The 288358-nt window shown below is 38.3% G+C and overlaps 1 protein-coding gene across 9 annotated transcripts; it reads right to left on the bottom strand.

Moving 5' to 3' along the window:
* Positions 1 to 13968: 13968 nt before the first annotated feature.
* On the bottom strand, positions 13969 to 234106 carry LDB2 (LIM domain binding 2). 9 transcript variants are annotated; one of them, XM_027729466.2, is made up of 9 exons: positions 233774 to 234106; positions 157570 to 157672; positions 67732 to 67904; positions 62476 to 62598; positions 60776 to 60859; positions 25474 to 25597; positions 24230 to 24378; positions 17949 to 18091; positions 13969 to 15249 (listed from the first exon to the last, which is right to left on the bottom strand). In XM_027729466.2, exons 1-8 carry the CDS (start codon positions 233903 to 233905, stop codon positions 17987 to 17989), a joined length of 993 nt encoding a protein of 330 aa, XP_027585267.1. In that variant the 5' UTR covers positions 233906 to 234106; the 3' UTR covers positions 13969 to 15249; positions 17949 to 17986. The 9 variants fall into 9 exon arrangements, with proteins under 9 accessions (XP_027585267.1, XP_027585268.1, XP_027585264.1 ...); XM_027729467.2 differs by having other exon boundaries at positions 24236 to 24381; positions 233774 to 234105; XM_027729463.2 differs by having other exon boundaries at positions 24230 to 24381; positions 233774 to 234105.
* Positions 234107 to 288358: the final 54252 nt, after the last annotated feature.

The following is a 288358-nucleotide window of genomic DNA, read 5'->3' on the forward strand; positions in this document are numbered from 1 at the left end:
CACATCCAGACCAGGTTCAGAAGTTTTGCAAGACTGAAGCAAACTAAGGGAGGAAACAGGGCAGATAACAATGAAGGAGTGTCAAATAACAGGCTTGTATATACCATTTCAAACAAGGATTTTCTGGAGGTTGTATTTTATTTTTATGGGGTGTGTGTGTAATATAGACTTTGTTTAGCTTTTAAACTGCCAGTGAAAGAACAGGGAGCAACTTAAAATACACGTTCACTTGGGCTCGACTCACCTTCAGCACTCTTTTGGTGCTTTGTTACTACATTTTAAGAAGAAAAACTACCATAAGAATGATTTCAGGGCATAAAGCTTTGATTTGGAAGTGAAATTTCTCAAGACTTCAGAATATGTGAAGTGAAAAATGTTCTTTTGCCTGTTGTGAAGGCGAGGAAAGAGAACAGGTCAAATTTAAACCTCAGTTCTCTTCCCATCCTGGCATAGTCAGGTATCTGCATTTTCATTTAGCCTTGTGCATGTCTATTCAGCTTCTCTCTTCTCTCCTGGGTATGGAAGGAACGGAAGATTTGAGGGGGGAGAAGGATTTATTTCAATAATGAACGGAGAGGTTTTAATTTATTTTTCTGAAGTATCACAAAATTAGAAAATGAATGGAAGGAACAGTCATGACATCTTGTCATTCCTATTCTGCCTTTCCTCCAGCTCCCATAGGCCGTACTGATGTGCAACTATCTGCAGATCTGAAAGGTATGAATCATCTCACACATTGCCGAGGTGAAACCTGGCAACTATTTAACACCACCGCTGCAACACTATGGAACATTTTAAGACAGGAAATTAAGAATACCTGAGCCAGCTAAAGCCACAGGGGGAAGTTTAGATGGACAGAATTTAATTACCCATTTTGGAATTTGGCCAGGACACCAAAACTTACACCTCAACCCTCCTGTAAAGTGCCATCAGATCTTTAATACTAACAAGTAGTCAAAACATCAGCTTTAGATCTACTCCAAATGAGAACAGTGCTAAAAGTCGCCTAAGACCTGTTAAGGTATTCATTTCTTACTGACTGACAGGAAGGATACAACATACTGATTCACATACAAACAAACTAGAGCACAGTTAGCAAAATATCTTTCCTAGCAGCACTAGAGGCTTTTCTTCCATAGACATAGCTTAATGTTTTTGGGAGGATTTTCTGTATTTTCAGAAATGTATCAAGTAAAAAAAAGACCCAACATATTTCATTATCTCGCCAGTCAAAATATCCTTGTGCTCCCCTTGCATAGCCCCCAAATATACTTCAGTGCTCAGCCTCTTGTTTATTGCCATTTGTAGCATGGAAAAGAGACATGTCATAGTGAATAGCAGTGTGTTGACTTTAAAGGGAGGATTAAAGCCTGGAAGTCTACACTTTTTCAGTTCTCACATTATTTTTCTTAAGCAAACTGTATACTATTTAATGTTTATTTGTGGTGATGATGAAAAATTCTTTCTGTGGGTTATCTTTTCTAGAAGAGTAGGATTTCTACAAATCACCATTCTTGAAATTCCTTAGGCTGAGGAATTATGTCAGCCCTGAAAAGCATGAATTCATTATTCTCATCGTGTTACTCTGTTGACATAATTCCCTAACAGACTGGGACATGAAGTGTCCCATTTTGATACTTCAACCTACAGCCACTGCTTTTGCCTTCTCTAAATAGTAAACACTTCTGTGTCTGTGCTCCTGTTTTAAAAAATCCTTTGAGCAGAATATCTATATAAAAAAGAAAATCTGGGTTAGCTGTGGTCCACCAGCAATTTATCAAGTAGTATTAGTTATGTCTGTGGGATATTTTTCATTATCTGAGGATTATTAATAGAGTCTCTATACATAGTGAATATTCCTTGACTAATAATTGAGATAATATTGATATGAAGCCTAGTTTCATTAACACCTTAGTAAAGAGACTATGATGTGAAGGTGCTTTTCCCCCCTCCAATTTGTAATCAAAAGTTACTTAATAGTAAAATCAGTCTTTACTTATAACTGAGGTTGTGGACTTTGGGAGTTGGCAGAGCCAGCTGCTGGGCTGCTGGGAGCCAGACTCTTTTTGATCTTCATATTGAATGGTTTCCTTTGATCACCTAGACAATAGATCATAAAAGAACAGAGCTTTTACCCGTATCTCCCTAAATTTGCAGGTAAATAATGAGATGGTCTGAACTGAGGCTGAAGTGTAAGATTTTTAACAAACAATTCTCCCCTTTGAAGTAGACTTAGTAAAATTAGCATATAAATGAGCAATGCTGCTACATAAGGACATGTGGCTGAAGAAAAGGGATAATTGGACTGAGGGGGTTAGTTTCTAAATGAGGTCTTTTGCTGAATGACCGGCAGTTGAACTACAGGTGTGTTCGTTTTGTGAGTTGAAGATGAGAATTGAACAAGGGGCTTTACTTAAGTTGGGGACCGTGGCCAGCGTGGGAGAGGACTGGAGCTTTGTAGCTGGCCTGGAAAGTGCAAAGCTAGGTGTGAGGCAGGGCAGATATAGACCATGCCTCTGTGGGAAGAGGCATTCTAATCGGTGCTGTGAAGTCAGGCTGTGGTCCATTACACTGGCATTCTCCTCTGTCATCTCCAAGTATGCAATGCTATGTGATATGATCCTCCATAAATATCCTCGGAGCTCCCTTTGCTGTGCCTGTGAGGAAGGACCATTATGCTGAAATATCTGTACCAGTGGCTGCTGACAGGAGCTGCATAAGCTGAACTCACCTAACTCAAAAAGCCAGAACAAGGATTTAGTGTGGTAGCAGCAAGTTAACATTGGGATTTTTGAGCCTCACAGCTTTTCATTTCACCAAAATCAGTGGAATTGCCTACCCCAGTGGGAAACTGCCACCTTGTTACAGGCTGCCTTGGACTGTCTCCTCTCTGCATGGCTGGGACAGCCTCCCTGGCACCAAAATGACCTTTTCCTTCCATAGCAGGGACACATGCCTGGAGCTCTCTCAGTAGTGCTGCTTCCTAATATACTAACTGAAAAGAAAGTTAAATTAAGTACAAGGGGTTTGAATCAGCTTTCAACAAAAGTTTCTCAGTGTGCTTGAAAGAATCACGCTCAGTCCTCTTGATCCTTTAATCAATTTAATAAAAATCAAACTTGAGACTGACAGGGGACAGTACATGGAAGAGACCATGATCCCAGTGGCACCTGAATAGCAAGCAGGATAGTTCATTCTGTATGGTACAAAAACCAAGCCCAAATTCCCCCTGTGACTGGCTTTGAGGAAAGATATGGGCTAAGTTTCTGTGGAGACCACGAGCATATTCTGGAGCTACTCACTGGCTGTCCTCTGGCCCAGATACTCCTGAGATCACCTTTGCCCTTTGACAGGAGATGGGATCAGCCCCTCTTCAGTGGATCAGCCCTCTTGTGACATGGAAGGCTGAATCCAGTTCTTTTAGATTTTAAGTGAGTGTTAAGGGCAGCATTTTTTCAAAGATATAAATGACATTTCAGTCTCTTGTGAATGTATCCTGAAAAAAGAGTTTCTGTACATCAGATTTTCCCTCATCATAATACTCCTTTCCTGCCCTTGGAGACCTGTGAGGACAGGACTTTGTCCTACTACTGAGTGCAGCATCCTTCTGAAATCTTTGACTTGCAGCTGGAACTCTGTCAGAAGCTTTTTCAGGAGGTGAAGGTGACCACAGTGGGCTGCAGCAGCCAGCTGTGCTGGGAAGACCCAGGTACCTGCTCTAACATGGATGACTGAACGAAGAAGGGGTTTTGGGGAGGTTTTTTTGGAGGTGCTTGAACTTGAGGAGGTCTGGGTGGATTTGGACAAGGAGAGTTTAGTGCAGAGCTCTAGAAAGATAGGTGTGGGATGGCAGTGGCTGGGAGCTCTCCAGCTGGGACCTGGGCATGTTCCTGAAGCAGACCAAGGGATGAGGAAGGTTGTAGTGGATGGGTTTAGAAACAGGAGCTTTGTCACAGGAGAGGCGGGGCAAGGGCTGGGGAGGGAGGGCAATGGGCAACAAAGGAAATGGATTTATTGAACACCTCTGACTTAGATGTTGTGTTTGGGGCAATCCTCTGTCCCGTTTTTCTCCTCCCTGCCTGGGTTGTTCTTTGTTTGTCTTTTTTTGGTTTTGTTTGGTTTTTTGTTTGTTTTTTTTGTTTGTTTGCTTGTTTGTTTGGGTTTTGGTTTGTTTTGGTTTGGTTTGGTTTTGCTGCTGGCAACAGGAGTAGTCTGGCCCAACTAAACAGAGCTGATTTGTTCCAGAAAAATTGATATGAACTTTTCCTGCTCTTCTGAAATCTTTCTGTCCTCACCTCTTATATTTATTAGTGTTAGTTCAAAGTGATTCAGCAAAAGTTGACCTGAATTCTCGAACTAGTTTTTTTCTGGCAAATAAACTCTTCACTAAAAACATATGTGCCCATCACTACACTAAATGCATGCAATCTATTTACTTGCTGTTTGGCTGATGGCTGGCCCCTTCCAAGCAGCACAGAGGAGATGGAAGGCATTAAGAAAAGCCCTGAATATTGCTGGCTGAATAGTCTGCAAAAAAAGGATAGGGATGATAGGAATGAAATCCTATCACTGTTAAGAGGCACTTGGAAGATTTTGCTAAAATTTCTATTAAAAAAAAAAGTCAAATGGAAATCACACAAATAAAAACCATGCACAGCACTTTGAAACCAAAATAGTGTGGCACAATAAATACGTGGGAATTAAAAAAAAAAAATAAAAAAAATAAAAAAAGGACTATAATTGTAGGCAATGCACTTTAGTGGCTCAGCTCAGTATGGCATAGCCTCAAAAATGCATTTCAGAACTGATCTCTTCATCACATGGGGGAAAGGGGCTGACAGAGCTGCAAGCACGGAGGCACAGCATCTGCTAAGACTTTACTGCCTGGCCACTGTTCTAGCACACTTGCCATCACTGCTAAGCCTGTGACACGGTGGGGCTGAAGCCAGCCTTGGACTGATGGGTCACTCTGAAAACTGCAGGCAGAAAGGCCGGGTAATGGGATCACCTTTGTGAGAGCAGAAAGGTGGCAGAGAAGGTGAATGTGGAGCTGGTGTTCAGCAACCCTGTCAGTAGAAGATGTAGGGGCTCTTGATGAAGTTAGGGGGTCAGTTCAAAATTTTTCAATTGTAAAACAGAGGGTGAGGAGGCAGAGTCTCTTCAGAAAGGAACTGAACAATTGTCCTGGTTTTGACTGAGAAAGAGTTAACTTTCTTCAGCTGGTACAGTGCTGTGGCTTGGATTTTGTGTGAGAATAATGTTGACAACACACTGATGTTTTGGCTGTTGCTCAGTGGTACTTACTCTAAATCAAGGACTTTTCAGTGTCTCATGCTCTGCCAGTGAGCAGGTGCACAAGAAGCCATGAGGGAGCATAGCCAGGAGAGCTGACCTGAACTGGCCAAAGGACTGTTCCATTCCATAGAATGTTCAGTATGTAAACTGAGGGGAGCTGGCTGGGATGGGCCAACTGCTGCTCAGGGTTGGACTGGGTATCAGTCAGTGGGTGGTGAGAAATTGTTGTGTGCCTCACCTGTTTCTCTTGAGTTTTATTCCTCTCCCTCTCTCATTTTCATTACAATTATTATTTTTGTTATTATTATCACTAGTATAATTATATTTCACCTTGTTTTAATTATTAAACTGTTCTTATCTCAACTCATGAGTTTTGCTTTTTTTCCCCTGATTCTCCTCCCCATCCCACCAGAGAGGGGGTGGGTGTTTGGGGGAGTGTTTAGTGTGAGCAAGGAGCTATGTGGTATTTAGTTGCCAGCTGGGGTTAAACCACAACAACAGTGCAACGCCAATAGTTTGATTGGAGACACCAGCAAGAATTGTATAAGGGTCTCCTTATTGGCTAATGCAGTAGCATTACTAAAAGGGTATATATCCTCTAAATGCATTCCCCAGCAAAAAGGGCAGGCTGCTGGCTCCAGCAGGTAACAGTGCAGAAGGGAGATTTTCCATTGAGGGGGTTGTGAGGTGTTTTATTCAGGTTTAAAGCAGGTGACACCTGCTCCTGGGGCTTCCATAGAACTGAAAATGCATATCTCAAAGGTTGATGAAGAGTGGAACAGAAAAAGACCTTTTTTTTTCCATATGGGGGATCCTTTTGGTGGCATAGGGAAGGAAATATTTCACTAGGAAATAGGAATAGTCATCAAGGAAAGATGTAGAAAACAGAAAAATTACAGGATGAAATAGGCTCAGTAGCAAAACAACTGGGGGTTTGAAAAATTACCAGAAAAGCGATATTCTCAAGAGTGCAAGCAATAGCACAAGCTCCACTGAAAATGAGGTTAGTTTTGGAAATTAACATCACATCTGTCTAGTTCCAATAATCCTTGTCCATTTTAAAATGGAGCTCATGCCACAAGATATCTGCTATAAATAATCAAATACATTATAACCTGGACATATCCTCTACATCAAATAATCCTGCCATAAAAACTGAGAATAAAGGAATTTTCTGGATAACTAGCACTTAAGAAATTGTTCCCCGGTGGGTTATTTGCAGCCTATTCTCTACTTCAGTAGGAGTTTATGTTGAATAACTCACAGCTGTGGAAATACCTGCACAATGGAATTTAATACTGCTAATAAAGGGATCCAAATTGGTACAGCTTCACTCAAGACACACTAATGTTAAGATATACAAGTGTCTTGGGTCATGTAAAAGGCTGAGTGGCTTCAGTGCAGAACTGTGGATGCTCATGTGGAGGAGTGGTACCCACTGCTGAAGGATGGGATGGTGCAGTGAGTGAACAAGGCAGCCCCGTGCTGTCCTGGAGCCTCATCGAGGCACTGCTGGTTTCCTGTGAGGGACCATGAATGTGCCATGAGGCCAGATCAGCTCTGAAGCCTTTTGTCTTTGTACAGGAAGTGGGATTGTCATCATAGTCCTTTTGAGGGAATTATAGGAAACTGTGTTTTTTGGGAACTGCTGCACTGTATACACAGAGAGTGCCATAAAGCCACGCATGTACACAGTGACCACATTCCAGTCAGGGTTAATCCATTCTGGTCACATTTAAGGGACCAGATGCCATAAGAACATCCCAAGATGAGCCCTTGCAACTGGAAAGCCAGAGCTGACAACTCTGTATGCCTCTTTTAATTTTTCTTTTGACTCTCCTGGATTAGTCTATTTTCAAATATTGAAGGGAATTGGGGAAGGGAGGAGAGGAGAAAGATGGAATAACTGATGTTTTGGATGATCTACATCATTCATATGTCCTTCAACTATCTCTCTGCAACATTTACAAGCATATTTCTGTAGAGAGCTGGGCAGGACACAACCTGTGTAATTCACTCTGCAGCATCATGGGTTAGTCAAAAGCCTTGAGAAGGGAACCTCATCAGCCCACCCCTGGCTAGATCAGAGCTGCTTGTATTTGATATTTGACTTCCAGCTCAAGAAATTTTTAACTGTTTTAAACTTAAAACAAATTTGTAGTACTTGTAGTTTCATGCAAATCACATCTGGAAAGAAAATTATCAAGTTAAAATTTCAATACCTAGAAGAAACCAAAAGAATAAAAGGCATTCAAACCAAACAAAAAACTTTTGGTTGAATAAAAAAAACCAAAGAATTATGATTTTGAGGAATCATTACTTCTGTATATATATTCTGGGTGTTTCACAGCAGCCTGCAGTTGTATAGGCAGATATTTTGCAGTGATAGTCAAATGGCCACAAACCTTCCCTCAAGAAAGGCCCTGATCTGGAGGAGATTGCAGGGTATTCGGATGGAGGGTGAAGTATTGGTAAGGGTATAACAGTCTCAGAAAAGCTATGACTGCAGCCAGGGTTTTAATGTGACAAAATGACTCCCCTGGTTTCAAGGTAGAGACGTCCCTGTGTTTTCTTTCTTCTACCTTAAAGGTATATCAAATTAATCTGCCTGTTAATCAGCTAAAGGAGATTGTTGCAATTAAAAACCAAGAACAGTTTCTGGCACTAACCTGCATGGTCACAGGTGATTAAACAATAAAACAAATTAATAAAATTAATAAAATATAAAATAAGATCAATTTTCCATTTTCCCTTTTGAGTCTTGACCTTGCAGCTACATGTCTGCCCTGGTACGGGGAAGTGCCTGCATGAGGCTCATCCCTAGAAGTTTGCTTTCATTACTGATTGCAGTTTTCTTACCCAATACATTGAGTTTTCTTGGAAACTGCTGTCTTGTAGATTGCCGCTTTCGGAAGCATCAGACTGTTCGAAGGCAATTAGTATACAGACCATCCTTCCTTTCCCAACAGTTCCCCTCCCTGCTTGAGAACTGGCCATGTCATGGGTCTCACAGCAAAATCATAGGACTTGACAACTCTCTTTCCATTTTAAAAGCCCATATCCCACTATTACATGGTCTTGAGCTCAAAAATGTTGCCTCCCTGCAGAGTGCCACTGTTCAGTTCCTCATTATAAACTGGCCATTAGTATTTTTTCTTCCCTCTCAGGAATGTAGCTGGCATCTACAGAAAAGCCAAATCCTGCTGCGTGAAATTTGTGCGTTAGGCCCTTCTCAAGGAAATTCTGACTTAAAAAAAGGGAGTATATTTAAAAATAATACATTTTCTGGGAGAAAAAAGGCTGATATAGGCTATATTTTTGAGCTCTTAGGCTGAAACAGCAGCAAAACTTGGAAGTTTGCTAAACAAAGTCAACTTGAAAGTCCTTGTCCCTGTTGACACACAGGCCAGCAGCAGAGATAGCTGTGGTATGTAAAAATGAAATTGCATTACTCCTACACAGCTCAGAAACCACAATAAAGGTTCTTGATTGCTGTCCAGATTCCTTAGCAATATGCCCAGCTCCTGGAGCACTTCCCACCTGATTCACACTGGAGGAGCTGGTGGTCTAAGCACAGATACAGACATAGAGCTGCTGACAAACACGAATGAACAGATAGCTGTCTCAGTGTTTCACCCTTTGTTATCACCCTTTGAAACATGAGTTTAACCTGAAGGGGAGATTTCAAAGAAAACAGCTGAAAATTTCTTTTCAGACTGGAGTTTGCAGTTAAAGACAGGCACAAGCCCCAGTATCGATCACAGTTCCTAAATTTCACACCTTCTGTCTGCTGAATTTGAGCTCTCTTGGCAAGCTGGGAGCAACCCACCTTGGTTTTGATGGGTTTGTCTGTGTGGAGCACACACAGGTCCTGCATTCTGTATTACACATGGCCACAAGATGGAACGTTAAAAACTTTGTGCAAAATGACAAACAAATTTTCATAAGATATCAAAGATTGATGGAAGAAAATAGAATGGAAAAACCCCCCAGCATCTGAAAGCACCAAACACCAGTTCTTAAAAGCTTTTTCAGTACTCACACCCCCCAAGAGACCACTCAGGGAGGATAAAACTTCATGTGATGAAATTGGAGTTGCAGTTGAATGAGATAAGACGTGTTAAATGCCTGCTTCATATCAAACATTTGCTAAAATGTCTCCTAACGCACATACAAAAGAGATGCTAACCTTATATATTACAACTGTTCAATATGAAATTATACACAGCATCTCTGATGAATTTGGAGTTGTTGAGCCAGAGCTATTAATTAAACTGGGCTGATATACAACTTGAGGATCTCCACAGATCAGGCAGAATTTCTTTTAGCATGGTATAAAGTACACAGTCTGAGAAATGCTCTGCATGTCACCTTCCAACTGGTAAGATATTGGACACCTGAGAAGTGTTTCTGTCACAGGGCACTGTACAAAGTAAAAAAAAAAAAAAAAAAAAAAAGAAATTGGACTCCAGCTATGAGCACTGACCTAAAGGATCATGAATTTGGGTGTCCAGCAGGCATGGAGGCACACTGTGTGGGCATTTATCTGCTTCAGCTGAAACACATTCCCTTGCTAATGTGCGATAACCTGAATTATCAGGGATGGATTTAGTATCTTATCCAAACTGAAGCTTACCAGTCTCATCCTGCTTCCTATAAAATTGATGGAAACACAGTTGGGAATTTCTTGGGGAGCTGGAGTGCTTGTGCTCTGTTGTGGTTGGATGCTTTTTATAACATTTTTGATTCTGTATGCACGAGTGTATTATTTTCTGATGTCATCTTTAGTGCATAATGGTGTTTTAAAATGTGCTTATGAATTAAGACTTCCCATAGACCCTTTAAAATTATTTCTTGATGTGAGGGATAGTTCTTTTATTTTGGAAGTGATTCACAGGGTCATGGAAGAAATGCTTTTACGGTTAAATTGCTCCATCACTGTTCCCAATAAAGCCTCTCCCTTTGAAAGAACTGATACTAGTTGCTGTCAAAATAACATGGTAAATTAGAACAGATTTTAATACTCTGAACATTCAGTGGAAATTCATATTTTCTCATGAAATGTACCAACATGGTCCATAAATTTAGAGACTTCCATAAGTGACTTTCTATCTAAAGGTACCATCTGCCATTCTGAAATGCTAGGGTACCACCAGGCTTCCTAATAGAACATAATGGTATGTTGGAATAACAGCAGTTCTATGGGATGTTAAATATTCAGTAGCTTCTCTTACATAGTAGAAGATTCAGGCCTTAGCCTTGTATAAAAATATGCTGTCAAAAAGCTAGAAAAAACATACAAATCATCCAGTCCTACACAATAAAACCAGCTGCTGGGGTTACGTGTGCCCCAGGGCAGCTTTAATTTGGACATGCAATATATCACCATAGGGCTACTTGATCAGAGTTGCAGTCTCAGGAAATATTTTCAGGACTATTCAATTTCCATTAGCAGTTTCTCCAGGATATATTAGACACAAACTGGGTTTCCTTCAGTATCAATCATTCGTGTTTTCTCTTTCATCCTGTCTTTGCTAAAATGGGATTTTCATGGAGGCCGTGAAATTGCAAAATTTAGTCTGTTCTATCATTTAGACTCCGTTAATGGTGTTTTGCAGCAACAGCTGGATAAGGAGCCTCTCTCCACCCTGGTGCTAGAGAACACCCAATGATGTTCAGTATTTTCCCTTCCCTTTGGTAGTTTCCTCCCCCTCTGGCCCCTATGTGTTTCTGCACACTTTCAGACAGATCATCCTTGGTAGCTCTCTGGTACGGGGCACTTCTTGCTTTGTCCCCCAAGGATCCAAGTTGGTTACACTTTGCCAATGTGTGATAGCAGTACCTTCCCCAGGACCAAGGTTAAAAATGAGTCACAACTTTCACAGAGGCCTGTGATGCTGCAAGCATGCAAATACTAGTTATACCTCCCAAGGCCCCTTCCAAACCGAATTATCCTACTACATTATTACATTCATACATATCAATGCATAGATGATGAAACCTGAGGACACCTTTCTGAAAAGACTACAAAGCTGCAAATACTGCTTATTTTTGCTTGTTGTGGAAAGAGAAAAAGAAGGACATTGAAGAACTGAAATGTTCTCACGAGGGGCAGCCAGTGAGACCAGCTGATGTCTCATGTGAGTTGGAAGTTCCCTGAGAAAGGGACTTTGCTGAACAAAGATCCACAAAAAATAATAATCCCCAAACAAAGCAATTCAAAGAACAATCAAAACCCACCAGTGCTTATGACTCTTGCAGGGTTCAAGTCCTTTGTAACAGCAACCAGTTTGGTTATCAGTGTTCATATTCAGTCACTTTACTAATTATGTGATTCTGCTTTTCCAAATAAACTGGAATTTCCTCCCCCTGATTTGTGAGGGCACTTCTCAGAGCCAGTATTTCCCTCCATTTAGCTAAAACAAACAAGAGCTTTCTCTTTGAAAGTATTTCAACATCATGAGATAAGTTTCCTTCCTCCTTTTAATAGCTGCAGGGCTCCCCAGAGGGAAGTATCAACAACATTATTCCCTTCCAAATTCTAAGAGAGATACAATGTTCTGGTAGGTGTTGGGATTAGATTACAGTAAAATTAATTATTGGTTTCAAGATTTCACTCTTCAGGCTGCAACCTGAGCTCTCACAGACCTGTTACCATACCTGTACCAGGTTACACCTGTGGTGTTTATTCACCTTTCCCATTGCTCTGTGCCAGACACTCATGGAGCACACAGAAGCCACAGTGTCATTTAATTGCAACCCCCAACCAAAAGCCACAAAATCCAGTAGTTCATGTGATCACTGTACTTTAATCCTATACCTATTGGGGAGTGTTCCTGAGGACAGGACATGAGCACTTGGGATTAGAAACGGGATCACAGGTTCTTTCTTGATGAGTTTACCATGTCATTTGAAATAGGGTAAGAAAAGCCAATGCAGCAGCTCAGAGAACAAAGGAAGGAGCAGTGAGGAGACTGCATGTCCAGCTGCTGTACGTCTCGACCTGATTCCTTGAGCTGGCCCATTTTGGACATTTCTTTTATGAATAAATAAGCGAATAAATAAAATTAGCTAGCTCCGTTATTCACCCTAACCACAACAGGGTGGATTGATAGCTTGTAGACGAGGTTTTTGAGGAGATATGGAGAAAGTGTCCTTCCAGATTAATTCAAGGACAGGACTCCAAGGAGTCTGTTGCCCATTTTTCAAGCGATCCTATGTTTATTTACTGAAACAACAAGAGTAATATGACATCATAAATCTTTTAAAAGTTGAAATAGTAGTGCCAGTCTTGAAAGATTAATAATAAGGAACGCCTTTTAGAGTGTGCTCGTGGAAATGTAACATGAATGATTAGTGGTGTTGAACGTTAGAATTACAGTGTATAATTGTAATGTTATAGCAGTTATATAGGAGCCAGAGATTCCTTAATGGAATACATTGTGAATTTAATTATTTACATGGAAAAATCAGGACTGATATAGTCACTGAATGATAGACCTACAGTTTCCTACATTCTGCAAGTGTCACAAAGGAGCAGCATTGCTATCCACGTTTGTTATTTAGATAGATTTAAATTCTACCCTACAACTGATATCTTTTGTGCTCCAGAGCCTGGAGTGTCTTTTAGGCTATCTTCCTGCAAGGCATACCATAGGTGCCAAAATTCATTGAACAAGGATTTTGATTACAGGAGCATGGACCCATGTCAGGGGCTGAGGTTGGTTCCTGGGGCAGAGAGGGAGCTGTCTTGCTAAGAAACAAGTGGCCACACAGGGTGCTTTGCCCTCTATTCTTTCTGCACTGGTCACTTCAAAACTCTTTGGTGGCATCACATCTAGCAAAAGCATGATTACAAAATATCTATATATCTTTGGGATATATAGATTTCCCTAGACTGACTTCAGGGTATATGTACAGCCACTCAAAAAACCCCCCTAGAAGTTCTTCAGCTGTTTTTATAATGTCAGTAATATTAAAAATACAGTTTCAGGCAAGAGCAAAACATCACTCCCGTGCAGAAAAGGCAGGATTGTGTAGACTCAGCATCTCTGTGTCGGCAGCTCTCCCTGTCTTTGCCGCTTGCAGGGTGCACCTTGCAGGGTTTCCCAGCTGCCCCGGGACGCAGGCGTGTCCCTCTGTGCCTCCCAGCTCAGCCGAGGGGCTTTCCAGGCTGGGCTGTGCTCAGAGCAGCGGCACCACTCCGGGGGTTTTGCTTGCTCGGTGAACAAGGGATATGATAGCAAAGGGAAGAAAGACGGAGAAATTTTAAAATCCTCTCAGCCCCAGTTGAGGGACTCATCATACAGCTATCAGACAGGATTCAGCGGAGTGGAAATCCCTGTTCTGATAAGCTCCAGCCCTGGAAGGCGAGAGATGCAAAGTTCAGGATGGAGGTGTACTGGCTGGATGCCCTGCACTCCCTCACACTTGGCTTTCCCAGCTGTACCCCACCCCTGGGGTTGCACATCGTTATTGTTAAAAAAGATCATCTAACCAAATCGAGCTGTAAATGATTCACACCCAAGTACAGACTTTCCCTTTTGCTGGAAAAAGACTGAAATTCAGTGAAAGTCTATTTTCAAAAATTCTTGGCGTGTGATCCTGTCTTGGTGTGTGATCCTGCACACAGGCATGTATGTTTTGCATGCAAGGAACTGTAAATGCACTGTATAAGAGCACGTTTGTTAACACAGTTTATTGGCACACTTATTGGCAAAGCATACATAAAATACAGTTGTATTATATAACACACTGACTCACTGTGTCTTTACATAATGAGTTGAACATATTAATATGTAAATGAAAAAAATTAGTTTCTTTTATAAAGTTTCACATAAATACACCGGAATTAAAAAAAAAAAAGTAAAAGAAAAAATGAGGGCTTTACAAAAATATTATACAAGAAATATACTATGAAAAGAAATAACAACAAAGCCAACTCAGATACAATAATAAAAACACAAAAGTTTTAGATTTATTAAGCTGCCCACAAAGTTAATGGATTACATGGCTTTAAAATATCTGGATCGACAGCAATTTTACAAAGCATAAACTCTCATAGGACTGGGTGTCTTTTTCCACATAAAAATATTTCTCATGTCTTTGATGAAAAAAAGACATTTCTTGTTTCAGTATTTTTATTAAATGATGGATAGAGTATCTACTGGCATCAGCTAAATGTAAATTAAAAATGCTGGATCCTTTATATGATTAACCGATGGAAGAAAAGTTAAAGAAAGAACAAAAGTTACTTTAAATTACTTTTCCTTAAAAGCTGATCTTTTTCTGAAACAAGAAATTTCAGGTGCAAGTTGAAAAGCAGAAAATATATTACAATTGTAAAAAGTTTTACATAGTTACGTTAATGAGATCCTGAGCACTGATGACTTTAAAATATGGCCATTGTTTGATGAGGAAAAAAACAACCCCTTCCAATAAAATGCACTGTCAGAAATTTTTCATGAGATGCTGTATCTTTTCCAATTATTTTAATCGAGGTCAGTGCCAGTATCATGTTGTATGAGAATGCTTCCAAGGTATGTATATGGAAGCTTATACAAGAGTTTTCCCTAATGAAAAAAAATTGGATAGCTTTAGTTTAGAAATAGATACTTTATAATTTGAAAGGTGTTTCTTTTAAATTTTATTTTGAAGAATGCTGTGAAACAGTAATTAATAACCCACTGACATACATTGCAGTGGGCACGGCTGCAGGTTAACCTATTGGGAAGCTTGTGGTGTGGGGTTTTCAGATTTTGTCTCCTGGTTAGCAGGAGGTTTGCTGTTCCATGGGCTGTTATTTCCCAGTGCAGGTGAATTGTTGAAATCTTCTTCATCATCCATGCCATTTGCTGCATCATACTGTGTATTCTCTAATCTAGTGATAAGCCTTTCGTCTTCATCCCCAAATTCGCCTCCCATCAGAGTTGGTTCTCCTACCACCATCACATCCTGTGAACAGCACCCAATATTTGTTATATGGAAACCTTGAGAGAGAAAAAATCAACTTAAAAAAATTATGTTAGAGAATTTGCATCGCTTAACTTTGTGATATTTGAACAACAGAGTTAAAAGTTCCCGCATAGTAGGAAGCAGGAGACAGGCTTACACTTTATTTCTAATTAAATGAAAAGCTATAACACATCTCTCTAGCTGCATGCTCACGGCTCTGGATCTCAGAACCCCCAGAACTGAAAAGCAGGTAGACTGAAAAATGTACCTGCTTTTAAGCAAATAAACAGGCTATGAAACTGCTTTTAAACTCCTCCTCGAAATATTTAACCTTTATCCAGTAATTTTTTCCTGAGCCATTTTCTTAGGAAAGGCACCAGGGTGCATCTCAGTTGGAACTTTGCGATATGTGTATTTTAGAAGTAGTTTAAAAGTAACTGCATTTCTTATCCTCAGACTTCTCAAACATGGAGCACAACACTAATAAAGATGGTAACTCTCTAATCCATAGCCAGCCAAGCCCTTTTACGCATCTAATATACTTGACATTCTGCTACTTAATTATGGTAATTAATTTAGGTAAAGTTTTCGATAAAAACAATGTTCACACTGATTTGACAATTTGCATAGCTAATTAAGTCATTAGCAAAAACCTGCTGATTGCCAACAAGCCCTGAATTTACCATCTGTTATTTCATGGTGCCTGTCACCTAACTCCATGTAGGCAACCCTGCCGCCAATCTGTGCAGTAAGAGGACCAATCTGTCCAGCTGGTACCGTAAAAGCAAGATGAAGAGTGCTAATTATAATTACACTGATGAAGCTAGTAGTCATCAGAAACTAAAGCATGCAAGAAAGACAGAATTCATCTAATCACTGCTTTAAGTACAAATTGTCCTTCCATGAAAACAAGTAAACCGCCTACTGTACTCCAGTGCATCACAGATTTGCTGCAAAAAACCTAAGCAGCATGGGATAGAAAGGTGCAAACTTGAGATTGGAAAGCAAAGGTGCAAAGCCAGAGAGCTCTCTTGTTCCCTCTGTTCAACAGAGAATCAGGCTGCTGTGCTAACTGCTAAAGAAATATGTGGGATGCATCTTTTCATGCAGCTCAGGTGTCAGGGCATCAGCTAGTGCTTGGTAAAAGTGCAGTAATTCCAGATGTCTAGCTTCATTCCTGCTGATTTAACAAGCTCTTCCAAGAATCCTAGCAAACAACAGATTCATGTTTTAAAGGATCTGGTTCTCCTTTTGAATGTAAAAGCATTTGTAAAAAGCAAACAGAAGACACGTTTGCGTTTAATAAGTTTTCTTTTTAATCAGATGTGTACTTCCTTCACCAGAAAACAACACAAATTATTGCCTTTAAGTGTTTATACTATTTTTTGATATCCCTCAACAAAGGCTGGCATGATACAGAAGAATTTTTGTATCACATTTTCAACCTGTGCTACGTAAAATATTTTTGAGTATATGGAAACTGTTACATGATTTCTTCTTCACTTTGTCTATATTTTGTAACTCCATATATCCATAAAATATTTGGTTAAATAAAACTCACACACAACTTTAAGACATAGAAGTTTTAAAGACAAAGGTGTTCATAAGCAAAAGTTTGTTCTAATTTCTTCCATCTCTCTAAACAATAGACAATATATAGTGTGCACTGCTGAACCAGACCTGACCCCATTGTATTGCGAGAGCATTAATGACAAGAGAGACCTGGCAGAGGACAGCAGGTTGGGTTTGAGGTGTGCAGTGTGATATGGCAGGCAAAAAGACCAGAGTGGCTGAAACACAGAATCACAGACCGAGGTGGCAACAGTTCCCTTTACTTCAATGTTCTTGAGTACGGGCCTCAAGTTCTCCCTGCTGCCACACCAGCAAGAGGTCAGTGACTTGGATGAGACTTAGAGAAGCGTATCAAAAATCACTGTGGGGCTAGAACAGCTGGCTGGGGAGGCCACATGAAAGAATTAAATATGTATTACATCCACCAAATGATTGGGAGGGGTAAATATGCTTAACAACTGCAAGTGCTGAAAGGAAGATGATCACTTTAGGCCAATCTGAGGAGATGTAAACTAGGGTACTAAGATGACATTAAGTGAACAAAAATGTAATCCCTACTGCTAAGACAAAATTCCTGTTATTGATAATGGCAAACTGAAGATTAATGACCCCACTGGAACAGTGCTAACTTTGCTGCTCAGGTCACCTAATGCTGGGCTGGGAAAAATCTCAATCTGTGGTAGGAAACATATGTGCATCAGTGGGGAGATGTTCAATCACCTTGTAACTATTTTCGCCTCTAATTTCTCAGATTCTTTGCAAATATTATTCCTTTAGTACAATGACATCCACTGAGAGGACAGTTTGCATTTCTATTTCTCTCCATGCCATTGAGTCTCTTTCTCTCTCTCTCTGGGAATTAAACTACAATTATGCTGAGGTTAGTGGAGTTTTCCCTCATTCTATTTAAAAGATAGATATCACAGCATTAGTTACAGGACATTTAAAAAAAATATCTTGACAATCTTGCCACTTATAGTTATGTCAGGCAAAAATAGTGTCTCAGGAAGCGCACATGCTGTTTCCTCCCCAGAGAGGATTCTGCTCCTTAGACTGAAAGCTGAAGACCCCACCAAGTGCACCCCATTGAACCTCCACTCACTAGATCCCGTGCAATGACCACCAACCTCTGAGGAGGACTGGAAGTGACTCCTTTTAGAGCCCCTCAATGCTTCTCCTTAAATTGGCCAGTGGGGGTCACTGCTGTTGAATGACACAAGGCTCCATCCCTCCCAGGGTTGAGGCTGCAGCTCTGGAGTGCTCCTAGCTCCTGCTCATGGAGTGAGAAGCAGAATCCAAGAATTAAACCCTAGTCTCTTGCATGGCAGCACACACTGCTATGGCCTAGTTATGGTAGTACATATTTGACTAGATTAGTTTAAAAAAGATTTAGTCTGTAGTCACTCAATCTTATTAATTTACTCTGTGATTAGAAACAATATTTTTGGTCAAGGAAAGTCTCATGGTAGTAAAATATGGTTGCAGTGAAGCACTATAAATAAAGCAGTGGTTGTTTTACATTATGTGATAGAAATGTATTATTTTATAATATAACCACAAAAGCAGCTTTCATGTATATCATACCTTTCATCCTGAAATTACCCTAGTTGCCATCCAAACTTTAATTGATGCATAACAACTACACACAGAGGTCACTTTGTACACAACTCAAATAAAAGCAATTCTATTTAACAGACTGGTCACTTCTCAGGCTTCACCTTTTTTATACCAAGACTCAAAATTTAGCGCTGCTCTGCTCAGTTATGTAACTAAACTTTTTAACTTGGGATCATCCTATATGTAAACAATGTCTTAGTGAAGTCTGGAGGTAAACTGCTGGGCCATGTAAAATTCCCCATCCCTATGCCTGCCACCTTTGCTACTGTTAATACGCGATCCCACCCAGTGTGTTAAAATGATCAGTTCATAGCTCAGGTGTCTCAGTTCTCAGAAGTAGATGAACAGTGCTCACAAGCCTGAGATAATTAAAAATGCCTAACACTAGCAAATATATTGTTCAAGCACGTCTCATGCTCCAGGGACTGAAAGTTGCACTAGTTCTAGCAGCTAACATACCTCTAGTGCTAAGTCAAAAGAAGAAGGGTACCTCCTCCTGCTTTCTTTCTTATGGAATTGTGTTAGTCACGATTATTTTAATAACTGACTTCTTAGCTCCTTACCACAAAAAATTATTAATGATTGAGAGACCCACTGCTGCCCATATCCATCATGTTCACTGCTTCCACTACAAAAACATCAGACTGACGTTGGTGTTGAAATGATCTATAGAAACAGAACTGACATTTTAATTAGGCTTCAGAGTAAACACTTTCTAGTGGAAAATCTTTCGCATTTCATCATAATCCTCCCTGTTAATTTGACATTCTAGTCTTGTTTGGAATATTTTTCCTAAAGTACAAAAACTGGAAACAAATTTATTCTCTCTCATCTCCTTACGATTAAGTCTTGGATTCTGAATTGCACAGTTCTGAGACATGGGATAATTTCCGACACTGATCTCTGGCCTTGGAACTGTAACTGTGGTTCTACAACATCCTTTACAAACCACCTAAACTTACCCCCTGTTTCTGAAACACATAAGAGATTGTATTGCTCCCTTCCATGTTAGCAGGTTTATTTATGGATTTGGTTTCTGAGGAGCTTACAGAGAACTACAAAGAGAAAGAGAGATTACTGAGGTATGTAACTTGCTTAAAGAGTGCAAGGAGGTTCTAATTAAGACTCTGGATGCAACGAAGAACGTTTGATTTACTTAGTGGCATGTAGTGATGCTTTATTCTTTCCAACACAAATGATATTTCACTGGATTCCTGGTTACAGTACTACACTCAACAGGATCTTCATTAGTAAATGAAAGCAAAATCCACCTATTAATTTCTGTGGTGACGACTGGGGGCAGCCTGGAGCAATGGTTCTTACAGTTTGTGAGAGTTGTGCATTGCTGTCAAATTTCAAATATATGAAAATGGATCAATGTGCCCTGTTTTTATTAAACTTAACAGAAAGTAATATTTATTTGATAATAGCTGTATGGACCCCTTCTGATGGTCTTGCATATACCTGTCATCCACAGATCACAGTGAACAAGTCACTATTCTACAGTATAGGGGCCTGGGCTTGCGAAAAAGTTTTATTTGAAACAGAAGAGAATGAAGAATGCTAAGGACTATGATTTTAGCCAGTAAAGAGGCTTGAAAACTGAGCAAAGACTTGGGAAAACACTGCAGCTAGCTTCAAATATCAGAGGAAATTATTAGTGCTGTGTGATAAGGCAATGGCACACCCAAATTAGATAAATAATTTCTTTGAATCATAGGAAGTCTGACATTAGAAAGGTTTTCTATGAACCTTGCAGGAGGAGTTTGCCCATCTTTGCTCTTTGTTTAGAGAAAAGAGGAAACTGGTAACTCCAGTTTCTGCCCAATGGGCTAATGTTTCTTCCTAAGGTCAGGTGGATTAAGAACATAAACAAACCCAAACCCAGCATCTGCTGAGGCTAAGGCAGTTCAGTGGACTGCAGCTTCTCAATCTCCCTGTTCTGTCAGTTTTCTTTAGGCACTAAAACCAGCCAATGCAGTACTGAGCCTGCACCTGTGAGGGTCTGAGAGAAGAAAACTTCTGGAGAGAAAAATGTTTCTGTATTTGTGCTATTGGAGTGACTTTAGTGGGACTTAGTTCTACTTCCAGCACACTACAGTGTGTTGCCCCAGCACCTACAGGATTCAAGTCAAAAGCATCACTGGATAAGCAATGGGCCAACCTAGGCATGAGTTGTGTGGTGCAGTCATGTAGCACACTGGCTAACTACATTTGTTTTAAGAATGTAGGAAATATGTAGGAAATATGGAGTATGTAGAAAAGATATTAAACATGGGACTTGGGCCACAAGAGTTATGTTGACAAGAGATACAGAGTCTGCAATCAGTAGGTTGAGAACTAACAAAATCACAGAAATTGATGTTTTTCCCACCATCGTAAGGGAAAATGGGTGCAATAGAGTGCGACTGTCAAAAGGGCAAAACTTTGTATTTTATTTACCACAGTTGAGAAAGTATAAACAATAGTTAGAGACAAAAGGATGGACTAAGACTGAACCTTTTCAAATTACTGGTGAGAGGGAAGATGCATACCCACCCACTGGCAGAGACCCTTAAGACGCTTTTAAAGACAGTGTTATTAAAGATGTATCAGAATGTGTCAGCGCTGTGAAAGTGCTAATCAATTTAAAGCAACACAAAGAGCACAAAGGATACTGATTGATTAGGCTTCACCAACTGAGCTTCAGGGTGCAGTGCCAACCTGACCCATGCATGGAAATACAACCACAACATTTCACTTTCTAGGCTTGGCTCTGTATTGTCGGCACCGTCCCTGCCTGAAGAAATGATCAGCAAATAATGCAGGTAGAGGAAATGGCACATCCTCCTCCTCCTCCAACTAGAAGAATGTCTATGTGACAAGTACCATTGCCTCTCATTAATCAAGGTTGGTTCAGCCCAATGTATTTATCTGAAGAGCTGGAAGGGGCTGTGGGGAAAATGACAAAACTCTGTGAAGCTGCTGGTACTTCAGCTGTTTTCTGGACACTATCCTGAACACGACATTTGCCTCCCCAGGCACGAAGACCTCATTAAAAAACCAGAAGTTGATGGTATGAATGAGGTGTGGATGAGCTGAGTGGTAAATTCACACATTTGCCAGAGTGTACAAAGCATTACTGTAGGAGCAAAAACTGAATAATTACTAATGTCCTAAACCAAGACTACATAGAACAGAAGCTAAGAAAACATTGTCTAACCAGGATTATTTTACTATTAGAGAGAAAACAACACAAAAGTGTAAAAGTGACAGGAAATTTGTAATTAGATGTGATTATGGTGGACAGACTGACTTTGCTGGCTGAGAAGAAATCATTGGAGAAAAAGGGAAAGCTGAACTTCATATTAGTCCAGATTTGATGTGGATATGAGCCCATTGCCAGGGTTCTCTAGAGTGGAAGATGAGAAAAATTGAACTGAAATTAGGTCTGGTTATGTGAGTCATCTGGATAGAAGATGCAGTGATTCCATTGCTCTTCTCTAATAAGGAGGGGGGAAATGCTTTTAACACTGAAAATGAATAATTTCAGTAGGTTTTTCGTTTTTTTATACTGAGTAGGACAGTCCCATTCACAGAAAGCTGTATGGACAAATGAAGCTTTTAATGAGTTGAAAACTGCCAGATTGTATTCAAGGATCTCTTGTCTTCTATTGCATAAGGGAAACCAAACATTAACTACTAAATGATACACTTTAAGGCACAGTTATGTGAAAGAAACAGAAAGCAAGTTACTGCTATCTGCAGCTAACTTCAGAAAGCAGTGGTATGCCTGTAATAAGGTCCACTTCAAGGAATGTGTAATTTTGAAGAAATGTGGTAACAGCTCTCTATTAAACTGAAAAGCATTGAATAGTTTTGCACAAAAATATCCTACTGCTAAAATTATTTCAAGTTCTGTCTACCCTACAGGGTGGCGCAACCATCAATTCCATCTGGTTTGCTATCTTTGCTGTGGGGAAGATAGGAAGAGCTGTTAGTATGTCAAATCAAACAGCTAAGCATTTTCCCCTTTGCAGATGGAAAGGAGAAGTGTCCTAAAAATGGAACCTGATCCTCCATATGAAAGAGTTTGGACCATTTTGCTACTCTGGTACAGAAAGAAAAGAATACTGAAAAACACTGACTATGCAACATCCTGAAAGTAAATGAAGGCTAAAAATCCATCCCTCATACCATGATAAACTTCACCAATGTGTCTCAGATGCTCAACTATCATCTCCATCAGGAAGAGCAGCCTTGACTACTTCATGTGTCAGGAGTAGCCTTTCAGTACCTGAAGTCAGCTTCAATATCAGCGGGAGTGACAGAGGGCTCAATTACACTCAAACATACATGGCTACCACTGAAGCCAACAAAAGTTGTCTCTCCAGGGAGGGGCAGGATGAAGAGTGGTAGGGGGTCAGATTCTGGTCTTACTGAACTGAACTCAGAGCAGAAAGTAGTGAGATGAAGTGATTTTATTGTCTTTTAAACTTGGGAGACAGCAGGGAACTAAATGGTTGCTCAGTTTTGCACTTAATTGCTGGTTTTTTCTTAAATATGTTTGAATATTGATCCAAGGGGGTTTGTGGCATGCTGTCAGTGAGTTAGAGTGGTCCCTGTCACCAGGGGATCAGGCAGCTGGCTTCTGACTGTTTTGTGTTGCCAGAAAAACACAGAGATGCCTATATAAGGGAAAGAATCTGACTCTGGGGATGTGAGCCATGTGAAAATGTTAATATGACAAGGAGGAAATATGAGTTTAATGTACTGAAGCCCCAAGCTTCTGTAAACTACTGGATTGCTGAATCAGTTGCTAAACAAAAAAAATCTTCATTTCATTTCACCGGTGTTAGTCTACTCCTCTTTTTTTTATCTGGGTATTCAAGTTTCCTAGGAAGTGTCTGCTTTGTGCTAACAAAAGGCCTATATTCTTTGTCAGGTTTCAGAGGAGACCTAGTCCTTTCCTATCTGCTGATCAGAAATCCAATAAAAATCCCTGCATGTTATTCCCAGGGTATGACTTTATGTTTCCTATAATATAAAATTAATTTCACAAGCTTTAAAATGCATAAGCTATCTCCTTATTGACTAAGACACACTTTGCCACAATTTGGGACTGATTAGCCCTATATTGTGAATAAGGCAGTAAATGTGACATTATTAGTGCTGGTACAGTTACTACTCTGGAAATGACTTGGTGTCTCCCTGTACAATTAGGATGTCAACAGTTCCAGCTAGCAGGGTGGATAAGCTGAGAGCCATATTCCAAGGGATCTACCCTCTGCAAGTGGAGTGGTTGGAAAAAGAGATAACCCTTACAGGTAAGTTAATTCATAACCTGTTCCTGTTCAGCATCTGAATCTGGCACCAATTAGAAGTAAGGTACTAAAGTAGAGAGAGCAGCAGATTCTTCAGGTATGACTGTCCTGCACCACAGGGACACATCCTCACTTAGCACTTGGCAGACGAAGTCTGCAAGGCTCTTGCTATATCTAAAAACATGAGGCCCAATCTAGTCCCACCACCAGTGGAAGGACTCCCTTTGACATGAAGGGGAGCTGGCCCAGGCCTTTAGAAAATCACATCTGATCCTCAGGACACCTGGGTTTGAGGGTCCTTTGTTAAAGCTGCACTGCAGAACAGTTCCTTCACATCTCTTCACTAATTCCCCAGCTTCCACAGCACACTGTGCAAGATTACCTTTTGCTTGTGATAGTTTTGGCTCAAGAATGCACCTTCTTTACAATGTAAAGAAAGAATAAAAGCACCATAAGTGATTCAGGCCTAAAAGGAAAGCGAGACTTACAGGTACCTGACTTGATAGACTCAGGTTTGCAGCAGCTGACTTTTTCTTGCTGTTGGTACTATTTGCATTGTTCCCAGCACTACTGTTGGAAGTGCTGCTGGTTGAGTTTTTCCTTTTTCTCCGTTTGGTTGTTGGTTGTCTTGTGGGTTCTGCTGCAATAAAATGATAAGAAGGAAAGCAAATGGCAGATACTGTAAAGCCTGAACTAAAATGATCCATAAGCAGAAGTGCTAGAATATTTTTCATCTAGTTTTAAATTTTTAAGCTTAATAGTAGTAGTAGTAGATTTAACATACAAACCATAGAATGATTTTTGGGCCTAAATCAATGGAAGCTGCTTTCAATTTTGTGTAATGGATTACCAAAACTTTTTGTTCCAGCATTATCTATAAAAACATTTCAAAGCATTTTACCAATGGGAGTATCCTGAGAACTATCATGGTGCTCAAAGGGACTGTGTAACTCGCTGAAAATCACACAGCAAGCAACAGTGCTAAACAAAAATCCAGGCCTTACTCTGATGTAGGGTACAGCCTCAACTGACCCAGACAGAGAGGAGGGCTAAGGTAGCTTTCTACCCTACTGTTGTGGCACACGAGCAACTACCATTTGAGCTCCTTGTGCCTCTGATTGTGGCCTTCACCTTTAAATCTGCCACTCCCAAGAGAGCACTGCTGAATGCCATTTCCCTGCAGACCTTCAAAACTCAGGCCAAAACAGGACAATTACACAGCTTTGCTTAAAATGGCAAAGAACAGAGGGGCAATTGTACTTCTCAAAATTTGACCTGAGCACCCGTGCGAATAGTCTTAGATATGCAAACTTTTATAATCTGAAAAAGTGAGAGAATTATTATTTTGAGGTGTAAGAGGAAGGAGATTAGGTTCAGACCTGTAAATAACTTTATATTAGTCTCAAAGACAATTAATTATGAATTGTAGCTGTAATTTCAGAGTCACAGCAGGAAGCTGGATTACATAAACGATGAATTCTAATGGAGTCAGTAGGCATTTTGCATTCCATCTACACATTTTTTTGTACTAAATTATATCCCAGTCATAGTGAAACCATCTGAATGTGCACATCCATAAATCAGTTGTGTCAGACAAATCATAAAACATCAGAATAATTTTCAGGCTTCCTTTTGGAGCAGTGTTAATTGCTTTCCTTTAGAAGTAAATTTTCCTATTGTTTCTCCATTAATTTTACTGTAAAATAAGTGGAATACTGGAAATGAAACATACCTGGTGGGGCCACCATTCTCTGCCATTTTTGAAATAAGCAAGTCTTCAAGCAGTCCCGAGGACTTAGATTGTAAGTTTTATGTCTTGACATCAGTTCCTGCATTGGCTCCAGTATTACACACAACTGGAAGAAAAAATCAGAATAGAACAATTTCATCCAAGCAAAGACCCAGTTGATCAGTATTTACATTACTGGGAATCTTACTTTTGTTTTTTTTTTTCTTTAACTCTTGCCAACTGAGGATGCCTTGTAAAGTTCAGTTTAATCTGCACTGGAATTGCAGGATAAAACTCTGAACTGGGAAAACTTTTGCTCGCTGTTTGCTACCTTAAGTATTTTTTATATATATCAGATAAACTTCAACTCCGGTCTTTCAGGCTACAGAGATTTCAGAAGACTAGAAGATGTTCATGCTTGATTGCTTAATCTGCAAAGAATAATTAATAAATAATAAAATGCCCATAGTGGGTTATCATTCCCATACAGCAAAATGTACACACGGTGTTCTTATGACCTGCTGCATTCCACAAAGAGAACTTCTCATAAACTATCTTTTATCTTGCAATTGCATGCAAAATAATTCAGATAATTTTGGAGGTTTTTTTGTGTTATGAGGACTATACATTCTCTTCCTATGACATGAATGTCACATCCGAGAACAAAGAAAAACATTTTATTTTCCTTGTCTGCTTGAATGCTGAATGTATAAGGTGGAGATTTCTGAAAAAAATGGAATTTCAAACAAGCACCTTTCTTTTTTAAATAGTCTTATATACTTTCTATCTGTTCACTTAATAATTAAAATCACTGTTCACTGCTTTTTTCCAGCATAAAGAACTCTGAGCTGATTTCTCTTCTCTCCTGTTTATCACCACAGATCATTTCCAGTCATTTAAGCCTCACACAAAGCCATAGAAGACTACAGAATTGCACACATATAATTGAGAGGTTACTCTTGCTTGCAGGATTCTTGGTTTTCGGTCATCCTACATGAGAAAAAAGAATTCCAGGTTGACCTGTAGGTTCCACCTGAAATTTGCAGGGCTGGCACAAGTAAGGAAAAGGTTCCTCACTTACTAACTGAGCACATATGAGAAGGAAGTAGCTGGCACAGAATAAAAATGGACTCTCCATGCCATTTTTAGTCACTTTTCAAAGCAGAATTGCATTTAGAAGCAGGGGCAGGGTTTTTTTTACCAACACTAAAAGTAAGACAACAAGTTGATCAAGTTATTAGAAGTTAGAATGGCAACCACAAAAAGACATAAATTAAGCCAAGCCTTTTTTTGAGTTATTGACTTAATTTTAGCAAGTTTTGCTGAAGGAACATCTAGGACTTAGTTCAGCAGGAGATGTTTTACCTTGGTGCTTTTAAAATATGTAAGACAGGAGGCAAATTCTTCTCTCTGTGCTGCAGAGCTGATCAATGCTTGCTCCATTCTCTCCATGTGCACCCCACTCTCATCCATACAAATGGAGATGCAAAGTATGCAGGGAAAATAGCTGAAAGGGAGCTGCCATGAGGACTAAGAGACTAATTCAGCATTTAAATATTACTGTGTATTGGCACTGCCGTTTGATGAGCCTTTCATTAACAGCAGTTAAAAGAGAAATAACATAAAGCAGCAGGGAGAACGAAGAGCTTAAGTATGAGAAATTTTTTTTTTCCAGTTACAGAAATTTAATCTGCAGTTGCCTCATTGACTTTTTTCTTACATAGAATTTTTTACATATTTTTGTAGATAAATACAAGATAATCTAATAGACAGAGAGCTGCTATCAGATCTCTGCTGTCACTTTGGGCTCAGATTTTCCTCTATGTCAATAATCTAACAAAAATTAAGTGCATCAAATCCTAAAATATGTTTATGCTGTGAAAGAGGTGTTGTATTTTGAGTTCTTATTCAATTTATTCTGAAACCAGCAGACGGTTGCTCAGGTTCTGTGTTTGTGTGTGTGTGTATGTGAGAGAGAAAGAGAGAGAGATTCATGATACCATGGACACCATTGTTTTGGTTCTCAAAAGTCTGGCATGGCTGCCTAATTTTTCTCATTATGAGCAAATAGTAACAAGCATGAAAAAGATAGCTGTGATAATTCTGAACAAACTAGTTAGCCTGGGCAGAGCACTAGATTCACATAGCTCTACTGCTGCTGGGACTAAAAATATGTAAATATACACGTAGAGTCTTCCAAGATTTCCTTAGGGACACTTTATTCATGAAACACTTACTCCTCCCTATATATTTACTGTTGGCAACAAAGAGAATGTTTCTTCTTTATCATCTTGGCAAAGATATTTTTTATTGTGCTCTGACTGTAATGTGCACTGAGAACTAGGCTGTCCCTGCCACCTGTAGATACCTTCATTGTTAATCCTGTCTATAATCTCTTTCACTTCACACACAAGATTAAATGGGATACAGACCCATAATGTAGAAATGCCTGACTGACCTCACGTGCATAGAGTCAAAATATGAGCGCAGAGGGCCCTACAGTAGGACATGGGACAGTCTCATCTTCTGGCTACTTGGAAGCTGTATGGACTTGCATGAATTCCTCTTCTGGTTTGGGGGAATTCACAAACATTTTCTCCTTTTAAAGTCTGCAAATTATAAGGTCAGCTTTGGATGCCTGAGTAATAGGAGAGCCTTGCACTCTATAGTTTTAAATGCACCTAGCTCATGTGAATTTGGCACAAGTGTAAAATGATCTGGATTAACAATTATTGATATTAAATCTCACAGTCTTTTTCAGTGACCTTTGAAACCTACTTGAAATCTAAAGTGACTCAAAACCAAATCCTTGAAAGAGGAAAAGATCGTGCTTCAATTATCTAAAGTCTGAGGAACTTGCCACTGAGCTTGGTTTTTGCAAAAAGCAAGATTAAAAATGCAGGGAGAAGGTGCATTTAAGAGCTTGGTTGGCCAAAACCACCTGCCATCTTCAACCACTAGTGAGCAGGGTAAATGGCAGGCTGGGTTAACTGCATCATTTTATAGTGTGACATCTTAAAACAAAGCTAACAAAATGTTTTAAACTCCTACATTCATTGACATATAGAAGAAGCCTGAGGTTTAAACTGCCTATTCTCTACAGATCACCTTGTCTCACTCTGTGAGATTTCTTCAAAACATCTGTTTTAACATTTTTTTAAGCCTTGGATAATACAAAAACATACAAGACTTTACTGTAGTACTATATTAATAATATTTGGAACACCAACAAAACCAATCACTTCTACAAGGAATTTCTTCACAGCTTGAAATCAGTCACCCAAGAAAATACCCTAAAGTCATCAAGAATTTAGTGCAGTGATGATGTTTGATTACAGAAATAATTTCTACATTCCTAGGAATGCAGAAGCTTTAATGGCAATGCTTGACAAGACACAATTAGGTATTTCCAATCTCCATACTCAGGCAACACTAAAGGTGGGACTCATTTGCCCACACATAGGTGTTTCGTGCCAGCTGAAATGTCCTAGGTAATGCAGGATCTGATCCACCAGGTCGCTCTTGCCGTCCCAGAAGGCCTGGATGTTTCAGGCACTAGAACGTGTGGGCAATTGAACAAGGCCCAAAGTTGAAAGAAAATTTATGTTTCTTTTAGCTTTTAAAACATATTTGGAACAATGTGTATCATAATAGATTATATATTTCCCCTCTGCAGTACTAAAATCCACTGAAAGAACTCCACATGATGCTTAGTGTCCCAATATTATTAGAATTAGTTTCCAGCCATCTTTTCTTAGTTGAGCTCATTGCTGTGATGTCTGACCATTACTCAGAACCATTGCTGTTTCACTGCCATAGCTGCAAGTTGGAGACAGCACTAGAGATGGACACAGTGCTTCACAGAGAGAGAAGCCTTTGGCATGAGAAGCCTGTATTTGTGGGTGCCCAGTACACACAGGGATGCATGCACACATTTTGGTACTATATAAAGTGACAGTGATTTTCCTAGAGTTCTATATGGATCCTATGGACAATTCATCAGTTACAGGGCTTGGATCCAACTTGACAAAACAGTAATGTTATACCCTTAGGGCTCAGGGAGGCGAAAGTACAGAATATAATAAAATACATGGGGTTTTGGGGTTTTTTTGTGTGTGTTAGTAAAACACATCTGGAAGGATTTGATTTTTTTAATGACTTTTTATTTTAGAGGAGAAGACTAGCATTTACAGGTTTCAAAACCCAGTGTGTTTTAGGAAGGGAGTTATATGAGGAGACACTGGAGGCACTGCAGACAGGGGTTAGAAGGTTCTGAGAATATGGATCCACACATAATTTCCTGTAATACTTCAGTTATCAACAGAGCCCAAACCAGCCTTCATCAGTAAGGGGAGCCATATTCATCTCTGAGATCAGTCCAGTCACACCAAGGATAGTTTTAGCCTTATGATTTTTGTTCTAATCCTGGGTTTTTATTCTATTCCGAGAACAGATACTCATTCCGGTAGCAGTGAAGATTAGCAGAAAGACCGATGTGAAAGCTCTCTTTCACCTTACTTTTACATACCATAAGCTTATGTATTCTATTGCTAATTTAATTAGCAATTACCCTCTTCAGTGAAACCTCTTGTCTCCACGAGATTTTTTCCATTAGCAGTAGGGAAGGTTGGTGGGTGGTTGGTGAAGGCGCTGCGGTCCTGCCGGCGCTGAGCTGCAGGTGGCAGAGCTGCCCCAGCTAACAGGCTTCCCTGCCTCCATGCCAGCAGTACAAAAGAACTGCAGCCCTTCAGTTTTTCGATGCTTTTTGCATTTTAAAGAGAAATCACTGAGACTCGAGTCTTGCAATACTTAGGTGCTGAGACTGACATAACCACACAGCCAGATTCTTTAAATCAGGAAACATATTTGGTCAGTAAGTGCTGGACGGCCAACAAGTCCCACAGTCTACCAAAAGAAGCAAGTTTTAAGAATCTTCCCGTGGTTACCCATTTTGTCTGTAAAAGCAAAAGTTTCACTAACCACAATTTAAAAAATGGAATTAAGTAAAATTTTCATATAGATGACACTTACAAATGTTAATGCATAATGTAACATCAGTTTTTCTGAATGAGCCAGCAAGGAACCAGGCAGCAACGAGAGTGTTCCCTGAAGTTTTACTGAAATGTACTTTTAACTGTTTAATGCTTGAAACTTCTCCTCGTTGAATGGCTGTATTAATCACTTGAAAATTATAGGAACTGCTGAAAATTCAGAGCTCATGGAGATGTACAACCCTTCCTAAAACTGACAAAACCCCCATTTGAATGGGAGTATTAATCACTGCCTAATGTTCAGGTAGGATGTTGACAGTGAAGGTATACCTGGAATACAATCTGCAGCCTTGAAGGGGTTCAGTGCTTTCTTTAAGAGCTCATTTTTTATCCTTCACAAACATTCTGAGTTATTAACCAACGACTCTGTGACATTTTATTTCTATGCTGAAATGCAGTCTTCCCTCTGCATATCCTGTATATGCTCTAGAGAAAACAACTCCAGTTGATGGTACTAGTGAAATTCTGGCTTCAGTGCATTTCCCTGGGAAAGGTCCCACTTCTTCAGTGGGGCAGGATTTCTGAAAAGAACTGAAATGTCTCTGCCCACTGTTTTATGCATATCCACAGACATATATTCCCAGAGGTCCATGATATGTTACTAATACACCTGTGATGAGGAAGGGGACACATTATGGGTATTTTTTCAGTCTCTGTGAAAGAGCTATACCTCCAAGTCTGACTTCCTGGATTGGTTTTCAAAGCCTTTCAAAGCCCAGAGTATGAATGCTCTGCACTCCCAGCAGTATGGCACTGAAACAGGAACACATTTCTGCAGTCCTCAGTAAAGTTCATTCTTCGGAGTTAGAAATAGAGAAGGCTTATAGCTGAGTTTAAATTTCTCTGCTTATGCTTGTTTTTCAGAATTAATGTATCATTTCTCTGCAGAACAGAGGGAGGAATGAAAATTTCCTAGGAACATATTGCTGCTTCTTTCACTGGCCGGCTTGCAATTCACTGCTCAAAATAGCTTGTGTTTTTTAAGGATCACATGTGAATACAGAACATTTTCATCTTTAAAACTGTCTTTGTTTTCCATTAAAAACATGGAGATATAAATGAGAAATGTTTTGGGTTTTTTCTGAACTGAAAGAAATGAGGGGTTTTTTTTACATACTTGTTTTTCTGGAGGGGATTGATTTGGCATTGTTTTAAGTTCTTGCCCAGTATGTCAAGTCAAATACAAGTCTCTTCCATCAGTACATTTCAGTGGATCAACCATATCCATGCTCCTTCCCTTCATGATAAACTTTAAGCCAAAAGAAGGGGTTTTGAGATTCCCATCACTCAGCTTACTACTCTTGCTACCTGCTTTCCCTTTTTGAAAGAGACACTGTACACTCTTGCTGAGATGTGGATGCAAATAAATGTGCATCGTACATCCCATGTAACGGTATACATAGAATAAATATATTTCAATTTTGGAATTTTGCAGTAGTTAGTGTAGCAAGCAGCAAATCCAGTAAGTGCTTCAATTTAAGTTATAAAAGTAATTTTAACCTGAATATTCAAAATCCAGTCTGCATAAGATCCTTTATTTTAGTGAAACCTTAGATGATCTTTGGGACAGAATGAAAAGGCAGCTCTTAGCCCCAATAGCTTAAGTTAGTCCAATACCACAGAGTAATCCCTGGACTGTTTACTATGACTACTGTTCTCTCCGTATTTCCAATTCCTTCTGCGCCAAAGATTTTTAAATTGGCAGTGTATAAACAGACTGAAGTCCTTGGTTTTGCTACATAAGTAGGGAAAAATATGAGCTTTTGGTATCTAGAAGGACGTGGGAAACTGCTTGGAAATATGGTATAGGCACACCTACTGTAAACTTTAAACTCCTAAATTAAATACATTTGATTTAAACAGATAGTAATGAAAAGGTTTGAAACTGTTGCTCAAAATACTTTCTTTAGACTTAGACTTAAAATTTCATTGATATGAATGGGATCACGCCTCTCAAAGAAATTGTTTTAGACTAGTTCAGGGCTCAGCAAGGCAGGACTGCATCAGGTTGAACTTGGCTCATATTTTAAGTACATTTCCAAAATCACGTGGAGTGGATATTTTGTGTTAACTTAAAAAAATACAGGATGAATTTCTGTAGCACAATACCATAGCAGATTCTGGGACGAATTCCATAACGGGAGATCTACAGGATCTGGGATATACTTGATAGCCATCACTCCAAAACAGAGAAGGTTCTATGTTTTGTAATGCTTACCACACTGAGTCAAGAAATATTTATACTTGCAATCACCTAAGAAGCTAAGAAACAGAATTTCTAGCTTAACACTTGCAATATTAATGATCATTTACATCTACAGCTTATTACTTATTATTTATACAATGCCAGAGATAACATGTATTTTACAAACTATTGAGCCCCTTGTCCTAAAAAGATTCCTATCTCAACTAGACAAGAAGTAAAATACTAAGCCATGAGTAATTTGGCAATAGAAAGGTATGCATGTAAAACCAACAATTTCATATAGCTATCTACAAGTCCCTTGAGGACTACTGATATATATTTAAATGGTTCTCATGTGTTGTCACTTGAAAATATGGCTGTTTTGCTTGCTGCACTTTAAACAAAATGTCATTAATTTCATTGATAATTTTGTTATTTAGAAAAAATTCTGCCACAAGGCTCCTGGCATTCACTATTCCTTTTGTATGTGTTGCCAACCCTGCAAGATGCAGGGGGATGATATGCAACTGCTGAAGCTCCATGCTGGATTCACTAGCAAATACTCAGCACTCGGTAATGTTTATTCATCCTATGCTCTACCCTGAATGCCAGTCTAGGACTCTCCAGTTTCTCACTAAGACCCAGAGGTAGGGAATGATTTCTCAATAATGCAGTATTCAGCTGCTCAATTGCTCCCAAGCTACATAGCTCATCATGTTTTTACACTGCTCTATATCTGCAGCCATTTCAATTCCCAGCAATAGTGATAATGGAAAGAAGCAGTATTCATTTCAGGTAAGACTAAGCTTAAAAAACATGGTTTTGCAGGCAAATATTATGAGTGGATAGGAAATGGATCTTAACACAGCACAGCCATCACCAGTGTTGCAGCTAATTCTTGTTGGACTCCAGTTTAATTTCTCCTTTCCTCTTTTTTTTTTCCTCTTCTTTACATATCAGCTAGCTAACAGCTTCCACCAGTGTCCTCTCCTTCATGCACTCTGGAGCAATTCAGGTCATTATGGAAACTTTGTTAGCTCTTGTGGCTATTAATTCTGCCCTTCTTTGTGCTGACACCATGACAGCATCAAAACCCTGCCCCTGGTCACCAGGGAACCCAATTTCCTTTACGGTTCAAGAAGTTTCTTCCTCCTTGCTTGCATCCCAACCAGGACTGCAGTTCCTCACATCCTGCAGTGTGCCCAGACTAGTAGAAGGACTCTGGGTTCAACACTTCTGTAACCTGGAAAGCATTCCTGTCAGTGTCCGTGTTCCTGCAGAACTGCTGCTGAAATGCTTTGCAGAGAGCTGAGCACACCCATCCCCGAGAAGAACCTCATTTGAGGGGCCTCCTTAGCACCCATATTGTATCAAACTAAAAATAAACCTGGAGGGCTCACTCATCAAATACAATCATGGGCAAAACAGACTCAACTGGGGGATATTAATTGAATTTATTATTAATTACATCAGAGCAGAATAATGAAAAGCTAAATAAATCTAAAAACACCTTCCCCCACCCCTGCCTCCTTCCCAAGCACTACCTCCTCCACTCCAGTAGTGCAAGGAGATGGGAAATGGGAGTTATGGTCAGTTCATCAGATTGTTTCTGCCACTGCTCAGAGAGAGGACTCTTCCCCCGCTTCAGTGTAGGGTCCCCCCCACGGGAGACAGTCCTCCATTAACTGCTCCAACGTAAATCCAGCCCATGGGCAACAGTTCTCCATGAACTGCTACAGTGTGGGTCAGTCTTCCACAGGGCACAGTCCTTCAAGCCTAGACTGCTCCAGCATGGTTCCTCACAGGGCCACAAGACCTACCAGGAAACCAGCTCCAGTGTGGGCTGCTGTCTCCACAGGTCCACAGGTTCCTGCAGGAGCCTGCTCCATTACGGGTTTCCCATGGGTTCACAGCCCTCTCTCAGGCATCCCCTTGCTCCAGCATGGGTCTCCTCCATGGCCTGCAGGAGGACAGCCTGCTTCACCACGGTCTGCACCAAAGGCTGAAGGGGAGTCTGCTTCAGTGCCTGGAGCACCTTCTCCCCTTCCTTCTTCACTGACCTCCGTGTCTGCAGAGCTGTTCCTCTTGCATATTCTCACTCCACTCTTCTCTGGTCACAATTACATCTGACCAATGACTTTTTTTTCTTCCTTAACTATGTTATCACAAAGGCATTGCTACCATTTCTGACTGGCCTGGCCTTGGCCAGCAACATGTCCGTCTTGGAGCCACCTGGCATTGGCTCTGCTGGGCATGGGGGAAGCTTCTGGCAGCTTCTCACAGAAGCCACCCCTGTAGCCCCCCTGCTACCAAAACCTGACCACGCAAACCCAATACAGTGACATCTTCAGTTTGTAAGTAATGAATGGTGTGGAGCACCTTTGAGATGCCATGTAAGGCATGTTGAACTGGACAGATGTGCTCTCCTTTCCCCATCCAAGAGGAAGAACTCATGCTGGAGTGCATTTGTGGAGACGACTTTGACATATGTCTTAATCAGTTATCACTTTGTCAGTACGCTTATTACAGAATGTGCTGTAAGGAATTCTGTTTCAACATATTCTTAAGCATTAAAAAATGTTTTAGGCCTCTCAGTCATTGCTGTAACTATTTGAAAACCCTTTCCCCTCAAACTCTGAAAAAAGTCTTTCCCTGTGATTTTGCTTAGTCTTTTTATTTAAGATCTGTAGTTTATGGGTTTAGAAAGGAGCTCCACTGTTTGTAGTTTTGCTTCTTCCTTTGAAGTTTTAATACTGTTTTTTAAATAGATTTCTAATTTTTGATTCTTTGCAAGAACTTTGCAACTTTAAATTATTCACTCTTCCTCTCATCGCCTAGACATTAAAAGAATGTCCTTTCAGCAAATGCTCTTTTTCCTCTTCACCCTCTGTACAATGGGGAGATGTTTTGAAAAACCCTTCCTTCACAGCATCACACAAACCTTATGAGCTTTTAATATTGTTTGCCCAGGTGGGCTCATGCTTCTTCCTACACCAAAGTGGACAGTGAAGGTTATCTTCTTACTTTCCCTCAATGACAAATCAGACAAAGTAAGGGCACACGGTTTCAATAACATAAGCAGATATTCTTGGAATCCTAATGGCACAGGCAAACTGCATTCAGTTGCTGCATATATTTTCAGCTAATGAAAACAAAAGGACTTACAGGGGAAGTCCCATCCCAGAGCTTAGTTCTGAAAACCATGAAAACCTTTAATCTGAGTTGTCTAACTCTTGTTTACAATTGTCAAAATCTTCCTTAAGGATCTCCTGGTGCAATCTGGCCTCACCCAAACTATACCGATTGTTTGGTGTTTTCTTCAATGATGACAACCTGCATCTTTCCTTCAGCAAAGATCCTAACCTAAGGGTAAATACATCAAATCACAAGCCTGTATCATAACAAAAAGTCTTGGACAGCCCATCATATTGTGTGATTCTTCTCTCACAGCTATCTGTATAGTCAGTGATCAATAGGAAAGATTTGTGTCTTACACATCTCAGATCAGAATTAAGCTCTTAAATGATTTTAAGAGAGACCATAAAATTTATCCTTGTAATTTAATATTAGTGTTAAATTACATTGCAAAGTGCATCATGTTGACTGCATGATATGATCTTTTATACTGCATTTGGTATTGCAGTGAGTATCAATTTCAGAGAGCTTGTCAGGACAAAATTAAATTTTAATGTAAATCAGAGCAGATTCATTGATTTCAGCCTATACTGGATTTGGCTGAAGTTCCACCATTAGGTAGGGCTTAAGGCTGGTCTGTAGTAATTAAGAGAAGGAACTAAGCTCTTTGTACCAAATATTTTTTTACTTAAGCCTTGTCCTGTGAACTAATATCTCCTTTTTTACATCCAATTGTAGGTTATGAATTGACATAGAAACCCAATACCTATTGTTTTATCTCACTGTGTTTCAGTGGCCTAGTGCAAAGCACATGACATTTGAAAGCTTTCTTAATTTCATTTTCTCTTGATAGTTCAAAAATCATACAGCTTACAATTTGTTCTCATTTCAATATTGCTGCCTCTGCTTCTAACACAATCACCGATTTTATTTCTTACACAGTACCGAGTTAAAAACAAAACAAGGGTGACTTTGGAGACTTGTGTACTTCAAAAGAGATTCGTTCCTCTCTTATTCTTTGCCAAGCGCATATACTTAATAATCAGAATTCCTTAATAATCCACCATCACCGCCGGTCCAAACAGTATCTCTAGGAAACAGCATCGGAAAGGTCTATTTCCTTGTTTGCTGTCTCCCATCACTATCACGTGTGATGTTGCTGCATGACATTTCCTTCCTCTCTATTTCTCCAAAGGCAAACAAGGCAAATTCAGCAGTTCTGAGTTAAATCCTAACACCTGATATTTCTGATATGCAAACTGTTAGCTTTTCTATTTGTGCAACAATGAGACCTTATCAGTTTTGCCGCTTTTCATTTTGACTATGAAATGCATCCACTGTCACTCTTCACCTGTGTCCCTGGCAGCTCCCTTAGGTTCAGATGGAATCCGGTATGTTGTTTGTCTTGTTCAAACTACTGCTGATTCAAAACAAATCACAGCATTATAAAAAAGATCACGAGTGTAGGGACTGCATTTGAATGCTGACCATTTTTAGTGTGCAGCTGTATTGTAACTTGGAAATAAGTTTAGAAATGTTTTCATGGTGAAGTGGTCTGCAGACAGCAAATGCTGATTTAAAGATACTGAAAGTGGAACAATAGGAGATGCTATGCCTGGCCAAAATGCAAGTCTAAAAATTTAGTGGTGAGATCGAAGTTTTGGCTTACTGTGTAATTTTTGAGGCTACTTCAAAACAGGTGCCACAGATGAAGACAGTCTTTATATTGAAAACCAAAACATCACCTTCGCCTTTGATTTTACAAATTCACTTCCATACATTGTGCTATTTTCATGTTTCCTTGTACAAGAAATCATCTTTCCTTCATACAATAGATACACATGAAGATTCATACAAACTGAGGCAATACAACTGTGATTCATCCTTCAGACTAACATGTGCATAGCAACTCTAATTTTACCTACAACCTAGCAAAAAGAAAGCTTTTTCCAGAGTATAAGCAGCTAGCTCTTCTGTGTCATGAATCTCTTCCCCCATCCATATAAAATCCTCTTGTTTCTATACTGCAGCTCAAGCACAAATGCAGTGTTTTTCACATAACCAGTTCTATTTTTAGCCTGAATTGTAGGAAGTCTGCAGCATTAATAAATGGAAGAGAAGTACAGAACTACACCGCATGATAATGTGCCAATGCAAAAGCTAACTTGGCCTGTAGCCGATGAACTGTGGTTAGATGTTCGAGCAATGAAAGTAAAAACACCACTTGTAATGGAATGATTAATAAGCTGACAAACTTCCATGCATTTATTTCATACTTTTTGAATGCCAATCTTATTAATACCAACATATTTTCTTTTTATTAGAGATCTTTCAGCCTGAGGCACAGAGGATATGTATATGGGTATGTATTTTTATACACGCAGTTGAGGTTTGCTTAATTCTGTGTTCAAATAGAAAGCATGATACTTTACAGTGCAGAGCTTGACACAGGAAAAAAGGAATAAGGAAGGAGCTTTGCTTTATAAACTAATAATGCAAGTCCACTAGGCATTAAGTCCATTGTTTCATGATTTGCTCTCCTATTGACTCTGCAATTCCCTTGTTTGGTACCAAAATTCTGAAGGCAAAAATCCTCCAGAGCTGTTACACAGAGGACAAAAGTTCACAGTTCTTACAGGGACACAGAGTCTTCTGTAATCTCTTCACTTCTCACCCAATCCACAAAACTTGTCCCAGCACTGTTACGCTGTGGACAGATGGATGTTTATATAAAAGACCTTGTGTCTGAATAACATTCCATTTTGAGGTTATATAAAAACAGCAATTACTGGAAAATGGAACTTTTTAATTAAACGTATTCGAAGAAAGTAGGGATTAATGACTTTAAAGTAGGGAGTATTTAATGCTTGCAGTCATAGATCATCCCCTAGTGAAGCTTTATTATCACCATCAGGCAATGATGCTTTTAAGTATTGATAGCATGTACATTAATAATGCTTCAACTGTTTTCATGACACTATAGTTAGCAACACAACTAATGTACACTATACTTATTATTAAAATAGTGCTTTAATAATCTTAATTCAGAGCTACATCTTCAAAATACATAAGGATACACTTCAGATCAGGCTAGTTGTCCCTTGGCCCAGTGAAGTGCAGATAAGCTATATTTTGAATCTTTTTGGTAATGCTGATGTATCAGCTGTTCCTGATAATTACAGCAGAAAAATGTAATAACTGCCCATCTGATCCTCTGATTTGTAGGTAGGAAGGAAATTATTACTTTGCACTTCAATTAAATACAGGCAATAAAACATAGGCAAAATTATTTACTGGTTCTGAAATTGTGCCTGCACAGATCACAACCTGGGTCGTGCACATCTTAAAAATCAAACTGCAACTCTATACTTCACATGGATCAAATGCTAGATGGTGAGTACAGAAGCCCACGCACAAAAGTCAAAAGAGATGAAAACCAAACCACTAACATTAGGTTTGTTTTTCTGTTAAGGATTTTATTCAGGTACAGCAAAATCAATACTTGTCCTCTAACTGTACACAGTGTACTTGAGCTGTTCTGTCAGGATCTATACAAAAAACAGAGATGGAATTTAAGGTGGGTGGATATGATGATCAGGTGGAGGTAAAACACACTGGCACGTGCAGTCCCTGCTTCCCCGAATGACTGCAGCTCTGTGGGGGCATTGTGTACAGCAATGGCACTGCCTTACACCATCCACTCTCACAAGTGCTTTGGGGTCCGAGTGTCTGTGCTGAGAAAGCAGCCCTCAGGGAAACAAAGCTAACATTCTTCCTGAGAGGGAAAAGTGCCGTGACATGGCAGCCATGTCCAAATGGGGATAGTCCAGCCTCTTCCCACCCACCTCACACTGCAGCATAGCATAAACATAAAGATGGAGAAGTACCAACAATACCAATGAACTGACAGTTCCCACACATTTAGAAAAATCAGATTGCCCAATCTGCCTGGTTGCTTAATAAATTAGATACCATTTATTCAACTGTGTTATAACACATGATGCTGTACCTCAACTTGGCTTCCCCTGCACTAATCTTCTGAGACATGAACTGACTAAGATCTGTACTCCTTCCTTGTCCATGTCTAGGGAGACTTGTATCAAGAAGTCAGTTAAAAAAAAACAGGAAAAAACAATCTTCTTAACCCTTTCCCAGCTTCTGTTTTTCCCTCTCTGGTATACGAGCCCGTTCAATGATAGTTACCAGCATTATCACACACAACTTGGTGTGGCTGTTGTCTGGTCCCAGTGTCTGTCTTGATATGTCTTTGTTGAATTTCTGGGTTAGTTGTACAGGTGAAATGGAAAAAGGAGAGAGCAATAACACACAACTGTTTTACAAAAAGAAACCTTTCAGAGGTTGTCAAATTACTTAATCCACAGACTACTTAGATGAATAACTGAGCTGCCAGCTGAAAAGGAAATGTATTTCCTGGGAAGTCTTTCAAATGCACCCATTCATTTGAAGTTCTCAATAACAGCAATATTGAAAAAGGTCTTCTGTGTACGTATCAGTGCTACCAACTGCAGTGCAGCACTGCTCTCAGTGCTGTTAACTGTGTGACTAAGGTTGTGCTTCAGTAGCACAGCAGCCCTGGTGTTAAAACTCCTGGGTATTGGTAATCCAGAGAGCTGTGCTTGTAGAAATGAATTTGACCAGTTCAATATTTTTTGAAAATATTTGACAAATTACTTTTATATCAGAATGCTTCATGCCATATAAGGAATCATCTGCCAGTTTGATATCAGCATCAGGTCAGGTATTGGTCAGCACAGACAAAAAAGCCAGACTAAATTCCACAATGGATGCTCTGTTAATATGACAGAAATGTAATTTTGCTCTTATCTGGTCCATTCTAAGTTTATATGGCTTGATGATCCAATGCACAAGGATACATTACTAATGGGCATGGAACCACAGACTTATGGGTACATTATAAAATACAATATTCCCAAATGAAATAGGTGAGGCCCATTCTCCAGCTCTCAGAGCATGTGCCAGTGCAACACTTGTGTGCACACAGCTCAACCCTGCCTGCTGCCAGCAGAGGGTGGCCTCAATCACACTTCTTACTGAAAACCATCCCTTGCCCAGGCTGCTTCAAGAATGGCACCAAGATACGTCTGGGAGAGAGCAAGGTGGCACGGGATAAATTGCGAAAATGTGCCAACAGCTCACCTGGGTGGATATTCATATGCCAGCTCTCAACAGTGTCATAGGTCTGTCTGGTTTACCAGCAGAAATGCAGCCAGAGAAAGTTATGCCAAGAACATCATCTACACAATGACAGCTGCAGATCTGGTGACTGGAATGCCCAGTTTGTTTTCCATAGCTAAGAGAAACTGGACTAATTGGACAGAGCTACATTTCTGGATCAGGAAGTTACAAAATGTGTGATCTCTTGCAAATAGCACTGTCCATACATTACTGATGCATGCAGTCAGTGTGCAGTGGGTCCCAGTGCTGCTGGTGACAGTACAGCTGTTGTTTTCAGAGTGGTCACAATGTCTTTGGAAGTTCACAAGACACAGTGTATGTCACTGGAAACTACGACTACAAAAACAATTATGATTTGGCTTTTTATACTTTATTTATATTAAAAGAATACAATTTACACTTTATTATGGGAGCAAGGTAATGTGAATTTCACTTCTGGCACATGGTTTGTGTAATTTTGCCTATGCTAACCCATCTATTTTCTTCACGCAGTGCAGTGCTTTTAGAGAGCAAGGACAGATTTTGAACTTTTTTTTGCTAGTGTGATCACAGTAATGTATCCTCTATGTTCAAAACAGCTTTTTAATGTGTTCCAGCCAGGACTGAAAATATCACACAAGTCACAGAACAATCGTCAAATTCTCATTATCACCCCCAGTGTCAGGAGAAGTCAGTTTTATGGAGAAGGAGTTACTGAGACCTTAAGATTCCTGTGGTGTTTTCTTCTTTTCTTTTTTTTTCCATGAGAAAATAGCCTCTTGGTAGAGCATGCAGCATCCAGAAAGACCTTCCAATGGTTCCCTGAACTACTCTATATCCCATCTATATAATAAGGAAACTAATAATTCCATAATTTGAAATGGGTACTGCGAGGATACTTTCTGCTCTTGCCAAACACCAGTTATGTCTCAGTGAAATGGAAGTCACTAGGCTCAGTTTGGCAGTAATTCAGTAAAATACAACGCCCTGTGATATACACAAAGTCTGACTGGATTCTTTGCTGATGCTTTATGTCCTTTAACACCATCTATCTGTGAATCAATGATACTTTTATGAGTATTTTTGAGGTGTTCTGACACTATAAGAACTGAAATTTAAACTAAACAATGACTACTTTTTACTCATTTTAAAGAGACCTTTCTAATTTTTACAGTCACATTCCAGAATACTGTCCTATTCAACACCAAAACAAGGGACACAGAAAATTCCTTTCCTTTTTTTTTTTTTTCTTTTTTCTTTTTTTTTTCTTGCAACTAAACCAGAATTTTTCAAGTCTTTAAAGATGGGACAGTATTTGCAGCTCTTATGTGTCATCTTACATAGGAATTCTTACATAATCATCAAGTTAAACTTCTGTGCAAATGTCTTTTGACTTCCAGAGCCATCTTCTGTGGCACAGATTGTGAAGTGCAATTATTATCAATTAAATAAGTAACAATTCATTTACATTTCTTATAGCAATTTATATTACAAGGAAAAAACTTTAGCTTCCAATATTTAAGCAGTCTTGATGAAGAGAAATAAACACATATTTTGAGGAGTTGAAATGGGTTGGTATATGCTAATACACCGTATGACACTTCAGAGAGATGCACCAGCACTTCCCAGACTACCAGAATAATGGGATTTTTTCCCCTGTTTTATTGTTCCTATGTTTGGCAATGCACAAATCCAATATCATCTTTTGACTAATACACATATTTTACAATAGTATCTGAACAATAGAATTTCGCAGCTTTTGATCATATTTTCCAGGGAAGCATTTGTAGTAACACTATTGATCCAAAGATCATCTGAAGGGTTCCAAATGTCTCTCACCCACCCTGGTCAACACAACAGATTCTTAGTAAGCCACTACAATGTCTAAACCATCTAAACCACAGTCAGTCTGTGTCTGTATCCTGGTGACTGTGTCCAAGCCCAAACTTTGCATGTACTCACTCACAGCATCCAAGCACATTTTAAAAACCTGTGCTTCTCGTTTTCTGTGTAATAATTTCCATGCTTGTGTTTCCTATAGTTAAATAGCAATTGCTATCTGAACCAGACTCCAGAGTAGACGATATTAAGCTTCACAACCTCCCTCACTCCTAAAAATGGTAAATGAAAAAATCAAATCTCTGAGGTCTATGAAATGACATCATTCTTCCTTCCCTCTCCTGGCTGCAGACTTGTAAGCACCCAGATTTTTGTTTTCATAGCTTTCTGAAACGATTTTCTTTTTCCAACTATATTTCAACACACAGTCCCACATGTCTACTATCCTTTCCCCTTCTGATATTTGGTTCAGCAGATGGTGCAAATGAACTGACATATACAGTATTTGCTTAATCCTAGGCTCCTTTGAATTGCTGTTTTGAGACTAATGTAGCTACTTTATTATTGTGAATTGTCTGCATTACATCCTTGCCTATATTATTTGATTTATTTCGTTTTTCCCAAGTGGGTTCATTCTGGGAGATGCTGCTAAAGAATCATACAGTTTGAGGAGCCCTTTGGTTAGCTCCAATGAAAGGTGGAAACTCTTGCTAAAAAATTTCCTGAAGTCTAAGAGATGACACAAGGTATAAAACACAGCCAGAGCCAGAGATTTCCAATCATTAAAAATATTCTGATATTGAATGGGAAAAGTATGAGATCATTATGGCATGAGTCAATTGATCAAGACATGAGGATTAATTAGTCTGCAGACACCACTGACCAGCAAAGCTTTAGCAGGAATATGCTCTTTCAGCCCCCTTGTTTCTAAGCTTTTAATTAATTTTGCAGACTGCAAAAGAGCCCTAATCTGGGTGTTCTGGGAAGCAATATGGTATGTGCATCATGAAGTGAACATTTAAGGTGTGGAAAACATGAAACATAATGGTGATATTTTTACATTCATAAGTATGCCCCAGTTTCCCCAACCCCTCAGCAATCTGCAGCTAAGTGGAGAAATGAGTTAAGCTTTTCTTCTAAGAAGACTGCAAATGTTTGCATCCAACCTGGGATTGAATGGTCCATCAAATATTGAATAAACTGCTACTTGGAAAAAATCCTAATTCAGAGATGTTAGTGCTAATTGACTGTTTCTTTCTACTTCTTCCCCTCCCCCAGAAAGCAAGGCCAGAAGAAATCCTGTGGAAGGTTTAGGAAGGGACAGGATCCAAAGGACACTATGCTAAGGGTTCTGTTTCTTAGGTGGCAATGCCAGCTTAAGCAGCACCATGCTGTTCCCACTGCTGTGCAAACCCAGCTATTCGTGTGGCTGTACAGCAAAACAGCTGGGGGAATAGATCTGTCCAAGCAATAACTAAGGAAATAGGCAGCATGTGGGCAGAAATGTGTGGCTGAAACTGGTGATGTGGGACAAATGCTCCTTAAGAAACTGGTATAGATGAAAAACCCATGTGTGGGTTTCTGAAAGCAATTGGATAAGGTTTTCTGCTTGGTGACAGACAAAGGCATTTTTAAGATTGTGTTCTAAGCCAGATCCTTGCTGGCTTGTTTAAGGAAAGCTATCTTACTTTAGCTCTATCTAATTACTGCTGATTATCTCAGCTCCCCAGAAAGGGTTATTCTGGAGCAGAGACTGATGGTAGTGTAGAGGCTTGTGGTTCTCAGGTCCTGACTTAGAGGAGATCTTGGGGATCACCCTTACTCCACTGTGGCTGGGCAGCATGGCTAAGACGACATAACAGCTGGGGACCAAATCTCTTTGGCCAGAAGCCAGGAGAGATGACAACAGAGAAAACTGCATTTAGTTTTATATTGCATTTAATTTTCTTTTTATTTGTTTTCTAGTTTTCCCAGCAGCCAAGTATGATGAAGAAGAGAAAGGGGTATTTAGAAGAACCATTTTCCTGATCCAAATCCAAAGAATGGATATTTAACTGGCAGGTTGAGCCAAAGCAGTTTTTTTTCTTATTGATAGAAGCTAACCCCAATCCTGGAAAAGTAGCAACAGCGGGAACTCACCTTCATCTAGGGCTTGGTATTGCAGTACTATGTAAAGTACTAGGGACATGCAAAAAGACTATGGTTGTTCAGCCATTTAAGATTCAAGAGACTGTATCAGAGTCTACAACCTACACTACAACTTGCATTCTGTACTCAGAATTTAACACCTGGGTTCATTCCAGGATGGGAAGAGGCGGCACTGGGCACAGATAAGGCTAAATCTTTAATTTTCATGGCTTTACTTTCCATATTGATCATTTGTAACCTCAGGTCTACCAATACTTGTTACGTGCCGAGAAGGCAAATTAAAACAGGCTGGCCGTGGGCAGAGTATGGCCATAGCTGAGGATGCACAAGCTTTTCTCCCAGTCGCTGGGTTTTACTGCATGCACAACGCTGCATCCACTCTGAAGATGATCAATCCCTACGCCAATACCACTGATCAGTGGAGTAACAGGTTTGCATAGACCCTTACATCTGACAGAGGAAAGCCCATCTTCTGGGCATGACCATGTCAAAAAATCATTTTGGGGGGAATTCCTGCAACATTCCCTTAGGCAGAAAGGTCAACTAGTGCCTAGTTGCCAGGTGGGCAGCACCCAGCTGACTGCCACGCCCATTGAGTAACTGGGGCAGCAGGCACGGCCACACTGTGCTGCTTCACCCCATCAGCACACCAAGTCCCTTAACAAGGAAGACCACTGTGTGCTTGTTATGAGATGCGTAAGAGGTCTAAATCAGACATTCAGAGAAAAACCTAAATCATGAATGCTCTCTACCATTTTATGTGGGAAGATCAAGAAACTCTCTCTGCTGGTCACAGAAGAAAAAATATATAGAAACTCTGCACGGTCTCTAGAAAAGACTTTGAGCCACCTAACAGTCTAGCAGTAAAAAGAACCACTATCTTTTTTCCCTATTATTGACTACAAAATAGCCCAGGGTTAACAATAAGCAAAATGAAGGTGCAAAATAACCAACCGCATGTGCAGGCTTGAAACAAAAGTTAAAATTATATCAAATCAACAATTACTCATTCCCATGGTGTTCCACCTGCCCTCATCAGGTTATAAAGAACAAATGTCAGCGATAACATACAGGAAAAAGGTGTTCTTCTGATAAGGAAAATAGCTTTGTAGCAGTTCCTTTGGGGGAAAATAAATAGTCTTCCTTCCCTCCTTTTAAAAACAGACCAGCTGATCTATTACTAGTTTTGTGCAAAGTTTTGCACAACAATGTCCTCAAACTGCTGTTATACTTAATTTGTGTCTTGGTAAAATAATGTCATAAGGTCCCAAGATTATTATCTCCGTGATTTTCAGATAAGACTTTCAGTTTATGTGTAAAAATATCTTTTTCCTAATTGCTAGTACTGCAAACTCTTGCTTAGAGTTTGAAAGTCAAGCTGTGTTCCTTCTGTTTCATATATCAACACTGCACTTGGCACTTAACAATTGTGTTGTAAAATGCGACTCAGAAAGGAAGAACCCCTGTAATCTGTGCAAGCTGCCTGACTTTGCAGCACTAACAGAAGACATCAAAGGGTAAATTCTTACTTTACTCAGACAGACATGTAAGGACTAGAGACAACCAAGAAAAGCTGTTTTATTTTTTTTCCCCAGATTTTAGCCCCATTTTGTGTACCCAGATACACACTTCCAGGTGTTACAGGTTCTTCATAGCATTCAGGAGTTGTCCTCACATAATGGAATGTGTTCTGTTATGTACCAGTCGGACACTTTGATGCTTGGCTCTACACGCCTGCTTCCAGTCTAGGCTGGCCTCTTCCACAGAGGCAAGTTTCTTTCACTTCTAGAAGTGTATATGGGAGTGGAATAAAAAGAGACTGCCATTTCTCCTGCTAGCTGACAGGGAAAAGTGTTATTACCTACTGTGATCCCAGTATTCAGAACAGTAGTAGCATTTTCCTGTGACAGAAAGGAGAGATACACACAAGCATGTGTTTCTGTTAATATGGGGAAAAAAGCCAAATGAAATGGTGATAATGATATCAGGGAAAAAAATAGGAGACCTGGTCTTCAAGCTCATTCTAGGTCTGTGACTACAGTTTTAGCACTAAAGGGAACATCAGAAAAAAAATTATCCCAGCATCTAAATATTCAACTTCAAGAGCATGAGCCATAAAAGTCCCGTCTTTCACCTACCTTGGTTGAGGTGAGCCTGGTACATACTCAGACAATTCAGAATTCATATGCTTAAGTCCCCTAAAGCCAAGAAACCTAGGTAAATGAAATGTGCCAGTACAGTTCTGTGGCAGTGAGGCCAACTGGCAAGGAATGTCCCACCTTCATAAAGTTGAGCCTTCTCATGCACCAAGACAGAAGACCACATACAAACTCTCTCCCAGCAATGGACTCTATATCATGCTAGCTCCTGAACTGTGCTGAGGAATTCTTTGAGAGTCAGTAAAGCAGGCAGGAACAGCTCTAAAAGAGTACAGACATTCCATTCAGATACCCAAGAACACCACTGGATGCTGTTTACAAGGATGAACCTAACCTGGGGGTTTGAATAGACAAATGAGCTCTAAAGTCTGACAGACCTGGATGGCTTAAGTATACAGAAGTACAAGTTGAGTATACAGAGGAGCAACCACTAACACCTTCACTCCAACCTGCTGTTCAGTGATTCTTTAATTAAAAAAAAAGAATCCTGAGAGCAGACTAGAGAAGAAAGGTCCTCATACTTAACCAGCCATGCTCCCTGTCAGCTGAGACAATCAGGCTCCTTTTCTGACCCAGGGAGCCATGTCCTCCTAGTTGCATCATGGCCCAGCCTCAATAGGCTGCTCACAGCACCCAGTATTTTTTTAGCATGTTCATGGTGTATCAGCACACAAGGACTTTGAACTCCCTCAGGCTATGGAGAATATTGACCCATATGTCACGACTTTGGGGCAAGGGTTCTGGAATACCAGATAAAGCCAGGCATCACCTACCGCCTCTCATGCTGTGCTGTAAAAATAAACAACATAGTGGTTGGCTGAAAACAGGATGGTACAGATGCCTGTGGTGTCCTAAGCAATGAAATCTAAAAAGATAAGCCTCTAGCTGAAGGCTACAGTGAGGCCACAAAGTCTGACTGTGGCTTTATGTCCTTCTAAGCATCCTAAACTCCTCAACTGTGCAGTGGAAATAAAGGCTTTTATAACAATATTGCTTGAATAAAAAAAAAAGGCAAAACGATCAGACACTGTGATAATGGGAGTGCAGGTAGATCTAGACTTTCAGAGTCCACAGAAAATGAGAAGGCATAACAAAATTCATTATAGGAAATGGCTTTACTATGCTAGAACTTTCAGGCACATTTTCAATGCTGACATGGACATATACTATAGCAAATGTACATGGATGAACTTTTTTCCCCCTCCATAATTATTTCCATTTTATAATAGCTGCAAGAGGCTGCAGGCAATGTATTTTCTTGTACTTTTTGGATGGCTGAAGTCATCTGGTTTTTCTGATGCTATGCAATTTATTCAAGGTGTTTAACACTGATAACCAACCACAGATGCACTCCCTAGACTTTCCCATTGCCACAGTAACACACTGCCTAAACCGGCCAACAATTATAGGGGTGTTTTTTTCCAACTAAACTGAGGAAAACACAAAATTTTATATTCATACAAAATATCTACATGATAAGCAAAAACCCCAAAAATAATCATAGATTAATCCTTTCTGGGTTTTGTTTAATTTTTTAGAGCTCTGCCAAGCAGAAGGTTGATTGTTCATCACCAAAGGTGTTTTCTGCATAATGTCAATTCCTATGATATTCTATAGATTCATACAGCTGTATTTATTAAAACACAGAGAGTTGAGTGTTAGTAAATGGATGCTTCTAACAGCTCCTGCAGATTGGAATAAAGTAGCTAATGAGAAGAACTGCTCATATTGCCTTATTCCTAAGGCACAGACCATCTTTAAGATAGACTATGACGACAAATGGTTGTTTTCTCCTTTATATACATCATCTTCCATGATTACAGATATAGACGAATAGCTCTTTGAACTGCATCCATAACTAACCTCAGACACTGTCTCAAGAACTTGATTCCAGCCTTACTAGTAGAAAGCTGAGCAAAGAGGAATTATATTAATTGTTTGGGAAAGCATATATTCATGTACCCAAAAAAACAAGTGTGAGAAAAATGTAAGCAGATCAACTTTTAAATGCTTTGTCAAAGCAAGCCTGAAGAATATTAAATGCATTTACTTCTCCTCTTTTTCTCCTGTTTTGACCTGATTTTTTTATAACTTGGTATAATTCTACTGAAATCAACAACCCTCTTGCAGCTGATATCCTTTGAAGTTCTTTCTAATCTAATTTTTGTTCAGAAAGAAACTAAGAAAAAAAGAAAAAAACTTTGAACAATGAAATCAAACACTGGAAGTTAAAAATGTAAGCTCCCTTTAGGTTCATACGAGAATATGAGTTGGGGTAAAAGCTGACATGATTCATCCATCTTGAGAAGTACAGCCACAACTTCCACTTACACAAAGGTATTATCAAGGACCAGCTTTCATAGTAGGTATCAAAAAACACTGCTTTCCTTAATTTTACTTCAAGGAAATGGAGAGAAAAAAGCCTAAAATATCACTCCAAACCAATCACTATTGAAAAAGTATTTTGTTTTATATTTAGATCCTTTCAATGATTTATCTGGTTTTCTTTCCTCTTTAAGGAAGTGGTCTTTAACAGAATTTGATGCAAGAAATGTGGGAGGACAGTGTAAGTAGAAAAGTGATAGCATCTTCATAGACAGCATCATTCTCAAGTCCCCTTGGGGGCTACAGTGCTTTGGCTTATGTGGGTAGATTTTCTTTCTGCTGCTTTTCCTCTTGTTTCATGTATTTCTAATTTCTAATCCCCGCTGCAGTGTCAGTGAAAAAGAAAAAGACAGCTCTTGAAGACTTTGTGGTCTTTTTATGTTTTTTTTGGTCTATAAGGGAGGCAGCCTTTTCCCTCTAAACTGGATCTGTACTCAGAAGAGTCTTGAGAACTGCTTGGCTGCTCCCTGTGATCTCAGTAGAACTGGCCTGATTAGCAGAGGCTTGGGAGCAAGCCTTGGAGGTCAGACTATGACAGTGTCCACATGCCCTTTGCTGCTGTGATTAGTCTGATAGTGTTCATGCCTTGTATTTCTAAAGGTAATGAAATATATAAATACCACGAGAGAAACTTTGCACCCGCTTATGTCACTCTGGAGGAAGGTCACTACTTTCTGAGATGTTATTCCAGCTTGTATACTTGTGTGATTCAAAGCAGAAATTTTCCTTACCATTTATTATGGCAACAGAAAACTTACTTCAGGTAGCAAAGTGGTCCACAGTAGGAATCTAAATATTAAAATAAGACCACAAGAATCAGCTTATCCATACATTAAACTAGAAAGAATTTGAGGAAGCTGAGAAATAAAGAGACCAGATGGTCTTCAAAATACAATTAGACACCAAGAAGGTGCAGAAAAGAAACAAAAAGTATCATGGATATGATTTTGGTGATAACATTGAAAGACTCCGAGAATATACATTTTGTACAGAATCATTTGTCATTCTCCTTACACTCTTAACTATAATAGTGAGAAAGCTGTATTTCATGTCCTGTTTCTTACTGCAATTATTTTAATAAAATTAATTCACTTTTAAAATTACATTGTTCAAGGGCACTTATCAATAGAATATATGACATGGTCTCCTTTGTAAGGCTGAACATCTCATCTCACACACTGTGAAAGAAAATCAGTAAGGCATCCAAGGATACACTAGAATACCAACATGATGTTGGGAGAGTTATAAAATAGAAACTTGCTATTAGATAGACTATAATATTTCAAATTACACCATAGCTCTAATACAACTTGTCAAAAGCTAATCAGTGAAAAGGTCTCATGTAGTGTTTAGAAGACTGAAATTTACTTCCTTCCTTCCTTTGCATATCACTATCAAAAGATTATTCCATTTTAAATTTCATTACTTTGAATAAAATCGGTAACTCCCTAGAAAGAAACCTCTGCTTTCTTATAGACTTGAGATCTACATTACCTTGTGGTATCCAGTGGTAATACTCCTGATGAAGCTGAAGCAGCAAAGCACCAGAATGAGACAAGGTCTGCTCCAGAGAGTACTGTGATCTCTGCCTCATCACCAATACCATTCTGTTTAAACAGTGCTTCTGTTTTCTTCGAAGATTTTGATCCAGCATGACTGGGTCCAATCCTTGCTTTATAAACAAGATGCTATAAAATTTCAGCTAGGGAATACTGCTGTGGGTTTTGTTTTCATGTGGCTTATACTTATTTTATGTAAAATCATATCTTGGGTAGAAATGGTGCACAGTCCTTTAATTAAATCAGCTCTAAGTTTTGCCTGAATGATTAATAAAATGAGAAAATTCTCTGTTCTGCTATGAAAGCTCTATTCTTTTGTATTCCTTCATTCTTTTCTATTCTTAAACCCTTTCTTCAAATCAGATTCCCAAGCTGATATTTGTTCATTTTGGCTCACCTAAGAACTATATAGTCTGTGGTTAATCAAGTTAATTTTCTTTTGTCACAAAACTCCAAAACAAAATAACAACAAAAAAAGCAATAAAAGTAACCATTTGTTGTTGTTGTTGTTCATGAAGCATGGCATTTTCATGGCTAAAACCGCCTAAAGGAATGGAGAAATTAATTTCAATAAATTGGATTTTATGTGTATAAAAGACCTCTGAATAAATGAAAAACTCTGAGATGATATTTGGATCAAAGGAGATATATCCATTGACTCTAACGGATGTTTAACTGGATCTTTGTTTAACAAACTGCCTTATTATGAGTAATGGTGAGGCACCAACACCAAGTAGAAAAGGTAAGAGGGCACAGGAAGCAATTCGGAGTAGGAAGGAATATTTAACATAGCACAGTTTTTCTAGCCATGTAGAACACAGCACTGGAAATGACACAATTTAGATGAATCCTGTGCTATAATTCTGATAATGTCTTCTCCCTGCACTCTGCTCACAAGCCTTATCTGTGCACCAGTACAGGTCTGGTCCAGCACCTTTGCTTATTGACACTGCCTAGAGATTCTCCTCATTACATCCTGTGGGTCTGTCTCAGGCAGGGTGAACACAAAATCGTGGGCTTCTGTTTATTAGTTTGTAGACCTGTTGATATTCCCTTTAATATCAAGAGAAGGTATGCCTGGAAATCAAAAGGAATGCACAGATTTGCACATTAACGGATGGACACCAGTATTCATTTATGTGTATATACAGCAGTGAACAATTTTAATGAAGTTTTCCAACAGGTTAGTACAGATGGAGAATATTAGCAATTAATTGCAAAGTTACTAAACAGTATGGTTCATAGAATATCTACAAAAATGGATATTCCATTTATAACCATACATATATATATATAAAATTTTGTTTTTCACTCAGAAACAATGCAGAAGATCAAACTTTTCTCTTTCTGCTTATTTTGTTTTGAATTCAAGTTTTGTCAGTTAAGGTAATCTGTTCTGAGCAAGAGTCTACTCTGAATTCTACCACTGGAAGTCAGTAGTCACTCTAATCAAGTGAACACATTTATAGCAGTGTGAAACCATAATAGGTCAGACACAATCAACACAATGTTTCAGATCCAGAAGTAAGAAAGGGAAATTTATAGCTTTACAGAATTGTACTTAATCTGTAGGATTCCCTAGCACTTTCTTGTCTTCTCGTATCGGTGCTGGCAAATTTGGAGATGAGCTCTGACTTCAAGACAGGTGCCAGTTGGTACAAATCCATATTGCTGCGCTCTTGTGTGCCCAGCACAAATAGTACTTGGGGAGCTAATAAGAATGGTCATAATTTAGGTGGAAAGGATTAGATTAATTTTTTTCACCAGATCAGTCTCCTGACCTGGCTCCAGCAGTGCTTGCAGAGAGGTGACTGCAAGACAAATTTAGCTTTGTGTGTGCCAATCTCTAAAACCCACACAAACCCAGTCTAATAGTCTTTAAACTATTTTACTGCTTAGAGCCAGATTTTGGTATTTAGGGTTTCTGTTGTGAATATAAAATGGCAAGATTACAAATTAAAAAGTGGAAGTATATGGACAGACTGAAGTGACAAAGTGGGGAGGTATCCTCCATAAAGACAAGGATCAGGGTATCACACAAGAAAGATAAGAGATTTTCAGGAAAATCTTAGAAATAGGATCAATCTCAAGAGTCCAAAGAAATCCTCCAACATATGTAGATATGGAAAATCAAATTTTATTTTGAGATTCATGAAAGAAGGTCTCTTGAGCAGAGAGAGGTAAGCAATAATGCTGTTTTACCTACAGAAAGAGTGGCAAAGGAAGGGGAAGGGATAAGCAGGCTAACCAGTAAAGTTAACTACATATAGAAAATTATTTAAAAAGGTTATATGAGCTAGTTGCTTGTGATATCACAATAGACCATGAAATTATCTTTATGAAGATTAAAAACATGAGTGAGTGGGCTATAGGACTACCTTTCCAAATGAAGAGCAAACCTTAGGGCTGCCATAAGCTTTGCATTATAAATATTTCAGATTCTAAAACAACTCCTTCCAAGAACAAAGATTTGAACCACCAGCTTTGCATTAATGCCTATTTCTTGACCTCTCCTGAGCACCCACTTCTCCCTGCATAACAATTTGCACCAAATACCCATGGATATTCAATATTAAACAACTAATTAAATTTTTTGCTGTTTTCATTGCTTTGAACAAGAAGCTGGTTTTGGCATTTTCAGGTCTTCATACAAATTGTACCTCTGCAGGTCTCATTCCTAAACTTAATTAATAGTTATTATTATTTATGACGGCACTGCATACTAGTCCAAGCTTTAATTTGGTCTTCTAAAAAGAGAGCCTGTGGCTGTGTTCTTGGACTTTTTACTTCATCTTTTTTCTTTTCTGAAATAACATTATTATTTCAAATCTTGCAGCTTGTTTTTGTATGACTAGTGCTTTGTCTTTGTCTCTCTTTTTCTCCCTTTTACCCTTCTGACATTTTTAATTTTAAACTGCTCCAACATAACTTCATTCTGATTTCTTACCCATGGATGCTTCAAGGACTCACATCGCTGATTATCATCCTTCCATTCTCGTTAGTCCAGACCTTAATTTTATTTCAAAGGTCATGTGAGTTTGTCTGTCCAGTGGGCATGGTAGCCAGCTTGTGTTCATAGACACACACATTTTCTACTTAACTGATACCCATGAGCCTCGTAGTGCTCTTTGTGTGAAGAAGAGGCTCAGGGGAGACCTCATCAGTCTCTACAACTCCCTGAAAGGAGGTTGTAGCCAGGTGGGGGTTGGTCTCTTCTCCCAGGCAGCTATCAGTAAGACAAGAGGGCACGGTCTTAAGCTCTGCCAGGGGAGGTTTAGGTTAGATATTAGGAAGAAATTCTTTACAGAGAGAGTAATCAGGCTTCGGAATGGGCTGCCCAGGGAGGTGGTGGATTCTTCATTGCTGGAGGTTTTTAAGATGAGACTGGATGTGGCACTTCGTGCCATGGTCTAGTAACCACAGCGGAGTGGACCAAGGGTTGGACTTGATGATCTCAGAGGTCCTTTCTGACCTGGCTGATTCTATGATTCTATGATTCTATGACTGGCTATTACCATCTCCAGAATACTGGCAAAATATGCCATTTATGCTAAAATCCCAGTTCGTTCTCTTATATCTTTTGTTTCTTGTGCTCTGTTCCCATTCCCCACTTTTCACTGACTTCTGAAATTCCTGATATCCACAGACACTAAAATCTGTTTCCAAGTCAGGAGAAGAAGAAGTGGACACTACTGTACCAGCTCACTATACTCTCCAAAGTGTGGTTTAAAATTACTGTCTGATTTTTTAAAATGCTCTTGGGTTTCCTCCATCTTTTTTTTTTTGCTTCTCACGTGCCATAATTTTCCCCTTTGTTTTAGCAAAATGCTAGAAATCAATGGATGAAAAGCACACCACTGTTATTTCTAACAATATGAATGTTATCTTTCCAACCCATGTTCTAACAGAGATTGCTTCAGATTCTATCTTCTCTTCAGAACATTTCTAAGTTGGTGCCTCATTCTCTACCTGTCCTATCTTCTGCAACTCTCTGATTTCTGTTCTCTTGTCCCACTCATGCCATCTTGATGATTTCTTTTTTAAAAAAATTACTGTATCATTTTATGTGATCTTTCATGTTTATGATGCAGTAACTCTCGATATAACCGTTCTGTGTCTTTATTAAAAAAGTGAAAACCTAACAACTAATTATAGTTGGCAGAAAAAGATTATGGATAGCCAGCTATAGTCATCTGAATCCTTCTGTGTGAATCCTCTGGTTTTGACTGCATTTTCCTGGGGAAAACTGCCCCAACTTGGATTGGTTTAGATTGAAAAATTCCATCATTTATTAGGAACTAATTCTAGACAATGTTGTGTCTGCTTTCAGCATCTACAGTTCAGAGGATTCTTTAAAATTTTGACAGCTTTCATATGAAAATCTCTGGAACGATTAAATGATCCAAACCCTCTCCTTTGAGTGCTTGTGAACCCTTAATAGAACTTATTCACATCCATTAGGATATAGCATCTTGCTACATGAACACATACTCTGTTTACCCAACACCCCCCAGTCAGTGCACAGCATGGAGTAAATGAAGTTGCCAGGTGTAGGACTTCATTCATAGCTACTGAAGACACAGAAACATGGCAGAAGCATGAAGCAGGGGACTGCAGAACAAGAAAGAGTAAGTTCAGAGTAACCCAATGGTGCTTTAACAAACTGCCCCTGCTCCCAAGCCTTACTGTGGTACTCAGTCATGGAAAAAACATTTTCACCAGTGTGTTCCCAGAAACAACATCTGCTCCTTTTTCAACTATATAGCTATATAGCTATAGCTAGCCTGAGACACCAGACTACAGCCAACAGCAATAGTTCTGTTATTAGTATTTGGGACAACATGAAATCCTAATTGCTCTGCAAAATCATACCCTAGTTTTCTAAGAATGGCCACCTCCCCCTAGCTGACCCCTCAGACTGCCCCAGGGCTCATCCACGTGCCTCAATGGCACATGTGTGCACGGGGAATGACAGTGCCTCTTCAGCTGGTAGAAGCCATGCAGCCATTAACACTTGCAGCTGAGATAAAATCATAAGAGTCTTTTAGGTTGGGAAAGATCATTGGTTCCAACCAGTAACCTAGCACTGCCAAGGCCACCACTAAACCATGTCCCTAAGTGCCACCTCTAGAGGTCTTTTAAATACTTGTGGGGATGGTGAATCCACCACTTCCAGAATGGCAGAATGGCAGAAAAGCAGTAGCACTGAAGCACACACTACTGGGGCTAGTCATCCTGTGCACTGCATGTGGTTGGGCCTCTGTGGGAAACACAGTGCATGATGATTAACTTAGAAGATGATGGCATACTGTAACTTGCAAAAGGAAATTAATTCATATGGCATGAGTGACTATAAATATAGCATTTCTTATCCCCCAGGTAACTAACTTTGCATCATTAACATGCTCGTATGTAAACTTTCTCCTTCTTCACTGAAGATACACCAACAGCTGTAAAATACTGACCAGATAGCTGTCATAAACTGTTATATATTAGGAGCAAAATAGCTCCAAAATGATTTGAGCTCATATCTTTTCTGTGCATGAAACCATATTTAGAAAATCAAATTGCCCTGCACATTAATGGAAACTGTTGCATATGTGTCTATTTTGCATGTGCAGAAGAAAGTTTTGTGTACACAATGGGTATACATACAAATGGCTTTTGTTTACAATGTAAATAGTGTCTTAAGAAAATTGTGTCCCATTAAATAACTCACATTAATTCTCCTAGCAGAAGAAATCCAAAAGTGTCTAGTGAGGAACTAAATTAGTGAAAGTGAGGACTCAGAAAATATTGTCCTCTGTATAGCAATAGTAACACCTTATTATTGGTTTATATATAGAAAACAAATTGGATAATTTGTAGCTCAGATAAGCCTTGGTTAGCAGTCATACAGGACGTAAAGGGAAATGGGAGTGTGCATTCCCCTGCCTACACACCTCTCCTGACACAGAGCAGGAGTGCTCTGCCACACTAACTCTAACTTTGCAAAGGGCAGATGCAGATTTGACTCCATTAACATCAATAAAGTGGCTACCAGAGCAGACCGCAGTGTGGGGAGGATGCAATAGATAGATCTGGGGTAGAGGTCCAAGAAATCACTCCAGCCCAGCCAGTGCAAGAAAGCAGAGACAAATTTTGAAAACCAGCTGGGCAAGACACAACTGTATTTCAAAGCTCATGCCAGGTAGTCCTGCCTAATTGACAATAGGGGCTGACTTTTTTATAATGTCAGAAATTTTAGGAGAATAAATGCAAGAAATATCCAAGCTCCAAATTATGAATACTGCTGCTAGTCTAAAGCTATTGCTTTTAGAGTACATTCAAATCCGTTACGCACGGAAGATCTAAATAAAGTAGCTCAGCAACTAAAAAATTACAGAGAAAAAAATAAGGTAACATGGGGGGACTGAATTATTCTAGCTCGATGGAAACTGTTCTTCTGAATGTTATCTCCATCTTCAAACTCCGTACAGGATTCCTGTTTGTTCCTGGACTCCTACTGACTGAGACTAGGCTCTAGGTCTTGGCCTTATTATCTGATAGTTCTTAATATCTACTACTTGATGACTTGATGAGAAATTACATTTAAAAAATCTTGATACTAATTTTAAACCTACAGTGTTTACCTCATTATTTCTGAGACAGCCTATTCGACTGCTAGTCAGCAGCTACAGCAAAGTACACTGACCCCATTGATGAGGTAATCAATTATGCTGGAACAAAACAAACTCGTAACTAGAAAGAAAGGAAGCCTATGGTTTTATACAGAGCCAGAGAAAACAGAGAAAAAGAGCATTTGGCAATTGACATAGGATAAAACATTTCATTTCCAGGTTCCAAGAAGATATATTTTAAATTCGTATTAAATATGATTTACAAATCAATGTTCTTCTGTGCTGGACAGCTTTACTTGGAGTGAATGAAGACAAACCAGGGCTCACATCCAAAGCTGTGGCTCTACAGGCATGTGGCACTCAGGAATGGAGGTTTACATGCCAGCAACTGCAATTATCCCAACTAGCAATGATTTAGCATTCTGTGATGTCTAGAGTCCAGAAAACACAGGCTCTGCCTTTATAGCACAACCATCTGAAATCCAGGTTTAAATTCTTCCTTTAAAGAAACTGCAGCACAGCTTGCTGCTGTGTGCACGTTAGAGAATAAAAATGATTAATTCCACCCATCAGTGAAGTCTTGGCTTATGAGTATCACAAGCCTTTGCTGTGTGCAGCAGAAAAAAAAAAGAAAATAATTTTTATGCTTAGTTTCTGATCTTTATTCAAAACGATGTAACAGTGCTAATTACTAAACACTGGGAAAACTGAATACAATATCATAAAATGCTGACTTAAAAAAACACAAAGCAGAACACCTTAAAGCTAGGTATATTTACCACATTATTTTAGTGCATGATTTTACAGTCCTGACCTCAGAAAAGATTTTTGTGTTAAAATTAACAGAGGAAAGTAATTGGGAAAGAAACAAATCAAAATGGAAATACAGCATGTAATACAAGCCATGATGAGCTGAACATCTGAAAAAAAGAACAGAATTATCAATTCCTCACTACGAGAAAAAGAGAAATGTAAAGATCGGCTTGGGAAAAAAAAATTTCCTCTTGGAATCACCACAGCAGGAGTCAGAGGAAGCTTTGCACCCAGAGACCTAATGTCTGGGTCTGGAAGAAGAAAGAAAGACTTCATCTTTTCATCCCCTTCCACTTCACTGGTCATCTCCCTAGTGCTTATCTTGATCCCAGTTTTCTTCTTCTGAGTTTTTTTTTTCCTGCCTCCCCCTCTTCCTTTCTTTCTTCTTTTTGATGCTGACAGAGGTAGCAGCATTGGTACCTGATGCCAACTGCCTCTTAACAGGAATCCTGCCTCTGTCATTTGCATTGTCACGTTCAGCGATCACAGACTATACCACAAAGCACCCAGAAGAGGTCAGTGATAGAGGTGGTGCTGAGAATCCAGCATGGCCCTCCAGGCCTCATGGAGGACAGCTACAGAGTCCTGCAACTGGTGTGTGTCAGCCTAAGCACTCGACAGTGTGTCTCTTTGTGCCAAGGGGATCAAAGACCTCAGAAGAGGATCAATGCCTTGTGCCACTGGACAATTTGTAAACAAAACACAGAAATAGCGTACCTGAGCCAGCCACTTGCTGCCCAGTTTGCCTCTAGGGTGTAAAGCAAAACTTGCCTTGACTGAGGTGGAATTCCCAGTGGGATTTTCTGTAGAATATGCTCTAGGATGCCCCACCAGGTGACAATGACAGTGTGGCTGTAGGCTTGTTGCCAAAGCACAGAGGCTGCTCTCTGTACCAAGCCACAAACTAAACTAACCACAAGAATCCAATATGCTTTATGTAAACGTGTCATTCTTACATTTACACATGGAAAAATTCTAATGCAATGTATTATTTATTCCTCCGAGGTTTTACACAATATTCTTCTTTCAGTTATGCTACAACAGACCTGCACAACTTAGGGTATAATTTGAATGGTAACTTTTGCACTAACACCACGTAAGCAAAAATCAGCAATGGCTTATCCTATTGGGACAATAAGTAAGTACAACTACAGGCTGTTTATAAACTGTAGGGATACAGTGAGAGAAATCTCACCACACATCTCAGTTCTGCACACTGTCTCCCCTGGAGTTCAAGACGCACTGGGGATAGGACTCCATCCATCCATAGGGAAGGTAGTAAAGGTTTCACAGAACCGAATGAAGTACAGCTAAAATATAGACTCAAGTACAGCTCTACAGTAGGTTGAAAATAACTGCATTTTCTAGTGTTATTGTTATCTTTAAAAAGTGTCTTGATTAATGACTCACACAATTAAAAGAAATAAAACCAGATACTCTTGTCCAAATTAGCTTGGTGTATCATCAAGCAATTTGCCTCATTTTATCTACTGATGGCACGCCCAGAAATAGGAAAAATCTGAATTTTAACCTTGAAATATGAACTCTACAAATCTGTATTTCAGTGTATGTATTGTAAACCCACACTGGGGAATACTTTCAAAAATAAAAATAAACATTCAAACTTTGAATGCACTTTAAGGGTCAAAAAGCAATGGGAACAAATGCATTATTTAATCGTAAAAAACACACTTGATTCAGCGCAAGGCTGAGGAGGAAGCTCAGGCTCCCAGAGGCATGTGAAGTGAAGACTGTTTTGAGGGACTGCTGCAAACAGGGCTGGAGCTGAGCTTCCCCTCAGCCCTGCCTCTGTCTGGGAAAGGTGGTGAGGTAGAAAAGGCTGGAGAATACAGGCAGTTTTTAATAAGAATTATCTGCCATTTTCTCAGGAACAGTGAAGCAGAAAGGAAAAATGGTGGGAATGTTTTGCTTACAGTAAAATAAAGCCATTATTCAAAACTGAGAAAAAAGACTGTTAAAAAGAGGGCTACTCAAATATGGCTTGGACTCCATAATAAAATTCTTAGCCTTTTTAACGGCATATTGTTATCAGCTACATCTCTACTACAGTGCCTGTGTTTTTCCTTCACCCTCATTAAGGGTTAGGTCAATTTTGTACCTGACCACCAAAGGCTCTGCTCTCATTACCTTGACTCAAAGCTAACAGTAACTTTTAAGAAATGCTCACAATAATCATCAGCTATGGTATGCTTACCCTGAGGTAGTTGAGGGTGAAGTTTGTCAGACCCATTCGAGTGATGTTTTTGGACAGCTGCTCCAGCACCTGAGGGTCTTGTGCCTAAACAACAAAGGAAAAAAGAATTTTCACTTTGCTTTTTGTTGTTTTGGTTTTTTCTATGTCCTTAGTGGAATACAGGGAGGGTTCTCTAAAAAGCAGTGCCAATTCTATAGGAAAATTGCACATTGATACTAAATTTATGTAGTAGGCTAGAGCTCTGTATGCACAGGAAAATAAAAACCTTACAAAATAGGAGTAGAATAAAGACTGTTTTCCAATATCTTCCTTTGGTCCCTTCCCATTCAAAAGACAGACCTAGGAGGTCTGGTCATGTAAGTGAGCATGGCCCCACCAAAGAGCTTCCTGGGGGATTGCAGTACACTTTGAGCCTTGTATTTGTTGGCTGGGAGTCCCAGAAGACTAAATAGAAAAAGGGAGGAACAAAAAAGGTATTGTTTTCTTTTTGTGAGTGAGAAATTGCAGCAGAAAGATCTCATCAAGGCACCTTCAGCAGAGCTCATCACGCAGGTGACATTAAGTACAGGCTGGAGAACACTTCTGATCCAAGTTATTTTCCCAGGATTAAACAGGCAAAATGTGAGTATTGTCCTCTGACCCTAGCCAGGAGCTTTACCAGTGAGACCAGCCTCCTCTGTAAAATTAGATCAACCTCATTATTAAAATTAATACCTGCTGGTTTCTGGCTAACCTGCTTCCACTCTGAGTTGTAGAAGCCTCCTAAATACCTAATGTTGCTTATGGCCATCCTCATCGTCCCTTAATGGGATACTGTTGAAGAGTTCAATTGATCAGTCCTTTAAAATAGCAGATAACGCTGGGACAGAAATGATGGGGCAGGTTTTCGAAGATGTCTTCTTCAGACTTGTAGTAGGACTTTGAAATAAGTCCAGGCTGCTTAAGCTATTTAAAATTCCTCACCAAGAATATATTTTTATCTATGGATATCTAAGTAACTTGATGTCAAAATACGGGAACATCTTTGGGTCTGTGTTCTTACCCTCTATAAAAACATACTCCTGCAATTGATTTTGTTTATGGGGGTACTACTAGGAGGAATGCTTCTATGGTGCAGAACTGAAAGTGTCAATGAGATTATGTTCTTTGTTTCTCCATGATTTACCTTTTTATTTTTTAACTTCAACTTGCAGAATATTTAATATTTTAATTTCCATTGTGTATGATCTCATTCAATTACAAAAGAAAGTCGTGAAATGTGGAACAAAAAGAAGATCTGGATTAAAATTCTAAAGGTTTCTAAGTAAATATATGGTAATTACTTATCTTCTGTCTATGCAAGGGTAACATCAGTTTGCTTCATTTAAAGACTAAATATAATTCGTTCCTACAATGATAAAAATTCACTGACTTTGCTGTAGTTCATATCAATAAGAACAGATTTTGGACCCAAATCATACAGACCACCAAGTGAGATTAAAAGGAAAATTACATGCTAAAACAGAATGAAAACATAGCAACAGTGGCAATATTAGAGCACTAAGGAGCAAGGGAGTGATGAAAGGACTTGTAAATGGCCGTAGTTGCAGGCAAACAAAAATATTTATAGTTAATTGACTTGGGCGTGAAATTTGCTGGAGTTTTTCATAAACCTAATCTCATCTCTTTGCATTAGGTCAAATGAATAAAGGATTACTTACATGCATGGCTAGAATGCTGCGTGGGACTAATTCTCTGTATTGTCTAATAGTAAAGTGCCATGTTTTTATTCTCATAAGATCATCAAAAGTAAACTCCAAGATAAGACGTCCTTCTGTGCATACCTAGAATACAAAAAATGCATGAAATAAATTCCCAGGAATTTTGTTTTCAATGGTATTGTATCACCGATTAAACAACATTCAAAAATATCAGAGCGGTATTCTATTGCTCATCTCTGCTAGATTAATTGTTTCTCGTTCTCTTGGGGGGAAAAAACAAATGTGGGAAAATTAGTTCATTGGCCTTACTTCAGAGACAGTAACTTATAATGCTATAGATTTTATAGCATTTCACAAACATAGAATATTGTGTGCTAAATCTTATTTATTGCAACAATTCCCTTTCCCTCACAGTTCTCTACTGCTAATTAATGACTGAACCTCGCAGTGGAGGTGACTGTGGTGCGACTGTGTGCACTTGATGGCAAGTTGTTGAACCAGTCATTTCTAGTCGTTCCCGCACCTTGCCCTTTCCTTACAACAGCCTGGCATATAAACCTTTCTTTCATGTCCAGTTGTATTACACAGTGGCCTGAATGCCTGTGGCCAAATCTGATTTTTTTTCCTTGTCTTTACCAAGTGCTCTTGTCTTTTTCAAGAATTTTGTCCTGTTTTGTTTTTGGTTTTGGGTTTATTTTTTTTTTTTTCATTTCTTATCTACTGTTATTAATCCCCCCTTCCAAGAAAGCCAGGTGGGGTGCCTGCCATCAGACTGTATGAGCTGCATCACCAAGCAGGTTTGAGAGTGAGGGGAGCAGAGGAGAGGTTTCAGCCAGGACAATGGAGCTACTTCCACAGAAAATGGCTCACACAGCTTTGTGATGTGTCTTGTCTAAGAAGGAACAGAAAATATGGGAGGAATAAATTCAGAACGTGGGTACTACCCAAAAATGAATAAATTACTGGGGACTTTTAAACAACTGTCCACAATTTTATGTGGAAAATACACTGTGGTTGTGGTCTCCTTTAAGGTGCAAAATACAAGCCCAGTAGGGTATCTTGACTAGGAGTACTGTGGAGTATCATAAATGATATCTGATTTGAAAATAAACTACTATTGCTGTTGATTTCTTTTTAAATTGGATATTTAGACATAACTCCTGTTTGATGTAAACTTCCAAGTTAAGGGTACATAGATATCGTGGAAACAGGGTGTAATGGCTTTCAAACGAAAAGGTTTCTGCAACTTTAATTTTAATACAGCTAGCATTGGATTGAAAAATAGCCATCCCAAATTCAGTTGAGTCTGTTGAGTCTTTTTACAAGCCCCAGCTCAGGCTTGGCTAGCTCTCACTTGGGCAGTGTGGGGCTTTTCTGGTTAACAGTTCACTTAACATCATCATAGTTTTTCTTCCTTGCTGTTTCTGTAAAAACATGTAGGTAATTTTAACAGGCATACTATACAGACAAATTCCTGCAGATCTGTGAAGGAGAATCTTGCAACAGGTTCTCGTTTGCCTTTTTGAACACACCTTAGTGATGCCTTCAAATTTTTAATGTGTCTTATTTTGTCATTTGACCCTGATTTTGATATTCACATCACCTGCACTATGATGAGAAATTACACAGAGGTAGACATGCACACACGTAAGGATTCACTGAAGAAAAACACTTTGTACTAATGTAACTATGTTGAGGCCAAAGATCTTGGTCACTGACTAGTTAACATGAAAATATTTCAAGTTTAAAATAATTCTTTATAATAATAACTGTGGCTTTTCAAATATTTCTCCTCTTAAGCTCAAATCCCCTCAGCTCTTAACAGGTTTTAGGTACTGGCATTAACAAATTTTAATAGAAAAAGTGAAACACATTCCTCATATCACAGTGGTAAAAATTTATACATCTTATAAAGGAATTTAATTTCCTTATGTAGAGTAGAATTTTACACATTGCTTTAATCAATAGAATTGGCACAGTTCTTATTTTAAAAGGGTTTTTTTTCTTAAAGCTGCCTTTTACATAGAATCCAAAAAATCAAAAGAGTCTCCAATTAAGAAAACATTTTCTGTTGTGCTGAATTCATGTTACCGTACTGTGAGCTCTGACATTTTGTTTCTGTGGTAACCAAAATCAGCTGATTAGTTGGCATGGCAACAGAAAAGATGTAATCCCAGCAGACACACTCTAATCAATGCCCCCAGCACAGATGGTCTCCGGAGGATCAACAAGAAAGAGGCTGGCAGGCATTCAGTGTATCACGTGGTTGCTCTAGACTAGGCCAGGAAAAAACTAAAAAAGAACATTTCTCAAACTAACCAATAGCTTTTTAACCCCTTCACTGCACTTATTAATTGTAGGAATTTCAACTGCTTGTTCCTATGAAAACCAACTTTGGTCCTGTGCCTTATTGCTCACAGTCTCACTCTCCTATCACTAAATATCTTTAGAAGTCTTCACCCTTTATTAACTACTATTTCTCAAACATGAGTTGTTGCTTGAAAAGAAGCCTAAAGCTTATACAAATCTGGGCAGTGCCTGAGATTATTAGTAAGGATTAAAATCACTGGGTTTCAAGGGCTTCACCTATAAAATCCAGCTGATGGCCCCGCTGCTGGGAGCAGGAAGAGAATGGTTCGAACAGGGGGTGCTCACTGCTTTAGTGGTGAAGGCAAAGCTCTCCTCAGTCAAACTATTGGGAAATATAAATATTGCTAGCTGCAGAAAAACAATTTGCCTACACATAAAGTTGGAGAGTCAGTAAACACAGTGAAAACAGAGACTCAGGAGGACTCCTAAAACTTTCCTCTACCTGGAAAAATAAATGGAGCATCTCCCAGGTAAACAAACATGGTGGTCTTGGCTTCAGTTTTTACCACATTTTATTTATGCCATTGAACTGTTATAAATTATTTATAGTGTTTATTTATATCTTGATAAAAAAATTTTTAAGTGTGTGACACTTTACAAGGACCTCTTACCCTCTAAAGACAAGCTGAACTATTCATATTCTTACTGCTAGGCATGTTCTGGCCATATTTGTTTGAAAAAAAAAGGAAATGCCATTTTGCATATTCATCCAATACTGTAGTATGCAGTGAGTTGCTCTAACTAGCAAAATGTTGAAACGAATAAAATACATTGGATTCTTGACTCTGTGGATTCTTGATTCAGTACATAATGAGAGGTGTTTCAATCCCTTATGTTTGAAGTTGGTTAGAATTTTCAGCTTAGAATTTGTCTGTAAAACTGAAAGAGTTTGTATTTTTGCATTAAAAACTGCACCCGTGGTAGTTTCACGGGGTCAAATTCAGACGTGATCTAAGGAGCTACACAGTTCATTGCAGTGCTGCTTACTACAGGTCTGCTTTGTTCCACCAGCGATGCTCTGACAGTAGGAATTTACCTTTGGTAAGATCTGTGCCCTCAGTATCTCTGGTAGAAGTTAAACACGCACAGCTGAGACAACATTTGGCTCCAACTTATTTCTGAAAGAGTAATATATTTTCTCCCCTTTTCTATCAACTACTGTGTTTTATTTCAAATTTGCTCTTACTAACTGTCATATTTTAAACATACAGGCATTAAAAACTCCTAATTTTTCTCCTAAAATCCAAATCACATCCCCAGCTGAATTTTTTGCTGCTGGGACAAAAAATGTTTATATCAGAATCTACAAGAGAAAGATCAGGGCTGAAGCACTGCCAGGGCTACAGCAGAGAGACCCACTGCACACAGCAGGACAGTGCCATGGGAGGTGACTGTGGCCCCCCAACATGAGGTGGGCACCCAGCCCAGATCATGCTGCTAGTCTGTCTTTGACTTGCTGGATGTTAACCTCCTTTCCAAGATAACAACACTGTCATGTGCTGCCATAATAAGTATAATAAACTAATTGAATTGAGAAAAGTGTTCTGTATTTACTGAGTAAAAAAACCAAACCAATCCCCTTTTATTTGATATTGCATTAAAACTAACACAAAGGGAAATGACACAGAAATGGCTTTAGGGTTCTCAACAGAAAAGTAGCTACGGTGTACCTTTGCCATGTCCCCTGCACGTGGGGGTGGATATGTCCAGCACTCACAGCTCCTCATGAGCACTGAGGTGGCAAAGAAGTGCTACCAGGAATATCTGGTCTCTTCTCTGTCTATCTGTTTTTACGTCTATATAAGTCACAGGGGCTGGGGTGGGAGAGCTGGAACAATGACACCACTAAATACACACTTTGTGGCTCACCAGTGCACCACACACCAGCAGCTTCCTTTCCCTCTTCTTTGAGCCCTACCCCAAGAGCCAGGAAGATGGCAAAGAAAACTCCGCAAAGGGATGGGACTCACACACATACTAAAACAGCCTGAGCCATGTGGACCTTGGTCATGACGCTGTCAATAGCCAGTGACTTAAAACTAAAATCTCCACAGTCCTGCGGGCCAAAGGCAACACGGATGAGCTATCTTCTCCTGCTACCCCTTCTGCTTTTGTTCTTTTCTCCATGGAAAGGTTAAAGATGAACAGGTACAAGATGGAAAATCATTTTTTCCTGTTAATGTCTTAGAAGGGACACTTCCATTTTGAAAAACATTTTACTGGTTTTTTTTAATATAAGGGAATTTTTTGTTTTAATTTTTATTTTCCACTCTTTGTACTGTTTCTTATAAATATATGGTACTTGGTTTAATTACAGGACTAGAAGTGGCCTATGCATGAAGATAAGTCACTATCAATTACAAATATTGAATATTCACTAACTGCCTGATCCAGAGCATGTTTAAATCAATTGACTCCTTCCATTGACTTCACTGCCCTTTGGGCTGGCATCCTACTGTATTAAATCACTATTTTCCTAGAGATTTATAGTCCTGTACTAGGTAAGTATCAAATGTAATGCATACCATCCCATATGGTAGGTAGCAGAAATGTGAAATCTCACTGTTGTTTTAAAATCAAGCCTAGAGAAAAGGAGATGGGCAGGCTGAATTTAATTCACATAAAACTGATAGTTCTGGCCACTTGGCATTATGAGCTTCTCTTGTAATCTTTCTGGGAGAATTGCAGAAGATACCCACAGAAATTTCCAGTCACATAATGAATATAGAAAACAGTAATTAAATGGCTTCAAGGGTTTTCAATATTAGAAATAATCTCAGTCTACCAGAAAAATTCAACAGCCAATATTTTTTACCCTTATACACACTAAAAAAGAAAAAGAAAACCAAAAACCAACAACATGCTTTATTGAGTCTTCCCTGTTACCTTGGTAAACATAGGTTTTCCATGCTGAGTGACCATGGTGCATTGATCACAGTCCACTGTGATGGATGAGTTGTGGTATGACTCTTTTGAGTGCTTGAGAATGTAATACAGGTCTGTTACACCTCCTTCAAAGACAGTGCTAAAATAACGAGGAATGAGGGTCCTTCCAATTGCTGTGAGGAAAATACAAAGCAGAATTCAGCAAATGCTCTAGGTTATAAAATCTCAAACCATTTCCTAACAGCACATGAATAATTTTAAGTTCAATGAAATCAAACTTTCATTTAATGAATATAATACATGTTCTCTCCCTTTTGTAGAGATGAAGTTGCGCCTGCTCCTATTGAAATCAATGAAAATGGCTGATTCCATTCAGAGGGAGTGGGCTCATCATATTTAATCTTTTTACATTGATGGTAAGTTAGAGTCACTCTTGAAACCATCTGCAAGGTTTTTTGTCCCAAAGTAATTATTATACAAAAAGCCACATGGTGTCAATTACGACTGAAAGTTGGATATTACCCATAAGTGTATAAATACAAGTGGTGAGCATTTACAGAAATATACTTTTACACCCAAAAAAAGCAAAGCAAATTTATATATGGGGGTTGTGTACACATATATGTTTGTTTGTGTTTGGGCACAAGTATATTTATATATACCCATGCATACATGCACGCACACACACACACACACACACACACACGTGCACAGGCACTCTTGATTGAATAGGAGGGGTACTGCTGAGAAATCAGAGTACTGGGGAATGAAGGAGAACCTGAGAATTCATAACAATATGTGTTATACAATCTATGACTACCCACAAGTCTATCTGAGATCTCTCTTTAGACCAGTGTTTATATCATAGGCTAAAAAGTCTGAGCAGACACCTGAACTCACTTCTATGCCCCACTTACACCCCAAACTAGGAACTTAAGGTACCCAGTTCAGCAATACTTAGTAGGGCAAAACTCTCACTGAAGTCACACCTCTCACTTCCATATTAGTATCAGCTAAATACTACAGGGTCTAATTCCAAATATGCAGTAGTAATTCTGAGTGTACTTTAGATGCACAAACTAGCAGAAGTGCTGACATCAATCATCTCACATGCAACTCATGCTTTCCATCTCCTTCTTTACAGATAAATTTGGATGTAACCACAAGCCTGGTATGATAGAACACTTCAGTTTGTAATAGACCAATACTTCCACACAAAATGACTCATTGCTTTGTCTTCATTAGTCAATCCACAGTAATTCTGAGTGACGGATACATAAAAATTGCATCCATTTTAAAGAGAAAACCCAAGTAATCTAAATGGTCTCTTGGAAGAATAGTCACCATCAACAGGCAAGATTAGAGCTTATTAGTACATAATTCTTATTTGTCTGTTAGGACTATATGGTGACTCATGCCTCCCTCACTTGCTGCATACTTTAAGAGTAATTTCTAAAAAACTATTTTCATAGAAATTTTGCCAGCAGATGAACAAAGGCTCCAGAACCTAAAAATGCATTTGCAAATGGGTGTTGCAAATTAAAAAAATACCGAATTTTCACAGTAGTTCTGTGAAAAATATGTTTGTTCTGTGTGTAACAATGTGGAATGTTGCATGTGCAGTCATAATGCACATGGTATAATGAAAATATGCAAATATAGAAAATTAGGAGTTGTTAAAGCTTTTGCTGTAATATCAGATATCAATGTAGTTTAATGTACAAAAACATACCACACTCTCTGGAAGTGGCTGAAAATTCAGTGAATACATTGAAAGACTATTCTGTGACTCTAGCTCCTAAAAAACCCCACCCAATCAACATGCACATATTATCTTTTCACGGTCTTTTATTTTAATTTAGAAAAACTGAAGTCCAGTGTATTAGCATAGCATTCAACTCATGCTTTAACTCAAATTTCTCCAAGTTGGTATGGTATATAGTAAAAAGTGAAATTTACCCATCAAGTTAATTTCTTGCTCCCCTAAGGCTAATTAGTGCAAATTAAATTTCCTGCTAATCATCTTAAGCAGCAAATGTGTGATATGAAAATCCAGCATTCCTACTGATTGTGATAAACCTCTATTCATGTGACTTATGCACTGCATAAATATCTTGAAACTATTTAACTGCAGCTTATAGACTGTTCCCAAAGTAGCATGGTCATATGGTGTTGCTCTTTTCCTTGTATTCACAGCTACAACACATTAAAGGATGCTAGAAATACATTAAATAACTTATTACTTTTCCTCGTAAGCATTATCTATATTTGCCACAGGGATATGCTACTGTGAACAACAAAGTATGAGACCAAAAGAATGAAAAGGAATAGAGGTGCACACAAGGATATGCTCCATGGAACCTGATTTTGCATGACAGATGCACATGCAGACCCTGTCAGTCTGTAAAACTGAAAATAGCAGATGCAAATAACCAGCATAAATGATTATAATTTAATATTCAACTCCACAAGAAATGGAAACGTGTATTGAGCAGACCTGTCCTCAGCGCACTGTGTTGCTTTACCACAAAAGACTGAAGCATGTTCAAGGTTTTGGTTCTCTTCCTGAAGCACTCAATGGTTTAAAAAGATCATTTCATTTCTAGGATAAACATGAAACTCTCTTCAGCGGTAACAAAGTTTATTTGTGCAGGAGATGGTATTTCCAAGAACAACAAAAGGCTGTGGAGTAGTTCCTCTAGAGATCATTGCAAACTTTGTGCATTTTTTAGCACGAAGAACTTTTCCTTGCTTTTTCTCTTCCAAAACATGATTGCGTAGATAAGTATTCAAGTACATATGTGTGTGCATGCCCTGCTCTGCTGCGTGCATACATACAATCCTTTCTTGGGCAGAAGAATGGTAACGTTGCAAAGATGCTTTTCCTTCCCTTCTCGCAGGAGATGAACACGATCATGTGTGGAGGTGCACACTCTACCTCTGTCTGCCACTCTACATCTCAACAAGATTTTAGTAATGCCATGTATCTTATGCTAGAGATAGCTGAAGGATACTTCCTAGAAGAATCCTGGGTAATGAGAAGGCAGGATTATGGGATAACTTGATATTTGTGGCCACTTCAGGATGTTGCTTAATCATCCTTGCGCCAGTGCAGTGAACTCATCTTGCAGAACCCAGAGCAAACTGTATGCTAACTTGGTCTTGGGTTTGCAATTCCCCAGAGGCAGCCACAGCAACAATGAAAAGTATATAAATAGCACATCCAACTGCACCAATGGGGCTGAATTAAGCTTTACATGCCACTGCAGTTGGAATTCTTTCATATTTTAGAGCTTGGCTTTTAGCCCACAGAACACACATTCAGAATATATGTCTGTGCATAGTTTCATAGGGCTCCTCCCTGCCACACCACACATCCCTAAAGGAGCATTGCCTGGGGACCCTCAGAGCCAGCACACAGATCTCAGCCACAGGAGCTCCCAACACGAGTGTTTGCAGTAGCAGTTTGAGTATGGGAAAATTCTTGTAACTTCCTTTCCTGATGTCAGGAAATTCTTTCTTTCTCCATTCTTCTTGCTCACCCACACCCATAGTTCAGTTGTCTGTTTTCTCACCTTAGGCTTACATCAGTTATCTTCCAAGTTCACTGTTCAATTCCCAGTATCTCCCTGTCTTCTATCCCCCTCCGCACATGCTGCCCCTTTTTCTTTTGCTCAAGGACACTCATCAACCCATTCCAAATCTACCTGATTTCCTCATTCTTCTTACTTAAGCAGGCCCAGTTATCTAGTCTCAGCCTCCTTGTTGTCCTCTACTCTGCCCAAAACGCCAGCTCCACATACACTTTTTTGGTGCCCTTCCTACCTAGCCAAGCTTCCACAGCTCCTTGACCCAGGCTCCCTGCCTCAGCAGTCTCAGCACTGTTCTGGATCTTGTTTGGTTTTTTGTTTGGTTTGTGGTTTGTCTTTTTTGTTTGTTTGGTTGGTTAGTTGGTTTTGTTTGGTTGGTTTTTTGGTTGTTGTTTGTTGTTGTTGTTGTGGTGGTGGGGTTTTTTGTGTGTGTGGTGGTGGTGGTGTTGGTTTTGGTTTTGTTTTTGATTTGTTTTTTTCCTCCAAAATTATCTCTCTGCACTTTTTCCACTCTGTCTCCTCCTAAGAGCAGATTCTTTCTCTAAACGAATCCCATCTCTCCTCCCTTCCTTCAGCTTCTCATCAGCAAGAGACCATTCAAGAAGACCTCTTCCCATTGTGTCCCTCACCCAGCCAAACCTGTTCCCTGTTTTTCTCACTGACTTCCAACTCTCCCTTACTTAATCATCCTTCATCTTCTTTCATCTCCCATTTACCATTTTTCTCTCCCCTATCTCATCATATCAATGACATCTTGTCCTGATTTTTTCCCTTCCTTTTTTTTTTTTCCTCCTCATCCCTTTTCTTACCCCTACATTCAGGTCAAGTTCTTTCCTTCACAGGGCTGCCTGGATCCCAGACATATCTGCTGGCAGTGTAGAAGAAAAGGTTTCCTGCTCTTGCATGCAGTACTGGCTGAGCCTTTCCTGGGGGTTTTGCAGTGGAAATGACGACAACTTCACACAGCCCTGAGCTCCAAAATATCTAGTTACTCTATGTAGTTGGCACGTGGTTAGCCCCATTGGACTCTGACGAGGACACTTACTATATTCCTTGGAAAGGAAGATCTTGGGAATTTTAGCTGTTGAACTGTAGCAAAGCCTGCACTGCATACCTTTTTTTTGGTGACCTTTTTCCCTCAAATATTTAGAAATCTGCTAAATTCAGTCAGATTTCCACAAAGAGGACAAAAGGGACACCCCTACCACAAAGGTGAGCAACCATACTCCAGAGCATACAGGTTTTTAGACATTTAAAAAACAAACTTGCAAGGCTTTAGTAACATGGAAAACCCAATATTTTTCCATTTGGAGGGAAAAAAAGAAATCTTTTTTTGCCTTATATAAAAAAGAACTAGATAAAAGCAAAAACAATTTCAGCTTTATTAGATCAAGCTTAGCAAAATTATAAATAAGTAGAAAGAAGGCCTTTTCATGGGACTTATCAAGTAATACTAATAATAGATATCATCTGCCTGCAAAAGTACATTAGAACAACCCTGACTGCAGGTGCTGAGGCTCTAAGCCCAATAGTCATGCTTAGAAAAGCAGACGTAGCATAAGAAAGCATATTTGCATCTACAAATACTAACAGGTCCCATTTCCCAGAAAAGGCCATTTAATAGTGTGAAATGTGACACCTCACATTGCAAGATATTGTATATACTAGAAGGAAAATTCACCTGGCCCTCAGCATTCAGGCATTAATTCCAGATCACTGGAATGCTGCTTTAAATTATCATTTTGTCCTGGGCAGCAATCTTCCTCCCTAGCTGAGTGTCTGAGGATGTACCGTTTCTCATGAGAAGTGGTCACGGACACTTAATGTTTGCTTCACTTGTGCTAGCAGTTGCCCAGATAGCAAAGCAAACTGACAAAGATCAGTTGGATTTAGCTACAAGAAATAGTTATTTATATGAAAATGTCTATAAGAAAGGCATATCTGAAACGACTATTTTGCACAAAACAGAATGCTGTCATCTGCTGGCATAAAACAACTTTAGTCTATTTTGTGGTGTAACAGCTTGGCTACATGTGATTCCATACACATTTTCCAACCAAAAAAACAATTTTAGAATTGAAGTAAGACAGATCTGTGACACTCCTCCAAACATGAGCAATCCAGAAATCAATTAATTCAATCTGTGAACGTAGGCAAGAAGCTTTATAGGTCAGTAACAGTTATATTATATGTAATTTCTTAAGTATCACACCTGGGGAATTCTAAAGAATAGAATTAAACCATCTAACATATTAAATGGCCCAAGGCCTACCTCTTAGGGAGGGACATACTGAGGTCATGCTCCTGCTTTTTGGCCTGGGCATGCAACGATGATGATTAGGGTGCTCTTCTGTCACCCTTATCCCAGGAATCATTATTTTCATGCTGTCATTTAATTTATTTTCCCTTTTAAACATGTTTGCCTGAGTGTAAAATACTTCTTTCTGTCAGGAATAAGTTTAATTCTAGAATTATTTTTCTATCCCACATTGCGTCAAGATGTCCAATGATCTCTAGATGGGAATGTCCATAACTTGTGAAGTTCAGAGCTTTTGCAAGCCTCAGATGACCTATGGGCAGAAAGCCAGTTAAAAATACAGTTTGTAATATAATTGTGGTACCACTACACACTGTGGTGATGATGGTACTGTTAGGTTGTGGTTTTTTTTCCCAAGGAAGATTTGAGTAAAATAGAAAGCAAATATGTTTTTCTAGTTCACAGGAAACTGGCATTATTTGTGGGCTAGGAATAGAAGAACATTTCCTCCTTTTGTGTACCAAAGATAGACTGTCAAAATCTCAGTGCCCTCTCTACAGAATGAAGGGTCATGGCCTCTTTGCAGAAGCAGGGTTTGATAGCAAACCCCTCACTGAATTGTTCACGTGTTGCCTTTACAGTAGAAGCTCTCAGGGGCAGAGACTTGGATTTAGCATATACATATACACCATGTAAGATACTCTCAAGTTGGTATAAAAAAGAAACAAATGGAAGTGTTAATCAGTTAAATAAAAATATTGGGTTTATTGCTTCCAGGCTGGTTTTTGCAGCTCTGAATCCTGTCAAGTCCTATGTCTTCAATTAAAATTAGGTTATAAAATAAGTAATAAAACAAAAACAAATAAAACCAAAAAATATAAAATATAAAAAGCCTTTAAAAGTGCCGCAGAATCAGCGACAGAATGAAAAAAACACTCCCTGCCTATAGCTTAAAGGAGCTCTGGAAGCTCTGGTGCAGTCTGCAGCTGATTATCTCATCAGTATGCTATAGCTGGGCTTGAGGAACTCTGCTGGTTGGGACTGTGGGGTTTTTTTGGCTCCCAATACAAAATGTTGAGCTATCCCATAAAGCTCTAGGCAGACTATGAGAGTCTCTTGCTTGAGAGATTATCACAGTTGGATCTCAGTAATTAAATGGAGATGTAACAAATAACTCTCCTCAGCCAGATGCAGGGACTAGGGAAGCCAGGAGACGACATCCCATTGATTGCAAATGAACCTTCCTGAGCACTGCAGAAGAGAGCATGAGCTTTCAGTTAATTGTTAATTGACATCTCTGGTCATGGTTAACTAACATCTGCGTGGTCCAGAGCTTGGCATGTTCATTTACATATGTTTCTATAACTGAAATAAACACATCAGTGCTCACAGAGCAAAACTGAATGGAGTTACATAGTAATATCATTGCTGTTATTCTGCCTATACTTCTATTTGCCCAAAATTGACCCAGTGAAAGAGCACATCAGCCGTGTTTTCTTCTGGACACAGTCCACCTGGCTGGGATGTGAAGGGAGGGATCCCTCAATCAAGCTGGCAATAGTAAAGCTCCAGTTTTCAGTACTGTGATCTGCTATCTGGAAGAAGCTGCAGCTTTATCTACTGAGTGGATTCAAACCCAAACAACACAAGTCTGTCAATTCCCAGGAAAATCTACTGTCAGATTTGATAGTGTGGCATGGAAGGCAGTGAAAAGACAGTCTAATAAGTCCAAATTCTGTCTCAGAGACATGTGGGCCATGTTGATTAATCCACCCACATGTATCCAAAGAAGAATCTGGCACATACAGACCTGTCCTTTTTTTCTCCCAATCTAGTGGATAAGATTGGACTTCTATCATGTAGACTACTTATACAATAGAAATTAGAATGTATGATTAATCTCCATTTACAGAAATTTATAGTTATTTATACAAATTAAGCATTAAATAAAAGTAAATTTAAGATATAAAATCTATACTACATTAATAATAATAATACTATACTAGAGTATACTAGTCTAGTGTACTTTTAATAGTAGTATACTAGTAATATACTACATATTTGCACATTCAGAAAAACATCTGTATAATCTACAGACATTATAGATTCTAAACTCCATGAAGTTTAGAAGACAGTGGAAGCACAATCTTATTGATAATAAAGCACACCTTTTGAGGAGTAAAATTAGCATTATATATATTCTTCCCTTGTACTTACAATTTTGTTTTTATCTTTAATGATCTACTTGACACTTCCTGGAAATTGTGGAAATCTAATGCTTCCAACCAATTTGCCTATGTTCTCAATTTTTGTAACAAAATTACAAAGTGGGTTGTGTGATGTGGATTCAGCACTGTTACTGGGTGACTTGGATCCTTCCCACAACCAGAACCCAATGTTTTTGTTTAGATACATGATGTATAATGGTATCTGGAATATCTTATTTATGTCAATAACTTTGCCTACAGTTAAAGGCAATATTAAATATTAAAGCTTATAAAGTTGTAAATGTCTAGGTTTCCCTCTCCAGTTCCTTCTATCCTGTGTAATTCAATCACTGTGTTAGGTATGACTTTGTCTTTTGTCCAATAAGTATTTTCTAACAATATTTTAGTCTAGTGAAGGTTTGTGTGTATAATTTTGATTCAGTTGACAGTGTGTTTCCTTTACTCGAAAGAGTGTAACCAGCACTTCAATCCTCTAAAACACACTTGAGTCAAGAGCAAGTAAGAAACTTTATGACAATGAGACCTCAGCTTAACTCCCCACACTTCATGACCCTTATTCTCAACAGTCAAATAATCTGCAACTCAATCTTAAATCCTTCATCTCTCTGAAGAGAGATAATATTTCACTATAATTAATTTTTGTAAAAACATTCAGAAAAGAACTATAAAAAACTCTCTATATCTCAGTACAAAGCTAAACTGCATCAGTGTAGTTTTTCATTAAGGCTCAGCCAGCCTACCTATTACAATAAAATCTCCTCCCAAACCCTTTCCTTATTACACTGGCAGCAGACCACTAGTCTTTAAAGAATTGCTTACCACAAAATTCAGTCATCAGTTCTTGAGTATTTCAGCCTCAGGCTAAGAGAGTCTGGACCAGAGAATGTAAAGAGAAAACAGCAGTCCAAGATCCCTTTCACAGGATCTGGGCTTGGGGGGTATCATTGCTCCCTCCACTCAGAGTAAAGTCACCTGCAATGGCTTGTCTAGAGCTGTGTCCAATCGGGTTTTGAATATGTCCAAAGATGGAGCCTTCACAATTTCTCTTCTCACAATGAGCGAGTGTTCGACCACCTTCGGAGGAAATCGGTTTTTCTTGTGTTTAAATGGAATTTTCTGTGTTTCACTTTGTGCCCAGTGCCTCTTGCAATACTGAGAAGCCTGGCTCTGCTTTACTCCGTCTCCATCATATATTTAAACACATTACAAGCTTCTCCAGATTGCACAGTCTCAGCTCTCTCAGCCTCTCCTCATATAGCAAATCCTCCAAGCCTTTAATCACATTCATGGCTCTTTTCTGGACTCATTCCAGTATATCCATGTCTGGCTTCTAAATAGTGAGTCCAAACTGAGTATCCTACACAGATGTGTATCATCAGGACTGAGGGAAAGACCACCTCCCTCAAACTCTGCCTCACACAGCCCAGGAGGCTGTTGATTTCTTTGCTGCAATGGCACATTGCTGGCTCACAGTCAACTTCAACTCAGCTCCTTTCCTGCAGATCTCACAACCAGCGTCTCAAGCTGAAGCACAAATAGCAGAGCATCAGCCCTGCACAGCTCCATACCAGCTTCAAGCTTTAAGTTTTTGCTCCGTATCCAGTGACAACACTCTAAGCACTTAGGGAATCTATTAATCGATCATAAAATGAAAACTCACAGACCGTACAATTTATTGTTTAAACAACTGAATTAGGTTTCTAACAGTACAGAGCAGGCCAGACTCTTACTCCACACTGAAAAATTCAGAATTTCTGATGGCAGGCATATTTCTCAGGAAGCATATGTTCTAAGCTGATTTTTTAGGCTGGAGGGGAGAAATGTCTGGGGGGGGGTTACCCACACACAGACATGTCCCTAGATGAGGAAGCTCCAGCTTTAATTGTAAAAACTTCTACATCTTATAAATCAAAACCATCACTTCCCACCAAAGATCTACACATGAATATTTAGCAAACAGAAGATTTGTATTTGCATAAAAATACCACACTCTGAATGCAAATAAAGCCACAACAAATGGTTTGCCTGCTTGCCGTATATAGCCACTCACACTTCTGTCTGTGCTATCATTGTGTCTGAAGAAAGAGTAGTTCAGTTAATTTTGTTCAACAACTGCAAAGAACGAAGTTTTAAGAACAAACCAGAGGTTATTCACAGCTGTATGACAAACCATTGTCAAAACATAACGAACCACAACCAAACTCAAGCAGAAAATGACAAAATGTAAGACCGTAAAAATGATGGAAATTGTGCAGGACAGGCATTTTAGATGAACAAATGCAATCTGTACCAACATAAAGGACCAACACAGCACAGAAAATGATACCCAGAAAAGTCGTCTCAAGAAATAAAGTCAAAAACATAAAATTCAAATGACAGGACACCAAAAGGAACAGACAAAAACCAGGGAAACCATCCAGTTGTATTAAATCAAGCACACCCCTGACCCCTGACTTCATCTGACCTAGTAGAATGTTAAACACGGCATGAAACAAAAAATTATGTAAAAACATAAGCAAAATGACATTAAGATAAAGTGATACTGGCCATACCCTCCCATACTGCTACAATTCATTTAAGCAGGTGCCCAAGATGGTCTGGGGCAGAATCCAGAGCTCAAACCCCAAAGATTAGTTGCTGTAGAAAACACGCGTCTGCCTTTCTGTGGTGTGTTCATGCGGGTGGTGGGTTAAGTGACCAACCCACACATTTCACAGCCATCGACTTGATTAATCTCTTGTTGATATAAATCAAACAGTTCCATGAAAATCATTGGACCCACACCAATAACCACTTGCTAAGAATTTGTCCATTATGCTGGGGATATCCCTTCCCCACTCCCCACCCCTCAACTGTATAAATATTCCAATTATTGTTGTGAAAGCACATAGAAAGATCCGTTGTGTTATATTTGCTGAAGTGAAGTTGTTCTGAAGAGAGATGTCTGCAAATATAGTTCTACCAGTTTCTAATTTCCAGCCTCTCCTATGAACCATGTTTAGATGGGAAGCTGAGGCAGAAAAAAAAAACAATTAATGTTTGCTCTAGAAATACTATTAAACACATACAGCCTATATAAGGGAAGAATAAACAATTGACAAAGTACTGCTCTGAATAATGCATAGGTCCCTTTCACTCTTAGAAACATTGGAAGAGAAGCGAAGCTGCGAGTGACTGCAGTGTAGTGCAGTATAGTGCACGTGTAGTGCAGAGCTTTTCCACTTCTAAAGTTCCTGATTCTCATCCAGGAAAAATCAGCAACATCACACACCTTTAAATAGATGCAACCCTGATAAATTCTATTTTTGGTTTCAGTCCAGTTTGTATCTGCCAGAATAGCATGTCACGTCATCACCACCATGCCCAATGAGAAGCCTGAGGACACCATTCATGATGAGAAGCCTGAGGACAAGCACAGGCTGCTGGGACCTCAGAGGGCTTAGCTTAGACAGAATTTACCTTTCTTCTTAGATGCTTTCTGCAGCTCTCCACAAGCTCCCTTCCACTGAGAGATAGACAGTAACAGTACTTATGGCAGCTAGTTTAAGTTAGTCGAAGCTATTCTCTCACTGTGGTTAGTACAGTGTAAACATAGCCACGAATGTTTCTATAAAGCATATTGTAGGCAGACACCAACTTGCTCTGCTAACACTCCGAGTAACCCAAAAGCTACACGTTTGCATAGCGTGGCATCACGTCTGAGCAAGCAAATCCTGCGAAGAGGCAGCAGATATTTGTTGGGGCTCCAAGGCAGATGAAAATGGCCACACAGCATCTGGTCAGCTCGGCGTGTGGGAAAACAGGCTCATACAGGCATTCGCCATACAGGCGTAGCTGACCTCCTTAACACTGGAAGAATTCTATTCCTGGCAAGACTGAAACACACAGGTTGGCCATATGAAGAAGAAAGATAGTCCCTTCCCTGAACACAGGAATTCTCACTCAAGCACTGTCAGTCTAGCATCACAGCATGGTCCACATTCAGGTGAAAAATATCAGAGGTGAAATGGGTTGGTATGTGCATCAAAGGGGATATAACGTAGTGGGGAGTGTGTCTGGAGAACTGGTGGGAGGTGAGGGGTTACGGTGATACGATAAAAGATATACATGGTATTCTCAAAATCCTCAAACTGCATTGAGAACATGTGGATTGATAACCAGCATGATTTTTCTGGTAATTTTATGCTGTAGATGTATGAACAATATCTCACCAGTGGATAATATCAGTTGTCGGTTATATACATGTTTTATAACAACCAGAACACTCTTTTTCAAAAAGCTGTTGGTGGTTGGCTTTGATTTTTTTTTTTTCTGCAGCAAAGCTTGCTTTCCCACTCTCTTTCTCCTTCTCTTTCAAGCTCATGGAAGCTAACTGCAGAGAAAGTAAAAAGGTATTGAACACACTGGAAAAAATAATTAGAAAAATAGTCTACCATTTAAAAATGTTTTGTTGGTTTTAAAAATGCAGCTTGTTTATTACCCTTAAAATGAAGGCAAATGCCCTGTGTTCAGTTATACAAATCAGATGTCTGACAAAATAACATGAAGTAATAAATAAGCACTTTCAGAAAAGGGCAAGCAATGTAACAGGTTTATAAGCTTCAGTCAGAACACACGTTATACATAGTTTTTAATAAAATTTTATGCAGCAAATACTGCAGAATGCCCTTAACTCAAAAAAGGTAACATCAGTAATAAGTATTATAACAAATCCGTGCTCAAGTTGAAACAGCCTCTTCCTGTTTTCTGTCCTTTTAGCTGTATGATACATTTTTTCATGTTTTACAGAGAGGTATTATGTTTTCTTCTTGATATAGTTTTTCTACAATGACTTGCTGTGATTTCTGGAACCACTACAGGTAAGATGCAGTTCTCATGTCAATCTTGAAATGCCACTGTCAGGAAAATTTCAGGGACTCCCAGAACATACAACAACTGGCACACAGGATCAACCCAAATGCCCACTCAGACCAACATCTTTGTCTTTCCATTCTTTCTTTTAGGTAGTCTGTGATTAGGCAAAGACAAAAATGGAAAAAAATAATCGGACAAGTGTGGCATGATCCCAGCCCAGGTCCATCGCACCTACTTCCAAAAATGAACATAGGTTACATACATTCAGACATGGAAGTCATGGCTTTTAATAGCTATTGACATCCAAGTACAATGAGAGCACAGGGAATCCCACACTTCAAATATCACCCTAACAACTCAATTTATTTAAAGAAAAATATATACAAACTTTATGGTCCCAGACTAGAAACATATAAAAAAATTCTCTTGGAACATATTTTCCTACAGAACTGAAGAAATTCAAGGTAGGAAGTTCTTTTCTAAAGGTTTAGCTGTAATTTTTATTTATCAGCAGTGCCAATAGCGTTACAGAGCAACTCTGCCAATAAGAATCCCCACTGACATCAGGGAGAATGATCCCAGATACATAACTAGATGTTCTGGTGTCTTAACATGCATATGAGCATGTAATTAAAAATACTTCTTTGACAAATGAAATATACTTTTTCAAAATTTACCAACTTTTAAAAATGTACAGAAATCACCTAATGTGGCAAAACTAATTTAATTTGGTATACTTCAAATTCATTATGGTCAAATAGGACTCTCAATAAAAAAATAAGAAACTCCCCCTTGGAGTGTGAACATGCCAATCTATTGCTGTATACATATGTATTTGAAATATTCCCCCTGACTTTTAAATAATTTGTACATATCTCACAACTAAGAACATATTTTTTTTTTTTTTAATAGCAGCATTGCAAACTCAGTTCAGGATCTGGAAACAAATTTTTGTATTGTTGTAGTGCCAACTACTGCAGTGAATAGTGAGCTAACATTTGTTTACAAAATCTAACACCATGTAAGAGTAAGCTTGGTAGGAACCTATTTGTACTTTTGTTATAAGACATAAAAAAGATGCTGGAATAAAATGCAGAAAACACCAGTCCAAAATTGTTCTGTTGTGGGCATCCATTACACAGGAGAGTAATAGAAAGTAACACTCCTACCAAGTTATTTTTTTCACCATAACCATAGGAAAACATCTCTGTCTAAAGTCGGCCTTCCTTCACTACACTAATACATGAATATTTTCAATTTATTTCCCCCCCCGTTAATACTGATCTTACTTCAGACATTATTCAAGAACAAATACTCGTCCCTCATGGATCTCCACTTAAACAGCAGGCATTTTGATTGCACAGTGATAAGAAGAATTAAAGAAAATAATCTTCATTTTTGTGAAATTAGTCGTCTAAGAGGTGAGGGCAGAGGAGGAGTGCTGTACTCTGATGCAGGAGAAGTAGATGCACTGTTTCTGCTCCCTATGTTTCTGGATTACGCCAGTCAAGCACATGGAATGCAACCTGAAAATATGGGCTTTGCTCTGCAACTGCTTGCTAACACAAAGTGAAGCCTCCGTATTTTTTTTTCAGCAAAATTGTGGATTAATTCAAAACTAAAATGTCATTTTGCTACAAAAAGTAAAAACGGAGGAAAAATCGCCCACAGTGAGGCACAAAGCAATTTAGACAAATAGAAGTTGTTCCCAGACCTCTGCACAAGCCTTGGACTGAACATGACATTTAAAATTTTTTTGGATCAGTACTCCTGTATTTCATACAGTACTTTATCCACATCCCTCCTATCCTCCTGTTCATAAAATGATCACAACAAGAGATATAAATTTAAAGGTTGTTCTTGCATACCTCACACCTGGTTAGAGTTAGAAAGTGCTAAAAATCATATGAGTGAGTTTATTCTCACAGGCTCTTTAGCTTGTGTTTCTTGTGGTTTCAGCCTTTGCAAGAACCTCAGAGGAAGTGGTTCTTAAAAAGAGATGGCTATTTTGCCTGCCATTGTAAAAAATAGAAATTACTTTGATGGTCTGAGATATGGTTTTGAACTTCAAAAATAAGTCATTAAATACTTGAATATATGCAAGACAGCATAGAAAACAATTCACAGCAACCAATGTGATACTAAAATCTCTCCTCTCCAGGCTTTGTAGCCAGTAGGTGCCCACACTGACTGAACAATGTACCACGATGCCTGTCACACAAATGCAGAAAAGATTCATGGGGTGGTTTGGTTTTGCCACACCAAGCAACTGAGTCTCACCTGTTACTGCCAATGAAACTCATGTCGGTACGATAGGTTCCCATACCTCTGAAAGAAGAAAATACTGACCCTCTCTTACAGTACGTGCTTTGTGTCTACAGAATGTGCCCACTTACATGTTTAGCAAAGTATGATTCTGAATTTCTTCAGGATAATCATCTATGCCTACACACTCATGCAATATCCTACTAGGGTGGAACAGGAGCTTCTAACTGTACACACATTGTGTCAGCAAAGCAGCATCAGTTTCATTTCCCAGAGCTATTCCCATGAGGTGGTGTGCAATGTAGTCACAAGTAGTGGCTCTGAATGACTTTTCTCACCTTTAATTTCTCCTAAAAATCCACCACTTCCAAGGCAGATGGCAGGCTACACCCCCAAAGCGGCAACTTCACAGGAAGCCGTTGCTCTGCGTGGGGATGCTGCGTAGGGAAGCTGAACTTCTGCTTCTCCTCTGCTATTTCCACCTGCTTTTTTCCCCCTGAGTTTCATCACTTGTATGTCATCCCATTCACATTTTACTCTCCCATGTTGTGAGCTGTCTGCTCCATTCAATGTCCTTCAGAGGGGTACTCACATGGAATTCACTGACAACAAGTTCACCCAAACCATTTCCATTGAAGAATTTGTGTTTCCTGCTTGTTTGTTAGGTTATTGGTGCTTTGTACGTTCTGCATAAATGCACCCAAAACTTCAGAATCACAAGGAAGGTGATGGGAATAGTTGAATTTCAGAACATAGGTTTTCATGCAACTGTGAGGAGAATTAAGAGCAAATGGTAGTACTAACAAAACAACATTTTTGTTTACTGCATCAGAGTTACAAGTTACATTTGAGGAATGACATTCTTAACAGTGTCAAGAAAAAGTGGTGATTACTTTATAAAGGGTAAATTTTAACCCAAATGCGATCAGAAACCAAGAAAAATACTTTTTTTTTTTTTCCGGAGAAATGTTTCTGTTTACACTCCAGTATCACAGAAAAAAATGACAATATCTATGTTGTGGGTGTCTTTGTGTCCCCAGTGATTCCAGATATTAAGAATATTTTAGCATATTCTACAGTGATCTATTTGAAATAAAAAAAACCTTTATATAAGTAACCAACTGATACGAAATAATCACCTCCTTTCCATAAACTGTGATGACTATACTATGTTGGGTTGACATATCCCAGGCAAATCACAGAATATTCTGACTTGGAAGAGACCCACAAGGATGATCAAACCCAACTCTTAAGTGAATGGCCCATACAGAGATTGAACACACAACCTTGGCATTATTAGCACCGCTCTGACCAGCTGAGCTAAATATAGCAGTGATCCCTGCTGCATTTGCAGACTAGTCTCGAGAAAGTGACTGCCAGTGGATGTTTTTTAAGGGACGCAGTGAGATGACAATTATGGGGGATTCTTCCAACTACCTGCCCACCTATGAATCATTCTCCTAAATTTACCAGGAATTATTATGTTGTCTTTATTAAATGTGATTCTAAGCAGAAGTCTTGCTGAAACACTGAATAAAAACTGCACCGCTGGTGACATTAGACATGTTGGAGGAAAGAGTCGGCCACTTGTATACCTGGTAACCACAGCAAAACAGTATTGCAAGATGGATGATCCATATCATTGATATCACATTGGTGTCACTGTGATGGAGAATTGTACAGGTTTTCTGTTTGTCTTTTTCACTGTTTTTTCTGCATGCATCACTGACAGTAGTAATATGAAACTGCTCTTATTTGAAACATAGTGGCCTAGAAAATACATAAACTGATGCCAGTATGTCTGCTACAGAGCAGAAGGATCCCAAGGGGCTCCCGTTATAAGATTATTCCAGTATGGGTCAACTGTTGCAATATTCAGCAACCAAAATATCATTAAAGCAGCTATTCCCTACTAGGTCCTTTCCTATCTAACACCTTTTTGAGTAAAAACTTGGATGTTTCCTCCAATATATATATTTTTAATATCCTGATTTTGCTTGTTCTTGCAAAACAGATGGGTGATCTGCAGAAATGAATCTCATGTTTTCAATGGCATGACAGTCCTTGCTATGGTGTATTCATATGGTTCCCTCTACATCAGTTTTGCTTCCTGACTCCCCTGCATGGTTACAAGAGACATTTACTTCATACATTATTTTGCTGGTAAAATGAAGATCCTCATTCCCCAAAATGTTTCAGAAATGTAGGCTCACTTTAAGAGCAATTCTCTCTATGATCTGGAACAAAGTTACCGTCATGAAAGGCACTGACAGCAGGGGGATGATTCCCTTCCAAAGCTGCAAGATAAATACCCTTTGAAAACAGGAAACATACAATTGTATTTATTCACTTAGGCTCCTGAAGTGTGCAATACAGAGTCCCCTCACTCCTCAGCGTCATTGGGAAGAGTCAATGGCAGTTCAGTCTTTGCTGAGATACAGAAGGGAGCCTGCGTGCCTTTGAGCAGACAAACTTTCCAGTAACTCTTACAATTTAGACCGACTACATGCATTAACATTTGTTGCTGCAATGACTGTCAATTAACATATGCAAATTATGGTTTAAAATATGCAAACCATATGTAAATCACACTTATTTTTAGAAGGCTTACCTAAAGAGGGGGATGTAGCTGTCACGTTTAACAATAGCAAACACCTAATAGCAAACGCCTACATGTAAAACTACTGAAAGACACAGCAATGGTGCAGTGTTAAAGCACATCTGAACCTACATCCTCTTTCAAGACAAAAAGTAAGTTTTTATAGGGATTTTTTCTGGCATTCATTCCTGATACATTGCATACATATGCCTACTAGCAAATGCTTTAAAACAGGATAGATGGAAATATTTCAACAGATAAGCTTGCAAAGAACAACCTTTTCCCTGAGTATGTTAGTGAGCACGTAATGCTCTGCAAGACAGACAGTAGCTACAAAAACCCCTTTTACCCTGAATAAAAAGTAATGACTTGGCCCACGTTATTATGTCACTGCTTTTCTCTGAGAAGTTGAGCCCTAAAATGGAATCACAAACTCATGAAGAGCTCCAAAGTCTTCCTTGATTTACCATCATTTTCACTTGAAAATCTTGAGAGTAAATTTCAAAGCCCTCCTCATTAATGTCATATGGCACACAGTAAACTGGGGGCACTTATTTCACAAAAAGTAATTATTTTTTTTTGTTCATGTCAGGAAGATGGGTACTGAACATGTGGGAAATTGAAACAGAAAGCTTATAACACTTTCACTGAAAATACTCTTACAGTCTAGTTCCTAATCTATGAACAGTTTGATAGAAGTACAATTGTAGAACAGTAAATATTATTGAAATACTTAAAACAGCAACATTCCAGGAGCAGTCAGAGCAGTATTGGGTAACCAGATACTATTCAGGTAAAGTTTATTCCTCTTTGTGTACAGGCATGAAACATGCAGTTATAAATGTATCATCCTGAAAAGGCTTAAGGACAACCAAAGACCCATGGTCACAGCCAAAGCCCTGTGGTAGGCAGAGAAGGAGCAATGCAGGACATGACCGGCCTTAGCTGCTTGCTGTCATCCCACCGGGAGTTAAAGCCCAGGCGGAGACACCTCGCCAGCCTCCGTGAAAGCTCCTACCCCAAACGAGGGCTGGGTGTGGCTGACGCTGACTTGCAGAGGAAGCATTTGACACATGCTGATGTCCGTCACCTCCAGAGGAAGAGCAGTAGCAAGCAGCAGGGATGGTCACTTTTTAAATGACTACAGCTGTTTCCACATGTGACTGCACTCTAGCTGGGAGCTGCAACCATTATTTAATTGTAATTTCAGCTAACCATTTTGCAGTAATTGATGGCTGAATAAGAAATCCAACAACTGCCTATATGGCTGAACAAATTATATTTTACTTATAATACCTTCTTAACTCAGCCACCCACCATGGTTGAAATATTTGATTGCTAAATTGATTTTTCATTAATTTAATCTTCAAGGATGATTATTATTCTGAAGCTGGACCACACACAATAAAAACAGGCATTTTATTAGTTATATAGTCACAGGGCATATAGAGAAAAAGGCATGAGCCCTGGCTCATACATAATTTGTTGTTCCAATGCCAACTTGCAGAATACCATTACCTCATCACAGTTGGTCGGATAGAAGTGAAAAGAAATTTGGGTCCCATTACTCTTTCTAAAAATTCTTGACCTTGAAAATATGGAACTACTTGCAAGAGATTATTAAATAGCTGTAATAATAAAAAAATAATCCCAACACTGAAATTTTAAATTAAGAAAAGCTCTTTCTCATTTCAAGACACATTTGTTATCAGGAAGACTGTGTGTCCTGGAAGTACTCTGTAATAGTTTCACAGCAAATAAGTGCTTTTACAACCATGGAAACGTCACTACCATAAAAGACATCCTTGCAAAAATTACAATCAATTATCAAAAGGTCTTTAATACACTTTAAAAATACATGTCACTGAAACTACTCACACAAATAAATGTTTGTGGTAGACCAAGAGGAAGACCTTAGTGCTTTTTCCATGAAGACTTGCTAGGAAGAAACCACTTACTCCAGTGAATAAAAGACCCAGCCAGCAACATAAATTAGTGGTCAGTGCAAAAATTCTGCTTGGTAATGTTTTCAAATTACCTCTTTTTTAATGGCAGTCACCATTTTGTAGGTCTTAACTATGCCATCAGGGTACCACTGACCTCCTCACAGTCTAGAGAGGCTGATTTTATTTCTAAGGCTAATATTCTCCCTTTTGGCAAGATTTTCGTTTTGTTTCTGGAAGTAACCCAGGCCCAAAAGGTTTCAACAGGATGTCCATCAACTAATGAATTAATCAGCTACACCCATAATGCCTAAAGCCTTGGACTGACCTGAAACTGGTAACGTCTCAAACAGATTACGCCCACCAGGGACCCGCCTTTAACACTAGATCTTTTAAGAAATGCAAATGGAGAAGAAATGAGGAAAAACTAACTTCTGTGTCATTTTCTCTCCATATTATGGGTACATAAGAATCATAACAGCTTGTGTGATGAAGGTGTGAGGAAAGGAAGTGTAGTAATACAAAAGACATAGATGGTTCTTGACATATGTCCTTTTTGCTGCTTAGCAACATGTCAGTGTACTGCATTCTTTTTCTGTTTCAACTTTCTGCAAAAAGGATGTTTATACTGGAAGAATTGATTTTTTGCAGAACCCTATGCACAACCTTCTGCAAAGCAGTGGATACTGTGCTCTGAGTAGAGCCCAGAGGATTCTGTAATTGAAATACTAAAATATTTTTCAAACAAGACAAGTATTCTCTGGTAATGTGAGCCAGGCAAACCCAAGATGCTCTCCCAAGAAGAATTTTCTTCTTCTTTGTTTTAATAACAACTCTTGTAATTTAAAGTGCTCCATTAAGACTTGCCCCCCTCCTTATCTCTACCCCACCCTCTTCCCCCAATCCATTATTGCAGAGGAGTAAAGTGAAGAACCACTTCATAGTCAAAATTAGGTAACCTGGACTTGCTTTGTTGACCAGAGTCCCTTTCTTTTCTTGCACATCTTTTTAAATTATTTTTATTTCCTAAAGTCAGAATAGCCCATTAAAATATTTTTAATAGGAAAACTTTCCTATATAGTTAATTATTACTGACAAGCACCTAAAGATCAACATTTTTAGCTACTCAGAACCTTTACATTTATTATCCCGCTAGAAATGATGTGCATTTGAATTTTTACTGGTGGAATTCACATCTCAAGGATCGTAACCTCCAAGAATTCCTTTCACATTCTGTGCCAAATTCAACCTTTTATTTCAGTAAAACTTACTGCCACACTGTTCCAGTGAAGCTGTTGTGGAAGTTAGCATACAATGGAGACAACAGAGACTAGGTTTTTCATATTTTTTAAGGTTTTTGCTTGTGTCAGCAAAGAAGATGCACATTTTACTGGTATTAGAGGTGTTTTATGCCCTCTAGCAGCCTAGAAGTTTTGTTTACAGCCACTCTCTTTCATTTGCCAAAATCATGAAATGGAGCCTTAACATAAATGAGAATAATTCTATATTTTTTTTAGAATACAATGTAGCTTTTGTACAATCTATAGTACCTCTAAGAAATACATAAGTCTTCTAAGTACTTTTGAGCACTGCTGTAGGTATGAATGAGGACATCTGAGTACTTTTGAGCAATGTAGGTATGAATAAGGATTCTTCTCAAGTAAAGGGTATGTTTTGGTGTTCAATATCAATTTGAGGATAAATAAGTTCACATGGCCTAAGCAAGCTGTATGCATCACATATCATGCATTCATAGGTGATTAAGCAACAAAGAACAAGACTTCATCAATCTGACGATTTAGTCCCCAAATGATTCAGCAAATCACATCATAGAAAAATCCCATAACATGGTCTTTTCCACAAGCTTACTGAGCTCTGTTTTAAAACTGGTCCATTTCTCTTTTCACTGCTACTACTGATTCAGATCCCATTGATCTGATGGCTAGAAATGTTCTTTTAATTTCTAGCTTATATTCATATAAGCACATACCCACTTGCTTTAGTGTCAAGTGCCACTTCTCCCACTCTGCTGTTTCCCCCCACGAAGAGCATGTGGACAGCAATCTGGTCTCCTCTCAGCCTTGTATTACTGGACTAAACAAGCCACAACCTTTATTTTGTTTGAACTACATATGCTTCTGTATCATTCTAATTGTCCCTATAAACCTTCCTAATGCTTGCTTCACTTGGATTCAATATTCCTTAAAAGTGGGTGTACAGTTTTTCAAAAGCAAGCTCTCCAGTGCTGCTACAACATTAACATTTTTCCGCCTCCACAGGAAATATCTCGTTCGATACTTTCTAGGATCACATCGCTTACAGCTGTATCCCATCTGTGACTCATAGTTATTCTATGACTGATTGTTACACACAGGTCTTTTGCCTCCTCTGTCATTTTCAACTGATAAGTCTCTAGCAAAAATTCTTTTCAGCAGCCCTTAAGTGGCATCAGTACTCTTAAATTTCATCTCATTTCTATTACTTTAGTCCTCAAGGTAAGAACATTTTTCCTGCATAATGTTCTGATCATCCTTTATATTAATGATGCCTCACAATATTTTGCCACCACCAAATTCCATTCTTCTACTTCTACATTTTGTGCTAACATCATTAATTAAAATGTTAAGTAAGTCAAGTACTCTAGATTGATCCTTGAAAAATTCTGCTGACACGTTCCTTCCAGTGTGACAGTTCTCCATTTAGCCTAACCTGTTGTCATGTGTTTTTTATTCAGTTTCATTCCATTCTGCTGTGCCACTACTAACATCCACCTTGTTCAGCTGGACTAATAATTTCCTATGTGTGATTCTTTATAAAATGCTGAAATCTGAATAATATCAGATCTACCACATTTCTTGTAACAGTGTAGTCTAGGATAATGACTTTGATAAATCTATGTTGTATTCGTTTGAATGTTCTACTACTGTGGTTGCCTGAAAGTAATTTGAAGGTCAGACAATATGAGATGGTACTAAATCACCTCTTGGGAAATTGTCACTAAAGAAACTTTATTTCACAGCAACCTATGAAATAAATAAAACTTAAATGCAAAAAAATAACTGAAGCACTAGAAAATTAGGTATTAACCAGCAGTGATCTAAAACAGTGGTAAGAAAAAGCATAATTCATAATGTAGATTTGGTACAGAGCCTTAGAATACAATGTGTTGCAAGAAATAAACATTGTTATATGAACTTTTGTTTTAATATAACTTTTCTCCTATACCTATTAACAAACTAAACATTCAGGCATCTTCACAATACAGGGAAAGAACTGGTAAAGCACAGATTTGTGAGAATCTAACAGGCTTCTCATAGACGATGGAGTATAGCAAGAACAATAAGTGCTACAGAGAAAAAAACAATACATACATGAATTTTTGCTCTTCAGACAGATCCCACACTTTCCAGACTGGTTAGAGGTATGGTTAGTGACTGATTAGCATTGTGCTCTGGCAGGGTTATTGAATTTGCTATTGCTAGAAAGTAAGTCAACATTGCTGAAAGATCTATAGCTGTTGGCTTAAACTCAGTAGTTAATATATGGCTGTGGAAAGAGTTTTGGAAAATGTTCTGCAACACCAGACCCAGTTTTTCCTGAAGCTTTTTAGATCTTTACTGGGGAACTGTACCCACCCCGAAGACAACTGCTAAGCACTGATAACAAGGATGTTTCTGAGAGCATGCAACTAAATCAGCGCACCCTATCCACAGCTGAAAGCAAGGTCGGACCAGACTGTAACACTTCAACTTGCCTGAGTTTTAAACATCATCATTAAAGAAACCACAAATAATGAATGTGGCAGTATGCTATTCAATTTGAGGAGATGCTCTGAATGAAAGACTACCCAGGCCCAGAGCAGAGGCCAGCTGTGACTCCTGGGATTGCCTCACTGCCTTCTCTTGCTTTCTGAAACTCCACAGTGTCCCGTCTGTCACATGCTGGGATTGTTCCTGCTGTTCCTGATATAATGAAGGCTGCTCACAATGACCCCTCATGGCTCAGGAAGCATATATGACATGTGTAGAGCTGCCATATGGCTGATTCTTGGTTTGCCCGGATCACAGGACAATCACCTCTGTAGTCAGACAACAGGACAGGGGGCCACCAAACACTTCTCAAAGGGTCTTCATAGGCTACTCCAGCCAAAAGTTTGGAAATACTACCAAGAATATATCAAATCAATCACCAGTTCCCTTCAGAATATTACATTAGGGTCATTTCTGCAGCCTTAGCTTCAACTGATCAGATGGTAAGATTGATGGGGAGATAGACAACAGATTAGCAAAGGTATATAGTGCTTTTGGAAAACTCCATAGAAGAGTATGGCGTAATAAACACTTGAAGAAAAGCACCAAGATCAGTGTTTACAGAGCCATAGTGTTGTCGACTCTCTTATATGGCTCCGAATCATGGGTCATCTACCGCCACCACCTGTGTCTCCTAGAACGCTTCCATCAACGCTGCCTCCGAACAATCCTAAACATCCGCTGGTCAGATTATGTGACCAATACATCTGTTCTAGAGCAAGCAGCAGTCACAAGTATTGAGGCCATGTTGCTGAGAACACAGCTGCGCTGGGCAGGGCACGTCTCCAGGATGAAGGACCACCGCCTCCCTAAGATCTTGCTTTAGGGTGAACTCGCCACGGGCTGCCGTAAGAGAGGAGCCCCGAAGAAAAGATACAAGGACTCCCTGAAACAACATTTCAGCCTTGGCCATATTGATCACCATAACTGGTCTACTCAGGCCTCAAATCAGGAGGCCTGGAGACACACCATCTACAATGCTGCCGCTTCCTTTGAGAACACACGCAGGATCTCCCTTGAGGAGAAAAGACAACGCAGAAAGAATCGTATCCTGCTGAATACACCACCTAAGGAGTCTTTCTGCTGTGCCTTTTGCAACCGGATATGTCTATCTCGTATTGGCCTCATAAGCCACCAGTGTGCCCGTAACAAACGTGGATAGAGCCTTCCTAAATCTTCATTTGCGAAGCCCAGACATGATGAGCTTCAACTGACTAAAAGATCTGGGTGTGGGATGTTTTAAAAGCTCAGGAGTGATGACCCTTTCCTCTAGTGCAATGTCACTCTCTATCACATTAATAAAGTCAGTTTCTGCAAGAGCTTCCTCCTCTCCTAAGCTAAGACTGTGGCACACAGTTACAGGCTAGAAGAGCAGGTTTTGAATTTATTTCCATCACCTTGGATTTTATTAATATAAACTTGTAATGTAAAATGTTTCTACAATTTAAATATAATCTGTCCATGATAATGAATGGGTTCCTGCATCATCACTGCAATAAATTTAATCCCGTTTTTCAGAATCATTACAGAACACTAAGAAATGCTTATGCCACCTCAGAGATTATTCAGTTTTTGAAATTAGTCAAGACCTTCTGGTATACAGTGTAACATGCATGAAGGCAAAGTTAGAGTTAACAGGAGAAATGGAATAGTGGGAAAAAATAATCTAACTACATGTTTTTTCCAAGAAGAAAAAAAAATCAAACAAGGATTACAGACAGCGAGAGCAGCAAAATAAAAAAAAAAGAAAAAAAAGGTCTGGAGAATAGATCAAATGATATTAATTAAAAGATGAAAACTATTATTTTTCTGAAGAAAGCTATCAGCCAGGACTATCAGGCAGATTCGATTTCCCCCTACACTTTCTAGATCAGAAAATAAAGTTGTAAGGTATAATGTCAAGTACATTGGTAAGGAACAGCTGAAAAAATTGAGGAAAATTAATAGTTTCCTAGATTACTACAGTACCATCTCTTACTTTCTGCTAAAATCTTATATATCAATACCTATATGCAGTATTCACCACAGATACAGTGAATGTAAGACTAACTCGTGTTTTTCCTATGTGATGAACTAGATTATGCATAATTTTCTAGAGCAGTAACTTATATAAAGTTATATAACTTATACACATTTTATATACATTTATATAAAGTTATATAACTTATATAAATGTGGAATTGAACTTCTCTACATGCTTTTGAGCAGTGCTTTTGCACTGAGCTACAGTGCTCTGAGCAGGAAAGTCAATGAGGATGGGCCCCAATATTTCACTTTATAGAAAACAGCAACAAAAATAGCAATAATAAAAAAGAAAACAAACCAGAGTTCATTACTGCATGAGCTTCTTCTATTACTACAGGAACTGCAGGTGCCAGAATAATTCCTCTTTTGCTGTACCTCTATCACTGGAACTTGCACTATCTCTAATGCCAAAGTTGTCCTTGCAACCCACAGGCACATGCATTTTAATGATCTCCCTCATGGACAGCAGCACGTTTGGTCACTACTTTTTGAAATTCCTGTCCAAAAGAAAAATCCAGCAACCGGGGGAGTAAAATCCTGTACAATCATTTTAAGAAAGGCCCCAAATGAAAAAGGAATCAGTTCTGTGACTTGATGGGAGTCTTCCCCCTGTCCTTCCCTCAGCGACTGGAGGGCTTCTGATCATGGCGTGGACATACCCCCACACCAGAGTAAGGCAACGCAGCACAAGAGAGTGCTGGTCTGACTCCTGGTGATGCACCTCAGTTGGCCTCAATTCACATGGCTCACGTCTGCCAGACCAGAATCTGTACCTCTACCAATCTGCAGGGGGTCCCCTTGGTGGTGTTTGGTCTCCTAGGGTAGCTTCTAAGAGGTTGCCCTGCTATGGCAAGTACGCACAAATGCAATATAATCTACTGGACAAAATCTTAGATTAACTGAAACCCATAATAACAACTACTTTCCTGCAGGTACAGTGCAGGAAAAGGTTTGCATGAAGTTCTTTCACACTTCTGCACAGTGGAGTGTATATGAAGTAAACAGAATTTAACTCACCAAGGTGAACTTCTGGTTAACTACTTCTATTTTTTCATTGTTTTAATTATTTTAATACTATAGTCTCAGTTTGCTATGGAGGAAGAATTATTCATAGTTTATTCCTACAAATATAATTATGTCAAACATTTAAGTTTAAATAGCTCACTATTGTATAAACTGTTACCTCATTATTTTATACATGTCTAAGGGTGTGTGCCTATGTACACCTACACAAATGCATTCCAAACATAATCACCAACAAATTTTGATTACAAAATAAAGGAAATCCTTTAAAAATCTAACAAGTATTATCACATAAATTTTAGAAAAATTACATATAACAGACCAACATGCCAAATAGCTGTCTTAGCAGTTTATATTTGGCACTTAGATGATGAGTACGTTATACTTAATAGTCAAACATGTCACCTAAACAGAATGCTCTTCAGATATTTTAAACTGTGTAAAATTCAACATATCCTTTCTAACTTAGACCTTTTTTCCAAGCTATGTGACAAATGGTTATACAATTTCAATAAAATAAATACCTTGCATCTAATTTGCAGATTCATCATGCACAAAACTCTTTGGAAAATTCTTATACACTTCATACATAAAATGTGAACATACACATTGTAACCACCGCCAAAAATATTTTTATAGGATTTTCATCCCTCCCAGAGAAGACTTTAAAACTCAGAATTCAAGATTTGAGTTTTACATCCCTCCTTTGAAATATCTAATATTCCTTGCCATTTATTAGGTTTTAATTTAAATACTCAAAAATATATTGATTAAAAATCATATGTAGAAGAGTAGCAACATATACTTGGACATCACCTATAGAGTGAATTAAAGTAAAAGCTGAAGAACAATCGACAGTCTGCACATATTGGTAAGCCAGTGTTAGATTTTCCTCTGAGTGAGAAGTGGTTCCTACTGAGATATATTTAATATGGCGACAGATTCTAACCAGCTGCTCCTTTTATATCCAGGGAAACAGAAAGAACAGACTGGAGATGTCTTACTATTACTTTTACAAGCTCTTACTTTGAACAAAGTACTTACAATACAGAAAACAGCTACTGATTCTTTAATGAGTGGAGTACATAGAACAGTATTTGATCTTCTATGCAAGGCATTTCTTATAATGGAAAGAGAGTACAAAATTAAATAAACTATTAACAGGAAAAATCAACAGCACACAGGTGCAAAGGCAAATATCAAAAAAGAAATAAATGGATAATACCATTCCTGGTATATTTGTGAAAAAACTTAGGTCTGTTATTACATTAATTGCACTAGTCATGTAAATCATAACTAGGTGAAAAGGTTTATTAGAACAAATTTGGGTTTTTCTCATACAGTGATAGTCTCTGTATTAAAAAAGCTAAAAGTCAAACTACTTCAAATGGAACAGTAAACCATATGCTGAAACACAGCAGCAAATCTTGATTTCCAAAGCCAAAAAGATTTAATTGTATATATTTAAATTGTTCTTGGCTATCTTAATTTTCCATATGCCATAGATAACGAATTTTATTGCTACATTGCATTTTACAGCCTTGAATTCTTAATTTTATTAACCAAATACAGAATTTGACTCTGATATTTAAAAGATAAATATTGTCATAAGCATCCAGCGTCCCTGGATGTTGACCAAAATTTTTCCAAGGAAACCCAAACTCTTCCACTCTTAAGAGAATGTAGCTAGCGTTTGTCCTGACCAAATGTGTAAAGAACCTTAAATACATACTGCAATCAGATAAAAATGCAGATATACCAACACTACTTCCTCTCTTAAAATACCTCTGCTAACAGCAGAGTTGTCTCTCACCTGGAGGAAAGCTAGAAAACCACCTGCTAGAGTACTAATTCTCAATACTTTTATGTATTTACAAGATATCAAATGGTATTAAAAATGGCCAACTACTACACTAATGTACCTCCTCCTGGAAAGACTGAGGGGTTTATTTCCACTTTTCTATCACAGTGAATCTCACAGAGAGTGCTACATGCTTCTGTTCTGGGTACACATTAGTCCTGTGGCGATTTTCCTGAAATTACACATCAGAGAGGCTCATATAGCCTGGAGACAGATTTGTGATTAACTGATATTTCTTATTAAGATCCCAGGTTGGAGTGCCTGAATGTTGACAGAAAACAGGTTTGTACCTAACGCAATGGAGGAGTTATTATTTAAATATTTAAACTACACTTAGCCCTGTGCTTTTCACCTGCAAACCAATCTGTACTACAGGTTTGCTTTATGAGATTATGGGATGTTGATTGGCACATCAGGTACAAAACAGAGGCCAAATTACTGGGTGACATCTTTGTTTTATTTCTCAGGGATGGTTCTTACTGTCAGGGGGTTGCACATAAGGCTAAGTTTAGAGTGCTTTTCGGGTACACAGCTCCAGTTCAGTGAGCTCAAATATATCATCTTCCCTCTTCTTTGGTTCCATAGAGAAGTGATATAGGGATAGGGTGTGTTTACAGATCTTCTCACAGGAAAAGTTGTTTGGAGGAAAATATCCAGGTTTTCAAGGAGGTTACATGTAAGCATGTATTACCTGTTATAAAGTACAAACACCACCACCAGCAGCATACAATTCTTGTTCAATTATACGACGTATCAGGTGTCATTCAGTGGTGAGATCCAGCACAGAACACAAGTTGAGTGTGTTGGGATATTCTAATGAAGAGCTAGTATATCAATTTGATTTCAGCTCAGGGATGATGAAGGTACTTTCTAACACTTTTGTATGGATATAAAAAGTTAGTAAACAATGGCAAGAAACTCTTCTTCAAACAAGAAAATATGAAGTTAAGTACTAAGGATTCTGTTCTCTTAGTAAGAGGATTATATGATCACTTGAGTGTTTTTTGACTATTTTACCTTTCATGAGACTTTAAAATTAAATGTAATTTCAAAAAGTTAAACACTCTACCAAGGATTTACATTCTATATACATTGAAAACAGCTGTCCTATACATTCCCTCATTAAGCACCTAGGAAACACCAATATTAAATTCAAAAGAGACACATGCTTTGTTTCACTTCCAACAGTGGTAAATTCAAAAGAATAAACACTTCATATTGTTAATTAGACAATATATACACTTACATTATTCAAATCCATTGTCAAAACACGTTGGCTGAGTAGTGAACTGCATGGCTGAGTCACACACCAAGACAGAAGTCAGTAAAAATTACAGCTGTCCACTGCAGCTGTGGTATCCATTATGCTGGGATTTAACAACAGACAATAGAAATCCCACTGCAGATAGAAAGCTAGAGAGAAGAATGGACTATAAATCGACCAAGTGCATTGCTGTTGCACTTTAAATGACATCCATCCATTAGAGATGTCTAAGTAATGGATTGGCAAATTGTGACAATATTATAACAAAATCCTTATAAGACCACTGAATGTCATTGCATTTTTTAAGGATGCAGTTAATGTGAACTTCACATTCATGTGACTTTTCATACGTGTCTAATTTTAACATAGAAATGCTGGGCTGTTTCGTTGTTCTGAAACTTATCTTTATGATGCACAGTGCCAATAGGTGTCTTAACAACAGCTGGAACTCTGTCTTGTTACATGAAACCAGAGAGGCTGGTGGATGTATCTGTCCCATGTGCCACCCATCAGGCACAGAAGGGAGGAACAAGAATATGTCCTTTATGGATATCGTAAGAGAAGGTTTTTCAGTTTTGTGTGATTGGATAGACATGCATGTTCCCAAGGATATAACCTACAAATAGAAGCATACTTAAAAGAAAGGTGATGCACAGATGAAAAAAGTTATGTGCCTGCAGTTTAACTTAACCTTAGTTAGCTATTTTTGTGAATGGGTATATGCTCAACTTAAAAACATCTAATACATTGGCACAATTATTCCCATCAGGAACTGAAGTGCTGACTTCAATTTTAAGCTCCCTAAGAGACAGCAGTTGTTCACTTAGGCCAGCCAGAGAAGTACTTCTAATATTAGGAGCCTAATCTGACCCTTTGGTTCCCCAAAATCTGTCAGAGATTATTCCATTCTCATCCCACAAACAAAATTGACCTGTAAGTAAAAAAATCCACCAGTCTCCAGAAGTTTCTCCTTGAACCATTTCATTGTGTTGTCGTGGGTTCTCTTCACTATGGCTTTGGGTCTGCAGGCAACCTTCTGCCCACACCCAAGGAGACTCTTGAAAATCTAGTAAGTATCATTTTTCATGTTAGAAAACACCTTTTGGACTTGAGATGGCACCAGTGATTCCAGAAGGCAGATCAATTTTTGGAATGTGTTAAAATATGCATTGAAACTCACTACAATTAGGTTTTGATGACTTTCCTTGCGCAATAGTTGTAACCTGTTTCTCCTAGAAATCCAGTTTTTGAATTTTGGGGGGATTTGCATCACCATAAAACCTACAGCAAAAATGCAAGATGAATTTATAGCTGCAGTTACTATGAGGCTGAAAATTTCTAAAAAATGCCAAAGAACATAAAAAGATAAATCCAATATAAAATAAAGGTTTAAGATAATATAAAGGAAAGTAGAACAAAATCAGAAATCAGAGTTTTCAAAAAAATTATTTCTAGAAAACTCTGCGGAAGTTACGTATCTGAAATTATCTGTACATTGAAAAATATTTCAGAGTCATTTGATGCCAGCTCTCTTCAGCATAGACTGAGATTGCAACACCTTTGGTTACAATTTTCATAATGTACCTAGGATTTTTGCAACTTTGAAAATAATTTCTTTCTTTCTCCAATTAATTTGGAGACTGGAGGAATTCAGAAAGAACACTGGATTTCCTGTGGTGTCTTGGTGTTTGGGCTCTGGTTGAAGTCCCAGTGAAATCCATGAGATTAGCAAGTACTTGCTGTCAGTTGTACATCACAAATCTTCACGACTGGGACTTCACAACGGTTCATATGGGCTGATCAGCACACCAAGTATAGTCACCAGGAAAATGAAAACTACAAATTGTTGAGTAGTTGAATGGAAGTCAGTTTTCCCTACCAAATCTTCGAGTCTATGTCAGATCCTTAAAATTACATTCATGTCATATGGCTGATTCCACAAGGTCTCAGCTTATCCTCTCCCTTGACTAATCACAGCTAGGTTGTGCCTGAAACGTCCAGCGAAAACTTTTCAGCATCATCCCAGTACCAGTTCTGGTGATTAATTCTGCCCACCCACTGCAATTTCTTCTGTGTAATTTCTGTTATTTACATCCTGTCCTATCCTAACATTTTTCTGGTGTTATTTTATTGTCAGTAGTGGCTCTGTTTCACATGACTGAGCACAGCCACACGACAGGACCTGCCAGCACACCTTCTCACCTTTTTAAGGTGGCCTACTCAGTGTAATTGATTCAATTGCTATCTGAGTCATCTAGCAATTGCCTGGCTGAATAGGGTATATGAGTGAGAGACCATAACTATTTTTTAATTAAAAAAAAATCAATAATTATTTTTATTATAAAAATAATTTGAGTTATCCTAGTTGCTTTTTTGTTGTTGTTGTCCACTGTAAAAAATATGGTGTTACCATATTTAGGTCTTACCTAAATGCTAAGAAAACTACTTCATTCGAGGAAGAGGTATATAAATATTACCATTTCAAAAAGACTTCACAGCTTAAAGACCTGTTGTTAGTCATTATTTTCATGTAATTCTTCACCCTCTTGTTTCTGATTTCAAAAACCATAATATGATTTCAGCAAGACAGCAAAACCTCAAAAATTGTATTTTTGTTTCTACAGAACCAAAAATTTTCCCAGTACTCACCCATTTCCATTTATCTGCAAATGCATTGTACAGAGAATTCAGAGTCACTAAGAGCTGTGGCTCTTCTAAGTTTCTTTTGAAAAGTGGATGGAAGTTGTAACTTCCTGAAAATAAGTTCACTGTTGTATTCTGTATTATTTCAGCACCAAATCCCAGTCCCAACTGCCCATCCATGCCCATAATTGGGTTTTTCCTTTAAATTAACAGCTAAGAGAGTTCAAACAGATCAGACTCTCGGTCACAAAACAGACTTTCAGAGTATCTGCTCGTGGAAGAAGCTCTAAGTCAACACGTCCCAAACCAGCCTCCTAAACATCTGCACCTCAGCACAACAACAACTGGGGCTTCCACCCCACCCTTGCCTGCTAAGGATTCATTCACCCAGCTGTCAAAATACTCCCTAAACAAGCAACACATAAACTCTGTGTTTGCAGAGTTCCTTTCCCTTCCTCTTCCAGGAAAAGAAAAAAAACCAGTCAAATAAAAGAAGACTATAAACCATAATAACTTTTTTTTTTTTAAATCCCAGGAATTACATTTTGTCTTTTTTTTTCAATATATTGCAACTGTTTTACACAAAAAAAGCATGAAAAGGTAGAGTGCTAGGGTTTGTAATTTAATTGTCAGTATGCGTGTAGCCATATTTTAAAATATTCTGGATTTTCAGGCAGGTAACTTCATAATGTGAATATCACATTAATATTGTAGGATATGATTCTGCAAAAGAGTTATGTGTGTATTAAACTTTACATATACAATGAGACCCATTGAATTCAGGAGCTGGCTTAAAAGAGTACCTGCAAATGATACAGTTCCAAAAATAATGAACTGCATTATTCATTACATATATAAGAAAATAGCACAGTATATACATATGTATGCTTCCATACATTTTTATTATAGACAACAGCTCTGGTTAAGTTGGTTTAATATTTTTTATTATAATACATTGGTTTCAGTTGTTTACATATTTGTCAAGCTGTAATTATTTTGCTGAAATTTTCCAGGCCACATGTTTGCCTCAGATGAAATTTGTTTTTTAACTTTCAACATAAGCAGTTTCTGTCTTTCTGAAAGAAGAAAGCACATCAGGAAAACATGCTGTTCATTTGTATAAAAAAAAAGTCAAAATCTTTTTCTTTACTGGGAAGCTCATATACCTTGATGCATGAAGCAAGAATAGGAAGTATGTAGGATTTAAAGGAAGGGTAAAATACAAAACTTTCCCTAATATCTAGGATATGGTTGTACTGTGATTGAAAATTCACTTCTCAAAATTCTGATTACTAATGTAATTCACAGCTATGATATGCCTGTCCTTTTTTTCTATATATCTATATTCCTCTCTGTGTCTTTACATTCCAGCCACATGGTCCTTTCCTCTCCCTTGAACCACCTTTACTGCATGTGCAACCAGGTGGCAAGTGAGTTTAGGGAGCTGCTATGGCAGGAAAATAACCAGCATTTAAAGTAATTAAGCTTCCATGGACCTGCACTTTGAAAGATGTGATGCAAATGATATTGGGGCAGGGGGAATGCAGGAGAGGTAAAATAACTATTTAATCTAAAAGAGAATGTTGATCTGACAAAAAAAAAAGCTATAAGCAATCATGGAAAATATAAATCGGAAATTACAAAAGAGTTTTTAAGCATTAGCACCTTGTACTCTAAAATAACTTTCTGGCAGCACTACTGAGAAAACAATCCTAAATAATGGAGCTTGACCAATTTAATAAAGGGATTATACAACATGGTGGCCTGTGGTACCAGACTACTCACTGCATTTCTCTCTTATAGCCCCTCCGTACTGGCACTCAAAATCAAACCCTGTTCACAAAAGCAGCGTGCGTTGATGAGCACCAGCGCGATCTCTCGATGCCCTCTAGAGCATATGAGAACCTGTGTGGGCTCAGAATAACGTGTACCTCAGTCTGCTGCCAGGTGCAGTCGGAGCCATTTGTCTGTGGACAGCTTGGAACCCACCACACGAGGCTCTCATGCTGAGAAAGCCACAGGTTACTGACCGTGTCGTATTTCTGCCTCCCTTGCACTTACCACTCAAGTGCCTGCAACTGCTGCTAATGATGCAGGAGGACCCTCTCAGCATCACACTAGAAACTCAAACATTAGAAAACAACTGTATTACTCTTGTTTACCTAAACTGAGGTCTTGTCCTTGGGTGCAACTTCTAATTACATGTGCTACAGTTATTTTTTCCACTGGCATGAGAAAAGATAATTAAAAAACATTCTGCTAATGTAGTGTATACATCCTGATTTACGTGCGAGGTGGAAGTAGTTGCTACCTATGAAACTCATTTCAACGTGTTTCTCAGGCCGCCACGAAGGTAACTCTACTCCAGTTCCTCATTTCACTGCATGCTATAGTTCATGCATTCCCTTAGGACACAATTTTTATTTTTAGAGAAGCCTCTATTTGCTGACTGTTGTGAAAGGAACACTCAGGAGATGCGATTAGCAGTCACTTGTTTCAGTAAACATTGAATGTAACATATGCCTCTCAAGTAATGTGTATCCAAACATACAATTTACAAATAATTAACATCATGTTAATTAGTCACATTAATTTATGCCACTTTGTGGAATTATTTCCTCAGAGTCTTTAGGAATGCTGCCAGCAGTTTGAGCCAAAGAGTGTGAAAATTTGCTTGAAGTAACTGTTGTGACTGGCTGTGACACACAGCTTGAACAACAAGCAACGAGGGGCCATAAAGACTGATTGAAGATCGGGAAGCCGCCGAGGTGGATTGCTGCTGACAGCGCCAGGCGCAGGCAGCATCCGGGGAGCGCTCCCTGGGCAGGGCTGGAGCACGCACACACACTTCCTTGCGTCCTGCCTCACACCTCCCTCTAAAAACACACGCAGGAGGTGACCGGCAACATCCTGACAAATTCTTGTAATTACTGCGGGTTATTTTAGATGATAAATCTTAGGGAAAAAAAGCTGTTGAAACCAAACATAACTTCAGAACTGATAAATGCCAAAATTAAGCTTTAACTTCTCAAAAACAAAAGAGAAGCCATTTGGAATATTGGCACAATCTCAAAAAAATCAGGCACAGCTATTCTTAAACGTGTGAGAATGGAGCTACTAAACACAGCTGTACATTTCAGTACTACAATATGAAATGTGCCTTGTGTAGAAGAAAAAGAGTTGCTGTCTGAGAATTGAGATGGTGAGGCCAAACACAGCAAGGAACAAAAGAAGCTATCTGCAGTCACTTATGTTTTGAAATTAATAGTTCTGCTTTCATAAATAACAATATATTAAAACTGTATAACATTTGTACTGGGATTGCAACTGATCATTCTTTAGGAAAAACAAAATGATTCCAGATCAGTAACTGACTAGGCAAAGAACAGCATCACCAATTCTCCTATTACATCTGAATTCCAAATCATGGGGATATTAGAAACATCCCAGCTTGCACTATACATTCATTACATTTCTACAGGAAAAAAACCAGACTGAAAAATATCTCAAATGATAAATACATGCAGCATCCTAGGAAGGCCACACTATGACTGATAATTAGATACCCAGAGAGGCAGGCAGAAATGAGGGCCCTGAGAAATGTATTAAGGATCTTTTTTTATTAATCCTTCTTCCTGTGCCAAGGACCATGAGCCATGATGTTAATACAAACTGACTTATGCAGACTCTGAAAAAACTACAGTGTTGTCCTAGGCTTGAGGTTTCAGTGCAGGGAAAATCCCCACTGGTGCCTGTCTTGCCCTTTTCCGCACGAGGACATTTGCTCTCCCTCAGATAGATGCAACACTTCAGTGAATGATTGAAACTATTTCCAGAAATAAAGATTTTCTTCTGCTGCAGTTTGTACACCTCTTCAGAAGCAACTGCTGGGACTTTAAACAGATATCATGACAAATGGCATGGGCCTGATCTGCTGCCCACTGAAATCACTGGACAAAATCCACTTTTCAAACGATCCACATTTCAGTTTGCACTGTGTGGTTCTGCACAATACTTGTATATATGAGTGTATTAGCAAACTGCTGCCTCTGCTTCTTAACAAGCTGTATGATGAGCTACAGAAAAGAGTACTACATACAGTGCACATTAAATGCCATTGAGATAGAGATGACACATAAGGGTTTGAAACTCTCTATCACCTTTTATAGACTTGTCACACATACAGCTATAGACAAAGGTATCAACATGCATACCTCTGCATGTACAAAAAGTAAAGAATTATTTTTCCCAGTCCATCACAGATACTTTCCCAGAAATATGGGAATTATTGCAGGTTATCTAGCACAGCCAGTTGAGCTAGCTATAGAAGTAAACAAATAAGTAAACAAAAACTCTCTAAATACACATTATATATAATTTTATATGTATGTATATGTATATGAAACCCACTATATTCCAAGTACTACAAGTTGTTTTGGGAGATGTTTATCTGGCTTATTTTGTCTTTTACTTTCTTTATCCTTTAAAAATAATTAATCAGACTCTTGTAGAACAATGTCTGAACACGTGAAAAGTACCCAGTAAAGCACAGAATGCCACTGAGAATTTGAAAGCAGAGTATCTTTCACAGGGTTTAGATACACTCTGCCCTTCCAAGTGTTCAAGAGGAAAGCAATACAGCTCTTCGCAATCTAAAATCTCACTTAGTACAAGCATTCTTACTGTACCCCCATTCTAAACTTATTTTAAATGCTGGGAGAGGTAACATGTCTTTTCTTTGAGCTGATGATAAAACATCCATTACTGTTCAGATATTTTTGGAAGAATGTGTTCTAGAACAAAAGTATGTATTTCAAAGGTTTTCAAGAAGTAACTTTAATGACTCAGTTCAGCTTCTCTAAGGATGCCAACATCCATATATTCAACATCTTCTAAAATAAGGACATTGAAAATATTTATATTTATGTAGGCCTAGATTCTGTGCAGTTGCCCTCTGTATCCACAGGGTTGTGATACCTTCCCCTGTTGATTCTGATTTTTTGACAATTCAATAAAATTTTCTCCCTGTTATTTTTAATGCTAATCGTGAGCCTTTTGCTAGAGCAGCCAGTCTTGCTGAAAAGCCCCCACAGTACCTTCAGGCATGTCTGGCCAGATGGTACCTTATTGTGTTCAGCAGAAACTCTTCAGTTCTACCTGGTATTGTACCATCCCTCAGCCCCCTTCAGTGTGGCTGTTGTGACCACCTGTTGTCTCTCATGCTTTCTTTTGAGTGTAATTTCTACAGTTCTTTTTATACATAATTCATTACATGTGTGTATGCATCAGCAACACAAAAGGAACCTAAGTACTAGCTGGCCACAAAACAGACCACATTAGAAACATGTGCCATTAATTAATAAAAAATCAATGGCAGTTATACTGCAGACATCATAAGAGGGAAGAGTCTAATGCAGGAGCCAGTAAATTAGTTTCTAGTTTGGGTTGAAACATCATTTTCTAAATTAGTTTGAGTTTAATTTATAATTTATGCACTCTGTGGCCAAAAGGAACTGCTCTGATCATCTAGTCTACCTTGTCTATACACAGGATAGAATTATTCTGAGATGCAACTCTTTTAAGAGTTATTTCATTTTAGTCTCCAACTGATGAGTCTGCCACCTTCTCTGGTGATCTATTCCCATGCTAAATTACCTTAATACAAGGAAAATCCAACTCCTTCAAGGCTGAATTTGTTCAAGTTCAATGTTTACCCACTGGACCTTTACATGTTTTTTTTTTGCAACATCTAAGCTTCCATCAAGCCTGTCTTCCACAGGTAATTATCCATGTCCAGTCCTAAAGTTATGTCTCAATCACAAATTGACTCAGATCTTTCTGCTCCTTGGATAATTCCTTTAAGACTTTTAATTGTACATTCTCTGGGCCTCTTGTTTCTATAGCATTTAATTATTGCAGCTACTGTTCCACATTTTCTTTCACTGCAGATGGTAAATTTCTCATTTCATTCACCATATCAACTCTTTCCTACTTCTGTTCAAACATTAAACAGAATTATTAACTAAACACTTCTGCATTTTTTCGTTTTCTTTATTATTTGATTTTATATTCTTCATATTGCAATGGAGCTAGTCTTGGATTAAGGTGATTTTTATACCTAATATGCTTTAAAATCTTTCTTGCTATTTTAATTCTATTTCTACTTATATCTCAATGATTTCTTCAGCTTCTCTTTTCTGCTGCATGCATTTTTAACCTGTAATTTAAATTCAGTGCTTCTCATTTCACTTTTCCCTATTATTTCTATGTTTACTTGTATTACTTTTTGAAGATGATCCTGTATGTCTTCTATCAGGGACTTTTCAGAACTTTTTTCGTGTTTTTACAGCCATGGCTTTTGGATCAACCAGTACAATCTCTTTCAACCATACCTAAGATTTACAATTCCAAATTTAAATATAATATTGCCATCATTTATGTCAGGAGAGATATCAGCTTTAGTTAAAAGGTGGATTTTTTAAAAGAGGAAATGTAGATATTATTGGCTGGTGCCAATTTCTATTCACAGATATAATAATCACTATTTTCATATGCAACAAATGCTTTTTAGATATTCAGTTAACACCTGGTTCATCAAAACTCCCTGTACTGAGAAGTATTTCATGTGCTAATGAACTGGCATCTTTGCTTTAGGAATTCAAAGGTATCTCTGATTCTGCTTACATCCAAATTCTACATCATGGTGTAACTTGGGAATCTTTATGTTCACTAGGATTTATGTGCCTAATGGGGAAAGACTTTTCTTAAGACTATATCAGGTTTAACAATGAGTGCCTTAGTTGGAGAGAAAGAAATAATCTGGGATTTCATTTCTGTTACTATGTACACTGAAAAATGATGAGCCATGTGCCTCTTCAGAGACTCAAAGAGCTTTTAGCTCATATTGAGACGAATCACTGAGATAAGAATGAATGTATTATTTGGTCATTTCCTGAAACCATGTAAAATCATTCCCTGAGGTATACTTCTGTGACTTTTTCCAACCTCTTATTTACCTAATTTTTAATCCAGCTCAACTGTTTTATTTAACCACTTCTCAATGGAGAGTACTGTAAGGCCCATATAACATTCTCCCATAACATTCAGTCTATAGCTCCTCTTTATCACTTCTCTCCCTTTCAAACAAATGGACTTGCACTTTCAAGCAATGGTGGTTGGTCCATACCCACTTAATTACAACACTCTTGCAAAGTCTCCCAGAAGCCGATTCCAGCTTTGTCAAGGATCCCTCTATGGTTCTGCTGTGGCAAGGAGTTCTGGTAATAAATCTGGGGGCAAAGACACAATGTCTCTCAATACTTTGATGATCTATCATCTAATGATCCCAGCAACTAAGAAGAAAAAATATGATCTTGGAGAGAACATCATTGCCTGCTTCCTGCTGTGTACAGCTCAACGTGTTTCTCAATGCTTACATATGGATGCAAAAAAGATAGCCTTTAAATTCTTATGTAAGCAGAGGCATAAATAAAGCCAGGCACATGTAATGAATTCTTATGAGAAAGCCAATCTTCAGAGCTGCATGTTGGTATGTTGTATGTGCAGTATTTGCTTGATAGTCAATCACAACAAAACTTTTAAGTCCCTATTAAATATATTAAAAATACAATATTTAGAAGCTTCTTCAGTGCTTTGATACAAATGCTTTATAGTTCATACTGATGGATGAATAACTATATTAAAGTCTACACTGAATTAGTTGAGAGTACAGATTTTTTCATAGACATTATTAATTTCCAGGAAAGGTTATAGTCTAGAAATAGAAGATATTTTTAAGTGTTCCTAAAATGCTTATGTGTCATGCAAGTTTGTCTGGAATTTATGTTTTGTTCCATTTCTGAGAGTTTTTTGAAGACTGATAATTGGATCCCATTTCTTTTTAACACTAACAGACTCTCAAAAAAACCTGCATGTCAGGGTGAGACTGGATTCCATGCAGGAGGGGACTAACAAAAAAAATTCACCCATTTAACATGGGACCATGTGCCAGTGTGGGCAGTGCGCATCTAGAGTTTGAAAGAGCCTAAAATTACTTTAGATCTTAGGCTATCAAGTTATCTTTGGACAAGCCTAGAGGCAAGCATAAATTGTAGAAAATAATTTATAATAAAACCATAGGAAGTGGCTTCAAGCATAACCAAAGTGGGCAAGGGTGATCAGCAGCGAACAAGGCAAGCAGAAACACATAGCCAGACTCTGCCCTACTGATGTGGGACCACACAATCTGGAATCCAAGGTTACTATTTAATAAATGTCAATGCAGAATTTAAAAAGATACTTTAAAAGGTGTTTATGCTGTGTGTTCATCTCTTCATATTGTTTATCTCTATATGAAAAATATATAGTCAATGGAGTGCAGACAACAAGGGTTTAAAGGAAACCTGAGCTTTTTTAGTTTTTTTGATGTGCTTTGAAATTCCCCTTTAGACATATGTTTTTGCTTAAAACAAACAGAGGTGAATAAATCAGTTGATCAGCCTCACCCTAGAGCTGCCTGCATTAACTTTCTTGGCATGATCTCATCACTTAAGTCAATATGACTTAAGAGTTTCTCGTAACAGTTTATTCACCTTTAATTCTATACTGTTTCTAAATCTAAATTTCAGTCTACTGAACAGAAAAATGGAGTTTGTAGAAATGGAGGGCCCAGAGATTTACCATCATAAGAAGCAGAAGTTCCCCTTGCAGACCTGAAATAGTGAGCTGGGTTTTTTTGCAGACACAGAAAGTTCTCCATATGGTCAACTTTGTGTTTGGGAGTAAATCAGAAGTATTCCAGATGGAAAGTAAACTTTGTACCTTTACCTTGGTACTCCATATTACTAAACCAAATACACCTATCTCTCTTCTCTCCAGACTTTGCTACACATCATTTGGCTGAAAAAGCCAGACAGTCTGTTTGAAAAAGTATATTGTGGGGAAATGCCACGTGGATGTGTTTGGAGCCAGTGGCTCTTTTTCTCACCACTTGTGAATGCATTCAGGGAACAAGGAGATGCAAATCACCAATTTGTTCACTCAGATGTTTACTTATTGACTTATTTTCCTAAGTGACTACATACTTACAGCCAATAATGAGGCCTTGGTTTTCACCTAACAAAGGCGCGTTTGGAAATGAACAGATGTAGGATGTAATTTGGCAGCCGCTGCCTGTCCCTGGTAGCGGGTTGTACAACCAGGAAGACAGAAAAGAAGAAGAAATATGCTCATACTCTAATCCTTGCATCGTCCAAGTGGGGAACTGGGGGCACCCACATGAGTGGATCAGCTTTTGTGGAGGTACAGGAGTGTGCTGTGGCTGGAAAGCAGCAGGGTTGTGCTATGCAGCACTGCCAAGGGTGGGTATTGTGGGAGGTGGTGGTGCCAGCAGTTCTGGCAGCCACGAGAGTGCTGAGCTCCAGCAAAGCCACATGGGGGAAGGCTGTGTCCCCTGGGTCATGCCCCTGTGGGCACACTGCACTAGGAGCTGCAGACAGGCAACACAGAGACACGCAGCACCTCTTCAGTGGTGCCCCAACCGCTGCAGAAGGAGCCTACAGTCAGTTTGGGAAACGAGACTGAGTGAGCCGGGGGCACTTCACACAAGAAAAGACTTTATGCATCAGTGAACAGATTCTTTCCCCCTAGAACCACTCCTGGCAAAGGCTAAGCTCTCTCCCAGGTCTGCCTCAGTCTGCTGCTAACTAAGCATGAGCAGGTAACAGCACAGCCTGGTGTGCAATCTCGAAGGGGCCCTTCCTTCCCACAAAAACTGGCCATCAGCGAAACAGACAGCAACAAATATTTTTGCTCTAAATCAGCAGTCTCTGATGACAGCCTGCTGGAAAGAAACATTTGCACTGAAGCAGCACAGCAGTGGGAGCTCACTGGGGCCCCCTCAGCTGCAGCAGCACACAGTCCTGCACCCGACCTTCCCTCCTGGGAGTCCCAGCAAGCTTAGCCAAGAGGGATAGCATTGATACATCTTAAAAGTACCTGACACCCTAATAAATCACACATTTTAGCATTCTTTCAAAGAAGCTAACTGCTTGATTCTCTCCCTTTGATCAACACTGAATTTTCATGAAACAGCAGAACATTTCTCAGATCTACACACAGAAATTGATTTAGTTTTCTAGGCACACACCATTATCCTCTCCTCATATAAACAGAAGTGCTTCTAGGTTTTTTTATTTTGGGTTCTGTGGTTTTTTTTCTTTCCGTGTTTGACTTACTTTCCTCCTGTTCTCTCCTTCTAATTCACATGTGTTACTCTTGAACACTCCAGTCTTACAAGAAATAAATCTAAGATCCTGACCACTTGGGACATTGGAAATCTTATAAAAAAGTTGAGGGTGAAGTGCTAGTTTTGCCCAGTTTGCCAAAATCTAATTTGGGTTGTCACATTATGTCTTTGTAACCTTCCCTTGTAATTTCAGCTGGATAGAGCTGCACACTATTACCATCCTTTGTGTAAAAGCTGCTTCCTGTGCCAGCATTTCTGGTGCAAGCAATTTCAACCCTTTATAGATTGTGTCAGACCTTCAAATTTCCTTTTTGTTCTAGTGAATTATTTCTGAGACAGAATATCCACTGACATCAACAACAGCGTTACCAAAATAGTGAAAAAAATCTGAACAAGAACAGTAAGAACACACTTGAGCCCAGTAAGCATCCACAAGCTTAAGAGTATCTCTCTGTTGAACTGGCATACTGATCCAGAATTGATAAAATGTGAGTACATGGAAGTATATTGTTGTCCTACTTTGTCTCATCAACTTCTCATATATAAGAAATAAACATATTAACATGAACAATAATAACAGAATATACCAGACTATTAGCTAAACAGAATAGAAGCATGGTCGCCTGATATTCTAGTTAGCTCAAAAAGCAACCTGTCTAGAGCAGACTATTTGATCTCCTGGGGAAGAATTAATAAGAGTTTGAGCTTTGTACGAGCATTTTTAAAGAAGTATTAAATATAGCTGATTATTTTAACTTTTTATATTTCTGAGAAAATTCCCCATTTCCCACCAAAAAAAAAAAAAAGCACATGCCATTCCCCTACTTCAGTGGTTCTTTACTCCAGTTTGAACAGAACCAAGATACAAATTCAGGACCAATAATCTTTTTGATATTTAATGTACTTAGCTACAAATACAGAACTGTTTGGTAAAAGGCTGTTACAAGTTGCTCTGTGGTGCATTTCTTGGGAGAGCAGCTGTACTTTGGAGGAGGCTTTCATGAGCTACTTGCCCTAATTAGGCTTTAATCTACAAATCTCATTATGTAGATCAGTTTGTATTGCTGTAGTTGCATTTAAAACTACCCTTCACATTGTACTGGAATAAGTACAGTACAGGAACAAATATTTTCAGATTGCTTTGCAAACTTTTAAGGCTTGCATTTTCCAGAGTAAATTGCACAGGAGTCACACAGTTACAAAAAAAAAACCCATAGATTTGCCAATTCTGCTTAGCATCAAGTCAATCTCACATCTTTCAGGAGAAATTTTTTACAATTTTTTTAATGCCTACTTTGTTAGTATTTCATATAGCCAGCAAGACACATTCCTTCAATTATAAGTGCTAAGAATACATCACATCTAAACCCTTTTTTTTAGGTCAAAATAAACTGCATGGAGAAGATGGGTTGTAAATAAATCAGAAAACAAAAATAAAAATGGATACTAGTCCCCAACAGCTTGTTGGACTAAATCTATTGCTGAAACAAAAACCACATAGCTCCTCTGCCCATCTCTTAAATATCTCCAAACACTTCACACCAACGGTTTACAGTGGGTATTTTATACAATTCCAACAGACTGTGAAATGCAAGTCTTGTTGAAAGCACTGATGAAAGCAACCCCTATTTAATATTGTGTGGTGATAATTGCACAGGAACACAGGCACAAGGCAGAAGCATGGTTTGCATGAGGTGTCAGCACACCTCTTCATGATTAGTACAGAATTAGCAGCCAAGGATTAGTAGCCATTTGAACCCCTTTTCATCTATATGTGCTTTCAATCTGTACCAAATGAAGATGTCTGATTTTCAGCTTTACCCATGACACTGACTTTATAAAGGGAAAATGTTAAAGACTCTTTCAGCTCTGTTTATAGTCAGATGAGTAACTACATACACTGATGCTGGAGAGAGCTGTGCTGTAACTTCACCTGTAACTGGGGTACTGGGTGTAACGCTTCACATCATGGCAGTCAGACCAAAGAGCTGCAGTTTGTACAGCAGTTGCCTCTATCTGCCTTCTAGCTGGGCCAGCACAGAGCACTTCTGCAGTCACAATCAGAGGTAATGAGTAACAAAACCAATTATAGCTCCTACAAGTGTCACATCCACCTATACGGACTTTTCGTACAGTATACCCTCAGAGTGCTTTCACATAAATCACATTTATACATCATGGACAGCACCAACGTCTGGGCAGGAAACCTGGAATGAAACCTAAAGATGGCAGAAGTGGGACTGCAAATTCAGCAGAAGCTGCTTCTCCCCAGGAGCCTTGACTGCAGGCCTGTTTTCCTCCTGAAATGCTTTGGGCCATCAAGCTGCTGGACATACTTTTGCAGGAAATGTAAAAGTCAAGGCTTTTTGAACAGCCTGTGCCAGTCCATAAAGATGAGGACCCCTTATACATAGATTTTCCCATGGGATGGTAACGCTACTGTTTCACTGAATCATTCCCAAAGTTTCTGTTTCAAGAGAGACCTTCTTTTCCTAGATGTGCTGGTTCCTGCATTGTACTGCTTTTCTAGGCACATTTAAACAGCTGTCACAGCTCATTCGTGAGGTGGCCACTGTGATCCCGTTTTTATTCTACAGATATAAAAAATCCTACCTATTCTCCAATAACAGCCCAAATCATTTCAGTAGCACTAATGCAATCTGTAGTGTTTCAGACCATTACTCTGAAAACAGCAATTGTGTTCTGTTTTAAAAGTGCCATCTATGTAATAGTTTAAGTTTGTAAATCACCTCTGAATCCTTTGTGATGAAAGGTGCTATATAAACTCAAGCTATTATCATTCCTACATTTCACTGCTCCATAAATGAGATACTACAGCAGCTCCACTCCAGCAATATGTTTGTGATCACATAACCCTTCCTCCCCAGTATTTCATTTTTACTGGAATTAGTGATTAACATGAACATCACACTCTTTCCTATATCCCTCCCTCTGTGGGGTTTGGATTTTATGCTTGGCAACAGTGCACAGCCTTTCTGTAAGTGGTTTCATTGGAATCAGAGAAGAGCAATTAAATTGGTTATTAGGATGCAAAGTGTGCAGGTCAGTGCAGCCTTTGCCAGGCACACCCGCCTTGAAAACACAGCCCTTAGAGTCCCACCCGTTTCTGAAAGATTCAGGAGATGATGGCAAAGCACTTTGTGCACAAATTGCAGCAAAGAGCTCCTTTAGAAACAAGGGGATTATTCCCATTATAATTGCTTTATATGTGAAAAAGTTAAGGAAAACAATTGCTGATTTCTATAGAAAGTTTAAAATAGGAGGTAGTTTAAAATAGAAACTTTAAAATAGGTTGGTGTCCTGGTCTTCATTCCCCCCTGCTCTCCCCACAACTTTTCTATTCTGTTTCCACGGGTTTTCTCTCAGCAGAGTCCCACTGAGCAGATCCCATTTGGACAGTTCGCTATTTCCCCTCCTCCTTTTTGACGTGCTGCAACAACCTGAGGGAGCCAACAGTCGAAAGAGATAACGAGCTACGACAAATAATGTAAGAAAACACGGCAAAGTAGAAGTCAATTAACAGCATCCAGTTGATATTTTTTTACAGTGAAGGAGAATGAGGTGCACCAGGCACACTGCCAAATTTTCTGTCACCAATGTAAATTAAGCAACGTGGCAAAAGCAGTCAGAGGGTTAAAAGAATCTTGTCTTTGCCCTTGTTTGCCTCATTTCTTGTTTTTCTCTTAAACGGCACCACTGGGATGAACCACAAGACTTCCCTTCTCCTTATTAAAAAAGCAAAACTGCTTATGCAGCAACTGCAGCAGGGCTCTGTTGTTAGCAGATAGTAAGGAAGTATGGAGATGAGCTACAAACGGTATCCATATCAGCAGAGACACTTATGGGGAAAAAATTGTTCTGTGAACATTACAAATTCTGGCGCTAATTAAACATTCATCTCTCACTCTTCTGGGGGTGGAGAAGAAAATCATTGTCCTTTTATACTGCAGTTAAAAGTGGAAAACATCGCATCCAGAAATACAAAGAAGAAATATTTTTCTATTCTGTGACAGCAATGAACAGTGAGGGTTATGCTGACTGAACGCAATTACTACAGCTCTTTGCTTGTTCTTTAAAAAAAAAAAAGGACTGTTCATGCTTTAAAATACTGCCTTTTAGAAAATATCTGTAAATCATTGTGCTATAATTTCTTTAAACAGCTGGTACAAGTGCAGATATAATTCTCTCCTTGCTGAGCTTCGTGGCCTTAAAAAATATCCTCGAAAATACATATACATGAAGTTGAACAAATAGAGAAGGGGAGGTGTTCCCAAGCTGAGATCAGGTTCACTGAGAGAATGAAACATTTGCCATCCTAGGTCTCTGGTGAGGTGGATGAAAGGCATTTCAAGTTTCTTAAGTGTGGAAAGAGGCAGAAGAATATTCCAAACATTAGATAGGGAATGACCAAGGAACCAAAAATGACCAGTCTCATCTGAGTCTCTTTCTTGCTTTCCTTCACATAAACATTGGATGAATAGTGCCAAAACCTAGAGCTAAGCTGCTTTATGAGAATAACTTAGTGGCATTTTGGAAGGGCTTATACACTGATTTGGGAACATCTCCAGCTTGTTTTTCCTCTTGCCTGTTTGAATTCTTTTCCTGTTATCTATGCTTTCTTCCTTTTTCAGATGGTGAATCCTCTAGGGGTTCACTGAAGCCTGAAGTTCTTTCTTGTGGAGAAAAGAGAGGGGGTTGTATCTATCAATAGTAATAAAACATTCCACATGATTGATATAAACGTTTTTGACTTTTCGCATGCATTTGGGAAAGGCCTCAGCTGCCAAAGCCATCGTCCATATTATGCTCCCATTTGCCTTCAATATACAGTGAAGGGAAAGACTCACTCCAGTGTTTTTGAAGATCTGATGACAATGCACTGGAGCTCACTTCTACAGCAACATGTGGCACCATCCAAGGCAGAAGAGAAGGAGGAGAAGCAGTCAGTGTAGAATAATAGGATCATAGACTATCCTGAGTTGGAAGGGACCCAAAAGGGTCATTGAAGTCCAACTCCTGGCCCTACACAGGACAGCCTCAGGAATCACACTATATGCCTGAGAGCATTGTCCAAACACTTCTTGAACTCTAGCAGGCTTGGTGCTGTGACCACTTCTCTGGGGAGCCTGTTATTTGGGAATACATTCAGTGCAGGTAGCTCCGTGTGCAGCTGCAGTGTGAGCTGTAGATTGAACCCTCTGTGGTGGGAGCTCCTGGCAAGAGGCTGTGAACTGCCAACCCTTTGCATAACAAAGGCAATGGGGACCTGTGGCCCTGCCAGGGGACAGGACAGAGGCACACGGCAGAAGCCCATGACTGAAGACTTTAACCCACTTAGACTCCAAGAGCATAAAAACTCAGGGTCTACTTTCTTCTCGGAGGCACCCAGCTCAAGCTGTTATTTTGTTATTGCATCATGATTAAACTATTTTAAGGAACAAGATGTCTGAGCCTCTGCTATGGGAAACCTAAGGTTGAGTGGGTAAGGAAAGCTTGTCTGGCTCTGTGAGTGTGGGGTGTGGAGCTGAGAAGGGGCTTCACTCTTAGCTCAGGTGGTGTGAGTGTGACCGCCAGAGTGGCTCCTGGATGGTCAGATGTGGAAGTTTTCTTAATCCTGTTTCAGTGCCCAACCACCCTCCGGGTGAAGAACTTTTTCCTAATATCTATCTCAAACCTCCCCTGAGACAGCTTCATGCCATTCCCTTGGGTTCTGTCACTGGTCACCAGAGAACAAAGATCCCTTCCTCTTCCCCTCACAAGGAAGTTGTAGACTGCAATGAAGAGACCAAGTGACTTCAGCTGCTCCTGGTATGGCTTCCCCTCTAGGCTCTTCACCATCCTCACAGCCCTCCTTTGGAGGCTTTCTGGTAGTTTGTAACTTTCTTATATTGTAGCACCCAAAACTGCACACAATATTCAAGGTGAGGCCACACCAGTGCAGAGCAGAGTGGGACAATTCTCTCCCTTGACCAGCTGATGATGCTTTGCCTGATGCCCCCCAGGACACGGTTGGCCCTCCTGGCTGCCAGGGCACTGCTGACTCATATTCAACTTGCCATCGATCAGGACCCCCAGGTCCTTTTCTGTGGCACTGCTTTCCAGCCTCTCATTCCCCAGTCTGTAAGAACATCTGGGGTTGCCCCATTCCAGGTGCAGAATCTGGCACTTGCCTTTGTTAAACTTCATACTGTTGGTATGAAGTGTGCAGTAAACAAAACTGGTCTCCAGGGCCTGAAGGCTCTGAGATCCATAATTTCTATGTTTTTAGATCACCCCATGGACTCTCTATCCCCCTTGCTATTTTTGGATGGATCTGCAAAAGTTAACCGACATAAAACAATACAAAGCAACCATTGAGGCCAAAAGATACGAGTAGCTGTTTTCACAGCTTCCCATCTACAATGCCACTGAGGAGAAACACAGAAATCCAAGTCTGAGAAGTGGCTGAAATCTAAAATACTCTTACTGAATTGCGTGATTTCAGTTGAAAGATTAAGATAAAACTTTACTGCAAAACACTGGTGTTTATTGCAGAAGATTTGTTCCTGCTGTCAAATCAGTAAACTCCATTTGATTTCTTTGTCAGCCCTGTTTTGCTCTGTTGAAAACTTCACCATCTTGTTCCTTACATGCACTCTAAATTTCTGATCGTAGAATTCTAATACCCAAAAAAGTTATGTAGCTTGTGTATGGACTAAGACCTAGACGGAAAAATGACCAGTCTTCTGCTATTACAGTTACTAGACAGTAGTGAAGGAAATAGAAGCCTGGCATTTTATTTCTAGCTGTGTGAGAAGCATGTATTTTAGCACGTATGGGCAGGACAGCTGAGCAGAAAGAATAAGTTTTTTTCCAAACAAGTAGATAGAAGTTGGATCTATCATCTCTATTCCTGTATCTAACTGTAGGAATCTCCTGCACCTTTTCAGATTATTTATCTGTAAAATGAAAAGGAATGGTTTGTTTCCCTTCTAGGTCTTTTAGCATTTATAGCAAGCTGAAATATTAATCATACCACTAGTCTAGCAAATTATATGTACAAACTGATGAGATTTCACTGAGCTAAAACTGCAGTAGTCCAGACTGTGTGATACAGTACAGAAACCTGTGATTTAAAGACCCACTTTTTAATTTCTGGAAGAGCTGCCACTTATTTTCTTTTATAAAGGGAAATTAAAGTAAATACATTTTAAAAACAATATTAATAATAAGTGGGTTATTTTGTCACTGACAAATCCTAGATTTACACCTTTAGATTTACACAGATCCTACATTTACACCTTTCAGAATACCTTCTAACTTTTAGTCCTGCTTTGAGACAAAGCATGGAGCAGATGGCCTTCACACAACTCTAGCAACCTGAATATTTCTATGAATTACTTGACTGATTTTTGCTTTAAAAGAGTAGTAAGCCTATGCCTATTTTTCCTTACCCAAATATGAGAACCCTCAGTTTGTAAACTGAGCTAATAAATGAAGCACAAGTATTACAATCCCATCATATTTGAAGGTTCACACCACACTAGGAAGATAAATTAACCCCCAAGAATGGACAAAAAGTGATTTTTGTATGTTCATGAATCAGACATATACTCAAAATTTATTTCTGTAAATAACCAAATTCCACTTAAACATGAAATCAACTTGAAGATGAACAAAACCTGGCTTTAGTTTAAGCTACAGAATAATTTCTTAAAATAACATGTGCTGAAACATTTATTGGTACTGCTAAATTGCGACAAACCTTCATGTGAGGGGGTGGAGTGCATATAAAGAAACAAAAACTAAATATCATTTGTTTTCACTTCACATATACAAAAGAGAATAAGATTTACAAAATAAAATGCACTTCTATAACACAGAATTCTGTGGCTCTTTGTCATATTACTAATTTTCCCTGTTAGATAACTAACATCACTTGAGTATAAAACACCAAGAGACAGCTATAACCTTCTTCACTCTTTAACTCACGTCAAATATTTGTGGAAGGAATGTGTTTTCAAATTATGAAAATACATTTGCATTGTAATTTTCTGTCAGTTTGATAGCAAAAGGAAGAAAATGTTAACTTGATCACTAAAATTATGCTTTTATTCAGAATGTTACCATTTATCTGTCTTTATCTTCTGACATGATAAGCAATTAAGTAAAACAATTATAATTTATAATCGGAATTATTATTTAATTTCTGGGCTAAATATTCAGATAAAGACCTTCATTATGTAACTTCTACTACTATTTCAATAATTTCAATGGAGAGGAATTTGCAAATACCACCATAACTTTGTGAAGATCTTCAAGGAGAACTAACAGCATGAATAAGCAGGCAAATGTGGAGAACCCCACTGAATAAGTGTAGGAACTGCTCATAAACCTGAAAATTAATCACAGCAGAAAAAGATTCTATAGGCATTATCTTTAAAAGTCTTAAAGTTACAAATGCTTAGGTCTGAGCTCAAATCTAAAATTAAGTTACAATAAAATAAGGTCTTGATCATTTTTTTTATTTTTATTTTTCTCCACCTAACTCTGGTATATATGCAGCAAGTACAGTTTTGCTCTTTCACATTTCTAGTAGAATTCATGCTCTTCGTGACTGTATCACTCTTCATCTCATGGGAGTCAGAAATGGTGGCCTGTGTGTGAGAGCATGTCTTTAGCTCGCTGATAGTGCCCTGTGGCTCATTCATAGTGCCCCGAAGAATGCAATCTACCATAAACGATTAGCTGATAATTTTAGTGAAAGTCTCATGATAGTTGATGGCTTTCTTAAACAACAGGTCCTAGAATAAGAATCAGCCTTCACATGATAAAAGGAAAATCCTTATAGATGTAGTGGTTGCAGAAGAAAACCGAGACTGAACCAACACATATCCAAAACATTTGAAATTAAGCAGCCAAATTTAAAAATACTATGTTCTTTAAAGCTTATGCTATTTTGAATAGTGATAAATAGTTAGTTTTGGGCATGCTAGTTAAACGTTTGAGAATGAACCCATTTTCTGGAAAAGTTCATTAAATCAATTCTTTTTTGGAGTTAAAACCCCCAGTGTACTGTATTTTATAGACACTGGCTGAGATCACCCATATTGCTTTCACTCTCAAAAATAATCCCACTCTTACAGATTGCCTTAATCTCATAAAACGATGCAGTAATAAAACCTCTGTTGGTATAACACTCACATATATTTCCCTCCACCTTTTTCCAACAATAATGCTCAGATTCTTAGATCTTGGGGTTTTGTGTTTCATCATTTTGTTGTTGCTGTTTGAGGGTTTTTTTGTTTTTTTGTTTGTTTTAATCTGTCCCTGGTAATCTGAAAGCTTTGCACCAATAGCTTTCAGAATCTCATTACAGCTTTCTTGTTTCAGCTGACAGAAATGTCTGATGGACACCAAGGATGCTGCTGCCTTCTGTGCTGACCAGCTCAGGCAGAGAGAGATAAAAATACAGAAATTGCTGCTGGTAGGCTACACAAATACTTCTAAGGCAAAAAGAACCCATGTACCAGGGTGCCCTCTTCTTTCTGCAGGGCACTACACAGAGAGGCTCAGCACTTGCTAACAGTGTAGTTGTGCCTAAGCCCTGTCACCTGCCTGAGCTAAATCAGGAACTGTTGGATGCAAGAGCTAAAATTTCTACTTTTCAGCTAAAGGGCTAACACAGAAACATCACAAGAGTTCTAATTAAGCTGTGGTCTAAACAAGGCGCATAACCATACAGGCAAAGTTATTTGTCTAAACACACAGCAAAATGATGAGTGAAAAGTGACATGTAGATCTGTTCCAGAAGAAACCTGGATTCCAACACCCGCTCCTTCTGAGGTGACTTTGCAATAGTCTCACTGACTTCAAGCTAAGAACAATGGCATGTATACTGATCAGAGAGGGTTGCCACAGTCTGTATTTCAACTAGTAGTCCAGAGACCTGACAATCAAATTGAAGCTTGGTTGAACAACTCAAAAATTTTGCAACACTCATTTCTGTCCCAAATTTATCACATAGGTAGAAACATACAACTCACACCTGGCGCTGTATTGTATGTGTGAGCAAACCATTTCTCTCAACCCCTTTCTCTAATCACTAATTCACTAGAAGTTCTTTGTGAGATAAACATCATTATTATATATACTGTTATTGTTTCATTGACATATTGTTATTGCTCTATTATTGTTATATTGACAAAATGATTGGTAAACCACATTAGAGCTATATTTATTGCTTAGTATTCCAACCATTTCTTTCTCCTGAAATCTACTGGAAAAATAATGGCAGGGAAGCTACACTGAGGACTCAAATCCCTTTCAGGCCATCAGCATTTTTAGTGGAGGACTGAAAATAAGATTATTATCATGGGTATATTTAGCACATGTGAATTTCTCATCAGATAGTGGTCAGAGGCAAAAATAGCTTTGAAGCAAGTGAATATTTTAAAGAGACAGACATATTGTAGAATTTTTAAGAACTACCACACAAAATACAAAATTTAACATCTTTTCGTTGTTGTGCCTACCTGTGACACAACTAGTAAAGCTATATGTTTATCCATAATGGTACATTTTTCTCAAATTTCACTAATTCCTTCTGCAGGAAAGAGAGAGCAATGAATTTAAGAGTCGGTATTCATTTCCCCCAAAACAGTCTTAGAATTCTGTACACAGAAAAGATCGACTCCTGAAGCACTAATGCCCAGAACAATAATTATGTTAGAGATGTACTGTCTACGTTAATAACTGACAATCTACTTAATTTGTTTACTTATTTAAATAGGGTAGCATTTCTCTAAATTATGGGAACATCAACCAGCCCAAAGACAGCTAAAGATTATTAAGAAAATGAAACAACATCATTATTACTGGCAATGAGCAGCTTGCAAAATGAAGATTGGAGGCAGGCACAAAGATGCTACTGTGGCTGAGGTACTATGCTGAAAAGGAAAAACAAAGTTTGATCCAATGAGTAAATTCACTGTAGTCAATGGAGAAGCAGAAGTGGAACAGCTTTAAAAAATTACCCACACATATGACAAAAAACCAAGAAATTGAAGAGTATTCTTTTTGACTTTGGTTTAGGATGGAAGTTCTTCTGAAGCATTGTCATCTGGACAGTATGGGCTAAATTACAGATAGGTTTTATATAGGAAGATGTTGCAAATAGATGAAATAAGGAGATACAGAGTCTGTCTACTGCTTATACAAGACCCAACAGAAAGCCACAAATGTGCTTTAACCATATAGGAAGTGTATCTGGGAAGTGAATCTCATCCCCTGCAAGAGCAGTACTCAGCTAAAGTGAAATTCATGGCAAAGTGAATTCCAGGCAACATCTACAGCCTGAACACCAGTGCACTGCACAGTGCACATTCCTTGCCCAGATCAGCAGGAGAGCCTGCTTCCCTGCACGCTCCATTCCTGCTTGTATGGGTCCTTCAGATTTAGGATGTCTCAGCCAAGGAATTTGGCTGCTCCAACTTCCTTCCATCTTACATTACTCCTCCCAACGGACCAGTCAAAAGTTGTTTTTAACCATGTCAATGAAACAGGACACCATATTAGTCTCAGCTTTTGAGAAATTCAGTAAAAGTTCATCATTTCCTGAATCCTGAATCCTTCTGCTGCTGAATATTATGTGTATTTAATATGGAACCAACATCTACATTGACTAACTTCTAATATAGAGTAAAACTGAAAGAATTACAAAGCATCACAGAATCTGGACTGAAGACATTGGGTTTCATTTCTTGCTTCATCTCTTATTGTCAGGCAAACTTGGACAAGTCATTATTTCTCTCAATGCTCTACAGTCCACTTCTACAAAACAGATGTGCAAACAGTGTATATAAAAATACCACAAACATTTAAGATAGGATACTCTCTCCTTAATAGTGTAACATTTGACTAAGAATGAATCCTTTCCTCCCAACACCCAGAATCTATAAAAGGGTTAATTCAAAAACACCCTCAGAAACCAGAGAACTACAGGTACTCTTGATACCCTGAACATGTAATATTTATAACAGTCATACAACTTTAATTTTACTCCTTTGCCTTAGAAAAAAAAAAGAGTGCAATTTTTCTAAGCACAGCACTGCAGAAAAAAAAAAAATGAAGCGCTCGTTAGTTTGGAATTTTCCATTCCTTTTTGCTTCTGCCTGAAAGGCAGAGGACTGTGGGGGTTTCATAGCGGAAAGAATTTAGGCCTGTCTCCCTTTGACTTGCAAATTTTAGAAACAGCGAGCTATCCATCTAACTGGTTGGCAAGGATTTAAGGTTGATTTAATATCCCTTAAGCTAGTCATGAAGCATTGTCTCCTCTACCTCCTCCCTCCCTCACCCTTCAACTTCTGTATAAAAGCTCAGTGCATGTAGAATTTACACCCATAACAGTGGTGGTCACTAATGTCACTATCAAGTGTCAGGGTAACAGCGGTTAGAGGTCCGACAGTGATACCACCATAAACTCTGTATTTCCTTAGGCAAAATGATGTCTCACCTGTTAGAACTCATGCTGGTCCAAAATATGGTGCTTATGCACCAAATACCACAATTAAAAAATAATATTTTCACAATGTGGACTACAAAGTGGTAAGACATTTTTCCATCACATTTTCAGCACTATATCAATATGCATTTATATGTCCTCTTTTCATATTTTAGTTTATTTTTTCAGATCTCTAGAGTCGGTAGTAAAACGAGAGACCTAAAATACTAAATATAAATTATAATCAAAAATGTATCATTATTGAAAAAGCTCTTCAGAAAAAAAATTTCTGAAGTGATTCCATCTGTTGTCCTCAAGCCATACCGGAGTTCTTCTACTCTGCTCATCACAGTGACTATATATAAAAAGACACTTGTCCAGTATATGCTTGCGGGTTTTTTCCTTCTTTGACTGACTTGTGCTTTGAAAAGCAGACTTTTCTGGGGAAGGATCTAATTAAAGAGACAAGCACTTCTAAGCTAAAATTGAGTACATTTTTTTAAATTGCTTGATTAGTCATAGGAACAGGTAAGACTGAAGGAAAACCTGAATATTTATTGTGTCACAGCCCTCCTGTACTTTCAGGGGCAAAAGGTAATTTGTATCTAAAATCCCATTTGTACATGTTGCTCTCTCAACTGGACATGACCTTTGAATGTAAAAAGGCAGGTTGCTGCAGACATTATCTCCCACAGGGGGGAACGGTGGGCTACTTATCATCCCATCAACCTCAAAGCCTAAGTCACATTTGACATCAAACTAATGTCGCTGAAATGAATGACATTCACCTGTTAGATGGTACTCAGAAACAGATAAACTAGAAAACTAAGGTAGTAAGATGGGGTCATATAGGAAATAGAGGCACTCTCATGGCTATTGTGCTCACTTTAGTCCATGTAATACAAGGAAAATAATATTAATACTACAGAATTGATATATAATTTCATCAGAATCTGCATAAAGACAATAGGAATAGTTAAAGACATAGTCAGTAACCCAGTATTTCATTACCTCTGCTTACACACTACTAGAGCTTTGTATACATCTAATTGTTCCAAAAGAAAACAAGATTTTTAACACAGTTAATGATTAAAAATCATCTGAAATGCATAGCATGTTTTATGTTAAAACTCATTGTGTCTTCACATTAGGTGTTAGAAGTACTCTGGTACAAACTTTCAGACATGCTACTCTCAGTTTTTTTCAGAGGATGAAATAAAAGTCCTACAGCAGGATCAAACTGAGCTCACAGACCCATTGTGCAGTCACGTTAATGGACAAGGTATAGCAAATCAGTCACAAATGGAACAGCAAAGCAACCTTATCAGTCAATCACTTGCTACACTCCAAATAGTTGCCTTTCAAAATGTTGCTTGCATTACTTGAAGAGCTATATTGATTTTATATCTATCCCTGAATTTGTCTGTGTTTAAGTTTAGAGTCTGGAAATAACAGTTAGCTTTTAATAAAATGCTGTTTATACAATTATACTTCAAACAAGGTTGAATTTCACACATACAGGAGTGAGAACTCTCTTCCAAAGTATGAAGAGGACTGACTGCTATGAAAGGAAATGTCTTTTTTTTTGTTATTTTGGTGGTATTGTCTGTGCTTTTATTTCCTGCTATGGATCAAAGAAGGAACAGCTAGTGGCTTTGCTTCTTCTCTCCTATTAGCAGAAAAGAATGATCTTTGCATAGCCAATAATTTATTTACTGACATTTTCAAGCTCTAGGGCTAAAGTGATTTGGGCAATTTAATTATGCTTTTTTCTTTGCAGCACATTGCTGGAGATGTTTTACCTTTGGAAATTTTTCCTTTTTTTTTTTTTTTTTTTTTTTTTCCAGTGGTCACAGTGGCATCCTGTCCTTTTTACAGAACTGGATTCAAGGCCAGGATCCAGCTGTTGAACTTACCTGTTCAACTGGCACCACCCCATTGCTGTTTTCTGCCATTCTGTCGTCTGTACACCAGGCAACTGGGAGAAGGGTAAGACTAACTAGTTAAGCATAAAAAAGTGAAAAGATACCAAAACTGCCTGCATTCAGTCCTTATGTGTCTATGTTTTAATTCCAGAGGATGCTATATTTTCAAATAATATTTTATACAACATTTGACTGTATATCATCTTCCAATGTTTTACAATGAAAATGTCCCACTGTCATAATCTGTACATCTCCATTGCCCAGCTCCATCCTCTCTTGCCATCAAACACATATTAAGCATTTTTTCCATACAATCTGCCCTAGGTTAACCAATTAACAACATAATTAATTTAGTAGTGAATAAGTTGGCTTTGATATCGTGTTGCTCTGTACTGGGGAAGTCTGGCAGCTAAAGGCCTAAGGAAGAAAGGCATCCCCTCTCTGAAATCTCTGTGGGGACCAAGTCCAATGGGGTCAGGAGCATTACTGGCTCTGACAGAGCGGGACACTCCAACCAGCAGCCACAGGCCTGAGCAAGCGTGAATGATGTGTCTATTTGGCAGCTTTTCTGGAGAAAACAGCTTTGTAACAAGGACAATGGAAATAGGAAAATCATGGTATCCTTCTACGACAGGTAGATCCGCCCTTGGTCTGGCACTCCAATAGCCACCCACAACCTTTGGTGAGGAAGCTCTGGTGAAGGAAAGTCCTTCAGAGAGGGTTTTTTCACCTTTCTGCACACAAAAGAAAAGCTGCTTTGCTCCCCAAGCACTGGCTTGATTTCGGAACCTGTGTTTGTGGACAGGGAGTCAAGCTGGAGCTTTTGGAGGGATGTTTTGGGGAGACAGGATCAGATTCTGTTGGAGGGGGTAGGTCGATCAGTATGTCTCAGAGGAATTATAATTCGGTAGGGCTTTAGACATTAAAATTGCAGGGCTCAGTCAGAGAGAAAGGCAGGGAGGTTCAGGGGAGCTGGAGCCATGGTAGAACCTGCAAGAGCTCACGAGAGCTGGTGTCTGCCTAGGCAACAAAAGCTTTCTGGAAGGAACATGCAATAGATTTCTTCTGTCCTATGCCATCAAATCCTGAGGACCAGTCCGAAAACTAGAGAAGAGAAAACTGTAGAGACCCTATGGGAAGGCTACCAAAAGTAAATTAAAAAAAAAAAAAAGCTTTGATAAAGGACCGGATGGAGTATGTTATCTTTGGAAATATGGCTAAAAAAATGAATTTAAAGAAAATTAAAAATATGCAAGATACCTGAAGATGGATTTTCAAATATTTAAATGTGAGATTGATGTTAGCTACAAGTGAAGAAATTAAGGCAGCAGGTACGGTAAATGACAGATTAGATACAGACCCTGCTACCTGGATCAGGGTGTATACAGCATGATAGATCTGCTGGGTTTTCTATAGTGTGACCATAATGTCATTTAAACTCCAGAAGAGGCTAAAAAATCTGTACAAAGTCTTTTCCTTCATATATTTCTCTGGGGCAGAGCAATATGACTGTGTGTATAGGAAAGCCTTCTTGCTTGTGTTAGAAGCTTCATTTAGGAGATCTCTACAGGCTGAGGAGAAGAAGCTGCCTTTGGCTTAGCACCTAAAAATTGAAAGTTCTTTTGATGTGCCCCTCATAACTTAAAAAGTCCCAGCCTCAGGTGCCTCCACCCGTTTTCAGAAACATATTTCACTATACTCTGCACTTTCACTAAATTAACCGTATGCACGGTCTTTCCTCCACCGCACATGCTGTAAGCTCAGAAAATAAAATTTTGTTCTACTTCTCAAAGGCTTACAGCTCAGTCAAATCAAAAGCAATTTTCTCTAGAAAAAGTAATGGCACTTCTCCTTCATGAGAGCTATTTCCATGCCAAATTTCAAGTTACTACCTACAGCTGAACAAGCTGTCAGAGTCCACAAATATTCTCTGAAAAAGTGGAAAAGTATGTTTTAGCTTGGCCCATATCAGAAAGCCATGTTCAGACTGAGGTTTCCAGCTACATATTCAGCAAGGGGTGTTTTTAGCCCCCAAGTAAACACTCTGGCAAGTTTTAATTGACTGAAAACAAGAAGTTTAAATGAAAACTACTATGCAAGTTCAACATATAATGCAATCCGTAAGAGCCTGTAATTGCATCCAAAAATTTGTTAGTGACCCATGCTTTAAATAATAACAGAAGACAAAAGGCATTTGAGAAAATGAGCTCTGTTTTCGTGTTTGTTTTGCACACATGGCAAGAAGTTGCACATCATCAGTTTTACTCTTCCCTGAGCACTCGCTCAGCTCCTGCCATTTGTTCAGGCATTGCAGGCAGTAACCAGGAGGAGAGATCTGTTTTAAGGTTCATGATAAAATGATTTAAAGACACAAAATACAGCAGCAAAAGAAATAGATGGGTTCTAAAAATCCTGCAGTCCTTGTGGGCCTTGGATTGCCACTGTTTGCTCTGCAGTATGGAAAATCAGGCCACCTACTTTTGTCCTAAAAAGAATTAAAACATAATTGAGGCATCTTCTTTGGAAAATCCTTGCCATCACCTTTAAGTTTGTGATTCTACTCCTTAAAAAGCAAATCAAAACAACAAAAATCCCAACCGTAACCTAGCAAATAGTAAAATTATCTTGCCTTTTCAGAGACTGCTTGCACTTATATCTTGTCTGACATTTATCTCACACAATGTGATCTAAGGTGAAGAAGGGAACATTTTTTTTTCTTCCTTGCAATTTCAATTTTTCATTTTGCATGGAAAAAAAGTTACGGCTAAAGTTCTGTTTCCATTAAGCGCTTTACAAGGTTTTAAGTGAGAAACCAAAAGAGTTAATTTACATCTAAAACCAAATCAGCACATGCAGGAACTAAAGCCTGTAAGAAGTCCTAAGATAGTTGTTTGTTTATGATAATAACTTTATTTATTTATGTGGACTGTATGGCCCCTCTGGTAGACAGAGCCAAGACACAATTTGTAAGAGGTGCAACCTGATACAGTCCATCTATCCGTCTCTGATAAAATAGCAGTAAAGAGACACACAACCTTTTCTGCTTGGTCACTTTCATTACTTCTTATGTTACTGAAAGCCTAAACTAATATTAACTTCTGTATTATGTACAGTTATTCCTAAAATGGTATATTATATAACCTAGAAAAAAAAACCATAAGCCAGAAATAATTAAAAGCCTATACAAAATAGCTTGAGTTCTCTCCTGGATTAAGTTGTGTTTTCATATTTTCAAATATTTTAACTTCTAACAGGAATATACACACCTTAAGAAAATAGATGTGTGCATATGTGTACATACATAATTAAAAATTACACATATATTTAAAAAATTACACACTCCTAAAATTAATAAACACATTTTATTACTGACAGTTAACAGAATTTGCTGGACTGGTTCTTTTCAATGGCAAAGCTGAATGCACTTTCAGAGTGATAATTTCTAGGGTTAATTGTCATAGCTTCCTTGACGCAATCTTCTCCACCAGCTTTATTTTATCTGCGAGAGCACCAATATGCCATGATTAGCATAAATTAAACTAAATAAATTCGGTGGGTTACTATATTATTCTATGCTAATCCGTTTATTTATTTATTTTTAAGCATTTCAAGGTTAGGGATTGGTGAGCAGTGCGATGGCGAATTCCTAACACCAGCTTGTTCAAATTCACTTCAGAAGTGCTTAAAAACTGTGTGGTTTTTTTCAGAAATGTTAAAGAGAAAAAATTCTGTGTGAAAAATGTTGTCAAGTACAAACTGCTATATCATTATATACTGACCTTTTACAAATGTACCCATGGCACGCTACTATGAGGCAAGGAACTCAATATGTGCAACTCAATAGCACAGAGCAAGAGAAAAAAAACCCACCAAGCAGATTTGCCTGCCTGACAAACGAGAGGCTTTCCTGGTGTTAATAAAGATACATCCTGACCCCTTACTGCCCCCTTTCAGACTTTAGAAAGTAGTTTACACATCTCAAAACCTGGTTCATGCCAGCTACCCTTTACATTACTCACGAATGCCTTCCTTGTGAATCTGCTGACAAGTAAACTGTAGGCAGCTGGAGGATGGGGCAGTGGTGCACATGAGCAACATACACTAACAGCCACACCAATGACCATTCAGCCAAGCTAGTGCCTCTCTGATGCCATTCTGCTCTGACAGGAAATTTTCTCAAAAGGGATGTGAAGAACACATGTAGTATGTGTATCACTTACTGACTCTCTCTTCAGGAGATCTAACTCAAAACCATAGCCAACTAACATTTGATAAGACTGTACTTGTTTAAGGTAAGTATACATTCTCCATCCTATCTGTCAGCACAGCTTGTGCAAATACACTGTACCACATCATGCAGAAATGAAACTAGCAGTGAGATTCACAAAACACTTTAATTTGCTTCTTGCACATGACAGCACAGTAAAGACATATGCTGTTCTGGTTTGTCAAGTGTGCATCAATGTAAGAGGTGATGGCTACAGAAACAGACCTTAAAGGAAATGGAAAGACGGGATGAGATTTTCGTCAGAAAGTTTCGATGAAGTGAGGAAGTGGGTAGAGCAGCTGAAGCAGGAAAAAAATGGTGAAATTGTAACTGTTCCAACTGCACTTGCATGAGCAATTCAGCTTTCCATTTATCGATGATGTTAAAATTATCTTTGTTCTCTATTAGCAAATTTTAAAATATTTTCTTGTTTGTCCAGTTACACTAAGACAAACTGTGACTCTTACTTCTGTTCCAAAGAAAATGAAGAAAGAGCATGACAGTACAGTACTGAAGAAGAGACACAGTCCCTGTGTAGGCAAGAGACAGAATTAAACACAAGGGTCCAGCCAGTAGGGAAAAAACTAAAGGTCACATCCAAAATGCACAGCTAAGACAAGAAAATGCAGATTTTAAGTACTTAGTATTGAGAACAGACAAATTCATCACTTAAAAGTAGGTCTGCATAATCTCTGCCAAATTAACTGATAGACATAGGAATCTTTTATGGTCTTTGCTTAAATTAAGTGCCAAAGTGGCAAATGATCTGTGTATGTTCTATACATTTCACAGAAGCAGAAAACAGATGAAGAAAACATCGAATAAGACCAATGTCCCACTAATAACTTACAAATTTCTACTAACCCTTCAAAAACCAAAGTTGCAACCTGATTAGTCCTGCCAGTGGACTGGCTGGTCTTATCATATATTTTCTTTCTGTATATCATGAGAGCTAATAGGGCAGGAAAGATACACACAACAGCACCTTCTGCCATCCAGAAGTGTACTCCAGTAAGAATTTGAACTGAAAGCCTCCAGTTTGGAAGTCAGAACGGGCAGCAAGGAAGGGTTAGAGCCTCTACTCAGATCTTATTGTTTTCAGGGCTCATATGCTGTTGATGCCAAATCTCAGACAGGTCTCTTATTTTGCTATCCACTAGGATGCTCCCTCCCCAAATCCAGCAGCCAGATGTGAGCCCTTCCACTAGCATTGCGCTAAGGCAGTAGGCAACTGAGATGAGTGCTCTGAGGTAACCCTTGTGAGATCAGCACCACAGCAGTCAACACTTTGTAGGACCCAGATCTTGGTGAAGACTATATGAAAACTGTTGTCAGTAGTAACTGTTGGCTATGGAAACCAGATCAGAAATACGTATGAGTTTAAAACACTTGAAAAAAGGGCAGTTTAAAAAAAAAGCAGATACCAGATGCATTGTATCACATACATCATAGTAGCTTTCTTTCACAATGAATTTCAAGATGGTATCTAAGGATCAAAACCTAGAAGCATTAATAAGGGTGTCAGACGCTGAAAGCCATCAGAATCCCTTGTTCTATCACTCTGAATACATTATTGTATCTCACTCTCTAATGCTGAAAATGGATAGATTTTCAGATAAAAATTAGAAGTTGAATTGCACTCGCTCTCTGGATTCTTGTAATGTATGCATTTTCATAATGTTTTGTGAAAAGCATTTGGGGAAAAAATTGCACATATTTATGGTCAAATTACTGGCAGCTTAGCTTTACCAATGCTGTAATTTAACTGTTTAACAGTAAATTAAATTTATGGTTTGTAATGTAAATAAATTCTTCTTTTTAATTCAAATAATAGAAAATAATACGTGTATAATAGAAATTCTGTTTAACAATGACAAACTATTTTAACCACAGATAAAATTTACTTATTTCAGCTTGTATTTATTGCTATACAATCTCACTAGAATAGAAATTATTTCCAACTATAAATATGTGTTAAAACATTTAACTTTAATAGTGGAATCTTGACATATTTATGTACAGTAATAGAACGTTATAAAATATTATTCCAAATTGTAAACTGAAGCATTAAAAATTAAGTTTATATACAAAGAAGGACAGGTTGAAGTTACTGCTATATGGTCAGAAAGTTAATCTAAAGTACTGATTAAAATTTTGATTCTGCTTAGTACATTTAAAATAAAAAAATCCTAAAATTGTTGAATATTTCTAAAAGAATCAGAAAGAATTTAGGTTTCAGTTCTGCCAGGATGATCTCTGCTAACAAATGTTGCTACCCTATCAAGCTGCTCTGACTTTAATCCTCTAGGGTGTGCAGAGGTAGACAAGTTTGCAAGATAAGGGCCCTTACGTTAAAAATTCATAGGAAAGGTCATGTTTCTACCATTTCTGAAGTGCTGAGAGGATCAATGGAACACACAAAACAAGACAGCAAGACAGAAATTATTCCCTGCTGGTCGGCAGTCTTGGAAGCAGCACTTGGGAAATACAGAGGATTAAGGACTGCCACCGCTACCCAACTTTGGGGCATTCTTTCCTTCTGGTCTGGAACAAAGCAAGGTCTGGAGAAACAGAGTCCCTACTCCACTGGCAGGAGTAATCACAAGGATACATTCAAAGGCCCCTAATGAAGTCAATATGCTGAGCTAAGACAACAAAACCCACTTCTTAAAAAACAAGACATAGTTATGTGGGAACCTTCCGGTGAGCAAGCAAGGCTAAATCTCTGGTAATTAATTCCCTCTGATGCTAGCCAAAAGACTTTGTGCCACAGGGAGGCTGCCCATGCCTGGAGCAAGGAGTCCCTCCCCATGTAAGGCTGGGGCAGTTTAAAAGCCCACACTGGCCAATACTTATCATAAACATGAAAGGAAACACTGATTTGTGCAACATGCCTCTATTTCAGATCCTATGGTATGACTGTGGCCATACCAACCCCTGCCTAGTCTGGGGCTTCAGCCAGTCCCACTGGAAGCTTTTCCCTTTGGATTAAGTCCTCAATATATGCCTTTTTGAATCCAGCACAACTTGACCCTGAATTTCAATAGCCAGCAGTAAGAAAGTCACAGCAATACAGAGTTTATCTCACACAATCAAAATTACTCTTTTGACACCTTTCTTTCATTTATACCAGAGTCTCTTAGTTTACTTTCTATTTCATCTGTTTCCCAGAGACCAAATATACCTTCCTTAGCAATGTTTTGCCCCATAACTGAACACTTCATAATAGATGCATTACTATACCTTAAACCTGACATTTCCTGTAGAGCAAAAAAGGCTCTTAAAGAGACTTTGTGACTTTACTCAACTGAAGCTGAAGAAGCCCAGATATAATTAAAGATGGCAGTTGGCTGGCAGTCCCTCAACAGCACCCCATCACGTCAGGCCTTTCAAAATCAGCAAAATAAAAAGCAGGTCATTCAGAACTGTGTTTTGGGGCCAGAAACTTGCAAGAGTACTGAAAATTATCTAAACTCACAGCCTGGTACCGTTCAAAAGCACACCACAAAATAAAAAAAGTTTATTGGTGATTTGGAAGTAGAGGTCTTAACAGTTTTATTTCTGAAAGCTCTGAATGTTATTTTCTGAAATTTTCCTCTTCCTGTATAGCGGATAGTTTTGTAAAAGGCATTTGCTCAAACCATATCTATTATATACTGATGTGTATTCTTTTGAGGATTACATCAGCTACCCTAACTCATGTTTAATAATATTGCATTCGACACACATCCCCAGTGAAGTTGATACTGGATCAGGTACTAGCTAGTATGAGGACTAGCATCACAGTCTGACCCTTAGCACTGGAAAACTCAGCATCTTAACCTCACAAAGAACCCGAAGTGCTTTACAGATTGAATATGCAGTAATTGATCATTCAGGCTGAGCTGTCCTCAAAAATCTCTCATCAGGGTGTAAGTTTTATATGAGGTATGATAAGACTACAGCAAAGATGGCACATTTGCAAACATAAGCTGAAAATATGTAGCAGTCTTCTAAAATGAGGGACAGTCTAGCTATTAAGAGCAAAATCAGCTCCCATCTTTTAGCTGTTCTAAGTCACTGACAGCTGGTTCAATCTTCCTACAAGTAGCTCTAGTTTATTTAAGAATGCTTCATTTTGCCTGTGCCACCACTTTCAATTTGCTATTTCCTGCTTAAAGAAAAAAAAAAAGATGGTTCATTGAAAATGTAAATTATATAAATCATGTATCAGAAAAATTAAAAGACATAAGTCATAAGCATTGCTTTACTTGTTTTACAAATTACAAGAGTTGAGACCCACGTCTCCTCATGCTATGCCAGGGCTGTGCCAGAGCTCTGCCCACTATATGACAGAGCTCTGCCTGCAAGAGCACTGCTGAGTTACTCCTTGCAGCTTACTCTGCAATGGGAGTATTCCTTGCAGATTCTGCTTCATTTAGTCAACTATTAGTCAACATAATTTCCAAGTGGTGAGGTACTGGTGAATGAAGAAGTTGTTTTCCAAGTGCTGTAGGAAAACGTGATTTTGTTTTCTTTGGAATTTAAAAATAAATGTGACCGTCATCCCTATAACAGGTTCTGAAAGAAGCTGAAATTCTAGTCTAAGTTTAAAAAATTAATGTTTTCCAGCAGTGGACAAAAAAACTTGGTCAGAATAAGAAAGCGAGCAGTACTGCTAAAGTGGTGTGTTGTCCTGTCACTCTGCCTTGCACTTGCCTAGCTTTCTTCTATGCATTTTCAAATAATGCAAATACTTTCACACAGAGCATCTCTGTGATGCTTTTTATTTATCTGGTTCTCTGCACTTCCAGCTAATGTCCAAGGCAGGAAGTCCCAGCTCTGTTGTGAAGGCATCTGGTTCAGCTTCACAAGAGAGCAAGCTGTGAACTGCACAGTCTCTGCAGGAGTTATGCTGCTGGACTTTAACAGCAATTCTCACTTAGATATCAGCATCCAGAAGCCACTTTGCATTCAAGTGATCCTAACTTAAGCATAAAGTATACAATGCTCACAAGAAATAAAATGAAAAAAGGGAAAATACTACTTGTGCCTGCACTGAGAAATCTGCTGGCAGGGCTATGCTTTCCACTCTTGTACAAGGGACAAGGCAGTAGAGTTTTCATTAAGCTTTTTAACTGTATCACAGAAAAACTGGAGCCATGCCATTGACTTATATTCACCCTCCAGTAAAGATGGCAGCTTGCTCCACCTCTTGTTTCACTTCAAGGATTTTATCCAGAACAGTGGCATTTTTGCAGTGAGAACTGTGCCTGCTAATGTCATGGTGGTCTAAGTTTAAACCCTGTTTATCACAAAAGCAAGAGTATTTAACTATGGCACATCCCTGAACACAATGAATCAACCATAGTCAATGAGCAGGATTTGATGAAGTTCTGCCACAAATTCTGTTTTAAAACTGCCTGTTTTCATGTGGAGTCAACACATGAAAATCAGGCTGTGTGGGGGAAAAATTAACAAATCTTTGAAAAAAAACAAAGCTGCATAATCTGTGGTATTTCAGTTGGTCTTTATCCGCAAAATCCCAGATCTTTGTTTAAGCTACAAACAGACTACAAAAATCAGCTCGCTGGCCTCTCTCCTTATTATCCACATCCCTGCACAAATCAAATGAAGCTTTTGCTGTAAAGCTGATAAAAAACACCGCACACATGAGCAAGCTGATGTATTTAAAAAGTGGTTATCATTTCTAATCCTTTCCTCTCTCTCCAGGGAATATCATATTTCCAAGGAACACACAAAACTCCACCACTGAGCACACATCAGCACTTATACTTGTTTTGATTAGGGATTTTCTAGAATAACAATGAATGAAGTAGTCTGGCATTATTGTTGATTTTTAGCACCTAGGGAAGCAGTACGACAGTCATCCAATTGTTTAAAATCATCGAATAGTCAAGACTAGTTCTGACAAATATTTGCATTCACATAATCTGTTTCAAACACCTCCCAAAATGAACTATAGTACCTGGTTTGATAGCATGCAGATGCTATCCATATCTTTGTAGACAACCTCCTTTGTAGAACCCCATGTGTAACCCAGAACGAGAAGTGGTCACAGATGCTAAACTTATGCCTGAGCTCTCCTAGCAGGCACTGGGATTTGTTTGAGATTCAGGGTATCAACTGAGATGCTCTCCAGTTCCACTTCCTTGCCAATTGAGACAGGAAAACAGAGCAATTTTTATTATCTAATTTAGACATATCCAAAGGATATATCTAAATCCACTCCAGACAACAAATCTTAGATTTAGGCATGAAAAGCCTAATGCACATTTCACACTCACTTGCCACAAGCCAGTGAGTGATAACACTGGGAAACCAATGTGGTGTAACATTCAGGTCCCAATGCCTAGAATTCAGTTTTTTAAATGGGAGAAATTCCCCCTAGGATAAAATTCCACTCAAAAGATTAATCAATCAGCCACTGCATTCCCTGATTTCAAACTGATTTGTTACAGGCTTGAGCCAAAGACTACAAAGTTTGACTTACAACTTATGCAGTGCTGAGGTTTAAATGTCTCTCTTACATTGTGCACATTAGAAGTTTGTCCACTCAAAGACTGCTTTACAAACAAAACTGCAGACATGAGTTATGATTTTTGGACTCTTGAAAATATACACACACACATGCAAAGAATATGGAACAAAAACAAGCATTTAATTTAATACACAGATTTCTGATGGCTGCAGAATGGAGAAAGGTGCTTCTTCAAAGTGGGCTTGAGCACAGTGAGTCTTAAATTCATAGCAGTGGTTTGTGTGTCAAATGCCATTCGCATTTCATGTTCTGTATGATTTTTAACATGTATAACACACCACATGCATTATGACACTTAGTTTCTATCAATTCAGCCTCCTTCTAAGAGCCTCACCTTTTACACGAATGCAGTAGGCCATTTACATTTACATACATCACAGGGAACAGGGTGAGGTAACAGCCCCTTCCCAGCCAGGCAGTGGCTGATCTTGAAAACAGAAAAGGACAAGGAACCAGAGATGAATCTACTAATGCAAAAAATCTTTGCTCTTTGTAAATTTTTAAGTTTCGGTAAACAGCAAGAACAGCACTTTAGAAATAGCACAGAACTTTGGGAATCATGAAATATCAAAATGAAATCTACTCAACTGATTTAAGCCAGTAACAACTGCAGAACTTTCTCCTGTAAACAAGATCCTTTGTTTCAATTTTCTTTGATTTTTTCATTTTCTATTTCTTTTTTTTTTTTTTTTGACTTTAGAGTATATAAAACAAAGACTCAAGCATGACTTCCTTCAGAAGCAGCACAGACAAGTAGCTGTTTGAGAAAATTAAACTTAATTGAACATGGATATGTATTTTAAAGGAATGGAAACAAAACTGACACGAGAGAAGGAATAAGCATGTATTCCAGCAAATTCTCCTCTCTTTAGCTAAAAGAAGTTGTCAGATTTTTTTTTATTTGGCAATTTCTGTTAAACGAATAATCAGATAAAACAAATAAAACCAGAAGTAACACCTGCGTAGTCTGACATGAGCACAGACTTGAATCAGATTCAACCTTTAACGGCCGCCCTCGGGTGCCTGAGGAATCATAGCAAGGTAATTCAAACACCGTTAGGCCAGTTTTCAATGGACTTCTGTCAGTTGAACAGTTGATAAGAGCTGTCTGGATGATCAAATACTGCATAGTTCAAGATACAGAAAGTGGTGAATATATGGAAGCCCAGTCACTCTGAATCTGCCTCCTCACTGCCTAGTTTTTGTTACTGTTTTTGACATCTATATATATTCCATTTTCAACAGAGTTCAGAAGTCCAGGCCCTATCTATATGGCATTTTTAATTCACATCTACAAAAATGTCGTGGTATTTCTCTAGGGGGAAAGAAGTGTAGAAGTTGGTTTTTATGCCAGCAAATAAAATTATTGTACAATTAATTCAATTATATTTTCTTAGACATGTATTTATATGGTTACTTAACAGTTATAAGACAAATAACAGACATAGACAAAATGATGTAGTCTACACAGGATGTCACTACTACCCAAAAAGATATGACTGAAGAAGAGGTATGGAAAAGGCTTGGTCTTTCATAAGGACTAAATGGGTTACCTCTCCTATCCAATATGAGACACCTATGAATCATTAACAGTTTGGTCTCATAAATCTTAAGCACAACTGCCATGCGATTGAACAAGTATTGCCCTTTTCTATCAGACATTTAATAACAGGGAGAGACACCAGCATTTATCTTCTGCCTCTAAGAGGCCTTCTCACCTATAGGTGAGAAACTTAGAATTATAATTCAAAAGTATCCTAAATGTTAGAAACTTAATGGGTGAAAATGCTGGCTATTTGCATGACAAGCTTTTTTCACGGCACAGATTTGCTCTCTAAATGTGCTTTGATATACAGGTCTGTATTTTCAACTGTGCTAGTAATATCAGCCACCTCACACTGGCTTGACACATGCATGCAGCATTTATCTCTTCTGTGTGCCTATGACAATCCTCCCCTCAACTATGCACATAACTTTCACTGATTTTGTGGAAAATTAGGTGTTTTGGAATGATGAAAACGAGGTAAATTTTTAAGGCTTTAAACACACATTTTAGAACACATTCTAGGACCCTGTTGTGGAAACCCATTGTCCATGTCCACAATCTTCACAGTCTAAAGCACTGTCTTGGTAATAAGGAATGGAGATACCAGAATACATGTAACTAGGACTGGTGTTGCAAGTAAAGACAAATACTTTATTGCAAACATAGTGACCAAAATTCACACCATCTAATTCCATCTGAGATGTAGATGGACTTCTATTTGCAAGAGGGTCAACTAGAAATTCTTTACAGTTGATTTGCACAGATGATAACTCTCTGATGAGCCTGGAAGCTCACAGTGCTTGCCCATGTGGAAAGACAGTTCAAGCTGTCTGATATCCATCTCCCACGTGTGGCAGTGTTTAGGACTGACAATCAAAGAAAGCATCTGAACCTGTCCAACAGAAAAAATCTTACCTGAATCAATTGCCACAACCTGAGTAGAAAAGATTTTGATCCTTTGCTAGCTGCATCCCTTAGACCCTCTCCACTTGCTGAGGTGTAACTTCCGTCACAAATCATAGCAGAAAGCAGCAGCTTTGTTTAGCACACAAAGTACATTGTTTGCACAGTTTTATCTACAGATTTTGTTTATGAATTAAAGAAAAATTTTGTAAAATGACAGATTTTGTAACAGAACAGTTACTGGACAGGAATCACTCTGTATAGAATTTTTTAACATCCAGAATGATGAAAGTGGCAGAGAAAAAATAAATGAGAGCATGGTAATTTTCCTCATGAAAACTATAGCTTATATAATAAAAAGTTGAAAAAGACTGTGTGATGAAATGGAAACTATCTCTTCTCCATTGATAATATGATTCAGTCAGACATAGAAGATTAGAAGTAACCTGCAAGGTTTTATTACCTTTAAATTTTAGCTCTGTGCTTCATAAAATTAATTTATATTTTGCTGTAGAAAATGCAGGATTACTGATGGCAATGTGGAAGAGAGGTTTCTTTCCTGTGCAAGATTCGTGAATTCTTCTCAGACCTCAAGGAGTATTTACAGCATGAGAAAAATATCTGCCTTGCATTTTATGGTGCTATACAACTCACAAGAGGTCCAGTTTAGGTCATGCATGCTTTCAAACTTCTGGTTACATAGCTAGACCTCATTGACTCTGATCTTAATATCAGATTTGATCTCTTAGAATGATAAGCAACTTAGCATGGTATTTGACAATTTTCCAGATCCTGAGAAAACAGCAGTTCCCATGCTATTTCAATGCCTTCCATCCAAAATGAGGCAAAATGTGGCAAGGGTGACAATACCAGAAGAGTTAGAGTAATAAGTAATAGTAAAAGAAGAAGTTAACAAAAGAAATAATTTTCTAACTATGCAGCATCTTGTCCAAAACTTTAGGAATGATAGTCTAAAGAAAAAATCTGATTTTGTAGTGAAGGTTCAGGAATGACAACTCAGGATTTGTGTTCTCTTCCTATTATCTATATATAACTAGAGCAAGACAATTCATATCAGACTCATTACTTCCAGAGGTTTTAGAATACTGCTTATCCAGGTCATATGTTGTCTTTCACAAGAGATAAGACCTCAGAACACTCAAAAATTAGATTTAAAAAATAATCCATTTTGATGTTTACTTTAAACAAACCCCACAGCAGTCTTGGGAGGGTCCCTATGTTTTTCATGTGCTAGGTTTCCCTGCATGGCCCTTATTGCTATAAACCAAATACTGAGGCTCAACTACATCTTAGCAATGAACACACAAAAATAAGTATTTGTGATCTGTTCTCCTACTACCCCCTTCTTCCGGGTTTACTCTGCTGGCAGATACTACAAACTCTTACAATCCTTTCTTCTACTCTATGACAGGGATCCCTCAAGGTCTCAGGTCCTGTTTCCCTGGCAAGCCCCAGCAGTGACCTTCTATCTCCAGCCAGAAGAATTTGCTGGTATGGTAGGGCCCCAGCTTTCTCTTCTCATGCACTGGAGAGGAAGGGATGAAGTGGTAGGTAACAGGGAGCTTGGAGGAGCTCAAATGTCCAAATACTGCAGAAATGAGAGTAGAAAAACTGTTCCCAACTGTGTTAAATTTGTAGACCATAACACTTCTCAGGATTCTGAAGTGTGGTGCTCTTTTAATTCCAAAAGACACTTGTCTGCCCACAGACTTGTAGCACTAATGAACACTTGTGTCCCACTAAACTTAAAAGAAACAGCACATCTGACCAAACCTCAGATGAAAGGCAGGTGGTCTTCAGTAAAATTCTGCATAGCAGTGTATTGTTGTTTGAACAGGGAAGGAAGGTCTGAACTGCATCTTGTGGATTTCTTACTTGGACCAAAATTAAGAAAAAAAGAATCCTAAACCCCCAAACCAGGCAAATCCAGATACCTTCTAACAGATGGCTCAGTTGGGTGGGAGGAATCAGTAAAGTAGTAGTTTAAAAACATTTCAAGGATCACAGAATCATATAACAGTTAGGGTTGGAAAAGACCTTAAACATCATGTAGGGATCCTTGGAACTATAGGCATAAAAGTGCATGGCAGGCTCAACACCTGGAATGCAAACATTCCCAAACAGGAAAAACAGATGGTTCTTTCTAATAAGAGGCAGGGAGCAGTTCCTAGAGCCAAATCAGCTTCCAACCACATGGGAATTACAGTGGTCCCAGAGGCTGCAGAGAGGCACTTCTGGATGTCACATAGCATGGAACTATGCACTGACAGCTTAGGACCTGGGAAGGGTAATGAGTCCTTCACAGAGGGAATCCAACAGGCCAGAGCCCCTTCTTGCCCTCTCCCACTTTCATGTTCTCAGATTATGCACAAGGTCAGGATGTGAAAGTGTATGAGGGAACTGGGCACTCAACTGTCATAGAGAAAGAACTGTCAAAAACGAACTGAGTACTTAAAATGTCATCTTAAGTAGAAGCAAAGGAGGACTTTGAAATATCACTACCCACCCTCTTATGCCTTTTTTTTCCTTCAGGTAGAAAATTGTACTTTTCTACTCTGCAGCATGTCTAGAGCACTGGGTGGAGGATTCTGATGAGATACACCTTTAGCAAAGTATCTTACGACTTTTAGCCATCCTGAACTAATTTTCATTGCACTTTTGACAATGGATAAAATTGGGCTGATTTCAAATAGAAGGATGCTCTCATGTGGTGCATGGGAAAACAAATAAGAGCTTGAGTCACTTGTGACATATCTTGAGGAATTCAATGCATCAGATTTAATAGCCTATATTAAATATATTATCCCTGAAATAACTTCTTGCAGTTTTGAAGCACCTGAGAAAATACTGTGGATTGGAAACTTGAGGAAGATCATCTTTAGTGCCACTGCAATTGTAAATTGTAATGATGGCAGACAGATGAAAGCTGCTCTGCTGTTTTGAAAGATAAATACATTACAGAAATCATAAAAGCATCTTCAGTGACAGCAAAGGAACCTATACAAAAGCTTTGTAAGAATAAACAGGATATTAGCTGAGATTCATTACTGCAGTCTTTGTAGATGTCTATATTTAAGATAGTTCAGCAACAGGATAAATCTGATTATTGTTATTCTCAGTGAGCACAAGGCATCTGAGATGTGAAACAGGAAGTTAGATTTCTTCTGGTAGAAGAAAAAGAAGAAAATGTAACTTGTAAGAAAGGTTTTCACTGATCTAAATCTGTCAATGGTTCTCAGCAATCCCACTAAAGAAATCTGAACTATATTTGAAACAGGAAAAAAGAAAGAAAATACCCTTTGAGGATTTGTAGACATTTTCACATCATCCAAGGAAACTTTTACATGTTTTGTTAAATGATTCTTGTGTAATCTGTTATCCCTACAACATGAACCATGTTTACCTTTACTCTGAAAAATAAGTGATGTATTAAAATGTTGGCATATATTTTTCTATTTTTTAAATTTTAACAACTAGAGTTAGAGGGGAAATGGATAGGCAAAAAAAAAAAATCACTTACTCTTTGGTTTGCACTGAGACAGGGAATCCCTGTTGTTTATTTAGAGCTGGTAGAACTGGGCAGAACTCATCCAAACACAGGCAACTATGACAGGGTTACAACATTGGTTATGAGAGAAGAGAGACCGACATCACCTACCTGGACTTTGACACTGTAGCACATCTTTAAACTGGATTTGATGGACGGACCATTCAGAGGATAAGGAATTGTCTGGATGGTTGTACTCAAAGAGTTGTGGACAAGTGGTGTTCCTCAGGAATCTGTACTGGGACCAGTGCCGTTTAATACCTTTACCAATGACATGCGCAGTGGGATCGAGTGCACCCTCAGCAAGTTTGCAAATGACACCAAGCTGTGTGATGTGGTTGATGCTCTGGAGGGAAGGAATGCCATCCAGAGGGACCTGGACAAACTCAAGGAGATGATCAGAAGGCTGGAGCACCTCTCTAGGTGGTGAAGAGAAGATTCCAGGGAGTTCTTAAAGCACCTTCCATTACTAAAGGGGGCTGCAAGGGAGCTGGAGAGGGACTTTTTACAAAGACATGTAGTGACAGGACATGGGATAATGGCTTTAAACTGAAAGAACATTAGGTTCAGATTAGCTATTAGGAAGAAATTCTTTACCATGAAGGCAGTGAGATGCCGAAACAGGTTGCCCAAAAAAAACTGTGGATGCCCCATCCTTGGATATGTTCAAGGCCAGGCTGGATGGGGCTTTAAGCAACCTCTAATGAAAGGTGTTCCTGCCCATTATGAGGGGGTTGGAATTAGATGACCTTTAAGGTCTCTTTCAACCCAAACCATTCCATGATTCTATGGACTAAATATGGTGTAATTTGAAGTATAATAGTAGAAAGAAGTAATGGAAAAATAGAGTGGGAAATGATGAAGAGGAAATCTGAAAAAGAGCTTCTTACTTCAGTCCAAAAAATGTAAAACTAACTTAAAATTTCAGACCAATATTTTGATGAAAAGTGCTGGTGCTCTACCATGAATTAATGAGAAGATTATTTTTCTTTATACAGACCTAGCTGGACACTAGCTTACCAAGGTAATTATCAAATGAAAGAGAACTGCTGTACTGCTGTGAACCTGCATAGTTAAAATTACTGATGTTTTGGCACATCTTTGTTTTAGAGGAACCACACATTTTAATATTTTTGCATAAAATATGTTCAGTTACGTTGTCTGAAATAGTAGGTTTATTCATAAGTAATCAATCAAATATTATCTTTCTTAGACTGCTTTTCAAATAGGAAGGCTGTATATGCATGACATTTTACCAAGTCAGTTGTGCCAGAAACCTGGGAACACTAATAATTATTTCATGAAAAAGCAAAAGTATAAATTTAATAAATGATGGTGAGACTCTAAATACATAAACCAGTGTTTACATTAACAAGTTTTCTTTTCTTCAACTGGCTGTATATAATGGCAAGCATGGATATATTAATGACAGGTTTACATGAACATTTGTAAAAGTGACTGTAAGTATTCTCTGCCTCTGAAAATTTTGGTCTTTGCCCCTTTGATTCATCATTGCATAGGTAAGACACAAGAGTACATACCAAAAGCCCTGTTGACACTGTTGACTTCATTTTGGTTAGAATATTAGGATGCTATTTTCTTGTTGTTTCCTTCCTTAATAACTAAACTAGCTAGACATGTCAAATATCATCTTTCATAAATTAAAACTGACAAAAACAGTATAACTTTGATGGTATAAAAAAAGGAGAAGAGAAAGACATAAGCATTTGAAAAGTTTGCAAAAAAAAACTATAACATTTTTCAGTGAGAATGAAATCATATAGTAATGCTGTTGCAACACATATCTGTCTGATGCAGGCTCCCAGCGCTTTTTCTCATATTAGTACTGTTCCAAAATTTCGTGGTAAAGGACTCATAGTTGCCCCTTTCAATACTGCTAACTTTTGATTGCAAATTCAAAGCACACAGAAGAAGTACAGTTTAGATCCTATCAACAGGTCTAGAGAAATGTGTCACGGTCTGGTGAATAAATGTATCAGTTTCATAAAGACAAATTATATAAGCTGTGCAATTGCAATAACCCTTACTTTAAAAAAGAAGTGACAGAAGTGGAATACTCAATTGGCAAGACATGCAAACCAGAAAATTCTCACATGCCAATATTATCTCATTAAAGCCTTGCTTAAAAATGGCTTTAACATGCTCTCTGTAAACAACATTTTTTGTTTACTGTCTCTGCATATTAACTAGCACTTTTAGTAGATACTAAAATGTCTTTAAGCAATCATTCAACTTAAACAGAATTGAATTACTATCTCATGGTGCACTATACAAACAAACAAAATACTGATGTTCTCCTCCTTTATAGAAGGACTTCTGTATGCTGGGTAATGATGAATGCTGGTCCTTGCTAACTCTCTTACATGCCACTTCATTTTTTTTCATGTAGCGAGATGCCTTAGTGGTGGCCAGGTCCAGAGGAGGCTCTGCTCTGTGTACTGTGTCATAGCTCTCACTGACCACTTCTGCTGAGAAGCTACACTGCCATTTTAGGGACTACCTAATGTTCCCCATGGACACTGCATTCATTTCCTTTACTCCTTTTGTGTGCTGCAGGTGACCAACGCACTCAGAATGATCAGGTCCACATACCTTTGTTTAGGATAGCAGTGACATGCCAAAGAGAAGCAGGCATTGATCTTAATTCTAGAAGCTGCAGCAAAAGCCTCACCAAAAGCTAATGTTGCATTGCAGTGTGCTCAGACATCAGGGGATATTCAAATTGAAGCTGACTGCACAATCTTAATTCTGCTTCCCTGTGCATCTATATTGCAATAATGCAGACTGTAATTACATGATCACATATATTTGCACAAATGAACTCGATAGCATATAAATTTACTACAATCTAGATATATGTGTGCACCTTCCTGCAATCAAGAAACATATCAAGGTATATTAATATTAATCTGAAGTCATGGCAGTCGACAGTATATCTACTGACATACTGGTTACATTCTGTTGAAAAAGTTATTGCTAGGAGCAGACAAAGTTATATTTATTATATCTGAGCTCTTCACTGTAAAATCACACCATCGTATTCTAAAAGGTCTTTTGTCTTTGTTATTACTAAAGAGAATTGATGGAGGGAAAGAAACTTCAGAAAAAAGCATTTTGGGATTTAAGGCCAGCTTTCAAAGTATGTCAAAAACACACATGATGACCCCATTCCCTGAGGAATGAGGTTTCCATACAGCACTCTAGGACTGTAAGCTGGGGCTAATTGCTTGACCCAACATGGGGGAAGTGGGTCCAGAGCAGAAAAACAAGCTACCACTGAGCCTGGCCACTGGCTTACTCTGAGGGAGATCAGCAGCACGGGAGGGACTGAGACACAGCTGCAGAGCAAGGCTGCATACCCCACAATAATTAAAAGAAGTAAAAAGGTTGAGAGACTGTGTGCTGAATAGTCTATCTTCTCCACATCTCAAGGGAAAAAAAAAAGTCAAGCTGGTGTTTTAGGAAAAGGAATTGTCATATGACCAGAGAAGAGTATTATCACAGGAACTGTTGCTGAATATAAATTATATCAAAACTAAAATTAAATGAACTTTTCTACCCAAACATTATCACAAAGGGGTTCCTTCTCCATACCCAAACTCACACTCACTGTTTAGCTCAATTAAGGGATACTTGTCTGAATTCAGTGGCTGAATCACCCTGCTTTGGTCTGAGTTGTGGAGAGGTCTCCAATCTCAAAAACTGTATGCCCTTCACAAGAAAGGAATCAAATGGACTCCAGGAATGGACCTAATGCATGCCAGCCATTAACAGGCAGTTAGCTCAGTAGACTGGACTGGAGTTAGTCTGAAATAAACCTCTGCAAAACATGTGCTGTGTGGATGTCATGTCCTCAACACCGCAACTCCTACTGCATTGCACTGCTTGCTAATGTCAGTGCAGCATCCAGCTTCTAGCACAGCAAATTACAAATTAAACCAACAAACTGCCCCTGAGAGTACTAACAGTACAAACTCTACCTTTCTAAAGGTGGTTGGAATGTATTGTCCAGACTTTTTCTTTCTATTTAGTCAAGAACACTATCACAATACAATTCCCAAGTTGTATACAATTTCACATTACAGGTTGTGCACATTTTACTAAGTTAAGTTAAGTTTAACCCTTCTCAGCATGATACCCTCTGTTTCATTTGTATTTTGAAACTATTAACTAGTGCTATTAGTTGTGCATACGCAATGAAAAAAAGCAGAATATTGAATAGAAACAGTCTGGAAAGGACAGATATTCCTTTGTTCTCCAATTTGATATACCTTTTCTCAGTGCAAGGTCATATTCTGGTTCAAAATCTCTTTGCCTGGACATTTTCCTCCTTCTATTCTTCTTTTTTTTTTTTTTTTTTTGACCATGACCTGGAGCATCCCTTTGGATTACAAAATTTGATGCACAGCCAGCCATGCATGTGCAACTGTCCCTAAGAGCCATGCCTCAGCAGAAAAGCTGGTGTGCATACAATCTTGAAACAAAAATAGCTGTCAAATCAAAGCCAATTTGCCACAGAAGAAAACACAGATCCACAGTTAGGGAATACCAAACTATTTTGAGTTCAAAATTGCTTAAAAAAACCCAGGAACTTGATTTTATAAAAGCAAAGTGTATTTTTAATCTAATATCATTTAATAATGAATGAACTGATTAAGGCCAAAGGTGGGGATGTGGGAAGAACAAACAGGGGTAATATTGAGGTATACTGAGAACGAAAAAAGTTTTAAAATCTCTTAGCAACTAAAAGAGGGGAGGGAAACACAAAGAGTTATACAGCAGACTGTTGCTATCGCATGTGCTACAAAAAATATGTTAGTTCAATGTTCCCTGGACCGGGGTTTCATTTTACCTCATTTTAGTGAATTAAATCATGTACTACAAAGGAACTTGGATCTGAATGAAAGGAACAAGATTGATATCAGGATGAAAAGTAATGCTGTATTAATTCAGGTTCAGACATTAAAGACAAAAATAAAATTGAATTACACAGTGTTCTAATATTTCTGGATTAGAAAAAATTGTGTTTAAAAGCCTTTTTCATAGCCAAACAGAGGTGGGAGTAATGGATTTTTAATAGATACAACAGAATGGTCAACATCTACTTTCTGGTACCCAGTGAACTGCATCGATGGTGTTGACTCAAAAGCTGCCGTTGAACAGAGCTGTCCACTGGTGTTTCTCTGCACACATTCCTGCACTATATCCCAAATGGTAAAATTCTAAGATTAGTCTGAGTCATAGATAAAAAGCACATATTTGAAGTTGAATGGTGTCAAAAAGGTAACACTGCTGAAGGAATAGTACTTTCAAGACACCGTAGTTAAGGTGCAAGCCCCTTTGGCTGAAGGAACACTTACATTTAGAAAGTTTATTCTGGAGTAGAGGTAGACTCTGCACGTGATAGTGCCCTTGAGCAATAAACTTTTCTCAAAAATTGACTGATGATCCACACGTCTTGGCTGGGTGACAGCAGTGAAACCGACCTACACAGGGAAAGGACAAGGCTGCAGGTAATGCCATGTGCTGGGGCATTGTCTCCTCAGCAGCCCAGGTCGTCTGTAGTGTATCAGAGCTAGCTTGTAATCCTTCTCTTGGCTTTCTCATACAATAGAAAATCAAGATAGCAACCCTCCTAATGACTTGAAGCAAGCTTCTTCATAGAATAGCATATCTCAAACGCTGGACCTGGATTAGCATGTTTTCCTGTACAGACAGAGCTGGACACTTTCCTTCAGGAGTCAGGAAAATCCCAGCGGTTCAGTAGAAGACTAGTTTAAACTCCCAAAAAGCAAAGTAATATCACAAATCTGAATCATTCTGTTCCAAATCCAATGCATATACCTATAAACTGTCCTCTCTGTTGTAAACTTTTAATAGCATCTATATATTGAGTGCATTTCTCTTGAAAAATCCTAAACAAATACATCAGAGAACCCACTTCTCTTAGAAAATAAGGAGAGAAGAAACTAGAAATGCAAGGTACTGCTTACACTGCTATATGCACCAGAATAAACTTAAAATATTATGGTATAAAACTTATATGGATCAGAATAGTGGAACAGCAAAATGTCAGCAACATTTTAAAGGTAATATAATTTGGAGTGCAGAATTCAATATGATAAAGAACGATAGCCACTGTATAATATCTCAGCCTTCTCATACACAGCAGACTTTTAAAAAAAATCATGACTACATTAATTCAAGGAAACTTTCAATATGGAATTGAGAACAGTATCTCAGTGTCCAGAATCAGCTTTGGGGTCTATTTCTACTAATCGTGGTGCTGCAGCTGACCCAGTTTAAATGTATTTCTATAAAGATTCTATAATTTTTGGTGATGTTGCATATTGTGTTCTCCTAAGCCATTTAAAAATATTGCACTACAGTAAATACCTAGAGCCTAAAAATAAGGAGCATCATGTGAAATAGCATTACTGCATCATAGAAATACAATGTAACAGTTTTGTTAAAGTTTTATTTCTACACTAAACAAAAGTATGCAGGTTTTGTGTATTAGAACCAACACTATTTTAAGATGCACGTTTGTATATTTGACCATGTTCTATTCGTGTTTGCATACAAGTCTGCAAGATAAAATTTGCGGGTAGAGGAGCAAATATTTTATTGTCTGAGCTTAAAAAAGATCATCTGCACATACAAGCCTTGTCCTGACAGTGTGCTAGAGCCATGAAGTATGCAACACCACTACCTGCACTCTTTAGAGTAAATGCAAAATATGGAATTTATAAATTATTATAACATTATCATAACATACATAAAGTTCCCAGAACCAATATGAATGATGTTCTGATTCACCTACATTTGTGGATTGAAAAGGGGAAGAAAAAAATCTGATAGCCCACTGTTTAGTTATTCAGTGCTCTATAAAAGGAAATCTGTTTGTAATACCTCCGGGCAATCCATGTGCTCTGAAGTATTCTATACTAGTTGGGAATAAAACTACTATAATTAGTTAAATGCCTCTCTTTGGTCTAGAAACAAGATGACAATATGAAAATATCCTCTGCCACAAAGCTTTCATTTTTATTAAACGGAAGTTTATAAAATAGTATTGCTTAAGTAATTCATAAAGTGGGGATGTTTCACTTCTGAGAATGAAACAAGTGTAAGAAAAGAAAAGAAACAAAATGAAAAATGCAGGAAAAAAATTCCTGACTACTAATTGAAACATGAATATTCTAACTGAGTCTTGTTTCTTACAGGAACTCCATAACTATGTTAGAAAATTTTTCTGCTAGAACTTAACATATATTAACTGATCATATTAAAAGTCACATGATAATTTTAAAAGCTGAAGTAATAACCACCAAACATTTTCAATTTCATAGAAAAAAAATCAAATACCTCTAGTATAGCAACATTTTTATTTCTCAATTAAAAAAATAAATTTAATGTACTGACACCATTTGAAGACAGACACAGTTATTCAGCAAAACAGAAAAAGTACTGACCAATTCCTCACAATTGTCATTACACTGTGCACACAAAAAATAAAGAAATTATTTAACCTGAGTTTGTAATAGTGAAAAGTTGTTTACTATTTTGATGTAAAAAGATATTGAATTCCATTATTTTGTATGGGCTTCCAGCATTTTATTAACATCACCTGCAGCAGAGAGAAAGAACTGAATGGTACATAATTTGGACCAAATGAGTGAACAAAAGCCTACCACAACAAAGGGATTATTTGTGTTGGGCAGGGGAAAAGCCTGTGATTCTCTCATGTTAATTTTGTCTGTATTCTTTCTGCTCTCTGAATGGACCCTAGACTCCTAAAATGTATCATCTCCTGTTATATTATGATTTCTCCCAAAGAGGGCTTATCACTTAATCTGTTTACATAGCAGCAGAACCAATCTGGTTGACTTGGATTTCAGTGTGCCATTACAATTAGAGGCTCTATAAAATTGTGCAATATTCACATTTGGAGTTAGTAGCCCTTCGTACATTAGCACTCCTTTCTAGGTGCCACTTTACAGACATAGGGCCTCCAACAGCGATTTGTATAACAAGTTTAGTTACAAACAGAAGATATCTGTGATTACATTATTTGTAAGGTATTTGAAAAAGAGATTGAGAGAACAGATTTCATGATAAACCTTTCCACAGAGTACCTAACCGAGGTTGTGTTTGAACACACATGCAATGAACAAACGTTGCACATGGATGGCACTTTACAGTAGAGCAGCCTGTGTTTGTATTTGAAAGGTATCAATAACTGAGAGGTGCAGGAACATTATGCTAGCTAACAAGACTGCAGCTGGCAGAGGTGAAGGTCTAATTCATATCTGCTAATCGCAAATCAAAAGCTAGAAGGAATTATTTCTTCAACGTCTGTCAGTAATGTGGAAAAAAAGAAAAGTGCTTTTTCTGAAGGAAATTGGTGGAGATTCAAGTGAAAAGTCTTGCACAGCCAGCGGTATCAGAAAAACATCATTTCTATTGCTAAAAAATCAGAAATAGCAGGGTGTTTTTAATTACAAAAAGTTTTGCATCCAAGAGGAGAAAATTGCTCCAGAACAGGTTACAATTGCTGAGACTGAACTGAACGGTAACCTGAAAGCTGGTACTTGCTTTGGGACCAGCGACTTCATGGAATTAGAGGTGAAGGTCAGACAGCCCCTTTACTAGGGAGGCTCCACAGCCTCCCCAAGGAATCTGTTCATGTACCTCATTTTTCTCATTGGTAGGAACTAACCCCTCTATGTAATTTTTTTTTTAATGCAATTTAAGGCCAGCATCTCTTCCCCTGCTCATCATGGATATGGAAAAAGATATCCTTGATATGTCTTGTTATTATGTCCCCTTTTCCCCTCTCCTTTTTGCCATGTCTTTTCTGTAGACTAACCAACTCAAATTCTTTCATTTTTCTTAGTAAGTCTTATTTCAAGACTTTTGTTTTCCCCTGGACACCCTTCAATCAGACCACATATTTCTGTATAAATGCCATCCAAAACATGCATTCAGTATGGACAAAGAAAAGGCAATCCCAGTCAGTAGGAGAGAAACAGCTGTTGCTTCAGAACACTGGATTCACCAAAGCTCAATTGACTGGAGAAAATATGGATAGCAACTATAATGTGAGAAAGAAAACAACTTGGCAAAGAAAGTTTGTAGACAAATGAAGGCAATAGCTAGAAGGAAAAAAAAATCCTGATAATGATGATGACTATAGAAAAAAAAAGCAAAGATAAAAAAGAAGAAAAATTTCCATAAAAATAGATCATGAAATATAAAATTTTAGAATGAGAAGCTGAAGTTGGCAGTGAAAAATCCATATCTGTATAAGCTAGTGAAAAAAAGACCTTAAATTTTATTCAAAACTTAAATTAATTTGGAAGGAGATATCAACATCAATATATAAGAAGCTTTTTTGTTCTACTTTTGGAAAGAATGTTGATCTTGAGTGAAAAGTACTTTCTAGTCCATCAGCTGCTAAGATGGATCTTAAATACTATCTATGAAAAGTAAATGTTTTGAAATTAGCAGTTCTAAGGTTTTTTGCACATTTCTATCTGTTGTTACAAAATAAAAATTAAAAAAAAAAAAGACCTTCTGAGGGAATCTAAAAAAACCCCTACCGTTGTGCTGATATTTAAGAAGGGATACTATACAGTCAGGGAACTACATAACTTGCTTGATAACAATACAGACCAAATAGTGAAAAAAATTATACAGGATTTAACTGACAAAGATTGAAGTGAAAGGGATGTAACTAATGCCAGTCAACATGGGTTTATGTAAAATAAAGTTTTGTCAAACAAATCTCATTTTATTCTTTGATGAGCTTACAAAAGTTTGGGTGATAAGTGCATGGGTGTAATACACTTAGACACCTGTAAACCATTTGACTTACTACTGCATTGCTTATATTCTTAATAAAATTTACTAATATACAGTTTTAATAGAGCATATGTAAAATGGATTGAGAAGACTTGAAACATCAATTTTAGGAAGTAATTGTTAATTAGCCAGAGAGTAGAGGGACTAGTGGTGATCTAGGCACTTGTGGACTTGTTATACTTGATTTTAATGACATTTTCATCTATGTTCTGAAATTAAGCTCAAAAGTATTGCCAAAAAACTTTGAAAAAAACCAAAACTAGAAGAGCAGGGAGTCACACAAAATAATCTGTCTCATTTACTAAGCTAGGCCAATTTACTGTGTCGCACCTGAATGCTCAAGTCATGTTTAATGACTTATATTTCTCGGGGGGGGGGGGGGGGTGGAATAAAGGGAAAAAGAAAGAACATGATCCTGGAAATACTACAATCTGTTTCTCTTGGCAATTTTAATTTTCTCTCTCAGAGTTATATGAGAGAAACCAGACAACAGTTTTATAGAAACCTGGGGTGATAGTGTAGCATGCTGGCCTCTCAAAACCCTCTCTTTGACAATAGTTATGCAGTAATATGTGTGGTGAACTTTCCCTGTTTATTCCCAAGCTATGTTCTCTGCTTGTAAGAAATACCCACTAGATGTAGCTTCCCACCATTAACCCCTGTAAAAGTTTTTCAACAAAGGGCTATAAAGTTACCTGTATTGCACAGGTTACAAACAGGGACAAAGGCAGAATGAATCTGTGGCAGCTCACTCACTGTGTATTAATTAAATAATTTGTAGTAAAATATAAGATACACCTATGTAATATATTCTAAAGGCACACAGAATAACTTAGATAAGCACTTTAAAGCTGATGATTTTACCACTTGGCCCAAAGTTCACTGTACTCTGAAACTACTGCCCAGAAAACTCTATCTTTCTTTCTTTTTCTTTCTTTCTATCTAGCTATCAAAAAAAACTAAAAAAAAGAAGAAAAATCCAGCAGGGTTCATGAAAGAAGTAGAGAAAAGGACATAAAATGCAAAGCATGGTATAGTTATATTGTACATTCCAAACACAAACTGCAGTAGAAATTATAACACAAAATACATATTCAATTATCAGCTACATATTCATAGCAACAATAAAACTGAAATCACTATATTTTCCTAGGGACAGGGAGAGCAAAAGAGCTCAAATCATTCCTTCTGAAATTTCTACAGTGTAACATTATACAATGCCATATAAAATTGGGTGATGGAAGCCCATAAAAAGTGCCTGAAACTCTCAATACATTCTACATCTATAGGCTTAAATAAATCCATTTTGAGGACTCCATCATACCTACCACACATGAAATTTTTTTACAGCTACAAATGTGATAGTTCATGCTTTTGCTTGCTCACAGCATATAGCTCCTCCATGGACAGAACACATTTAGTGAACAGAAGAGAAATGCAGACAAGCCCTAATTTTCTGTACAGTGGCAACTGCATCCGTTCTGCGTTACAGTGGCACTTTGCCCTGAAAGAGTTAACTTTCTAGCTCCTATTCTCTGCAGTGCTGCATAAACACTGCACATTATTCTTACTGAGCATGCTTCATCTTTCCTGTCTCCACAGTCTTGGGCTGTCAATCACCTGTCAGTCCCTACCACATCAGCACAGTGCGCATCACCAGGCTGTCAGCACAGCAGCTGATGAGACTCTGCTAAGAGCTGTCAATCAAACTTGTTTCTCTTATCTGTTCGGGAAATATTTTGTCTCTAAGAAACAAAGAACCTGGGCAACAATGGATCAGAGTCTAGTATTTACCCTTTTACAGGGATAGAAGCCTCTTAACAGGAAATGAATGCTTTAACCATAACAAGGAAGCAAAAAATCTGCTCCATTAGGCCTATTTTCTTATTTTAGTTTTATTGAAATCTTATTTACTTCTTGATCAAACTATTCAGGGCACAAGACATTAGAGCAAATTTCTTTTTCCTCTCACTGTAGAATGAACTTCATGGGTTTACTTCTTAGTTTTTGATGACTATAATTCAATGCAGTATAAAACAGGTAGCATCTCTTTGGTTTTGGGAATCTTTTCCTGCCCTTAGGCATTGGAATGTGTGAGGTTTCTCTCCATCTCATGGTAGCCAAAACACCAGACTAGAGAAACCTATAATTTACACCTTTGTTACACTGAAATACATCTACATTTTCTGTAGCATTTCTCATTAAAATTTCAACATAGAATGTGAGTAAGGTTCATAGATAATAGCAGACCAAAAGAATAGCTGAGGAGTATAAGCAAATAGGAGAAAAACATACATTTTCAGTGGCTGTTTGAAAGAAGACAGTATATTCTTTTTTGGAATGATGTGCCAAGGATAAAGAATTGATGAAGGTAAAGTTCTTGCATCTACAAAAATCAAATGCTGAAGAAAGACAAAAATTGCTGCAAAGACGGGCACAGGAGCTATTTCAGGTCTGACACAGAATCTCTACATGAAAAAGTTAAGCTGGTCTTTCAACTGAACATCTATCCAAGGCAAAATACTGTTCTGCAAAGATAACTGGTCTAGGTCTAACAAACTTGGCAATCAAATTAATTAGCACTGGTGGATCACTGAACTAACAAACCTCTGCTCTTTCCAGGTTATAATAAATATCTTTACATGCTGTGCCATTCAGATATACAGGTACATTTAAAGCTAGGTCAAGTACCAGTATATAGTGCTGTGTTTTGCAAATCAAAGTAAATATAACCCAGTGACATAAAATCCCCATTTTGACCCATATCTGTTTTTCCCTACAAATTAAAGAATCTGAGAGCTGACAAGTGAGGAGAAACAGTGAAAGTGGCAAAGGGAAGAAAACTGTTTTTCTCAGTATAGAGTGCTGTAAAACATGGTAATATCAATGGTAGGCCTAAAAATATTTGGTGTTTTCATAAAGCTTCAGTTTTGGGCCATGAAATTAAATAAGCAACATAGTTTTCTGAGATAAAAAAAAGTGAGTTTACAAACCTTACAATTCCTTGGACAGAACTGTATATTAAAAATTAAAAAGAAAGTGGAGACAAATAAAAGTAATATTTTTTTTTTACATCTTCTAACACTTACATGAACAATGATTTACAGGCCTTATTCACATGCTCTGAACATTTGTGTTGGCTGTGGGATTGGACTGTTCAGGTAAGAGCAGAGGGCAGAGAAAGCCAGCTGGGAAACAGGCTATGATAGGAAACTCATAGAAAAGAAAAGTTTAAAGCAAGCATGGAAAAGAAGCCCCCAAAGGGGTTTGAGAACTGCAGTCAAGATTAGAGAAGAACAGAAGAGACCATGCAAGTTCCTAGCAGCCTCACACAATTTTCTTGAGGGGCTTTGAAGAAAGGACCTGGGACAAAACACTTTGTTCCTCCACATCTCTGATGGCTTAAGGCAAGATCTGGAAGAGAAGGAAGATCTTCCTGAGAAGAAGGAAGGAAAAGAACTGGGAATTGCCATAACCCAGAGAAAAACCATGGCCGCTGACAAACTATTTGTTCTCTCCACATATGCACACACACTTAAGGTTATTTATGGAATTTGTTTGCTCCAATTATATTTGAGTTTGCAAAAGAAAGAAACTTTTGCCCAAAGGAAAGAAAATGAGGTGGTGGCCACAACCAATGTCAGAGATGTAAGCAAATCTCTCAGAGGTTGAAGTAAGACAAAGGCGGGCAATTTTGAATTCTGGAAGAAAATGCAAGAGGTTAGCATCTTTCATCACTTTCAACTTTATAAACAACTTCTCAAAGGATGGCTATTTCTCTCTTCCTGGGCCTTATCTTGGTTCCCTCCATTACTGTTTGTGCCTGCAAGAGTAATAACAAACAATTTATCTTTTCTTTTCCCCCTCTGCAAGCTCCAATATTTTTAATGCCCACTACATACTAAAGAGCATGCATACTGGGCAAGGAGGCAGTTGTCTTGCTGTGGACAGCAAGTATGAAGACTTTGGTTTCATCTCTGCCAAAGCTCCACGCTTGGTGCTGCAACCACTCAGAATACTCTGGCTCACCTAACAGAAGCCACAGCCCTTGGCCAACAATTTCACAAGTTACTTGGAGTAAAGGTACTAGGTGACATTATGGTCTTTGGGAGATGCCAAGAGCATCCATAAAAGCATAACAGAGCATGAGCATGGCTTGGGCAGGCAAAAGAGAGACCTCAGTCAAGTCTCTGTGCTCATTGAGTACCTGCTACAGATGAAGTGATTTTCTGCTATTTGTACTCAAAAAGGGAGCAAACTGCTCTGTTCTCAACTCCTGAACATGGTTTTGGACACAAACTTCCCTCCTAGGAAGAGAAAGCTACTCTTAACATGCAACCTCCTCTCTGCAGCCTCCCCTGGCAATGCTGAATGTGTCCCCAGTCAGGGACTTGGACAACACGGCACCCCCAAGGCTGCTCTCAAGCCTTCTCAGAGGGCAGTGGAAGTCCCAGACTGGAACAGCACAAGCATGCTCTTTAGAGTATCACTGTACAGTCATACTGCTCATGTCAAAAAGAATCACCAATACTGTAGTTCAGAATTACATAAATATTTACTAATGAAGGAAAGGAAATAGGAATGAACAGCAAAGAGCTCCAAATGAGGACCCTCAATTTCAGATGCTGAAACAAAAGCAACAACAGTTTGTGCAGAGGTCAGAAATTAAAACCAGAGGGAAAATCCTGTGTACTAGTTCTTTTAAAAACATACCTACAGTAATTTGATCTTTCAATCATGCTTATCAGAAACAATGGCAAGAATTACAGTATTACTCTGTACCAAACCATCCCAGTTACACACAGTATAACCATTATCAAGCATTTGTGACAACAGGAATATTTTACACTTTGACAAATTCTTTCATATGCAGCACTGTTTTCCAGAATCACAACTCCCTCTGAATCTAACTGGACATTAATTGCTTTTTTGCTGATGTATCTGTGCCTTCTGGACTGATAACACAACTAGCAAATCTGATATCTGACAAGTTGACTCAACCTAATCAGGACAGATCAGCTGTTACCAACGTTGCTATAGGCTGTAATTTAAGGACCTTTACAGTTATCACTTGCTTTGAAAGGCAAGAAACTGTAATTCTGTCAACACTAATCCCAGAACGTGCTTTCAAAGCAGCTGTTATTTTTTCTCCAGGAAAAGGTAACACTTGTCAAATAAATACCTGAGATAATTGATAAAAGGAATTAGAAGTATGTGAGTGATAGGCTGACAATCAGTCACTCTCATGAAAAAGAAGAATCTCACAAGATTCACAGCATTAAATAGAGAGTACAAGCTGTCACCATAAAGCATGGGTCACTCTGAATCGAGTGAAACAACTGGCAATGCAGTTTTTCAATGTTTACTTCTCTCTCTGTTGCTTAGTGCTAAAGCTGAGTGAATTATTCACTTCTAACAATTTGTTCGATGAATTTTATCCCTTTTTGCTGCTCAGCGTGTGCAGGCAATGGATACCAGTGCCATCAGATTTATTCACTGCTGCACTTCTATTCAAGTTTTCATTTAGTGCCTGATTGAGAGTGTTCTAGACTTCCACTGCTGTTCAGACAATATCCAAGGCAGGTCCTTAATGTGTGCAAGCAGCATAGATCCAAACAGTTGATGGAATACTTATCTACATTAGCAAGGATATAGCTTTTGATTTATTGTTTTTCTGATCCCTGTTTAGATTTGGAAGCCCTTCCAGCAACAACACTGAAACTTGCTACGAAGTTCCCTTTCTGTGAACAATTTTGCCCACAAGACTCAACACTTGAATCTTTGCAGAAAACAAATTAACAAAGAGTGCAAGCACAGCCACAAAGCTTATTTATTAAAAATAAAAATCCAAAGATTATATATTATTATTTGCTTCACTCCACTAGGAAATAATTTATTTTCATGTAATCAAATTCAGAGAATTCCACAAAAAGAATGGATCCCCAACTCATGCGATTCTTTAATGGAACCTAATGGTCACTGAATACATACAAGTGACTTTGTCATTGCCAGGGTTGCATCTGTCTTGTACAGACAAACTGTGTTTAGAAACTCAGACTTAACAGTAGATAAAAAAATATACATTTCTTACTGTATCGCTTTGGTCCATCTTCCAAACAAAATGAAAGGGTTAAAGTTGCATCATCTTCAAAAAATTCAGTTGCAAAGGCATCCCACCAGAGGTTGTCACTATCCTAGGAAGCAACAGATCATTCACTTAATAGAAGGCAAAATAAATATATATTCATATGTCGTAAAAGATATTCCACAGGATCACACCTAGTTTATCTTCTTCACCCATCGTTTTGGGGTACAGGTGTCTATATGATATTTCAAACTAATTTTCCTAGATAAAGTTCCATTTCTAACTTAAGAAAAAAATAAAGTGCTTAGTTTATTATACAACAGACTCTTTCATTTTATCAAGCACACTAAATATGTAAAAACTTTCATTTCAATGAAGAATTTTTTGTTCAAATGTTAACTATAGCTTTATAAATCAGTAACAAATTAAGCAACTATGATTTTTCCCTCCTTTTCTGGGCTATGTGTCTCAAATGCTTAGTCCTAGTAATCAAAAAACCTCAGGACTTAATTCTATAATGCTACATAACCCAATCATCAGCATGAGCTGACAATAAAGTTATTTAGAAACTACATATAATGGTCATTCCACTTCAATGCATTTATTATAAATACGATGCTACTGCAGGTTAAATACCAGTTAGTTACTTATATGTAATTGTTGTCAGACAACTTTACTTTTAAGTGTGATACATGAAGTGAAAACAATATGTTAAGGTGACCAGTGTATACTTAGACTTAAAGTAATACACATAGCTGGAACATGGCAATTATTAATATAGTGTACAATGTAAAGCATATACCAGTACACCACTACAGGTAGTTTCTTGGCTTTGACAATTGAACCAGGCATTTCCAGACCTTAATGATCAACAACAGCCACCCAAACTTCAATGTCTAGCACCTGACCAAGTGGTCCAGCTTGCAAGGTTTTTCACAGAAGTCAGAAAACACAAAACACACCAAAGGTTTAATTCAAAAGCTATGGATATATTTAATAGCTGGATTAGAAATTTTTGGTAGTCTCTTCTACTCTTTTGAGGCCCCTGAGACTTAAATCACTTGCAGCACACAGGAACAGCAACAAAGCTGGAAATACACTTGTGAAGATGCCCAAGTTGCACTCAGAGCCACTCTGTCCCACTCATGGCAGCTGCCTAACCGGTGTGCAAGGCCAGGTTCACTCAGCACAGTGAGCACTGAGCACCTCTTAATGTCTGAGCATTATTGATCTAATCCAGAAAAATATTTGTTCCCTTCACAGAAAAAAAACCCCTGAGATAAAACACCGGTTTAAGAGAAAATACGCATCTATCATAGTCATTATACGTATACATGCAGAGAAATCTGGCGTTTTTAGTTCTGTTGCTGTATTTCCGGATGATGTTACTGTTGGATTTTACTCCAAAATGCTGAGCAAGGTATCTTTCCTGCCTCTCAACTTCACTTTGATTTTTGTCAAGCATACAATGGAGAAATGGTAAGGAGAGGTTTTAGCAATCTGGGTCGTACCAGAGATGCCAGAGAGACTTCTTGGCTGCGTCAGAGCCTATAACACTCCTTCCTTGCCAAGGCCCATCCCACCTAGCAGTGACAGGACCATATGGCCCTGCAGTTCAGTCACACAAAGAGGTATCAAAGTTGTCCCCACATCTGCAACATCTGTTGTCACAGAGTTGCTGCTCTTTCCTGGTGTAAACCTGATGAGTGTTACCATGTGCAAACACTGCTGTGTTGAGGAGCTGAGTAGCCATGGTAAGTATGAAATATATACACAGGTGTTCAACACACCTCTGCACATGGACCATTCGCTCAGCACAGCCTAGTGGGTTACATTATAAGCCCATATAAGAGTGTATTGTCCAACAAGTAGTGGCAAAAGAGAGGCTGCAGAACTGTTTAACTGCAATCTTTTGGACATACTTGTCATAGGGAAGGAAGACGGGAGGGAAGGCTTTAAGTAATGTCACATATCACATTTGCAGTTCTTTTTACCTGAGTAGCTGCGTATCACTGGAGCTACCCATGCAGCATCCAGTGACATGGGAACAAAAACAGGAGCATCACATAGCCAGGACGTAAATGCACATGGGAAAAAGACAGAGAAGAGCAAGGAAAGTGCAGGGCCTCACCTCAAAACCACACATACTTGCACTCATTCTGGCTTCCAAGAAGTCTTGAAAGCAAGAAAAATGTGGACATGGAATTAGTGTGAATTCCCTCCCTGGATAGATGAAATATCCAGACCCGGTCACAGTTTGAATACTGTCCAAGGTCTTTATCTTAAGCTTTTGCATATTTTATGTCAGGAAGAAGGAAAAACATAAAATGCAACACACCACCCCCAGAAAGAAAACCAAAGTCTAAAAGAATATATAAATTCTGTCAAGCTTGGATACACTCTGCTGATTAATTCTCTGCTCCACCCTTGTCACAGGTGGGCCTAACTACTCTCACAGCCAAATGTGAACAAAATCAAATGAGGTGTCCCCAGCCAAGCTGAAAAAGGATCCAGTTATTAAAAAAAAAAAAAAAAAAGAAAAAAAACAAACAAAAAACCAAACAAACAAAAAACAAAACAAAACAAAGCAAAAACCCACCCCTTTTTTTTATTTTTTTTTTTTGCAAAAAGGGGATGGTGAAGGCAAGGCTGCCCTCAGGCATCTTTAACTTATGCTTTGACGGGTTACGGGGGATTTTGCCAGAGTAATTATTTTTCTATTCAACAATAATGAGAAATTACCATGGCAACCTCCCTTTCACATACTGCACTCACATGCTCAAACATTGAAATAATGGCCTAAACATAACAAAAAAATATTAATACTTAAAAAATATTTTGTATTAAAATATACTTATGGAATGGGTCACAGGACAGAAGAGGGCAGAGACAGCCTGCAAGTTGGGTTAGAAGTAAAGATGCCATGCTGCTGTGGCCAGGCTACCCAAGTAGCAAAACATCTTCTGCCACAACTGTCATTATTCCCTCTGATCCATTCCACCCCTGGTATTATTTTTAATTTGAAGCATGGCTCAACTCTGAATAGGGTCTCCAAGTAAATGGAATCCTAGGGTTTCAATATTTTTTCCTGACTCTGATTTCTTTGGCAAACGTAATCAGTTTTAAGTACAATGATGTTCTTTTCCCCCCTCCATCTAACAGTCCTGTACGTTCACTGTGTGATCTGAGAGTCAAGCTGGGTTCTTCTTTACACCTTACACACTTACACGATTAAGAGTCTGCAAGCTAAATGAGGCTTTTCTTCTTGTCTGTGATGGTGATTGCTGAACCAAAATAGATCTTGCAACTGAAATATGAGGCCAACTGAGACTATGGCATTTTCTCCAAATTCCTTTATTTTTGTTTAATGACTTGGAAGGCAGAATGCAGTTCACGTAAAAAGTCAGTACATGAAACCACACTTGAGAGGCTGAAGACACCTTGCAGGACAGAAATGGAATTCAAAATGATTTTGATAGATTGGAGAAATCATTTGAAATGAAGATGAAATTCAATAAAATGAAGTGACAAAAGCACAAATAAAAAATGGGGAATAACTGGCTAGATAGTACTGTAGAAAATGGTCCAGCTTATAAAGCAAATGTCTCACAAACAAGGGAAATGTCTTAGATACAATAGCCGTCCACTCCAGCAAACACATCTCTTGAAAGACTTCAACTGGAATACTCTGTCCACTTCTGGAGTACTGTGGCCAGGACTGGGCTACCCATTCTAAAAGAATTTTGCTGAGATTCACAGGAATCAATGAGTTTAAGGACAAATGCAAACAAACAAACCAACCCCAAAAGATTCACAAGAAGCAAGGCAGAAGGATCTACCTCTATTTTGTATAAGACAGAAGAAGCTCACAGGGAATGTGATGACAGGCTTTAACCATATGAAAAGATTGCTATAAAGAAGAGTGAACACTCATCCTTGGTGCCTAACAAGGATGGAAAAAGTAGTAATTGTCTCGGTTTGCTGCCATCACGGGTTAAGTGGATTAATCCCCTGTTATAGATTTCTAGGCTAGGCAGAGGCGAAAGAGCTACAGAGCATGGCTGCTGTGTTCCCAAAGAGTGGATACAGAGATCCTGCTGCCAGTGAGCCTTCAGCAGAGCTGCCCTTTACAGCAGCTCCATGGCTCATCCCCAGTGAGAAGCTGATTTTTGGTTTCTCCCTCACATTGCTTTTGGCTGCACATGTGTAACAAGTGTAAACAGTATATTAAAATAAAGGTATGGGAACAAATAAATGTGATTCTGAATACACACAGGAAACACATCTGTTCTGAAACAAAATCTTTTTTCTTTTTGTATAATCACTTTTCAGGGAAAAATCTGAATTTTAAACATCAACCTTGGCATTGGACAAGGCAAAAATAAAAAGAGATAGTGCCCTTGGGAGCTTACATTTTTCTTCTGGCACCTGCAACTCTTACCTATTGACACTTACTATTTTCAGAACTCTATACATCCACACTCCTGTTGGCAACATACACGTGTCTCATATTCTTTCAAGTTAATGCTGCATGAGGAAACTGCTGTCTCCCCAAGGAAAGAATGGCATTCCTCCCCTCCTCCTGTTCCCAGCAAATTAAACTATACTTGAGCTTTTAAAATGCAACTCAAGATAAGATTTTGCCATTAAATACACCTGTAAAAACTCTGCAGCCATTACAAATTAAAAAACTCACAAATAAGTATATCAAAAAATCGGACATTAAAGTTTATACTCGGAGCACATAGTCCCAATACCAATAATTTTTTCCATTAGTTTTAAATTAGATCCATCTTGTTTCTACCTAACATATTTAGAATTCTGATATGAATTACACAGGAATAACAAATTAATTAATAGGGATCTATATATCTTAACTTCATCTATTTGGACATTTGAGTACTGATCTACAGATCTGGTCCTGCAAAGCACAATGGTTTTATAATCTGGCATAGGGGTCTTTTGCTATTTATATGAATTCTATATGGAATATAGATATTATAAGTCTTAGATTGATTCTCTTGGAAACAGTATGAACAGAGTGAAAGAGTGGAATGCTCATACGTATGTGGGTGAGAAACCCACATAGTCAAATGGCTGTTACACAGGTACAAGAAGATGCACACCTATCTTATATTCCCAGTGTCTTTTGCTCAGGGCTGGCTTGTAAAGAGCACTCCCATTGCTTTTGCAATTTGTTAATCTATCTGATTTTTTATCTCAAACATAAAGCATGCCTTACATAGAATTAAATATACTTTAATCTTGAAGCTAGTGGTATCTTACAGAACCTCCATTTCCCATTCTGCTGCCAAGAATGGCCTACTCTAGTCCTTCCATTTGTTATTTCACACATATGCACAGTTTTAAAGGTGTTGCTTGCTTTTATTTCACTCACTAGTGTGGCTGGATTCCATCTCTCAAACAATGTGTAGTAAAACTGGCTGAAAGATTTTAAGACTTGGCTTTGGTCATACGTAGTTTTCTGTTCCATTACATACTTGCAACTTCTTGCCAAAACTCTGCTCAATGCCCAAAACATATCAGTTTCTTCAGCTCACTTAATAATTAAATTAAATTATTGTTTACATTCCACTTAGGAACTTATCTTCATTTGTACAGTAAAGAAACAACATCAAGTTTCTCTTTTATTGAAAAGGCAGATAATAGCCATGCAACAGATCCCCACAGCAATACCTCCTCAGAGAGACGGACTGGGGTGCAAAATGGGGGCAACGTTTCTGATTCCCATGTAAATCTGCAGTAATTTTAAGAAGCTAATGGAATTTCAGGGAATAGCTCATAACAGGGAGTTACTCTTACACATTCACTTGAAATTCCTAATATATCAAGGATCCTATTTTTATTGCCTATAAACTATTACACTCTAAGGCAACAAAATACCGGAGGGTAACAGCCCATTTTCTGAATGGGGAACTGTGAAAATCAAACATTAATTATTCAACTTTAGATAATAATGGGAGAGGAAAAAAAGTAAAAAGAAAGAGGTTTTGCAAAATATGCAGATTGATTTATGTGATTTATGCCATTTCTTGATGAACTCTCAACCCAGGCATGTAGGAATCAGCATCACTATAGGAAAACCATTACGCTGTAATGACACTGGCCATACAACAGCTTTGCAGATATACTGCTTCGAGATAATGTCACTTAGATTCTCAAATAACAGGTCCACACTGGGAAATTCTACCAGGAGTTCAGATTAACTGAAACATGCTGACACTGAAATAAGGACAACAAATTTTTCTTTTCTTATGTTCAGATGGATGGTTGACCTCTTCCTTTTTATTTGATCACTAACATATACCCAAATTAGACAACTTTTGTTAGTTGTGCCAACTACTCACTAGGCTGGCAAATAGCTTGACTGGTCTACAAACAACTAGAAAAGTACAGTTATTCCACTACATCTAAGCCACCCAATTTTTCCATCTAAACAGCTGCTATATGTATAACAATTTTGATAACCTTTTAAAACTGTAGTCCTTAAAATTACAGAGCTTTATAACTTAAGTTGTCAGGAAAGGACAAGACAGAGAGATACCTTGTTCAGTCTAATAACAGAATCACAGAAGAACGTCTGGTCTCAAACCTATTATTTGTCAGTCTTTAACTTTTACTGCAGCTTGTGGACAAAAGACAAAAGAATTCTTCAATATCCACTCTGTGCCTGTTTCACTATTCACCTACAGCAGACAGGGAATTGCAGAGTTTAATTCCGCATTGTAAGCAGTACAGAGCAGAAAGAGTTACCTTATGAAATGTGTCATTTCACCTGCTTTTTTAATTTGAATTCATTATTCCACTCCTGGAACTTGTGTACAAGAATGGAGAGCAGAAAGAAAGGGGAAAAAAGAGCAATGAAGCTGGGCTCAAGACACACTCCACTGCCAATTTGTTATCACCAACATGGCATCATCCTTGATATTTCACAGCAATATTGTCAGTGACCAGCAGAAGATGCTCTTTTGTCCTTTCTAAATATATGGGATAAGATTTCACTTGGTCTATATGGATAAGACCTATATTTTGGCTGTGTAAACAAAAAGACTGGGCATTAATAACTAAATCGTGCAATTTTTAACAGAAATAGACACCCATAGCACCCATAGTTAGGACTTGCTATATATACAGTGCATATTAAATCCATATTCAAAACTGTTTTAAATTTGAGACCTCTTTTCAATAGGCGTGAGGATGTGTCTAGCTGGCTGGGAACAGTAATAGATTTTCTTAGTAGTATTCTCAATCCATGATCATTGCAGACAAATCACAGACCTGAGTTTTGTGTTTATCAAAAATGAACCACAGTTACACTTCTCCATTCTGCCACAGAATACCCCACAGCCTCTGCCTTTGAGAATGTTTTATAGAGATGGAATATTAAGTGTGTCTATTATCAACTGTACTGCTGTCAGCCATACAAATGTTCTTATTTTATTCTGACATTTTGACCTGGTTTCTTTTTTACCTTGTTTACTTCCATCTATATGAGTAAATGGAAGCTACTATGCCATCTATCCGAATGAAAAGGCAATAACTAGTATTGCCATGAGTGAATATAGAGCATCAAACATTATGTGTCACTAGGGCACAGAAAAAAGTCATATTCCCAGCAATATTAGTAAATTAGCCTCTCTAGATCTATCTACCCAACTGCACCAACTCCCAAGGCTCTAAAGAAAAAATTTAGTAAACACAAATCCCTTTATCAGTTATTACAGTGAAAGTAAAATTATTACTGACAGCATTTAAATACTACATTGGAACATGATGAAATGAAGACAGTCCTTGACACCTCCATTTCACACTGGACTCTCACCACTACTTTGATCACTGAAGTCTCATGAAAGCACCACGTGTATTAGAGACAAGTACAAAGCTGGGACCTTCAGAGGTCCCTGCTTCTGAACAACTATGATCTAAACCATGATCTAACAGACTGTACTTAGAGAGCTAAGAAACAGCTCTTCAGCTGTGCTGAAAAACATACTTTTATCTCATGTGCCTTACTCTTGTGCAAGCCTAGTGATCCAGGTAGGAAAGGGAAATACAGATAAGACAAACCACACTTCTACCTACATTCCAGCTTCTTGGAGAAGTATGAAATGGGGACAGGGCTAAGTAATGCAGCAATGAAGAGTTGACTTTATCATAAAAAAAGATTATATGGTAGAAAAGACACACAGGTGAAGAGATATGTATCTCTATATACACAAAGAAAGCCTTAGAGGATTTATTTACAAGGACATGTAGTGATAGGACAAGGGGTAATGGCTCTAAACTGAAAGAGGGCAGGTTTAGATTAGCTATTAGGAAGAAATTCTTTACTGTGAGAGTGGTGAGATGCTGGAACAGGTGTCCCAGAGAAGCTGTGGATACCCCATCCTTGGGAGTGTTCAAGGCCAGGCTGGATGGGGCAAACTGGTCTAGTGGAAGGTGTCCCTGCCCATTACAGGGCAATTGGAACTAGATGATCTTTAAGGGTCCTTCCAATCCAGACCATTCTACACAACTTTACCTTACAGGACTTGGAAAAAACTCTTGCTAAGACTCAGCAAGAGACTTTTAAAATTAAGGATATGCTTAAAAGTTTTGCTGAACTGGGATCCAACTATGGATTTGTTAGTCTGCAAGTCTAATTAACTAAAGATTATGACTTCCTATTATGCTTTGCAAACCAGGTAAGGGAATATCAAAATTATGGACAGCTCTGTGTAACCAATGAGCTGCTATTTCTTGCAAAGGTACATGAAGCGGAAAAGATCAAGTATACCATATGACCCATCTCCTTTAGAGGACAGGTAACCTCATGCACAAAAGTTTAACTTAGCAGTAACTAGTCAGAAAAAGAAAAAACAATTAAGAAAGAAGTATTTAAGAAATCACTCCCTTTTTTTTACAATTTTCAAGCATATACACACTTTAAATTATATATTGTTTAAATTATATATTACTGCATTTAGGTGTTTTATAATAATATTGTAGTTCTGGGTGTTCAAGTATCACCCAAAGAAATTATAATCACAGTATATAGTTCCTCACAGTGCAGAGAAGCAAACATTACAGCACCTTACAGAAAAATTCTGGCAAAAAGCACAAATATGAGTTCTTGTTATGTGTTGCTAATAAAAACCCCCCATATCTTTGCTACAAAAACAGTGCATATTCTTTAAGCAAAAAAACACTGTGGGAATTTACAAATAATTTCATAAAAGAGCTAGAGTCACCTGCAAGTTATGTCCCTTAAAATTTCATTCACAGTTTTTTTATTCAACTCATCTCCGAAGCCCTACTTTGTGATCATTTTAAAAGATTACTTTTTTAGCATAGCAAAACTACACTTCAAGTTAATTCCTTTATGTCTTCTGTACTTATTAGGACTAGTAATCACAGCCATTTTTGTCAACTGGCAATGTCACTGTATCCACAATTATTTGTGTAAAATGTGTTTTGGAATTTAAACTCTACTTAGGAGAGAGACAAGAAAAAAGGTAGTGCTGAGGTATTCTTATTAAGTCCATATTTTAGTCTCTACTTACTTTTTCCAGTTTTTAACACTATATCATATTCAGTATTGTCCACTAATCAGCTGTAGTTGTCAGATGTTCAGGTTTTTGAAAATAATACAGATACATTTATTGCTTGTAATTTTTAATATACAAACACATGCATTCAGACTTAATCAAACATTAAGGCAGAGATTTTCAAAGCTAATTAAAAGACTTATGCATTCATTTTCCATTAAATTAAGTGGAAATCAGATGTGGAATATTCTGTGCAAGGCTCCAAATCCCAGCATGGAAATGGAACTTGTTACATTTGCTGAATCAAAGCTGGAGGGTGACAACAGGGCTGGGATTCATTTCACCCCAAGACAGTTGTCTAAATTCATATGAGATAAAAAGCCTCCTAGAGATATCTGTCTCTTCACTGTCTGTAGAGGGAGCCTAGAGAATGGTTCAGTCTAGACATGTAACTGTTACAGGGATAAAGGTAGGTAAGATAGATCCTATTCTATGTACCTACCAAGAATTTAAAAGTCAAGAAGAAAACTGGTTGAGGTTTTGAGAGCTTACATAGTGAAGGACAAAAATAAGTGAATAGCTGGGTGAAACAACTGTATCTACTTTGTCTAGATTTTAACAGTCTTGGCAGGAAAACTTATAAATGATGTTCAAGTTTTTTGCTCGCAATGCTCAAAGATCTCCAGGCTGCCAGGTTCCTGCTGTTTCATATAAAAAGCTCCAAGTGGCAGACAGAAGTTGGAGCACTGGTTAAAGATTTCTGCCAGTATGAAATGCTTTAAATGAAGAAGATGTGATTATTTGCCTGGCTTCCTAACTTCACTCCCCAGCTAGCCATGGTTGCAAATAAAGGTGCTAAGATCCTGTGTTTTATCTTGTACTGTATTTGGATACAAAATCCTGTACAAAATACAATTAAACTAGAGGCAGAATTGTTCATATGTATCTTCCTACATCCTCAGTAATCTGAAATATAAGGAAATCCTGGGACAAGGCAACATATCAAATACTGACATTGCTCACATATTATTCTGTGGCCGCCAGATGACTCGGTTGCTCCTTGTTTCTGTGGTGTAGCACTATCCTTCTCAAGTACATAATGCTCACTACTGGGCATGTGATAGCCAAGACTGATCAATGAAGGAACAATAATCAGAAGTCCAGACTGCTCTGACAAAGTGAGGATGGGTTGTACTTGAGACATTCACATATTCTCAGTATATACAATGGTTTACAAGTCTTTATGGTGAGAAGCACAGGGTAGCGAACTTTTTAAACTGACATTTGCATTTACAAATTAAAATTCTGATTCAAATGGAGATGTCTGAATCACCTGCTTGCCATGAAAAAGCTACTTAGAACCAAAACTTTTACTGTTATTGCCACTATAAAATTGTAGAACAGTGTAACAGATCGCTGACAAGGGTGTTACGGTTGCTAAATCAAAGGATATACTGTACTGAAAGGCACCAAAAGAAATATAGAGAGAATGAAGGTTGTGATAACAGAGTGGGTTTATGTGTTTGTTTTAATTATTAACTTTAAATTTTCACTTCAAAAGCGGTGGGAGAATTTATGCATACCAAGAAGTGCTCTCTTTCAAAACTCAGTCTTCACTGAGAAAAGTAAGTACAGCTTTCTTCTAAATGGTATCTCTTATCTTGTCAACCTCATTTAAAGTAAAAAGGCATCAGTAGTAATAATAAGAATGCAGCTTGGTGAACAATTCTTTTACAGAAACCAGCTATTACATACTGTAACAAATTAAAAACTCCAAAAGTCTATGCAGGTCCCCAGAGAAATGCTATTTAATAAAGCAAACAGTGATATTGAATGTGACAGGATTCCATTTGCTTCAGAATCCCATCCAACTGAGTCTGGCTGCAGCTGAAGCAATTAGGGAAAGCTGTGATTTAATGATTATGCTAAAACCCTAGACAAACAAAGCTCTCACCTACCAAGTGGCCACTTAGCTGTATCACTACCATCGGAATATATAAAAATCCTTGTAGGATTTCATTTGCTGTCAGTCAACTAGTAGCAACATGAGCAATTATTTACTAAAAATGTCTATTTACTAGCTACCCTACTGCTTAAACATGAAAAATGTATAAATCTAAATTTAAACAAAGTAAGCAAGGCCAAGTGTGAACTACATATGTCAGGGAAATCACCCACCAAGGTCATCCTTGTAGCTGAGACCTGATATGATTGAGTCAAAAGCTCATAGCAGGTCAGCATTTAATCCTTTAAAAAAAAAAATAAAATCTTTATGTTGTATATGATAATCCACTGGGGCCTTACCTCTGGGTCTGTAAATATCTAATGCAATTTTAAACATCTTTTCATCACAGCAGTAGCCTCCTATGAACTACAACCTATCACTTCAGACTCTGTGGACCTGTTAAATCAGCAGTGAAACTGATTCACTTGAGATGTCTTAGCTTTCAATAGCTGGCATTTGGCCTTCCCTATTTTCTAATACCTTCCAAATTTCTCTGTGTAAAGTTGCAGAACATAAAGAAGTATAAAAAAGCTCTGTATGCATGTGACAATTTGAAAAACTTAGATATGGAAAATTTGTGAATTTGCTTGAAAACTCTGGACTTTGTTGGTGTGTTCCTGCCAGCCAACAAGCTCTATTGCAAAAAAATGCCTAATAATATTTCTGATTTTTAATTTTCCCACTAGTCCAAGAGCCAAGTAAGTGATACCGTGGACAGCTGATGTAGATTTTTACCCTCATTGCCTCCCAGGTGAGCAAGAAAAGCCTTTGAAAAAGAGTTCTCATCCTCCCCAAATTTTGTAAGGAACAGTATTTAGAGACATGATGCGTATCTATAGCCTAATAAAAAATACCAGCGTTGATACAGATTTTTAAAACCATAAAGAATATGAAATCCAGAAGAAAGCTCAAACACACAGAAAACTTTTTAAGAAAGAAAACATTTTTGCATAACATGGGGAAAAAAATCACAGAATTTCTGCAGAGGACACTGAAATAACTTAAAGAGCTATATGTAGAAGTTCACCTATTGAGCAGCTCAGAGCTATTTTCAAAGACCTAAATCCTCATTTCTTAATGATAGTATATACTGTGGGCACGGTGTTGTCTGTCGTATTACAGTTATGCATTTCTAACTAAAATATACAACACTGGTGTTCAGAACCCTAATTTTTTTTAAGTACTATGTGTTCCTCAAGAGTGCCATAAACCTAGAGCATCTACAGTTTTGGAGCTTTTCTAAAAGATTTGTGTTCTGAGTACCAAAGAGCCTGAGAAGGCAGTAGTAGCCTTGACAAAGCCAAGGAACTACACGGTCACATTTCTGGGAATGCATTAACTGCCAGAGGAGCTGTCATCTGAAAGTGAGACAGAAAATCAGAAAAGGTTCAGTGCTAATGTCTTTTTATACTAGGGGAACCTTATATCAAGCTCAGCCCAGAATATATGGATCTATACCAAGCAGCTTGTTTTCTACCAATGCAGTGACAAACACTGTGAGATGTTATCATATTTTTTGCACCATGTTTAGTCAGAACCTATAAAATTGGTTGTAGCTGGATCTCTCTCTTGGTTCTCAAAGAAATACTATATCAAAATATCACAGATCCTCTTTGGAGGGTGCTGGTTTCAAGTGCTGACTGTTTTTAGGATTCTCCTTCTCCAAATGAGTTCTTCCAAAATCACTTGACTTCTAGACCTGATTTCTGTGTGGCACACTGAAGGATCACCTCTCTGTTCTAGAAAAAAATGACTTTTTTTTCCCCCTCTTGCTTTCTTAGTTCTACTTCCTGATTCATAGTTTTCTTCTAGAAGCAGATGCACTGATACAGACATGCACAGACACATTTTTTGTTGGTATTCTCAGCTTCTGTAGTAGTGTCTCCTGGATTAGGTCATCTGCTTCTTAAAATCATATATTAAGTTATCTGTGATCTGAGGCATTCTAGAACAAATGTGAACTTTTTATAACCTCCACAACGTATGAGGAGGGCTGAAAGCTGCAAGAACACCAACGGAAACTGCTAGGTCAGCACAGAGCCCACCATGTATCTTGTGGCATATCAGCAAGGACAAAGAAGTGTATTGAAGACCAAATATGCTTTTTATTAAGCAAGCAGCTCCTTGTTCAGACTCCTGTGGCTGTTCTAGTTCAGTAAGGCTCAACATCTGGCAGCGGTTAGACCTGGGCTCAGTTCCTTCTGACTTGATTCAACCCTCTCCAGTACAGTTGATAAGCACAAGCCTTCACGTCCTAATGTGTCAATGGACTTGCAGAACAAGTACAGAATCAAAGCAGCTTCCTCCCTCTCTCCCTGCACCTTGATCTGAAGGGACCACAGAGAGGATTACACTGTCAGTATACTCCTCTGCCAATATTCCAGGCACTCATTAGTCGCGGTCAAAGAGGTGACACCAAACTGCCCAGGGGACATGGCCTCGAAACTGCAGAGATAGTGAATATTTTCAACAATATTACACAGTATGCTGCAGACATACGATCCTATGGGTTGTGAGCTGATATGTATCAACTGAATCCAGTGGTCAGAGTGGGATGTGAAAACAGAAGTATACTTTATGTTGTATATGATGAGCCTCACAATAAAGAATGTCGTAGGGAAATATCTGACTTATCGGACGATCAGCAGCAGTGCCTCTCAAGCATAAAAGGAAACATGATGTTCCACAGTATTCCTGTGATAGTAAGCACTGCAGTCAAGGATAATAAATGTCTCCTAAGAAATATAAGGTGAAAAGGTGGTAACCTTAGCGCTAAGAATTGATGTTTCCTATTTGAAAGGATCTTTTTTTCATTCCTAGAAAAGGTCCACTTGCCAGGTGTACTTCTTAGATTTAATTAAGTAATCACTTTTGTACTTCCAAAGTGGCCATCTGTCAGATTTTAAAACAGAAAACCCCAAAAGTAACTTATCCCATGGTAAAATAAAGCAAAGTAGTTTTACAGTTTTTCCACTTTGACTACTGTTATCATAACTAGTTCTAAGGAAACCACTATACATCATGTTTCATTATAAAAAAATTAATATTTTCCATCAAGATAATGATCAAAGTAATTCTGGATATTTTCCTGATCTCCAGGGTCTACCTGAGGTGAGATGCAGCAGTGTCTCTTCTGTGCATGGAGTGCTTGGAGCAAATAGACAGAATTGTAGCTCAACATTTGAAATTGTCAGTCTGTAGTATCTAATTTCGTGATACAAGCTTAGAATAGCTCGGTCCTCTATTCTTCTGCTGTAGACTGTGCGCTTTGTAGCTTGTCTTATCAAAAAATTAACTTGAAATCAAAGCTCTCAGGCACTCTAGATAGATATTAAAGTGTGGGATTTTTAAGAACAGGAGCCTATTCCGATGGTAGCCATGATTGCAGAGAGATGCTTGAGTGTGATGAAATGCATTTAAACATAAGCACGGGAATAAAGAGAGTTTCAAACTCTTTTCTTCTTCAGTGAGATGACATTTAAGCCAATGGCATGATCCTTCAGATCCTGGCTCTGCTTTGGGTAGAAGCATGGAGTGGCTTACCAATTGTAATTGCATATGTTTGTTCTCATGGTCACAAATATCAGACAGCTGGAAGCTCATGCAGAGGCAATGTTAAACAGAGTGAAAATTTCTCATGTGGAAAAGAAGCCTTGATCATCCTTGATATTCTCTTTTCTCATTTGGCTTCTTTGGGTGTTGGTATCAAAAGGAAGTGACCTGAACATATTAAAGATGATGTAAATTTCACTATTATCTTTTGCATATAACTTAAAAATTAACAGTTCATGAATATCCAAACAGATCTGCTTTGGGGAGACCTGATCAGAATTCAACACTAGATATCACAAGCATCTGCAAGCACTCCCTATGTGTTTTTAAAAAGCTCCAGAAACATCATTATTTCCACCGCCTTCACCTACAGAAGTGGTATGTCTCCTTCAGTAACTGAATAAATAGATAGAAACTTAATGTTTTTTCTCCAGTTTTCAAAGGGACTGTATTTTGCACCAATATAAGAAAAAATCAGCTTATTTTATCTAATACATGACATACTACCCACTGGTAGGAAGAGAAAGATGGCAGCTCCCATTTCCTTCATGCTTTGATGGAGAGTCAACAGAGAAGTAATACAAACTGACAGGTTTTTATGACTGACCTCCTGATACCTACTGGTGCATAAACATGTAGTTGTTAAAACTTATCACTGGGACCAGGGTTATCCTCTCTTGACTAGGAGTCTGCCAAGTCATAAATAAATAAGCTAAAAACAGAGTTCCAAAATAATATGTTCTATTTAGTGGATTCTGCCCCTAAAATGCCATGTCCCAGAAAACCTTCAAACAGAAAAGCTGAGATTTCACCATTTCATGTCTTTACTTTCCAGATGTTGCACAAAACCTGGTAGATAGGAAGGTCGTCTATACGTCTCTTCAGTGCTGAGTAGTGTCCCTCAGGGGTCCATATTGGGCCCGGTGCTGTTTAACAACGTCAGTGACACAGACAGTGGGATGAAGTGCACGCCCAGCAAATTTGCAGACAAGACAAAGCAGAATGGTATGGTTGATATACCTGAGTGATGAGATGCAATTCAGAGGGACCTGGAAAAACTCAAGAATTGGGCCATGTGAATCTCATGAGGTTCAACAAGGCCAAGTGTAAGGTCCTGCACCTGGGTCAGGGCAACCCTTGGTATCAACAGAGGCTGGGGACTGAAAGGATTGAGTAGCCCTGCAGAGAACAGTCTGAGGTACTGATGGATGATAGATTGGACATGACTCAGCAATGTGTGCTCACAGCCCAGAGAGCAACTGGGCTGCATCAAAAGAAATGTGGTCAGTAGATGGAGAGAGGTGATTCTGCACCCTGCTCTGCTCTGGTGAGACCCCACCTGAAATACAGCATCCAGCTCTGGGATCCGCAGCACAAGAAAGACCATAGAATCATAGAATCAACCGAGTTGGAAAAGACTTCCGAGATCATCAAGTCCAACCCATGATCCAACACTGCCGTGGTTACTAGACCGTGGCACTAAGTGCCACATCCAGTCTCATCTTAAAAACCTCCAGGGACAGTGAATCCACCACCTCCCTGGGCAGCCCATTCCAATGCCTGATTACTCTCTCTATAAAAATTTTTTTTCTAATATTCAACCTAAACTTCCCCTGGCACAGCTTAAGACCATGCCCTCTTGTCCTACTGTTGGTTGCCCGGGAGAAGAGACCGACACCCACCTGCCTACAATCTCTTTTCAGGTAATTGTAGAAATGTGGACTTGTTGGACCAAGTTGAGAGGAGGTCCACAAAAATGGCTGGCTGGATGGAGCACCTCTCCTATGAGGACAAGCTGGGAGAATTCGGGTTGTCCAGCCTGGAAAAGAGAAGGCTACTGTAGCCTTCAAATACTTAAAGAGGGGGCTTACAGGAAAGATGGGGACAGAATTTTTAGCAGTCATGTTGCAATAAGACAAGGGGTAATGTTTTTAAACTAAAAGACTGTAGATTTAAACTAGATATAAGGAAGACATTTTTTTTATAATGAGGATGGTGAAACAGTGGAACAGGTTGCTCAGATACATGGTTGATGCCCCATCCCCGGAAACATTCAAGGTCAGACTGGATGGGGCTCTGAGCAACCTGACCTAGATGAAGATGTCCCTGCCCACTGCATGGGAGTTGTAATTAGATGACCTTTAAAGGTCCCTTCCAAACCAAACCATTCTATGATTACATGACAGACACTTTGAAGGTGGTAGGCTTCTGGTAAGCACTGATCACAGTATCTGGATGCTGAGCAAGACATAACAACTCCCTTTCTCAGTGAGCATTTCTGCTCTACTCTGGGGCCCAGTTTCTTTTAACAGGGTAGCCTTTTATGTTTTACCCAGCCCTCTGATTAGCTTTAAATCACTGTGACAATCACCTGAACCGCACCCTCAAAAAATTATGTCACTCTTTTTGTATAGTTATTCCTATATACTATTTAGAAATAAAAGTGGCTTTTGAATAATATATATTTTGAGAATATTTTATCATGGCAAGGCCCATAAAATTCAGCCAGAGAAAGTACATCCTATTCTCTATTATTCAATTTAATGCCTTGTCCTACCACAGCATTGCTGAATAATCTACAGGCAGTTGTTTGTCGTGTAAGATTCAATATAAGAAGTCACTGAATAATGTAAACATTTTTGTGGGGAATTTTTCAAATTACAAATCTAATCTCAATTTGATTTCTTTATGTGGTTTTCTGCAGCCAAATTTTAGCTCATACAAATGTTTGTGAAGAATAAATTTAGAGGCAGGTTGACAAGATGAATGTAATCATCAAAAGAGAAATAATTTTGTGATTAAATTAAATTCATTTCCAGCAGAGACAGAGGTAGCTTATAAAAAATTAGTTACAGAACTAGAGAATATAAGACCCAGCATGAAAACCTACTATTGCTACTAGTTAGTCTGCCACATGATGGGATTTCTGTATCCTTTAAAAAAAACACTAGGAAATGTTGAGTAAAGGTGACCAACCATAAAGCAAGAGAAGCAAATCTGAATAGAGATAGGAAATTTGTTACAAACTGCTAATGAACAATGAATAGGGAGACATAGTACTTGCTTGAATAATTTCCAAAAGTAGTCAAAAAATTTATGATCTGGTTTTGAACATTTCATGAATGAAAAACTTACAGATGTGCCATCTAGAAAGAATAGGAAGGCAGAACCAAAGAACACCTTTATCACCTGAAACAGACTTGATCAATTGAAGTCCAGCCCCATCCATGTTTTTAATAAAAAAGCCCCAATAATGCAATCTCTCCCTCTCTGCCAACACCATCATGTCCACACCAAGAGATCTAAGTCAGTTCGATTTTAGTTTCGTTCTACCCAAGACCTCTCTTTTCCAAATGGCCACAAGATGGTTTGGTAAGCACCAGACAGCACCTCTGAGAAGCTGGGCCAGTATGGGTAAGAAGGAGAAAATTCCTACATGACAACCTCGTTGGTAAAGTATTTACCAAGAAGACCCAACTTCAAGGATCTTTAGCTTGCAGAGATTCAAAGCTGCCTTCTCTAACATCCAGACAGTGTTCTAATTCCAAAAAGAGTCCAAAAGAGGCACTGTTTATGCCTTCTTAGATACTCTTTTGAGGCTCTGCCACTGTTTTTAGAAACTTTCAGGGCCAAGAAGAGACTAAGCAAGAAGAAATTCTGCTCTGGAGTGATGGGAGCTGAGCACCTCTGGGAGATAAATATAGAAGGTTTCCTGCATTGGCAAGCTGCAACAAGACCTCAGTAGCTGGTATTGACGATCCAATGCCCAAAATATGGGGATTTTGGAAGGCAAGGTAGGAGGAAGGAAGGGTTAAATTTCAATAAGCTTGAGACTAATCTCATGGGCCCAATGCCGAGGAGCAGAGACCCTAAGGTCCAGTTCACACATGCTGAGACTGCTTTGCAACATGACCTGACATGCAGTAAGTTGAGACATTCATGTAATTTACTTCAAAAGCAACAATCCAAGTACAAACTAAAACATTAGCAGAGGTGAAGATGCAGCCCCTATTACCTTATCCAGACAAAATTAAGAGGAAAAATAAGGCTCATTTCTGTGCCCATTTTTTGAGAAGAAAATTTTAGGTTCTTATCCTCAGGGATTTGGGTGGGCAGCTGAGTCTAGGTGAATCCCAGCTCTGGAACGACGCTGAGCTTTCACAACAAAACAGAAAATAATCCTACCTTCTAAAGACCACCCCATCAGTAGCTTAGAGCTGAGCTTAATAAATGGCTTGTTTGAAACTCTGCTCTGTGGTGCCTGGTTTTCACCCTACACTTTACATGGAACCAGCCTGTGGGTTTATTTCATTCTGAGGGCCCATGAGATTACTAAATCTTACTTTTCTCCCACTTGACTGGTTTTAGCTAACTGTGTCATCTAGGCCTCTCTGCACATGAAAAATACTCACCAAAATAAGAAACCCAAGAGCTTTTAATGATGAGTTTAATTATGAGAGAGTAATACTCCAACTGTACTACACATCCAGCTCCTAAGAAAGATCTGGGACTATGTTCTGAGGTCAATTACACTAAAGCAAACCCCACTGACTTCGGAGAGTCCCTTCCCTTTCTGTGACAGAATGTGTGTGACAGAAATCAGAATTTGGCACTCAGGGCAAATTTGAAACTGACATGGCTCAGAAATGCCTGACAGGTGCTGCTATGAGAGGGTCTTCCTCTGGTCCTTCCAGGGGAGAATAAAACCTCTCTGACGGCTTTAGGAGTCTCCTTGCCAGGTACCTGCCATATGCCTTAAGGCATTAGACAAACATGATTACATTTATTATCATGAGACTAGTTGGCTTTGTTAGAATATCTGCAATAAACCCCCCATTTTTTAATGGCCTGATTTGTTTTTGCAGAAAGCTGAATCTTGGTACATGAGCTGTCATATCAGATTCTATTTTATTCTTTTATGTTTACAAAGTATTACATAAACAGGAACAGCTGGTGTTGATTTATAAACACCAGAGTTGTCTTGAGAGTTTGGATATTATTTTGCCAACATTTAAGCCTAATCATTTGCAAGCGATTGTTCTGTACCATAGTGGACAGTGGTTCTTCTGCTGCCTAGAGACAAAGATATTTTCTAATAATACTAATAATGTAATTTTGAATTACACTTAGAAGAATCTTATGTCCATATCTGTTCATGCATCTGTGTGTGAGTGTCTTCTCTCATCCAGAATTTCTTGGAGAATGCCACAACATTCACTCTTCCAATCTTGTAAAATTACTGTAGCCTGTTGTAAATAGCCAGGTAAAGGCATTGGCCTCTATGAGAACCTGCACATTATTTGCATGTGTGAGTACCTTGAAGTAAGATGTGAAAATGCAACCAGTTGTTGAGCTTAACGTTTACCCATCTTAACCAGGGGACATTTCCACCCCTGTTTCATTCACAGTACAGTTGCCAAATTCTGAAACAAATATTCTCCAGACAACAGTCTCTTCCCTTATGTTATCCTGATTTGCTCCCATTACAGAGCCACGCTGTGCACTGAAGAAAGCAGGAATCACATGATCAGATACTGTGAGATCAGTTAATTAAAGAATTTATTATAAGCTAAAAGATGCCCATTAAAGTTTCATAGGCAAATTAAATTCCTGCATCTCCAAGTGCAGGCATTGAAGTTTTTTTGTGAAACTCAGAGAGTTTTTATCTTATTCTAAGTTTTAATAAAGGAAAATCCAAGACTTGGTTAATAAATCATTAAAAGATAGCAAACAGAGGTTAGAAATAACTGGTGAGCTTTCACAAAAGAGGAAACCTACCAGCCCAACTCCCAAGGACCTGAGATGTTAGGTATAGTCTTGTAGGACTCTGAAAGAAGATGGATAAAAACATGAAAAAGTTTACCAGGCATGGAGAGTCACTCTGGCTAGCTGATCTGAATGCAGAGAGTTGTGGGAAGCTTAAAATACTAAAAAACAATAAAACAGCAGAGGGTATTGATGAATGCAAAGTAATGCATATGGGGGAAAACAATCCTAATTAGATCTAAACCACAATGGACTTTAGCTATTATCACTCAGCACAAAAATCTCTGAACCATTATGGATAATTCCATGGAAATGTTGGTTTAATGGTATGTAGTGATAAAAAAAGGCCAACCACGTGCTTTCAAATTGGAAAACAGGTAGCTGGGGATGGGTACAACAGAGGTTTGCAAGTCATAAAAGTTCTGGAATTTCTTGTCTGTGATTAGGGAATGATTATTCAGTCTAAAAATCATCACTGTAATAAATAAATCACAAAAAATAATCTGAGGACATCTAATAAAATCAACTTACAGTTTTAAATCCAATAAGAGGAACTAATTTTTCATGCAATGCAGAAGCTGTTGAACTCATTGCTGCCAGGCTTCAAAGAAGTCACAAGCATAAACAAATTCTAAAACATTTTAGGTGTATTAGAAGAGGCAGAATACATTGGCAATTCCTGAACACAGTGCTCCAGGCACAACCGTCCACTGGGGACGAGCTGATATATCAGTAAAAAGTGTTTGGTCATTTCCCAGTTTTGCTCACTTGTACTTTCCCAAACCATCTGCTGCTGGTGGCAGGATAGTTGACATCTGAACCCTCTTCCCCACAACCCTTTCCTTCTGCAAAGGCTGATTCCAAGGCCTGATCTTTTGTGTAGGAAATACTAAATCCTATAACTCCCTTTGGTTTTCAGTTTCCTATCAGTGTGTCATCCCCAACTAACTGTTTCTCTGTTCACGTCCCTCTCCCCCTCACTTTCCCCCATTACTTCCTATTGGCACCAACCAGAGATAGCGCTGTTTCTTTTCTCAGCTAATTCCAGTCTCCTACCTGCCTTCATTACCCTTTCTCAAAGATTTTTAACTTCATGCAATGTGATGCCTTTCATAACCATTTTATAAGACAAAGAGCACCCTCTGCCAAATTACAGATCCTTATTCCCAAACAATAGGATGGGGGGCAGAGGAAGGGAGGGGAAGCTACAGCTATTCAGAGCAAGGTTTGCCAGGACTTTTCAGTGTGGTCAAAACAAATATATTTTCCCCTTGCCTAATGCCTGGAAGTGTTTGAATAATTTTTGCTGAAATTTTCCATAACAGATTCAACCAAGAAAACCATTGTGGAAAATTTCATTTCATAGAGAAGCCAAATGGTAAAGTCTGACAAAGTTATCAGCAACTGCCAACAGGGAGCTATCATGGAGAATTTTAGGCAATCTTAGTAAAACCTCATCTATTACAGCATCAAAGAGCACAAGATGTAGTAAAAACCATGTGATTACTGATGCTTCTGGTACAATGAAAGCATAGATTTCAATGATAGATTTTGGCAATCATTTCATTGCACATTATTTTAAGAGTGCATTATTTTATTTTGCAAGATGTCATCAAACTAAAAAAATCTTTTTTGTCATGGCCCAAGAGGACTTTTAAAACTAGAAGTAATGAGAGCATCAGCCCTGGCAGTGACTGCAATAAATAATGCCCTACAATTCTCTTTGTTTGCAAGTATCCACAATTTTTTTTAAATGACTGTATTATGACTGACTCTCAAAAATGGTAATCCAGCTATATTTAAAATGTGCCTTAGTAACTAAGGCAAAGCCAGTTTTAAATGCAGATAAATATACACAGATCCGAGGGGTCATCAGCTGCAAGGACATGTACAAAATTCCTCCCTTTTCTCTGGACTATCAAGAGATGCTGTATAGATATAAGCAAAATAATAAAAGATAGATTTGCATATGTGACTTCTGAGTTTTCTAGCTTTTGTGTACTTTTAAAAAAAATAGTGGTCCATTAAGATTGATCTTCTCTATTAATTATATTTAAGGAGATAATTACACTCTGGAACTAACTAATAAAGGCCAAGTTCTTAGTTCCCTGGAGAGTGGTTCCAAGTGTCTACTATATGGATTTGTAGACGAGAAGAACTTTATTTTTCACAGATTGAGAAGACATGATTGAGCTCCCTTGTTTGATTTCTGGACGTAAACAGAGTTTCCACAATAGAGAAAGGCTACTCACCAGTTTACAAGATCTGATCATTAATGAATCTACTGTTTTCAATCCAGAATTCTTGCAGGTTTTCTTCACGTCAGGGCCCGTTATGTGCCTCCCTCTATTTATGCCACAGGGACCCTTTCAGAACTTCTCTGCCATTAGCCTAAAGGTAAAGGCAAGCTACATACCATGTGCTTCTCCTTCCAATAAAAGCATCCAAAGGAAAGTCTACGATAAACTTCACTGAATTTTATAGAGATCTAATGTTTAAGTCTCCATGGGTTCTCTCCAACTGAATGAATATAGGGGTGAATTGGGCTGTTGTAAGAGGGCTCAGCAGAGAACTGGCCTGTGACTCGCATTTGAAACATGCAAAGTTACTCTGCAGGCTGAATAAATTACACTGGAATACAGGTGATAAAAATATTGCTCAGAGGAAACCCTAACTTCTGCCCCACGGTTTACAGTCCTGTCTTCCCTATGAACCAGTCAATACACTAACCTTTAAAAATAGCCATGCACTGTGAATTTGCTGTCAAGTAACTTCAGTTTTTTCAGCTGAAAAGAATTTTAAGCTCAAACACAGCAGAGCCATTTTCAGCTGGGTTTGATTCCTTTCACCAGAAGATATTCTGATTCACAGATTGAAGAGAGAGAAAGCAGGTTGGCTGCTCACAGAAGGAGTCTGCTGAGCAGGTAATCAGGGATTTAATCCTTTTTTTTTTCTTTTTTGGTCCCCTTTTTAAATGGATCAAATTTCATACAGAGAATCATAGAGAAACAATAAACATGGGAGCCTAGAATAGCATTTTTGCAGAGACAAGTTTCAGGATAGAGTAACGCTTTAATTTTTTCCAGGCTTCCCACAGTATTGCTGGCAAGCCTTGAAAGCTGTAGAAGAGCAAGCAAACGGATTCCAAATCTCTACCATGGGCCAGACTGTATTTTGCCCTGCATGGGACTGTAAGAAGTGAGTGCAAGGGGAGAGAAAACAAAGAACCTCCTCCTGTGCTGAGGCACAAACCAGCAGGGAAACATGAGCACTGTCTCATGAGAAGATGAATCATGACATCAGTTTCTCCCAAAAAGGGCTGGGAAGAATTCAGGAGTGACTGGTAGTTGTCCCTCTTTGGCAGATGCCATCAGAGCTGTTTAAACATGAGAAAACATCTTTGCAAAGGACTGCTGCATTTAACCTGCCAAATTTCTTTATAAGTCTTGAGAGGACCTCAGACAAAATGCACACTGAGACAAGACCTTCCTCTTCCAACCTGTGTCCATCACAGGCCACAGTCTAAGTCAGAGTATGGAAGGGATGTCTGAATCCCAGGAAATCAGAAATTCCCACGAACAAACATATAATGTGTGAACTGACTACACAGACCAGGCTTCTGCAAGATTTTTGATGGTGGTTTTTTTTGTTTTAGTTAGGTCTGTCTTTTTTTTTTTTACAATCTTTTCCCTTTATGATCCTAGAAGCTGAGGAAATATTATTTCTAAGAGAAAAAAGCTTTGAGTATTTTAGAACACCACCATTATATGCTTGGAAAGAAGTAAAATATTCTGTCATCCTCACTATACAAGGCACAAAATGAAGATTGGGTGGTTTGGTTTTGTCACACAACAGCTGAAGGTGAAACCAAAATGAGCTTGTTGCTTCCACATCTAACAGACTCTGGTATGCTTTTATACCTTATCATTAATTCAGTTAAACATCTATACAGTGTTGTCAAGACTTCAGATTTCAGTGTCTCTACTACTGAATTTACAAAGTAACTGAAGGAATTGATACAGCCTTTCTATGAAAATATAACCTCTTCTTGACAAAACTCTGCTACTTAGCACACATGGTATATCACTGTTCATGTGAAAACAACTAAACAAAAGAAAGTGGGTCAGATTGGAGGGCAGGAATAAAAGCATCTTCCTGACTTCCTTCCTACCAAACAAATCCCTTCCTCTAAAATCTCTTTTGATTCTTCCCATTTGTTTGTTTGTTCAAACTTCTAACTTTGCTCCTAAGTCAAATTGTCAAATATAGGGGATAGTTGACAGGATAAGGATAATAAAGAATAATAAGGGATAATAATTTTTTGAAGACACCTCATGCTCATGCAGCTATACCCTTTTTTAATTTTTTTTTGCACAGAATTTGGCCACTGCACCTCCTCCACAAGAAAATCTAATCAAGATGGGTATAATCAATAGAAGACTGATGAAATTTCTCCCTGCTTTTGAAAACAACAAACCAAATTCCATGTAATTATTTATCAGTCCACTCATATGACAATAGTCTCCTTTTTAACTATGTAAGCACAAGACCCCTTTATATTCAGCAGCATTAAAAATTAACAGTAGTTTTACTACTCTGCTTTTAAACTATAAGACTCATTCCTTTAAAAATAAACACATTGGAAATTAGTTCATCAGTGTCAAATGGAGATATACACAAAATGCTCTGAACAGTAGAAATGATCCTTTTGCAATCATCAATTAAAACTTGCACTTCACTCTCTAAAATGTTATTAACATTTAAAACTGCTAAAACATCAAAACACCACAGTAACACATTTTTATCCTGCACAGTTTAGTTCACAAGCTTTTGAATCTTGTTGATATATTGTGACTTCACATGCAAAAACACAGGTGCATAGGGTACATGGTAGCCTTTAACAAAAACTTAACCAAGCAATCTTCCTCTCTCAGTTTCATCCATATATACCAAGTGTGGATGCAGCAGCATCATCATTTGTTATAGCAAAAGAAATGCCAAAATGCTTATACAATTAAAAAACCATGCAGCCTTTACAATTTTAAAGCAGGATGCACTGATGCATCCTTTACAAACAAACAGTCAAACAAGCATTCTTGGCAAGACAGAACTGCTGACAGGTTTTAACTTAGGTTTCTAAATGAATACTCCTTTCTTTCCCTTACACTGGCCCCTGGCATGTTTTATGCTAGGATATTTAATAGACCCCATCAGGTCATAGTACACAAGGATCAGAATTGGTTGCCTTTACTGAATAGGCTGGGAAAGCTGCCTCAACAAATCTGTTCATGCTTAAGGTCTGGTTGCTGCCAAGTGACGCGCTGGAGACGGCTGCCTTTCCATCCTCTGCTGTTAGTTTAACTGCACATTCACAACAGAAAGGACAAAAGATATACACCATGACTATGCCAAAATGAGAAGCAAGACCACTCTTAGACCCAAAATTCAACCCTGGTGGTGCAGAGCTAGTGTTTACTTTTTCTCTGGCTCAAGAGTTTTGAAATAAAAAAAGCCCAGTCCTGAGTTTCATCAGTCCTCTGGAGTCTGAGAGACTTGAGAAAGCTCAATTGTACTTAGAGATCTTCCTTTTATTAATCATAATAAATACATTTGAACAATAAATACATGTGATCAGAGGGGAAAAAAAAGGAAAGACACAAAATAACAATAGATGCAAGGTTGACGGGGGGCAAAACTGATGAAATTGCTGGAGGATTCTGTCCTTATATAAAGACCCTGTCATATTGCCAAGGTCAGCTGGAGCTTGGGTTATATGTTGCCTGAGGCTACTCTACCTTGTTTTTCATTCAGAGATCATTGTTCTTTGGTTGTTTATGTGGAATTTATTCCACCCTTTTCTTCATACTGTCTTCCCTTTTCAGCTTGCAATCCCTGAGGTACACACCAGAAGCCCATCCTGGTTGGGCACTGAGAAATCCAGACTACTCTAATGGGAAAGAGCAGTATTAAGTGCAACAGTTTTCCTCTTTAAAAGGGAGAGACACAGAGAGAAGGTATTTAACAAATTCTTTGCAAAAAGTGAAAAATTCACTAATTACTTTTAAGGACAGTTCATGTATCTAACCAGTGAGGGGATGCCATATCTTTATCACCATAAACAAAGTAGTTAAATAATACACAGTTTTCCCTGTATTTTAATGACATTTAATGTGTTACATGTATCAGTACCATTTATCAGTACTTAAGAGATTCATCAGATGGAAAAACATAAAGGAGAAATTATGTAGGAGGGGAAAAGGAAGGGAAGAAAGAAAGGCAGATAACACAGTGTACAGTACTATATCATACACATAGAAGAATAATTGAGATTTTTGAATGGAGGTTTTAGGTAAGATTTTTAGGGTGAAATGTTGTATAACATGGGGCAGGGAAAGACTGAGAGACCAGAATCTCCTATTACGGGTACTACAGTTATCTTTTGCATCAGTTCATTTAAAACCATTGAAAGGTATTCCAAAGCTTTCTTATTCATTCCTTTAAGGTCAGTATCTGTAGAGAAAACTTTATAGGAAACACATTCAGCTTTCACAGGAAAAATTTTATCAAAGGACAGAATCAAACCCTACCATTAGGAATGCCAGCTCTGCTGACTGAAGTGGGAGTTGGATTTGCTTATATCAAAGCTGACTTTGGCAAAGGTAGTCCCAAAGAGCCACCTAATAGGCTTCCTTATCCTTTCCTCTCTGTAGGATTTGAGATGATTTTAACATCTCTTACATGCCCCTGAATGCCAGATACAGAACTAATTAAATATTTTGCATACTTTGGGATTCAAATTGTTAATCTATTGCACAAGAAAGGGGCAAAAGAGTTTAATCTAAAAAGAATAACAATTAGTGCCATTAATGTAGCCATTATTTTTTGCGTAAGGTTTGTTTCAGACATATTTCTGTATTTTAGGGACATTTCTTTTCTTTTTTCTCTTGGTTCCCAAGGTTATTCCACTCTCTAGGACAATTAGAATTTGCTGATGAAATAAGCAATGTATACATCTTTAGGATAAAACTACTGCATACATTTGGAGGACAGTATGCATAGAAGGAATCACTGTAAAAATCTAAATAATCTGTTATTTAGACGTGGAAGATAACCACCACTGTAAGCTTAAGGAGCCTAGATTTTTAAAAGATTGCTTGACAACTGAAATCAGATGGGATCAGCTCAAAGTTCCTCAAGTACTTAATAAGAAACAACTAAAAAATTATCTACTCTGCCTAAATTGTACACTTTCCATTATACATATATATTTTAAACCTATTTTTATATTGCAATAAAGTTTTTATAGCAGTATAAGTACACAGCACAGCCCTTGGTGATGGCTCTTGTGTTGTATAACATAGCTTAGTGAAAAGGAAACACCTGGCAATTTTTTATCAGCAGAAGGAACTTTTTTCTTTCAGAAAAAAAAAAAAGCCTAACTCATTCTGTGTCCACATGGAAAGTTCATTTACTTTCACACAAAAAAACCCCCCAAAAACAAAAGTAAAGCTTTCAAAAGCACTTTCCAAATAGTGAAGCTCATCAGAAATGGTTTTATGTCCCTTGTATGGGATTTACAAAATTCTTTGAGTGAACAGCATTAATCAAGGTCACGATTTGATTCAAGATCTGTCCCTACACCATGTCAGTTATACAGCTTTGGGAAAAGATCTTTAAACCTCTGTAGAAAAGACTACATGGAAATAGCTGATAAACTGGTATTGATTTTCACATATCACCCTTGTCAAAAGGATTTATTGATGTGTCAATGCATGTTGTGGCAAGGATCATAGCAGGATAGCTTTAAAGGATTTATGGTGAATCTATAGGCTTTAATACACTCTGTGGTAAATAACTAACAAGTACTGTGTATATTGATTCTTGTGATGTGGTCAATGGAATCTTTAGCCCACTAATTGTTAGTATTGACAAAAGGTTCATGATCTAAATGAGTAACAGAACATCACTCCTAACCAGCATTGCTCCAAACATGATTTCTTCACCATTTACCCCCTCAGGAACAACGCTTAAACACAGAAGTATTCATCAGGAGTCTGCCTTACTAACTTTAGCCAGATCCTGCTTAGTTTTTAGATTCCTGTTCTCCACCCTGCAGTGGTTCCATGTACATTTAAGCATCTTTAACTCATTTTAAAAGTCAAAGGACAGTTAACTGTAGCTACAACTTTCACCTGAATTATTCCCCATTAGGACTTCTAAGTGGGCATCTTAGTCCAAATTCAGACACTTGCCTGTTACTACTAGTGGTTTATTATTTTCAACATTTTAAAAATTTGGTATTTAAATAGATGTGGCTACATAGATGAGACTCCGATTTGATGTCTGCAAAGAATTTTGTGAGAAAAGAATTATTTGGGGGTTTGTATAGGTGTGTGCTCATTCTTGGCAGTTTAATGTCTCAGCCCAAATCTTTAATTTTGTTATCTACAAACAAAGACATAAACAATTAAATAGTTGTAAAAAGATTTATCAGATTTACTGCTAGTGTAAAATCAATACCCAGAACTAATATAACTGGTTAATTAATTACCAGTTAAACAATAAATAAAATTTCCATTTATAATTATGCAGAACCAGGTAAACACAGTATGTGTACATAGAGCATTATCAATTCATTCCATTAGCCTTGTGTCTTACCCTGAGTAATAAATACAGTTTACAGTGTTTTTGAATGTCTATCAGATACCTCAGAGACCCACTAGCCTGTCTCTCAGTATCTCAAACACATGAAAAAAAAAATACAGTCATAAAAACCCCAACACCCCAAGACAAAACAAAGAAAAACAAGCAAGCAAGCCCTGAAGCTTGCTTTCTAAAGACCAGAAAACTGGTCTTCAGTACCTCTTTCTCCTCAACAGCTTGGAAAAAATATAACATTAATTTTATCAGAGTTGGATTAATTTATGCCTAAAACAGAAGAATAAATTAAAAACTGAAGATCCCTAAGAACAAAAGCAGGGGGTTTTGTTTTACATATTTATCCAAACCAATCTGTAGGAAGGCACCTAGGGATGGGATTTCAACCTTAAGTTTAAATACTGATAGATCATATAGAAATTTAACATTACCTTCTTTGTTTGGCTTTTTTTTTTTTTACTGTTTATTTGAAGCTTTAATTGCCTTAGCGTCTTTCTACAGCAATGTTTGCGAGCACGTTTAAAAAGTGTTTTTGCCTGGGCACTGCAGATTATTATTGCCTTAAGTTTGCTTTGCTTTCCTAAAAGAGCAATTTGTGGCTTGTGGTGAACAAGCTTGTGGTGGGGACAGTAGTAAAACAGATGGTCTTGGTGTCTAGCCTACTTTAAAGAGGGTTGGCTGGAGATGACACTTCCCTTCACATCAGTTCTATACAAGCCAGTCATCAGCTTAATAAATACAGAAAAACCCAACAACTTCCTAAGTAAATATTCACCAGTTCAAAGCATGGAGCCTATCTGATACTTGTACATACATCAAATGTGTGGTCAGAGAAACTGTTTCTAGCACACATCAACAAATGCTAAACAAAGTAATTTTTAGCTAAATTCTCTAAAATCAAATCTATAAACGTATTTAGTCTTTGTGCTCTCTTGAGAACCTGAGCCAGTCTGTGTTACTGAACTCCCTCTGAGCTTTTATTCCCAATAACTTTTAGGTAAAACGATGTGATTGCAAACACAATTTACTGAAGCCACAACAAGTCAAGGAAAATGTACTCAAACAATTTGTCTTGACTCAATTACAAACCTTAATAAACTTTCTGATCCTGATTAATAGCACTGAGGTATGTGTTTAACTTTTTGCATATATGCCTAAATCCCATTTACTTTGGCAGTTCTTAATAGCTCTGCTGTACTGGGATCCTTTCCTCAAAAAAACCTTCATTATAGGCTAGCTACTGGCCTCATTTCTTATCCTTCTAAATTCTTACCATTATATTATAAAATTATCTTTCTGCCACATTCAGGTCATGTGTCTTAGAAGCAGTGGATATGAATATAACATACAGCCTGAGTATCTTATATGTAGGGTAACAACATCAGCAGAAGGGCAGCAAAGGAAGTTCTTAAATCTTTTCAGCATCCCTTAAACCAGGGTCTTATTTCAGAAACAAAAAGATGCCTTTTCAATCACACACAGACTAACCTACCAATCACTGATTTATATCTGAATAAATAAATTTTAACCTGTTCAGTCCAATTGTATTATTTAATTCATATAATGGATGAGAACTTCATTAAGATCCAGAAATCCTTCTTACATCATAATACATGAGTAAAATAGGAAGTTATTAATAAAGTATACTGTGAAGGGTAATACAACTAAAGGGTTCTGTTTTGCGGGGTTAGAAGGCTGACTAATTATTGGTATTGTTCTTTACAATCTCGTGATGAGATTGATAATAAAATACCACATGGGACCTCACCATCTACTGCTCAATTCCATATTTAGCTGGCAATTTAGCTTCATCTGAATATCACTTTCAGCCTCTCCTTAGTCAGCCAAATGTTACAACTACACAATATAGGCACCCACTGCAGGCAGTATTGTGTATCCTATGCAAGAAGCAGGAAAGGCAATACAGAGCAAGGAGATAAGCATCCTGCATCTAAGGTGTGGCATTCAGGCATGTAAAATGCAGTAAAAAACCCACCAGTTCTTATAAGCTATTTGACAGGCAGAAGGGTAGCTGGAGAAGTCAGAATGATATATGACCTCTTGCTGAGACTTCTGCAATTATATCATAGTTATGTACAGTACCCTACAAAAACACCACATTTTTTAAAAAGCATAAACTAAATAAAAAGTTGCAATAAATGATGCTTAAAAGCAATGCAAAAGAAAATGTTATAATTAAGAAAGACTGGGAGGCTCTTTGACACCTGGATTCTCAGTGAATTGTGATATTTTACTCTTCAAAGAAGTAATTTTCTTCTTTGTTCCATTCCACCAGAGTGACATTCAGTCCTATTGCAAAATACCAACGGGATGGCTAAAAGGTTAGTAATATAATGCTGATCAAGGGCAGCAAGGTTTGGAAAATAGGTTTAAACCTCACAGGTAACTAATATGCCTGCTTCACTCCAGGCGAGAGCCACCAGAGCCAAAGGCAACCTCAGAAGGATGGGTTTATCCCATCCCTATCTTACAATTCTCCAATTTCATTAATCTTCAGTAAATTTTAATATGCACAGTTGTAGAATATTTTTAAGAATGGGAAATGTATTGAACCGAGAATATCTTTATAAAATATATTTGGCAATGATGCATATGGTGTTTGCTGGGGACATTGCCCTGGCTGATGAGAGAGAAGGCAACGAAGCTCCACCATGAGATATTTTATGTTTTCAGTAACTATCAGCACTGTCACTAAAAGCTGATCTGCAAGTGTCTCCTGTGTCCAATTATCACTACCCATTTTGGTAAATGACAAGTTATCAGGACAAATCTTTCTTCCAGACTCCTTCTGGGTATTTAAACATAGCACATTTCCCTGTTTCAAGCTAAATCTGTGGGCATAAGCACTAAAAATGAAGTTTACCAAATTTATGGCAAGACTGCCTTTCTTCTTTTGAAGAAACCAAACACCTTTTTATGGTTTGAGTACACTTTCTCTCTTTTCTTTTTCTTTTTATATAGAGATGATTTGATCCTTTTTACACCACATCAGGTCACAGAATGAAAACAGGACTTCAGAAGAAACAGGTAAATCCACGCACTTTCAAAGTGATTGTAATTTGCAGCAATAAATAGGATTCTACCTAAATATGATTTGTTTCTCCTGCAAATCAGCCCAATATTATAAACTGGTCTCTTCAAACTACACTGTGTGATGAAGTGTAAACCACTCTTAGCTGGCACAACCTGGGCTCAGCTTCAGGCTAGTTTCTTTGGGCAGGACTGCGAGCTCTTTCTTAGGTCTCATAGATGACAAACAGCAAATTTCCCAAAGAAACCCAAAACCTGAATGTTTTTCCTTGAGAATGCTGTCTCCACTGGACAGAAAGGCTTTTCCTCTACATAACCAGAGACCTTCACTCTTCATCCACTCCTATTCTTACCTGGGAGAAAATGGATAATGTACCCCTTTACCCTTTACCCTTTAATGTACCCCTTTACCATCCCTGCTGATGACAAATGTCTGCTTTTAAACATTCCCAAGTTACAATTTCAAGCGTCAATTTCTTTTTTCACATTTTTAACAATTTTTAACTGTAATCTGTAATGCATTCATAATTAGAGGTGCCCTTAAAGATATGTGTGAAATTCAACCTTGCAATTAATCTTACTCCAGCCACTGGAACACACTGCCCTGAGGTGGCTGGCAAGAGCTGTAAGGCTGGTCCCAGCAGCACTCTCACTCCTGCTTTCTGTAGTGGCCATGCTGGGGGAGAGACGAGCCAAAGGAAGGAATTTCTATTCAAGCCTGACTGTTCTCAGTGTCTTGGTTACGTTCTTCTATGTCATCCTCCTACGTTCCAGCTAACAGCACATAGAAGACAAGCTGCATCCTGGAAAGAGACCCCATTTGTTTCACTGCCAGCCATGCAAAAAGCTCCTCAGGGAAGCCCTCTGTGTAAACACCGAGGCGGACACCTCAGTTACCTGCTCAGGCTCCTCAAAACCTCCTGAAACTGATCATTTCACACTCAGAGTTTGGTCACATGTTTGCTGTGTAAGTACAGCAGAGAGACTCCAGACAAAGGCACAGCTCTAGGCAGCATTACAACACAGAAAAGCTGCAAACTAAGCTACCAAAGGTACTCGGAGGCCACAGAAAACCCCCAGAAGGGCTTAAAAGTAGCGGAAAGCCGTTAATCCCCATAACCTCTGGGATGCCAAGTTCTGTACCATTCTTCCTTAGCTACCCAAGCAGATTGCAATGTTTATTTTTCTTGAAGTACGTTTCCAACTGTTTTCAACTTGAAAATATTTTCCAAAACCCTCTGGCCCTGCCAGGAGCAAACGTTTTGGTGCCTGTCAGGATTGGGGCTCAGTGCTCAGCTCCTCTCACTTTCTGGTGCTTCCCCCGTGAAGTGGGGAGTTACTGCTTCTTCCCAGCCCTGTTAACCTTGTTTATTGAGATAGAAAACTTGTTGGGAGAGGAACTGTCTCTCACCATATGTATGTAGACTACTCTGAACAATAAGGCCTTTGCCTCTCCAGGCACTATCAGCATTTAAGTAAGAAAGCCAAGTGATGATAATTCTTAGAAAAAAATTCAGGGAAAATAACCTAAAAATCACCAGAATTGACATAAAACTCTCCAGCAGATGGGGGCCTAGCACTCCCTGAGGGCCCTGCTTATGTGAAGACCAGTTACTTGTAAACATTTATAAATTCTGGCAAATATGTACAGACTTCCTCAGAAGTAATTACATTCCCCTCCTCTTGCATCAGAGGCAGCTGGTGCTGTCTGAAATATACCCCATCTTTACGTCATATCTACACACACATATATGTCTGTAAAATGAGTTCTTGTCTCTGCTGATGTGTTGAGGGAAAGGAAAAACTCCCATGAAAAGGTAGTTCTAAGAATCATTATTTTTGACGGAAGTATTGCCTGTGCAAGACATGTAAAGCAAGCATTGCCGTTGGCTCACTCAAATTACTTTAGATCTCCCAGCCAAGGTAAGTCACACTGTTCATTTACTGGTAGGGGCACTTTAGCCTGAAGTTTGCCTGACAAAATAATGAAAATCTGTTTTCCAAAATACAAAATGACAAGTTATAATGTCCCACTCAAGTGTTTCAAGTCATAAGTCATTTATATTTATAGAATATACTGGCTGCCGAGTATTGTAATAAAGTAACAAAAGTCAGATTCGAATTAACAAGCTGCAATAAAATCAAATAGTAAATATAACCCTCTCATGGTGAAAAACAGAAATATTTTAGGAAGAGAATGATTAAAACTATCTTTATTGATAGCAATAATTACTGAATAAAATCAGTCCTCTAAGCCCCATATACTAGCAAAAAAGGACACCCAACAGGATCACGGTTACAATACACAAAAGCCAAAGAAATCTAACTGGAATGAGACACCCAGTTCCTATCTGCTGCTCTGAATGGCTCCTGCTCTGACAGAAACCTGTGGCAAGGAGGTTTTCATTAGGGAACAGGCATTGGATAACCTCCTGAATAAATATGGCTTACCTGTAATGGCATATTTCTAGAGAATACAGATATAGAAGACACACTGAATACAGATTGTGCACAAAAGTCACCACATGATTTGAGACGAAACCTCTGTCTTCGTCTATTTGGGAAAATATCTAATAAAGGCAGAGAATAAAAGCAGCCAAGTCTTTACCTTCCACTGCCTGGTGGGGTCTGTCTGTCTGCAGCCTTCAAATCCCTGTCCCATGGCACCCAGTAAAGCCCTCTGCAGTTTGCACGGCTGCATCATTGAAGCTGGACTGGCTAGACTGCAGAGCTGCTGCCAGGGATGGAGCACCTCCTGATCAAACACATCAAAGGTTCAGTCCTTTCTGGCACTGCTAAAAACAAACTTTCCAGAACCCTTCTCCAATTTGGTACGTTCACCAGCCCCACTCCTGCAGGTGTGCTGTCAGCACAGCACAAAACGATCCACCAGAACAGCAAGTTGTTATTTCCATGTTTGAATTCCAGTCCTCCAGTGCACTGGAGGCTGATGACGGTTTCCCAAAGCATCAACTGTGATCTGAAGAGAAGCACCTTGATTAGAGAGGCACTGAAGAGCAGCTACAGGAGTCCTACAGAGGCTGTTTCCTCTTTTCCCACCAAGATTAAGAGGAAACTCACTTGGTGCTTCTGAAGCAGTTTTCTTAATTATGTTGCCTGATCACTTTAAAGCACTATTTGCACACAAACATTGTACAAGTTAACTGCATAAGAACAAATTAACTGATAAGGGTGGCTAGGTAGGTGGTTTGAATCCCTTTCAAGACAGAAGTTATTTACACCTGTTTTGAATTAAATCTGAGGCCGTGCTGTATACTCATCTCATGTTTGCGTCTAACATGGATAGTCCAGATTTCAGGCTTTGCATGAAACTTGGCTGCACTGCAGACTGCTCAGAGAACAGCCACTCTGTCCCAGAGTGAGAACAGGTCCCTCAAAGCCAGGGAGAAGACCTAGTGTTGTCCTGGTTTGGGTCCAGATCAGTCTGGTGAGACTTCCTTAGCGAAAAGTAGCCAATGAAGATATAAATAAACTGTGTTAAATTTGAATGCAACTCTTGTGTGTTACTTAACCTGCCAAGGTAATGAGCTGACAGAGAGGAAAGGCAGCAGGGAGGAGTGAGGAAAGGGAGGTGAACAACCAGTACCCCGAGGTACTGTTGGTACTGGGGGCTGTTGCTTTCCTGGAAAAGATGCAGCACATGAAAAATTGAGGTAAGAGTGGCAAGAAAAGGCCTGAGGGGGAGCACAGGTAGGAAGGATGGTATAAAAAGCAAGGGAACAGCGATGAAGGCAGGAGTAGTCAGAGAAGGGAAGATTGCCAGGAATCAGGCTGATTACTTATTTTTAAGCAGTCTGTAGTTCACAGTTAACAGGCTGAGTTTGTACAGACAGGTAGTGATGGCTATTGGAAAGTTTGTACTCCAGCTTTACAGAAAACAGAATCCTTGCATGGATTCATGTATAACTTATATGATTTGTTTTCTGTGTAACAGTTCTCTCCTGCATGCTTTCATCTATTTCTTCCAGTGCAGGTGATTCTTGGAGGTTTTTTTCTGGGCTACAAATACGGGGTCCAGAGAACCACTCTCTCTTCCTTCTCCCCACCTTTGCTCTTATTCCAAACCAAGCCAGTGTAAGGGATTTTACAAAATGAGGCAGTTATAAAGAGGTCAATATCACACTAAATTTATATTTTAAGGAATTTTAGGAGAGGTATACAAGAGTATTGTTCACCTTAGCTTGTTCTATTTAGGAAGGCTTAGAATAGCATTTCAAATGACATGTCTACTGCAATAAAACACTAGAGGGCTTGGATGCCATCTCGTACTTCAGCAGAACAGTAAATACAAAGAGCCCTACTATAGGAATATGAATATTCACTAGTAACAGAGAGAGGTGAATTGTTATGCAAGTGGCAATATCCACCACATACACTGAAATTCCTCTTGCTTCACTCTAATGCACAATGTTCCTCTGCTTTTAGATAGATGTACCTGAATACACTTTGTGTTGTTAGCATTTTTATAAAATCTGACATTAACTGATTTAGTTTAAAAAAACCCAAAACAACTGAATACCACATTATTTATAACATTATTACATTAATCAGCTTGTTATAAACAGCTAAGACAGTTTTTTATGCAAGCTGAAATACTTTCTCTGCAGAAAGTAATAGATTAGTTAAATACAAATAGGAAAGCTTAGTGAGGTGTAATGTCTCATATTTGAACTTCAGAAGTGATGTAATTTTAGACTGACTCAACACTATCTTAAGTCTGATTGTTTGAAAGCCTCAATCATAATATTTGTTAAAGTATCTTATAGTATTAAAGATCAGAACATGGTGTTAGAAAGTCTCTGAAACACATCTAAAGGAGGTCCAAGGTCCATATCCATCTTCGGCTTTGATACTCAGCACTGCTATTACCAAGTCTACAGGAAGAATTTCAATAAAATATCAGTAAAACCCTCCACTAGTAGATCTGCTGGAAAAGTGTCCACAAAAAGACATTACTTCATCACTTGGACATAGTAGGAAAGCCAAGTTTGAATTCAGCCTACAATCAGTGGGTGGACTTTGCAAACAAATAAACCATGGAGAATAGGCTAATGGAAGAGAATAATCTGGCCAGAGGAAGTAGTAGAGGAAAAAAACCCCAACCCATTACTAAAATGCATTATATTATTAACTGTTACCACATAGTATGACAAGGCAAATAAGGAATAATTTAACTGAAGCATTTAGCCATTTCTCCTGCTTGCAACTGTCTGCAAATAGGTTCCTATTATTATTATTACTATTACTCTTCAGAGTTGCTCAGTGAACAGTGTATTGAACACATCTTAACATATAATGTTTGCAACTGTTCACAGAGCATATTCCTTAGATAATTCGTTAGATGCAGTTCAACATTTGCACTGTAGAATCATCTGGGGAAAGCACAGAATAAAGTTTATGTTCCCTGACTAGCTAATGTAAACTTATAAACAATTTTTACCTGCAACACATTGCAAAAATATTTTGTTTAATTTAATCTTGGCTCTATCTTCAACAATACACTTTTACAAACCTTCACAATGTCTACAGTTGAAAAAAAAGCCTATAGGCATTGTGGAGGACTTTAGTCTCTTTACATTTAAATTGGCAATAAAAATAAGCCCCAAGAATAGGCTTCAAGTGTCTTTTTGTTGTGTTAGGAAGCAGCGAGGAAAAACACTTGCATAAGTGCATCGAGCCCCGAAAGCCACTTATGTGCCATGTTCTGCACATGGCAGCAAAGCATTCAGAAGTGAGGCAGATAATATTCTACAGAGATGCATTAGAATACTTCTCAATTTAAATTTCTCAAGACCTCCATTACAGCAATAAAGCTCACCCCAGTAATTTTACCCTTCTGAATAGGCTGAACATTAACTAAATCAGAATCAAACCACTGTGTGAAGCTTAGAAAATAAAAAAATAGCGAAATCAGAGCACCTATGAAGGAACAACTTCCAATAACAAATATAACTTTTCTGTTATTCTTTCCCAAAACTAAGACTCAAATACAGGGAAAATTAATGGTTGAGGTTTAATTAATTACTGTCCTTTTCACCTGTTTCTTCCACAATCCCTGACATCAACCCTTTTGGATCACAACCATACCTGTTATATGGACATGTATACGCTTTTAAGACTTTTGGATGAAAGTCATTATACTCTGGGAAACAAAGGTCCTGTCCTATAAGGTATCATGACCCAGATCTACTAAATTGTTTAGACGCTTATAGGAAAATTCAGGCTCTGAAGCTGCAATTCATTGGGTCTATTTTAAGTGTCCACATTGGAAGGAGACAAGTTGTTTTCTATGCAAATATGTTTCTCTCCACTGATCATACATGGAATCTAGAAATGTGACTCAGAGGTGACCATCCACATTTGGTTGGGTGAATCCCACACCTCATGTTTGCAGAAGTCTCCTCTTCTGCACATAATCAGAACTGTGGCCAGTGTTTTGGGAGCAGGGTTGGATCCCAGATTTCCCTACTTCCATGTGAGTGACCTATTCCCTAACCTGTGGTCTAGAGTCTCTTGTCCAACCCCATCCTTCCTACTAAGCATAGATGTAGCTCTCTGGGCCATTTGCTCACTGTAAGAAAAAGAGCTGAGGAATATCTTCATCACCAGCACCTCAAGCAAGGAAGTAATTTTGGACCAGAAAGGGATAAATGGCTGCTCCAGGAAGCATTTGAGCCAAGAGTCCCAATGAAATAAACGTTTGCCTGCAGACCAAAAGAATACTCCTGGCCTTCCTCCTGTCTTAATAAAGTGACTAGGGTTGGAGGTTCCCCACACAGTGTCCTGACTACTGTAAATCCTGTTGTGACAGTGTGGTTAAGCAGCTCAGCTGAGCCTGTCCAACAGCACCTTGTGCCAAAATGAGCAGCCTTTCAGCCTCCTTCCCTTTCTCTTGTGGCTCTGCAGGCCTTCCACCTCCTACGTTTGGATTCATCTGACTCCTCTATTGGCCAGGTCAGATCACTCAACTGACAAAACACTGCAGGGATTTGTTGGTTTGCTGTGGCAGCTTTCTGTTTCTTTAGTAAGGCAAAACAATTCATGTAGGGATTCGACACATGCTATTGCAACTACAAGAGCAGGCACAGCTGGAGGGAGACAACCTTGACTAGAACCAGAAGCTTATGAGGCCATTGACGAAACAGGGCAGCCAGCAGCAGACCTCAGTCAGCACCGTCGTTCAGCCCTCCCTCATTCCTTCACAGTGCTCCCCAGTCTGCACTCAGATCCCTCTCTCCCCACTTGTGCTGCGGAGACACTGCCCAGTCATTGCAGCCAGATGAGCTGTTTGTTCACTTTCTAACCCATTTCCGTGAATTGATTCCAGTTAAAACTAAAAGCCGTCCTTTTCATAAGAGACAATGGTTTCTCAGAGAGGGGTTAGAGAGCAAACACGGAGTTAAACGGGCATAACCTCCAGCTGGGGCTAAGGAGTGATCCATTTGCTCTGGATCCGCAACTGCAGTCCCAAGTGGGACACAAGAAAAACGGGCATCCCTGTACTTCTCTGCTGGCTGTCTTCCTTCCACAAGGAAGAAGGAGTGATGGAGATATTCACTGCTATGTAGGACTGAGCTCAAAATAATATTACCTAGCCTGACCAATTTTGGCATATTTTTCCATCTTTAACACTAGAAACCACAAGATATCCTCCAACAATTAAATACAGTCAGCATGGGAAATTACATATTTCTTGGCAGAGCAAGTACCCTGGAAAGTTACACTGAATTTTATTTCACAGACACATGGCATCCATACACTTGTTAAAATTCAACTAAACTATAACTAGATCTTGCATTAGCATGTAGGAGCAGACTTAAATTCACAGGAAAGTGTCCCTAAACAGAAAAGAATATTATATGCTGTTTCAAATGTTTTAAAATCTGGTTGAATTAAAAAAACTGTGCTGACAGCTATAAGTATCTATTATGTCATAATTCTGAAATGGGCAGAGTTAGGCAGCTTTGAATGAAACATGGTCACCTCAGCTTTCTTGGATGATCTATTTTAGATTATTACAGACTACTAACACCCTGCTCTACTGGGTGGTTTTTCAGCAGAAAAACATACTGTTAGCCATATTTATTAAAGAGTCTATACATATACAAATATATACATACATGCAGATGCGTGTGTATATATTGCTTAATCAAAATCTGAAAATTTAACTCTCTGGACTGAAATATTTTACGTTGTACCAACTGTAAAGCATCTATTTTCTGGATGACAAACATTTGATGCATGAAATAACATCAGATACACAATTATTAGGAAACAGTTTTGGAAGTTTTCTCAAATAGAGACTAATTTCGATTTAGATACAAACAACCATAGTTAACTTTTATCCTGTGCTTTGAAATATTTTTAAAACTACATTGTTAGCTACAATTGCTGATATAATGCTGAGTACACCAAGTTTCTCATCTTCCACTTAAGACTGAAATAGTTTCCAACTGGATTACCTTCTGTGTGATACTACCTTTTGTTTCTTAAATGGTGTGGTAAAACCAACACAACTTTTTTTTTTCTTTTTTTATAAATTTGTAGCTGATGTGAGATTTCTTTGGAGACCTGGGAAATTCCAGGGAATCTATAGTTTTGGCAGGTCTCTGGCTACCACAGGAAAACCTGAACAGATTTATAATGTAAAATTTTGCACATTTTCTCTGGCAGTGAACAGAGTGTTTAAGCAGTCTCTATCACCACAGAATCCATGAAAATAAAAATGAAAAACAATTAATGGAAGCTCCTTAAAAAAAAAGGAAAAATGTAAATCCGAAATATCTTTGCATTGACACAAAAAATATCAAATTAGCCTTCTGTTTTCCCTGGTTGCCTTATCTGAAATATTTCCCTGATCTGGGAAAGTTACACAAATGCTTTTTCTAGCATAAGGAAAGAAAGGGATGGTGGGCAACAGGGATAAGCCCAAAGAAGAAAAAGTCACCATCTTCAGTGACAGAAGCAGCTTAAGCCTGCTAACAGTGTTTCTTGGGAACTGCAGCTTCTCCCTGCTCCTTGAGCTTCACAGGCACTAATTTTGTACTCTGTGAGTCACAGAGATGAAAAGTGTGGGCACTGCTCTGTAGCAAAGAGCATACAGTGGAGCCAGGATTTTATTCCTCCTAGGAATTAAACAGGGAGGGGGGAGGAGGAGTCTCCCAAAATTGGAATTTGGAAAGACACAGGCTGTTCATACAGAGGGAAAGAAAGGTGAGAACTAGCACACAAATTACAGTCAGAAGCTTGCAGATTTAAATCTGTGTGTAAGTGAAGGTGCAAACTATTGCAGTTTTTCTGACTTGGCTTAGAAAAGTGAGTTGATGGATGAAAAATCATAACTGAAAAGACAACAAAAAGATATAAACACGCAAAAACAACAACAACAAAAAATCACAGAAAACCAGAGTGGGAGCAGTCAAGAGGAGGAAAAGCAGGGAGAGGAGGTGACTTGGGGGTGGTGCTAGAAATAAGTTATATGAAGCTAATATAATAGCAACAATTGCTCTCATGGATCCTTTCTCAGAAATCATTTGCCAAAATAAACAACTGAAGATCATTTCTGGGGATTAAAAAAAAAAAAAAAGGAAATGGGGATGTTAGTTCTCTATCTCACACATTTGAAGAAGAAATAGAATGACCAGCAGAGGAGGCCACTTCCTTTAAGAAAGAAATACATGTAGAAAGGAAGAACATCATCCCTAGGTCAAGGAAAGTAACCTCCCCAAATCAGCTGAAAGGAGCTCCTTCCTAGAAATACTTGTTGGTGAGCTCAAACACTTATGGTCATGAAAAGAAATCAGGCAATATAAACCAGGACACAACTATCACAAAGATACAAGCTATTTTTGCAGAACCTTGCCTACAGTCAAAATAGGTTGTAGTATTTCCTTGAAATATCTTTATTTCCAGTGATTCTCTACCACCTTCCTAAAGGTAGAAATAACCTCCTTCAAACTTGCTTAGTCCAATGCTCAGGTTGCAGCCAATGCTAGTTGTGTCCAGTAGGCACCTGGGGGATACCTGTGATTCCCTGAACAGCCATCCTTAAACAAGGGAATTGTATGGGTAATTGCCTGTATCACAAACAGTTGCTCTGAAATAGCATAGTATTTTAGAAATGAACTGAATTCTTGTTTAGCCACCCTTAAGGTAAATAATGAAATAATCCAGGCTCTTCATTTTTGAGATAAAGTTGGCCAAACATTCTGAAACTTTGCAGCAAACAAAAACTTAAAAATAGGGTATTTCCTTAGCAGGACTGCTTTATAATACTGATGAATTGATATTTGTTAGACAAAAATAGCCTTTGTGTGTGAAAGAGCAAGAGAGCAACTGATTTCTCCCCCAACAACCTCCCCCCCCCCTTTGTTATCCACTTCTAGATCTACAGCCACTGCAAGCACAACATCTCCTGTCCCTCCTATACCTTCCTGACTCCATACAGGATATCCACTCCAAGGCAGCCTGCTTTCCTAAAACAATCTGTTTTAAGATTCTTGTAATTCTTTTATCTACCTATAAAACGCCTTTCTGCAAACAATGTGCTTTCCCAAGGCAGGAACACTGATATACATCATGGTATCTCTTTGGTACCAGAAAAAGACAGGTACAGAAACCTAAATTTAAGCAAATACCAAACTATGGAAGTGAGGCTGATAAGAAGAGTCTAGAGATGCCTATATAAACCCTAAAATTTAGTTTTTCTCATGATCTGATTCACATATATGAGAAGTCTCCATTCCCTATTGACAAAACAGGAAACTATAGTCCTAAATTTGGTGCCTAAAATTAGGCAGTATGAGCACCCTTGTAGCCATCAAGCCACTACACTGTTATTCTTCCAACCAGTTTAAAATGTTCATCTCTTGCAGACTTTTCTGTTTACTCAGGACCACCTTGCCAGCTCTCTTATTAACCTAGAGAATTTTTGCCAGCTGCATCAAGCATGGGCGTTGCCATCTTCAGCAGGGCCTTGCAGGGCAGGCTTATGCAAGTACCAAGACCAGCATCCACACTGAGATAAACTGCAACTAATCACTTAGTGCTTGCAGATGGATTATGAGAATTAAATAGTTATGGCTTTCACAGCATTTTCAACATATCTATGGCACTACAGCACTGCACAGAATGTCACAGAAATGCCTTTTCCAATAAAAAGCAATCATGCTGCATGTTTACAAGAAGTCCCCACAAGGCATTCCTCTCATCTTCCTACTTTAATGTATTCAGCATCTTCAGTAACACTGCAAGGCAACACCTCCTTTCTGGATTAAAAGAAAGAAAGCCAAGAGGAAAAAGCTGATTTAGACATCTGCAATCCTACCTACTGCCTTGAACAGTTCTTTCTATGTAAGGTGAGGTATGCTGCACATGGCTGATGAGCAGCCATTTGTAGAAAACCTAAAATATGTAACAGAATCAGATGCTTTTTGCCTTGTCCCTATATATTTCAATAGAACAAATGCAAGAAAACAACATCACTCAAGGTACAGAATCACAGCATCACAGAATGGTTAAGGTTGGAAAGGACCATGATGGGTCATCTGGTTCAACCTCCCTGCTCAAGCAGCATCATCCTAGAGTACAGTTCCCAGGATTGCATCCAGATGATTCTTGAATATCTCCAGTGAAACTCCACAACCTCTCTGGGCAACCTGTTCCAGTGCTGGGTTACCTACGTAGTAAAGAAGTTTTTCCTCATATTCAGGTGGAAATTTTTGTGCATCAGTTTCTGCCCATTGCCTCTTGCCCTACTGCTTGGCACACTGAGAAGCCTCTTGACACCCTCTCTTCAGATACTTAGTTGATTATTCTCTCCATCTGCTTGATAGATAGATTACCTAAGTAAGCTCTGGGAGTCTATCAAAAATACAAAGTCTTAAAATTGCTATCCATTAACCTTGGGGACAGAACAATTAAGAGTGTTGGAAGGAGGAAGAATAGAGATTCTGCTTTTCTAGTTTGCATAACTTGTGAAAATACTTCTTAATGTCACATCATTCTGCACAAGTAGATACAAAAACATTTGTAAAAATAATCCTTTGTATTAAGATACTGAAAACATATCAACCAGACAATATAAATCATGCCTAGGAAACATCCTTCTGTCAAAAAAAAATATACAGTTTATTCTGACAGTTTCTGGGGATCTTTGATATCAAAGTCTCTTTATAAGAAACTGACAGTCATCAAGTGGATGTTTGTCAAAGTACATTTTCCAGATGTCTAAATAAAACTGGTTTACTTTGATGAGTTTTATAGTGATAGCTGAAGGTAGAGTACAGGCATTGCTTCTATTTGCAGCTCTTTACTTCAATGGCTTGTAAATTTGCTTTAATGCTCCATCTATTTTTGTTGTGTTTTTTGACAATTAATTATTAAAAACATCATAAAATGCTGAAATCCCTTACTGTATATTTTAGGAAAAAAAACTATACACACTCCTCTGGCTTGCACACTTACGACAACAGAAGTAGTAATTGTGAGGATGGGATGGCACAAGCTGGTCACACCAGAAGACAACCTCCAGGGCACGTAATAGAGACTTTAACCTTGTTCCTCTGAAATACAGGGAAGCCCTGGCATTGATTTCAACCTCTCTGAAAAAGGCTTTGACTGAGACAACCAGCTGCCTCATTCCCCAGAGCCCTACATGCTGAGGGGCAGGGGCAGACTGGCACACCTGCACTGACATTTGTTTGCTTCCTGCACATGATTTGGGTGCACAGAAGACCTCCACACATTCCATGGAAGTCTCTCCTGTCTGTCCCCTTTAATTTGATTTGGTCTGGGGCCAAGTTTTGGCCTGCAAGTATGGCATTTTCTTTTTTTTAAATCACAATATATACTATGAAAATAAACCTTCTTCTGACAACTTCTATTTTTTTCCATGTTCACAAGTTCTTTTCTTATACAGCTCAAATAAAACACAACATTTATTTTAAAACTTAGTGGAAGACATAGCTGAACAAAGTAAATCTACTTACAAAAGTACCAAACTGTGTTATCAATAGTTACATCTCGCAAGCTTATCCAAATAGTTTTAAAAAGAGGGTTACTGTGCCCAGCATTTTTTATAAATATTTATCTCAGTTTACGTAAACTAGGATTTAGGGAATGGAAAAAAGCGAAGCCATCTCCATGTGGTGACATTTTTACTCTGTTTTCTCTGTATTTATAATGTAACTGATGAGGATAAATTGACTTATTCTTCATTAGTAGCCAGTCAGAAAAAAAATAACTTGGCTGCTAAGTACAAGCTGAAGCATAAATAACCCTGCAAAATGCCTGAGGAAATTAACTGAGTGAACTGAGCTAAAAACAAGGGACTTTAAAGAGCTCCCTATCTGTAAGGAAGGCATGAAATAACTGTGTGTGCTGATGGGAGCCACAGCGAGTCCCCATGGACCTCAACATCACTCACCACACCACAGAGGCTCCTTCTGCCCAGCAAGCAGGAGGTAAAGAGTTTCTTTGCACCCCTGATGCTACAGCCAGTTTCTAATCCACACTGCACTCCTTGGAGATGTGCTTGCAGAGTGCTGCACTGATGGGGTATTTCACCTAAATGCCATTCCTGAACAGATAAAAGTGGCCTTATTCTAGGCGAGACACCAAGGATCTCTAAAGCTAAACTTCATGTGCTGCTGCAGCCTTGCTGGAGAGCTGCCCCAGTTCCACTGTACCCAGACAAGAGACCATGAAACACATCCATGGGTGTGCAGAAAATTAGGGGAGTGCCCATAAAGACATCCATACAGCCCAAAACGTTTACATGTAGGGAACTACATCGGCATTTCGAATGCTGTGAGAGGAGATGGTTTCCCTAAGTCATGTGCACTTTGAAAAGCATTATTAGCAAATCGAACTGTTTCATGAATACTCGAGTCCCAGAGAATCATAAAGCTAACTTTAAGGATTTTTTTTTTTATTTCAGTAGAAACAGAGATGAGAAACTTTCTTATTCAATCACAGTTAGTTTATGAGATATGAATTTACAAAATAAAGTAATTTTTTGTCCTTGTCCTGCTGAAGCAACACATACACTGGGAAACTGCAGTTTTAGTTACATAGAAGTATTTTAGCTAGAAGATCTGTAAAATTGAATATCAAAAAGGGTATTGTTAAGATCCATTTTTAATCAGATATAAATTTAACAAAAAAATTACTTTATTTTCATTTGGCACAGGATCCAGTCTGCAGCATTGTCAGTTATCTGTGTCGCCTGGAAGGAACTCTGGGTAAGTCACAGGAAAAAGGTGGGAGCATTGTCGTGGTTTCCTGATGGCCAGAACACTACGGTATTGTTTTGCTTTGCTTTTTTTCCTTTATTTTTTTAATTTATTTTTTTTTGGTAAGAAGAGGTTATCACATCATGTCATAATTATTTCTGCAACATCCTCTTTCCATACTGGAGCCGATGCACTATTTATTGACTTTGAAAACTGCATCAATATACACATCCAACTCAGTACTGTTAGCTCTAAAAAACAAAGTGTAATTACCCAGTAAAGTTGCTTTTTAAAGATACTTCTGGTAAAGATACTTTGTCTGCTATTTCACTAAAAATTCTATTTTAGTTTTATTTTTTATAAGTAGTACCTTAAATTTCCAACTATTTCACTTTTTGTCAAGATACGTGTTATTACCTCAGCTTTACTGAAGCACAGAATTCAATGATTTACGCTGAGGTACTTATCAGTAAATTAAATGTCTCCTGAAGAGGTCCAGGAGACTTTATAAACAGAATTTACAGAAAGTTAATAGGCATATTGGTTTTAAACAAGCTCTGAGCAGAGACACAGACGGTGTCCATATACTAAACCTGAAAAGATACAGGGAAGGAATAGGTAGTGCATGCTATATATAATTATTATAGATCATGTTGGGTTTTTCTCCCCCCAATTACTTGTAGAGGACATATAAAGATAAAAAATTAACATAGTACTTTAAGGCACATTCTCTTTTAACAGCAACAGGTTCAAAGGGTCACTTGAACTTTGTTTTTGGGGTTGGTTTTTTACGGACTGAAGAATGGGAAGAAACCATGTGAGTCAATAGAATTTTAATATTTTACTGTTGAATTGAAATCTATGATGAGGACTGCTGCTCTGAGTAGGGGAGAGATTCAACACTTCAAGAATATAACAGATCCAACATTCGACATATTCCTTTAATGTGTGAAAAACTGCCTTGTTAGCGAGAACAGATTCAATATTTCAGTGCAAGTATGAACATTATGGCCAAGATATTTAAATCTGACTGCTGAAACTTAAAATGAAAGTAGCCTGATTCAAGGAGGAAAAAAAAAAAACAAACAAAAAAAATCAACCAAACAGAATCTCAAGACCACAACAGAACACTAAAATAAAAACCAATTAGCATGATCCAGAGGTGGCCTAGAGAAGGAGGGTAAAAGCCAAGAGGCATGTACAGTAACAGATCTCAAGCCCCGATGAAAAGGCTGAAGGTTTAAGCAGGGATTCCTGAGAGTGATCATTGGGGTAAAATTCCATAAAACAGTTTCCTCCTGCTTTTACTTCGTCACTCTGGACTGCTTGATGAAGGGTTATAGCAAAATTACATGGGTAATGCTATGTCATCTCCTCCATGTTCTCTCATTTAAAGGGAGAGTAAAAACAAAATCTGGCAGTTATAATAAAATATGCTTTTACTAAATATACTTATATATAACATATGTAATATGTATTTGGGGGGATATCAGACTTGGAAAAATCAATTACTGACTGAAATTTCAGAACAAATTTTAAGAGGGAAAAATAGGGTCATGAGAACAACAAGGGTTATTAGGTGTATTTATTCTTTCTCCAGGTTCCAAAGCAGTGCTTTTTAGCTAATGGATTGTTAATGATTCATAGAGATGTTTCCTTATTTTTTGTCAACTTACCTCTGTTCATCATAGTGCTAAGAAACCTCTGTCTTAGAGAGCTTTTATAGCAGAAGCGCCTGTAAGTAATGCCTTTAAGGAACCCTGTTTTCAAAACCAGTCCTCTAAACTTAGGCCATTCCTTCTACATTACCTGGGCTTCAGACCCAGATAACGAGTTACTACCATCTAGCAAGTGTCTACATCAGTCAGACAGTAACTGACTGGGTACATCCTCAGCCTATCACAAATTCAAGGTAAGCTGCCAAGTTTCCAAGTTATGGAAACTACTAATATAAAGCATTTAATCAAATGTATTTTATTCTATGTTGTGCAGGCTAGGAGTATGCAACGTCAGTCATGAGCTTGTTTAAGCTCTCTGTCTGCTAAAAATGCCATCTAGTCCTAAAGGAAGAAGCTGAATTTGAAATGCTCCAGTATGGCAGGTCCCTTTCTTGTTTCCATCGGTCAGCTCTGTACTCCCTGTTCAATAACACAGGTGTAGCATCAGCATTTATCAACTCTGTTGACACAGACTAAGACAAGCTCGTTCAAAAGACACACACCCAGAATTTTTCTCAGTTCTTTGTAGAAGTTTTAGGAGACTAATTTCAAAACTAACAAAACAGTATTTATTGTCACAGGTTAGCAGGAACGGCTTTATTGCATATTCCCCATGTCCAAATGAACAGGTGTTGCTCCACCTGGGAAATGCTGAGTGCTGATTAGTGATCAGGTCAGTTTACCCTGATATTTATGGGTTTACTCTAATATTTATAGGATTACAACAGCTCTCAGGAGAGGAAAAAATCCCGTGGGAATGGAGTGTAGGAACAGCCTACAATGAGGAGATGGGTTAAACTGAATCATGTCCAAGGAAAAAAGCTTGGACTAGCATTTTTATGTAGTATTATTTTAAACACACATGCTAATAAATACAATAGACTATAGAAAACGTGGGCATTTGTGAGGGAATTGTATTTATTATTTGAATGAACTTCAGTCTGCATGCAATCCTGTGAACATAAATAAATGTTTGCTGAAATTACTAATGCATGAGAGCTATTTTCTGGATCATCCTCCTGAACTATTAAGCCAAAGCTAATATGTAGATAGGATGAAAATGTCTAGATTGTGTTATTCAGTTTAGCAACTCCCTGTAACTGAGTCCTGTTAAGCTTTTGTTACTTTTATTCTTGGTCTCCAAGGCTGAAAAGATCAAGGCAGCACCTCAATCAACAAGTAATGGCCAACGTTATTTTCCACCATATGAAAATAGAGTGGTCAAGAGACACTTCTTTTCTGTCATCAGCATTTTTGCCCCAAATACTGCGCAGGTTAGTTCACACTCCTGTAAGAATTCTCTGCTATCACAGCACATACAGATTTCTGTACAAAGATAAGTCGTTCTTGAGCTGTGTAAATCAGCTTTCCATTTCTTTTATGCTACGACTTAAAATTATGGAGGTGGAGAAGGGCTGAGTTAAAACTGTCCATTCTGAGGGGTGTCTTATTGGCACCAGGGAGCTGCAAGTTCAAACAGTGCAGAGTTCAACAGAAAAAGCTGACAAGATAACCAAATTCAAACAATATACCCAAATGCAAACAATATAACCAAGGTTTGAGTGTGTGGAAACTGTTTAGAGAGTTGCAATAACATAAATTAAACAATTACAAATTATTTTAAACAATACCAAATGATTTTCAGATTAGGGATTTTGCCAGCCAACCTGGCTGTTACAGTCTGGGAGGGGAGACTACCACAGGGAGTGATGTGGAAAGAATTGCCTCTGATGCTCTGGCTACAATTTATGGATGAATAAATATGTGAAAGAAATCTAAAGTCAATATGAAAATGGGAGAGTAGAGTCAAGTCTAGCTTGCAAAACTGAAACAGAAGATATCAACAGAAAAAGTCTCTCAACATATGCTGGGTAGAGCTTTCCAGAAGAGTACAAACCTCAGCAAAGGCAAAAAAAATAAAAAGGAAGGCTTTCCATTCTCTGGCAGCTTTAAAAGCCCAGTAAGAGGTGGACACCTGTATTTTCTCTCTCTTGTTTTTTGTTTTGCTTTGTTTGTTTGTTTGCAGTTTGTTGTTTTGTTTGTTTGTTTTCTCTAAATTGGACTAACATTTCGCAGTCTGAATCAAAAGATCAGAATTGCAAGATGAAGATTATAGGAGATATTCTGACTGTTGCTTTCACAGTACAGGTAAATAATTGTGCAAGTTCCCAGGATCTAAATCCCAAAGTTAGACAGTCCAGCAAAGTCCTTGTGAAAGTTGTTCTCTTTCCCATGGGAATTCAAGGAAATTCAAACTCTAACAGAAAATAAGAGGAAAACAAAAGCCCTAAACTGTTCTTTCTTCCATTCCAGAAATCCCAAAATATCTAAATTTGAAGTATTTTTAAAGCCAGAGCAGAGCCAAAGACATTCATTTTGGAAACCACTGTGTAGTCAAGAGAAAAAGGAAATGAAGCACAGTAAAGGAAGGGGATGCAGAAAGACAACAAGGTTCAATAAAGAACCTATCAATCACCAGAAAGCACTGGGGCATTCTGTGCATTTACAGCTACTAAAGACATCAGCTTTTCTGAACCAAAGGTGAGAGAAACCATGCAAGGGTTAAAAACTAAATAGAGAAAAAAAAATTAAACAGAGAAATGAGAGGGAAAGAAAGAGTTCTCAAATGCCAGGAACTTTCCTTCCAAAAACGAAATTAGGTAGATATGGAGGAATCTTATACCACAAAAACTGAGAAAGCAAAGGGTTTTTATGGCCAGATATCAAGCAACATATGTGGCAAATTGGTTACACATGAGGGAATCCCTCAAAAACTAACTCGGTTCTCAGATTTAACCCAATAGTAAATTTTGACCCCTGGTATTTTTAGCTGCCTGCTGTTTGCTGTTCTAGTAATGATGTGCCCGTAGTTCTGGCAGCAGTTCATACTGCAAATACTCCCTGCATTAAGAAAGCTGTCAGAATTACTGACCATAGTGGAAACATCATGCCTAATGCTGTATTATTGCACTTAGTTGGGCCACCCTTGCTTTTTGTATGGAGGGTTGGGGTGGACATACAGTGCACAGACATCTTCTCAAAGAAGAAATGTAACCCCCCTGCCCTTCATACACTCTGAAAAGCCTAGTAAAACATAATGCATGAGGATATGGCACTCCTTTGATCTGACCATGCAACCAGCAGGTCTGTTTGAGCCAGTGTTGTCTCCTGCCTTAACCAGGCAGATTAGTCCTGAGCCCTGCAGTCCTCTGGTTCTGAGCTTCTCAGCACTATCCTGTCTTTGCTACTCCCCTGCTGCCATCCAGCCCATCTCGGGAGTAAAGGACACTGCTAAAATGTTTTTGAGATAAATAAATAATAAAACCCTTGGCCAGCAGCATAATGTGAGCAGCAGATTTTTAGTTGTTTTTTCCCCCCCGACAAATATTTTCAGTCACTTTCTGGCATAAGAGTAGTCTACTAGAAGAATCCTGCTAAAATCACTGCCTTTGGGAGAAGTTACTAAGCAGCACCCAACTGCAGCAAAAGCTGAGGCCTGCCATCAGCTACATGGCCTCCACCATGCATATTTGCCCACACAGTTCAGTGTATGACCAAACACTGGTTTGTGACAGCAAACTAACTCCTCTTCTTTGTTATTAGGCCTTTCACATAGTTCTCTGCACTCTAGTCCATTCCTATGGGGCTTCATAAGAGAAAAATACATGACCTCCTGCTACTGCAATAAATCCTTCTCAGCAGGTCTGACTTTAGCCTTTTAAAGCTCCTCTATCTGATTGTGTCATCAAGCCTCTTCCTTATCAGTCTGTTTCATTCAACTTCTTACCTCTTCCCAGCCTCATTTCTGCACCCAGCCACTTAGAGCCTTCCTTTCCTCTTTTGAGCTGTGCCAATGACCAGGAAGGAAAGCTGGCAAGCGAGCATGCAACCACCACAAAGCAGGAAGAAAGCAACAATGGAGATGAAATCCACCCATCCAGCTAAGTTACAAAACCATATTGTTAACCATCCTGGCTCCCTGACCCCGTTTAAGTTCCCTTACGGGGAAAGAACAAACTAACTGTTTCCACCCCTGGTGAGGAAGGAAGAGAGAGATATGATTGTTGTTCTGACACTTGGGAAGTGCTCAGATACATTGGCAATGAGTGTTAATACAAAATCCTAGGCAGGCAGATCAGGGCATTCTCCAAAAGTTGTTTCACTGTAAGAGAGAGATATGCCAGTCCATCAATGAGCTCTGGTTGGCGGCACAAGAGTATGTTAAAGTTTCACTGCTAGCTTTGAGATCTTCGCTTCTTCCATTCATCCAGTCATCCAACTTATTTCTTAAAATTTCATGCAATGTAGAAGGCTTGAATGCTTGTGCTAGCTTGTGACACCCTAAAAAACAAAACTGCAAAGCCTTTTCTGACATGCCAGCCTGTGAGAGCACTGACATGTGAGAAAGCGTTCAGTCTATAGATGCTCTTTCTGAGTTTCTATGCAGATTTCACTCACTGTCTTTGAGAATTTAAACAGACAATATCTGGCAGTTCAACTCATGCATCCAGGCCTTTTTTGGGATTTTTTGGGGTTGTTTTGTTTTGTTTTGTTGGGGTTTTTTGTTTGTTTGGTTGGTTGTTGTTTGTTTGGGTTTTGTTTGGTTGGTTTGGGTTTTGTTGTTGTTGTTGTTTAGGGGTTTTGTTTGGTTAGTTTGGGTTTTGTTGTTGTTGTTGTTTAGGGGTTTTGTTTGGTTTGGGTTTTGTTGTTGTTGTTGTTTAGGGGTTTTGTTTGGTTAGTTTGGGTTTTGTTGTTGTTGTTGTTGTTGTTTAGGGGTTTTGTTTGGTTTGGGTTTTGTTGTTGTTGTTGTTTAGGGGTTTTGTTTGGTTTGGGTTTTGTTGTTGTTGTTGTTTAGGGGTTTTGTTTGGTTAGTTTGGGTTTTGTTGTTGTTGTTGTTTAGGGGTTTTGTTTGGTTTGGGTTTTGTTGTTGTTGTTGTTGTTTAGGGGGTTTTTTGGTGCAAGTGACGATTGCAATTTTAAGGTTTTGTTTAGTATTTTTTTCAATTAACAAACAAACTTGGAAGCTCCAGTCAGAGTTAATGAACTTCAATGGATCTCTGATGAGGTCTCTAAGCCAGCATATTAGGACAGAAGTAGAAGACAATTAACCAGTTTATTTGTAATCCAGCTACTGCACAATGGAGTTAGTGTTTGATATACGACAATGAAAAAAACAATGCACCATTTTTCATTTTTATATATGTAGATATCTACAAATTTTAAACAGACGATATGCCAGCCTCTGTAAGGCAAATAGAAGGCTGCCAATAGGGAGTTCTTCTTAGTTACCTTTTATGAAACTCTTATAAGTAGTCCTGCAGGTCGCAAAATCACAGTCACAGAATATGCTGGGTTAGAAGGGACCCACAAGGATCATCGAGTCCAGCTCCTGGCCCTGCACAGGACCATCCCCAAGAGTCACACCATGTGCCTGAGAGCATTGTCCAAACACTTCTTGAGCTTCGTCAGGCTTGGTGCTGTGACCACTTCCCTGGGGATCCTGTTCCAGCACCCAAACACCCTCTGGGTAAAGAACTGTTTCTAATATCCAACCTAAACCTCCCCTGACACAACTTCAGGCCATTCCCTTGGGTCCTGTCACAGGTCAACCAGTACCAGAAAATCCCTCCAAAAAATCCACCACAAACAGATTAAAAAAAAAAAAAAAAAAGGATTAATATATTTTCACTACCAGGTAGAAAACAGTGTGCAAATTTGAACAATACAGAATAAACAGTGCTAGGTATAAGAGACCTTTTAAAAAAAAAAAATCATCTATTTACAGTGCTACTGGCAAGAGATTCTTTTTTTTTTTTAATAAAGCTGGCAGTATTATTTTTAACTAAAATTTCAGATCAAATTCAAAAATCAGACAAAATCAGATGCAGTGTGTGGATGAAAAAGCGACAACAGAATTTTCTAGTGTTTTGTTTCATGTATTTTTAAGTACTCTACACTCACTAAGTGATACTGGATTCAACTATGAGAAATTCGCAGGACCTGAACCCATACTTTTTATAGAATATATATTCGGTCGCTCCTTTTGGCAATATTCTCCTGTTGAAAACACATAACTTATACTATTTCAGAAAGTAGAACTGCCGCCTTTCTGCTGCAGACCATCCCAGAAGTTTTAAATGTTTTCCTTTCTTTCATCTATACATTCTTTTCTTACATACTGAGGGGCAGAGGAGGATCCTGCAGTATCATTTCCTTTTACAGCTACTTAGTTCTATAAGATATATCTGTAGAGTTTGTCTTTCACCTTCTCCTCTCTCTATGAGACCTCATAGAAAGTGGTCAAATAACATATTTCAAGTAATGTGTCAGTTTTGGCCTTTGTATAAACCCAGTGGTCAGAGGCCAATTATGCACACACTCGTGCCAAATTACAGTGATGAGAAAACAAAAGTTACTGTATTGATCATCATTGGTGACCCTTCTTAACCCTTCTGTTAAGTTCAGAGGAAGATTCTTCTACGAAGAAAAAAAAAAAAGAGATTTACTTAAAGCAATCCTTGGTATTAGAAAGAGAGCATCAAAGCTGACTAACCTAAATAGCATCAATCAACTATCTTTACTCTTACAGACTAACAAAAATAAGAGCCTCCAGGCTGTTCTAAAACCAAAGCTGTTCCTTTGCCAATATTTTCCTTTCTCTGCTAGACGGCCCACAGTATTATTGAGTTTGAATCTGTTTTTTCATGGTGTTCCCAGGAACTGAGCATGAGGGCTTATGCCAATCTGTCTTTTCCTGATCTCTCTTTCCAGGCAGGCTGGCCAAGCAACACAGAAGAGATGGCACCATATCTCCATGTTTGTGCCCAGACAGCCAGGACAATTAGAGCCAGCTTTAGGGTCTACTTTAGTTCTCAGAGCTTTGCTGGCATTCCTATAAGTGAAATTACTCTGGCTAGTTTATACACCTATCATGTATGATGCCTAAAGTTTAAAAATGTGCTCATTTACTAAACCAACAGTTGTGTAAAGGGCTTCCAAAAAGACAAAAAAAAAAAAAAGAAAGGAAACTGCACAGCTATTCTGGTGTTTCATCTTTGTACACAGTTTGCAAATAAAAGCCTAGACTGGTTGCTACTACAAAAGCAAACAGACTGTTGAGTAAATATTTTGTGTTTCCATCCTGGAATACATAACTTCCTTTTTCCTTTTTAGTGCATATTATTGATTGCTAAGTAGTATCAGTTGTGCAAACACATATTACCTATTGGTGAAGCATTTAGTCTTGATGGCATTGTCTTGTTTTCCCTTTTTTCTATTCTTTTTTCTCTTCACTTAAGCAGCTTTTCTCCTCTGAAGATCACTAGATCACCAGATAACAATTCACTCCTAAGCATAGTCAAAAGATGCCCTAGATAAAAGGTTTGTGTTATGATTCACAGTGTGTGCAATGAATATACTATTCAGGACATTCTTCACTGATACCATTGTATTACATATTCATTTGCAACACAGATATGTGATGAATGTGATGATTTTCAGAATAATACTGAAAGAAGTCTCTTATTTAGCTATCATTAAAAAAAATCTACAACAAACTTAACATCAATGTTGGAAAATTCAGAATTGTGAATATACTGGTCTGTTGGGTGCTGCTCCAGAAAGGCTAAGAAATGATCCAGAGAAGTACAATATTCATTACCAAACTTCACTAGCAAAGTGAGAAGAAGAGGAGTTAGACCAGAGCATTGCACTGAGGAGGTCTAGGTCTGGGTCTGAAAGCAAATTGAGAAAGAAAGAGTGCTGCTCAACAAAGGAAAGACAACCAGCACGGCTCATACAAAAAGGGCAGCAACCAAGAGGGACACAGACAAGCAACACATTTTTAACAGCTGAACCATAAAACAAGTGAGATGTGAAAAAATGAATCTTGTGGTCATGGCCAGATTGGCTCCAATGGTCCCACCCATTCAACTTTAATATGGTCTGTGGTAGAGCACAGCAAGTTACAGGTACTGATTCTGTCTCCCTGGCACTGAGTCAAAGCACCCGCAGGAAGGGCAGTAAGCAGGTAATTGTTTATTATTTCATTCACATGTACAAATGGTTTGCCAGTTCAATGCAGTGGCATAAATGTAATGGTGACATATCAGCCAGGCATTCTGAGTAATGGTTAATCTAAGTTTGCATTCAGCCACATAATTTATTAAAACACAGTACAAGATACATCATTATTAAAGTGTTTATTGAGTCTGCATTAGAACTGCAAGGATTATTTGCGTAAGAGATAGAAGTCTTTTAGATCTAGACTGTAAAGTACCAATTGGGTAAGACAACATATATATTAAAATTAAAGATTGTAACTATAATTTTGGACTTCCTTTCCATTACAAAAGCAAAATAACATCTTTGCTCTGCAAATGAATTCTTACAAATCTAGAATCATTCCAAGTGATTCCACAAATCACCTTGGGATGACATGCTGTAGCAATAACCAGAAACAAAGGGAATGTCACAGAGACAGAAAAGTCACTACAGTCTTTTCCTTAACTCACGAGCAGAATTTTAACAAGGAGATTTTACAATTCATCGGTACCTCTTTCTAGACTACAGACAGCTGAGCAGGTCTGTAGTACTGTTTTTTAGGGGTTTTTTTATTTTTATTTTTAAACAATTACATTATGATATGAAATTATAATATTTACAAAACATAATAACAAGGACCTAAAACATATTTTGATGAAGATGTACTAATGTGCCTTCAACATTTAATAACTGACACTTCACTAAAAAATGTCAACAGTCCAAAAACAGGTTAGTCTTTGGCATAGATTGATGGTTGCAAATATCACCTCAAAACCAAGAATTTTTAAACCAGACTAGTCATGGAAGGTAATGATTTCCCTGTAGTTTCCTTGAATCACATTTCAAGAATACACATCTCATTGGCCCCTTCCCTTTTAAAAGCATCCAGATGCTTTTAGCATCTGACATGTTAGCCATGGCTCCTACACGTATAAGAAGTAAGTAGAAACTCAAAAAGTAAGCAAGAAGTAGTATTCAAAAGCTTTAAGGGCAGTTTAGACAGCAAAAGTATGGTACAGACAGAAATATATAGATCTTAGTTTTAACAGAAGTTATGTTTTGTTACACATCATACAGTATGCTGAGGAACAGCACCACAAATATGAAACTATTATGTGAAATATTAATATCTGGTTTTTTACAATGTTAGTAGAAATTATTAAGCCACGATTGAAAAAAAACATAACAAACAAAGATATTTCATAGAACCATAAAATGGTTTGGGTTGGAAGTGACCTCAAAGATCATCTAGTTCCAACCCCCAAGCCACGGGCTGGGACACCTTCCACAGACCAGGTTGCTCAAAGCCCCATCCAACCTGGCCTCAAACACTTCCAGGGATGGGGCATCCACAACCTCTCTGAACAACCTGTTGCAGTGCTTCATCACCCTCACAGTAATGAATTTCTTCCTAATATCTAATCTAAATCTGCCCTCTTTCAGTTTAAAGCCATTCCCCCTTGTCTTATCACTATATACCCTTGTATAAACTCCCTCTCCAGCTCTCCTGCAGCCCCCCTTTAGGTAATGAAAGTCTGCAGTAAGGTCACATCAGAGCCTTCTCTTCTCCAGGCTGAACAACCCCAACTCCCTCAGCCTTTCCTGGGCCTTTCTTTTCCCATTTAAAAACTTTTCTCAGCCTTTCCTTTCCTATTTAAATGAGATCAAGTTGTGAAGTTGCGTGAATTGCATTTGAGAGAGAAATAATGCCAAAAAAAAACCCTAGATACCCTACCAAACTAAATATTACCAATTATTACACACAAAGTTATGTATAGTGACAATAGTAACAGAAATACTTAAGAAGAGTGATTCTGAAATGTGAACTTAGAAAGGAAGTATGACAGGTATAAAAATTTACATGAAATTTGATACTTGATTTCAGAAAAAAAAATCTCATCCAAATTCAGATCAATCTAGGCCAACTAATGAAAAGTGAAAATATTAAGCTCTGAAAATACACAGTTGTCCAGATGTGTAACTGTATTTTTTATGCTTTTATATTGTATCTATTTCATTAGCTGTGTTCCAGTAAATTAAGGTTTGCATAAAAAGCTTTGCAGTGTTATTTTGATTATGTGAGTTCCTTCAGATCCCCTGCAGCAGCATTAAAATTTAACCATTTCTTGTTATTAATCAAGAGAAGTTGGCCTAATTAATATTGGTAATTGATTATAATTAACATGATATAGCATAATTAACAAGACACTGGCACTGACGTTGGCTCCAAAGATTTACTCAAAAACTGAACACAACATACGAATGATAGATAGGATTTTCTAAGACATTTGTTCTGTTTTATTGTTTTCCTGTTGTGAACCACTTCACTTAAAATATGCAAGATGCCTAATGGAAGAACAACTTTACAGGCAAAAATATGACAGGACTGGGGAGAGAGTTGTGATGTACTCTGTAAGATGTGGTGCACGTTGCCAGTATGAGAAACAACTTGGGGACATAACGTAATGGAGGAGAGAAGAGGACACCAAGGAGAGATGAAGCAAGAGAGATGAACTTGCAAAAACTGAACAATAACTGAAAGCATCATTTGGAGGGACTTCAAAGCAAGTCATGAGACTCTGCAGACACCACCATCTGCCACATACTTCTAAAGATTTCAACTCTCAAGGGGCTACTTCTTGCAAGACATGAACATCTTCACAGAAGAGATTAGAGATACATCATGAACTATCTCATCCTGACTATTTATCATGATAAACCTGCCAAGTGCATTAAATTTGCATAAAAGGATGTGGTCGCCTTTAATAAGCCACCTATTTCTCCATTTCTCAGTGACAAAAACTGAATTGAAATACATTTAGTAGGAGTGCTGCAACTAATCATTGAGTGAACAATCCTTCACAGAATTGCCACACTATGATCTAGCTCTCAGATTTTATATTATGAATGAAAGAGCACATTTACAAGTTTAGGTTGCCAGCTATTACAACATAGTGCATCTCTCTAAATGAACAAGAAACATCAATCTAAACTTGTAAAACAATAAATCTCTCTTTCAACGTCACTTAAAAGGAAAGCCTCACAGCATTGACATTTGGAATGATAATCAGTGGTGGAATCATCTGTATTCACTGCAGTTCCCGGCATAAGCAATGGAGATTCTGGGTGAAACTTTAACAAATTTCCTTTTTCTTTAAGTTTTTATTCTGACATAGCTAAAATTTTCATGTGTACATTGTGAAAAGGCATAAAGCGAAATCCTGAAGGGTATGCAAATCTGAGCAATATAGTTAGCATTTGTTGATACATAATATATTAGCTTTTCACTGAGTTACTACGTCAGTATGGTTTTTTAGATACTTCCCAGGCAAGCTTTAAATGTGGCTCATCAAGGTAATACAAGTTCAATAAGTACATCATCTTCACTACAGGATATTATCCAATCTTGAACTTGCATGTCAAGTCACAACAAATTTCAAAATGTCCTTTTAAGACACTGTATGCTGCACCAGGAAACCCTTCTGCTTTTACTGTTCCCTTTGGGTTAGTAATGTCTATAAAAATGGTATTTAAACATTCGCCTGTTCATGGTCAGTCAGACTGGTATATTTGCTGGAAAGTCACTTCCGAAAACCTTTCCCTTCCTAAAGCTAACTTTCACTATTTACTGTATCATTCTCCTATTTCCCTGAATCCAAAAGTAAAGAATGGAAAATTCTGGTAAGACTCACTAAGAGAAGCATACCTTGAATGCACCTGTTCTCTAAAAGTGTGCATCCTTTTTCCTTCCTCTTCCCCACAATGCTGTGGTTTCCCATTAATTATTTCCAGATATTGTGTTGAGAGTCTTCAGTGAAATCAGCAAGCCTCAGACAAAATCCCAAATATATTGTAAAAGAGGGTTTCTGTGGGATGGAAGAGGCTCAGCCTCAGCTGAGGGACCGCTACCTGGTACTGAGCACCTCTTTCCACCAGTCACTATAAGCAGGATTTACAATCTTCCTCCAAAATGCCTGTAATACTCCAGTTTAATGTGCGAGATCTCCCCCTCTCTAGTGACCGGTCCCAGTTAGAATAGGATTCAGTTACTTACTGATGGCTAACTGGAGCCCTTCCTTCAGCTCCTGCTGTTGGTGCTGAGGAGTCCAGACACTGTGCGTGCAGTACTGCCATACTGCGGGCTGCCCTCTGTCAGCACTTGATTAACGAGAACAGTCTCCGCAATCCTTTGGCTTAGGAATTAAATGTATTGGCTGAAGGAGGAGGAAAGCAGAAAGGTGTATTTACAAAGCATCAAGAGCCTGCAGCCCCAAACATTTCGGCCCTAACACAAGAGTTGCCTCGTTTCAGGCATGGGTACTGCCTTCAAGGTGCAGTTCTGTGGAAAACCTGACTGCATTCCCACTCAGGCCTTTCCTTATTTGACCTCTGAAAAAGCCCAGTAGCCACAGTGCCTGTTGTACTCATGTCAGTCTTTAGCAATATGCTTACAATCTGCCAGGTACTGTGATGACAGAGCACCTCAGAAACTGTAACCTCCCCATCCCATGCCCTTCTCTCTCCACAGGCTCCAGAGGAACACAGAGGAGCAGAACAGATTTAGCAGAGTTTGTGGCCTTCTGATGAGGCCTGGGCCCCTGGTCTAACAGTCTCCTTCCTCCTTCAAAAATATGACATGATTACAAAGGCAAGCTAACAACAAAAACCAGTTTCCTTTGATGAGGGTGCAGGCAAGGGAGTATTTGAAAGTGTAGTAGTGAGAAAACTTCAGGCCATCACCTAACACTGAAGACTGCAACAAGGTCCCATCTCAAATGCACAGCGTATAGAAAGGAGATAAATGCAACAGTGAAGCATTTCCTGCGAGAAGTTATGAGAGAATTGAAGAGTCTTATCTTTGAGAAGAACTTGGTAAAGTCTTTCTGTCACCACAATAAATAGATAAGCCCATGTTCACCACAGTCATCACCTTCCTTGCAATTCCCCTGCAATCACATGGCAGGGTCCTAGTTTTCCAGCCCAAATCACTTTACCATGGAACTGTTTGTGTTACGAGAGCTTTCTTTAATGGATTCATGCTCAGAGCGTAAAAGCCAAGCAGCCAAACACATTTCAATATTTAAAAGCATAAATAAAAATCTTAATAGATCCCAGATGTTTCATTTCCTCCAGTCCTTGTCAGTGATTGAGTTGGTGCTGATATAGATGATTTCTTAAGATCAGTGGTCAGTTTCATACTGAAAAAGGTTTAGATGTCTGGGAATTTCAAATGCAATTCCTAGAAATAAATAAATCATTAAGTAGATATGAGGGAGACAACTATAAATGCAAGCAGCTGTTATTTTGTAAACTTATTTTATGGCCTGAAATGCACCCATAGGTTTTAAATGCAACTGAGTGTGAACAGACAGTAACATTTTGTCAGGATATATAAAACCTTTTAGACATAATTATTTCAATCTCATTTTCTTAGCAAAAGAACTCAAAGGTTCATACAAATAACAAACTGAAGGAATCCATACTTTATATGGTGCTGGTGCTGTTGAAGCTAATGAAGAACTTGCTATTTATTTCAGCAGAACTCAAGATTTTCTAGCTGCATTCATTTTTCACTTATTAAAGCAGCAAGTTATCATTTGCCATACCAAGTAAATAAAGCACTATACAGAAAGCATGTCTACAAAAACAAGCTGCTAGGCCCAGTAACTCAGATCATGCTGCCAAGCACACAAGTTTGCAAGTGTAATGAGCGGCTCGATTCTCTCACTCTCATTTTTACTGGGAGAAGTTCTTAGTCTCCTAAATGAAAACAAACAGGGAGGGGGGGGTTGAAGCTCATATTTAGCTTGCCCATGATGTGTGCACTTGACGTCATAAAAATGCTGTAAGTCTGCCAGGTCACAGCCACAAACCCCACACGCTGCCATTTGCAGGCTGAGCAGACACTAAAAGGCTATGAATTTAATTTAATCATCTTCTTTCTCCTTCCTGGTAAAGCAGTAGAAGCTAGCAGCTGCTTCAGAAAATTGTTGAAAAATATTAAATATGAATGTCCAGGATTTGATTTTTGATCAGTATTAGAATCTAACAAAATTTGTTATTTACTAATACAGCTAACAACGTAGGCTTTGGAATCCACTTTCGAGGAGTATGGATAAGCTCAGTTAAAGGATGTATTTCATGCAGTCTGCCAGATCTACCTACTACTCTGCCAATTTATTGGCTATACATTTCTCTCCAGCTAAATTTCTGATTAAGAAAAACTTCATACACTTTCTGTTATTTGTTTTGCTACACAATACTCCTTAATATGAGAGGTGCTTGCTCTTAACCATGCTTTCTATTATACCTTTGCCATTGTGTGAAATGGTGAGTGCAAACATAGTATAAGTCCCTGAACACACAGTTTTATCACAAAGCCAATTATGGACAACACTGAAAAGCTGAATATGCTGTTCTAGTCCTTTTAAGGTGCCTCAAATTCACCTCTAAAAACTAAATTACTTAAAATTGGTAAACCCATAAGAATAGGTAGGTCCCACAAAAGCAAGATTTTGCTATACAAGCTTCTGCACCTTCATCGAGTATCTTCCTGCACAGGACCAAATTCTCATCTCATTGCTGCAAACAGGAAGTCTTTGCATGGGATGGGGAGCTGCGGTTACAAGATCAGGCTGGAAAAAACCTAGGAAGCTTGTGATAGAGAAAAAGAATTTCCAAGAACTTTTTTTTTTTAATCACCACAGCATCACTAGCCCACAAACTATGTTATTTGCAATTGTGCATCTGTGTGCCATCAATCTCTAAGGAAGGGAAAGACTGCTGGGCTGAGCTCTCAATTTATGTTTCTCAGTTGACTCTTATAATCACACTCAGCGTTCTCAAGCTTAGTGCATCTATTCTGACAACAAAATTTGCACACCAGGTGGGTTTATCCAAGTTCCCATGGTCCTAATAGTTTCATATACTTCCTAATAATCTTGAAAATTGTATAGGTAATTGTGTTTCTAAAAAACCACCTTCAGCAAAATTGGGAGAGTTCTTTCCTCTCAACAGGAAAAATATTTTAGTAAAGTAGCTACACTATATGCCTATAAAAATGGTGAGAAAAAAAGCTGTTGAAAAATCCACCTTTTTTTATGCTATCTTTACATGTGACATTAAACAATGCTAAGGAATTCTGGGGTCCACAGGTGATGAAAGGTGCCAACATAGCATGAACGCAAAGCAGGATCCACTGACAAGGATCCCTTGGTCCTGCAACACTGCGATCCAGACAAGGCATTAATATTCATATTCTAGACTGCGATTAGAAGGCTGTAGCTCTGTGCAAGGGTGAGCCTAACCCAGCAGAGGTGCAGCGAACTGCTTCACTGCCTTATTGAAATTCAGTCCATCTAATTGATACTGCAGAAGGCAGTAGCATAATGAAACAGAGCAGAGATCATTTCAGTAGTTTTATCAATCTATGCTCTTCTGCTCCAGACCAATGCATAACCCCAGACAGGACTCTTTCCAACTTCAAGCAGACCTAGGAACAATTTAAGTTTCTGTAATGTGGTAACCATTGAGATATTGCTATTAGATCACCATTCAGAAATGTATCAGGACTTCGACTACCTCCATTTTTATAACACCAAAAATGTATTGGTTTTGCTTAAGGTAGCCCAGTTTCTTTCAAAATGATAATTTAAGCAGTACCTTTTCCTCATAACCAGAATAAAATATTTATAACTACTTCACTTATTTGCAAGCACATACAGGTAACGCCTGTTAAAAAGCAAAATCACTTAGACTCTGGGTAGTTTTGGTACTGTAAGTAGTCTCCAAAAGGCAACAGATGTGGGAACGGGGGAGGGGGAAGTTGATTTTGTCTTTTTAATATTCAAAGTGGGTCTGTTCTCACTGGCTAATTAAATCAGTAGAGTGCAAACAATAAAAGAAAAAAATAAGTGTTGCCTTTCTTCCCTAGAACAACCTCTCTGGTTCATCTGTACTTATTACAAGAATTTATTTATCACCAGACTTTACAATATTCCCTTCCCAAACTGTCATGAAATAAGATACATATTCCACAGTACCAGTTCCCACCAGAAAGAATATGCTTTTCCTGTGGAAAGATAAGATGTTTTTTCCACTATTAAGAAAAAACAGACTTGGAATGAGCTTCTTTGATTGACATGAAATTATTGAAGAATCACACTAAAGAAGCAATAGATTTAATAACAATATCAGATGTACAAATCAACCAGCAGAACGCTTCCCTAAAATATATTTGTACTTGCTTGGCAAAGCCAGTAGGTTTGCACGGGTGTGCTGAATTACTTGAGAAGTAACGAAATGTGTTAATAACATTAAACAGTCATCTTCCAGGAACTTAGAGTATTATGGTATTTTCTAGTCAGATAATTCTTTGTAGTGCATAAATACATGTAATATCAATTAAAACATTTTGATTTATGAAATCAAAATGACAGCGGTATATTTAGATTTGGTTTTGAAAGTATTTTAAATACTACTATCTACTTTTAGCCTTTATTTAATTACAATACATAGCACAATAATCACAAAGTGCTACGGATACAGACCGGAACTCCACTGCACAAGAAGAGAGAAGGTGGTCCCAGTCCTAAAAACCTTATAATAAATATAAAGGTGCACATCCTGAAGACAGGGTAGTGTATGACCATCAGCAACCACCTAACTTTAAGAGCATAAAGCTCAGCAAAGGATCAAAATACCTGCGTGTGAAATAAGGCAGATTGCGTGACCTGAGCCCTGTGCTGCTACTGCTTCCCACACCACCGAATTAAATGCAGGTTTGGGCATGTATGTCTATGTATTATGTTTAAGTGACAGCATTATGGCCACACCTGGAGATAAGGGACACAGACCCTAAGTACACAGAATAGAGGGATGCAGACCTCTTATATCGTAAGGCAGTGTATTCAGCAATAAGTTGGTATTTAGCAACAGAAGACAACTATTTCAGCCCAATTGTTCCTAAGTTTTTGAAAGCATCAGAGCCAAAGAAAATGTTAGGGAACATAACACGTGAGTTTACAAGCAACTCCTCTCAAATGCTCAGGATCATCATGGAAGAAAACATGGAAATGCTTGTTTGAAGACATAACAAGTGATAATCAAGAGACTAGTGTCTGGTAATGTGAGGTTCTGAGCATATATAGATCCAGTGTTTCTTCTCAGTTCCACTCATTATTTGTCTAATTTTAAGTTTACCAGTAACTCCCAGCAAAATACAGCTTTATTGTAATTAATGAATAATCCACAGCTCAAACACTGATCTATTTTACCCCAGATTCAGGGATGTACTGAGTTGCATGCCCAATGCTAACTATATCTTAGTTAAAACTACTGTACAGCTACCATTTAGACATAGCACCAAAAAGTACATTGCACCCTTCAGGCACTTTTTTGATTAGCCAAATTAATGGTTGCAAACAAATAAAATATTTACTCTGTACTGCAGCCAAAACCAGTGTTTCTTTATGTAATCTGAATGATGAGCAAACACCCAAGCACTGCAGATAATAGCAGCAGGTCAGACTCACCAAAATGATGTCCCAACTTATTACACTTTGCAGTAAAATAGGTACTATAAAGACCCCAAACAGAAATTAACCCATTAGCGCTTAATTTAACTGTAGCTTGAAAACACAGTAAAGTAACCCAGCAAAGACATTTCTGTTGATAGTTGTATGAAGGGACATTTGTCAATACCCATTAACCTCTGGCTTTTACCTGTTAGTTTTCTAAAAGATGCTTGTGTTGCTTCATAAGCCACAAGGTGTCACAGTGGCTCAACTGGTAGGATTCTTGTCAGTCTAGACACGCAGGTTGTGGCTTCAGGTTACATACCAGTGCTAAACACCACTCTGTCTGTGCTACACTGCGTATTTAGAAGTGCAACCCTTTGGGTGCAACAATCAGTCAAGGTGTAACTTGGTTGCTTCAGGATGTTCTTGATGTGGGTGTTAAACAATCTTACAGCACTGTCAAGGAAGAGAGGTACTTGGTGCACTGGTACCTTGACCAATCTTTTTTCTTTGCTTTATTAACCCTGCCAGTGTTAAGAGGTACTGAAAGGAGTTGAGCTAATAATTCACATCAAATAATAAATTTTATGAATTCCACTGTGTTCTGCCCAGAGTTGCTAGGAATTAATAACAATTTATCCGAATGCATTAATTATTCAAATTTAAGACATATTTTTGCTTGTCTTTCATAACAAGCAGTATGATGTAAGCATGCAATATTCTGATAAGACTACACGCTGTAATTGGTCATATATTGTGCGTTATTGTTTTGCATCCTTGACTGGATGAGCACAGATGGAGCTAGAGCTTAAAATGCCAGGAAGCTTAGAAAATTTTTACCATTTTTCTAATATAACTGCATGCTAAGCAGCGTTCCATCCCATGAAAAAATTATGCACGTGAATCATATTTACTGACTTGTAATTTTCCCATTGCAACCAGTCATTGTTATTAATTTGCTTTACATTCATACACTAGTCAGTCCTCACCGCAAAGCAATCAGAGATTCTTCTCTAGTGTATTTAATTTCTAAGTATCATGGTTCTATCTGGGAGATTTTGGAAGCACAAAACAGGAAACACAGTCTCTCAGCTTAGCCCATATAAAATAAGCAAATTCTTTCAAGAATGCTTAGCACATTGAAATTTGCATTCTGCAATGTAAGAATAAAACTCCATTGATCAAACATTCACAGAAACGCATAAAACCCATAAACATAGCCACAGCAAATTCACTGTTAAACTCAAGTGAAGTGTCACAGAAATTTTGCATGTAGTATTTGTTGCACTCAGGTAATGAATGTTTATCCAGTGTGTTGGCTTTTCATGTCCCATTATTCATGCCAACAGATTCATTAAAATGGGCCTATGCTTTTTAGCATAATCAGGAGCGTGCATAGGTGTGGCCTTCAAAGAGTTATTGCCACAGTTTACAGGCACACTGTTCATAAATGCAAGCAGAACTCCAGTCGGTGCAAAACACCAAGCTTCCCACAAAACATATGGTAATTCTTCCTGTGTAAAATGGATAGATGCACTATATAATGCATAATTTCATCACATTATATCTGAACTTCTAATTGCTTAAAATGATACTTCAAATCACATCAACAACATTATTACCTAATTACCCTAAGGGTTAACTGATACTCCAGTGATTAAGTCCAGGTAGAAGTGACAGAGCTATGGTATTGCTTTCATCCACTACAGCAAAAGGTATGGTTGCAAACGCACATCTAAAATCTGTAATCTGTCAATGTTTTTAACATCTTGGTATGGTGAAGAAGAAAACTGGAGAAATGCTGGCCAAGTACGAAAAGGAAGGAAGGTCCCTCTTGCAAGATGCTGAACAATAAAAATTATTTTCATTTGCTCTGAAGGAACTATTTTATAGCAGTTCTTTTCCTTTTGCATTATTGTGATGTGAAACAGAGTGACATGAAAACATTTTTGGTATTTAAAATGGGTACAAGAATTATGGAAGATGGTGACACTGATCTGAAACGGCAAGTTACTATCAGGATATGGGGGACAGAGTAAAACAGACAGTTGCAGGTCTTTCTCCACTGCCAAATGATCCATCATGACACTTTTGTAAACTGCATGAAAAAAACAGCATTCTAGGTGCAAGGCACTTCGTATTCCCTTTTTCCAGCTGTAAAATACTATCCCAGTTGCAAACCTAGAAGCAAAGTACATGTCATGCCTGCCTTGCACATCACAGCTTGGAGTATGTCTAGTTCATAGATGATGGTTAGGAATGCTGGTGCTGCTGACTGCTTTCCTAAGGGATGAAGTATGCTGAAGGTGCTTCTGTTTAAACAGGAATAAGATTCAACAGTTTCGCTCTACTTACTTTCCTGTTTTCTGAGCATTTTTATCTCTCCATGTAACTACTGTATTTAAAGATTTAGAATATTTCCTTTTGTATAATGTGGTTGTTAATATCTCAGAAATCTCTTTGTAACCTACTCTAGTACAGATGGCAGCTCTTTGTGTGATAAAATCTCCAGCTAATGGCTGAGGAAAAACTACACAACTGGAACAAAAATCACAATAAGATACATTAAATACTTCAAATGCACAATGTGCTGTAAGTCATAATTTTCTAAATTTACTACTTTAGAAAATAACATAATAAAACGTGAAAAAACAAATGTTTGAAAGTCCAAAAGAAAAGTAAAAATAGTCCACTGCACACATGATGTGAGACTGCACCTAATACTCAAACAGGGACAGTTGTTTCTTTCCCAGGTATTTTTGAAGAATAAGCAGAGCGGATCTATGATTCAGTCTATTCTTGAATCTGCCTTAACAGAGGTTTCCAAATGTGATCACTTTTATATGCACATAATGTTTCCTTTGCCCTCTGAATGCAACAGATAAGGTCATCCAACTAGACTGTGCAATGCTTTTGGATGCTCCAGTCTGCAGCTAGCAGTTGCAGTAAATGGAACTGCAGTAACTGGATGGGATCTGGACAGATACCGAATCTGCTCTATGTGAGTAATCTGATGTTAAAATTATACCCAGAGGTTAGATTTCTCCCTTCCCTTTTTAAACCCAGGTACAAACAATGTTTCTGCTCAGCTAACCGGGCTTGGCAAACTTAGAATCAGGGAAGACAAATATCAACAGGTATTGCAGATCATGTGTGACAAATATTACAGCAATGTTCCAAGTTATTAGTTGCTCCAAACAATGAAAAGACCTAACTATTTAGTTTGCAGGTGACCAGACACTAGATTTCAAGTACATTTAGAAATCTACATAAAATTATGGCTTTACTGCATCAGTTTGGAGTTTGCAGCTCTCCTCTGGCCAAGTATCTGAATGTGAATATTGACAACAGAAAGACCTGAGGGAAAAGTTCTACTTTGATACTTATATTTTGACTGTATTTATCAGAGTTATTCATAAAGAAGTACACTGCTACACGCAAGTCTCATGCTTCAACCCAAAACAATCTATGAGTCTTTGATTCAAGTCTGTATGACGAGGATGGGAACACTCCTTGGCCTGGAGTTTTCACATGGTATGCCTTTTTGACCACAGTGTAGAAACAACAAGGGAGTACCAAGGCAACCTAAGTCTCATGCAGAGAACAACCTGTTCTTGTAAAATTTATGGCCTTTGCAAAGACTCTACATACCAACACTCTTGAATCCTGAAGAGGTGATGGGCTTAGAAACACACCAAGCCCTACTTCATGTTTAGTTCTGCAAAGGTCTCATTTTTCCAGAGCAGTTGGTTTTTCATTAACCTCTTAAGGCATGAAAGTGCCAGAGTTGTTTCCAGAAGCGTCAACTGTTCCCGTACTGAGGTTTAAGATCTGCAGGTGGTTCTAGTTGATCCTCTGTTACCTCAGGAGTACCAAGTGGACTACTGAGCTTAGATCAGTAACTTACAGGCTTTAGTTTAGTAGGGCATGACTGTCCACCACAATGTGAAAGAAATGGAAACAGTATTCTGACCATAAAATTATTTCCCTCTGAAATTTTCACAGTAACCAAACACAGAAACAACACACGGTGAAAGGAAAGACACAAGCCTAGGGAGAATATTTCAGCCAGGGGTTAGGGGATATTTCTTTCATTTCTATTTCTGTCTAACAAATAAGACCATTAAGACCTGACCCTGCCCTACTACAGCCTTTTTTTGGAGACCAATCATCAGTCACTTTGGGGCAACCTTGTTCCTGCCAGGATCACCCCTCTGAGGCATCAAGTAGCCCAGAAACAACTTTTGGAAAGGAGCACCCAGCAAAACTGAGGATCTACCCTGGCCTGTTTACACAGTACAGTGCAGGAAAGAAGGCTCTTATTGGGGAGGAAACAACCGAACAAAGTACCAGCATGATTGGAACGTCTGTTTACAGTAGATATGCAACTTCTGGCAAAGAGATACAAAAAAATACCATAACCAAATAACCAGTCCAGTTAAAAAATATTGCAAGGAGTTTAGCAATCTACCCGTACCCTTTCTTTTTAAACAAAGAAAGAGTATATATCAAAATCAAATTATTTTCCCTTTTATCTGACCTTGCAATCCTACTGCAGGCAAAACTCCAGCTTAAATAAGAGCCCAGGACTGGGTCCTTGTTATGATCTCTGTTTTGCTCCTTCTCACTAACCAACAGCTTCTATTTTTGACAACTGGATCTGCATAGTGAATCTTGTTTACATCAGGGAAAGACTAGGTTTAAGTTTTTTTTTAAGTGGATTAATGGTTTAAAGAGTAAAGAATGAAAAAGAGAAATGGAAGGATTGAAAAGGTTTCTTTATAGAAAATCATCTAGTAAGTATCAGAGTGATTGCAGACAAGACCCATTCTTACACTTTTGCACTGATTCTTTCTCCGTCCTCACCAGTCCCTACCCCCAATAGCTTCCCACTCCTTATGTGTGCAGTTTCCCTTCTATATTATAAGTTCGGCGGGGGAGGGGGAAGCAAAAGCAGCAAGACATCCCTGATTGTAAACTAAGGATCAGCATGTAAAGGAAGTGGAGTCTTTTTTTTCCTCCCCGGCCTCATAAGAATTGTTAGTTTGTAACAATTTTAATTGAAAACAGCTGCAACTGAAATTTTTTTAAGGGATGAAAAAAGTATATCAAATAAAAAAACAATCAGTAAAAAGAGCCTTGAATCCATTCTGAAATCAGTGTATGCCTAAAGGCATTCAAGGGGTTTTTCTTTAAACTGACCTATTAGTTTCAGCAAAGCATGGTTTATAAGTACTCTCAAAATACTTTACTCATGTTCCTAGAATTGCTAAGTATTAGTATATTTGTGGGTGAAAGAGTATTTCCTCAAAAATACTTTGAGACAGAAGTTTATGTGTTTTCCCCTCAACAAAACAAACTCATTGGACAAACTCAGACTTATGTACACAATATGAGAGATCTGTTTGCCATACTAAGTTGCTATGTGAACAAATGTGATGTCATAACATAGATTTTTATGACTAATCTATTAAAAATGTATCAGGAAGAAGAAGATTATTTCATCAGATAGCAATGTGAAGAAGTAAAATAAGCGAATTTCATCAAAGTGCAGAAAATTTGTTTTGCTTTGATTTACTTTAAATATTTGATTGCATATGAATGTCTATGTAAGCTTCCAGTTCATTTAGTAGCTTTTAAATAATCATAACATCCTCCTTTATTTTCATTTTCATTTTCTTTAGATTTTCTTCCATTATGAAATCTCTACTTTGTTAAATTCACTATATAGTTTCATAGGAGTTTAATATCATTTGATTAAGCTGGTTGTCTTTAAAACAAATATGCTACTAATCAAGCTCTCCAGTCACCCTTAAAACATTTTTCTATTAGCCAGAGGAAAAACTGTGTTTTGCATATAATGGTGATGTAAAGCATAATCTCTTGTAGTTACAGAGGAAGATACAGGTGAATTTAATATATTGTGATGCACAAAAGTTCTAACAATACAGGGGACTAAATAAACAAGTGAAAGGCTTGATACATTTCTCTGATTACTGAAAATAAAGCAATGCCTCAAACTTTAAACTGTCAGCGGCTCTAAGCGATCTCTCCATGGCACACTGTAATGTTACTGAATAATTATATACAAGATATAATCACCTTTTGTTTTCTTTTAAGTGTGAGCATTTTCAAATGATTAAAAATTCGAACAGAAAAGGATTTACAACATCAAAGAGGAAAAGAGATGCCTTTTTAAACATCAAGTTTTATGAAAAACAGAGAAAACATTTACGCTAATTTACCTATGTTGTGTATTGCTACCTAGAACTTCAGAAACTGCTGATTATGCCACAACAGGATTGCTTTCTTGAAATGGTAAACCAACACAGATATAAAAATATTAAGATAAACTGAGTTTGAGTGAATGGTGATGAAATCCTTAAAACCACACACAGAGCAAGGAAACAGCTGCATTCTGGTTAACCAGAAAGTTAATCAACTATGAGAGAAGTAAGCAAGATTTACCTTTATATCTGCCAGAGATTATTAAGCATTTAAATATTCATTTTTTTTCTTTAAATCAGGATTGTTGATGTATTACAAAATGGCACTAGATGCTCCCAAAGTATTATTAAGAAAGCATGTATTGATTTAGAAAAAAGTATTACCACATTAGATTTCTTTAAACAACTTTTAAGGAAGGTAAGGTGTTCCTGTACACTATTTAGTAACTCAGACTCCCTAATTTACTTTAGATCACATAAGAATTAGCTAGATGGTGGAGTTTTGCCAGTACTTACATCATAAAACCACCCCCTGCCTGGGTGTGATTGGAATTCTTTGCCTAAGACTGACCCTGAATTTAAAAAGGCAGTTGTAGGTTCTGCCTGAGGAGCTCATAAAGTTATAAGAAGTTTGGACAGCAAAAGTTTGCACATCTAGCACAGGCTAAAGCTGCTAATTCTTTACTTTCATGACTTCCATTTCTTCCTAAAGAAAACAAGAACAACAAAGATAGTTATGCTGCATCTAAACGACCTTTCTTTATCACTCTGTACTTTGTCTGTTTAATACACTGAGCACATCCTTCACACTGACTGTTATTCCCTTCCACCCAATGCTGAAAGAAACCAGAGTGGAAGCAGTGGATTTCTCAGGAAGGGTCCCCAAGCATAGAGTTGTTTTGAGGACGCTTCTACAACACCCAACATACAATCGACCCTGCTGCTGGGAGAGCAGGAGAAGAAATGGCATTTACTGGTGTGTTCCCCAATGGTGCTTCTATGAGCCCATTGCTTTTTTGGAATAATTTCTCACCTACCTGCAAGCTCAAGAGAGTTGCTACAGGAATTCACTACAAAGGCTAGCAGATGGAGGGGAGAAAACAGATAGACATGACATACAGATATTCCTTCCACAGCCTCTCCATCCATCCTCTGTACAACATTATTAAACTATGTATGTTTTGCTCTGCCTTGGAACTTCCAGCACTGCAAGGGACAGTAGAGAATCTGACTCTAAAGGATTATTAAGAACATTTTTATTTTGTAGGAAACCAGGAAAATCCCAAAGGCTTTCCACGGATATATTTGGGATAACAGCTGTAGTTTCCCATTTTTTAATGCATCTCCACTTGGCACTGGTTCTCTGCACAAGTTGGGTCCACATGGAATCTGCCCGCTTGCTACCCCCAGTCTTTTGGAGAGTTTCTTTGTTATTCCATTCCCCTTAAGCTGCTTTGCCTGTGCTCACCTACCCCCTGGGGCTCACAGAGCACAAGCAGCCTCCTTCAGAGACCAGTGCCTACATTATTCCAAAGACTTCCTGAAGAGAAACGTTCATGCAGTGAGCCTGTATCACCCACAGCACAAGCACATTCCTTCCATGACATACAGGGCTCTGGATTCAACAAATTTAGAGCTGGTTATACATGCTCCAGAAGCCTTCAGTTACCAATCCCAAAAATGACTGGAACTGCATAAAATTAACATGAAACTTCCACTCCAGACCTGCCCTAGAAGCCAGCATGAGTCCTTACAGACTGTCCACACCTAGTCACTCTAAGTGTCCCAGGAAACTAGTTCAATAATTTTTTTTTTTATTAAGGAGACATTTTAATTGGAGGATGAATGAGATGAACTGAAGTTAGCTAGAAAACACATTTCAGTGAATAACAATGCTTACAGCACAGAGCTCAGAAATTAAAAAAAAAAAAAAAAAAAAAAAAAAAAAAAAGAGAACCGGAATGTAAACACTGAACAATCACCCAGCAAAAAAATTTTTACTCTGAGCAACTAAAAGAAATGCTGGAGCATAAGGCCTTCATTGGCTAAACATCGTCTGTCAAAGTAAAATGCTGCTGAAACCTATGGCAGTCCTAGCAAGGAAGAGTAAGTTTCTGCTTTTTGCCCACAATGGTCCGTGTGAACGTGTGCAGCAAAAACTGCAATTAAATGCCCTGAAGTCTAACCTCAGCAACGAAGGAGAGGGAAGTTGTTTCACAAGTCCCTCAAAAACTTTTTCTAGTGTAATATTTGTAAAAGAGCTGCAATCAGAGACTGGTCAATTATTAAAAGTACCACTAAAATAATATGTAAAAAGGCTAAATTAGCACTGACAGCTTTTAGAGCAGCTTGTATATAAAACCCCAAAGAAATCACTCAATGATACATATTTGCTGTTTTCCCTTGAAAAAGTCTAGAAATTATTACACAAATATGTACAGGAATGCAAGGAACAGAATTGCAAGACAGTGACAAATGAACAGTATAAACAAACCCCCACAAACCCCCTCTTTCTATTTAAATGGCAGTGACCCTCCGCAACCAACAACTTGGGGCAAAATTGACAAACAGCTGCCGTGATTTTGGGAGCAAGGAGTTTTTAGACAGCACGAAGTGTATTACCAATTACTCCCCAGCAATGTTTTAAGTCTGGCAGTGGTAACTGCTGGAAAAGCAGTTACCCCGTGGTGGTACCCAATCAGAAAGCAGGTCACATCTCGTTAGCTGTATCATATACATTAAACGTCACAGATTCTTCATGGCTAAGCTGACAATTCAGGCATGTGTGTTTTATTTTATTATAACCTCGTGTTATCTTAAAGAATCACAATACAACAAACAGAACAACACGAGATCCTTTACCATGCTTCATGGCACGAATCTGGCAGATATTTGCCGTTATCTAAAGCCATTCACTATAACAGATTAATACTTTTTAAAAGTCTTTTCAGGGCACTACTAATACACTACTATGAAAAATTGCAGCAGAAAGAATGTTTGCTGCACAAACACAGACACATGGACAGAAATCCAGCCTGATTCAGCCACACACTTTTTATTTCAGCAGAATTTAAAAGTGTGCTTTATTTAACCATGTAAATAACAAGACACAGCCTCCACTATTTTTTTTCTTTAAGTGACAGAAGTATTTCCCCCTCCCATTCAGTATATTCTTTGTGGTGGCTGATCTGGATTTTGAAGCCTGGGTGTATAAACCACTAGCACATTACAGAAAGCATAACCAACCGTGAATATAGTTTACATTATTGGATACTTTTGACAGCTATGTGATAAAGTAGAGAACCGACCATCTCTCTTGCTAAAAGAAACAGCATTCTAAATGTAAACACAAATTTCTCTTGCCGGTCGTCCCGAACATGTGTTCTTTAAGAGCACCCTAGGAATAAGTTTTTAAAACTCTGCTCCTGTTTTCAGTTATCATTAATTTTTAATTTTAATGAGTTTACAAAACAAAACCAGACAAATGTTTGTCTCTCCCCCTAAACCTGCAACAGTTCAGAAATAATTTTGTGCAAAATCTGAAGCAATACCTTGCAATATTATAGCTGCAAATGCCAGCAGGACAGATCCTGAGCAAACAACACACTAAGGCAAAGAAATTTCCTAAGACCACCGTTACAATCAACCCTGAAGTGCTGTACTGTAATTTCACGATTTCAGCCTAAGCTGGTATCTCCTCAAAGAGTTGCTCTGCGTGGAAACATAATGAGGGATTACCCAATTAAACTACTAAATTAATTAGGGTTCATGCCTGCATATACTGCACTGTCTAATGGGACGCTTCAGCTGGAATTCGGGCTGAAACCTACCACGGTCCATGCACAGGAAAACAAGGCTGGGGGACTTACCTCCGTCCGCGACTGCAGCCTCTTGTTCATTTCATATATTCGGTACTCTGGTTGCACCATGTATGGTGTGTGTCTCCTATAAAATGGGCCAAAAGGAGAAGAATAGAAAGGGTCATGTGGTGTGCTGGACATCTTGCCTGCTTGCAGAGATTCAAGCTACACAGAGTATCATCAACATCCATACAGAGCACATGGGCTGTGTGTTCTTCACAGTACAAAGTAGCGGCGCGCACACACACACACACATCCAGGCTGCACGCACTGGCTGGGGACTGCTGTGGGAGCCCGCTCCGGCGGAGACGGGCGGGGGGGGGGGGGGGGGGGGGGGGGGGGGGGGGGGGGGGGGGGGGGGGGGGGAGCGGGAGCGGGAGCGCACAGGCTCCAGACAGGGAGAGGGAGGCTGGATAGCTTCAGGCACCGCCGCTCGGTTTTAAAGCAGCAGTTTCTGGAGGGGTCATTTCCTGTCCGCGCCGCCGACTAGTTCAGAAACACCATTCCCCCCGCGGCGGGCAGAGGTGCGGGGCTGGGGCTCGCCGTGCCCCCGTAGCCCCCCCCCCTCCCCCGTAGCCGGCAGCGGGCTCCTTAGCATATAGGTGGTTTAAAAGCTGCCTGAGCCAATCACCCCGCGCCGGGAGCACGCTCGGGTAATGTCAGAAATGTGATTACTACAAAATACATAAACACAGGCCACGGCCATCCCGCCGCGGGCAGCCGGCGCTCCACCCGCGCCCGACGGCTCCCGCAGCGCCTGCTCTGCCCGCCCGGGGCGGCCGCGCCGCGATACGGGGGCTGCGGCTGCGGGGTGGGGGGGCCGCACCTCGGGGGCACGGCGGGATGGCCGGGGAGCCTGCACAAAGACATAACCTCCGCACGCCACACTTCACACAATGGAGAGCACTTAGATGCCAGCCGCAGAAACCTCCCGGAAAATGGGAAAGCACAAAGGGGCGGGTGGGAGAGCGGGACCCCCGGAGAACTGCCAGCAGTCCCCTTCTGCGGGGTCAGGAGTGCACAAATGGGTCATTTTAGAAGCGGCTGTCCGGCTTAAAGGCGGTGGCAGCTAGGTGGGAGACTGGCCCCTGTTTTCAGGATCATTGTTGGGCATAAATCCAGCAGTGGTTAGAGAGCTTTGCCAATGAAGGATATCTAACGTTGGGGAGGGGGGGTCCCGAGGGAGGAGAGGAGGGCAAGGGGAGTGGATCCCCCTTTGGAGGTGAGGGATGAACTTTATCTGTTGAATCATACTTGCAGGAAAGTGCTGGGAGCGGATACCACGTGAAAGAAAAGTCCTCAAAATATAGAATAAACAAAAGGGTTTCATCTGCTCCATGGGAAAGTGTAAGGTTTAGGAGGGGAGCCTTCAAATTACCTGTACGACAAAGCCCTTGAAGCACAGACTGTGTCCTCATACACAGCTGTAAAGTATCAGGCATTATTTACAGTACTGAATAAATGTAAAAACAACAATAAACAGTGCTGAATTAATCTCTCATGTAAATTCATTCAAGCAAATGGAACCACTCTAGGAACAGATTTAGTTAACTAATATGATTAAGAGAATAACAATCAGCTGCAGCCACAACGGTTCTCAGTCAGGGTGCTCCGCATGAACGCTGCAAGATCACCCATTTCACAGATGGGGAAATCAAGGCATGCGCCATTACTTTTTCTAAATTTTTCTAATAATCTCAAAAAATATTTGATCATGATATGGCTTTACCCACTTTGCCCACTGCCAAAAATGTAATTCAAATCTGACTGAATGCGGGAATGTTGTAAGACATATTTGAAAAATCCCAGTTTTCGCTGGCATTTGGCTGTCTGGAAAATCTGACCTCTCTTTTCAGAATGAAATACAGAAGTTCACAGGTTATATTCTACTGACCACTGATCTGGATCACAATTTATCTTTACTGTACCAGTAGCTGTTTAGCAAAACTATTTCTGTATGCTCTTATGGAATAACAGTTTCCATAAGAAGTGACGTATTGAGCTGCTTTTACAGACTTCCCACAGCTTCTGTCACTAAACACAGAGACAACAGATAATACATGGGGAATTTCACTTCTCTCTTTAAGTGCACCCCAGCTAGGTAGCAATACTACACTGCCACTCGGTTACCATTACTGGAGGTGCTGAGTTTAATAAATAACTCGTGCGATGTTTGGCTCCTGCGGTGACTGTGACAGTGCTCTGCCAGGGTTCACTGGCCCTATAAGAAGCCTGTATCATGGCTACGCACCTAGGAGAAGACTTCCCTGTGTGTACCTTATACTATAACAGATCCCAGCAGATACCTTAAAGCCTAAGGCCAGAAAAATTACAGTTACAGCATTAACATACACAAGTTTTATATCCAAAGTACCATCTTCTTAAATAAATGTCAAAAAAACCCAACCAAGAATCCACCAAGTTATGGATTTTACTTTCTTTGCAAAGCAAATCCAAACCAAAACATATTTGCCCAAGAAGGGACACATTTTTGGAATTAAAATGGCAGAATTTTGCATAGCTTGAAAAGTGTTTCTGTTTTAAGGACTTTTAGATTAAGCTAAAATTCACTGCTTCGAGAAGTTAAACATGGCCATTATACTAATATTTTTTATTTTGGCTGCTGGTGGAGGAAAAGGAAGAAGTTCCTTTAAATTAAAAAAAAAAGGGACAAACTTGGAGTAGTGAAAGTGAATGAGGAGGAATGAGCAGTAGGATTTGCTTTCATGATACTCCCCTCAACCCCCATATAAGAGCTTCTGTGTACAGGTCTAGCACAAAGCAAAAATATGCAGTGATATTTTAATAATTCCCATTGATTAACTGGCAAATTATCCAACACCTACAGCCCACCAGCAAGAACCAAGTCCCAGGGTAGGAGCCTGCTAATTACAGGCTCTGGCAGCTCTTCCAGTTGCCTGTTGTCATCTAGACTGGTGTGATGCTCAGAACAGTAAAACAGAAGGCAGAATCAAAGGAACATAAAGTTACAGGGATCCTGACAGTGTGTCAGCTCGATCCCCACTTGGATCTGCCACCTTTAAAGTTTTGTGTGTGCTGTGAGGCTGTGGGTTAGGGGGCATGTAGCCAGCCCCGTTGCCTGGGCTGCTCCAAACCACCATACCACTGTCATCAAGCTGCTACCCAAAGCAGCTCAGGTGTCATACCCAAATATCTGGCCCAAGATTTAGTACAGTCAATAAATTCCTTAATCTGGAAAATGAGTTTAGTGTGAGCAGAGGAAAAAAGAGGTGGAGGAAAAAAGAAGAGACTAGTCTTCCCAAATCTGACAATGCGTCTATTCCTGTGCTTGCACATAGGTGTGGCTACCAAGAGATGAGGAAACAGTATGTGCAGAGTTGCATTTACATGGGTGTGTGCACATGCAAATACTGCTGCACCTCAAAGCAGTGAACCTTACCCCAGCACTCAGAGGCCAGAAGGGAAGGATTGTGATGCCTCCTCACTTAACTAAGTCCCCAAACCTGCAAACTGCGTTGGCTCACCCCAACCCCGCCTGAGTGCTGCACACAGACATGAAAGGAGACATCAGAACAGAGAAGGACCGGGACACAAGCTCGTGATTCCCAACTAAAGAAAATGAGCTAGGCAGAAGTGTGCCATCAGAGCTCACCAGCAGAGACAGAGCTATGTTTCGTGTCTCTCTGGCCGGGCACTAAGCCCTCGCACCCCAAAGAAGGGATGGGATGATCTGGCCGCTATCTGGGTGCCGGATTGCCCTCTCCTGGGCAGAAACAGATCACACACAAGTCAAGGACTCTTTCTTTGCCAGTTCTGGAGGACAACTTCCCTTCATCTCAGAGGGAAGCATGGGCTTGGAGCAGAAGGGTGCAGTTCTTTTTCTCTGTGCCCACCTGTGTGACACTTGTAATGCCCCGAGTTAAACTACAATAGAAGGACCAAAACCAACAGCAGGAACTTCTTCCAGGACAAAAGCAGGGAGCTAGAAGGGATGAATCAAAGTGGTTTGTTCATCTGTCCATGCTGGAGCCCCTGGCTCATGGGGTCCTGTACAGCTTGAGCTGCGAGGGCACCCACGTTGCCACTCCGTGCCCCTGAGCAGCACAGACAGCCCTGTAACACAGCACTGCCAAAAGCACCACATGCAACCAAGGCACAGTCTTTGCTTTGCCAAGCTGACAATCAAAGCAGCTCTGAAGGCTGCACTATTTTTAATAACCACTTAGTAATAATAATAATGCAGAAAAGGGATACAGCTGTAAATATGTGTAATTTCTGTATTTATCCCTAGTATGCATTGACTGTTCAGTCTCTGTCAATAATCAGGTTTACAAGGATACATATAAGGTGGTTTGTTGCTGTTGAAAGGCAGAAAAGGAGAGACTAATCATAGTTAAAGATGCACCACATACGAAGAGCTAAAAACTAGAGATACTTGAAATTAGGTTTCTGGAGAATACTCAAGTAAACATGATTTTTATTTTTTTTTATAACAAAACTACCTTTTCAAGCTGTCCTTTGTTTATACAAAAGCCAGATAGTATTGGAGACTTTTGATGAAGTGACCTTAGATAAAAGAACAAAACTGTTTTCCTGTGGATACTCATGAGTGACTAAATGAAATGTGCTTATCAAAAGCTGGGGTGCACAATGAAGAACCACCAGAAATACCCCACCATCTGTAATTTATACTCAATTGCAGAGCTCAAGCACAGGATTTTGACAGGTTTCAGGTTGCTTCCATTAATTTCTGTAGCTATAGAATAGAGTGTACCAGATGCTTGCAATTTATAAGAAATCTAGAAGCTGTAATTTGTTTGCATTAAATATTAATATATTGAAATAAAAAACATATTCCGGAAAACACTGTCCTTTCATAGATAATTAGTGGACAGGAAACCAAATAAATCTGTTCAATCCATTGTTAAAGTATTTACTGAGCTCGATGTACACTTCCAGGTTTTTTCCATGTAGATTACTTTTTTTTTTTTGGTTGTGATAATTTTCCTTTTCTGTAGTAATAAATGATGTGATTATTTTTATCAGAAGGATTTATAACATTCATAAGTGGGGCCCACCAAAACTACTGTGTTTCAGAGTTTATAGTGCAGCAAGAAGTGTTCACATCTTTTAAATGCTTCAGGCTTTTTGCAAACTCAAACCCACCTTGCATAAATTACATATAATGATAATTCAATACATATGAAAATTCTAAGAATTTTCTTCCCCTATTTAATCCTAGTAAATTAGAGTTACAGCTCGAGCACTCACCAATGATGCTAGAAGTACCTCTGAATTGATGAAAACACAAAAGGGATTTTAAATATTTTTTGTTCTGCAGGTATGCAACATCTTTGTCCTCAGTTAAAATGGATATTAAATTTTGTCTGAAAACTTTCTGAATGTCGAGTGCAGTCTTTGAGAAACCTGCCCATGTCTGACCAAGCAGTGTGTCTGCTTTACCCATCCAGTACCTACACAGCACCTGCAGGAGACAGAGCAGGGGGAATAAACATGAAACAAACTCGAAGCTGTGAAAATCATATCTTGATGTTACATTGATTGGCCTTCTAAACTCACCAAGATATAGCAGACAAAACGACTTATCCTCTTCGATTAAGCTATGGTAAGCCAGGGCTCTGTGTGTTTTAGTATCCTCCCTTTGTGTCAATGCAGAGGGGATACTGGTCTGTAGGAGTTCTCAGCTGCAGTGTGGCTCCTCAGCTCACAAGAGATTTACACTTAAAGCACTAGAGGCTTCATTTTGCTCCTCACCATGCTATCAGTGTGGTACCCTGTGTGGACAGTACACTTGGGCAGCCTCTACCTACGCTGCATCACACCTGGGTACTGTAACTACAAAGTAAGTACATCGTGATTGTTGTCAGGGGAAATAGCTCCATGAGGTGCTGGGAGGAAGAGGATCAGGTCTCAAGTGTGACATATTCAGCCCCTGACCTCCACAGGAGCTTCCCTGGGCTGCAGTAACTTCAGGATACCAAGGGACATCTGCCCTTTGACAGAATTGGATCATCTTCCAGACTAGCAAAACACCAAAGAGATTTTATATACCTTGGTTTTGCTGAATCTCCAAGGACACCATGAAGGCTGCTCTCCAGAATCCAGCAGCTTCAAGAACATTTCTGTCTTGTTTTGCTCCCTCTCCCACTTCTTTCTGGGTTCATTTCTCCCGTTCTCCTTCATATTACGCATAACTGCCTATAGTCCCTTTTGGAGTGAGGTTCCTTTTCCAGGAATTGTTTCTAGGTATCTGCCTTGGTAGCTTCTCACCCTACATATTGTGTTTCCCTGCCCCCACCCCCTGCATGGGGATACATGCTGCTGAAGTTTGGGGTGGATTATCACTGGAGGCTGATGCTGGGAAGTGCTATTTGAAGTACCTGATTCTTCATTCAAAGTGCTCAACAGGTTTTGCTGAGTGTATTTTCCCTGAAGAAAGTATGAAGAGGTGATGCTGAGGGTGGTGAATCCAGAGCAGTGAAGCAGGAGAATCAAAGTGATGAAATTCCTGTAATTTGCCTTTTGCAGACATCTCACAGTGGCTGAGGAGGAAAACAGCCTTCAGCAGCAGAGGAGACAGTGCTGTGGTTTGTAGCATTGGCAGACAGCCAAAAAAAAATCTCCAAAGAAGTGGTGGGGGAGGCTATAGGAACAGACTATGGTCTGGGAGACTAACCCTCCAGCAAAAAATCAGACAGGCCAGCAGAGAGGTAAGGACCTGAAGAGTCTGAGCCCCTTTCTGATATGCTAGTTTCCCTTACAGACAAGCTAAATATGAATTCAGTGTAGGTGAAAGAGTCATTCAGCTTTAATGTATTATGCAATGTGTTATTCCAAATTTCTTTAGTCTATCTCAGTCCAAAGCAAGAATTATTATAACTACCCCTCAATACAGTAAGAAATAAGAAACACCAGACTTCAACACAGTCTTTAAGCAACCCTACCTCCCTAATCTGCCCTAACAAATATATGGCAGCATATCCTGCCTGTGACAGATCACAAACTGGGCCTTAAAAGGGAACAGATATGAGAATATGAAAGAGACAATCATTTTGGCTAGCAATTCACACAAAATGTTTATTTTGGCTAGCTTTTCCATATAGGAAAACTTAGTATTCCTTCTACATAACCAACCTCACCATACTGATTTACCTGTTACACACCTCACCCACTGCTCAACTTTCAGCATATTTCAGTTAGTTGAAAGATTGCTTTTTAAAGGACTCAACTGGGAGCACTCAGCTTTGGAGGCATTTCGGTTGAGTGCTAATTAGCAACTAGCTGACTGTCAACTTTTCTTCTTCGAAGAGAGGGAAGGGTTGGTGATTCCCTTCTGAATTACCTGGCAATCAAATACATGTTGAAATTTATTCATTAACTTATAATAATCATCCCTAGCACTTCTTTGGCAATTTTCATCTTCAAAGCACTTTATAAACATTCATAGAGACACAATGGTGATTAGCACTATGACAAAACTGTGCAACTTCCTGCATACGGGTCTCTCTCCCTATTTTACCAGTGGGGAAGGTAAGGGAAGAATGAATGACTGAGAAAGTCAATGGCAGAAATGTAGTTTTACCTCAGGAAATTACGACTTATGGATCTATATTTGGATCTTGCACAGCACAGATGTACATACTAAGCAGAACGAGTCATGGACAGCCAGGAAAACTGGTGTGAAAGGGAATGATGCATGGAGAAATTCGGTGCCTGGTACCAAGGTGGGATTAATTTGAGAGCAATTTAGATTGTAATTGTGCCTTTACCATATAACTGGATGAAGGTTGCACCAAAGCTTAGACTGCATTCACCTTGTTATTTTGAACCAAGTGTTATACCTTACTACAAAACATACAGTGCCACTCTGTTTTATTTATTCAGTTATTTTAACACAAAGTCCCACCAAATTGTGTAAAGAAATGTATGTTGGAAAATGTTATTTCCTACATAGATTTTTTTTTTTAGTCTTTTGTTTCATGTTTCTAATTCATTCTCCATTTTTTATAAAGATTTGATCTTAAGTGTTTTGATTGTAATTTGATCTTAAACCTTTGCACTTGCAAAACACAAGCCAGAACTTGCCAGGAAATGAAAGCATTCAGAATATGATCCACTGCGATTCTGGATATCACTGTTGTAGACTGTATGCTCAATACATGAAAAATGCAATCAGTTACCTGTATGCATATTTTGTAGACACAATATGTTTTTTAATTTGGCCTTTAAAATTTAAGCACATGTTATCATTCTAAATTTTGTAATTTGAAATGTTACCATGCTCTGCAGTGCTTGAATTTTGTCAAGGCCTTGTATGGCTGCATAAATGTGACTGAAATAACCAGGAGTTTTGCTTGGAAAATCTGATTATGCTGCAAGAGCAAAATGTTCCAGCTCATGAGGGCAAAAGACTGGCTGTGCCTCTCTTTTTAGTGAATAATGACTTTGCACCAAAAAGTAGAGACTAAGCAAAATATATACTGAATAAATCTTTATCTCTTCTGTGTCATAGATTCTGTTCCTTCTACATCTTATACCTTCCAAGTATGCTACTCAGTAACCTACATCCAGTCACCAAAAAAGTGACCATGTATGTAATTCAGTATTTAAAACACTTTAGACTCATCTTAAACAAGTTTGATGTGCACATATTGCAGAGAGCATGGAAAGATTCTGACATCTCTGGAGAAGCAAGCAGATCTGAGCTCCCTCTGACTTGAAACTTGGCCCACATCAGGATCTGCTCTCTCTCCTGGAGACAGTTCACCACCAACCAGCTGCTCAATGGCAGCAGCTGCATCTCCCAGCTTCCACTTTCATAGCTAGCTTTGATTTCTGATTCTAAGAGTGCATTCTGCTCCCTGCTGTCTGCTGTCTTTCCAGCATCATCCCATTGCATGGATTCTGCAGCCACGCCTGCCCATTTTTACTGGTGCACTAACAACCCGCAGTTTTAACAACAGTGCAATGTTTTGTGCATGAAGAACGACAGCTTGTGGAATTCTAGTACATTTGTCCATATCTCTTCGCTTGTGAAGTTTGAAGTTTGAAGTTTATTGATTAGTAAGCTTTGTTTCTAATTAGACAAACAGCAAAAACCTCCAGCATACTTTATTTCTTCCTGACACCGTACCCAGAGAACTGGCACAGCACTCTGTCTGTAGCAAGCCTTCTGTGCAATTGTCGTAATAAATATTGCCTTGATTTCAACATCTGGTTCACATTAAATAAAACTACAGATGTGAATCCAATAAAGATAGAAATTTTGGAGGGAAGTTAAAAGGCTTTAAATTAACCAGCAAGATATTTATGTTAATTTGCAAGAGAAAAAAAGCAAGTACAATTTCCACAGGACCTGTGTGTCTTAGCTAGAAAAGGTAGCAAAACAATGCCCATTATTTTAAAACCATCTCATCCTTAGCGTGATATGAATTCTGGGCTGCATTCAGGCATTACAATTCTAAGTGACAACATTCTAGGTTTTTGCATTTTTAAAATTGAAATCTTAAGATTTGAGAGGAAGTATAAACATAAGTGTGTGAGAAGGGACATTTAGTCAGCTAAAGAATTATAAACATAATAAGGACAATTACGGGGCTATTTTACATTAACAGCACGAGCACTGAAAATTTTTTTAAGTCTTCATACATTTGTATTTCATGTATATACATACATTATAATTGCCCCCTAGTTCGTAATATGTGTTACGTAGAGATCAAAACAAAGGGTGAGTTTAGATTCCTGCAGTTGTCTACTCTGAAATGTGCCATAAAAAAAAAAAAACAACCAAACTTTTAAATCATTTCACATATTGATGTACTGAGTTTAGATTTTCAGAACTTCTTTGCATTATGGGCCTGACCAAAGTGTTGACGGACATATCTAAGCTCACTTAGGGTTTTCTAGTGAAATAATAAAAAAGCACAGTGGAAGGGGAGTGTCAGGATAAGTACATGACCAGTATGTGTAGTCAAGTTCTCCCAACACAGGATTAGAACCTCAATGCAAGGCTCACCCAAGGGATCCTGAAAGGCACCTGTCCTGAAGTGTAGACATCATACATTGGTTAATACTCATAAAGTGATGGACCGCAGTTAGTGACAGGCTATTTCACAAAGGCTGGAAAGTATAGTTCACTTCAGCCAAAAGCATAGACACAAAAATCCTAATGAAGCTTCCTCTTCACTATCATCCTGCCCTTCGGTTACCATTTTCCCAATCCAAACTCACCTTTTCCTTTTCCATCTATTCTGTTTGATCCCCAATTTTCATTTCCCCCTAATAGCCCATTACTTACATCTTATCCTGAACCAGAATACTTCTATCTTCCCTTCAATTTCAGATATTTCTGAAACACCTACTAACTCTTCCGCTGCCACTGTTTTTAGACCTCTCCTCCTACCCAACATCTATTCTGTTTCAACACTATTCCTCCATCCCTCACCAACATTTACTCATCTTTCTTCATCCCCTTGACAGGTCTCAGCACTTCTGGCAAAATGCTGGGGGAAGCTGCAACACACAAACCTTGTTTGGTCACAGCAGCCCAGTGATGTATTGTGCGTCATCAGTCCCACAGAAACCCTGAAGGACATAAATATGGTAATGGCAGCCAGCCCAGAAGAAGCTATCAGATCTGCTGATATTGTGCCAGGGTTTTGTGGGAGATCAGGAAAAGTGAGGGGAGTACCTAGGAAATCAAAGAGATAAGAAACTTGGAATTATATGGAAATCAGTAGAAATGGAAAAAGAGTTGGCTTTTTTGGTTTTGTTTATGTTTTTGAAAAGGCAGTGATTTAGGACAGAGTATTATTTTATAGGAAAGCAAAGTGGTGCAGGTTAAAGTTTGATATCGTGTTCACTGTCAATGTGAAGATATACTGAAAGTTTACTCTGCTGCTATTGAGATCAATCATCTGCATTCAGGTCACAGTTCCTTGAAATATGTATTCCAGACTTGGATATTGTCAGAGGAAAGAGAGGAAGCAATGGTGTTCATGACATGATCTACGTGGCTTGTAGTCATACCCATTTAACCCAGAGTTATGTCCATTTGGGGGTTCGACCAACTCCTGCTTTACTGTTAAGCCAAGTAGTAGGTTACAGACTTCTATTTCTCATGAATACAAAAGCCTGGTGATTTTTAGGGGAAAATAAAAGGCTGATATGCCCTCTCTTGTATATTGTTCCTACATGAGAATTGATCTTAGTTTAGGTCCCTTTAAAAATGCTTGGTGGATGTCCTGGATTTTTATTTTGTTTTTACTCTTACCATAACTTCATCTTAAATCAAGGATTGAAGATCTTACATTCAAAAAGTTCATTTAACTAACCTAGAGACACACATGGAGACAGCTCAGATGAGTTTCAGACAAACATCTGAAGTTTTGAATAGTGATTTGAGTTTAAAATCCTGCCTTTACATATTTCCTATTCTTGATGAAAACTGGACAAAGAAAAACCAAAATAAAATGGGAACACTCATGTCAAGTAATTAAAACCACATGAGATCGCATAGTTAAGAAAAATATGTGGCATCAGAAAGTTTTCTGTTGACTGTTGCAAGTCATCAGTTACTTCTGATTCCAGGTACACACGTCTCAGCTGTCCTAAAACCACTTCAAGGTACAGGTTTCTAAAGGATGTTTTTTATGGCTAGACTGCAAGGTGCTGCTTCAGCCACAGAAGATCAAATGCTGGGTATTTCCAAAGTGGGAGAAGACAGGCCGCAATGCAGTTTTACTTTGATCCAGACTTTCTGCTGCACAGAACAGGATGTGTTCTGATCAGCTTGGACACACTGTATTTACAACTGTCATTTTTTACAGGTAGTAACTAATTTTACACCAACAATCACCCCTTTTCACAATTCTGGGTCCAAAGAAGCACTTTTATTTTTCCTTCTGCAGCAAACAAGTTGTGTATCTTACAGGCAGTAGTCGGTATTTTAACTACTCATAATTCAGTTTTGAGGGTTATGAACCTTTAATAAATTACATCTTCTGGATCAATGTTCAGATTCAGACATTTAAACTCATGTTATTGAAAGTTACTCAAGTTACCCTCCATTACACTGTGCAGTATATTCCAGGTAAATGCACTGTGTATTGCCTGATTGACTTTAGCAGGTCTTTGTAAGAGCAGGTTTAAAACTCAGACCAGCAATACCTTAGCCTGTATCTGTCTTTTTATCTTTTTATCTTACTTAGTTGGTGGGGGTTTCATGGGTTTTTTTTGTTTTGGTTTGGGTTTGTTTTTTGTGTTTTTTTGTTTTGGTTTTGGGGTTTTTTTGTTTGACCACAAGAAACCTGGTGTCCCTGCCTCAGGCTGTCGTCATTATCATTTGGGCATTGAATCCTGCTGCTTCTTATATGTTCTATATTTTACCCCAGGACTTTTCCTGAGGGAAGGGCAGAATGATATCGTCTTAAATACTAAGATATAACCTAGTGTTTATGGCACGCTCCCAAGAACTGTGAACCCCTTAAGCAGGAGAACACAAAAAAGTTAGCTTTCCCACTTTGTAACCCCAGAGCAATTGAATAAACAACGGGTGGAGGCAGCACCACTCCATATTTGTGTGGAGACTGTTGGACAGTGAAACACATACCAAAGGAGTGTTGAACGTAATAATCAAAACCAACAGTGGTATACAATAGACCACCCAAAACACAGCTGTAACAGTTTTTCAGCTCTGCCATGGAAACAATGAATAGAAACAACAAGCAGAATAGTTTTGAAAATAGCACTTCTATGTTTCAAAGTAGAATCTTAAACTTTGAACCAACCAGGATACTATTTAGAATCTTTTTGCAGATATAATTTTTGCTGTATGAGGTCAACTGTGCTAACAGCACTGGAGAGGCGTAGACCCTAACAAAGTGATAGGTTAGCATGCTGTGTAGCAGTTAGGCATGTGCAGGAGTTAGTCACAGAACTGCTTTAACTGGATATTTCCTGGTATTTAAAGAATTGTATTTAGAGGTAATGGCTGTCAATACTTAATCAGAACGACCATTATTTTATATCATACAGACATGAATACATTAAAAAAAATTTAAATAATTTTGAAGTCTTTTCCATTTTCATTCTGCTCTAGAAATTATGAGCTTCCTAGTAGAAAAAACACTTTTTTCCAAATGAAGTCTGTGAAATTATGACCAGAGTAACTTTGCAGACTTTCCCTAGCAGACCTTGAAAGGTGTGGCAGATGTGCACTAGCAGAAGGTCAAGTTGATATGCATCCTGGGGTGACCATAATTTAGATTTCCAAAGAACCTCTGCAAGACTGACCATGATTCTGTTGAGTGGCCTGTGGAGCCACCTCCTTTCTACTGATGATGAGTGTCAGTACTCAGGGTTTTCTTATCATAGGGCAAGGTTCTCAATAGGTTTCCATATTCATAACTGGGTATCTTTCAGCCCATGTGAGAACCTTGCCAGCCCTGTCATACAATATTCACTACACTTTATCCCAAAGCTGCTTGAATAAGAAATTATCAATTTTCTCATGAGCTCTTCTAGAAATTTCACCAGTATAATATACCTCACAAATAGAGGTACCTCTTTCTATACTGATGAATTCCTCTGCTATAGAATAAGTCATAAGCGTTTCTGTTTTTGCACATGAGCTCCAAAACATAGCAAGATTAAGGCTAAAATTTGTGAATCCCTCAGGTTTGGAGTGTCTCAGTGATTGGTTGCCAAGCTTTAAATACCTAGGCTTTGATTTCCCTGAGCTGTTGATCATCTGCTGCTCCTTTAGATTTCATCTACAGAGAGTACTATCAGTGCTTCAGATATCCTTACTCTGACTGTCAGAAGTAAAGCCAAGAAATTATTTTCCTATCTATTAAAGCTTCAATAAATAATGTCTTTCCATAGTCCAGGTGAGAGGAAATATTTGGAAATATTAGGCAGAAAGACCATAGGAAATGATTGGGTGATCAAATCCTTTGCCTGAAAGTGTAAGCACCTGAGGTGCAAGTTCCTGCTCTGAACCAAATGGTTCAAAGCCACATCTACTCTGAATGTTCCCTGTAGCAAAGTACTGGTTGCATAGGGTGGTAGCACCTCTTTCTCTCATTTAGAAAAGAAATTCCCTATTACATCGAGACTTTCCATCAGAAGCCAGGGTGAATCCAATCCTATTTTTAAAAGTTTTGATAAGACAGCACTTTCCTGTAACCCCTTTCTTCTCTCCTACATTCCACAAAATGTTTGACAAAAATAATCAAAATCTAAACTAGTTCTTATCATAAGCTTGAGAGATGAAAAATCATTTTCAGAAGCTAGTTATCATACTAGTCAGTTCAAGCCAGTTCACTTAAGTTTCACATAAAACCACAGAAGACCATCAGCCGTCTTCCTGCTGTCCTTTGCTCTGCAAGAGCAGAGCACTGTATGCCTACTAGTGTTGGGTGGAGGATTCCTAATGCCAACTTCATTCATTAAAAATCCACATTCCTTCTTTGAAAATCTTCCAGCCTGAGCCCCACATGAGGTAGAGACTCAAGGAAAAACTGGGCTGCAGACGATCCTGAATCCCATCCTTAGTGGACCTGCAGTGAGAACAGGCAGTGTTTAACAACTGGAGGGTGTTCGAGCTGTTTTCAGCATTTGAAGACATTTAATGGTGTTCTAGGGGGAAAAAAAGTGAAATGCTAGTATGTAGTGTGATTTGTATGGCCTACATGTGGCACTATGACATTTAGGGACAACAGTGTTAAAGAAAAGAAAAATATACGATAAATTAGACATATTTCTGTAGTAATAGAAATCTATAGTAACGTAGATTCAAGGTAGCACAACATTTATTAACAAGTTCAGTGTTTAATAAAAATGCAAGGGCTTTTTTTCCACTCTAAAGGGGAAAAAAAAAAGAATAAGGCTACCTCTCTCCTATACTTCTGTGCTGTCTTATTGCAACATCTGAATCTCCACTGGGCACACATAGATCATGTCTGCCCAGAACATAAATACACAGCAGTACAACAGAAGTATTAAAATTAACAGATACATCCAAGGAGCATAACCAGCTAACAAATGTATCTTCTTAGACTTCTGTAGGAGAACAAGATTTTTATCAGAAATGCTGTTTTTCAGAGGACACCAGGATAATTTCCTCCTAATAAATTTCCATATTGTTGAGAGCAGCTAAAGTTCTGCCAGTCAGAGGGAATCTCCCAAGGGTATGTCTTACGCAGCTCTCCTACCACTGGATTAGATGTATGCACACGTTTTCAAATACAGTGAGCCCAGAGTACCTCTGAAAGTGTGTTTGGGTATTAAAAACACACAACAGTGGTAGAAGTTTGCCTTGTTTTAAAAAAGATTCACTACTTTGTTTATTGCAGTCTTTTTCCCTGAATTCAGAGGAAATGAGCATGCATAATTCCATATTCCCTGGAAGACAAAAGGCAAACATTGGTCTAAATACTTTGTGGTGTTGTTTTGCAATTTTCATGAATCAAGGCTTATTTTTTTACCGCATCACCTATAATATCTTATAAATCTGTCTCCTTTCCCTTTAAAAATATTTAGAAGGGAAAAAAGAACTGTGTGTCATAGGGTATTAGCTGATTAGTTCATTCAAACAGTGCTAATTATAGGTTTAATTGCTTAAATGTGAAAGTCATTTATTTAAATTAGCTGCATCAAACATACACTATGCTCAAAACCTGAAACATTTTGGTACTGAGAACCAGGGTTATATTCTGTAAACAGAACATGCAAAATATAAGATGAGAAACAATGTGCCTCTATGTACTGATTGGCAAACTCATTTAAACCCCAAACTCCCTCCTCCCCTGCCTCTGGGGTCGGAGAACAGCCTCATTTGAACAATGACTAATGGAATGCACTGAAATGTGCGGAGGGTTGAAAGGAGAAATACTATTCAAGCCAACAAACTCATTTCATTTGTGATTTAGAGGGGCGCTGCACCTTTCCCCTGAACTCCTCCTGAGAAAGAATGGATAGGCATCTCAAGGTTATGTAAAAATGGGTATTTCGGGTGGAAAACTATATTGGTTTTTAAAATAATGAATGAAGAAATAAACAAAGGTTTGTTATGTCATAAAAATAGTGCAGGGAAAAGATGCTTGTACCACAACAAAAAGGTAGTCAGGGCTGTAGTGGCTATAGCAATGACAGAAAGAGTATGTTTGTGAATTAAAAAATATGCTGTATTAAATATGCAACGTGAGAACTATGATCAGAGTGCAAGAGATGAGCTCAGCTTTTAAATTTGAGGGGAAAAAAAGGAAGAAAAATAAGAGAATTTTAAAGAAGAGAAAACATTAGATAATTAACGTATTGAAGCATGTCTGGCTGCCAATCCCTCCATCTTCCTGTATTGACAAAGGAATGCATTTATATATGTAGATAGATGTTTAGCTTTTAAGAAATATTTCTTTTTTTAAGAAACAAAGAGATTCAGAAAAGCTAGATTCCCCAGACATATCAGTTTTTGTGTTCTGTATCTCTGCTTGGTCTGTAATCAAGTTGTATCTGAATGTTATTGCATTTTTCTAAACCTTCAAGTTGCTATTAAGCCCCAGTATTCTGAACAACATTATGGAAGTACACACAGCAGCAGTGGCAAAGGCTGGTGGAGGCAGAAAGCTCCTCTTAATTTAATAAGCGTTTTTAAACCAAACGCTATGCACCATTGACTATGCAGGAAAGCTATTTTTTGCTGCAAAATTTCCCAGCTCATGAATATCCTTGTATGCTTCTCTGTGCACAGCCTCTCTCTGTGCCCCCTTTTCCTGCTGAGAGGGTCATATGGCCACAGGAGAGCCTGACCCCCTGTTTACATTTCACTGTGCAGATTACACAGTGAAGAATAATACTACAGCTGGTTACTGCTTACAATTATTTAATTTTAAAAAAAACAATCAACCACCACTTTAAAATCTGAATTTATATAAATCCATCTGTCTCTGTGCCTCTTTCTCTTTCTCCACATGCGACTTGCTATTTATTTTTTACTTGTGAATTTGCTGTACTCATTCATTACAAGCTCAGAGCTTCCCTTTTGGGTGGAGATGATGGTCATGCTTTTGCTCCATGCAATGCAGAGCCTTAACTTGGAAAGATTAGAAAGTTAAAATTGTTTGGAAAACATTACGGTCCTATTTTTATAAGCAAAGTAAGGCAGGAAGAAGGTACAATCCTAACATCATGCAGCAGTCAGTGACAGGGGAAGCAATATGTCCCCATGCTTGAGGCTGAGCCAACAGTTTCATCTCAAATTTTTTAGACCCTTACCCTCCTGGCACACAGTGGTGCCCCCACAGAGAAGCAGATTTGAGAATGGCTAAGCAAAACTGCAGTTAAACTTGATAACTCAAGTAAAAAAAGCACCAAAAAGATAGTATGGCAAATTTAGAAAGTCCTGGGTAGACTTTGCCGAGATTAAATCTAAATTGAGTGGATTTCCAATGTGATCAGGGAACAGCATGTTAAGGAAGAGAGTTGGAGACATATCCTCAGGGGATTTATGTGGTTATACCTCCAGATGATCCCAGGGCAGTTGGAAAATGAGATACAAAGGGCTCTATTCTGCCCTCATTTGCACAGTATTTAACTCTGATTTTCATGCCATTTAAACAAGAATGTCATGTAAAGTGTCTTGATCATTGAAAATGTTGCCAAATACATATTCTCCCCTCAAGATTACTGCATGCAATTCAGATCATGGGACATTTACATTAGTAGAGTTGGCCTTTAGAAAAGAGGTACAGACATTAAAATAGGGGTTGTAATCTGAATTGGCCTGTTTCTCAGTTAGCCAATATAACCATCTAAATTACAGTTTCTTTAGCAGTTTAACATTTGTATTTGCCAGAGCAAACTGGTATTTATATACTAGACATACTTCATATAAATGTCCGGGATACAACAGAAGTGCTCAGAATGCCATCATTTAAGACTATCATCTAATTTGCTAATATATGTAAATCTAAAGTATTACCAGTAAGATGCAGGAACGGGGTGTGTCACATCTTCCATTCATTATATGATATTGTGGTAATATGTCTCCTCATTCTTAGGTGTTTTAAAAGCTTAGCATTTCCCAGTTTCAGAGAGTTATGTTGCCCTCTGGATAAAAGATGGAGAAATACACGGCAATGCTGATTTTTTGAAGGAAAACTTTTACACAGTATAGTAAATACATGATATGTTAGCCCCCACTTAGCTCTGCTGTTACATGTTATGAACAGGCCTGTTTTATCTTATTCCCATTGTTATAATCCTCAGCCACTTAAATGATCATGAGACAGTCAGCTCAAAGGTGTTAGGGTATGTTATTATACTCATGGTTGCATTTCAGTCATTGACTTTCTCATCTCCTTATTAAACACAATACTTAAATTAAGGTGTGATACCAACAGGTGTGGTCCTATTCTGGATAGGGCTGTACTTTAAAAAAACTCATCAGATTCTGTGAAGGCTCATGCCACAGTTATTCTGGAAAATCATAGAGAACTATGAAAGCAAAAGGCAAGATAAGTTCAGAAGTTTCTTTTCCACATTTTAGTGGCACTTCCTCAGATCTACTTGGTATTGAATTTAAGATGCCAGGTAAAAGAGCCCAGTGAAAGAATCCAGCAAGTTCCCTTGCCCAGCTTTATGTCTTCGCTTTACTACAGTATCTTTTAGATACTGTATCTTTTTACTACAGTATCTTTTAGATACTGGAGACTGACCTAAAGGATGGGCATTTCTCTGAAGTTGGCTCAGGCTCAGCTTGAAACTTGAAACTAAGCAGAACCCCTCATTTATAAAGTAGGAATAAGAGGCAAAGTGGGTTTCAAGGCTGAGACTCATGCTCAGAACATGAGGAGGAGTCTTTAATTAATCAAGAACCTCTTCAATACACACTTCGGTGTATTTCAGTTCGTGACTAGTTTTTTTAAGTAGTTTGTTGCATATTTGGCCACTGAATCATGTTATGTTTGGGAAATAGACAACAGAACTCAGTGTGTTACAGCAACAGTGAGGCATTTTTGTGCCCCTCTGTTTTCAATCTCTGTGAGTAATGCAGCAAGTAGATTGTATGATGCATTATAAATTACATGCTGCATAATAGTAATCATTATCACTAACCAAATGATATAGAACATAACAAGAAATACTAGCAAATATTCAGTGAAAGCCAACTTTGAAATTATGTGTCAATTTATTCGAGGAGTTAGTCCTAAAATAAAAGAACAGAGAAAAAGATCATGTAGTCTACCTATAATCAAAACAAAAAGTAAATTCTGTTACATAAGGTCTAAAACTGAACAGCCAAAGATCTATTTTGTTGCCAGATTTTGAGCAGTGTGTATACTTAGGCCACTAAATGCATATTTGAAACAATTAATGGACAGGTGTAAATAAGGCAAAATTCCTACACTGTTATTTCTTTGCTAGCCTATAGGCTGAACTTTGTGAGAATGTTCAGTGAACATCCTCTTTTCTTAAGAGTTCTCCTTGTGCTCTTCAGACTGAAAAAATGCAGATATATGTCAAAGTAAAAAAAATGCCCACTGAGAAAAGAGGAGGTATTAGCTTTTCTTCCCCAATCTCAATTAATTTTCAATTTGAATTTGCCGTGAGTACTGCGGGAGAGATTAGAGGGATTCCAGCTGCAGTGCTTTTCCTTGCAAGACACCTTTCAGCATGCTATAAAATGACCAAATGATGGTGTAAGTTTGGAGTGAACATATGTCCTTTTCTACATATTGTCTAAGAATTTGTAAAGAGGACTCGTCTCAATTTCTAAAAGCTTTTTCATTTATAGAAATAGAAAAGTTGGTAAAAACCAAGGCTAGCAGGGGAGTCTAGTAGTACTTTCTTAGTCAGTGAGTACTGACTTGATTTTTATATCTCTAAACGTTATTAACTTTACTGACATGAAAGAAGGCTCATACCCTTAACACAATATGAAGAAAAAAGGTATCTGGCTGCACTGGCCTCATGTTTCATTGTACTATCACATCACAAGCTGCTGAACTGATAGAAGAAATCGCGTATCCTCTACAAAAGAGAGAAGAGAAATGTATATATAATAGTCTTTGAAAGTTCTGTAAATGCACATTAGGCACTGACTACATTTTGCTGGCACAATACACAGCACTCTGACAGCAAAGGCACAAAGTCATGCGTCTTTAGCAAAGACAATAGAGAATACAGGATTTAAAGTTGCCATTAGGGAGCACAAGTGAATAAGGAGTAGTGCTTCTGATGGGATCTGCCTTTGAATTTTTAAAGCATAATAATGTAACCAGAGCAGAAGCTGTTCTCTTCAGCCATATTGAGCACAGGTAGGGTGGTCATTCCTAAAAATATAGAATCATAGAATCATTAATAGCTTGCCTCACTCAATTCTTACCTCAAATACTTACAAGAGGAAAAAAAAAACAAACAACCCAATATTAGCATAATTATTACCGCTTAAAAGAATTGCAGCATGCTAAGAATGTAGCTGTCACAAGAAAAACAGTTTTTTTCTTCTGTAGTAGCACTATAGAAGAGTATTTCTGCACCTCTATAATCCACTGGGGCTACAGCCACTTCTGCTTTCTGCCTACAGCCAGGGATGCTGGGGCTGAGGGTGGGTTTCAAACAGCCAGCTTCAGACAGGCAAAGACTGCTCCATTTAACTTTTTATCAAACTGACTGAGACCTAGACATGTGTATTTTCCCTCTCAAGTAGGGACACGAATCATGGATGGAAGGAGATAATTACTGGCATCCAAAATTCTCCTGTAATGATAGGAAATAGAGAACAGAAGAGATAGGACAAAGAGGGACACACACAAACACACACACAACGAGGGGAATGGGGCTTTTTTTTTCCCCCTGAAATATCTATCACAAATGTGGAACACAAGTCAAACATTAATTAGATAAACTCCTAGGTATTGAGATTGTCTTGGTTATGTGTGTGTGTATATATATGATCTCTAGAGGTTTCTTCCAACTCTAGCAATTCTGTGATTCTCTGATATACTTAATTTAACGGGGGCCATTAGGAAGTATATCACTAGTAAAGGCTTCTGTGTTCCTGTAAATACAACTAAAAGCATGATCCCAGGGTTATGGCATATATCTCAAGAACTGCATGTGCATACGTGCCATTTCAAAAGTTCCAGGAGTTTTATTTCCAGGTATAACCTTTCCAGGTATAACCTTTATGAGAAATAAATAACCTGGTTTTCTTATAAGCAAATGAATTTAGTGGAAAAACAGAAGTGGGTGGGCTTTTCTTTTTCATTTAGTTCCAAGGGGGTTTTTTTTAGGCGTATCGAGAAAGCTGTAAGGTGGAGGGTCCTGTCTGGGCCTGACGCCAGGGAACCTTTGCGGCCGGGAATAGGGAAAAGTATAAAAATAAAAATGTATCCTTTGCCACGTGGCCATCCATTGTGTACAGAGAGACCCCTCTGTACCGTATAGAGAGGTACGTCACAAATCAGTCAAGAGGGAAGGTAACAATCCCTCCTGAGTCCTAGAAATTACCTTTTAAGGTAAAAAACCAGTAGTCACTGAATATTTAACAGCTTATGTAACCAAGAGAATACAAAAGGCGCGATTTTCAAATGGTTGAGGTGCCTTTAGGTCCACGCGGCTTGGAGTGCACCCAGCACACTGAAATAAAGAACTTCCAACCACACTTTCCTTGTCCTACAGGTATATTTCTTGCATTTTTAAATTTAAAGGAAGGATTTTTCCTATACCTTTAACAAACACCGGACAAATGTGTGTATGTAGGTGGTAGCACTCCAGTGGAATTGTCAGATTTCAGATAATCTAATGGTGTAACATGATATGTCTTTTCTATTTAATGTGTTGTGAAAAATCTAAACACAGTTAAGATTTTTATTTTATTACTTTAATTTTCCCTTTTTTTCCAATGTTCAGTGCATGAGCACTGAAAGCTGAACAAAACCCATAATGTGATGTTTAAAACAGTTACCATTTTTCAGGAGTATTTTTTTAGGAGGTGGTAGAGATTGAGAGATTGTTTTCTAAATTAAGAGTTCAAGATTTATGGGCAATTTGAGTGGTACCTGGAAAATCGAAGGAGTGGGAAAGAGAGAAAGAAGTAATGGTGTTGTATTCCAAGGCAGAAATAAAAAGCTTTTGTTGTCAAATTCTTATTACCAGGATTTAGTACTTTTTTGTATTTATTTGAGCAAATACTTAAACCTGTTCATCTCAGTCTTGAAATACAGCTGGAAAAAGCCTAGGTCAGGCTATCAGCTTGACCGCTAGTCCCTGATGAGGTAGCAAGAGTAAAAAATGTTAGATCCTATGAGTACTGCACTCAGGTACCTGAAATTTTGCCACGAGCATGGAGTGGCATGGCGTACTAGAGAAAAGCACAAGTCTTCCAACCTCAAGTATAAAGGTGAAGTAAATATGTTACAAAATCCAAGGAAATATGAATACAAGGTTCAGATTGCCTGTATCTCCATTCTCCCTGTACCTGCTCATTCAAATTGAAAGGAGTCTGGGCTGGAAGCTGACTTCAGGGCTGAACCTTCTTCTCCCAAAAGTAGTCTAGAGATGCTCTATCTGTTCTACAGAGGTTCCTGTGGCACACTGAGTGTGTAGAGGAAAGCATAGTCACAAGGAAGCACCATCACTAATACTGTATGTCCTCTCATTTGCTTCCAACAGAAAAAGCTTGTGCTTTGCTTGGTAGACTTTTAGAGTTGTAGTCACTGTTGCTTTTGTATATTGTTAAGTATTTACATTAGAGAGAATGGGGTCAAAAGAGTGCTTCACAACTGGAGCAGAAGGCAGTAAGGTCTGTGGGGATTTTTTTTAAATTTCCGGAATTCAGTCCAGCGTGAGGTCAGCCCTGCAGAAAGTTATCCTCTCCGTAGGGATGAGGTTCCCTCCTAATGCAAAGCCCTCCATTTTTCGTAGAAGTGTAGCAAGCAACAAATCCCTTCCACAACTTTTTATATATCCTGGGCAAGGCAATGAAGTATGCCTTCTTTGGCATACAAGGCAATGCAGCGTACAGCAGAATATAAGTAACAGCTCCCTGAATCTTATTTAAAATCTGAGGGGAAGCATCAGAGGACAGATCTGATGTGCTCACAGTAGGTTGCTTTGTTGAAAATACATGTTTTTTAAGAAATCTCTGTTCTCCAAGGCTGTTGTTGAAGACAACATAAGGGGTTTCCTGCATGTTCAAAAGTCATACAAGAGTAACAAATGTACGAGTATCTAAGTGTAGATCCTTAGCTGGAGATGACAGCAAGTATTTAATGCATAAACTGCATTCTGGGAATTTAGCAACTGCAAGGGATTCAATTGTAGTGTCAACCTGCAGCCCAAGTTCACCAGGTCCATGATGTACACAGAAAGGTAGAGAGGGCACACGTTTAGATGACGGGTGGCCAGTTGGCGTGACAGCAGTCCAACACCCTACCTAGTCCATCCTGGGGATCTGGGCTGTTTTCTGCCTTTCTGAGAGGCAGATGAAGCAGAGTACCTTGGGACCATATCACAAAATCAAACCTACATTTACATTTCTTTCAAAAATGCATGCATGACATTTTCTTTCAAAATTACAAGTTTAGTAGTGTGGAATAGATGCCTTCAGGATGCTATTATTCCTTGGCAAAAGTTACTGATAACTTAGAATAATCACTCACCCAGCAGGCCCCCAGTGTTGCTAACTTCTGCTAACATTCTGCTTTTGTCCTTCTTTCCCATGTAATTGTTCCTAAAAATAATCCCTCATCAAGTAAGTAAAACCTGGTTAGGGCCACTCAAATTCCGTGAAAATGAATATAGCATTTTCTGAAATTAACTAACTATTTCCTCATTTTTTCATGCTTCAATTTTCAGCTTTCCTTCAAATTCACATTCCATGCCTGGTGCATTTTAAATCAAAGACTTTATATTTAATAGATTAATATCTCTAGCAGTCTTGTTATTTGTTCAAAAGTTGTCAAAAAAATTACATAGATATTTCTTGAGGAAAAAGAACCAAAGTTTATTTCTTTTAAAATATAAAAACTTCAGCCATTATTAGACATCCATCCTATTTCATACTCATGCTGCACACTGTAAATCTCTTTTTGTAGTGTTTTAAGTGTAAAAATCTAATTTGAACCAAGTTTAAATAATTTATTTTACTTTACATACGTATATTTTAGAATTTAAATATTAAATATTTAATTTTCATTTTCTCAGTGTCCAGCGGGAATAAACAGTGTATGAACTGTCTATCATTGCATCCTAGTAAAAATCTCATCAAAAACCACTATTTTCAGATTTTTAAGAGAACATTTCTTCTGAACAGTTGAAGCTGATAGTTCACCTGGATCCTGGAAACTAACCCAGAGGAAAGAGTTCATCTGTAATATGTAAAATAGTACTGAAAGCCAGTTACACACAACCTATTTATTACTCATCCCCATATCTGGGCAAATAAACTCAACTGCATTTCACTCATAAAGTATAGAGTATAATTTGTATTAAACATAGCTTCATGGCTACCCTTGTAGGTGGAGCAAATGCCTTGCAATGGTGCAATTTGACAATGTTACAGCATGAATAGTCACAAACAACCCAGACAAACAAGCTGCCAGCAGTTGCCCTCTTTTCCTGTTGGTTTTAGAAGTGTGTTTTATGGCAGTAGCAACAACTGTCTATTTCTTTTAGCTGATCCAAATAACGTATTACTGGCTAATTAGGGAAGAGATCCTTATAATCTCACAGATGAAGTTACTAAACAGTTTCATTTACTGTTCAATATAGATAAAATTTTAATACTCCTGATATGGTACCAAATAGGCTTAAACAACTGGACAGCTGGAAAGAGGCTGACTCTTTTTGGTTGATTTTGCAAGCTTTAATTAAATATCCAAAGTTGAGGCACTCTCATAAAAAATCATAAAATTCTTCTACAGTAGAAAATAGAGCCAAAATAATGTTATTCTTTTTAAGAAGAAGTTGCAGGAAATTTTATACTAATTAAAAACAATCAAAAATATCCACTTTTTTGTAGGTATGGGGATTGTGGGAAGAGGAACAGAGACTGGAAGACAGGAAATAGCATCTTACATGCACACAGTTGTTACGCACACAAACCCAGTACTACGACTCCTCGCTAGGGAGCAGCAGATTAGTGCCACAGGCATACATGGTATATATGCCCTTACTGAGCAGTCCGCTGTGTTGGAACAAACAAGAAGATGGGTGCCAATTCATGTGGGGAAGCGGATTAAGCTGGAACTGTTACAGGAATTCTTGCTCTGTACTCTGTGTCCCACCTCTCTCAGTAGTTGGTGTCCCCAGAGCAAGGGCACACAGAAGTTTCATGATCTTCAACCAACTTTTTAATCTGAACCATAATAGGAGAATTTTTTAAACAAGATCTTGCTGTACAATTTGATAAAAGCAGCAAACATGAAGGCTAAGACCAGAACTAAAATAGGTTTAAACCTATAAAAGATAGTCAGTCATTTTTGCTCATACCAAAAGGATTTTGCCATTCTTGTGTTCTAGCTTCAAAAGAGAACTGTAAAGGCTCTGTGCTTACACAGCCAGTGAAAACTGTTTTGGAACATCTAGATTAAGAAGCCTGGATATCAGAAAAGACTGATAAATTATCTTAAGCCCAAGTTCTTGTCCCTGGTTTGTATTTGACAAGCCCAGAAAGCAGGAACTGTTACAAGGTGGAAACTGCTTTTCTTCCTGTACCTAAACTGGTGAAGTTTACTTACTTTGTATAACTCATGAGAAGTTTAATTGCAGAGCGAGCTTTTTTAATTCTAGCTCCATGTCTTTGCTATCACTTGTTGTTGCTGAGATTGTTCCTGGCCAGGTGAAATGGTGGAAAAAGTGTTCCCAGTGAATAGCAAACATGCTGCAGAACGCGGTAGGGAAACATACAGGTTTTCGCACAAAGATCAGAAAGAAATATTTGTGTCTAAAACTGTTGATTATTCATTTTCTAATTAGCTCTTTTGCTTTGACATATCTTTTGAAAGGAGTTACATAAGCCAAAATGAAATTAAATATTTTGTCTCAGGATCATCTAGCAGTTTTAGTTATTTGTCTCCCTCAAAAGCAGACAAATTTTTGTTTGAATTCTGGAACAGACCTCAGTTATTTTCCTAGCCCAGTTATAACTTTACAGTCATTTCCAGTCCAAAGAGTGCAAAGAACTTCCAGCTAAAAGTGCAAAGAAAATCTATAACCAGGCTGCAAAAGAGGATGTAGACAAATAATTGTATGTATTCCCAATGCTCTGTATTGTCACTAGAATATCAAACATAGCACAAGAAATCAAAGAACAGGGAATATGAATCACAGCACCATACTGAGGAAAGATGTCCCCCTACTCATCTCTGGCATAAAAGACCAACCAAAACTGAACATTCAGAGATATGAATGGGAAGATTTCTAGAAAGACAGCAAACTATATTCTGTTGTAAAAGAAGTGACACTCATTCTCTACCAAATTGCCAACATGTCATTCTTAATTTGCTGTCTAGTTTTATTTTATATGTATATCAGGCCTCTTTCACTGATATGTATAGAACCTAGGTCAAAAATAATATTAAATGCAGAAGGTGTGAACTTGAAATTCTATTTCTATTGCTTTAGTTTATCTGCCCAATTGTGTTTTGGGAACTTTATGACTAAATTATCATTGTCAAGCTATAACAGCTCAAGATTGCTGTAAGATTTCCAAAATCTTAGATTTTGTCAAAAACTTCATTGCATATCTTTTGAGTATTCTCACTGTCAAGCATCAACACAAAGGTAACTTAATTTCAAATTTGTACACACATCTTCTGTAGGACAAAATCAAACCTGCGGTGACCAAAGGCTGTGAGTAACTTGAGCGAATCTGCTCTAAAATATGTGACGGAAATGAAAATGAAAGTAGTAAAACTATATAAGGAAAGGATGTTGTTAAACGTCCATTAGATTTAGGAGTGTTTACTTTTCTTATGTCTCTGACACTGGTTTAAAGTGGGCCAAATCCAAATGTAGAGGCATATGCCTTCTAGAGAATTGTGTGTCTTCAGGGAATTTGCGAATGGGAAAGCTTTAAGAGCTGTTGAGTTAGTCCTTGAATTTGGAATTGATGTATCTGCCCTTTGCATCTTTAAGATGTTGCACAAACCACCTTAATTACTAAATAAAACAGTTCAGATCTCAGAGGAGAAGTACTGTGTATTTGGGGAAAGGAAAGGGAATCTCATGAAGCAATATAAATGTCTTCAGGTAATGCAAGTACAATCGCCAGTGAGGTACATGCATGCAATTCAGAGCAAATTTTGGGGTCATTTGATGCAATTAAGTATTAATTATTTCATTTTTCCCCCCAGTAGATCAGTATATTAAAGAAAAAAAAACTGCACAATGATGTAGAACCTGCCCATCTGCCCCAAAATGAATGAGACTGTAGTTAGTCAAGCATAGTCTATTCTGCTTCCCCTAAATAGTGTGATGCTAGAAAATTATCATGACCAGACTATTTCTCAACAAACTTCCACAAAATACTGCAAAACACAGTGGCATGAACCAGAACACTTCATATACACTCTTAAAACTGTCAGTGGGGTAGGAAGCCCATAACTACCTTCTGAAAAAGTCCTGTAAAGAAGGATGACATGGTGGTTTCTTTGGAAGCAAGTAGTTTCAGGCCTCCTATGTGAAGACTGATGCCTGAAAAGAAGATGACTACAGAGCTCTACTGCTCAGGAGTTCTGTAGAACATGAGAAATGCTGTGGTATTGGTGATAGAAGCAGTAAATAACAGACTCCACTTCAGCCAAGTGGCAATACTGTTCTGTGTTTATGGGAAAACAATCAGAAACTCAAGCTTTACCAGCTCTTACCGGGGATTATTTACCCCATTGTGAAGAATGTAACAGGGCACAAAATGCCTCTACTCAACAGATGGGAAATCCACAAAGCTTCCTTTCCACCTGCCTTTTCTAGAGAAAGTGAATGGGAGACAAGTGCTTGTTTAATCATAAAATTAGCTTCAGCAAAACAAATAAACTTACTCAGGTATTTAAAAAGCAAGAGAAGTTTTAAATTCTCTCCTGAACTCCTTAAACTTCCTGGACAGTTGCATGCATTTCTTTCTTCCAGTAGAGCTCTTTTTAATTCTTTATTGCTGTCAGTTCCCTTTTATTTCAGAAGTGAAGCTGTGACAGGACGTGGGAGCCCTGTGACAGGAGGTTTTGCAGGTAAATCGATCGCTACAGACACGCCAAAGTACCTGCCGCCGACTCTGGAGCAGCCTCGAGGGCCCGTGGTCACTCGGCCGCTGCAGGCAGGGAGGCATTCACGTACTTCCCTTTGGATGCTGAGCAGCAAACATGCTAAAGCAGCCAAATCTCACTTTCCTTCCTCCCCCTAGTATTGGTAAAGAATGTGCAATATCTGTTTTTAAAATGCAAATTTGCCTGGTTTTGTTTTGGGTTGGGTTTTTGTGTTTGTTTGTTTGTTTTGTTTTGTTTTGTTTTGTTTTCTGTTTTTTTTGTTTTGGTTTGGTTTTTTTTGTGGTTTTTTTTTGTTTGTTTGTTTTTTGTTTTGTTTTTTTTTTGTAGCCGTAGGGGTTTCTTAAAAAGATAAAAAAATCATGAATTACTACACAGACCATTTAATACCTACAGTAATTTTTTTTCCTCTGTTCTTATTGTGCCCATTTGTGTGTTGGCCTGAAAAGTTACAAAGCCGAGTATGTGACAAAGGAAGATGAGACAGGGCTGGTCTGCAGGCACAGGCAGCAGGGTGCCATGGAGGCAGAGGAAGCGTGCAGGGGCAGGATTTTCTTTTTATAGGTTGGTATCTGGAACCTCATTTATCCTAAGGTAGGTTTGTTTGCTTGCACGTATATTTATTGAATGTATCTTAGTCTAGTGAAAAAACACCGTGATGTTCCCAAAGCTGCCCCTCTGGATTCTGCAGGAATCCATCCTGGCAGACAGATCTGCAGACTTGGAGGAAGTTCAAGTATTTTCCAGTATATCAACAAATATGACAAGAAATCCCACTATATTCTGAGTGATGCCATAATAATAAGTGAGGAAGAAAGTAGTAGCATTAGATAATCCCCATAGAAGACTAACTCTTTGATCTCCAGCATTTACATGCATGCCTTTACACTTTGTACATTGTAAGCATTTGATTTCTTACCAACAAAATATAGCTACAAACTCCTCTTGAATGTTCCAGAAATAAAATTCTCCTTGATCCAGTTATATGCTTTCTAAGCAGTAAGGAAGAAAACTGAAGCCTCAGATGACCACGATGAGTAAATGAACAAGTTATCATACAAATGCCAAGAACTAATAATGTCTATTTAGTTTCACTGCTTCTAAATATTAAGTCAATTATAATTCTACTTTTTCTGTGAGTCAGTGCATTATCACAATTTTAATACTTTATCTCCAGACACATAGGCAAGCCTGACACCGGTGCCTGTGTAGATGGGAGCATTAATAAAAATATTTTCATTGCCCCATTTCTGTCTCTGATGGTAACTAAACATAATTTTAACCAAAATAAATTTTGCATCAATTCATGTGAATAAAATCCATTCTCCCTTGTGCCCTTGACCTCCCTAGGCCTAGATCCTTTTGATTTTATTCTGTCCAAGAAACATTCACATACTTGAGCAAATGTGAAATAATGAGCTATGACCTCTCGCGATACTGCTTGTCTGGTTACATCAGTGAATTTTCAGCAAGGGAGCTGTTTCAATGGGTGTCAGTGTAAAGGAAATGACTCACTAGGCTGGCTTATAGCTAGCTGCTTGTAACTACGGAGACTGTTAACTAAATCCTAAATAAATAGCAATAAATAATAGAGAATAAATCATGTTTCATTACTACCACTAAAATCTAGTACATGCATTATTAAAATTAAAGGGATGCAAATAGTCAAAAGTCTCTGAGCAACAGAGTTTTTTTAAATAAAAGAACTGAAATTTTTGATAATCATCAAGTAGAGAGAGGGAGAAACAAAGAGAGAGAAAAAGCCAAAAGGAAGACATTTTACAGGCTGTAGTGCCAGAGTCATTCCTTCACAGGCTTTACATCACAGAAAGCTCAGATTCAGAAGATGTTGAAAATGTATGTCTCCAGTATACACCCATCACACTTCAAGATTTCAAGCAGGGTTTATTCATGGTTGGGAGCAGCAGTGCTAAAAGGAAGCAGTTAGAACCAGGACACATTCCTGGGACATTATAATGCATATTATGCATTGTCTCAGCTTGACTGTGAACAATGCACTTGAAAATGAACATCAGCTAATTAGTTGCATACCATAGAGGAGGTTTGAGCCTATTTCATTTACTGCACAAACGATTTCAGACTTTTTTCTTCAGCTCAGAAGAGGCATAGCCCTCCACTCCTTTCTTGGATGCAGAATTTTACATGACATGGTGATGCAATCTGGAAGAAAACAGAAACCCTGGAAAGCCACAGACATAAAAATAGAGATAAGAGAATTTTAGCTTCCTTTCTGCTTAAGCAAGTGTTTGAGAAACTGAAATCTGGATCTTGCTAAAGAAGTTTGCATCCACACCACAAATGGCACTGCAATGTAGATACACACTAAGCAGCTGAAAAAAAAAAAGGGCAGCTCACTCTGGTAGCACATAGTCTTTAATTATAACATCATGCAGCTTAGCTGCTCATCCATATGGATACTCCACGCTGAATTGTGTGCTGCTGTGAGTCCTCAAACTCATCTCTCTGAGCAAACTCACCTAAAACCAATTTAATAGTTTTATATTGCAGTGAAGTCTGCAATAGATGTACCCCAAGCTTGTGCTTTTCTGTGCTAAACTTCTGTCAACCCCATTCAAATGTTTCTACCACTTTTGAAATATAAGTACTCCAGTTTCCCCTCTGACAGACCACGAAAAGGACAACAGCAGTCTTCTGCCAGCTCTGTGCAATAGCTCGCCTAAGAGGCAGCTGGCTACTGGGAAGCTCTGTGAGCACCACAATATAAATGTAATGAAATGACAAGGTTCTGCCATTTCTCATCCTTGTCACTAATTGCATACTCTCACAGCTCTCTCTGAGCTCTAAAACTCTGTGAACGCCAGAAATGTGAAAGTTTTAGAAGACGAAAAACAGCCTGGGAAAAGTTGGAGGTACAGACTGAGAAAGCATTAAACGGAAATAAATTGTGACTGCAAAAGAGGTATTTTTCAGTTATTCCTACACCACCATACAACTTCGGCAAAGTGTGCAGCAAAGTAATGCTCAGTGGACACAAGTAGTTGTTAGCAAGGCCAAGGCAAAGCCTCCACACTCTATGGTCACTCCAAAGTGACCGCCTAGACCACTTACCTCACACCTAATAAAGAAACAAAAATGTCTCTTCACATCCTAGTGTGTACCAAGGGAACTTGACTACTAAAGCGTGCCTCTTGTTCTCACATGCACACACAGAGCTTTTGAATAAATGGTACTGAACATCACAGTAATTGTATCAAATGACCCAGCATTTGATTCCATTGATGATTTCAGAAGTTCAGAAAGCGATACAGCTAACAACAGCAGTTCAACAAGGCCAGTGTGTGATTGTATGTGTTACTGGCACTTCAAGCACATAACAGTGTCAGCTTCATGGAGGAACTTCTGACTCTGCACTTGAACTTTCTTTTTTTCTTTTTTCCCATTTCATTTATTGGGTAATGAATGAAACACAAGAATTAAATTCAGAAAAAAAATTAACTATTGCTGAAATATGGCTACATGGACCAAATATGAGCACAACATTTATGTCACTGATCATCAGCTACGAAGGAGTTGATCTAAGTCATAGATGTTACTGACAGCTGTGGAGGTGTAGCTAGGGACGAGGGTCTCCAAATAAAAGGAAATGCCTTCTTTGCTGGAGTGAGTTCCTATCCAATTCTTGGGTAAACTCCTAGGACAATTACATTCCTTTTGCCTCAAAAAGAGCTTTCTGTCAATCAGGACAGTGTTTCTTCAAGAGTAGTTGCACAACATGTGAAATGTAAGCTCTTTCTAGATTTGTTTGTAATTTATGTATTTGAAGGGCAAAAAATATTTCTATTTAATGAATTTCAAAATTCTCTTCCTACTCCTAACACTGACATCAGAGCTATGTCACTATTTTTTTTCTCAGGAATGACAGTACATTGTAGTTGTCTGATTTTTTTGTAGTTCTCTAAAACAAAATCTTTCAAAGATAGAAAATAACATCTGAATTTCTTGTCCTTTCTTTTCTCTCCCTTTGCTAATGCTCTCATTTTTGTTGTCATGAGAACATAAACATTAAATCCCCTAGAGTGAACCTTCCTGGCACCTTTTTTGATACGTAGATTGGACATTTCTTACTCTCTATCATTTAATCTCTGAAACAGTTTGTTAAGTTTTCCTCCAAAGGAATGTTTTTATTGATTGTTTCTGTGGCTGTGAAACATATTTTCTGTACTAACAAAAATGTTTGCATTTTGTCTTTCTAAGTTCAGAGTTAGAACTCTTGTAACAGAATTTTATTTTTTTCTTCCACCTAATGACTATATTAAGAATCTCCTAACCTTTAAGGCAAGCAGTTTCAAATCAATTGTGTTGTTTTTCAAAAGGGAGGCTAGGGAAGAATTAAGAATCTAAGTTAGATTCTATTTTCTCTTTCACTGTCACTGACACATTTACAAGTGCTCAGCTAGGAAAAGTCCAGAGAGAATGAACAGAAGATTGTAATTGAGGAGTCTAAATCAGAAAAAATAAAGACACACTGTATAAGAATAATAAAAACAACTTCTAACCAACCATGATTTAGCTGTTGTAGTAGTGTTGTAGTGTACATGACAAATAACCCATAAATATCTAATAGAGTTCAAAAGAAGTGATAGAAATAGAACACCAACAATATTATCTGTTGCATACTGATGGAATGAGAGAACTGGAAAGTAAAATATTGAGTATATTTTTCTTTATTGTTTATGTTGGATAGGAAGTTAGGAAAGGTCTCAAGAAGAATTTTTCTCATATAAAGAAGTCTCAAGGATTTCAGAGTATTATGCTTGCCTGTGACATGCTAATCACTAGAGATTAACGGTACTGATATTCATTAAAGAGAATTCAAATAAGTTTCCTTGAAGTAAGGAATGAAGGACTGGACTCATGATCTATCTGTTTGAAAAAATCCTGACAAAAGGCAGTTTAGGTTTATCAGCTGTGATCTTTGCATCCTCTGTAATTATGTCAAGCAGAACACACCTTATTTGAGAGTTGCACGTGTAAATATTTTCAGAACATGGCTTAATGCTATCATTAGTTCTTCCCTAAGGAGAAGACAATGGAAAAATGAAGAAAGGAGTACTTTTGCAATGTTTCTTTGTCAATTATACAGCAACTTAGATTAAATCAGTTATTTTCAGAGCAAGAGACAAAGTTAAGGACTTGGTGTGTGAGGTCCAAAGTGACAACGCTCACTCCACTGCAACCAGCTGGGGAATAAGAAAGGCTAACCAGAGCAGTGACAAGCATTCCTTAGCTGTCCCTCGAGATGAAAACCAAAAGACAAACCACCTCAAATGTATGTACACCAATGTGTGAAGCCTGGGGAACAAACTTGAGGAATTGGAACTCCATACCCAGTCAGAAATTTATGGTATAATAGGAACAACTTAAACATGGGACAACTCACATGACTCTGAGATCATGGTGGACGACTATAGGCTGTTTCATAAAGACAGGCAGGGAAGAAGAGGAGGAGGAGTCTTGCCTTATGTTAAATACAGCCTTGAATGTAATGTGCAGAAGTCAACTGTGGTGATTGTGGAAGCCCTATTGAATGCCCTTGAGTCAAAATGAGGTGGGTTGTTGCCAAGGGGGTTCTTACAGTAGACATTTACTACTGACCTCCGAACCAAGAGGAACAGGCTAACAAAGCAATATTTGGATCACTCAAGCAATCTTCGAGTCCGCAGAACTTTGTTCTTATGGGTGACTTCAACTACTCAGACTTTTGTTGGAAGAACAGTACAGCAGCTCACATGTGCTCAAAACCAAAACCATGGATGGAAAAGCAGACATTTTTTAATACCCGCTGAGAACCACAAGGGCATTGCCAGGGTGTTCAGAGATGCAGTTAGAAAAGCAAAGGCTCAGCTTGAATTTAAATTGGTCAGAGATGTCAAAAACCACAAGAAAGGGTTCTTCAGGTACTTAAACAACAAGCAGACACAGAAGGAAACTATTGGCTTGCTGTTAAACAGGAGAGATGAATTAGCCACCAACTATGCTCAAATGGCAGAGGTTCTCAACACTTTCTTCACCTCTGTCTGTACCAGCATTGTTGAGCCTCAGACCCTGGGAACGAAAATCCAAGTTGATACACAGATCCATAGTCAGTGAAGGAAAGCTTGGTATGTGAGCTATTACAGGGGCCTGACACCTAGAATTTGATGGTCCTTGACAATATTCACCCGAGGGTGTTATAGAGCTGGATGATGTTGTTGCGAGGCCAGTCCCAGTCAGTGGTGGCCACTTGAAAAGTGTTACAAGATCAATATGCATAATTCTATATATTCTGCTTGTGAATGGAAGGCAAAATTGATCCGGACCTGGGTGTTAGAAAACAGTTCCAGGTAATCTTAGATAAGCACAGTCCTAGGTACAGAAGTCTATGGTATCCTTACTGGATAGAGATGTTTTCAAAATAATTGCTTACTTCGAGCTTAGGCTTTGATAGCACAATATTCTATAAGCATAAAAATCTATAGCATGTATATCTGACACACATAAAGTCAGAAAAAAAAACCTAACGACAAAACCCGGAAGAAAGTAGGAATAGGGCAAGGATTTTTATTTTATTTTCTGTCACCAAGCAAACTCAGAAAAACACCGGGGAAATGAAGAAGTGCGTTTTAGCCCCCTCCAAGCACCAGTTACCTTTATAATAATTTCCAAAAAATAAAAACTTCTTTTCTGGTAAGAATGAGGGCTCCCCAGTGAGAGTTTTAAAGACATGAAGACATTAGTAACATTTGCAGCCACTTCATTGATTTTTAAAAGAAACCTAAACAGTGCAATTCTGTCAGCTAGTTAAAATGGTTCTCTCCAGTTGCACTGAATTTCTTTTGGAGGATCGTTAATTTCCTTCCAGCAAATTTCGGTACTTTGTTTTAAGGTTTCAGATTAAGGGAAGGAAGGTTGAGGGAAGACAATAAAGCCATACAGCAACACCAGGTACATAGGAGCACAGACTTTTTGGTACAGCCAGTTAAAGCAAATGCCATTGATTGAGTCAGGACTTGAATGCTTTCTAATGAAAAAGTCCTATAGACTAGTATTTCCAGAAAGAATAATATCATAAACTATACAAATAAAGGAAGTGATATTTGTCTTTCCTCTTATGTCACATATTAAAAAGAAATAGTTATGAAGGATAAAGTTTACAGTTCCTCTTACCCACTCAACAGGGGACAGCTTCTGACCCTGTCATTGTTAGCATTATTTCTTACTGGTATTCCCCAGGCACAAATGTGATTAAAAAGACTTCTCAAAGGTCACCGGGCAGAACGTCTGTTATCTGTTCTAAGACATGAATTACAAAAAAATAAAGCAGTGAAAAAGATGACTGACCCACTGACTAAGCAGAGGTACAGGACTTTGTAGACCTGAACTCCAGACCCTGCTCTGCTCTGGTAAGACATGCAGATGGAGATAAATGTCATCAGTAAGTCTTCAACATGCCTAAGCATTTCAGCTTTTTTTTTTTTTAATCCCGTTTGATATTCTTCTGCTTTCTCAAGTGTCTAGACATCTCTGAAAACCTCTTACCTAGTCTCCTAGAGGGATAGTGATACTACCTAATTTAGGTGCTGAGACTCCTAACAGTCATTTCAGAAACTGAAGTACAAGCCAGCATGGCTAAGTTAACAGCTTGACCTTTTTTATTGCCCATACTGGGATCGAAGGCAACAAAATGAGTCTTAACTTAGACTGGATGGTATGAATTACATTCAGTTTTCAAAATGTAGCTAATACACTGACTTATTCAGAGAGGCCTTGGGCAGATTCACACATTAAAGGATATGAAATTCATATATTATGGTAATGGGAACCATGAAAATAGATGAAGATAAATAACCACATTTGAAGAGCCCACTCCATGAATCTCCTGAACATAAAGAAAATTATGGTATTACGGTATTTTAAAAATATATTAAAAAGTAAACCTTATAGAATAGCACCAAAAATTCTGGTATTTTAGGTTTTTGAGATGATAACCCTAGATTGGAACTGAATCAATTAATGCAATAACAAGCAGAAGAATCAAATTTCTTTTATTCCAAGCATTAGGGCTGAACAAATAAACCCATTCATAGCTGCAACATTCCCTGGTGCTCCTCATTTGTGCAGAACTATTTAGGAGTCTCTACCTTGCACTCCTGGGGTAAACTCTGGTAAGGTATATGTAGAGGCAAGGAATCTGTGTCCACACCTCTGCCAAAGCTCACCCACAAACCAGATAATCTTCCTACTGGTAATGGACAGTTGACTATAATTGCTTTTTTTTTTTTTTCATAAGTATATAAATGAGAGACAGATAAAATGAGACAAAAGGAATGTCTCAGATGAAATCTGAGATGTGACCTTTTCAAAATAGGGAGCATTTCAGTGATTTTAATTAGAAGCCTAGGAACAAGAGTTAAATAAGCTTGAAGATACCTGCTCTTTCAACTGAGCCTGGTAGGCTGGTAGGAAACTTTGTCTGCCTGCTTTACAGCACATAGGTTTTATAGCCTCTCACTCCATTAAAAAAAATAAATAAATTAGAAGCCCCAAGGCAGCCACATATTTAGAAGCAATGAAAACCCAACCTGTCTACCTCTAAAGCATTTAAAGGCAAATGTATTTGGGCTTACAACCCAGGAATGAAAGCAGAGCGGAATGAATTAAAACATTGTGACTTTTCTGTAACCTACGTTGCTGCTCATGGCACAAGTCTGAAGATCCAGAACACATTCTGTGTTTCTTAATATTTCATAGAAATAAAGAATCTCAGTGCTAACAAAATTAACATTGTGAACAAACGTATCTCATTACAATGTCAAACTATGTAAAACCACAATGGACCATTCCAGGGGAGTCAAAACCAATTAGTTGTATCAGAAAATCTACCAGACTACAAAACAGAGAGGCCTCTGAACTTCTGCAACTGGTTCAGAGATTAAAGAAACTGCAGCACAGCATGGGGACGAGAGATAAAATGAGTGGATATAGAAAAACTCCAAGGGAACTGAGAAGTTCATGCCCAGTTTCAAAATGTAACAAAGTTTAGAACTGACTTTCTAGGCAATTTTAGACAGCTTCTCTTTTTATAACTAAAATCGTGGTCCCAACCCATAACATACAACTCATTTCACTAAACGGACCATCAGTACAGCGCTCTGCCATGAGAATGATTTCTTCTTTCACCCCTTTGTGTCCTGGTGTATGCTTTTATTCCCAATGTGAATCCTGAAATGGGAAGAGGATAATCTAATCTGAAAGCATAGTCATTTCTGAGGCTTAATTGTGCCTCAAATTACTCATTAAAAAATTACAAAACAAAACAAAAAAACCCAAAACACAACCAACCAAAAAAACCACAAACAAACAAACAAACAAACAAACAAAAATACACCCACCCAACAAAAGAAAACAAACCAGAAAAACCCAAAAAGAATTTCTCTACTTCTTTGTTTCCATGACCATTACCAGATATGCAAACAGATCTCATGCTTCAGGTCAGACAAGGAAAATGTTCTGTTTCTTAGTATGCTCATAACATAGAGCACAAGACATGGATGATCACAAACTCAGCTATAGACACTTTTAATAAACCCATACTAATTGGAGAAATGTGTCAACCCAAGACTGTATGCAGCTCATATAGTGCCGACTTGAATCACTTTAATCATGGAAATACGAGGTGAATGAAAGATTAATCTAAAACAAGGTAGATCACTAATAAACTCAAAATACAGAAGCTTTATGTACCTGTCTCCCCAAGTTCATTTTTAAACTACATTTATGTATGTATTAGTTGTTGCCTTTCCCTCTTGGCAAGTATCCAGCACTGGCTGGCTGTAGGAAATGTTAAGCAACCCCCACCCCTGAATAACTACTTGGCATAGAAAGATTGCTTGTAACTTGTGCAACATGCTTCATATTAAGGACTCCTCAACTTCAAAGATACTCTTGAAACTGGGAATTAAGCACTTACATTGCATGCTTTGCAAATTTAGCTCTGTGTCTCTTGATCATCATCAAAGTTACCCTACAGAAATATTTCTCCCTCAATTTGATACCAGTATTTGAATTAAAAAAAGATTCTGTACAGTATTTTAAACACATTAAAGGGAGCATTTCCTAGCATAAAATCTGGCTTGCTATCATACTGGTTTTGTGGTCTGCAATTCTAATAATAGTCATAAGCCTGTTTATTGAGGATGAGGAAAGAAAACATTGTGGAGCAATGTAGCTTACAATGTAAGACAACCCATTGTGGGCACTCCTTTGGATTCTCATTGTTAACTTTTTTGGACTAAGCATCTCATTAATCAAAATATGAAATCTACTCTACTGCTTCACAAAGAAAATATGGTTTCTTGTGTCTCATGCTTGTCATTTTCACCCTTGTCCAATTGGTTATCACATGAAACTTTCGTATCAAAGAGAAAACTTTGTAGAGGTTCAGTTTTGAATTTCTCCCTTCCTCTTCTTTCTACTGTCTATATATGAGAAGGGAGTGGGAGGAGGGGGGGAGGGCTGTCTAAAATACATTAGAAATACTGAAGAATTAAAATATTTTAATGCCAATTAAAATATGAATGAACTCTAAGTTTCCCAAGGCAACCATTTCCCACAAGACTTGTGTTCTAAATGCATTTCCTATAGCTTAGTGGGGAAAAGAATGTTTCGACAAAATTTGGGGAAAAAAATTCCTGCTTTTTGGGGTCTTGACAGAAGGAAGTATTCACTTGGATCATGTATGCCAGACATAATTGAAAGATACTTATTAGTGTGTAAAGAATAGATTTTCAAAAATGGTTAATTAACAGAAAATAAAGAAATGCATTTTGCGGGATGGGCCAGAAGAGATTGTGTCCAATAACCAGTGGAGTCAAAGAGTTCAACATCAAGCCTAGTTTTATTAATCTCATCCTAAACCCTCCTTGCTAGGTTTTATCAAAACATACATCACCGCATATTTTTGAAAGAAAATCTTTGGGGTTCATTTTCCAAATTCAGGGTGAATTTTGCCTTAGTAGTTTGTAGGATTCTGGCACTGTCGCTATTTTCAGCAGTGGAATTCAATAAAATCTATATGCTGCATTAGCTGCAAATTTATGCAAAGGGATATAGAAGAAAGCCAGCAATGTCACGTTAAAACTCTTTTAAGTGAATATTTAATCTGTGTAACTTTCAAAAAAATGCATCTGAAAAAAAAAGTCACTGTTATTTAGCTTGAGATGGGAAGCTGAACAGAAATTTAAATGACAGGGGTCTTTCTACAAAGAGATAGTGCAATTTTTTAGCAGAGACATTTCTCTTCACAAGTTTTTCAAATTATATGTTCTTGTGAAGGATGTTAAATGTCTGGGTTGTAAATTTCAAATTGTCACTTCATGATGAACTCCACGATGAGAAAGAGAGGAAAAAAATTCTTGTTTTTAATTCAAGTTGAACATAAGCTATTGAAAATTCATATTTCATTTGTGGATTTTACTCAACATTCACAGAAGCTTGAAGTGTTACTTCAAGGGTAGGTAACAGAAATGAATAAAAAAAAATCTGAGTTATGTTGCTATTATTTCACCATTCTGAGACAAAAATTAGAGCTAAATGAAACTGAGAATTTCCATTTTTAAGAAATTTTTAATAAACGGTTTTTTACATCTGCTTGTAGTTAAAAAAATATTCTTTACTGTTAAGCTCCAGCTATTTAGTTCAGTTTGACTTGTGCATGATGCTTGGCATCCAAGCAAATTACGATGTTCTAACCCAAGAAGTTATAAACATTCTGCTGTGATTCCATCAAAAACTTTTAAAATGAAAATTCATCAGAACAGCTGATTTCCCATGCAAAGTTGCATTCTGAGAAAACATTAGTTTCCAAGAGAAACACTCTTGGTCAGATCTAGAAAGGATGCCATGCAGCTATGCTGACAAAACACACTAAGGTTCTACATAAAATTTTATGTCTGTAAGGAACATGAAGAATATGTAACATCAGTATCTTAAGGATTTTCTCAAAAATCTGGAGCCTCATTTGATTTTACAATACAGTAAGTTGTAGATATTTGACAGGGAAATGAGAAGGACAGATTTTTCCCTAAGGATCATGAAGACATACTTGCTTGAGTCAGGGGCCTGCATCAACAGTCTCAGGTTTGAGATTAATTGTTCAGAGAACTGTGATCCCCTGCCCCAATACATTGACTCACACAGCTTTGGGCAGGCACAATCTTTCTGTACCTCAAGCTACCCACAGCTGTTCCTTCTAGGGCTGCTGTAAGGCTCATTTAGCTCTTCTAAAGGACTCTGAATCTCCTGGAAAAAAAAAAAGAGGATGTAAGCTATTGCGTGCTGTCCAAATCGGTCTTGGCTCAAGGGCTGTTTGTCTTGGAAACAGTAAAGTGTCCAGGCATGTAACTGCAAAAGCCCCATTTTTCGCAAGAGATTCAAAACAAAGTGCTGCAGTAATATGGGGAAAGCAGCTAGTTTAGTCCCTCGATTGTCTTGATAAGAGGATTAGTAATTATTGTGCCAATAACAGGGGTGGATAGAATAGAGGAAAAAGTGTTTACCATCAACAGGAGAAATAAATCCCAATTTACCACCATAAGAGAGAGTAATGGAAAGACTACTGATGGATTAACCAATACCTCTTTCGTCTCACTGTTTTTAGACACAACATGCAATGATGTGGGTTTATATATTTTTAAACAGAATTGTTATGGAACTTTTATGTAGTGGAAGTGTTGCGCACTCTAATTCAAAAGGGATTTAAGGAAACCAAGTAAAACTGAGGAATTGAGGTAGGAAGGGAGGGAAAATAAGCTTGAACAAGTATTTTTTCCCTGTACATCAGATTCAGAAAAGCATAGCAAGTAGTTTTGTGCAGATATGAAATACATGCATGTTTTATTTATAGATGTGTTCCCCATGTGTTCACCTGTGGAATTCATTCCAGTGTACCAGGAAGATTACTGTAGTGGCCTCATAGCCACCATTTGCTGCACACTCCTGGCAGTTTCCAAAATGTCTCAAAAGAGAATGCATTCCAGCTGTCTCCTGCATTCATCCTCTGCCTGAGATGCAAGCGTAACAATGCAAGGAGAAAAAGCTACTCCCCTAACAAAGGCAGCATTAAATACTGGCAAGAAAATAAGAAACAAAATATTCCCTTTAACCATAGGGAAGGCACACAAGTTCACATTTTTCTTCTGCTTGTTTTCTTAGTAAGGGTTTGTGTATCTCAGAGATTAAAAATGTAACACATACTTGCTTCAGTTGCTATGGTAATTCTGTGGGGTTTGGGCTTTTTTTATTATTATTATTTAACTGAATAGCACTGTAAATAGCTATATAAATGTCCAGAACACAAAACACAGCTTTGCCCCAGGCATCTTCTATTTACACACCCCTCTTTTTCGGCAAAACTTCATTATTGTTGCTTTTAATGAATATGCACAGTCTATGCATTGAAGCAAAACTGAAGCAGAGAGGTACAGGAAATTGAATCCCCACTAATGAACAGCCTGGTATTTGAGACTGTTTCAGAATCCAAATGTCACAGATGTTCAGGTGGAAATTATTTGTCATCTTACGAATTCAGAAATGGAGGCTTACCAACAGTACTTTCAGTGATCATCTTTACAGTATCACCAATTCACCACTAGTGAAAAGGGATCCCTATGGTGGATGTCCTGGTAAAAGAGTTAGGATAGACTTGATTTCTTGAAATTAGGATTTGCTGCAATGCCTGTCTGAGGGGAAGAAAGGGATATTCCCATGCATCAGAAAACTTTCCAAATCAAAAGTACCAAAAATATTGAGCATGTTTACTGTCATTTGAGCCAAATTACCTAATTTAATAGGACACTGACAGTACCTGTCAAACATCATTAATAGCAGAAGATATGCTTTTCTGAAGGATTGGAGAAATGCAATTCAAAAAAGAAGAGAGAGTCGGACAAGACATCTATCTGATGAGGAAAGGGCATCTCTCCAAAACTGGTTTCAATAGCAAAAGGTGTTAAAGCACAACCATAGAAATGCAGAAGCATCACTGTAGGTCTAGTCAGATCCACGTTCAGTGTTGTACCTCAGTGTGGAAGCATCTGTGCTGTGTGCCTGTGTGCACGCAGCGCTTTTCAGAGAGCAGGGAGCGGCAACATATAAACAGCAATCCATCAAAGTGTGGGTGGAGCAATGCTCTGGAGAACAATTTTAGCATGCAGAAAGATGCAGAATACTAACGCCGCAGGTTATGGAAGAAGAGCTGATTAAAACGAATAGCTGGGGCAATACAAGGAGAAAGGTAAAATATGAGACAGAAAAAGGCAGACAAAAGGGAAAAGGAAAGTAAAGAAGCAACAAAGATTTAACATCTCTCTTACAGGACATGTGTCATGGTTAGAGGGATATTGCAGCTTTCTATTCTTTTCTGATAAGTGTTATCCTAGGCCTTGTACATCTGCCATTTCTGAAGAAGCTTCAAATAAATTTGATGTTCTCTGAACTGTTCCTAGACCACAGTACTTTGACTATGTTCTGAGTCTCTCCTATGCAGACTGGTTCCCTCTGTGCCATCCCCCACAACTCTGCACCAAGTGGGATAAATAACTGTCTCCTTAGCAAAAAAAACTTACATTGAACAGAAGGAATGATTCCCTTAAGGAAAATGTGGAGTTTTTTTTAATATCAGTCTATCTGTAGATATATTTATGTGCCTTATCTAAAGGCATACTATTTCCTGAAAAAATCAGTAGGTCAATTTTATCCAGCCACCTAATGGGACCTCCAAAAACTAATCCACCTCTCTCCTCAAAAAGTCAAACTGCCAGTTTATTCTTCTACCTTCTTGAATTGTTCTGCTAAAGCAGTTTCTGAGGCTGAGGGAAAAAAAAAGTTAAAATTGACCAACCTGTATAACTAGAAATGTCCCTGAAAGCAAAGGGTTTAGGAAGGGGCTAAGATGTGACATGGCTTTTTCCTTTCTCTCTCTTTTCTCTTCACTCTCGCTGTACTACACTAAACATATAAATCTGTATTACAAATAACCTATAGCTAGTATCCCATTTAACATAAATACATCAATTCAGATTAGCAACATAGTGTGCTTTTTGAGTAAAAGCAACAATGCAGGTGTTTTCAGAGCAGTTAAAAGATATAAATAAAAAGCAGTTTACTTTCTCCCTTCTCATCAGGTTAACACATGGTTTCTCCATCTCTCAAGCTTTATCAAACTGTAAAAGAATTAAAACACACTTCTTTATTGCTTCCTCTTCAAGCGTTAGTTATTCAGTTGCTAAGGTAACATGAAAAGCAACTACATAGCTCCAATATACCAAGGTTCATACTGCCTGATAAGAGTGATAGAGGAAACCAACATGCTGAACAATAGAAATACATTTCCTGGCACACTCTTATTCTGTGTATAAGAGAAATTCAAGACATGGTTTTAAATGTTATTACAGACCCTTTTGAGTAGTGCTGCCATCTCTCTTTATTATTCACTGTCTGTATCCTTCCCTTGGCATCTCTTCTTCCTCTCTGCTCAGGACCACTTTGGAAGACCTTTGCTGATTTTGCAAAGGTGCAAAGAACTGACCCAACTGCAGTCAGAACTGCACACTCTCATCTCAGCTTCCTGTGATTACAGCTTGATTGATTACAGGCTACACCCTCAAGCATCAGCCCCTGATCTGATCTTTGAGATACCCTCTCTCAGCCTGTCTTCACTCATACCAATAACTCTGGTTAGAGCTCCCCTAGTCTGGTGCAACTTTACCCCTGACCAACTCTGTGGAAAGCAAAACACACAAAGTGGATGCAACTTACAATTTCTGGCCAAGATCTAAATATGAACAAGTGCTTGGTTTTGAAAATTAAATTTACTGTACTTCAAATATCAGTCAGTCTACAGGCCAAGAATACTGCTGCTTGAAAGGCAGCAGTCTCAGCAAGGATGAGTTTTTAGAAGCAGAACGAAAGACGAATTGGAGCTGTGCGCTCCAAACTTGATTTTAGTATAATTAGGATTGTTATTTGGCAATGTGGTCAGCTAAGTGGAAGGTACAAACAGATTGAAGTTAATAAGGTCTCAAAGAAATGAGATCCAGGAAGCCCACACTTGCTCCTGCCTCTACAAAAAAATGATCCAGACTTATGAGTACATGCACATATGCTCAGAGGAGGGATGTTGATGGCTTTGTATTGATGTTTATTGCTTTGGGTCTCTCAAAAGCAGCTAGATTTCAGGAGAGATTTGAATCCGTGTAGCTAGCCAGTATCCCAAGAGCTAATAATGCCAATGGCAAGGGCAGGCTAGCTGAAGAACAACTATTATCTTCAACATATTTATTGCTAGTTGAGATTAAATTAAAGGAATTTATTATATACCTATGTCTGTTCTTTCTTAATCAGGAACTGGGCAAACAAACAAGTAGAGACACCTGTATAAATCCTACTAATCCTTCACCGAATTTATGGCATTTGACATTTTTTGTACAAATTGTTTTTAAATTTTATCTGATATTGAGAAGTCCTTCCTGATAATTATGGATATTTTTTTAATGTACAAGAATGCAAATACTTGTTAAAAAAGTTGAAAATACATCAGTTATAGCTACATGACACTAGCAGCCTCACTTCCTTATTCCGGATTTTCAGGCTTTTTTAGAAGCATTACTATTCCTAAATATAAGCATATCGAGGTATTACTTTAAAAATCGAACATAAAATTTCTGATTGTATGCTTAGCAAGAATTTTTCTTTGGTTCGTTCTTCATAAAAAAGTTCATGTCCTCTCAATCAGAAAAAAAACAAGAGAAATATTCATGCCTATATATTAGGTTAGCAGTAGTTTAACAGTCAATTAATCCATCTGTGGTATTTAGATAGAGTTAAACATATTAAGTGATGTTGAGGAAATACATAATTCATAAAAATACTGTTCTGGCATAATTTTTATAAGTCTGTTCTACAATGTTTGTGCTCTTATGTCATTAACTTCTAAATTAGTTCTAGTGTTAATTAAAAAAGAGTAAATTTATACCTGTGTGACAGGCAAAATTTTACATTGATCATATGCCTGTAAAGGTATTTTTCAATTAACAGCATTTAAAAAAAAAAAACTTATATCGAGTTACAGCCTTCCTAGTAGATTTGTTTGTTTTTTGGTGTTGGTTTTTTTTTTTTTTCTGTTGAGGTTTCTTGGAGTTTATGTTGGGTTTTTTTTAGACTTTGCAATCATTACAAAGATAAAGTTTCCAGTACAATAATCCTAGTTAATGTCTGATGCTTTCACTTTTCTTTTACATCTATGTTGTTCAAATGTCAGTGATTTTAGCACTAAATTTAACCTTTACATGTTTTTCTCCTCTTGCTCCTGAAACCTTTCTAGTCTCTGCTGGATTTGGTTGACAGTAGACTAGAATGCATCATGCACATATACACATTCCTGTTCAAATTCCTCCAGGCATTTCATGGTAAGTCTACTAAATGATATTGTTCCTTCAGCGCCGACACACAGAACCTCAGCTCTGAAAGCCTATTAGATCCCTCAGAGGAATGTTACAAACAAGGCAAAAGCCCACCTTTGTGTGGACTGTGGCGACCTGGGAGGCCTTCAAACACTTCGCTGCTTCTTCACATGAGTTTCTAAGAGTGAAATGAAGAACTTGTAACCCTTGTGGTGCAAAAAGCTACCTTAGCTAACAAACTAGTACTAAAACCTGGAAGAACAGTTAGAAGCCATTTCTTGTGAATCATTCCTCCACTGGATAACCTCAAGCAAAATCTAAGATAAGATATAAACCAATATTCCCTGTACTAAAAAAGAAACTCATCTTTCCTGCAGTCTAGTATGTCATTTGTAATGTCCATCTTATCTCAGGTAAAGTTTACCCTTTTTTAGGGTCTCAAAGTCGGAAACAAATGTAGACTGAAGTATTTAAACAATTTCACGTTCTCAGTAAACATTAAGTAGGGATAACATGAAGACATTTGTAATTAATTTCTGGTTAGCTACAGAACAACTGTTCTTTTTTAACACCATTCTTATCCTCATGGCTTAATGAATTGCACATGAATGTTCATCTTGTTTTCTAATAGGGAAAATGAGACAAACAGAAGAAAATCATGTCGCTTACAAAATTAGAGATATACTGCAGACCCATGCAGTAATGCAATGCAACAGTTCTTATCTGTTGTTTTACCTATCGAGTCATGTTGTTTCCTTCAAGAATTGAAATATTAATTATTGACTATGCACAGCAGGGTAAATGCACTGTTCATCATGTCTACCTATATGGTGAATTTACTTTTCTTGAATACTATTACATATTGCTGCCTCTCTGTAATACAGAGCACACAGCTGGTTTCTGAGTTTCTCTGTTCTCTCTGCTAGAGAATTCTGATTAAACCTTAATAAAAATAGCAGTTTATCAGCTGATGCTTAGAGCATGCATTCCATGGGGCTAGCAAACATCATAATGCTTCGTGGTAAATGGTTAGTGTGGATGTTTATTTAAACCTGGCCAAGCTTCTCTGGTTCTGGAAGCTGTAAAACTCCTAAGGCTAGGCTTATGAAAAAATTGTGTGCTAAGAGGATGAGCATAAATTCCAGACAATGGAAATGAACTTTTCTTAATGTAAAAGACACGGACAAGTTACAAGACTGGTTCTACTCTAACATTAAAATAGTTTGGAAGGGAATTTTCTTACTGTGCTGCCATCTATGAGTTTGGCTAGGTCCCAAAAAAGCTGAAAGGAGTCTTTTGCACATTTTAATTATTTCTACTGCTAGTTTTCTTCTGGTTCCAGAAAGCAAGATCACAAAATCCCACTTTTATCACTCGTAGAATGCAGCATAAGCTTCTAAAATAAAAAAGAAAAATGCAGATGACCAAGAGGATACTGTGAGTGGAACCCAAGTATCCCTTTCTGCCTGGCATCTTCATTCACTCATTATACCCATATGTTTAAATGCTTTGGTACCTCATCCAACCAGGTGCTATCAACAAGTCTATGAGGATTTCTTGGAATGTACATCATTGGGGAACTCTTACTTTGGAGCTAAACTCTAAACAAAGACACTATAGGTAAAGTTTTATCTTTCTCACACTTGCTCAAACAGCAATTTTTCAGTGATATTGCTTAACTAACAGAACTGTATTAACATTATCTATTTATATATACTTATATATTTATATATACATATATATATCTAAATGTATGCATGGCATACATTTAGAATTCATCTAAACCTCCATCAGAAGAAATCAAGTCTCTTCTGAATGTAATGGGAGGGGGGCTCAGGCCTTTAATATACCTATACTGCAATTGACATTTATATGCCTTCACCCTGTTCCTGCTCCAAGCCTAGTGAAGTCAACAGAAAATGACATCGCTTGACTTCAGCATAAGAACAGTTGGTCATTTAGTCAAAACTGGTAGCTTGAGATCATTTCAACAAATGATCAAAAACCAGGGTGGGAGAAGTGACAAGTCATCTAGTTTATTCTCTGCTTCAACAGAGTATCAAATATAACTACCACATTCCTGACAGTTGTTTACCCAATCTGCTCTTGAAATCCCCCAGTGACAGTAATTCCACAATACTGTCAGGCAATTTCTTCCCAAACTGAAATATTCCTATAAGAACCCCTAATATCTAATCTGAATCCTTCTCACTGCAGTTTATGACCAGTATTTTCTCTACCCAGAGAAAGAAAAGAGTTTCTTCAGTTGATCCACATCTTTCTTGGAGTGTTACGCTTGTAAATGGGCACAGTTCTCCAGCTGAGGCAACATCTGAGCTGAGTAGATGAAAAGATGGACCAGACAATAGCAATCTCTCCATCCCAGTAAAACAGCTGACCTTTCCCCAGCAGTGTGCCGTTGCTGATCTGTGCTACGCACTGATAAATGTTCAGCTTGCAATGTACTGTGCCTCCCACACCTCCAAGACCCTATTTAAGCCCCTTGTTCCTGTTTGTGCAGTTGTTCATACCTAACCCTGTACTTCTATTCCTTGAACTCCATGTTTTTTTCAATTTTTCAAGATGTTTGAATTGCATCTCCTCCTTCCCAGAAACTTTTGTTTTCTCCCAGCTAGGCACTGTGATTTTATGTGTAAGTATGGTCTTTTTTCTGCTATCCACTTCGTTACTGTCAACATGCAATTCACCACACGCGGCAGAGATTCTTGCAGAGCTCTACTCGGTATCTGCTCCTGGCTTAACACGTAACCTGACTCAGTTCAAGAAGCGTTCGGACAATGCTCTCAGGCACATGCTGTGGCTCGGGATGACCTGTGCAGGATCAGGAGTTGGACTTGATAATTCTTGTGGGTCCCTTCCAACTCAGGATATTCTATGATTCCATGTTTCTACTATGCACACCGCTTTCCAATCAGTACATTATTCAGTCTATGGTGATTTAATCCAGACTGTGCCACGAGACAGTGACAAAAGCCTGAATACAATCAAGATGTCTGACATTTATTTCCTTCATATTTATGCTGTTTGTTACCTTATTAAGCAAAGAAATTAGACTCGTTTGACACATTCAGTTTATAAATCCATGTTAGCTCTTATGCTTTTCCTTGTTATATGATTGTTAACAAATCTTCATTATTTGTTCCAGTGATTTTCCAGGAACTGTTGCTAAGCTGTGTGGTGTGTAAGTCCTCAGCATCACTGTAGCTGGGTTTTACAGGCAGGTACTGCCTTTTTCTTCTTCCTATCACCCCATCCGTGAATGAACTGATTGCTCACAGCTCTGACACTGCTGACACCTATTCTTGAAGGACTCTGTGGCAAACTTCATTAGGTCCACCCCAATTAAACTGGACATACATTCTTTTCAAATTCATTCATTAATTACTGTAATTTCTTCTCTGTGTGTTTGTGTAGCACTGGTTTTGTTGCCTTTTTTTTTTTTAATTCTAAACTAATCTTCAAAACATTTTATCTTGTCTTACCAGGATACCAAATACAATATGAATTGCCTAATGCATGCTCTGATTATTCCCTGCAGCACTGTGAACATTACACTGACTGACACTTCAGCAATAAAATGCTACATAGTAAAATAAGTCACTAAAAATCTAACATGTTAATTACAGAGGCACTTCTTTACAATAACCCTGAATAAAAGACAGATTGTGAAAGAAGCCAGTAAAACAAACATAAAATTTATTTTCCTTTCTTAATTTTTTTAATTGAAAAGGGTTTTTTTTAGTATCTGTGATTAATTAAATATTCTAAGTCTACTTATTTCTGTATGTTTCACTTTTCCTAATAGTCATCCCATTCTCAAAGAAATTAATTTTAAAAACACATGAGTGATAAAGAAATTAAAAAATATTTTTGTGCCATGATATTAATTGTTTTGAGTGGTTACTTGACTCAAACCAATTTTAGTATATCTTTAGTCCTCGCATTCCATAGACTGTTCTTTGCTACAGATTTGAGTTCCTTTAATTATTCATGAGATATGCCCTGATGATGTAAAATATATTCCAAAACCTACATTTTATTTAATACCAAGGACTGCAAGTAAATTGGTAGCCCACAGTAACAACATATGTTTATAATTATGATTACCATCAGGGAATTCAACCTTACTGAAGGATAGAAAAGAGGCCCAAGCAGGGAAACCTCAAAAAGTCTATGGAAAAAAAAAAAAAGAAACTAAGGAGAAAGTTGAAATGGGAAAACCACTGCTGGATAATGGAAAAGACTCAGTTACAAAAACAAGCACAACTTTCAGCTAAGTCTGCTACAGAAATTTCAATATTTTAGTGACCAAAAAATATTTAGTGACTAATTATTTTCACTGTTCAACTGATTTTGTGCAGTGTTCCTCTTCTAAGCCCTAAGCATAAACTCTCTGAATTTGTCACAAAAAAACCCTAACAGATCAGCTACCTGACAGCAAGAATAAAATGCTGCAAATAGTGCTTTATGTTCTTAATATAGTATGCATACATTTAAAAGTGTCACGGTTAATGCTGAGTTGTTTCTATTACAAAACTCATTTTGAGTGTTCAATAACTCAGCTGTTTGAAACCACACTGAGCTGAAGTTGGCAAGCTTTACTTTTGTGTGCACAGGAGATATGACTTCTATAGCATGTAAGTAAAAATCTCTCATTTCTGGGTGAATCCTGAAAGAGTCACATTTAAAGTTAAGCTTGACTGAGGAAAGACGCAAACCTCTTGGATCTAATGAAACAAAGGGAAAATATACCAGAATTGTCACCATTTGTTCTATTAAACTCAGTAGGTTCAAAAACTAGAAGTTCCTCAGGGTAACAGGTATGCATTTATCAACATTTTTTAAATATAAAAATATATTCCTACTTAAATTCAGTCGTGGATAAAATGTACTTATATTACTTTTACTAAAAGGTGACAAATAATGAAGACTGAATTAAAATACTTTCAAATAAATCCCATGTACACTGAGATTTTTCTCTACTTTTTTCCTTAGACAAATGACTTTCTAAAGAAATTTTAGGTTAGGTCAGTTTTGCAATTTTAAAATTAGACAAAATTCAAATAACAGGTGTCTTACATGATGAAACCTTTTGAGGTAATTTTAAAATGGTTATAGACACAGTTCACAGTGACTTGTTTTATGTACCTGTAACTGAAGAAAATCTCATGTTGAAAAATGACTGAAGCCATAGTATTTCTGCACCTTTTTACACTGTTATGGTGAATTAGAACATGAAGTTCATGTAACATTATGGGAAGCACCTCTCTTACCTGGCTCCAACCTCATTCAAAATGTGATTCAGCTCTGTAGAGGCCACACCAGTCTGATTCAAAGCTGATTAGAGCTAAGAAAAGGAGGACCATGTGACAATTGTATTGCAAAACCAAACTAAGATGAAATTCATTATGCCTTCAGGCAGTGCCAACTCGCAGGACTTTAAGGGTTTGTATCTTCTAGCCCCAGCTTCAGGATTCACATGGTTGTGTCTGAATCTCAACTTTCTTTCTTTTATTTTTCATTTTCATCATTTGTAAGAACTGCATTTCCACACTTCATGATTGTAGGAAAAAATGTCTAATAAGGAAATTGTTTGAAAGCCAATGAACGGTAAAAACTCGGTTCAGAAACTAGAAAAAGTTGAAAAGAGGCAGGTCTTCAACAGCATATTGCACATATCCTCTGGAGTGTTAGGTAATAGAAGCTTTAAATTAAGTTAACTTCTAGTTGAACTAATGGTGATTTCTGATGCTTAATTGGAATGCAAAAAGATTAAACAATAGTAAATAACAAACCTCACTGGAAACAGTGTCATGCCCTATTGGTCAAACATTCATTAATTCTCATACCCCAGGGTTGCTATATTGCATAGGAAAAGATATGGACTGAAGTTTTAGTTTTTTATTTAGTGTTCAGGTTCTGCTATGAAGTGTTTCTGAAACATAGTAACTTATCTTCAAATTTATAACCTCATCTAGAAATACTGTTGCTACATTCAGCTGAAATAGTCATTGCCCTTTTGAATCATCCAAAGCTCGGGAAGGCCTTGGACATTGGCTCTCTGGCAGACGGTGATTTAACAGAAAGATCCCTACAGGAAGAAGTCACATTGATCCAAAGACTGACCGCACTTAGACGGAGGTGTAAGACACAACTTTGTGACAGAGCCAATAACAGCACCTGTAAATAATTTTCTGTTAAAGGAAACCTTTGACCACATGAATTTCCTGGAATAGAGGAAACTGGGATGGAAAAAAATTCCCTCTTTGAATTCTTGTTTCTTGATTTTGCTTGGGACCTGAGTCCTCAAACTTATCACTGTGGTAATTACGGGCTACTTCTGGCAAGTATGAGGCTTACTTTAGACTTTATAACCCAGCTTTCAACTTTTTCCTTTAGTCCCACAACAAAGGTAACATTACATTACTACATAATAAATAGTAAAGCCAGTCTTAGGTCCTAAAAATGTATTCCCAGTAGAAATGACTGACTAGAGGGCCCCATGTTTCTTTGAAATGTCTTTGCATAGTAGTTACATGGGAAAATCTTATGAAGATCTTTCATTCTTGCCTATATAATGCAGACTTTATCCCTGCACTTTGGATCTGAACTAGCATTACATGATCACTAACAAGATGAAAGCAAGTAACCCTTCAGGCTTTGAGAAGTGGGAACTGATTACAGTTCCAGTTGACTTCAATATTTCTTTGTGTGCCTCACAGCCCTGTGAATCACATCCTGAAATGCTGAGCAGGTGTGTCTTGCTGAAGATTTATCTTAGTAACAAATTTTTATTTCTGAAATCAACTTTCGGAAGCTAAAATGCTTAAAGATATTCTTAGATGAGAAAAATTATGTACATATCTGAGGAATGTATATCTTACAGCCTTTATATCTAAGAATTGACTGGCTTGTTTCCAAAATATATGATGGATTGATTGATTTGAAAATAAATCTGAAAGATATTTTTACAAAATGTTTAATAAACTGTATGTATTTTATAATCATGCCAATAGTAATTGGCATGATTATAAAATTAGTGTGTTGTTATATACATTAAAAAATCTTTAAATGTTCAGCTTCACAAACTTTTGGGAATTTAGCGATTGGAAATTGTGACCAAAATCATAAACACTGTTTAAGCATTTAAATAAATAGTATTTGGAAGTCATTTTAGCCACATCCTTTATGTTGATGCTGATTGATAAAACAATCAGTCTTGAAAACTGTAATAATCACTAAATAAGGAAACCATTTGGAACGAGAAGACTACAGGGAATATTATTGCATCTCGGGGTAGAAATCATTATGCAAATGGTAGGAAGATGTAGCAAAGGTCCCCAGACTTTAAAAGTCCTCTAGATCCTAGCATTATTTCAGTGTTGAAGGGGTGAATGCACTCGAAGAACTGACAGAACAAACTCTTTGATGTTTGATCCTTGTAATTTATAAGTAACTGAAACTTTTTGCATTCTTTAGGTTGGTTCAAACTCTTTATGACTTGCTGTGCCATAGAGTTGGGACAAGATTTTATTCTATTTTATCAGCCCATGAACCCCTAGCTACAGAGGACTTGGTTCTGCTTCTTGACTTAGGGGGACACCTTTCCCTGATATAAGGAGAAATATATTTTGTATTTCAGTTTCTTCTGACACATATACAATAAATGAATGTTAGAAATATGCATTATAGATGTCAAAGAAAAAAAGAAGTATTTAGAAGAGCTTTTGCTAAGGAATTTAAGTTCTTTATATACAAATACTTTCTTCAAAATTATATTGCTCCCACTTGCATATTAAGAAAATGGTGGACAGTCATTGAAACTTGGGATAGTCTGATTACTAATAATGATTACAGTATTGAAAATATGATTATACACTAGGTGCACGGGTGGCTGAAGGGACACTTATCCCACTGCAACTAAAACCACAGGGTGACACTTTGCTGAAGACAATACTAATTTTAGAGCTATTGCTTGGAGGCAAAGGATCTTGAATGGAAGCGGACCAATCTGCTGTGTGACAAAGCCCATGGCAAGGCTCTGATTTTAAAAAAATAAACACACACACAGAATACAAAACAATAAACTAAACCAAAACCAGAATAAAGTACACTTTAACTTTGAAATGTGTGGAGGAAAAATATATTATGGGGTACTTCCATTTGGAAGGCAGATGTGGAAACGCTCACCTAACAAATAATAACAAACTTGTTTCTTGCAGTTCAACCAGTAAAACAACTTAAAAGAAGTTAAACTCAACATGAGATAACTATTTTAGATGGTTCTTAATATTAATTAAGGTCGAGCTATAAACTATAGATAGGATGTATAAGTATGACCTGTTGACATTTAATATAGACAGAGTTTGAAACCACCAATAACATATATGCATTAAAGATTTCCAAACAGCTGATTTCCTAAAGCTGCAGAAAGTTCTAAGTAAGACTGACTGGGCAGAAAAGTTAAAGACAACAAATAAACTGAAATAAGAGATTTTTAAGGAAGAGTTTATTAACTGGCAGGGGAAAAAAAAAAAGTGCATGACTCTGCAATTAAAACCCAAGGAAGCACTGGGGAGAAAGTTAAAGGCATTCAGAAAAATCCAGGACTTGCAGGACTCCTGGTAATTTTTTTTTTTTGTGAGGATATTACTAACAAAAGGGATTTTTAGCAGTGTCTTGACTATTTCAAGGGGATGAATTGCTAAGACATATAGAATAAACTGACAAGTTCTTTAGCTATGACAAAAAGTAATATACACTGACACTGAGGTGATATTTTTTAATGCATTAGTGACATAGCTGGGTATTACAAAAAAAGTGAG

This window comes from Pipra filicauda, unplaced genomic scaffold (assembly GCF_003945595.2).
Source record: "Pipra filicauda isolate LSUMZ 115617 unplaced genomic scaffold, ASM394559v2 scaffold316_size853178_pilon, whole genome shotgun sequence".
Lineage (NCBI taxonomy): Eukaryota > Metazoa > Chordata > Aves > Passeriformes > Pipridae > Pipra > Pipra filicauda.

Excerpts from the sequence above, each read along its gene's own strand:
- LDB2 (XM_027729458.2), bottom strand. The coding sequence starts at position 233,905 with ATGTCCAGCACACCACATGACCCTTTCTATTCTTCTCCTTTTGGCCCA. Across the intron at positions 157,673-233,773 it reads GGCTGCAGTCGCGGACGGAG|GATAGTGACAACCTCTGGTG; the intron begins GTAAGTCCCCCA and ends GTTGCTTCCTAG. Across the intron at positions 15,250-24,229 it reads GTCTATCAAGTCAGGTACCT|GATGTGATGGTGGTAGGAGA; the intron begins GTAAGTCTCGCT and ends TGCTGTTCACAG.